The sequence below is a fragment of the Onychomys torridus genome, chromosome 10 (genome assembly GCF_903995425.1).
Source record: "Onychomys torridus chromosome 10, mOncTor1.1, whole genome shotgun sequence".
In the NCBI taxonomy this organism is placed as follows: Eukaryota; Metazoa; Chordata; class Mammalia; order Rodentia; family Cricetidae; genus Onychomys; species Onychomys torridus.
Window position 1 is genome coordinate 14,160,940 of NC_050452.1, and position 288,358 is coordinate 14,449,297.

Consider the following 288,358-nt stretch of genomic DNA (forward strand, 5'->3'; position numbering starts at 1 on the left):
GGTAAGCACACTCCAAAATACTTGGAACAAAAAAATAAATAAAAAGCAAAAAACAAACTGTGTCTATAAAGCCCAGTTGAGGTGTGGTAGCTCAGTGGTAGAACACTTACCAGTATGTAAAAATGCTCTGGATTCCATCCCTAGCATAGAAAGAAGGAAAGAAAGAAGGAAGGAAGAGGAGGAGAAAATTATTCCTCAACATCAGCTCTTTTTAAAATGATAAAGTTCCTGTCTATAGTCTCGTTGCATATTTTCAGGTAAATTTAGAAACAACCAAGTGTCTGGCATTTAGTTCATAGAGCCTTGTAAAATTCATTCCAGTGCTTCATTGGAAACTCTTGTGGTTAATAATAGCTACTTTAGATTCAACTCAGGCCTGAATTATTTTATATAGAGAATCCAAAATGTAAGCAAAATGACTCTTTCCCACCCTCTATGTGCCTTTCATCCTAGAACTGTAGCACGTAAGTCAACTACTCTCTTCAGTTTCCTTTCTTCCCAATGATGCTTATTTTCGTTTTTGTTTTACTTTGCTTTCCCCCCACCCCCCGAGACAGGGTTCCTCTGTAGCTTTGGAGGCTGTCCTGGAACTCGCCTTGTAGACCAGGCTGGCCTCCAACTCACAGAGATCCACATGCCTCTGCCTCCCGAGTGCTGGGATTACAGGCATGAGCCACCACCACCCAGCTTTTACTTTGCTTTTTTAAAGTTTTGAGATGGCAGAGATTGATCCTAGGGTCTCACACTCTAAGCAAACACTCCAGCACTTAGCTTTCACAATCTTTAGTCCTTTTTTTACTTAACAATTCTTTTGAGACAGGGTCTAAGTTGCCCCAGACAGCCTTGTGTTCACTCTGTTGCCAAAATAAGCCTTGAACTTGTGATCCATTGCCTTGGGCTTGTGAGTAGCTGGGGTCATCTTCTTATGCCACTAGGCATACCACATCATTTTCAGTGGGGATAATGGGAGAGTGCTGGCTTTCTGGGAAGTGCAGGCTTGAGAATTTTGGACTTGGACAAGTCTCTCCTCACCATGAACAGCAGTACAGCTGAAATAGATCTATTCTGTGACAACCATGGCAAGTTTGATTGCTCTGTTTGCCACCACACAAAATCATCCGCTATTCATGGATTCAGCAGGATGCCCTTTGAGCAAGATGTCAGTTCAGATCCCAGAACTAAGAAAAAACTGGCTAATTTTTTTAATCAGTAAAGTGATTCCTAATAATATACCCTGCCATACTCATAGATTAATGGCTTATGAGCTTATGGCAGCAGGTGGGAACAGATGCAGCGACCCACAACCAGACATTGTAGAGAGAGGCTAAAGGGAGGTCTCCACCAAGTCCCTCCCCTCAGAGCTTCAGGAAACTTCTCAAAAGGAGGTGAGAAGATTACAAGGAACAGATGGGGGCATCAGGAAAACAAGGGCCTCTGAATCAAATAAGCAAGGTGCATATGAACTCACAGAGACCATAGCAATCACAGGACCTACATGGTTCTGTACCAGTTTGTCTGCATGTATATTTTAGCTATTATCTGAATAATTTTAACGAACTCCTGACTGTGAGACTGAATGAGTCTCTGACTCTTGTGCCTGTTCTTGCTACTCTTTTCCTCCTGTTGGGTAGCCATGTCCAACTTAGATGTAATAGTTTTGCTTCATTTTACTACATTTTGTTTTGTCACATTTGGTTGTTATCTCTCGGCAGCCTATTTTGTTTTCTAATGATAGACAGAAAATGGGTGGATCCAGAGTGGAGGGTAGGTAGGGAGCATCAGTACTGCTCCTTCAGTCCTTTCCTTAGTGTGAGGAGAATCTGTGTAATAATTTTTTAAAAAGATTTATTTATTACATATACAATATTCTGTCTGCATGTATCCCTGGAGGCCAGAAGACGGCACCAGATCTCATTATAGATGGTTGTGAGCCACCATGTGAACTCAGGTTCTCTGGAAGAGCTGCAAGTGCTCTTAACATCTGATCTATTTCTCCAGCTCCTCATGTAAAACTTTAAACTTAGAAAAATATATGACAGTTTAAATAAAATATTGAACCATCCATCAGGAACCCACATTCTTTCTGCATCAGAACACACAGCCAGCACACAGCATCAGAAACAGCTGTAATATGTTCTAGGAAAGAGCCAAGTCTGAAAGGAGGTATATTTCCTGCTAGTAGGAACACATGTCAGAGCTTGTCTTCTATCACTCTGGGTCACTTCCCAAAGTTCTGGGGAAATTGAAGGACAGGGCCACCTGAGGCTTCCATCTACCTTAGGCTTCCTGAAGTACTTTTCTTAAAAAAAAATTTAAGTTCAAGAATTATAGGACACCCCCCCCCCATGTAAATGTGTGTGTGTGTGTGTGTGTGTGTGTGCATGTGTGTGTGTGAGAGAGAGAGAGAAAGAGAGAGAGAGACAGAGAGAAGAGAGAGAGAGACTTCAAAGAGAAGCCTCTGCTTGCAGTTTATTACAGCAATGTTGTGGGAGGGTGAAGTTACTGTCTTCAAGATTTGATAAGAAACCCAAATGAGATCACCTGGTGCTTCTTAGTGCTACCTGGCATGACTCTATTGAGAAGTCTAGCTCACAGGGGTACAGGAAGGTATACTACTGTAAAGAATTGAGATTCTCAGAAAATGTCTGGGAAAAAGAAGTGTGCCTACCCAAGGTCATATACATTCAGACCTCAAGTGCATTGTGAGTTTAAGATAAAAATATGCATACACAAAAGGGTTAAAGTCTGAGGTCTCTTGCCAGCCTTCATAGCAAATGCTGTGTTGAATTCCTGCTGCCCTGCTGGTGAGAGCCTTCAGTGGACCCTGGGGTGAGGGGCCCTCTCCCTTCTCATGTCCCCCAGATTTCCTTGTCTGTCTGTGCTTGCTCACTTCCAACTCTTTCTATGGAGCCATGAAAAGAAGGAAATGAGCATCAGGGAAGGGGACAGGGGAAGAGACTGAGAAGGAAAAGGACGAAAAGAAGGAACTTGGGGAAGAAAGGAAGGAATGTAAGTTTAAGGCAAACCTACTTTGAGGCAGGTACACTAGTAGATAATTTTTAATATCTCATCTGTCACCAGAAAAATGCTGGTTTGGAGAACCAGGAAATCTGCTCTAAGACAGTGTCTCCTGGAAATGACAGAGACACTTCCACATAACACCTCAGCAATAAGACTAGCTAAGTGGGACCCAAAGATAACACCAATAGAAAGCTAACATGAGCGAGACTGCAACTGTCCCTGAGACAGAGCCTGCCAGCACCCACCTGGACTAAGGGGTGAGTCTTTATCCTCATACCTGGACACCCCAGCCCCTAGGCTTTGGGCCCAGGGGCACAACCCTGCACCCCTACACCACCACCTGATGCAGTTTCAGTTTCAGGCCAGTTGGCAGGCAGACCTCCTGCACACAGGTCAGACTACCCCCATTCCCCATCAGACCCTGTAACCTAAGCCCCACCTCCCCCAAATCCCACCCACCCTCAGAGACTGCAACTGTTCCCTGAGACAGAGCCTGCCGGCACCCAACTGGACTAAGAGGCCAGGTGGCAGGCAGACCTCCTGCAGATAGGTCAGACTACCACCATCTACCACATGTTAAGAATGCAGCTACTCCCTGAGACAGAGCCCACTGGTGCCAGTTGGACTAAGAGCTGCTCCCTGAGACAAAGACTCCATCAGCATCAACTAGACCAAGAGCTCCCACTGGATCGAGAGTATCAAACAGACCAAGAGAGGCTCCCTCAGACACAGACACCACTTGCACCAAGTGGAGAAAGAGATGGGTAGACGCCAGTGCAAAAATACAGTCAACAACATAAAAACCAATATGGTTCCATCAGAACCTACATCAGCAAGACCTGAATATCCAAATACAGAGGAAACAGAAGCTATCTACCATAAAAATGACTTTAAGAAGATACTAGAGATCTTAAAAGAGAAAATGAAAAATTCACTTAAAAGAATTGAGGAAAAGATAAACAACAAATGGGAAGAAATCAGTAATTCCCTTGAAAGCCAAGAGAAAGCAAGTAAACAAATGAGGGAAACAGTTCAAGATTTCAAAACTGAAATGGAGACAATAAAGAGGACACATACTGAGGTAATGCTGGAAGTGAAAAATCTGAGTAAACAAACAGGAACTACAGATGCAAGTATAGCCAACAGAATGCAAGAGATGGAAGAGCATATCTCTAGCGTTGAAGGTACGGTAGAGGAAATAGACTCATCAGTCAAAGAAAACACTAAAGCCAACAAAGTCATGACCCAAAGTATCCAGGAAATTTGGGACACCATGAAAAGACCAAAACTAAGTATAATAGGGATAGAAGAAGGAGAAGAATACCAACTCAAAGGCACAGAAAATATATTCAACAATATCATAAGAGAAAACCTTCCCAACCTAAAGAAGGAAATGCCTATAAAAATACAAGAAGGTTTGAGAACACCAAATAGACTGGATAAAAAAAAAATTCCCCTTGCCACATAATAATCAAAGCACTAAACATACAGAATAAAGAAAAAATATTAAGAGCTGCAAAGGAAAAAGGCCAAATAACATATAAAGGCAGACCCATAAGAATAACACCTGACTTCTCAATGGAGACTAAAAAGCCAGAAGGTTCTGGACAGACATTATGAAGATACTACAAGACCATGGATGCCAACCCAGACTTTTAAACCCAGCAAAACTCTCAATCAACATAGACGGAGTAAACAAAATATTCCATGATAAAACCAGATTTCAACATCTCTCTACAAATCCAGCCCTACAGAAAGCACTTGAAGGAAAAAATCCAACTTAAGGAAGTTAGATACACCCATGAAAACACAGGAAATAGATAGTCTCATACCAACCAATCCCAAAGAAGGGAAACATATAACACTACCACAAAAATAACAGGAATTAACAATAACTGGTCATTAATATGCATCAATATCAATGGTATCAATTCACCTATAAAAAGACACAGGCTAACACAATGGATACCAAAACAAGATCCATCCATTTGCTGCATACAAGAAACACACCTCAATTTCAAAGACAGACACTACCTCAGAATAAAAGGCTGGGAAAAGACTTTCTAATCAAATGGATTTAAGAAGCAAGCTGGTGTAGCTATTCTAATACCTAATGAAACAGACTTCAAACTAAAATCAATTGAAAGAGATCAGGAAGGACAGTACATATTTATCACAGGGAAAATCTGACAAGATGAAGTCTCAATTCTGAATATTTATTCCCCAAATACAAGGTTACCTACATTCATAAAAGAAACATTACTAAAGCTTAAATCACACATCAAACCCCATGTACTAGTAGTGGCAGACTTCAATAGCCCACTCTCCCCAATGGACAGGTCTGACAGACAGAAACTGAACAAAGAATTAAGGGAACTAACAGAAATTACGACTCAAATAGACTTAATAGATATCTACAGAATATTCCACCCCAACCCAAAAGAATACACCTTCTTCTCAGCACCCCATGGAACCTTCTCCAAAATCGACCACATGCTTTGTCACAAAGCAAATCTCAACAAATACAAAAAATTGGAATAACCTCCTGTATTCTATCAGACCACCATAGCTTCAAGTTAGATTTTAACAACACCAAAAATTACAGAAAGTCTACAATCTCATGGAAACTGAGTAATGCCCAATTGAATCACCAACGGGTCAAGGATGAAATAAAGAAATCAAAGATTTCCTAGAATTTAATGAAAGTGAATGTACAACATACCTAAACTTATGGGACACAATGACAGCAGTGCTGAGAGGAAAATTCACAGCTCTAAATGCCCACATAAAGAAGTTGGAGAAATCTCACAGTAGTGACAGAGCAGCATAACTAAAAGATCTAGAAGAAGCAAACTCACCCTGGAGAAACAGATGCCAGGAAATAATCAAATTGAGGGCTGAAATCAATAAAATAGAAACAAAGAGAACAATACAAAGAATCAATGGAACAAAGAGTTGGTTCTTTGAAAAAATCAATAAGATAGATAAGCCCTTATCCAAATTAACCAAAAAGCAGAGAGAGAGAGAGAGCATCCAAATTAGCAAAATCAGAAATGAAAAGGGCAACATAACAACTGACAATGAGGAAATACAGAGAATCATCAGGTCATACTTCAAAAACCTCTACTCCACAAAATTGGAAAATCTGAAAGAAATGGACGATTTTCTGGATAGGTACCCCATTCCAAATAAATCAAGGCCAGATAAACTATTTAAATAGACCAATAATGCCTAAGGAAATAGAAATGGTCATTAAGTCCCCCAACCAAAAAAAAAAAAAAAAAAAAAAAAGCTCAGGACCAGATGGTTTTAGCACAGAATTCTACCAGATTTTCAAAGAGCTAATACCAATTCTCTTCAAAATTTTCCACACCATAGAAACAGAAGGATCATTACCAAATTCTTTTTATGAGGCTACAGTTACCCTGATACCCAACTCACACAATGATGCAACAAAAAAAGAGAATTACAGAACAATCTCCCTTATGAACAGTGATGCAAAAATACTCAATAAAATACTGGCTAACCGACTCCAGCAACACATCAAAAAAAAAAAAATTAGCCACCATGACCAAGTAGGCTTCATCCTAGGGATGCAAGAATGGTTTAACACGTGAAAATCTGTCAATGTAATACACTATATAAGCAAACTGAAAGAAAAGTCACATGATCATCTCATTGAATGCTGAAAAAGCCTTTGACAAAATCCAACATCCCTTCATGATAAAGGTTCTAGACAGATCAGAAATACAGAACATACCTAAACATAATAAAGGCAATTTACAGCAAGCCAACAGCCAACATCAAATTCAATGGAGAGAAACTCAAAGTGATTCCACTAAAATAAGGAACAAAACAAGGCTGTCCACTCTCCTCATACTTATGCAACATAGTACTTAAAGTTCTAGCTAGAGCAATAAGACAACAAAAGGAGATCAAGGGATACAAATTGGAAAGGAAGAACTCAAACTTTCATTATTTGCAGATGATATGATAGTATACATATGTGACCCCAAAAGTTCTACCAGGGAACTCCTACAGCTGATAAACACCTTCAGCAATGTAGCAGGATACAAGATTAACTCAAAAAAAATCAGTAGCCTTCCTATATACAAATGACAACTGGGCTGAGAAAGAAATCAGAGAAACATCATCCTTTACAATGGCCACAAATAATTATAAAATACGTTGTGGTAACACTAACTAAGCAAGTGAAAGACCTGTATGATAAGAACATTAAGTCTCTGAAGAAAGAAATTGAAGAAGATATCAGAAAAATGGAAAGATCTCCCATGCTCATGGATAGGTGGAATCAATATAAATATAACACCTAAATATTACACCAATAGCACAGACACTGAGAGCAATAATTAATAAATGGGACTACCTGAAACTGATAAGCTTTTGTAGAGCAAAGGACATAGTCAATAAGACAAAATGACAGCCTACACAATGGGAAAAGATCTTCACCAACCCCTGACAAAGGGCTGATCTACAAAATATATAAAGAACTCAAAAATCTGGACTTCAAAATACTGAACATTCCAGTTAAAAAATGGGCTACAGAGCTTAACAGAGAATTCTCAACAGAAGAATCTCAAATGGCTGAAAGGCATTTAAGGAACTGCACAACATCCTTATTCATCAGGGAAATGCAAATCAAAACAACCCTGAGATACCATCTTATACCTCTCAGAATGGCTAAGATCAAAAACACTGAAGACAGCTTATATTGGAGAGGATGTGGTGCAAGGGGAACACTCATCCACTGTTGGTGGGAATGTAAGCTTGTACAGCCACTCTGCAAATCAGTATGATGGTTTCTCAGAAAATTGAGAATAAGTCTTCCTCAAGACCCAGTTATATTATTCTTGGGCATATACCCAAGGAATGCTCAATCTTACCACAAGGACACATGCTCAACTATGTTCATAGCAGCATTATTCATAATACCCAGAACCTGGAAACAACCTAGATGCCCCTCAAGTGAAGAATGGATAAAGAAAATGTGGCACATATACACAATGGAGTACTACTCAGTAAAAAACAATTGTAGTGGGTAGCCATTCCAGCCTTGGCCTGGAAGTGCCAACCCCCATTGAGGTTTTGGTAATGGTCACTCCTACAATGTGGGGCTGAGAGAGATTGCTGAAGACCCAGAATCCAAATGATAGGTTTCTCTTCATGCCCTGATCCTTGATGCTGGAAGTAGACCAACCTGAGTTCTCCAGAGAACACCGCCAGACTGCACCATACCTTTGCCAGACCCTAAAGCCTACCTATCCCTTCTTTTGTAAGTTACCCCACAAAATAAACCTCCCTTTTAACTATGTAGAGTGGCCTTAATTATTACACCAATAAACAATGATATCATGAAATTTGCAGGCAAATGGATGGAACTAGAAAATATCTTCTTGAGTGAGGTATCCCAGACTCAGAAGGACAAACATAGTGTGTACTCACTCATAAGTGGATACTGGATGTGAGAGAAAGGATGGGCAGACTGCAACCTACAACTCCGGAGAGGCTAGCTAACAGGAAAAGCCTCTCTGAGGGACACATAGATGACCCTGCGAAGGAGAAGTGGATGAGATCTACATGAGTGGACTGGTTGTGGAGGTTGGCAGAGGATGAAGAGTGGGGGATGAGAACATAGGGAAAGGGAGGGTCAAGCTGGAACAGGGACAGAGTGGGAGGGCCGGGTGGAAGATAACATGATAGATGAGGACATCATGGAAATAGTAAGAGGCAGGGTGCTGGGGAGGCTCTCAGGAATCGACAAGGTTGACTCCACCTTGGTCTGGTCCAGAGGGTGCCTGGACTGGTCTACTCTAGTGACTGGCCTAGCAAATAACCTAGCTGTCAACATAGAGCCTTTGTCCAGTGACTGATGGAGGCAGATGCAGAGATCCACAGCCAGTCACCAGGCTGAGCTCTGGGAATCCAATTGATGAGAGAGAGGAGAGATTCTGTAGGCGAGGGGCATTGAGATCATGATGGGAGGACGTGAAGAGATGACCAGCCACACTAGTGGAAGCCCATGAACTGTTGAGTGGTGGCTGTGGAGCCCCTATAGGACTGGAGCTGTGCTGATCTGATCTGAGCTGAGCCTCCTTCTCCAGGAAATGACAATAGCATCATTGATACTTGCCCTTGGAATGCTGTTTAAAAGGTATAATTCTTGAGTCACACACATTTTTTATTAGCTTTTAAAAATGCTTTTAAATGCAAAGTGATGGATTCATTTACATGCACATGTGCCATCATCACACTTTGTTTTCATTCATACCCCCTCTCCTCTATCCTATTGATGAATATTCTTGACACAGACTCAGATGTTTTCTATACATTTAAATTGTTTTTAATAGGCAATTTCATTCCTTTCTCTTATAGACAAATATCTGTCTTGGCAATCAGATCCTTCAGATCCTTGTTGGAGCCCACCAAGATTCCAATTTGGGGTTTGACTCAAGGTCTGAGAGTCAGAGTTTATGTTGCTCTCCAAGGCTGCATAATAGGGTGCAAAGGCACAGTCTCCAGGTGTCTTATACTTCAAGGCCTATTCACAAGATGCTTTGCCATGGGGCATGGGTACCAGGTGTTTTGAAGGGTCTACACTTGGTTGTACATTGTGCTTTGGTCTTGAAAGGGGGAAGTCTTTTGCCTCTCCTCTTACTAGTGTATAAAATGCCCATTAGAAATAAACTTGAGGCTGCTGGGTATTGACCTAGGGCCCTCCCAAAGCTATCATGTTTCTCTATCTTTTCTCTTCACCTACTTCTATATTTCCTATTTAGCATTTCTAAATTACTCACTCCCACTGTCAAGGGACCCTTTGATAGGTCAGGGATGAATCCCAACACTGAACCCCGACAGATCCTTTAGAAGTAGGTGGTCTCCAGGGGCTTCTGATCCAACCCTCCCCTCATTGTATAGGAGGAATGTGAAATATGTCAAGTTCCTACCCAGAGTATTTCCCTGGATGAAGAAGAGAAAGTATGTTTTTTTATCTACTGACAAGTTGAAATGGTAATTATTGAATATCTACAGATTATTTTTTCTGCACATTGTCTTAGTATTCTTCCTGTTGCTGAGATAAAACATTCTAACAAAAGCAATTAAGGGGATAAAGGGATTATTTTATTTCAGAATTCCAGATTATAGTTCATCATTGAGGAGAAGTCAAGGCACTAGGAACTTGAAGCAGCTAGTCACATCTACACTCAAGAACTGAGAGAATTAATGCGTGTTTTTTTCAATTAACATAATTGAGATAATGCCGCCCCTCTCCCCATACATTCTTGCAGGTCATATTCTCATTGAGACTCTTTTCCCAAGTGATTTTAGATTGTATAGACTTGATAGCTAAAACTAACTATAGCACACATAGAGGGGTGGGCACAAGCAATGATTTTATTTTGTGGAAAAAGAAAAACTGAAACTCCCACCACTTATTATTTTTTTTTCTAACCTAAAAGATGCTAGAATGATGGACCTGGAAAAGACTTTCATGTGGACTACTAGATCCTGTCTCATTTTATGTATGATAAACTAAGTAAGGGAAAATTTCTCTTAAAGACACGTATAAGTGGTTCACAGATCTGGGACCTGACCTGCAGCTCCTACTTGAAAAAATGATCTGTGCTCAAAGTGCTTTCTTACTGAATTTTGTTTATTGAGAACAGATGGTGAGTAATTTGAGGATGAAGTTATGTGTATTCAAGAACAAGGGAGATGCATTTGATTCCAAGATCTGTGTTGTGGTCACTGGAAAATCATGGAATTGCCCTCTCTCAGTAGTATAGTCTACGATATCATCTTAGAGCTAAACTAAATGCATCTGTGAGAAATAACATGGCCCATTTCTGTTTTCTGCAGAGTTCTTCTGGGTTGAGGAGAAAGGTAGTCTTAGGACCTATTAAAGTTATGTCTTCTCATACCTTAACCCTCCCACATACAGTAGCCCTTACTTTGCAGGTCAAGGAAATGCCATGACCTTGAGGGGAGTTTTTTTTCTGCTGAGGTTTTGGGGCTGTGCATGGAAGAGATGATCCATTGCAAAATTCACCATGGTGGACTGACTGTCTTTCAGGCAAAAAAACAAAAACAAAAACAAAAACAAAAAACCAAAAAAAAAAAAAACCCCTCAAAAAAACAAAACCCTTAATTCCTATAATCTTTTATCCGATTGTAGAAGAAACTTTTGCATTCAAAAGCAATTCATTATAGCCCTATATTGTTATGTTGGCAACATAACAATAAAGTGGAGAAAGCAAGCTCACAGAGCAGCTACTGACAAACTAAACTTCATTTTTAGACTAATAAAATCAAATAAAGTAAATTGGTATGCTATCTATAAATGGATTAATTTTGATAAAACTACATTTACAAAGAGGCTAACTGCACACATTTAGTGGTTATATCTGAGAGGAATGGAAGTATTTTTAGATAGGGGAGGTGCAAGAAATTGGTGATGTTCTTATTTGTAAACCGGGCAAGGGCTTAGAAAAGTGAGGAGGAGTAAGATATCATCAAATCAGCTCCTAGGTAAGTTTTCTAATTTTTAATAGTCTTAACAACTTTATTAGGAAAATTACATTAACTTAAGATACTTTACAAGTAATGAAATATTTTTAGTTTTATATTGAAAAGGTAAGAAAATCCCAAAATTAATGAGGCTACACATTGTAGTGTCTATTTTTCCTTGTTGTGCAATAATTATCACTATCCACCATTATATTCTATTAGATAGAGTAAGTTGGGAAACTGAGTAGGGAGCAGAAATTCAGCTTCAGCATGTAATAAATTGAAACATGTAAAAGCCAGTCTTGAAAATAACAAAATAAACATATTAAGGAGCTTGATAGTCCTCCTGATATAAAGATGGCTTCTGCACCTCCAGGAAAATAGAATTCTAAGAGAGAAGAAGAGGGTACTAAATAGTATAACTACTTATACTGCAGTGGCTATGTGGGACCTTCTCTACAAACATATGGGATTTAGATGTCTTTCGTAGAGGGGCCCCAAAACAGCTTGACCACATAGCTGCCATGACAGGCCCAGACACAGCTTCTGTTACAGGCTTACTGGGAGGCAACACCCAGATCCAGGAAAAGCCATAAGCTGACCCCACCCAGGGAGGACCTACACCTAAAGGGAAGTACCTGACATCCCAAACATTCCAATCATTAGATAAGGTGGCCAGATGTTCCTGAGTCTAGTACATATCTATTTTTGTTTTATAGATACCCCTAGACAAATGTCAGCCAATCAGGTTTCTGAACCCTGGAAATCCCCCTCACTCCAATCACTGCTTTGACTAAAACTCTACCCTGCTTGATCTCAGGGCTCTCTGATTTCACTGCTGCCCCAGACAGTCAGAGGAAACAAGCTCCAGAGCTTAAACATAAAGGCTCTTTGCTTTTACATATGGGATTTGGTCTCTGTGGTGGTCTTTTGGGGGTCCCTGTGATCTGGGCATAACACTTTCATTTGTAGATGTTAGCTTTGAATCTTCAAATATGTGTGTTTCATCTTGAGTACCCAAAGAGGTCAGGAAATAAGTAGAAGGGAATGGGGACGGGTTTCAGAGGTGGGAAGATAGAATGCAGAGATATAGAGGGCTAAAGAGGAATAGTAGAACAGGAAACATCAATGTGAATTTGGTTTTGGGGGTGAGTGGGGCAGATTAGAGGAGGGAGGGATGAATAACACTAAATTCCTTTAAAAAAGTCATAACTAGCTGGGTGGTGGTGGCACACGCCTTTAATCCCAGCACTCGAGAGGCAGAGCCAGGCAGATCTCTGCGAGTTCGAGGCCAGCCTGGGCTACAAAGTGAGTTCCAGGAGAGGCGCAAAGCTACAGAGAAACCCTGTCTTGAAAAACCAAAAAAAAAAAAAAAAGTCATAACTATTATTGTAGAAACTTTCATATATATGCATACAGAGTTAAAATAGAGTTTCCTTATATTGGCACAATAATGCCCCTGTTAGACAATATAGACTAGCAAATAAAAAGTGCAATGCCAGTAGTTGGGTTACTTTTCTTAGAGTCTTTAGTCAGTGAGATCACATAGACACCTCTCCCCCAAATTACAGGCTATCGAGGTCTATTGGGCTCCAGCCCCTTGATAGCCCTCTCCCAGGGTCCATGGAAGAAATCTACAACCAGCTGATATACTAATCTTTGATGATATTAAATGAATCTATGTACATGAAGCTCTTTAGTTCATCCACTTTATTTTTCTGAGTCAGTTCTCTCTCTACACTGCTTCTATTCTGCTCTCTTACTTAGCTCCTTTCCCTCTATGTGCTATCTTAATTCTTTCATCTTAATTCTGCATCATCTTGGTCTTTCTCATCTTGTTCTCACTTGCCTAGTTCTTCCACATCTGGCTCTTCCTCATCTACTATCTTATCCTTCTAGTTCTCATCCTCCAATCTAGTTTTCCCAAGTCTCTGAGGTTTACAGTTATACATCCATACAATAGCAATGCTCTGGCTAAGGCAAGGTCACCAGGCTTGAATTTTTACAGGATCATCAAGGCAGGTAAGAGTTTACCTCAGGCAGTGACTATTAGGCTTTCTTTTACAACCCAAAATGGGTGTGGTTAAAGGAGGAGGTCAACTAAGAGCTAAAATCAGTTAGTATATCAGAAAAAGGGAATTTATATGCTCAAATATATAAATTCCTACATTCTTAGAACTGGTTAGGTAAAATGTTAGGAGTCTATAATGTTAGTATATATCATGAGTAAAATAAAACTGCTTATATTTCTAACTATCTCAGTAACTCAGCTGTGTAGCATTTACTGGCAGGGTGGGGATCTCTAGGCAGCTGTGTCTCAGCTTGGTGTATCTGGTATGCAAAACACCATTTTCTTCTAAGTTAAACATCAAAAGGGAAGTTCTAGACTGAGCTTAATTTGTGCAAGAAGCAAAGCTATGTACCTAATTTCTGCCTGAACTAGGCAGTGTCTCTGTATGGATATTTACCTTAATTCAGGAGATCAGCAGTTGGTCTGAAATGCTTATTCTGTCTGCCATTTTGGTCATGGATGATTGAGAGTTATTTTAGATAAAATACACTGTTAGAAGTTCTAGGGGAAGTTATGAGAGCACACATGAAATTCATAGCAGGAAACAGCTGATATAGTAAAAGCTGAATAACACCAAATACTCCCTGAGATTTGGCTTTTCCTCTAGAAGAATTCCTTGATTCTTCCAGGTATAGCTTTACCATGAAGTCTCACCCCTAACTGAGGAGCTGTTGACAGTTAATAGCTGCCTGGAGAGGGAGAATAAGTTTTGCTTAAGCATGTAGCTCCCTGGGTCCTGACCATACTTCATTTGAAGGCCACATACCTGGGAATATATAGGCAGCACAAATTGAACTTGATAGGCTAAAAAAGAGTTATTTTTTGAGATACAAAGTTGTATGAGTAGGGAAGGGAGAGTGGAGGGGGAGAAGCTGGGGGAGGGTCATGAATATTGTACACATTGTACAAAATTTTCAGACAATTAATAAAATTGAGAAAAAAACCCTCACCAGAATCCAAGTAATGGGAAGGAGGCTGTAGCAAGAAGAGAGATGAGGCTTGTTCTGTGTCTTCTCTTAGGGGTTACCCTGTGTAGATAAAGTGCCTGGAGCAGAGGTGTGCCAGGAGCCTGGCTCTCTGCTTGGTACAGAACAGGCTGATGGTTAGGGAGAGGATGAGGAGTGCGTGCAGTTAGCTGGAGGGGAGTAGGAGGGTTGGAAGGAGCATGTACACTTAGCTGGAGGGGAGGAGGAGGGTTGGAAGGAGTGTGTGTGCTCAGCTTCCTCAGGTCTTTGTCTCCATCCATTGTTGCTGTCATGTCATTTACTTCAACAGGAGCCTGGTGGCTTCTAGGAAGGCCAGTATGACAGACTTTGAGGAGCCCCAGCCTATAAGTCCTTAGAACTCCTGGGGCAATGTGGGTCTGCCACGTGTCTACAAAATCAGCTTCCTTCTTCCTGCTTCTACCTAGGTTACCTAGTGACCTATGCTGGGGTTTCCCTGTTACTTTGTAGTTTCTCACCAAATATCCTTTCTAGAACTTTGCGTTAGTAAATCAGTTGAATGCTGTGAGCACAGCTGACTGGCCACTCTAGTAGGAGCCTGGAAAACGATTGTGCTGAAAGTAATGGCACTGATGGAAAGCCAGCTCAAGAGGTTTCAGAGGGGAACAGTATCAGCAACTGGACTAGAGTGATAATTTGGAAGAAAATCTGGTTGTCTTCTACCAGTATTCTAAGAACTTGACTGAGACTAAATTGAAAATTAATGGACTAGTTTCCTTGGCTACTTGGGCTGTCTTCAGGACAAGACTCTCCATCCACACTACCCTTCTTACTGTGTTGGTTTCCAGCATCATACATCTTCCTTCGAAAAAAACCAACCTCATCAGATTCGTCACAGCAAGACCCTACTCTCTGGTTCCTACTTTTGTATTAGTTACTTTTCTGTTGCTATGCTAAAATGACATGTCTAAGGTGGCTTATAGATGAAAAAGTTTACTTTAGCCCCCTTCCAGAGGGATAAGAGTGTATCATGGTGTGGGGGGGAAGCATGACAGCAGGCAGCTGGAGCAGGAAACTATGTAATCACATCTTTAGTGATAAGTAGGAGCAGAAGACAAAAACCAGAAGTAGCATGAGTCTATGACCTCTCAAAGCCCATGCCTAAGGATGGGCTTCCTTAGCCAGGCTATACCATCATCCCAGACAGTGCCAATAAACTGGGAACCACACGTTCAGATGCCCTACACTCTAACCTCCACAATGGAGGCTGTGTAAAGAATATCCAGAAATACTTCCCTTCTCTTGAAACAAACAAACCAAAAATGCAGTCATATAAATCTGTCCCAACTCTGAAGAAGTAGAGGCATTCCCAGGGCATTGTGGGAACCCTTTCTGGGCCACAAGTGACAAGGGATGATGCCTATGTGAGTGCATTCTTTCCATTTTGGCAGCTAATGGGGTTGTGAGAACTCCTCTTTACAAGATCTTCCAAACTAAGAGAGCTGCCAAGATTTTTCAGCTCCTCTCACACCACCCACAGCTAACTCCTGCCAGGAAAGAGCAGAGAAACCTGTAAAGGCTATCCAGGGATCACATGGACTTCCTACCAGATCAGCCACAAGCCTGGTCCTCAGGTTTCAGCCTCTGTGGGTGGTGGCAGGGGTGGCTTTTTTGTTTTGTTTTATTTTCTGCAGGATCCCTGAAGTCAGCTCTGGAAAACTGAAGACATTGGTGCACTCAGAATGCTTCGTTGGATTTTTTTTTTCTCACAGACAACTGGAACCTTGGGAGCCAAAGGAGATTGTGGAACGGATGTGAGCAGATGGCCACTGAGGATAGCTGACCGGGTGGGCTGGAACACAAGCCAGGAACTGCCACCTGAGGATTGTGCTTGGGATGTCCAGATGATGCGTGAGCAGCCACATAGGGAGGCTTGTTCTGTTGAAAACCATAAAGTTGAAAATGAAAAGAGATAAAGACATAAACAGAAGAATATTTGTGTTTTGTGAAAAGGGTGACTTTTAAAGATTTCTTTTCTTTTCTTTCTTATTATGGGTATGTGTGTGGGTATGTATGTATAAGTTCAACTGTCCAGAGGTCAGAGCCAACAGATCTCTTGGAGTTGGGAGCTGGGAGCTGCCCAACAAGGACTCTAACTAATGTCTTCTGTAAGGGCAGAGTGTACTCTGGAGTGCACAACCATATCTCCAGCTCAAGTAAGACTTTTAAAAAAATGATGTGATATTTTAAAAGTTAATTCTTCATTATAGACACTAGAAGTAACATTTATGTAATGCATGTGTGTATAAAATTAGATGTGACAATATTAAGTTTGTAATGAACTTTTATAAGTCAGATAAAAGGTGTGGGCACCCCAGTAGGGAAAAAGGCCATTAAAATAACTAAGATGGGGGTGGGTGGAAGAAAGTATGCATTTTATTTTTACAATTGTTATGTTGTATATAAAGTAACTGAAGTTTTATATAGAAAAGGAAAGATGTTTATTCTCACTCAGAAAATGTACAAACCAAGACAAAGCAAAGAAGCTCCACTGAACCAGCACTATTTTAAAATTCTGTTGACAACAATTGGCAAGGAGGTGAAGAAGTGATACCCCTATATTCTTCTGGCAATCTGACAGAAGCTTCTTAAGTTATAACACTCCCACACCATTTTCCAAAGCCAACCCTCATCATAGAACCCCCAAGGCAGAAGATAGTAATTGTAATATTGTTCATAGTATTGCAAGTCTGGGAACAAACCGTCAACAGGGAGACAATTGCTTTAGAGTACCCTATAATCACACTATGGAATATTTGGAAAGAATTACCTAGTATTTTGTGCTTCGTTGTTGTGGTCTTTTGAGACAGGGTCTCTGTGTAGCCCTGGCTGTCCTGGAATTTGCTCTGTAGCCCAGGCTGGCCTCAAGCTCACAGAGATCCACCTGCCTCTGCCTCCTGAGTGTGTGGCACATGTCTGATGGGCTTTGTGTTTTAATAGAGTTCTCCAAAATGTTTTGCTGAGGGAGAAGAATTATAAACAGAGTAACTATCTTTGTTATTGAATATGATCTAAGACCTTCTGTAGCTGAGGTTATCCTGTTCCTGCCCGGCTCCTGCAGCCCTGTGGCCACTTAGACCCAAGTAAACACACAGAGGCTTATATTAATTAAAATTGTTTGGCCATTAGCTCAGGATAACTATTGACTAGCTCTTATACTTAAATTAACCCATAATTCTTATTTATGTTTAGTCACGTGGTTTGGTACCTTTTCCAAGTTCTGCCTTCACATCTTGCTTCTCATGGTCATGGCTGGCAGTGTCTCCTGACTCAGCCTTCCTGTTCCCAGATTCACCTCTCTGCTTATCCCACCTATACTATCCTTGCTGCCTGGCTACTGGCCAATCAGAATTTTACTTATCAACCAAATCAGAGCAACACACATTTACAGTATACAGAAAGACATCCCCAGCAACCTTCTGTAATGTTTTACTTAAAAAATACAAAGATGCATTAATGTATAACTATATTGCATGAATATAGATATTAAAGAATTTATATAAATATTGTAACACTTATAAAAAAAACTGTAAGTGGGGAGAAAGAAGAGCCACTGCAGTGTGGAGGGGATGGCATGCACATGAGTGGGTGGGGCACTCCTGACACAGGCTACTCCCCTGAGACACACTGAAGAACCTCTTTTGGAAAGAGTTCCCAGTGGGCTGTTGTTGGTCCTTTAAATCTGCAGAGACACCTCTCTTTGGTTACTGACAAATTAATTTCATAATTGAAGAGAAAGTCACTATGGGTGCTATCTCATCCTGGATCTCAATGGAAGGACTGGCTGCTAATGAAACAGGAAGGGACCATCGGGATACACTGGAGTTCCTGTGTCCTCAGCCCTTCCCCTTAGTCTTTATTGGGCACTCACTATGTGCCGATGACTGTTCTGGGCACCAGAAACAGTGACTAATGTGCTACAATCCTTGATTCTAAGGTGACTTTCATTACAGGGGGAAATGTACATAATAAAAATTTTCAATATTTGTGTACATATACGGGATAGAGGTACAGTTATGAAAGGTTTGTAAAGGACCACTATTCATTACACCCAATCACACTGAGGGTGTCTCCAAAGAAAAGAGGACGGCAGGACACTGCTAGCTTTGTTCCAGTGGAGTCTAACACAATTCTGACCATCGCAGATACTCAGTAGTATTCCTGCAGAGAAATAATAATGGGCTGACTGGATAAAAGCCTCCAGAAACATGATATGAACACGTAGTTTTAACCTGGCTGACATTCCAAGGGACTATTTGAGAAAATGAAACAAAACAAAATAAAACAAAATGGACATTTGAAAACTATGTTTGAGAAACAAGGAATTGCCACTTGTGGATGGACACAAAAACATAAACACGTACCCTCTGAACAACCTCTCCACAGTTCTGTACTGAAGATAAAGGTTATGCGGTAGTAACATGGTCTGGGGCAAGCAGAGTGAAAGTGCTGTATGCACTTCTGCTATGGGTCCCCAAGGAGTGCAACCTGTGCAGTACTTTAGGCCACACCTCTGGGTCAGGATAGAGACGGGAAGCCATTTCTACACAGGCTTCATCTTACCCCATGGGTGGATAGAATTCTGTCTTGAAAAAGAATGCTTAATGTGGGATATTTTACATGTCATTTTTTAAAATCTATCAGACCAAATTACATGGACCTGCTCAGAGAAGTAAAATACTCTTATATGACAAGAAGGGCAAGGAGAAAACTGGGTAAGGTGTTGTTCTAGAAGTATCTACTGGCAGTATAATTTTTTATTTAAAATATATTGTTTTCTTTTAAGGATATTAAAAAGCACCTTTGTCAGAGTCCCAGGAAAATGGAAAGGAAAGCACAGAGATGCCCCAGGTACCCCCTGTCCCTACTCACGCACAGACTTCTTGACTAATGACATTCCCATCAGAGACATATATCTGCCACAAGTGCCTGAGCAGCATTGACACATAATCATCACCCAGAGCCTCCAGCTGATATCAGGGTTCATCCCTCAGACTGTACATTCTCTGTGTTTGGACAACTGCGTAATGATGGACATTCACTATTGCACTGCATGCAGCATAGCTGCCCTGCACTCAAAATAATTTGTGTTCCATCTACACATCCCTTCCTCCCACTGACATGATAATAGGTTGAGAATGGCTTCAGAACATGCTGTTTGTAATGAATATATTTAAGGAAATGTCTTCAAAATTATTTTGTTCAAATTCACTTTTGAAATCAAATCTCAGGGGCTAGGGAGAGGCACCAATAGTTAAAAGCACTGCTGTTCTTGCAGAAGACCCAGGTTTCCAGCACCTGCCTTTTAGCTCACAATCATCTATAACTCCAGTTCTAGGTGATCAGATACCCTCTGGATGGGCACCAGTCACCCACACAGTACACATACATAGACATTAGGCAAAACACTCATCTATAGAAAAAATAAATTAAAAATTCCAAGTCTCAATAATGATGGTATTCTGTAGCAATTACACTTAAACTTTATTTCCTGACTTCTAAAATGTGACACACTGAAACTTTGAGCCCCAATAGCTAAGACTGACATTAGTACTTTATTCAAAGAAAGGTGATCCAAACAGAAATTCTATGCTATATCTGGATGTCATTTAAATGATGAAGTACACACACTCTTTTAAAACATACTTTATTTCCCCCTAATTTCTTGCATGTTAGGTTAAAAAAAAAAGCCCATCTACACAGACTGAATATTTGTGTTTTTCAAAATACGTTTGTTGAACTTCTAATATCCCAAACAGTGATAAGTGAGAATGAAACTTCTGTGAAGTAAATGAGGTCATGATGGTGGAGCCCTCAGGATGAGATTAATGTCTTTATAACAGGGGACAACAGAGAGCTTCTGTTCTCTCTTTTTCTAAGTCTGCACACACACACAAAAGCTCTTGCAAACCCAGGAAGGGAATGTTCACCACTCAGTGATTTAGACACCTGGATTTTGGATGTTCATCCCTAGCACTGAGAAAAATAGCTGCCGTGAGAACTACCTGGTTGGTAAGGCAGTCCAAGCTGACTAGGGCATTCTCACTTTCAAGGGTCTTCATCATCCTATGTTTACCTGTTCTATTTTTACCCATCTCAAGAACTTGGGCCTTGTGCTCTCTACCCTCCTGATCACTTTAGATGGATTCTTTTACAGTGGTGGCTTAGTGTTAGAGACACTGCCCTCAGGACCTCACTCTGAGGAGAGAGACCAGAAGAGAAAATTAAACTAGAAATCTCTGGACATATAGTTGTGATGAATGAAGGGGAAAGGATATTCAAGTAACATACATTGAACATTGTCCCATCTCCATCACAAAAAATAGTACATGTTACAAAAATTCAACCAGCTAAAAATATATAAAGTAAGGGGTAAAGCCTCCGCTTTGCTATGACATTATAGCATATGTAACTCTTCTTATTAGAGTTCTTACCTATTAATTTTTGACATTAATAGTTTCAGATAGTCTCCAGATTGTGTGTGCATGCATGCATGTTGGTAAGTATACATACTGGTAGGTATAGGCTTTTAACATGATTAAAAAATTGAAGATAAGACACAGTAAGCTCTTATTTTTCAAAGTATAAGGTCTGTAGATGAACTTATCAAACCAGGGGAGATCTCTGATGGGAAGTAGGGAAGAGAGTTGAGATTCTGAGTCCAGCTGGAAGCCTTCTCCACTGTAGCCTGCCCACCTGCCAAATAGAACTGCCTAGGAGAGCTTAGGAGAAACATCCAGGGAAGTCCTGGTCTCAGTCGCCAGACCTGCAGGATCAGAAGGAGCTATGATAGAGTGTAAGCATCCAGGAGCCACCAGAGAAGGACTCATGTGTCAGAACAGCTCTCCTTTGCCCCTCCTGCACACAGAACCACCTGGAACTGGTTAGAGTCAGAGGGATCTAAGGACTTCATCTTTCAACTACACAACAACCACACCCAAGTCCTACATCAACACTGCAAATATGTCAACTGAAAGCATACAGTCAATAACAATGTAAATCAAGCAAAGATATAACAGTAGCTGTACAAATCCCAAAGGAGTAACAGAAGAAACACATAAAAAACAAGGTAACCACTCCTCCAAAAATTGTGACTCCTGTAGTAACGACATCTAGTGAGAATGAATTAGATGCAATCCCAGAGAAATCAAAAGAATGGTCAAAGAAATCAAAGAAGTGTGTTGAACGAAAGCAAAGTACATCCAAGTTTGTGAAAGAAATCCAAACAGAAAGAAGTTGTTGGTCAAGAACACAAACGATGGAATGAAATAAGGAAGCGGTGCGAGATATGAAAGAGGAATTCAGCAGAGAGACAGAAATGCTCAAGGCAAACCAATCTAAAGTCCAAAAAGCGAAAACATGAGTCAAGTTCATACGCTCCGTGGGAAGTCTCACCAGTAGAAGAACTCAAGGAGAGGACAGACTATGTGAGCTTGAAGAGAAGGTGGAGGAAATGGAACAATTACATATGCACAAAGATAAAATAATAAGAAGGTGCCAGTGGGGAGTACAGGAAATAAGTGCCACACTGAGAAATGAAATCTATGGATAACAAGCACAGAAGAAGGAGAAGAATTTAATTCTAGAGGCCCAGAAAACATTCCTCCCCCAAAACAACTGAAGGGGAAAAATTACTGGAGGATGAAAAGAAATGACACTTAGATACATGAGGCGTTCAGAGCACCAAAAAAAAAAAAACAAGACCAGATAATCAAGACCCTGCATTGTATTATATTTAAGGCAGTGAATATTCAGGGCATACAAAGTAAACTAAAAGCAGAAAGAAAGAAATATTAAGCCACATATAAAGGCAGGCCCAGCAAAATAATAGCAGATTATTCAGCTGAAGCTTTAAGAGCCAGGAGGCAAGATAGACATGCTTCGGGTTCAGAAAGGCAACAGCCGCCATCTCAGACTACTATACCCAGCAATACTGTCTGTTATAGTTGAAGGGAAAATAAAAATTTTCCATGATAAGAACAAGCTAAAGGACTTTATGATTCCTTTAGCCAAACCAGCTCTAAATCAGCTAAACCATCTCTGTAGATAAGAAATCAAAGAAGTATGTTGAATCTTTCAGGATGAAGAGAAAAACAAACCCATTCATGAAGCCACATGAAACCATAAAGCATGCCAGGGTCATAAGTTAAAAAAAAAAAAAAAAGGAAGAGGGAAAAAACAAATACTACAAAATCAGCAACATTGGTAGGACTCAAAATACACCTTTCAATAATAGCTCTGAATATTAAGAATCTCAATTCCCCAGGGAAAAGGCACAGGCTAGCATACTGGATAAAAGAACAGCAACTGTCTATTTGTTGCCTCCAAGAAATGTGCCTCACCGCAAATGAGAGATACTACTTAAGGTGAAATGATGGAAAATATACCTTTTTTTTTTTTTTTTTTGGTTTTTTGAGACAAGACAAGGTTTCTTTGTCGCTTTGGAGCCTGTCCTGGACTAGCTCTGTAGAACAGGCAGGCATTGAACTCACAGAGATCCACCTGCCTCTGCCTCCCTCCCGAGTGCTGGGAGTACAGAGGGAGTGTGTGCCACCACTGCCTGGTTGGAAAATGTACTTTTAAAAATGAGTGTAGGAAGCAAGCCGGGGTCACTGTCCTAACATCTGACAAAACAGACTGAAACCAAAGCTAGAGAGAGAGTGAAAAGACCAGTTTAGACTGACTAAGGGAACAATGCATGAAAAGTACATCACCATTCTAAACGTATATGCTCCTAACACAGGTGCACTGAATTTCATTCTCTTAAATACTATTCAGTGTAAAGCCATGAATTAACCCCAGCATAATGGCAGTAAGACATTTCAAAATCCCACTCTCATGAATTGACACATCTTCTTCCCAACAAAACTAAATAAAAAGAGAAATATGTGAATTAAATGATGTCACAGATCAAACGGATTTTACAGAAATCTACAGGGCATAATCCATCCAAATACACATTTTTCTCAGCAACTTTTGGAATTTTCTTAAAAATGTGTGGCAAAAAGTCCTCATCATTTTGTTTTGGGTGGCATTTTGATTTCTAGTAAGGTTGAACATATATCATAAGCAAATTTTCCATTAATTATCCCTTAATAAACTGAAACTTTTAGTTGGGAGTGTTTGAACTTTTATTGTGGGTTCCCTGGAATTCTTCACATTTTAGGATGCTAGTTGTTCACATATCTCAAAGTTTTTCTTCTCAGATACATCTTAACCTTTCTATTGTGTTTAGCTATTTTTTGTTATTTAGAAATTAAGAAAATTAGAAGGCCAAGGTGGTATTCTTTTTATTTTTATGACTTTGGAGTTTATTGTTAGCCATTTAGGGCAAGCTTCTATCCTAAGATTAAAAGCAAGACCATGAGTGTTCTACCCAATACTTCTTTTTGCTTTTGTTTGGTTTTTAGTCTCTCTGGAATTTGTTTTTGAGTAACCTATGAAATGGGCTTCTAAATTTTTAATGTGTAGAAAATTTATCCAAACCCATTTTTAGACAATCTCTTATTCCTCTGGAATATCTGGAAATATTGGTTTTTATTATATGCTACATTTCCATGTATATGTGTTAGTTCCATAATTTGTATTTTTCTATTCATTATTTTTCTGACTACATTTGCATTACATAACTTTAATTATTAGTTGTATGGTGTATTTTTTATAGCATTTCTATTTCTACTCAATTGTTTTCCAAATATTGTTGGCTGTTATGGCAAATTTTCTGTTTTTGATTCCAAGTTCTAAAACTCGTGTTTCCCAAAATAGCCATTGAAAATTCCCGTTGAATAGCATTAACTTTGTGTAATATTTAGGGATAATTATCATCTTTATAATACTCTTTCACTTATGAATGCAATATATCTTTTAAAGTTTCTTTTATGCCTGATCAAAGTTTTATAGCTTTTATATTTCATTCTTGAAATTGATGTGTGTATTTTAAAAATTTTTATCTTATTTTATTTTATGTATCAGAATTCTTTTGCCTTCATGTATGTCTGCAGCATGTATGGTATACACAGAAGCCAGAAGAGGGCTTTGCATATCCTGAATCTGGGGCTATAGGTGAGTATGGTTGCCTTGTGTGTGCTGGGAATCAAACCTGTGTCCTCTGGAGGAGCAACAAGTGCTCTTCACCACTGAGCCATCTCTCCAGCCTCTGCACAGTTATGTTTATCCTATCAACCTGGTCATTGAATTGTTACTTCATTTTTAAAAGTATTTATTTTACCTGTGGGTATAAGGATAACTATTTAGAAGTTATGTTTGTTTAGGAAAATGTCAATAGTGAGTTCTCCCTAAGGTCCATGACCTTTCTAGCATGGGTAGTTGGCTGGGTTTACTGTACCAGGCATGAATTACCTTCTATTGAGTGGGACTTAAAACCAATTACATAGCTGTTGGTTACCCTAAAAATGAAAATGCCACTATTGTACTACTGTGGGTAGTTTAGCATGTTGGTCATTATTGTGGTTTGGAGGTGTGACAACAAGGTAGGACTAACGATTGCTATTCTCCTTTCACAGCTCACATAGCACCTACAGATACTATGAAGCTAGTCCTCAGGGAGAAGCCTTCTAGGTCACTTCTAGCTCAATTCTTCCAAGTCTGGTGTCTGAATTATGTGGCATCTTCAGTAATACGGTCTTACTGTCAAGTTCTGGGAGGCAACCAAGGCTCACCCCTCATCAAAGAAATTCCTTTTTGTAGCACATGGAGACTGTTATAGGACATGATTGGTCAAAATGTAAAGAGCAACTAATCATGGCATGCCCAACTCCAATTGATTCATCTACAACAAGTTCTTACACTTAAGGCTCGAGGGAAAATTGCAAAAGCAGGGGTGGAAAGACTGCGAACCAGAGGACCAGCACACTTGCTGTGAGACAGTGCAGGAGTCACAGGGAAGCTGCCGCCGTGAAATCTCAACCATATGGTTACTTATAGACCTGCATAAATGACATCCCCTGCTGGCAGGCCATGGGGAAGGAATAAGTTTCTCAGGTCCCCACTCCTAGATGAAGCCATCAATGGTTGCTGAGAGAGAGAGAACCTGTTTCTTCAGGGCAGGCTCCCTGACATGTTATCCAATGCTAACTGGTCATCCATTAACACTTGCTTATGTACATATGTAACAATAATAATTCAAGAAGAAGAGGTCGTGAATTTGAGAGGGAGTGAGAGAAGCCATGGGAGGAGTTGAAGAAGGAAGGGGAAAGGGTGTAAATGATGTAAATACAATAATCATATATTAAATTCTCAAAATAATAAAAAATTAAATGAATAAGAAAAATATTTACTTTTATGTCTTTAATTGTGTGTGTGTGTGTGTGTGTGTGTGTGTGTGTGTGTGTGTGTGTGGTTATGTGCACACAAGTGCAAGTACACACGGAGGCTAGAGGTCTCAGGTCCCCCTGGATCTCGAGTCATAGGTGGTGAGGAAAAGCCCTGTGTCAGTGTTGGGAACAAAACTTAGGTCCTCTGCAACACTCTTATGTGCTCTTAACTGCCAAGTCATCTCTTTAGTTTCTAGTTACTATCTGCAACGGAATTCTTTCCCACTATATTGTTTAGATTTACCATTATCTAAACAATATAGGGAAAGCTGTTGATTATGTTTGCATGTGCTGGCCCTACACATTTTTCTCCTTCTCCTTCTTCTTCCTCCTCTTCCTCTTCTCCTCCTCCTCTTCCTTCTCCTGCTTGTTCTCTTCTTCCTCCTCCTCCTTCTCCTTTTTCTTCTTCTAAGCAAGTTCTTTTGGGGTGAGCAATCTTTTCCTGTGAAGGGCCAGATAGAAAATAGTTTGGGCTTTGCAGTTCGTAGGATCTCTTTTTCAGTTACTGAATTCTGTTGTTGTAGTTAAAAAGCAGGATAGTCATTACAACTATTTATCCAACCAGGCTGCTGTCTGGATTTTGTCACAGACATGTCTTCTGCTCGCTATATTCTAAAGATGCAAATACATTATGTTTTCATAATTCGTAATGTGTTTTCCTTGTTGCCAAAGTTTCACTCATCTATCATATGGTGTGAAGTATGTGTTAAAGACTTGTGTCTAGGGTGGTGTGATTGGGAGGGAGGGCCCAGTGGGGTGGGGTGCATCCTTCTAGGGGGATTATGCTCCATGTCTTTCTCCCTCTTACCCCTTTTTCTCACCCCACTTTCATTCCATCCTCTTTCTTTTATTCTCCTTCCTCCCCTCTCCCTTTCCTTTATCCTTCTCCACCTTCTGTCTCCCTCCAGAGGCTGGGAATGGAACTGAGCACTTCCGCTCTGCCATGATGTTCTACCTCATCAGGCACACAGCCAACAGACCACCTTATCACCATCCAAAATGCCTCAAACCACAAGCCAAGACAGTACTGTTCTTTCAGCAGGTAATTATCTCTGGCGTGTTTTGTTTTTTTTAAGTGGTGACAGAAAGCTAAGCTGCTTGAACACTGAATGTCTGAACAGTTTCACGTAGTAGAAATGGTAATGATGAATCCTGTCTGGTTCCTATACAAGGTGTCAGGTTTTTTGGCAGGCATATTTATCTACTAAAAGATGCTGTCATCCATTCCTAAGTTATCACGTCATTAAGTATGATTGTGTTTTATGGAATGGTATGTGAATATCTGCCAGTACCTTCTTTATCAACTGCCTTTTGTAAATAAGCAGAATGCCTGTTTTGAGCTACCCTAAAGTTTCTGTAATAAATGATTCAACTTCCTGTATCTCATTTAGAAGACTACAACTATATCCCCAAATGACACTTTTTGTCATATTTCTCCCTCCCTCCCTCCCTTCTTTCCTCCCTCCTTTACCCTCTCACTTCTTTCTTTCTTTCTTTCTTTCTTTCTTTCTTTCTTTCTTTCTTTCTTTCTTTCTCTCTCTCTCTCTCTCTCTCTCTTTCTCTCTCTCTTTCTCTCTCTCTTTCTCTCTTTCTTTCTTTCTTTCTTTCTTTCTTTCTTTCTTTCTTTCTTTCTTTCTTTCTTTCTTTCTTCTATTCTCCTTGTGGACTGAATTGGGAAAAACCTCATCTTTTTCTATATTCTAAAACACTTCAATAATACTATTTGAAACTTTACCAGGTCACATTTGGAGGGCTTAGTAGGCAAGCATACTTTCTGGGTGAATATAAGGACCCAAGTTCAAATCCTTAGCACCCATGTAAAAAGCCAGGTGTGGAGTAACACCTGCTTGTTACTCCAGTGCTATGGAATGATGGGGACAAAAGGATTGCTGTGTCTCATGGATTCATCTTCCCAAATATATATCTTTCTCAAAAGAGTCTTGGGTGAAGATCTTCACTCGCCAGTGCAGAATAGACGTCCTGCTGAGATGTCCCTTAAGGGACTGAGCAGGAAAACCTTGCAGAGATGTTCCCTTAGAGGGGCTAAGCAAAGCAGAGCAGAAAAAAGTACCAACTCTTCCCAGGAGCCAGAGGAGACTGCTACATTTCTGTATGGGTTTCCCCTTTAGCAGAAGAATCACAGCCATGTTTTTGGTTCCTTTAGGACCTAGCATCAAAGGTACCTAGCTGGTGATGGGATCTGGAGTTGGGAACACAAGGCAGAAGCTGTGTCAGGACCTTAAGGCTTGGCCCAGCTATCCACACAGAGATTGTGTCTCCAGGAACTTTCAGTGTCGTAGGTGAGCAACAGAAGGATCGAGGGTCCCTAGGGTCACACAATAACAATTAACACATGGATGTCCACAGGGTCCTATTGTATTGTATTCACTGTGAGACTGAAGGAAAGAGCTTATGTATTACCACTGCTTCTTCCTCCAAGTTCTTCAGGGTTCTTATTTGCAAGGGAGAGAAAGGTTTTGGTGGCTGGAGGGGCTGAGGACATCGTGAAGCCCTGATCGTGGGGAGCATAGGGACAAAGCATGTAAGGCAAGCTGTTCCTCTCTCCTATACTTTCATAATTGAGAATCTTTTCTTGTAAAGAGAATTAAAGGTAAGGGATTATTGCCCTAGAAGCCAACTCTCTTTAGACTGAAGCCCTGCCTACACTTCGGCTGCAGGAGATTGTGGTACCAGAGATTTAACTGTAGGTTAAGGTTGTGCACCTAGAATTGTAGCCACAACTTTCACTTAAGGGGCAGAGAGAAGTCTAGGGCCCTAGAACATTGCTGTCTTTACATTGTTTGCTGTAGGTTATCCTTCTTTGTAGAGGCACTAATCTCTTTGATTCTAACACACTCAAGTGTGCTTTCTTTCACAGGGGCTCATATACAGAGGATGGGGATACAGCCAATCTGTTGGTGTAAGGTCAGGAAGTAGGGAGAGTGGGAAAGCCCTACATTGGATTCTAGGCCCAGAGCCAAGGCTGGGGAGCTCCTTATTTTCTTATTGTACATGGACTTAACTGTCTTGGAGACCTCCTTCTCCATGGACTAACCCCACATTTGTAAAAGACTGGTAGTGTCTAGAATGAAAAACCCAGAGATAAATCAGTGGCTTTCCTGGAAATGATTCAGAGCCAGGCCTGATGGAGGGCTGTTGGAGCCCCAGAGCCTGGCTTCCTGCGCTCAGTCTTCCTGTGTAAAAGAAACAAGGTAGAGCATTGTGTGGGAACAGCTGCTGGAGGGAAAGTGGTAGAAGAAGTGCTTGGCTTATTCTCTGGAGTCAACCTACTGGAGAGTTAAGAACTTAAAGCCCCAGAAACCACTCAGTGAGCCGGGGTCACTGACTTTGCAGCCCTGCCCAGCCAGCTGATGAGTGAGCCTCCCCTTCATGCCCTGTGCTTGCCAACCTAGGTCCTCAGTGCTGCTCAGTCCTTGGGTCTGGGTTTCTGGAAGTGGTTCTCTTCCATGGCACAATTCGTTTCATAGGTAGGATGCCTTTCCTTTGTTTTTGTGGTATGTCTACCTGTCGGTCAGGGATATGAAAGTCTAGAAAGGACCACATTGTATCTGAAGAGCTGCAGCAGAATCTAGGAAACAAGTCCAGTTGTGCAAGGGATGTCTCTGAAGTGGCTTGTAGGTTTTTTTCCTACAGTTATTTGGCTACTTCAGTAAGGGTGGGTATAATGGAGAAGGCGTATGTGTGGGGACAGGAGGGACATGGGAGTTTCCTGCACTTTCTTTTCTACTTTGGTATGATAAATCTTCTCTTAAAATAAGGTTTATTATTTTTTTTTAAGAAAAGTTTTCAGTTGGGGTGGGGATACAGCTTATTTCAGGTCCACACAGCACCACAAAATCCACAAGTTATAAAGTTAAAATAAGTTTGAAAATAGGAAAAAGTCAGGAATGAATGTCTATAGTCAGATACAAATAATAATGGAAATAAACCCGACAGTGTTAAGGGAGAACACAAAGTTATTAAGTTTTGAGGAGCAGCAAACAATAAAGAAGACACACCTGAATTTTTAATGCTTAGTGTACAATCAACGCGTTCTAATCGGCAGCGTATCAGAGACCCTGCTTTGCATTTGTACAGATACTGCTTTCATCCTTGCAGAACTTTACAAAGTTAAAATGTACCATAGAAGAAGTTGTAGAGTGAGGGCGTGAATGAAACGGACTTGAAGTTATTGCTGTCTGGTGTTAATCAGCCCTGTCATCACTTGTAGACACCGTCATCGTATCCTGGGATGTCTTACTTCTACACCATTGTAGTCTTTAGCAACCATACTTTGTACCCGCAATCGAAAGAGTGGAGAATTACATTTTCAAAATAAAAAGTGCACCTAAGACATACAAACCTAAATTCTTTCTTACTTTTCTCTGATGTTGGTGGGGGTCATGACTCTTAGCAATTTTGTTGGTAATTCAGGCAAGACAGGCTTAGACCTCAGAGGGTCACTGTGCATCTGCAGAGTCACCTGCAAGTCTAGGGCTAATCCCTGAGCTTGTAATTTTTAGCCTTGTCTATACGTTAGAAGGGACTTAGGACTTTTGTAAAAAGTAAAAATTCCTAGGTTTTACCCCATGGAAATTCACATTTGATTACTCTTGGATATGGCTGGGTTTCAACAGTTTTCAAACCAACCTAGGCAATTTTATGCTGCATGCCTGACAAAGTCTTCTCTAGAGTGACCACTTGATAGATTTCAAGAATATATTGAGTAACCCAAACAGCATACATATTATTATGGCTTTCCAGACATGTCTAGTACATAATAGTAAGTGAATGATATTTGTAAATATAAAAACAAAATAATTGACGTTAATGTCGTATCAGTATATGTAAACCAACAAAGTGTTGTGTTATCAAATCTCTTGCATTTACAAGGTCATGTTAGCAGATGATCCTAGAATGACACACATTTAAATTCTTCTAGTAGTGATGAGCAGGCAGTAATTCCTGTGTGAACATTGGCGCAGAATCCACAGCTCCTGCTCAGACCAGCACAGCACTAAGTTTGTGTGTCTGGAAGGTTTTAGAAAGGACCCTCCTCCCATTCACTGTGGCAATGACCCGCCTAGCTTAGCTCAACAAAGAGGATACACACTCACCTAAGAGAAAAGAGACTTCTCCCCTCACCTCTGCTGAACCATTTGTAAGCAAAGATTTCAATTTCAAATTTTGATTCTATTGCAGTTTTTCTAAAGCATACAGTTTTTTTTTTTAGTTAAAAAATGAGTTCCTAAAAAAATATACTTTACAAAGTTCAGTGCTACATACAAAAGAGAAAATACTGAAAAAAAGTTACAAAAATACATTTAGATTTACAAATTCTGTCTAAATGTGGCTTTAACAGTACAAAGTTGTTTGTCTCTGGAATGGCAGGTGAGGCTGGGAAAAGGAGGCAGGGTTTCTGCCCAGTTAAGGTTTTACAGCCCCCAAGCAAGGAAATGTAAACAGATCATTATGTGATAATACAAATGCATGCTTATCAAAAGAAAGTAGAGATTAAGCAAAATTTTAACATCTGCTTCTTGAGTGGGAGCAGCTCATTCAACGTGGGGGGTGGGAGGAGGTTGGTTTTTATGGCTTGCTTCTTAGATAACACAAAATGTCCCAGGATGTTAGCAAGATGTCCCGGCACTTTAGCAAAGCTCAGATTTAGATGTTTGCCATTTTCAGGATAAAGGTTGTACTGAAAAAATAAAAGATAGGAGGGGAGAGCTGGATTTGGGAAAGGCCACATTTGTGGCCAAGTCACCGGCATAGTGGTGACTGCAACTTTCCATTCCATGTGTCAGGGAGTCTCTCCCCGACCCAGGCCTTCATTCAACTCGGACTTTGGGCGGGGTAGAGACAGTGGCAGACCTGTTCAAATGATGAAGATGGTGCAGATGAAGACTTCACCGCAGGCTCCATTATAATCAACGGTGGTGTGCATCTCTGTGAGTCTGACTGGATAAAACTGTAAGGTCTGGGGAAATCTTTCTAAGCTCTTCAGGGAACTCTCATTGGTAGTGATGGTAGAAGTAGGTACATGAGCATCATGTACCAGCTTTATCTTATACAAATGCAACCAGAGGACCGAAATGAATGACTGCAGATGGGCAGCCACTAGTGAGTGCTGAGGGTCCCTTTCTCAAGTTTTCGTTTTTTTTTCCCTCCAACAGTGGTTTTTGAAACTTTGGTATTTATTGGACATCCTGGCGGTACTCTGAAAAGTCCATGGACTTAAGAATCAAGCTGCAACTCTACTGGTTGGAAATGTCTCATGGTATCCCAGCTCAAGACACAGCCCTTTAGCGCTTATACAGTCCAAGGCTCTTTTATGTAAACAGTTTGGGGGTGGGATGGGATTCTAAGGCACAAAACAGTGTTCAACAAATGCCTAAACTGTGTTATCACTAGCTAGAATGCAGTTTGGTTCTCCCCCACAACAGGTCTTCCATCTATAATGTTCATGGCAGCAGGACTCACAGAAAACCCAGGATTTAAGAGATTATCATTTCCCATCATGAGATAAAAAGTAATTTCCATAGGGAATTATGATAGGGGCTCCTTGTAGATCATATGTATAATGTTTGTGTCCATTTTAAGTGTTAGTTCCATATATTTATCTTTCCCTGAACTGCCCAAGAGCCAGGATTGGGCCAGGATATAGAAAACGTTCATCTGAGATTGGATGGAGAGCCAATTAGTAGGAAGATGTCCTGGGAGGTTTATGGGTCTGGTTATGTAACGGAAGAGGAAAGCTGAGATAAGGCTGCCAGGAATGTAACAGAATGATGGTCCCAGCATGGTGCCTCCCTCTCTGTACTTTATTTTACATCAATGGCTGTTAAAGTCCCTTTACAGCAGTGGTTCTCAACCTTCCTAATGCCCTTTAATACAATTCTTCATGTTGTGGTGACCCCCAACCATAAAATTATATTCAGTGCTACTTATAATTGTAGTTTTGCTACTGTTATGAATTGTAATATGAATATCTGAGTTTTCCAACATTCTTAGGTGACCCCTGTGCAAAGGTCGTTTGACCCCCCCTCCCAGAGGGGTCATGACCCACAGGTTGAGAACCACTGTTTTAAAGGGTCTACCTTGCTGCTCTCACAGCCCCATGTCTGTCTGCACGGATACAGTGCGGACACGTTGGCAAACAAAACCTCAACCCTCACAGCAACTAAACTTTAGGCAGAATATTTAAATAAGAAGAAAAGCAAGTCTGAATAGTTTTTGCTGCTTTATTTTGTTATAAGAAAAGTGTTTCAAAGTACAAAAATACTAAGATTTCATTGCTACAGTTTGACTGGCTTTCTACAGCTTTCCCTCACCAATCACCTGCCCCGACCAGTGACAGGGTCATTTTGAATTCCAATTTAGAACCAACACTTGCCTCAATGTTTCCTCTGCATTCTTGGTGGATAAACAATCACTGTGGCGTTTCCTAGCAATGACTTGGAATTTCAATCTCCAGAAATGTTTCTTAATTTTCTAACTACTTATTTTCATAGATGACAACAGCCTGACATCGCCAGGAGTGGACAACAGTTAGGAAACTCAGAGGATGCTGCAAGCCGCAGTACCAGGCTTTAGAGAGCAGCAGGATGACTGATTTGGCCTTGCATCTGACTTACTAGTGGAGCTATTGCTCTCTTGGGTGAATTCTCTAAGGAAACATACTTTCCATTCCCTGGTGTTTAAGACCTTTTTAATCTCAGAGGATAACAGGAAATGTTATTTCCTTTGTGAACTTTCTAGATTATCCCTGCTCTGTGCTCTTGGTGCCTGGCTGATATAATGTACTTGGCATTCACTGTTTTGCCTTATGATTAGTGTTTATAAGTCCATTTATACACACCCCTTGATAAATGGGGATGGATACCAGGAGCATTAAAATATTGTTTTACCAAAGACAGTTCTTAACTCATTGGGCTGCAAGGATGAGCAAAATAAGAACAAGCATTGAGACCTTGAGTAGCTGGATGCACCAATGACAGTGGAGTTACTTGGGGATGAGTTTCTTCCAAAAAGCATCCATGGAAGGAAGCATTGTCATTACTTTCAAACTCATGTTGCATGCTTGTCACTTGAGTTCCACTCGATTCTCAACATTTTTTTTTTCTTGGAACATGCATATGGTGTTTACCACAGGCTGTCGCTTATTACATAGTAGCCTAGATCTTTTTTTTTCTCAAAGGGAAAGAAAATTTTGGTGGCAGATTACCAGGGAGGAAAATATTATCTCCAGGAAACGCTTATAAAAATGAACAAAAGATTATTCTCCACGTGTGGTTTATATTAATTTTGGGGTGTAGAGGGGTGAAGGCAAAGTGGATTTGAAGAGCAGCATCACCTTTGTAGTCTCCTGATACATGCCTCAACAGACATGATGCTGAGAGTAAAATTTTGGGTTATATTCCTCTGAACTTTTGCATTGTCACCCCATCTTGATTAAAGGCTTTTGGGTAGAACACTCATGGTTCAAATGTGGCATCATGGTTGTTCTTTGATAATACTGTTTTTTTGCTGACTTTCTAACATCAAGACGGGAAACCATATTACAACTCAAAACAATGAAACGGAAAATACGTACAAGGAAATCTAATAGTCAGAAAACACTGGTAAGTAAACTAGTGTGGCTTGAGTACCAGGGACATATTTATACAAAAGTCAGTCTGAGAGAAAATTCTACCCCTTCATCCTTCTTCTCCCAGCCCCGCCTGGTGAGTAACAGAGTGGCTTATCCTATTGTACCTGCCATGATTTCATGCTGCACATGTGTGGCCTGCTCATGGCATGCAGGGCTTTTAGTGTATTTAGTTGTCTTGCCACAGAAGTGTCTTGAAGCAGAGCTGGTGGAATCAATTTCTGGTCACAGTTGGCCCCAGGCAACTCTGTGTAATACATACCGCAAACAAGCTTCTTCCTTCTTGGAAGAGCCCACGGTAAAGAAAATAAAAATCCAATGCAGGTCCCTATGCAGCAAATCTCCTTATATGTGTTTTTTTTCCCCATGCACCTCACCATGAGGTAAACTGCTGTTCCAATGGACAACATTCTTGATGGATGCTTTTTTTTTTTTAGTAGAATCTTCCCAGTTTAAAGATCAAAAAATGTACCTTTAACTTCGCAAAGTGTGTCAGGGGAGGGGCTCACTTCTTGGGTCAAAGACAAAGCCCATCAAAGTTACAGTTTTAAACCAGTCTGAGGGCCTGACGTTTGGCACAAGGTGGGCATGGCTGTCAGGAGTGGAGGTGCTGCCATGGCTTGGTCCTGGGCTTCTGCAAAGTCTGGAAATTTTATAGCTGGTGTGACATCCCTCTGTGTCAGGCTCCAATAAACTCACTACTTGGTGGTGCTGCCCGTAGGTATTCTGCATTTTCAGCTGTGGGACCCTTAAAGATGCCATTTGGCTTGGCTTCCTGGGGAAAGAAGTCCTGTTGGTAATCGGGGTTGTCCAGGCTCATTTGGTGGCTGCCTTTTGGAGCCCAGAGGGCAGTGCTGACACAGGGAGGCTGGACAGTGTTGAGATACTCAGGGTTGCCCACTGCGTTGCTATGGGGATTTTGATAATGCAGGTCTCTGCCAGTGGCTGGATGCAGGGGCTGATTGTGATAGACAGGGTTCTGCACAGAGCCTGCTGGCCTTTTGGGGACAGATTGGTTTATGTATTCTGAAAAGAAGAAGAAAGCACATATGAATTAGTAAAGCTTCATCTCAAGATTCCCAAAGCAGAACTTCATGACTCTGAAATTTCTGGGAATCCTGAAAACCTCTTCAGTGGGACACCTGACGTCAGAGGGCAAGGGAGTTCTGAGAGTACTAGGGAGACTATCAATAAACTGTGATATTTTCTGTTCTTCTCAGAAGATGGGCATATGTGGTTTTTGCAAATTTAATGGATGATGGGTAGGATGTGTGTGTGAAAGAGAGAGAGAAAAGGCACATATATCCATCTTTTGTATGTAGATAAATACATACATGGACACTTTTGCTACTTGCTTCCCACCCAACAAATCTGCAGAAAACCCAGCTGTAACTTGCATTTGACACAGGCCTCATGCATGCTCACTTTCCCCTGTTTCTTCTTACTCCCTTCACCGTATCTACAGATTTGCCAGTCTCCACCTCTGGATGACTTGGAAAGAAACAACCGACTCATGCCAGAGGAAATGAGAGCAGACAGCAAGGCCAATGGTTGTTTCCTGAGCAAGCTACTCACCAGGCACGGGGAGGAATGTGTCGTCTATGCTGTCCTCAGTTAAGGCACCAGTGGGGTCGGAGCTATACCGCTGCAAGAAGCTGTCTTCCTTGAGACGACAGCTCTGCTGGAGAGAGAATTCAGCAAGGTCAGTCCAGTGAGGATCACTACTAGACTTGGTTATAGATTAACTTCACCTGTGGTTTCGTTAAAATGCACATTCAAGCTGGGGTATGGTGGCATGTGCTTCTGATTTCAGAGCTCTACAGGCTGAGACACGAGGATCATGAGTTCAAGGCCAGCTGGGCTACATAGACTCTGTCATAAAAACAGACATAGTAGACTTGATGGAGTCTGAGTCTGGGAAAGCAGATTTCTGACAATCTCCAAAGTGACACCGGTTCCATTGGGTTAGAGACAGACAGTGTCTTGATCAGTACATTGAACAGAACCTCCTGAAGGGATGGAGATGCCTTGTAATCTGTGTTGCATAATAATGCTGTCACATGCCACATGTGGCTGCTGAACACTCGGGATGTGTGACGAGTTGACTTTTATAATTTATTTTATGCTATTTAAAATTGAATTAGTGGTGTGGTGGTTTGTGCATTGCACTTCGTCATGTCCCATGTGACTTGGAAGGCTCGTGCCAGCACTAGTGGCACCCCCACAGATCCTGCTGGTAGATCTGCTGGAGACCTGAAGTCTTAATTTCTAACAGCTTCCAGGTGATGCCGATGCAGTCTACCTGTGAACTACACTTCCCGTGGTATTGTGACAAGTAATCACTTTGACTGGCCTTAGGATTCCAGTCAAAGAAGCCATGGTGTGGAAAAGAATGTGCAGCAAGCCATGTCAGCCGATGTGGGCAGAGATGGGCACTTCTCCTGTGTAACAGGGTTTGAAAACCAGCTTATTTGATTCTGGTTTGTAACATGTTCATACATACCCCATTTCTGTTAATGCAAGCCACATTGGAGCTGTTGCTGTTTGCACTCTGGAAAAAAAAAGAAAGAAAGCAATGTTGCTCATGGTACACTGGTACATTCTCACCCCTTTCCAGTGGATGCAGGAGGTAGGTCTCACAGAGTAGAAATATTTCAAGGTATTTAATGTTTTGGATGGAAGCAAATTTTTTTTTTTGAGAGCAGATTTTTGTCTTGAATTACAGCTTTAGGAAAACTAGGCAACAAAATAAATAACCGTTGATCTGTTGATTATGATGCTAGGTTCTGTTTTGTTAGAATTTACTTCTTTTTCTCCCAGTATAATCTAGAAAATGGCAATTAATCAATACAAACCAGGGAGAGAGAGAGAGAGAAAGAGAGAGAGAGAGAGAGAGAGAGAGAGAGAGAGAGAGAGAGAGAGAGGTGAGCACATACCAGAGAACTCAAGAGGGGAGTCCGAGATGTGGACGGGCTGCTGAAGAAGCCTTGCTGTGGGATAAGGTACTCGTCAGCATCAACCACGTCCTCCATGTCCTCTTCATCCATCAAGGCTCGGTAAAAATTGGAGTCTGTAGGGCTCGGCAAATGCATTCTTTCATCCCCCTGGGGCAGAGATTTTGAGATCTTTAGAAAGGGCAATGGAGCTACTCTTCTGCTTCCTGGCCACAGAGTGAGAATCTCTATCAACAGTTGTCTGCAGGCTTGTCGGTTTAATTATCATGCGAGCTCTGTGGCTCTCAGATACGCGGCCCTTGACATACTAACACGTGGATGCTTTGCAAGGTAATAAAAGATACAAATCTGGTTTTGACAAGCTGCATATGAAAAACTGCTTAAGAGAAAGAAGAAGAAGCAATGGGCACATTTACTGTCCCTACACAATGTTATACAAGGTGTTTTGCATATATTATTTTACTGAAGCTTAAAATCCACAAAGTCAAATGACCTTGATTTTGTTATTTCGGAAATAGATGAGGAAACGGGCTGATTGGTTGTACCAGGTGGCACAGGCATGAATACAGAGTCAAGGATGGAAGCCATGTAGGTTGCCAGGGAAGTCTCGCTTCTCTGTTTAGCAAAGCCAGGGCTCTAATGAGCCAAAATGTAAGATGACTGACATGTGAACCTGAGGAACAGGTTCGGTCCAGGTAGGACTGCTGAAATGACATGGTGACTTGGAGTTGGGTGGAACTCACTGCTTATCCCCATGTAATTCAGAATTATTGTGTTGTAACTGAGGCAGCTCCAATACACAAAAGGATTTATTAACAAGAAAACGTCCCACAGGTTGTGTTGACCCAGCACAGTGTTATCAGGAGCTATTGGAAGGATTTTGACAATGGAAGTATAAACTGTAACCTGGTACCTGGATAACAAGGTAGCGCTGGGGGTCCCGGGCCATTTTGGAGAATTCAACAATCAACTCCCTGAACTTTGGGCGGCTATCGGCATCTATCATCCAGCCTGAGAAAAGAATGAAGAAAAGTAGAGCAATTAGAGCCCTGCAAGAAATGGTAACGAGGGCATCACTTAAAGCACTTACACTGTGAACTTTCTAGGCAAATGAGTGATGAAAACGTAATCTTTGGGGCCGACTTTGCAACCTTGGCACAAAAGCTGACACTGGTTGGTTCTCAGAGTCCACGAGAAGTTATTGTTGCCATTAGGGGACTGAACCCAGGGACTTGTGCATTCATCCCCAGCATTTCGCAATATCTTTAAGTCAGAGCAGCAATAAGATACTCATATTCTTACACCTGTTCTTCCTTAGTCATCATTGTTGTCCTGTGGTCTTCAGTGACCACAGAGTAATGCTGTGTAGCAGTCACTACAGGACTGTTCTGACTTCGGTGTGCCTCCACGCTGTCATTGGCCCCACTCCATAGCCTTCCAGACTGGAAACCAGATTAAATTCAGAGAAATATCATGGCCTTCTACAATCAGTTACCATCCATACACATGACAAGGCTGTATCCATGTCTGGTTATGTATTTGTTTTGCTGTGCTGGGGACTGACCCTAGAGCCTCATAAAGCTATTACCTTCTGTGTGAAGATATATTTAACAGCCACGTTGGTGCACTCTAAATATAGAGTCAGTGATGGGGAGGATAAACTGTGGACTTGAAATCATTGTGCCTCTTGGGGATTCACTTTTTTTTTTTTTTTCAACTGGATGTCAAACTATTTTAGGCCAAACTGCTATGTGACCTTAGACATATCATGTAACCTTTCTGGGCCTCAGCTTCCTCAGCCCAAACCAAAGCAGTGAGAAAAGATCAACTCTCTGGTCTAAAGTTCAGAGATACATTGTTATTTATACTAACCCGGCTGTGCTCTGGTTAGTTTTTGTCAACTTGAAATAAACTAGAGTCATCTAGGAAGAGGAAACTTCAATTGAGGAAATGTCTCCATTAGATTGCCCTGTCAGCAAGTCCACGGGCCTTTTCTTTATGAGTCACGTTGGAGGGTCCAGCCCACGGTAGGTGGTGCCACCCCTAGGCTGGTGGTTTTCAGGTGTGGAAGAAAGCAGGCTGAGGGAACCAGGGAGAGCAAGTCAGTAAGTAGTATTCTTCCATGGTCTCTGGTTTAGAATCTACCTCCGGGTTCCTGAGTTGAGCTCTTGCCCTAGCTTTCCTTGATGATAGACAGTAGGCTGTTAAGCCTAATAAACACAGTCCTCTCCAAGCTGCTTTTGGTTAGTGTTTTATCATCACAACAGAAAGCAAACTGAGGGAGCCAGTGGCTCTGCCATACTCCTGTGCTATGCTTCGATGCCAAGGCTATCACATGTGTAATGTTATTTTCAGAGCTGAGCACACTTGTGAATTGTGTGGAATAAGAGCACTGATCCAAATGCACACTCCTGTTGGGATTAAAATGATTAACTGCTATACTACAGGAGACCTCACGTAAACCCACTGTTTGAAAGGTTTAAGCCGGAGCAAATGTTGATTCCATCAAATTCCCATGGTTACTCATTGTTAGGCATTTTGAAAACATTAAGTCTCTCTGGCAACAGGTCTCAAAATGTAAGGCAACTTTGTAAGGTCATTGGACAACTCTGAGAATAGAATACTTTGGAATAATGGATTATGAAAGACTTTAGTTTATTTGCTTGCAAATACGGGAAAATATGAGGTCAGGATGAGTCAAGCAAGTGATTCCTAAAGAATGTTTGCAGGAGGTGTTTATGACGTTTCTGGAATTGTGTGCCTGCCTTAAAGACTGGTGATGTTTCTTCAGGGAAATGAAGGCCTTCAACATTTGGCTAAGAGTAGTTAAGTCCTTCCAGACCCATCTCCATGAGTATGGATGATCACCCCAGTCACTCACACTTGACCATGATCATGTAGACATCGATGGTGCAGATAGGTGGCTGTGGAAGACGTTCTCCTTTCTCTAGGATGGACGAGATCTCACTTGCAGGAATTCCATCATAAGGCTTGGACCCAAAGGTCATCAGTTCCCACACAGTAACTCCTGAGCAGACAAAGGAGGCAAAGAAAGTTATTGCTTCATGAGTTAATGGGCAACACACCACCTAATCTTTAGTCATTGTTGTTGCTAAGTATTTATATTCCTATAGCCTTGAGCCATTGGTCTCACTACTGATACCTTTGGTTTGCCTATCAGGTAGGATAATAACATCTGTTCTGTAGCACGGCTTCAAGGATCTAGTAAAGTCTTATACATAAAATGTTTAGCTTAATGTGAGGCATATAGCTGCTGACTGATAAGTGGAATAGTTCAGTAATAGCCTTAAGATAAGGACAACTGTGGAGTAAGAGTTTACCACAGAACAAGGTCTTTCCACTTACTCAGCTGCCCTGAGTGCCTTATACTCACAGTAGTGGACGTAAGGACTGCATGAATATAGTTGTAAACTGCAAAGCATTTGAAATATAATGTTCTTTGTCCTAGAGTTAGTATAATCTGATATATCTGCTTCCATGGGAAATGTTCAGGGTAGCCTGAATTTGTGTTTCTTGGTGATGACCACCCATGTCTGGGTCAGAGTAAACGACCCCTGATTCCCTTTGAGGTGAGAGTTGGGTTTCATCACGGCAGTGTTTTCCAACCTTTCCATGAACTGCTGGGAGAAATTCAAGGACCAAGTACCAGACACAGCAACCCACTGGTGAGGCCACAATAGGCTCAAGATAAGGGAAGAGAATGCAAGGCTTAGTCCTGTGCACAGCTATGCTGTATTGAGAAGAACTGGGTCCCGGAGAGGTGGTTCTTTTTTGAGCAACAAGCAGCAACTGTTTTCCTGATCTTATTTACTTCCTACAGTTATCCTCATGGTTCACCCTTGTCAAGCTACTCTCTTTGACACAGAGATATTAAATCAAGTACCAGATGAAACAACCACCTTGGCTGTTTCATGAGAAAACATTGTTTTTCTATCATAAATGCTTCCCCCATGAGACCTCATTTGTTGTCTTTCTTTGGTTCCCTTCAAGTTCAAAGTAAGAGCTTACGTCTGTTTGACTTCTGTAGGCAGAGGCTTAGCCCATGTCCTAGCCCTCTTCCCCCTATGACCTCCCCGGCAGCCTGAGTTCATGGCTGTCTCTAATGATTCTTGGTATTGTAGTTAGGCTTCATTTCCTTTGTCAGATTCTCCTAGTGCAGTAGACAGACACAGCAACTCCGTTATTAATGCTCACTGTCTTGAAAGGTAACACTGGCATGTCAGAGCACATAATGTCAATTAACAAATAATAAGAACCAGCTTAGCCCTAGTACAATTTCATTAGCGTCAGAGTTTTGACTCACCATAGCTCCAGACATCACTTTGGTGTGTATAAATTCGGTGTAAAATTGATTCCAAAGCCATCCATTTGATAGGTACCTTGGGACGACGGGAAATAAAGCAGCAAGAAGACTATTAGCTTACAGCTGAAAAATCTAGTCACTCTAGGTGTAATTACAAATGACTAATGTGGAAAGCGAGTTGACCTCCCTGCCAGGCTTTGGGTCTCTGCTCCCTCTCAGTAGGTTTTTTATTTATTTTTTTATTTTTTTATTTTTATTTTCAAATATACCAGAGAACAGATGGGTCCCAGAGCCACTCCATGAAAGTTGTAGCTGAGAGCATTTTGGGCGATGGACTATTTTGATGAACTAAGGCTGTGGTATTTCCCTGCAGCCCTAGCTCCCAGACTTTGGGTTATGTTTTCAATAACCAAGTTCACGGGGTTGACAGTGCTATTTAGGGCCATGCTGTCAGCACGATAAGGGGGCTGTAGCTGGGGATGGCTGGGGGTCATCTGGGGGGTCTAGCAGGGCTGTGCACCCCTCGCTGCTGTGACAAGGCCTTGAAGGAACTAAAAACAATACAGAGGGAAGATAGCCAGCCCTCTCACTGCCAGTCCCCAGCGTGAGTCACACGGACTCACCGGAACTCCCAGAACAACATAGCTTATTCAATATGAGTCTCGAGAGAGGGTATTACTAAATTAGCTATGATATTTCCCAGCTGGTCTTTTGAAGGGTGTTTTCCTCCTGGAGGAGGGAGTTGAAATCAACAGTTGCTAATGTTACCTGGAGCTGAGAGCTTGCTCTCTTTAGCCTTGGGGGTCGGGGGTGGGGGGCAGTCTCTCTCTTCACTACCTCTCCCACCAAACTCCATTCACAAAGTAGGAGATGACCCTGACTGGACCCCAAGTCATGGTGGTAGCTCCTGTGACCTCACTCAGAATGTCTGGCAAATGCTGCCCACAGCTGACAGGTAAGGGGTGGTCTGGTTGCTAGGGAGATGCTTCCTGATCTACTATTAGGTCCTTACTTTGCCGCCCTCTGCATGGTATTCTTTCTCCTCGGCACCAAGCAGTTTGGCCAGCCCAAAATCTGTGATCTTGACATGCTGTGGTGTCTTCACCAGCACATTCCTGGCTGCCAAGTCACGGTGCACCAAGCGACGATCTTCCAGGTAGTTCATGCCCTGAAACACAGAGGGCCCTGCAGTGAGGGAGTGGACCATCCAGAGGCTCCCCAGTGTCATTGGAAGGTGGTGCTCATGCACCTGAACTCAAGGTTCAGTCCAAAAGAATCCCTGGGCTGCTCCACACCAGGGGAATATAGTGTTAGCTTTCATACTCTGTAACTCGAAGTTGGTAAACATTAGTAATCATCTGAATAAATGGGGGTGGGAGGGGGTAGGTGGGGGAAGTGGGAGAAGAGGAGAGAGAGGGAACAAGGGTTGGTATGCAAAAGGAAAGAAATTTTTTTTTAAATAATAAAAATTACACACATACACACACACACACACACACACACACACACACACACACACACACACACGAGGAAGAGGCCAGTGGTAGAGTAAGACTCAATGGTTGGGTGCAGACCTAAGGTGGCTGCTTCCCCTACAACTTGCTACCTGGAGCCTCTATGAGGCCTCAGGCATCAGCTCTCTCCTTATCTTAAGGGGGCTAGTGCAAATCTCACTAGACTATGGTAAAGCAGGGTTCCTTGGTGGAGTTCAGGCATCCTTTTGTCATTTTCCTTGGGCTGTCTTCTGTGAATCACTGCCAACCAAGAAGACTTTGCCCAGCATTGAGTATGTTTTACAAGACACCATTCTTTACCACCTCCATGGCTGCTCCATAATTCTGCTGCAATTGGAGTCACTGATACAATAGCAATAAAGAGATAATGCTTGAAACGTGGCTGGCACACTGAAGCACAGTGAATTCCCAGAAACACTCCCTTTGAATTGCTGTCTTTGCCTAAACCTTCTGGCGCCCCTGCCATAGGCAGTTTTTCTCCTGCTGGCTGATGGGCATCACTTTTGGCTTCTACTCCTTCTCTGGTGTGAGATCAGCTGAGCTGGGCTCCCCTGGAGTTTACCTTAATTTGGTCTGCGGATACTAGCTTACCAGCAACTCCGTCTCTATGCAGGGCCAGGCTCATCTGTAGGGATGGGTGAGAAGGAGTCAAGTGTGCTGAAGTCTTGTGTGTTTTATTCCACACTCTCTCCTCTATTTGCAAACACACCTCTCCTCTCTGGCCAGGAGGGTGGGCCCCATCTCCCACTTCCCATCAGACCAGCTGACCTGGAGCAGGGCCTGCTGAGGACACCCCGGAAATGGGAGACTTGAACCAACTCTTATCAATGTGTTTTCATGATGGTGGATGCAACTCCACTTTAGTGCATTGTCAGAGTAGATCTATAGACAAGGATCATCCCCTAAACTTCTTGGCAAACTGCTTGTTTGTGCACAGATTCTCACATAAAAGATTATTGTTGACTTAGCCTGTGAGAATGAAATAATGTTCTTTTTGAGTGCAGAACCAGACATCTCAAGAGAGATTTCCAGGAGGCTGCTATCGAAAATGCAGCTTTGAGTTTTATTTTGGAAACCCTTGATGTCTTTCTTTCCTCAGAAAATAAATCACTGTCCACATCTTCTGAACAAGAACTATTCCCCTCTCTACCATGTTATTTAGGAAGTGCCTATGTATTTTAGATGCTGTTCAGGTTATGTGTTTCTTTTGCATGCACAAGGAAATAAAAGTGAAGAGGAAACCAGCAGTGTCTTTTCTGGACTAGCACTTCCAAGTTAGAAATTACTTATGGGGAGCGAAAGGACAGGAAGGAGCAGAAGCCAGAGAAACAGTTGCAAACATGAGACTCCCTCTCTCTGCCCCTTTCTCTTGTTTGATTGCGCTTCAGAGGCTGCTCCTTCCTCAGCTCCAGCCACCTCTCTGATTGATGGAACTGTAATGGTTCTGGTCTTTGGCGCCCTTGTGTCTTCTAAGAGTAAGGACAGTACATACCACATATGATGAACTTTTCCTCACTAGAAAAGGGGGTGATAACACTTGGCCTTCTGCCTGGGTAGAATGTCCTCACTGGTTCTCCCCCTTTCCTTTCTCTTCCCTGCCCCTCCCCCACTCTTCCCTTGCCTCTCTCTTCCTCTCTGCCCCCTTTTTCTCCTCTCCTCTCATCTTTACCCTCCCTCACCATTGCTGTCTTCTATTACTGCCCAACATGTCTTTCTTTCATTCATTCTTCACACTGGGAACTACTGTGGGGATGTTACACAGGCTTAAAGAGACAAGTCTCTGTGCAGAGGACCAGTCACCCTCTCTCTCCCTCTGCCTTTATCTAAAGCTTCTTGTCTTTTGCCCATTTACTAAGCTCACAAGGAGATCTTGAGAGGGCATTTCAAACTCCACACAACTGCTTGTACTGACTTTTATTTCACCGCTTTAAATGTTTAACAGAGACCCAGGTGTGGTGGTATACTCCTGCAGTCAGAACTTCAGTGGTAGCGCCAGGAGGATCAGGGGTTCAAGGATACCCTTGAATCCAGTCTGGGCTATATGAGACACTGTCTGAAACAACAAATAAAATGCTCAACACGAATTTGGTTCATGGGGCACATTTTGAGCATCTGTTAAACATTTAATGAATGATAGTGACAGTGCTAAGTACTGAGGACGCACCAGCTACCACCAGAGTGCAGCAGCCTCTCTGGTCAGGTACCTACAGGGCCAACTTGTTGGAGACCTAGAGCAGCCAGCTTCTCAGACAAGTTCTCAGTCTCCAGACACCATGCGGGTTAATCCTAATTTCCCCTGATGTGGCCTGTGAATGAAACTTGCTGGCTGGGCTAAAACTGCTTGTGCTATCAAAATCAAACCAACAAAAATCTAGTACTCCGTGTGGTGTGTCAAGAACTCCCCTGTCATTGTGTGAGCCTGATAAACCCATGGAGCCCTGCTGGCTCATCACACCCACAGGCTCAGGGCTTTCAAGGAGCATCATGGCTTTACTATAAACACAGGTTTCCTCAGAAAAGGCTTGGAAAAGCCAGAGGGAAGTGCCCACATGCTCTGAGGTACACAGCTCAGCAAGGGTCTTAAGTCAAGTAAACTGGGGACAGAGAGATTAGATCTATTGTAGACACATGTCCATCCACTTCGCTCTGCCACACACTTTCAAGGCAGTTTGAGAGGCCATCTCAGAACCCAACAGGGTTATATTTTAACAGGTCACTAAAGATAAGAGCTGTGATATTGCTTATGAACTCTCAGAATCTAAACAGTAATATCAGCACTGGTTCCTGTAAGGCCCTGGGAGGCTCATTTCCTGATTCTTCTTACTTTAATTGAGTTTAGCATATTTATTTTTGTTTAATTGCTACAGGACAGTGAGAATGGGTTTTGAAAAGCTGAAGTTAAGAAGCGAACTTAAAGAGCCACACTGGAAGTGCTGTTGAAAAGGGTGGCCTAGTTGTGTGTCTCACAGGAATATCAAAGCTCTTTCTGGCACGTTACCCTGCTGCGGAACAAGAAAGGGCTGAGAGTAGAGAGTGACATTTAAAGGCCAGTTTCCCAAGGGTTGTATATCCCACATGTCTTGGGCAAAGTTCAGAGAGGCTAGAGCAGGATCCATTTCTGTTCTGCCCTAGAAATCACGATAAGGATAATCCCAGACTTAGTGACCCCCACACTTTCCTGGGCAAGAAGAGAGAAGACAGGGAGACAGCTGGGGAGTGTTTCTGTGCTCCAGCATCAAGTGCAGGAAAAGAATGTCAGCATATGAGCAAGTGTACATGCTGCTAAATGCTCACTCTGATACCTGCTGGATTTTGGTGAACATGCTTTTTATGTTTATATTTTCCCGGGGTCAGCTTATGTTGACTGCTTACATTTAACTATAATTTTTTTTTTATGATGAAGGATGAAAGAAAAAAATTAAAATAATTAAAATAAAGCAAATACTTGGTCCTTTTAGCACGGGCACTTTTGTATTGTGCAGTTATTTATGAGGTGTGGGTGTGTGTATGTGTGTGTGGTTTGAAGGCAAACAAATCTTAAAGCCCTTCCTTCTGTGGACAGGAGCAGTGGGTGCACTGAATCATACTCCACTTTGGTGTTCTCTGTCACTGAGGTCCACCCAAATGGGAATGTGCAATCCTGCTCTGAAGCCCGCAGAAGCCATGGTTGAGGGAGCAGACGTGAGTGGTAAAGACCAGCATCCAGCTCACACTGGAGTGGGAAGTTGCATATTTGATGGTATATGGAGCAAATCAGAGCCTCTCTTCTCCCACATGCATCTGCGCAGACATTAGCTCCTGTTTCAGCTCTTATCCACTCTCCTTCCCATCCTCTCCAGTCCCCACTCCTCTGCTATAACAGAGCTGCATTGTTGTAGCTTCCCTTACAGGACTTCCAGCTTCCTAGGCTTCCATTACTTACCCTGATAAACCACACTCCAAAAATAGTAATTCATAGCTCCAAAAATAAACCATTCTTAATTTTTATTGTGGGAACCTAAAACTAAGACTGACTTAAATGTAGTTCAGTGCTCATAGAGTTGCGGTCTCCCATAAACGCCCATAAAACAGTCTTTCTGAGATTCCCTGCCTCAGATAGCAGTCTTGAATATTCCACAAAATCCTGGTCCTAGAACCGTGCACAGGTGTCGGAGTCAGTGAAATGTTTGTCTGAAAGTGCAAATCTGCGAGATCTTAATCCCAGTGACAAGCTCTGGTGTCCAGAGTCTGGGGAAAGGACTAGCTCATGCAACTTTATTTATTGTAGGGCTCTGTGATAATGTGTGCTCATATGAGTTAAAGACAGTAGTGGTGTTTGCCAAGCTGAATGGATATTTCATAACCTTAATTTTGAAGTGATACAGTTTACCAGTTGTTTTATATTCCAAGAGGAATTTAAGCAACTCATTCCACTAAGTGGAAGCTTGTGGTAAATTTTTCAGTGAGGAGCTTGGGAGACTCCCTAACCCTTCCTAACTTAGGTCTCCTGAGACTCCTCAGGTTATATGTACAGAAGAGAATCCATTTTTGCCATAATGGTAGGGAGAGCATAAATCTCTCAATTCTCTACTGGTTTTTTCCTTAAACTGCCTCCCATCTTTCTCCATCTTTCTTTCCCACCTTCCCCTCCTTCATTTTCAAGCTTCTTAGCAGGTTAGCTCAGACAATGGACTTGTATAACCACCAATGTCTAGAAAACTTTTGAAGCTGGTCAATGCTTTTTTGGGTCAAGGAAGGTATTTGTGAGTCAGTAGATCCTACTTTGAAATGCTAGGACTTGAGTTTGTGCTCAGCCACTAAATGTCTGGGAAGTTTTCCTTTGCTCTTGGAAAAGGAAAACTGTGTAATACTGAGATAAGTTGTCACTAATGAAGGAGCGAAGTTTTCTCCTGAGTACCCGGGAAAACATTATGCTCCTCCCCTTCAGGGGTGTACAGTCTACCACTTGGCTGGTTGGTTCAATACAGCACAGTAAGGTTTCCTTGTGAATTCCCAAGCAGGTGTACCACAGGCAAAGAGTGAACTGCCCCAAACATGGAAAGATTTCCTATCAAAATAATATACACAAGGTACAACAGCGCAACAGTAGCCCCAAATAACAGGCAGAAATTATGATTAATATTACCTAGAAAACTATCTTAAGAGACAGTCAAACTCAGACACATCGGCAGCTCATGCTTGAACGGCACCCACACTATGCAGAAGCAGTCTGAGGTGGGCACTATCATGCTTTCAGCGAGGTGGTTTAGAATTCACTCAAACTTTTGATGTAAATGTTAAGATAAAGGGGAGAGGGAGAAAAAAGACTCAAAATCATACACACGAAAACATGGGCTAGAAGATGCTACTTTCAAATAAAGTCAAAGTGATAGACATCTAGATTCAAGCAACACTTCAAGCTACAGCTAGACTGACTTTGGCCACTGCTGACCTTGTTTAGCCAGAGAGAAAAGAGAAGCAAGAAGGCAGCAGTCAGCAGCAGATGTACTCCGGAACCCGAGGCAGGTGACGGGCTGGTTGTTCTCTGCCTTACCATGCAAAAAGACAGGTGGCAGAACACAAGAGAGCTCAGCAGCTGAAGAAGACTGAGCAGCTTGCCCAGCTCGCCCAACCCATGAACACCAGAATCAAGATCTGAATTTATGGTTCACTAAAATGGTGAGCCTATTTTGGTTTGGGTGAAACTCATAGAGATTGTCTGTTTGTCAAGGCAAAAGGATGATATTATTATTACAGTCTGATTGGTCCATCTGCCAACCTGGAGGGAGGGAGGGAAGGAGGGAGGGAGGGAGGGAGGGAGGGAGGGAGGGAGGGAGGGAGGGAGGGAGAGAGAGAGATGGAATCCAGGGTCTTGCATATGTTAGATAGGCATTCCACGCTGAGCTGTGCCCCATTCCCTAGAAGATTCACTTTCATGGAACCTGAGATGCTATGTCTCCAGGAACCTTTGGTGAACTGGGCATCAATAGTCATGCAAGAGAAGCTTGCCCTAGGGAATGTAGGGTTCTGGTAACCCTTCCCCATTCTGGGGATAAAGTTTGGGAAAGTGGTCACAAACTCACAAGTAAAGCATGTCTTCTGAGTGATCGGCATGTAAGAATAAAGGAAGCAGAGTAAACTGAGAGGCCGCTTGAGAAAGGAGAGCAGCATGCCCTGCCTGAGGGAATCTTGGAGGAAAATGCAAAAGAGAATTAATTCCAGGGTTCAGGAGTGAGGACTTGGGTAGGTCTCCAGAAACCATTCTATATCTAGTGAAAGTTGTTCTGGATTAGCCAGGGTTCAGCTACAAAGTAGATGGAATAGAACCCCCCACATTTCACATCTTTCTAGAACTACAGAATGGAACTTTATTTGGAAGTAGGATTATGAAAATCTAATTACTTAGATCTTGAGGTGCACTAACCTGAATTTAGGTTGAGCCCTAAGTCTAATGGTTGGCACCTCTTTTCTGTGTATATTTATGGGTTGCAACTTGATGTGTCTGTGAGCATTCCTGCTATGGAGAAAATGAGACAAGGGTAACAGCAGAGCCATAACCTCATCTCTTCGTAGTGAAGATACTGAAAATCTGCTCTCAGTGTTTTCAAGTCCAGTGACAGCATCTGCATGTGAAAATAAAGGGCACGTGGACAAAGAGACAGGGGGAAAGCCAGACGAAGACACTACAGAGAGTGCCTTAAGGCCGTTACAGGCTAAGGAGTGCTGAGGACCCCAGAGGCTCAGAGAAGCAAGCAAGGAGCCTCCCAAGAACCTTTAAAGCCAGCGTCTCTGGAACATCCTGAGGTCGGACTGTTGGCCTCCAGAAATACGAAGGGATAAGCTTTGACTGTGATAAGACACCAAATCTGTAGGGCTTTATCATGGTAATACTAAGAAACAATTATACACGAGCAATAAGCATTTATCAGCAACAGGAATCCACAGCAACTCAGGCATATGCAGCCCAGTTTGAGGACTACTCTCTAATAGTCATTGCTTAACTCCTACATTCTGTGCAGAACATCAAGACTGGGCAATGGCAGCAGCTGGAACCCAAGGTTATACTAGCTGGGGAGGAGTGAGTGATCCCGATTTTCCAGGTTGCAGCTGGGACATCTTCTCAGATGCCACAGCACATAAAGGACATGTCGTAGTCTGAATCACTGGGGAGGGGGCTGATGTTTTTTCAGCATGGTCCAGAGTTTCATACTAAGAAGCAGGCCTCATCCTATGCCGCAGCTCTTAGAAAGAGGTGGTTTGGTCATGTCACATGTGCGTGCACCTATGTGTCTGTAGAGATGGGTGAGGCAAGTTCAGCACACACCTTCCTGCATACCAGGAGCAACTGCCACCACGAGCAGAGCCTGTCAACAGTAAGAACTGGCCCAGATCTGGGAGCTCATTTGCTTCTGCTCCTGTGGTCCCTCGCACCTCCTTCAACAACTTACTCAGCTGTCTGAAGAGGATGGAAGCGATGACATGTACTTAGAGACCAGGCTTTGCCACAGATTCCTTTAATTTAACCATGTAAAAATGTGCCATTAAAGTGAGAAAATAAATCAAACTTTCCAAGTTTGGTGCCAAAATATGATGCAGAGCTGAGGTTGAGATGGGAGGAATTTGAGATGAAAGTTTGAGTCCTTCAGAGACCTATGGGCAGTTAAATGTTTGGTCTGTTTCTCTGTGCTCATCCTCAGCCCATGGGGGTGGAGGGGATGTGTGCTCCCTCAGCCACTCTCTGGCTTTGGAACATTTCTGTGATGGGAGACACTGAAGTAGCCGTTCTATGCTAGTCTAGCTCTGCCAACATGGCCAAACCATCTTCATCTTTTTTTTTTTTTTTTTTTTTTTGGTTTGGTGAGACAGGGCTTCTCTGTGAAACAGTCCTGGAACTCACTCTGTAGACAAGGCTGGGGCTCAAAGACACAGAGATTCCCTTCCCTCTGCCTCCCGATTGCTGGGAATAAAGGAGTGTGCCACCGCTGCCCAGCCATCTCCATCTCCTTAATCTTCCTTCTGATCTCACCCTGTTTTGCTGACCTTACTATGAAGCCCTAACTGAATTAAACCACCATACTGTGCCACAAATCACAACAGTGTTCCCCAAGAAGAACTCCAGAGAAAAAAGGACAACATCCAACAGTGTTGTACCAATACCAAGGTATGCGGGCATTGGTTCTGTGCCCAAGCCAAGCAGCTGAACTTAATCTAAAATAAAGATGCAAACACACATACATTTTCTCAGTGAGCCCAGTGCCCAGACTGCCTTTCTATGTGCTCTTACAAATGATTGCATCTTACAAATGGTCTCCTGGAAGACAAAGGCAGAGTACAGCAAGTCAAGGTGCTTTGTACTGCGTGGAAACATTGCTCCTGCCTCCCAAAGCCAGCCACTGGCTCCTTGTGTACCCCAGTGGGCAGAGCTCCTCTTGTGCTCACCTTTGCGATCTGCACACACCAGTTGAGTAGGTACTGAGAGCCGATGTTGTCCTTGTGTTCTCGGACATAGTCCAGGAGGCAGCCATAGGGCATCAGCTGTGTGATGAGCTGGACAGTGGAGGTCAGGCAGATGCCCAGGAGGCGGCAGACATGGGGGTTCTCCACACTGGCCATCACATAGGCTTCCTACAAGGTAAGGGCAACAGATGTATTACAATTGCTCCCTGGCAGTGGCCAATGGGAGAGTCTCATGGATCCCTTTCCAGGTAAAAACTTTGTTTTGAGTTTCAAAGTGCGTAATCTGTACACAGTGTCAGGGGCATTTATGTGAGGCTATGAAATAGCAATATACTGTGGGATGTAGCCTCTCTTTAGGTGTTGTTGGAGGTCTGCTTGACAGGAAAAGACTCAAATAGAATTTGCCATTAGCAAAAGCTTTGATGTAAAGGGTCCTAAGTCACCCTGCTCGCTCAAAGTTTAGGAAATGCTAGTATCTTCCTTGAGATGACCCTTCGCCCTCCACTCAAGGCTAAGGATGATGCTGTTAGGCCTTTGTAGGGTCTGAGTCTGGATATCAGTATGTCCTGGATAACGACTTGCTCACTTCATGAGAAGCCTTGTCACAGGTACTGTAGACACCCTATTTGAAAGAGACATCTCTGGGCCACCAGGTAGTCTAGAGGAAGGTCTCCCTTCTCAACACAGCAGGCTTGATTCAGATTGAATGATGGGAAGGCATTTGGGCCAGGAAGCCTCCCACAACACCCCTGCAAAGACCAACTGAAGAAGTGCTCTCAGCATACTAGTTCCGGCCTCTGAAATGGATATTCATGCATCTGAGACACTCATATACACCTTCACACATACTCACATAAGTACACTCACATACATACTCACACTGAAATATCCACATACATATGCTGCAGTATATAACTCTGTTTTACATTCTCTTTCCATTGCCTAGCCTAAATTTAAACTGGAGAGTATATGGAAAAATTATTAGGCCGTGGGATTGCCAGTAAAGCACAAATCACGTCTCTCCTCAGGGTCTGGGAAGCTGTACAATCATAACAGCAAAGAAATCCTCTGGCTGGGCCTATTTTCTCAAGATGTGTTTGAGATTTGGGCACATATTGTATTCATTTTAGAGGGGGAGAAAAACCATCTGCAAATTGAAGCAGTTTGAGATGCTTAACTGCCATAGGCTGATGATGACTGGGACAGGAACAGAGCAGGGGGTGTGGGTGTCAGGCCACACAGAGCCTGGAACCTTGCCAGTTGGTCCTGCTAAACTATGATAGACAAACAGAACTGGGCTGCCACTTCCTGCCCACACCCGGCACAATGGGAGTGTTGTATAGTTGTGTGTGGACGTTAAAGTGAGCTTTGTTCTTCCCTGTTTATGTTGGAAGTGGGGAAGGTGCTTTGTGACCTCCAGCAAATATGCCTGGTATCCCACAACAATCTCTGAACCAGCTGCAAGCAGGCAGCATTCATTCACTGGGGAGACCCTGATGGCTTCTGTCCCAGTCTCACTGCAGGGCGGTCTGTCCCTGGGGCTTTGGTGACCCTGAAAAGCCATTATTTGTTACTATTGCTGATATGAGTTTTGGATCCTTGCTTGCTGTTTCACCCAACTCTGAATTATTTGTGTTATGAATGAGGGCAAAGGGTTCCAGCAGATGCTAAATTCCTTGAGAGGCATAAGTCTGGACTTAAAAATGAATGGTAGTGGATCAGTGAGATGGTTCAGTGTGTGATGGTGCTTGCTATGAAAGCCTGAAGGCCCAAGTGTGATCCCTGGAGTCCTCAGCCTGTGTAGGGAGGTAAGGAGAGAATCAAGTCCACAAATCATCTTCTGACCTTTGCACATGTGTCGTGGAACATACATCTCAGGGCATTCCCTTATCATGTGAACATGTATATGAGCTTATGAGTGTGCATATGTGCCTCATGCACACATACATGCACACATGCACACAAACACAACTATTTTTAAGACAAGTGAAAGGGTAGGGATTCCTGACTTTTAAAAATGTTTACCAGTTAATTAAATCACTAAAAAATCATATGACACGGAGCTAGACCACAGGGTTACTGGAACCATTTACAAGTGCATGCCAGTATTTAAAAAGCACGTTCACTGTGGGTTGTTCTTGTGGCAATGCTCATTGATGTTCTACTAAGCCCTTGTTGAAACTGGCCTCAGAACCACAGGCCTTGCTTCCTTCAGCAGAAACCAGTTCCTCAGTGCTCTCGCCCCCACTGAGCCTGCCAGCAACAGCACATGGCCCTGCACAGAAGACGTTCTGAGTGCCTGGCAAATCCAACCTTGGGACAAGCAACCCAGAAGTCCTCAAGGTCATCTCCACTAGCCACCATAGCCATGACGGTCGACACATGAGGAGAAAACCAAAGGCAATGAGAATGAAGGCAGAGGGTAAGGGCAGAGGGAGCATGAGCGACGGAGAGAGGAAGGGGTCAAGGAGCAAGAGTCGGGAGGGTCCTTCAGATGAGGACAATTGACTTTGATGCATTTACTGTAGTCAACTCCAAGCCCCCCCAAAGCAGATCTCCTGCCTCCTTTCTGGGACATAACTATCATTCAGAATATTTCCAAACTGCAAACTGTGCTTACATTGTTACCTTATAAACACTGCTCAAGTCCCTATTATTGGGTGTAATTTATTAGGGCATCCATAATGAATTAAAACGCTAACTAAGGCTAAATGATTTTCCTTTTAACAATTATAAGCGACAGACTGTAAGTAAAAAGTCTTCTCAAGCCCCTGTCTGCTTTTCCTTCCGGGTATATGAATAAGACTTGACATTGATTCATAAGCTTTAAAATGAAAGATGATTTTGCTTGACAAGTGTATTGCCAGCGTGCATGATTTTCCATGACACTGCACTCATGTGTCATCTTTCACAGGAATGGGCAGTGTGGGTTTCCCCTAGCTTCCCTCTCTTCTCTTCAACCTTTGGTCTCAGGATAAGAGTCGTTTTCAACATCTTATTGGAAGCCCTGACAGATACTGAAGTGGGCTCCATCCAATTCCAAGATGGTCTCTTTGTCTTAGCCTCTTCATAGTTGAGTCCAGCCCCCTCATGAGCTAAGAGGGTTAGGAGAAGAGGGAGAAAATTCAGGAGAATTCAAAGCAAGACGATGCTCTCATAGAACATCCTAAAGGCTCCAGAAAGTAACATAGGAGATGATGTGTCAGTTAACTGGGAGGTCTTCAGAAGGTGGGGCAACAGTAGCCTTCATGCTGTTGATCTCTGGCACCTTTTTAAAAAATCCATTGCAAAGACAAGCTAATTCAGCAAAGGAAAATGAATGCTCATTTCAGAAATTGTAATGTCCTTCAGACCTCAGTTTTAGAAATCTGAGCAGTTTGGGCCTCCATCCCCCCATCTGTAAAACCTGTGCTGGGGTGCATCCTGCAGTCACTGTGGTAACACATACTAAGAAACTAGCATCAAGACTGGCCCCAGGACATGTATGGCAATTCTGAGCTTTCATTCTTTGGGGTGGAGGGGTAGGGTGAGTCTTGGAGAGAACTGTACTTTCCCTATCAGGAAGGATGAGAAGAGATGAAAACTGAGAGTTTATGATATGGTGATGAAAATGATTTAAAATCAAGAATTGTGATAGCAGGAAGCAGAACAGGTGCTTTTTGAGATCCAGAAACTGTGGGCAGCTCAACATGAAAAGAAACTCACATCAAGGATTTCCTTGTTGGCTTTTGGAGATGTGGCTTCTCTTAACTCCTTGATGGCCACAGGAATTTTGACTTTCTCACCTTCTGGAATCCAGAGACCCTGGGAAGAAGAAGAAAGCTGATATTAATCCGAAATCATCATGCTAGGCATCATGTTACCTTGTGAGCTGGATGAGTTTTTTATTAATGACTCTAGTCCTCAAGGCTCTGCATTGCTGGGACTCATTATATCTTAGAGGCTCTTTGCTACCAGGCTCTAAGAATTTGAATACTTTTTTTGGATTAAAACAAACAAATACCACTCTATATCAGAGAAGCTTCTCTTAATGGAAAATGGAGGCCATCACAGGAAACCACAACTGGACACAAATGCAGAGATCAACTGGGAATATTTCAGAGGAGGAGCCCGAAATAGTATTAAAAGCCAGAATACCAGAGAGTCTGATGTGAAACAGTTTTTCCTAGAAATGGTTGCATAAACAAGATAAGAACATTGCAATATCAGTGGACATGCTAAGGTGGAAGGGTGAAAATCTCATGGGATTCCAGCCCTAGTCAAAGACCTATAGGTAACTAATGCTTTCTGGGAGAAGGAGAATTAGTTTTCTCCCAGAGATGAGCTTCCTTATTGGTTGTCCAATGCAGACAGGTCATCCCTGAAACCATATCACACAAACAACAAAAATGGACTTAGCCAGTTGTATTTATATATTTGTGCATATATATGCATATGTATGTATATGTAACAATGAAAAAGGAGCCATCAGCTTGAGAGTAGGAGTCATGTGAGAGTGTGAAGGAAGGGTACCTGGGAGTGGCAGAGGAAGAAATAGGAGGGGAAAGAGTGATGCAATTATATTCCAGTTAATTATTTAAAACAAGCATTCATATAAAATTTCCAAGGGATTTAATGGCCCACATCTGTAACCCCAGTACTTGACACCATTGCAAGATGATTAAATTTAAGATCTGTTTGGGATACATAGAAAGAGCCTGCCTCAAAAAAATCAGGACAAGGCAAAATAAAAATCTACGCTTGAGCTAGTTTGAATGAGGAATGTTCTCCGTGGTCAGGGATTTTTGAATCCTTGGTTCCCAGCTGCTGCCACTGTTTGGAGGATTGTATGTAGGGCACCCTTTCTGGAGCAAGCACATCACTGTGGGTGTGACAGGAGATTAAAACTCGCACACCATTTCCAGTCTGTTCTCACAGCTTTGTGCTTGCATTTGAAGATGAGTGCTCATCTCCCTGCTCCTGCCACCAGACCTGTAGCCCACTGCCACGCTTCCCTGCCATTATGGACTCTAACCCTCTGGAACTGTAAGCTAAAATAAAGTCTGTCTTAAGTCACCTTGGTCATGGTGTTTTATCACAGTGATAGAGAAGCAACTAATACAGCTAGTTATAAAGACAGTGTGGATCATTCTAACTGGAATCAGACATGAAAACATAGACCTAGAAGAAGCAGATTGAGATGTCCATTGTAATATTTATTCTGACAGTTCAAAAAAAGCAGCCCCTATGTCTCTACTTGCTCCACTCCCAATGAGTGCCTCTACTGAGGGCAACGCCATCTATGAAAATGCTTTGGATCTCACAGTGCTAACAACAAAAAAAATTCCTTTCAATAACCTGGGGTAACATTGCAATTCCTACATCTTCAGCAAAACAGACAGATGTTGATAAAATCACCCAAAATACTGAGGAGTCTGATTTGCCCACACAGACCTGAAGAACATGGTAAACACTGGTTCCCAGGGCCGGCCTAGTGTAGAACTGTCTCCAGGGATGTTACCTTATACACTGTGCCAAATGCTCCAGAACCCAGAACTTTGATCTTTTTGAATTCTGTTTCCTTCAATATCCTCAGGAGGGCTTGGTTGGGAGCTTCTCCACTGGGTGTGAGAGGTTCCACAAGCTGTGAAGGAGAAGAAGGCAGACCTGAGATGCTCGCTCTGCATTCCACAATATATGACATGTGATGCACTCAGAGCAAGAGCTCCAGCAGCTAACAGGATGAGGCCATCCCTTAGTACAAAGCACTCAACACACATGTTCAAAAGGAGAAATGCACACCTTTTCTTCAGGACTTAATAACACACAAGAGAAACACAGATTCTCTGTTACAGGCATTTAATGAAACAGCTGCATTTGAGGGCTGTACTTTCCATTTCTGTTTCTGTGTCAATCAGTTTTAGTTGAAATATAATAGCAAGAAAAATGTTATACCATAACTGTTTGGGTCATTTTTTCTGGTTTTCAAGGTCAGTGGCTTCTAATGCAGTGCCAGACACAGGGCTAAAGTCTAATGGCTTAATACCCATTCTATGGAAAAGTCACAAAGGAACAGCCACTTGTGTGGATGGTGGCATTTCCCCCCAAAATAACATCTCAACCATGCGGTCATCATAAGATTTTAGTGTTTCTCTTCTTGATTACTTTCCTATATACACATACAGGAGGTACCCTTTAGGCAGGCATCAACTCAGCTTTGAATTTTGAAAGACAATGCCTAAAACATGAATGTTTTGTTGAATGGAGATACCAAAATTTAATGAATTGTGTATAATTGGACTTTTTTTCCTGGTTCATCCATCATAGCAAGTAATTCATAGTGGCAATTATGTATATGCTATGGTTTGGGCAAATGTCTCCCAAAAACTCATGTGTTAAAAATGGACCATGATGCACTCCTGCTCCAGGCCCAAAACAGTGTTGCTAACCCTGAACTTCTTAAAACTGTGAGCCAAATTAAAATCTCCTTTTTATACATGGATCATCCTGAGTGTTTATTACAGGGAGAGCAAACTAAAACAGTGTCTACTCTATAAAACTCCGTGTTGTAAGGGAGGCCTTTTCTGCTCTGCAGCAGCTGAAGGGCATGAGGACGGAACTGATCCAATGGCAGCAGCCTCTACTCACCTCTCTTTCCTGAAGTAGGCGGCGTAGTGTACGTTTTCGGACAATGTGGCGCCTTCGCATGAACAGGCCAATCCCAAGGGCCACCACAACTATGAAGAGGAGGCCACCCACAATCCCAGTGGCAATGGATGGGATCCTGGGCCTGGGATGAGGTTGAGAGACAAGAGAAGGTAACACTGGCATTTCACACATGTCCTGCACCCTTTGATACATAGATAACATCTAAAATGATCTCGGAACCTGGGATACTGTGTGGCTTCTAGAGGGCAAAGGAGTGGGGGCTGAGTTCCAAGACAAAGTTTCCAACATTCTTAGCTTCTTTGCCCCAAGTCGGCTCCCTTTTCAGCATGTAAAAATATGAGGTCTCCATAGGGCCTGGCGTTTGTGGCACATGCCTTTAAAACCAGCACTTGAGGCAGAGGCAGGCAGATTTCTGTGAGTTCAAGGCCAGCCTGGTCTTCATAGTGAGTTCCAGGACATGCAGGGCTACCTACATAATGAGACCCTTTCTCAAAAAATAAAAATAAAAAAGATTGAGGTCTCTTTGAACTTCTTTCATAATGATAATTTTTATAATCTATTGATGAAGAAAATATATAATATAGAATCCAACAATCCAGACATCAGTAAATTTTTAAATTTTTTTATTTTTTGAGAATTTCATACATGAGTACTGTATTTATATGATCACTAATTCTCCCATTTTCCCTCCATCTCCCCCCATGTCCCTCCATTACCTCTCAAATTCATTATTTCTTCTTTAATTGTTGATACACACACACACACACACACACACACACACACACACACACACACAATACAACCAACTGAGTCCAGTTAGTGTTGCTCATATTCTCATATGTTTATGCGTTTAAGGATGACCACAGAAACTGGATAACCTATCAGGGGGCTTGTCTCTGGAGAGAATTGATTCTTCCTCTCTTAGCAGCCACTAATTGCCTTTAGCTTTTGATCTGGGGTGGGGCTTTGTGAGATTCCACATCCACGTTGGCTTGTCAGAGGCACTGTAATTGTGCAGGTTCTGTTTAGACAACTATATTTTTGAGAATTCATGAGTGCAGCTTTCTTTCCTATATAGAAGACTCACGGCAGATATCCTGGTGCTCTGGTTCTTACAATATTTCTGCTTGCTCTTCCATGATATCCCCTGGACCTGAAGTGTAGGGTTGTGTTGTATAAGCAAGCACTGCTTTTTATATGAATTTGCATCTTTTCCTTTCTAAGAGAACATATACACAATTGAAAAAATACTGGGTATTTTCCTGTGGCCATGTTGGAGACCTCCGGACACATTGAGATCTCTCATGGGGTCCTCTACTTTCACTGTTATGCACATGTGCATAAATTCAATGGAAGTAAAAACTGATATGATTTATACATAAAAATTATCATTGTTGATGTAAGTATTGCCCTGGTGAATCCTCAAACCCCAGAATGCATACACTGCTCTGTCTCACCAAGACCAAATCTAATTTCAGAAAGATGAAAAATCAGAAGTTATATCTTTAACCTCACTAAGGATTATCTGAATTAATATTACTAACTCTGAAGTTGGAATTTATTTTAAGGTTTATTTTTCATTTCTTTTATGATGGTGCTAGGTTGAAAGTTTATTATCCTTAAGAATCTGCTTCTATTTGAGTTCCTGATAAGTATATTCTTATTTTCAGGGAGACATGTTAATGAATAGCAAAGATTTGCTATCAGTGTTATTTACATATAGATAAGGTACCAAAGTCCTCATAGACCTGTCTTAATTGAACCAACTGTACATCATGAGATGTACATTTCCTTCTCAGGGAGTACAAGTCATCTCTGGAGCTATAGACTAAACCCCCCAATTAATAAAAATTAATGAGTTTTCACCAATAAAAATGAACATTGGGATATACCAGGGATAATTTGTTTCAGAGCATGTTTTAAATGAGAAGCCACCGTCGCAAAGGCAGATAACTGGTTTAGAAGATAAACCAGTTAATAAAAAAATGATTATAGGGGGCTGAAGAGATGGCTCAGAGGTTAAGAGCACTGACTGCTCTTCTAGAGGTCCTGAGTTCAATTCCCAGCAACCACATGGTGGCTCACAACCATCTGTGATATCTGTAATGAGATCTGGCGCCCTCTTCTGTATGCATAATAAATAAATAGATCTTTAAAAAATGATTATAAAGAATGATCATTGTTTTCAAGGAGGGGATTGTGTGGAAAAACATATAAGACTGTCTGTCATGGAGGCTGCCTGGGAAGACAGGGGAGCTCTGTTGGAGCAGGAACCTTGGAAGCTCAGAAAGGAGATGGGATTCAGAAGGTTCTCATGACTGAGACAAGGCTTTATTTCATTTTACTGTTTCAGCTGATGGTAGAAGGGACCAACTACCATAGAAAGAAGTTAAGGAAAAGACGGTAAGGGAGGGATATTTGTAGACATGTCCACAACTGAGAGATAAGCTTGAACACCAAGCAGGTATTTTTGTAGACAGTCTCAATTCTTCATTAGATGCTGTTGGCTGATGATATCACTTTCACATGATGGCTCTGAATAGAAATTCGTAATTTTACTTTTCTCAGGGTAACATTTCAGTTAACAGTGGAAACTGATCAGAAACAAAATGTTGAAAGAAGTTCATTGCCTTGGCTGGACAATATGATTCAAGAAGGAAGAAAAGGGAAAATGTCCCCAAGATGGACCTTTGCCATTTGACAGAACAGTTATTCACACCGTGTTTGTGATACGACCACCTGAGCTACTTAGAAGAAAGAGGAGACCTTTAGGAAAGACAATACCTAAGTGAAGCTGCTGTGTCCTCAAAGCGAGAAACAGATACATAGAATGGGTCGGTCCATAGTGTCAACTTCTTAGATAGTTGGCACTAGCGTTTTCTATCATATATGCCTTCCACTGACCAACAAAATGGACATGGGGCAAGAAGGGGGAACTGGGGACTTGTGGCTGGCCCAGAGGAAACTGAAACTGATAGGTTGGGGGGAAGTCAGAAACAATTTCTGGTCATAGATCCAAAAATCCAGCTTCAAAGTCATGGTACATACCTTGATGAACATCCTTGAAGACCTGGCCCAGCACATCTGCAGGAAAAAAAACCCAGTCATCTTTTCATTCTACTTCATTGGCATTTGTTTGATAATTTTCCATATTAAGTCAAAAAACAATTGTGTTAAATTACTCTTTTATAGAAATAATCACAGTGATCTCAAAATTGGGTAGTTACTAACATATTTTATACATTAATTCAATTATATATAATAATTAATACATGTGTTTAATTAGGCAGAAAATATTTTTGAGTGGCATGATTGTTATAACCTTCATTAAAGCAGCCAGATCATTAATGAAATATACCACAGGGTATAGTTGCCACACAGCTGGCACCAGATGTTTGGATGGACAGGGGAGCAGCATGACAAAGACCATATTTGGTGACTCCACCCTAAACACTGTCTCTGTTACTCAGGACAAGAATTGGTTCTAATCTCTACCTTCTGCTTTTCTTGGATTTTGAGAGTTTGACTCTCTGAGTTCTTGTTGTCAGATAAAGCTATGGCAATGCCTTTGGCCCTTCATTCATAAACCAAACTTTGCTGGCATTGCATCTATAAGCAGCGGGATACACCAGGAGGCCTGGTTGTTTCCTTCTAGATACACAAAAGATAGTCAAAGAAAGACAGGAAGCGTTCTCTAGTGTCAGTGAGACTCCCCTTCAAATATGGTGTCTGGTGGTCTGTTTACTGTTGAACGTTAAACACTGGGAGTCCATGCCTGCTGAGGGGATTGACAGTTTGGACAAGCTGCTTGGTTTCATACAGCCCTTGAAAGCTACCCTGGACAATTGCCATTGATTGTCAACAAGAAGCTGTGATCAGTGAGCTCAGAGGGAAAGAAAAACCAGTTCACATGTAACAGGATGACCTATGGGGACAGAGACAGCGCAGATGCTGCCAAAGGGAAGGACTGGGCACTACAAGACTAAGGAATCAGTGCGAAATCAAACAGTGTGTTCTCTTGTCCTCTGACTCTTGGAGGGAAGTGCAAGAGGTCATATCATCTACTTCTTCTGTCATATTCTCTCTCTCTCTCTCTCTCTCTCTCTCTCTGATTTTTCAAGACAGGGTTTCTCTGTGCAGTTCTGTGCCTTTCCTGGAACTCACTCTGTAGACCAGGCTGGCCTCAAACTCACAGAGATCTGCCTGGCTCTGCCTCCCGAGTGCTGGGATTAAAGGCGTGTGCCACCACTGCCCAGCTCAGTTTCCCTCTTCCATTACAAGAAATTTATTATTACAGTTGTAACAAATACATTGGTACATACAACTAAAATGAGCAAATACTTGTGTAATTTTGTTTATCAGGGTAAAAATGTCAAGAAAATACCTCTTTTTTGTTTAATATAAAAATAAGGTTCAATTTAAAGATGCATGTGCCTCAGGTGTTCCTACAAATGCTGAGGTGGCCACAGCCATGGCACTGGGAGTCACACAGTTTCCTTATGAGTAATCTAGCTTCAAACATGACTGGTTCATATATTGTGAGGATTGCTGAATGTATTATATATATTTATTTATTTATGAAAACTCTGATTCTGATCTTGTTATGGGGTGTAATCTGATTCAATTGTTAATTTATAGTATTCCAGTTAATCAAATGTATAGAATCAGAGCACTTCTGCTAGTTCTAGTCAAATCAACTTGAATTCATATTGTAACAGCTAAACAATCAAGCAGATTTTACAAAGGTGCTTTGGAGCAACATTTCAGAAAGAAATTGTGTGTGTGTGTGTGTGTGTGTGTGTGTGTGTGTGTGTGTGTTGTGTATTGATTGTGTGAAGTCTAGAAGTCAACATCAGATGTCATTCCTCAAACACAACTGCTCCTTTTTTTTTCCCCCTGAGTCAGAGTCTCTCACTGAACTGAAGTTCACCAATAGTTTGCTTAGAATTGATTTCGAGAAAGCCCTGCGGATCTTCCTGCCTCTGTCTTTCCAGTACTGGGGTTACAGATGTGTATTGTCATTACTAATGGCTTTTTATACATGGGTGCTGGGGATCAAACTAAGGTCCTCACACTTGAATGAAAGGATGTTACTGATTGAGCTAACTCCCCAGGCCCTTCCCCATCCCCAGCCCACCCCATCCCCATCCCAACTCTGTTTATACAGAGGGGGAAGAGGTGACAGCTTGGCAGTCATTCCTATCACTCTTTACTATTGGCACACGCAGTGCCAAGGAACCAAGACCAACCTGAGACAGACATCCTGCAAGGCAGAGTGATATTCTTACTGGTCTGAGATCTGCCCACTGGCACATGACTGCTGCCACCACAACCACAGAGTTGAAACATATTAGGGCACTGGCTAAAATACAAGACTATATTACCTACTGCCTAAAATTTTGTAGACATTTCCAGTGTACAAATTTTCATATGCTGCTGTAGGTGACTGTGCTACACTTACCCATAGGTACAGTTTGGATGGCAAAGGTGGCAGATGTTACTGGCATCTGCATACTTCCAGACCAGCGTGTTGTTCTCTCCCAGGATCCCAGCTGGGCAGGTCTTGACACAGTGTGGGCCATCAATGTAGTGGGCACACTTGATGCAGTTGTCTGGCCCCTGAACCAAGGTACAGAAAAGGTTATGGATTCTTCATTTCTCTTTTAAAAGTGGAAATAACTTTCTACTTTCAATATATACCATGGGAAGACAAAAGCCAATAATATAGACATTGTTATTATTATTACTATTATTATTATTATTGAATATGCGCATGCCCATCTGTGCACCACTGGTTTGCCTGGTGCTTGTAGAAGCCAAAAGAGGGCACCACATCCCCTGAAACTGTAGTTACAGGAGGCTGTGAGCTGCCACATTGGTGTTGAGAATCAAACGTGGGTCCTCTCCAAGAGCAGTCAGTGCTCTTAATCACTGAGGCATCTCTCCAGCCCCAGTGAAGAAATTCTTAAAATAAATGACAAGTTCATGATTACTTTTGCCCGCTATGCCAACAATAACTAATACATTTTCCTGACTGTTCCTGAAACATATTTACTTTCCTTTAGTGTGTTTTAAATTAATTAATAATTATGTGATTGCATGTATGTGTGGATGAAACTGTGGAGATGAGTAGACAGCTTGTGAGCATTAGTGCTCTCCTACCAACATGGGAGTTTCAGGGATGGAACTAAAGGCATCAGGCCTGGCAGCAAGGTCCTCTACCTTCTCTCTAGCGCTCCGATACGCTGTTAACTCTGATTAGCTGTGCAAAAACCATTTTATTTGTATGCTATAATCTGTTAAGAAAGGATAGTTGTTGTTTCCCATTCTCAGCCATTCTAGTACAGCAAAGTTGTATCAAGTACATAAAGTTGTATAAAGTACATAAAGATATTCATAGAAAGAGCAAATGCATTATTATATCAAAACATAAGCCACATGCTTCACTGTATTTTAGTAGTATTTTAAGATATTGTGGGCATAGAACTTGTCAAAATCATCTTGATTGGTCTACATGTATTTTATGTCCTTGTCTTTCTTGCCTATCACATGGGAAGTTAAAATGAAGTGCTGAAGGAGGCCAGACTTGGACTCGCTGAGGCACATGGAAGAAAATCCCCCTTTGGACCTCTCCAGGGTCAGGGAGGTGGCACATGGCAGTGCTGGACTGTGAATGGGTGGCGCTAGAGTCTGTCCATAGAACGTGGAATGTCCTTGTAAAATCCTCAGAAACGAAGGCAGAGGGCCTGCCTAGGTTGTGCGCTTCACACTTCCCCAGAGGACTGAAATAAAGCTGTTAGGCAAGCCTGTTTTCCCTTGGCTCCGCTCACAGTTCAGCTTTGTCTGCTCAGAGGCTGAACCCACTCAAAGCCAGAGCAGCTGGAACACTGGAGCAAAGCAACAATTATTTCACTGTAGCAATGAAAATTCAGTCCAATGCCGTGTAAGCCTGCAGACCAAGGGCTCACTTTGTAACCAGTCGTGCTGACAGTCTAGCTTTCCTAACTCAGTTCTGTTACACTCTGCTTGATTGATGGACAACTTCTGACACACATTTCAATGAGGAGATTTAGATCCTGCTGTTGGAACTCACACTGAAGCAAAGCCCCAGCTACGCCGAGTATCAGTATTCACAGCTTATTCATGTCACAGCAACCTGAATTCCCACTTACATCCCCTAGGAGTTTGCTACTGTGTATGTAGAAAAGCAACTGATTTAAGAAAAATTGCTGGTATACCTTTAAAAAATAGTGTCACTTGAATTTGTTAATACTTTGGTTGTGTTCAATTAAAATGAGGGGATGATGGCAGATGGTAGAAGCTGTGAAAGCTGCCTAGAGGTGTCCAAGGCCAGTACAGGGTGTCCTGGGGGTACAGTGGGGGATGGCCATGGTGAAGTGAGTGGGGTACTGGAAAGGCAGGTGTGAGGCACCTTTACTTGACATAGCCACTTTAAGAGCAGATCCTGAGCATCTCTTCCCTGGAAAGGGCTTGCACGGACAGCTTTCTTTCTTCCTTCCTTCCTTCCTTTCTTCCTTCCTTCTTTCCTTCCTTCTTTCCTTCCATTTATCTTTCTTTCTTTTTCTTTTTTTTTTTTTTTTTTTTTTCGAGACAGGGTTTCTCTGTGTAGCTTTGCGCCTTTCCTGGATCTTGCTCTGTAGCTCAGGCTGGCCTCGAACTCACAAAGATCCGCCTGGCTCCCCCTCCCGAGTGCTGGGGTTAAAGGCATGTGCCACCACTGCCCGGCTATGGACCGCTTTCTTGCCAGGAGTGGCTTGGATCATTGATGTTCCCACTGCTGCTGCTGTGAAGGCTTTCCCACAAAGCAGGATAGACAACTAAGTAGAGCTCCTTACCCGGCCTGTACAGGTGATGTTCATGTCCTGGGGCAGACATTCTGGATGGCACTGGATGCACTCGGATTTCTCCACAAACTCCCTTGGCTCCCTGGGAGAAGAACACAGTGAACTTCGAGTGCCGTATCACAAGTGGCTGAGATTATTTCAAGTAACACAAATGACCTGTCCCAGAAATTCAAAAGCATCTTAAGGGCAAAAGGCCAGAATGCTGGCGCTGACCTGAAATATAATCTGCTGAGGTCACTAACAGAACCTTAGGCCACCTCACAGACAGCTTTATTTCTAATCAGTGTGCTTTCCTGACATTTTCCTATAGTCATAGTTTTTGAATGTCAAGTAAGAAAGCCAAATATGAAAAATATCTTTATGAGCCATCACTTCCCTCAAATACCAAATTCGTGGATATTTAAGGTGGAAAAAATGGTTACTAAGACTAAGGGATAGGAAAGGAACGTTCCTGCTCGTTCATGTCTGGAGCCCTCCTGTGTCCTGCCCCTCCGGGTATTGCAACACGAGATACATTAATCCAATAACAGACTCTGCTCAGGTGGCCTTTCCTTTGCCTACTTTTAGTAATTCAAACTGAACTGGCAGCATCTAAAAGAAGCAGTAGAGACAGAGTGATGGAAGAGGTCGTTGAACAGCAGCAAGAGAGAGCCGTCACCAGGCTGAGCTGCAGAAGTAGCACCTGGCCAGCTGCTTGCTGGGTGAAGAAGAGGCGGCTGAACTGGGGGAGGCAGAAGAAGAGAGGGTGGACAGCTGAGGCTGAGGGATGGATGACTGCACAGAGCAGGAGAAAAGAAATTGCAGGTCCTGGTTACGGAAAGCGGTCCAGAGTACTGCCAAGATTTTAGAGCCAAGGGTCTCCAACATCCTGGGCCCAAGAATTGTAACAGTAATCACCGACAAGGATTGAGGAACCCATTACTCCGGCCCTTCTTGAAGCTGAACTAACTACTATGGGAAACCCAGTGTTTTAGGCCTACACACATGCTATAACTCCTAAGAATCCCACATAAGAACTCTAAGACTTGCAGAGCTGAGGGTCCCAATAATCAAGTAATAAACAAGGGCTGGAACAGCAGAGGGTGCCATGTGCACCTGTGCCCACCCGCCTGTCGCCACTGCTCACTGCTGTCAGACTGTGAAGTGTACAGAAGAAGCCAATGACCAGCACTGGACTCTTTCTCCTTATTGCTCCACTGTTCCTGTGTTGGCTGAACAAAGGGACCACCCAAAGGGACCACAGCCAACTGACCAGCAGGGAAAAAGACCCACAGTGGCAATTTTCTGAGCTCTGTGTCACTTTGTCCCTGTACAAAGGTCCCGACTTGAACAGTGGTGAGGTGCTCCAGGGTGTCAGGCATCTCATACTAAGAGCCCTGGGCCTATGGGTATGGTGAAGAGATTTGGAAGTGGAAAATCCAAATATCTGTTTATAACAGGAAGGACTATGTTGGAGCTTCATATGCGACATTCAAACAGCAGCTGTAACAGTTGTCCTAAGCCCATTAAGAAATTCTTACACAATCAAAATTGTCTTTCCATCTAGTTCTGGAATATTTCTGGATATAAACTGTGGTCCACACCCTGTTAGCGAAACAGGATGGAAGATTTCCCAGCACTGCCTGTAACTCGTATGTCTCGTCTCCACCATAGCTTTTCCTAGTGCCTTAAATAAAAAAAAATGCCCCTTTCTATCCTCCAATTCAATTTTTCAAGTAATTTATTTTAATCATTACCAGTATTCACCTAAAACTTGACACCAATATTGAAATTCTCATTGCATACATACATTGTACTATTAATTGATTATATTATTAAATTAAGCAAATATATGAATTACTTCTTTGTCCCTGGTTGTATTAAATTGCACCACTCAATGATTAGTGTGTGTGAGGGGCACATAAAACTAAAATTAATTAGGAAATATTCTGTGTTGATACATTTTAATACAATGGGAATAGTGGACTAGAAAGGCTATACACCCACACTTTCTTTAATAAATTAACCATTGTGTCTGTTCTACCTTGAGAAATTCCTGCAAAATAAAAATTTAAAGTATTTTCAGGAAAAGAGACATGATGTGCATTGAGGAATAATGAAAAACTTACTTTCTAATGTGATGAACACTTTGCCAAAAAAAAAGCACATAAAATAAACAAAGATACAATCAAGAACAAGAGAGAAAGAAAAATAATAATTGGATAATTACAAAGCTGTAAGAATGGCATAGCAGCTTATTTCTTAGCTAGACAAAGGCTGAAAGGACAGTGTCTCACCCCTCCAGGATGTTGCACTTCTCCACACACTCTCTGCCCCTGCTGACGTTCTGGCAGGAGACACAGTCCCTGGGCGAAGGGCCCCAGCAGCCTTCCGAGGAGCATAAAGGATTACAGACGTGGCCTGTGTCCTCTGAGAAGACAGAGAATCATAGGGTCAGTTATAGAATAGTAACAGGAGGGATCAAAAGAGGTGACACCTTGCTGAGGGGCTGTGTGCTCTTCACAGACACATTGGGGTTCTGAAAAAGTAGGGTACCACGGCCTCTGTTCTCTGTGGTGCACAGGGAAGCTTAGACCTGACTCTGGGGAGGCTTTGATGATGGATGTCACAGCTGACAGAAATGGCAGGGAAGGTTACAGCTGCTTGCTGTGTGCTGGGTACCATGCCAAGAGCTTCACATACAGGATGCCATGTCACCGAGGAGCACCGCGGTACTGGAATCATCACTATGTGTGAATGTGGAAGCCAAAGCCAAATGGGATTAAAATCAACAGGGCAAGTTCTCAAAGCCCAACTGGGCCAGAGGACATTTGGTACTTAGCGTCACCTCTGCTGGTGTTTAGAGTCCTGCCACAAATCCAGGGGCATTGGGCAGTTTCAAAAGCTAATTCAAGTTAATATTTTATAACCAGAGTTGGGAATGTCACTGTGAAATGTCATGTCATACATCCTTTAATGCATGTGTATGGGTACACGTGTGCATGTGTACTTGGCTATAGTGACCAAAGGCTGAAGTGAGCACAGAGCTACCTTTAGTTAAAATGTAATACGATAAAGACAACCAACTTTGTTCTTTAAATTATAGATATCTGATAGCCAAGCCTCAGTGCATATATTACGGGGCTCATTGATGGGACCACACATCCAACAAGAAGCAGCCGAGGGAGGAAGGTCTTATTTTATCCATCACTGTGGCAGAAGCATGAGGCCAAGTGTTCAAACACACGAGCCTTCTGGGAACACACTCAAGCCAGTTCAGCCCCCTTACCTCCCACCCTGCTCCCAGACCCCATAGGATTACAAACATCTTATAATGCAAAATGTGTTCATTCCATCATCTTAAGTCGTTCTAAGAAAACTACATTATCTTTGGTTGCCAGGCAATGCTCTTTTGCCCTTGCTAAGTCTTTAATAGTATCAGTATTGCTCAAAAGTCTCAAGTCTATTTTTTTCTTGAGACTCAAGGCAATCTCTTCACTGTTGGCCTCTGTGCAATCAGATAGTAAATTACAAGCTTCCCACCCACAATGACACATAGGAAACATTCCCATTTCAAAGAGGTGGAATGGGGGCACAGCAAAGAAAGAGTGAACCAGAGCAAGACTGAAACCCAGGGGAATCACCCAAGTTCTTGAGAGTCTGAGTAATTTCATCAGGTTTTCCAGATTCTGGAAATAAGGGGCTCTCAAGAACTTGTGTAGCTCTGTCCTTCCTGGTCTGTCCCCTGCAGTGTATAAAAGTTCCCCATTTGGCCCACTCTATTCCAAGTCTGCAGCTTTTTTTTTTTTTTTCTTGATAGCAGACATCCCATCATACTGATATCTCTAAAGTCTTGGAATGTCTTTATGGGTTTTCACAGTGGCCTCTCCAGACCTCCTTTTAGGGCCTGTTTGACTGGCTTTCTGTCACTTTGGCACCGGCTTCCATGCCCCCTGCAATCTTGTATCTTTCATGTATACAAAACCAGTAGCATGTGGATGATGCTGCCCATTTCAGTGGCCAGCTGAAGATGGATGTAGCCTGGCCTCCAGAAGCAGGCAATCTCTTCAGCAGAATTCTCAGTTTTGGCTCTCTTCTTTCAAATGAATGTACATCTCCAAGACGAACCCTTTGGTGGGTGGGGCCTGCCCTCAGGGACCCTTTCCTAGTGTCCCAGGGTAGAGGACAACAGTTCCCTTTAAGGGCGCTAATCTCTTTGCAGTTATGATTGCATTCTCAGCACCTGACTTACTTGCAACTTTAAATTCTCTCCTTTCCCCACAGGCCTGCACATTTTTCATATATCTGTGCCCACTATTATTTGCTCCAGCACACTGTGGTCCTGGATAAGAGCGGTGAGCAGGAGCCACAGACCTCTTCAGCATTCCCCCCGGAACTGTCTGCGCAGGTGGGTCGGGAGCAGCTACTTACTGCAGTCGTACTCGGCTCTGTTGTTCATGATTTTGGTTTTCTGGTTGGAAGTCCCAAAGAGTTTTTTCCAGTTTATCGAATTTGCATAGCACAAATTTCGGTTTCCAGAAATAATCACATCCCCATCACTTATTTCCTTGAGGGAGCGCAATCCCAATGATGTTATGTTTAGGCCAACAACCGCAAGAGAAAATTGACCACTAAATGGGAGAGAAGAAAAATTGCATTGTACATGATAGTGGAAACAACATGCTACCCTCAAATGTTGTTTTCCTGGTCCACTTAGGTTTCCTGAAAAGTGTGTTCCAATTATTGCTAATCATTCTGTGAAAAATATGAATCACAACTTTTGAAAAATGCAAGTGGCTTTTTTGAGTTTCTTCAAGGAAACGATGGTTTCCTCATCCATTTATTTTCTTTAACCTTGGATATGCTGGAGGCCTGAGTCAGCGGCCTCATGTCATTTCATTTACTGTATTTGTAGTTTTCTAGAAACCAAGAACACCAAAATGCACTTTAAGCAAATTTGTCTGTCTGTCCATCTACCCATCTAGGCATCCTTCCAGTGTCATCTGGTCATGTTTATTGAGTGAACATCTGTGGTACCACTTGACAAATACTGTATAGGTTAAATATGTGTCTCTTTTACTTGGGGAACCTGTCTGCAGGTGATATAATCATACAGGCAGATTTTTGCTTGTTTGTTTGTTTTTGCATTCCTACTGCTTCCTCCTCCTCCCAGCACTGCCCCCATCCACTCCTCCTCTCTTTCTCTTCAGAAAAGTGCAGGCATCTCATGGATATCAGCCAGCCATGGTCTATCACGCTGCAGTGAGACTAAGCACCTCCCCTCATATTAAGGCAGGATGAGGCAATCCAGTAGGAGGAAAGGGTCCCCAAAGCAGGCAACAGAGTCAGAGACAGCTCCTGTTCCAAATGTTAGAAGTCCCACAAGAAGATCAGGTTACACAACTGTAACATATATGCAGAGTGCCTAGGTCAGCCCCATGCAGGATCCCTGGTTGTCAGTTTGGTCTCTGTGAGTCTCTATGCGACCAAGTTAGTTGATTCAGGCAGAGTTTTTTGAGTCCAGAGAAATGAATGCAGCTTTAGGGAACACTGTTGGTCAAGAATGGGAACTCAAGTAGCTGTATAGAGGAATGGTATAGAAAGATGAGGTTCTCCAAGCCATGATGTCTCATATCTGAGACCTGGAGAGCAGAGCCAAATAAGGTATGTTGCCAGTGGATGACTGGATTAAAGTTAGCCAGACGAAAGGAAATGGAATCCCAAATCCCACTTGGAGGAACAGGATTATGCAGATGTCTGCAAGTGTCGAGAGCTGGAAGACGTGCCTGAGGATGGTGGGGGAGTCAGAACACAGGTTTAGGCCCCTGCTTGGGGAGTTTGGGTTGTCACAAGCAACAGATGGAAAAGCACATAGAAGCAGAGTGTATTTGTAGGAAGCTGCTTTGACACCAGCGTCAGGAATGGGTTGACTGAGACAGGACAAAAGGAAGAAAATGAAATTTATGAGGTTACATGCCAAAGGTTTAAAGCATTACTTGGCACCCCCCTCTTCCTGTTTACACTTATCCCTGTTTCCCCAGTTCATCGCCCCCCTCACAGCCTGTTTCCAGAGAAGTGAGCGGTCATGGGTAGGAGACCCACAACCACCATTTACTGGGAATTCTCCCCCAGCATAAGCCCAGAGAAGCAGAGGAGTCAGGGTCTGGCTGGGGTCTTTCCTGCAGGTCTAGCTTTTTGTGAGTCACACCAGGAACTAACGGTCATTCCATAGCTTAAACCCTTAAAACTAAGCAGAAGGCTATAAGGCCGCCACTCAAAACACCCATGCTAAAGCTCATCCCTGTGCTGGTCCCAGCCAAAGAACATTCCTGAGAGTTCCAGAGCAAAAGCAAGAGGCAAAAGTAGCTGTGTGCTTAGCATCAAAAGTGTCTAACTAACAAAGATTATGGAAAGTGTTGTTTAATCTGTGTATATGGTGCTTTGGTTAAATAATCTGTCATGCTTTGTGAGGTTAGTGGTCATAAATTTCAGAAAAAGTTGTCATAATCAGAAAGTTTCCAAGGCATTTTGAGCTACAGATTTCCAAATTTCTCATCACCACAGATTTTAGGATTTCTCTTATTCTGTTAATGACCTCCTTTCTCCCTCTCTCCTTCCCTCCCTTTCTTTCTGTCTCCGTCTCTGTCTGTCTGTATCTCTCTCCGTGTGTATCATTTTTTCTCGCTCTGTGCACACATTTCCTTATTGTAGCTGCAAGAGTGGTCCTTATATGTCTCCAAACATTTAACATTAAAACATTACTTAGGTCCTCTTGTGTGATATTGTTATATCATTCATTATCAACTACATCATTATCAAATATCAGCCAAAACCAAATAAGGAGACATTCTATAAAACACCTGGTCATATTTTCCCAGAGTGTCAAGACAATGAAACTGGGCAAAGACACAGGAGATAGGGAAGGTTGAAAGTCACCAAGAAGGCATTAGAAGTCCCTGCAATGTGGGATTCTGGAGAGGACAGAGAAAGAACAAATGCATTCATGGAAAATCTGGTGAACTCAGAATAAAGCACGTGGTCGATTGAACAGCGCTGTACAGTGTCAACATCTTTATCTCAATCCTCATATTGACTCATGTAAGTCATTTACGCTCGGGGAAGCTGAGTGAATGATCATCTTTGTACTGTTTCTACACCCTTCCTTTAAGACTCGTTTCAAAATAAAAAGCAAAAATAATCTACCAGGCTTTGGTTATGGCTGACTTACTGTTGCTTTGTTCTGCCACGTATTATTTCTAGGTTCTCAAAAGCATGGAGGTCCGTCCAGTTTTCAGGCCAAGCCTGAATCAGCAAAAACCCTAGAGGGAGGAAGGAAGACTTAGACACAGGGTGCTAGATATTCTTTGCTTTGTAGGAAGCATGTTCTAGGATTCACGGTATATGGAGGACAGTGCCAGTAGATTCTCCTATCCTCTCCAGTAAGGATGACAGTGTACATACAGACACAAGTCCAGATGATATTTTTAAAAAGGATTTAAATCCCACCCCTTCTATGAAACTTTGAATCCTGTCTGCACCTCTCTCAACCCCCAGGCCAGTGCCCACCCAGAAGGCTGACCCTTGAAGGATATCAGCTCATACACTTGATTCCTTCTCAGGCTGTTTTCAAGTTGCTGCTTACTTAGGTCTCATTTTAAATACTTTCTTCATTTAACCCTGATCTCCATATCAGTCTTGTTTTTCAGATCAAATTGTCCCTTTTCAAAGATGAAGACACTGGAGCACAGGCGGCAGTTGTGGATCCCAGACTCCCCAGTGGGCAATTGTTTGGAATCTAGTTTAGGAAGCCGAGACTCTGCACTGGTCCTCTTTCTTCTCTCTGGGTTTGGGGTTTGGGAGGATGATGGCCTGTCTGAGCTGGGAAGCACTATTACATGTGTTCACATGAAGTCTAGCATGACTGCAGCTTGGGCTTAAAGTGCTTTCAATTTGCACAAAGGGAAACTGGAATTTTACAAAGTCTCAAAGAATTAATCATCATGGTAGAACTTCAGACACCACATTCTTTTGCCAGTGAAGAAGTGGGGGATGTCTGACAGTTTCTGTAAAATTTAATATGCTCCCAGATACATCAGCACGAACCTGTTATTTCCTTTACTGTTCTTAGAATATCTAGTTCTCGTGGGTCTAGAGGAGGAGTACGTGTGTAGGAATCCCTGAAACAAACAGCAACATGATTATTGATCATTCTCCATGCTTTAAAAAAAAGTAGATTTTGCTGCTCTCTGTCCAGGTCCCTCAGCTGTTACTTACCCCTTAAAGGCCACTGGCAGGATGTGAAGGTCCCCACTGATGGAAGTGCAGTATTTGAAGTGTTTGATGTTTGTGGCATTTATGGAGAGCGTGTCTTTAAATTCACCTATGCCTATGCCGTTACAAACTGTTGAGAGAGATAGTTGTTCCATTAACCTTTGATGAATTAAGAAGTCTGTACCTACACAGGCAGAAGTGTGAACCCCTGAGTCACACATTGTTAACTCATTCCACTCTGAGGGGGCCCTCTAGGTGCCTGGACCCCTGGCAGGCTTTGGTGTTCTGGTCACTGAAGTGGAGTTTGGGACTGTCTTTGTCACAGACCTCTGTTGGCTTTGAATTCTCTCTGTTGTTTTCTACCTGGACAGAATTGAGCTACTCATGAAGTCATTGGCTCCTCCCCTTTCTGTCCAAGACAGTTCACCTACCTGGGCTGCAGGTGGCGCCTCTGTACCTGGTTCACGAGAACATCTCCCACCCCCTCCACCTTTGTAACTTGGCTTTGGAAGAATATCTTCTCCTTTGCAAACAAAATGCACATTTTCTTTTTCTTTTTCTTTTTTTAAATTAAAAAAGTAAGGTGTGTTTGTTTGGAGGTGGACATAAGAGGCCAGCACAAGGGTCAATAAAAAGGCTTGTCTACATGGGTGGGCTCCTTACTTTTGCGACAGGGCCCGTCACACTTTTTACACTTGCGGGCACCATCTTCTTCCACTTCATAGTAGTCAGGACCACAGGCCCGGACACACGAGCCATGATCTGTCACCACATAGTTTCCTGAGGAAGAGGCAATGAAAAGAAGGTGTTGAAGGGCATGGCAGGTGCTCCGAACCTTCCGCAAACATCCTCATGTCCTGCTCTACATGGGCCATGGAGAAAGGTCCCTAGTAGTTTGGTTGACTTTATTTTGAGGGGGAGAGACTGACAGGTTTCAACTAGAAAAGGAATCAAGCCTGAGTTTAATGATTTTCCTGACGGTAATGTGGAGGAACAGCAATATTTGATCACAGGCATGGAACAGCAGTCGGGGGAACACCACCATGCGTGCTCAATGGCTGAAAGCCCCTTTTTAAACATCAGTTTCCTTGGTCAGATCTGTGTTTAGAACTTAGAGGTAAACTTGAGTACACAGGAGACACCCATTAATGCTCATCAGACAGACCGTGTCCCATTGAGGTGGTGACAGTTTACTCTTTCCCACCTGGTGTGTGCTCCTTTGGTGGAACAGTGAGGGATTAGTTTGTTCTGCTCCCCAGACAGTTACCCCAGTCCATCTCTCCACCTCCCCTCATCTCTATGTAGTCTACCTCATTTAATACTTAAGATTATAGTACGTATTAGAAACCCCATGCTCCTGATTTGAGTTTCCCCAATAGACCCTCAAAGATTTGGGCACTGGTAGTATATCTGCGAGTCATGTGCTCTTCCTATCTTAGGTTTTGAGTGTTTCCTGTGGATTTAAAGCTCTGTTTGTGAAATCTTCACACAAAGAGTATCTATGGCATGGCTGTGCTGAGTTTTCCTTCATCTTAGCTTTCATTTACTTTGCAGTGGCTTAGTATTCTATTTGTCTTCTGCTTCCTCTTCCTCTGCTCCTCCTCCTTCTTCCTCTTCCTCCTCCTCTTCCTCTTCTCGTCTTCCTCCCCTCCTGCTCCTTCTCTTTCCTCTTTTTTTCTTAAATAGACTTTCATCACCTAAATCTAGGTAGGCAAAAATCTCACCCTCATAATTCCTCTTTTACATTTTTTTTGTCTCAGTTTTCTTTCTAGCAGTCATGATCAGTTCTTACAGCTCTTTATCCATTGCTTTGCCTCCTCTGTCTGGGACTGATCCGTGTTGCCATTTCCCTACAGGCCCCAGTAGGAAACAATCATATACAAACAAAGCCTGAACCCAAATGAGTAAATCAAAACAAAACTAAAATTGCATCACTCCAAGATTCTGACCTTAACCAGAGATTTTTCTACTCAAGAAGGTGGATCTGCTGCTCTTTCTAACTTAGGTCTGCTAAATACCAGAATAGTACAGAATCAAACAATGATTGGCCCAGAGTGTCATGATTTTGTGTTAGTCAGTTCCAGGACACCTCAAATTACTAGAACTGGCCCTCAGACTTGGGACGAACCAATACGTGCCTTTTGTTATGAAGTCTGGCCACCAACAACACTAGGATCAGCACCGGTGAAGCCACTCTTGGAGAAGGGCAGCCCCACCTGCCGCAGGCTGCCTCTGCCTCTGTCCCTCAGCACTGAGCTGACTCCTCACGTTTGTATCTACCTGGGCATGCACTAACCTACCCAGCAACAAGGCAAGCCCCCAAACTACTCAAGACTCCAGCATAAGACCAAAGAGGACACGGACAGTGGGTGAGTCAAAGGTGAGCAACTCACGGGGGCATTTCTTCACACAGGTGGCACCAAAGCTGTACTTTCCCTCAGGGTTGACATCCATCTGATATGTGGTGGGGTTGTAGAGCATCAGTGGTGGGCAGGTGTCTTTGCATGTGGCTTCATCTCGGAACCTGTGGCAGACCTGTCAGAGGAGGGGCAACATGTCTGGTCAAGGACGTGGCGTCCAAACGAAAGAAGCACAGGGCAGACAGCCTGCAAGTCAGGCAGGCCAGTGGTGTTCTCGGGGCTCATGTGTTCAATTAGAGAGGAAAAAAATTCCAGTAAGCCTTTCCAGGGCAGGCAGAAACACCTTCCTCTTGCAAGTAATAAGCGCTATTCGTAAGTATATATTCCAACTGTCCCAGTTGCTATAACTTAGGGTTGGTGGTTAGGAAAAAATATATCTCTATTGATTACAGGCAATGAAGAAATCCAAACATGGCATGGTAAGAATGGTGGAGCACTATTTTTAAACCCAGGCTACACTGGGTTTCTCTTATAAAGAGCACTTTAGAAAACATTTTAGAATTTATTGTTGAAGTGCAGGAATCTTAGCAGGAACGTTCCATGCAGAAAGTGCCAGACCAAAGATGCTGGCTCTTACTAAGAACTCATTAGATCCAGTCCAGACTGCCTAAGCAAAAAAAAAAAAAAAAAAAAAAAAAAAAAAAAAAAAAAAAAAAAAAAAAAAAAAAAAAAAAATCCCTGTGGTCTGCTCTGGTTTCTGGGATTTAAGAATCTTCTGTTTCCAGAAACCACAGAATATTCTAGACTCTAGCTTAGGATGGACTTCCTCTTCTGGGTCCTGACAGGGCCTTGCTTGGCGGTGTTAACCCCAGGAATCACATTCCCCAGCCCTGTTACCTGCCAAACTTCACATTAGAGCTTTGACCAGGGCTTTGGTAGTGACGGAGGTGGGTTGGGATGGGGTGTGGGGTGGGGCGGGGGTGGTAGATGCCAAGGGATGGCCTGGGATAGAAGGGCAGCCTGAGAGTCATCGAAATGTGGTGGGCAAAGCAGAATGGCGAGGCTAAGATGATTCCAATGCCCTACTTCCCAAAGGTCTGTGTAACTGGCCACATCCCAGGGGGTCTTACAGAAGCAGCTCTCTGCATCTGTTACAACGCTGCTGCTGTTGGCCAGGACAGCGCTTATTTACAGCGTGCCCCCCAGGAAGGCTCCTGTCAAGGTACGTGGGGAACAAAGCTCTGCAGCATACCTCCCCAATGCCTAGAGTCTTACCAGACAGTCGCTCTCTCGGGGCCCTGTACAACCAGCTGCACACTGGTTGTGGCAGCAGTCACTGGGGGACCTGCCACGGCAACGCCGGGAACATTGCTGGGCACAGATGATTTTGGTCACTGAAAAAGAAAGATCACCAGTGAGCTGTATCTAGGTGGCAGCTCATGCTCTTGGGGCATCGAGGAATACTTGCATGCAGTAGAAAGAAACAAATGGGGAGTCGGGTGGATTTCCTGACTGTGGAACAGGTTTCTAGGCATTCCCATTCAGCCAAACAGAGTATGATCCCAGCCTTCCTCCCAGTGTATTTTTCTTATCATTTATTTCAAATCACTTAAGAGAACTGATTAAAGCTAGTCTGATTAGGTCTTTTGAAAAAGTAGATATTAGCTGGGAATTCTTGACAATACAGGAAGCACACAAATGAGTTCAATTAGAGAGGAAAAGAATTCCAGTAAGCCTTTCCAGGGGAGGCAGAAACACCTTTCTCTTGCAGGTAATAAGCGCTATTTGTAAGTATATATACCAACTGTCCCAGTTGCTATAACTTAGGGTTGGTGGTTAGGAAAAAATACATCTCTATTGATTACTGGCCGGAAGTAGTGTTTAAAGGAACGTGGTAGTTGTGTCACAAAGACAATGAACTATGGTCAGTTTTGAAGCTGGCACACTCCTGGGTTCTTTGTGTGAACCAGCAACCACACTGGAGTCAAACTTTTTTTAAAAAGTAAGATTCACACACATGCTCCCCAGAGAAACACTGTCAATCTTTTATATTGGTTGGTACTAGGAAATGGGGGTGTGGAGCCAGGAGCAGGGCATCCTGTGTGACTTAGGCACTTGGGTAGCTGGCTTTTAGGCATTTGATGACAGGCTGAAGTATCCCGAATAGTTAGCCTTAGATAGCTGTGTGCAGTGAGGTTGGCAAGACCGACGTTCATGGAAGAGTTAACACTGGGTCCTTTGCCAAGCTCCTGTACTTGTCCAGTTACCAAAGGGCGGAGAGGAGGGCCACACACTGTGTGGACTCTGCTTATAGGGGCGTGTTTCTCAGGCCCCAACGCTGTGTCCACTTACATTTCTGGCAGTTCTCTTCTCCTATTCCCCAGCAACTTCCGTTCGGACAGCTCGGATCACACTTTTGGCCTGAAATAAAAATCTAGTAGTTAAATGTGTGTTTCAATAAAAATGAACAAATGACAAGGAGGAACCAATGACTCCTCTGCCGAGGTCCTAGAGAATGTTCTAGAAACAAGGAACAGTTTGGAAACTTTGTGTTCGTAGTTGGCTCGGATGCTTTGTAGGATAAACTAAAAGACTCGTGGAAGACAGGAAAACTTTGACCCATGGACAGCGTTTGTTTGCACTCTAGCTGTGGAAACTGAGAGAGAGTACTTAGGTGACTTGTCACAGCCACACAAATGATAAATCTAGCTGAATTCAGGGTCCTAGAGGTTTCAGACGCCTCCGCTTCTCCAACTGCATTGGCTCTGTGTATACTCACTTGCCTTGCTATATCCAATCCCAACTGACTGGTGTGCAATCATCAGTGGGTTTAGGGGTGTTAAACCATGGCTGGTAAATAAGCACCCTTTTCCTCCAAGCCATGGAGTAGTGTGGATCATGCCACAGGAAGTGAACATTCTTACTCTGTGAGTCACTTGGCCACTTACCTGAAATTTTAGTTCATGGTTGGCATGCTACTGTCTAGAAATCTTTGTAATTCATGAATTTTTGTATTTTTATACTTGGTTAATATCAAATTGCAGTTACAAAGGTTTTCAATCTCTTTCATTCTATTAATTGCAAATTCTGCAATTAATCATACTGAGAAATATGAGGATCAAAGTGTTAGCCAACAAGTTTGTTGAAAAGTTCTACAGAGCAGATTTATTTTTCCTGCCTTTGATTTTTGTGGTTCTGGGTAGTTAACATTTCCCCTAGGCTTTTAAAGACCACTCTACTTACTTCTAAAGCCCTCTTTGGGACAATCAGATATCATATAATATGACTTTATTTCACACGGAAGCTTATTTGATGGTGTCTGAATTTGGCTTTTCAACTTGCTATTATAAATATTCATCTTCATGTTCCCTTCTAGGGCTTAAATATACATTAATATTTTGTTACATATACTTAGTACATATTTGGAATTCACATTGAGGTACGGAGTACCTGATGCATTTATTTATTTTCTTTCATGCAAATCCACTCTCATAACCTTAAATTCTAAACTTTATCAACAATAATATATGCTGGTCACAGTGGGCAGCCCTTTTGAATCTCAGTTGCCTCACTTACATAACAGTTAAAGGTCATCTCAGAATACTGTTTTTGTTTTTAAGAGGAAACACAAACTTCTCCAAAGGATTGTGTGTCTGCGAAGCACTGGTTAGTGGAGGAGAGTGGAAGGTAGGAGACACAGGAGATAGATTTCTGATCTTCTATTATGTATAACTCTCATATCCTTACTTGGTTTTTAACAACTCTGCTATGGCTCTGATTCTTTAGCCATTGTCCTTCAATCATTATCATTACACAACAATTTACTGAATGACTTCTTACTTGAAATGTCACTCATTTATGAAATTTTGATTCAGTTAAGCTTACTCTCATGACTTGTGCTACAGTATGGATATATAGTGAGCCTAGAGGCTCATATGTTAAAGGCTTTGTGTCACAGAGAGATGATGGAAACTTTAAGAGATGGAACTAATGACCACCTTGGCAAGATGTATCCATGGGTGCAGTAAAGGCATGAGCCTAATAAGGGAAGCCAACCATCCTCCAGTTGGACTTAAGATCCACCCCACAGGAGGAAACACGTGCCTGATACTGTAAATCTGGCCAAGAAATCATGGCCAGGGAGCCCCTAAGCCATTATTTTGCTAAATGGATATAGCATCAAACTGCCTTCAAAATACTTCTCTTTATACCATAGATTAGCGCTCAGTTCTCATCAGAGAGACTTTTTCTTTGTGTAGTAAATGATGACTACTACAAAGACTCATCACTGGTCAAAGTGCAGAGACTAAGTGTCTGTGGAGTGCTCAACCATAAATCAGACATCTGGGTCACACCTAAGGCTCTAGGAACATCACAGAAAAGAGGGTAGGAAGATTATATGAGGCAGAGTTCAAGGAAGACTGCTGTGACACAGCATTTTCTGGACAAAACAGGGCTGCTGTACTCTCAACCTCACAGAAGCTGCGGCTGCCTGCCCAAGAGCTGCAGAAGACCAAGCCAATCAACATTCTAGCATGGGTGGGGGACCAGACCATGAGAACCTATCCCTGGCTGCTGGGGGAGGCAGAGCCATTTTTTCAGGGGTGTGGCCCCTGGTTGGTTAGGCATGCTCCAGAGGCTATCCTACCTCTGCTCGTGTGTGCAGCACTAATTGTCCTCAGTGGGTTATTAAAACGGTATGAAGGTGGGAGGAAGTCTTGGGAGCAGAGGAGGTGGAAGAATGGTAAAGGGGTCAAATATGATCACAATGCACCGTGTCCATGTATGCAACTGTCAAATAATAAATTCAGAAGGCTACATTAACAAAAGAGGTGGGAGCAGTGGGAGCACAGTCCCGAAGGCACAAGAGGATCCTGACCCCCCTTTCTCCTTCTCCTTTCTTTTACACTGATGGTGCCACAAGGTGAGCATGGACGGGGTTGGGGCTTCACAACAACATGGACACACAATGACAAAGATGACAATTTTCCTGAGTCTTTCACTCCAACTATTTTAATCAAGGCACCAATAAAAATAAAGAAACTAAGCAAAAAAAAAAAAAAAGAGTTTTAGTTGATTTTTTTTGAAGGATCCATGCAGGCTCCACTGGACATCCAAACCCAACCCATGTGTAGTGCAGTTGTAGGAAAAGGAGAGTGGGAAACAGGGCCATGTCTTGTCTTACACTGTGGAAAGATTAGCACTATTAAGAAGAACTGGCTTGGCTGAGTTTGGTAAGTGAAAACACGCCATTTCAGAGTTTTCTACACAGTGTTAGTGGAAGTCATGGGTTTAGCCCCTCAAGCTTAGTTCTGTTCCTCTGCAAGGCCCTCAGTTGTAGGGGGCTGCCAGAGGAGTGGGTCATGGATGAGTTGAGAGCATTCAGGAAAACATGGACAAATCTCCTTTCTGTGGTTCTGTGTTTACACTGATGAGCAAAGCCCACAGGATCAGGATGACATGAGTGCCAGTGTGAGAATCAGGAACATGGCAGCCCATGACTGCCCCTGTAACCTGTATCCTGGAGAACTGGTCTCTCTGCTCAGTGACCTTACAAAAGCTCTGCCTGGAACCCTGAGAGTGATGGGTGTTGCCTTGTACAATGAAAATTTTCTTATCTTATTGTCTTGAATGAAACTCCTCTAATGGTAAGACCAATCGTTTACTTCTTATTTTTGTTGTACGCTGATTAATCTGATCTAAAGTTAACATTCTCTCTCCCACCTCAGCAGTGTCCACTTCAACCCTTCAGAGGATCCGAAGCTAATGGAAGGTGAATGACACACTTACAGCTTCTTGGATGGTTCTGTAAGTCCATTGACATGTTGCTCAGAAAGTCATTGTGGACGATGTCCTTCCACTGGATAGTCTCCATGTAGCAGAGGATGGGGTTGTTGCTGAATCGCACAGCACCAGTCAGGATTTCTGCATGGATAGAACCACAGTAACCAAACTCTTTGACTTCTATTAACTCAAAAAGTGCATGCATTCATTTCTTTATATTGCTAATGTTCTACTCAATGTTTCCAGTATGAAAATCTGAAGTCCCCAAGGTTGACCCTAATGAGAATCGTCTAGGGATATGTGAAGATATACTTCATGATAATGATAGGAAGGACGTAGAAGTTTTCAAGGATTGGGTTGTTGATTTTAGACATGTAGTAGGGAGGAAGAGAAAGCCTATTCAGTATGTATGGTAGGAAGGACAGATGTACAGTGACTTGTAGGTCTAGGGCCGTATCACTCAGACTGGAGTGACTGGATGGTATAGAGGGGCAGTCAGTGCAGAAGGACAAGGTGGAAGTCATAAGCATTTGGACTCTGAAGACTAGGACTGTCACCAGGTGATTGTCACCAGGTATACTCTAAGGTACCACTAGCGGATTTCCACTGAAGAAGGAAAGTGTGTGCGTGTGATATCAACTAAGAATTTTATGTGTAAAGAAAAAGCAAATAAGCACTAGTGATGCAATGAGAGGACTTTACAAAGTCAGGGTTGAGAAAAAGTCAAACTTGTACAAAGGGAGGGGGATACATTAGTAACATTAGACATAAACATAGATGGAATAAATATGTATATAAAATTTATGTATACAAAAAAAAGTCTGTAAAGATGAATTTGACTTGTGGGCTTCTTCCAGAGAACTGAAATGCACAGAAAGACAGATATGTCTAAAGGTCTAAAGGAGACAAGACTGAGAATTGAGCCAGTTGATGTATAGGTATTACCTCCAATGATCCTCAGCAAGATCTAAAGACTACCATTTAAACACGGGAAAAAGTCCGGAGAGATGGCACACACTGCCCTTCTAGGGAACCTGAGTTTGGTTCCTAGCACCCATAGTGGGTGGTTCACAATTGCCTGTAACCCCAGTGCATCCAATGTTTCTGGCCTCCACGGGCACCTATACTCATGTGCACACCCACTACCACACATGCATATAATTAAAAGTGAAAATTTAAAAAAATGTGTAAATGTGGAGAGACCAAACTATAGACACAAAAGTTGCCTCAGCGCTGCGCAGGCGGGGAATGGGAGCACCTGTCAGAGCGGAGTGCCGACGTGGAAAAAGAGGGGTCCCCTGGGAAAGCTTGCAGGGGCTGCTGGGTGACAAGGAGAGGAGATCTGCATGTGTGCAGGAGCACAGTTAGAGGAAAGGGAAGTTGGAAGTGCTGAAGGCTTCCAGCAGACAAAGACGCAAAGCAGAACTGCAGATCTGGGGCTGGTGACAGTTTTCTCAACAATGACAGGGGATAAAAGAACTTGGGAAGGCAGGCAGGCAGTCCAGAAAGGGCTGAGACGTGGAGTGCTGCCTGGAAACTAGAGGTGACAGCAGTGTGATAGAAAGAGACAAGAGGAGCTAGGCACGTGAGGTCAAATCTAGCGACATAAGACAGGCACATTAAGGTCGCAATGGCGGCCATGTGAAGAGACAGGGAGGCACAGAGCGGGGAGAGCCAACAACAGGTAACTACAACAATCACTTGGGGGGTGGGGCTGGATTCAATAGCCTCCCCCTTCTAACTGAACAGAGCAAGGCAATGAGTAGAATGTCAAATCTGTTGTTTTCATTTCAAAATTCAGGAAATTCTCAGTTGTCGCAGTAATCCTATATTAAATAACCGGGACCTGTACAACTATAAACTTGCATTAATTACAAAAATAGGGGTAGTCTGGGGTAGAGCATGCACACATGGGCACATACACACAACAACAACAACAACAACAAACTAGGAACTCAAGAAACTGACACATGCTCTGCAGTAATAGGGCTGACTCTATCAGCACAGAGGGAGTGCATTAGCAAGTGTGGGTACTGCATTTTTGATGTGAGGGCACTGAGATACAGAGAAAGACAAGGGGGAAGGAATATCTGCAGTGTCGTTTAGCTGATGAGTGGTGGAGCTGGGGCTGGAACACAGACAGCCTGGCTCCAGGAGCTAGACTCACACCCACTGGCTTCCTCACATGTATGAGGCAAGATAGGCAGAACAAGGCCTGCCGCAAGTGCCGAACAGGCCATTTCATGCAATGTGTGTACGGGAGAGATGAATGCTACCACAAATTCAGAAGCATGCGTGGGCGCTCAGAGCAGTGAAAGTGGTGGGTGGGAATTCTGAAGGCAGTGTATAGGATGGTGAACCAGGGAGCTGGGAAGGGAAGTGTCTGGCTGGCTGCGTGGCCACATCCTAGCTCCACACACGGAGAGGTAGGAACTCTCTGGACTCTTTCTTTTCACCCTGTTCCCTTCCTACTTTACATTGCTTCCCCATCAGAACTGCAGGGCATGCAGAGATGACAGATCCAGGCAGGGGGTACAGGGCTTTGGGAGAGTTGTCTTAGTGCCGTGCCTTTATCTGTAAAATGACAGTGGACGGCACCTGCTCTTCAGGAAGGCTGTGGCATTAAGTGAAGTTACTGACTTGAGAAACAAGTCCGTTGAACTGGAGGAAGAATTGCTTCTCATCCTTTCAACCATCTTTTCCAGTTTCCTCAACCTCAAAACCTTCCCTTCTCTTCCCAACTTACACCCGAGTTTCCACATAACAATATTAACCTTGAAACCTGCTTCTCAAACGTGACATTATATTGAGTACATTAGACCACTCTCCCATGAGTGGTTTTGTTATCTCCGGGTTCAACCGCTTTTGGCCCACTTTGGGAGATATATCAAGTGACCAAATTCACAAGCTTCTTTTGCAGCACACTGACTGTTCTGTTATTTTTCATTGTTGTTGTTAATGTTTTGCTGTACCGAATCAATGAACTGAATGATGAGAGGTGTATAGATAGAGGAGAAAACAGGGCATGATTGCCTTGGGGTACTTGATGTTTCAGACATTCAGTTTTGCCTTGGAATGTGTCCCCACAAGATGAGGGAGTGACTGCATGTCCGTTCTTCCTCTGGTCCATGTTTACTTTTTACTAACACAAACTCTTGCTCACCAAGGCTGACTTCCCAGAGAACTTGGTCATTTAGTACTCTCTCTGGATATTACTCCTCATCTGTGGAAGAACAGATTCTACCTGGCTGAAATCTCTTTCCATCTCATTACTTATTATCCACATAACCACTACCCACTGCATCCTGCAAACAGCACTCAGTACATGTGTTTGATAATCATGTCTTCTCTGAGTTAGGATTAACAGAAGTGACAGATTTGCCACATGCCTTCAGAATCCCTCACTGCCTGGGTGTCCCACCTCTTACCCTGTAAGTTCCTCATGGGCAGTTCTCTAAGGCCAGTTTTGTTTGTCCCATAGTTGGACAGGACAGATAAGGCATAGGTGTTTTCATAGAGAGTGTTTCCCCTGATGATCTGTAGGTTCTCCAGAGGGATCTTCTCCACAGTGTTGAGGGCAATGAGCACATAGCCAGCCACCTCCTGGATGGTCTGAGAGGAAAAACAAAGCCTATTAAAGTGGGTTCAGGAGCAACATTTAACTTCACAATGATACATTCATGTGGCAGATAAATCTAAGACACATAGACAATTGCAATGGGGTAAAAGATGTGGCAGGGTTTGCAGTGATTCTTTCACATTTGCATTTGAAGTTTGCATTAAAGTACAGCTCACCATTTGACATGTTGCAATTCCCACTTTAACTAACTGAAAATGGAAGTGAACATAATTATCTGGGATGCATCTCTCATGATTTCTTGTGGAAGGAAGAAGTGAGGGAGTAGGGGAGAAAAAAAAAAACAAAAAAGAAGTAAAGGCAAAGTAAACTCAACCGAAGTCCAAGTATCAGCAAAGCAGATTTTGAAGCCCTCAGAGTTGGCTCCTAATGGCTCACTAGGAATATTTAGCAATTTTGTGAACCAGTTATAAATTCCTGGTAGCTTGAAATCAGTTATGGTGTCAGTGTTTATGTCAAGTATATAGGTACACACCACTAGACAGTGCTCTTTAAAGTTATTGTTAGTACTATTTGAAAAGCCGCTATGTCAACACTATCTGGCTGAGGCAATGGCCAGCCATCAATGTTAGTGCCTATGAGGACTTGAGCATCAGAAGGGTTAATGTCTCGTTTCCTTTTCCACAAATAACTTGACCTTAGCTGCAAGAGTGGACTTCTCATAACATTCACCCATAGTCCCTTGGACTTGTGGCTTCCATAAGATGAATCCATGCCTCAAGTCAAATCCGGCTGAGGCTTCTCTTTGTTTGTGTTTCATTCTATAGTGTTTGAGTAGGACAACCAAATTCAATGAACTAACCTTTAAGAAGGAAACATCATAATTCCTTTGCACGTAGGTAATTTCCAAGTTCCCAAGGACCACTTCACAGTTGTTGAACATCCTCTGCAGGCTCAGAAAATGGTCATTGAAAGTGCCCAGTTGGGTGAGCCTGTTACTTGTGCCTTGGCAAACTAGAATAAAAAGGAAAGAGGTTTCTCAGAAGGTGCTGAGTAAGGTAGCAAACCACAACAAAACAATATTCCTCAGCTTTCTGAGCCATAGTGACTAACAATCATCTTTGATCAAAGCCACCACAACGCTGATGTGGTAAGAGATGTTTAAGTTTACACAGCTGTAATCCATAGTAAGACAGAACTCATCTCTGTGATGCATGTAATCATGTGATATTAAGCATACAGAGAAAGCAAAGCATTAAAAGTTCAAGGCGGGGGAGGTGGAAATTTTATAGAGGTTTTGTATTAGTTACTTATCTTGTTTCTGGGGCAAATACCAGTCAAAAGCCCCTTAAGGAGGGAAGGGTTTATTTCAGCTTACAGTTCTAGGGAAGACAGTCAACTATGGAGGAAAACGAACGGCAAGTGTGAAAGAGCTGACCGCATTGCATCCACAGTCAGGAGGCTGGGAGAGGTGAATACCACTCAGCTCCCTTTCTCCTTTTTATTGAGTATGAGGACCCCCATCCATGGAGTGGTGCAGCACACCTTTAGGGTAAAACTTCCCACATCAATGAACCTAATCTAGACAATTGTTCACAGGTATGTCCAGATGTCTGTTTCTATGGTGATTCTAAATCTTGTTGACAATCAAGATTAACCACAGTGGTCTCTAAAACAGGATAGACTTAAGAATGCTGTAGACAAAGCTATCCATCAAATCTATGTGGAAGATACAATTGCAAGGTGACTTAATAACAATGCAATGAACATTTTACTTCTCAAAAAATAAGTGTGCTACATAGTTGTATATACAAAGAGTCTTCAAAAACATAACACACAATAGGTAATGTTTTCTAGCTACACAATTTTGTAAACCTAAAGTCAATGAAAACAATGGATTTTTAAAAGTCAACCATTAGAAACTGAAAATATTCCTCAGAATCATCAAAGGAAAAAAAATCAAAGTTCTGATTATAGAATACCCAGAGTTGTTTTTTTTTTTTTTTTTTTTTCCGAGACAGGGTTTCTCTGTGTAGCTTTGCGCCTTTCCTGGAACTCACTTGGTAGCCCAGGCTGACCTCGAACTTACAGAGATCTGCCTGGTTCTGCCTCCCGAGTGCTGGGATTAAAGGCGTGCACCACCACTGCCCGGCCAGAGTTATTTTTTAGTGAAAAGACAACACTTTAAAGCAGTAGGTTAGTAAGAAACAACATGTCCTTTTGTCTTTTTCACATTGTGTTAATCCAATCAACACGTGTGTCCATATGTTTGCCCTGCATCTGCTGCCAATATACAGCGTGTCAAGACACACACTTAAACCAAGAAAACATGCGAAACTTAGGGGCCAAAGTTAGACCACAGAAATGCACTCAGTAGTCTACATTTAGAAGCAAAGGAGAGGGTAGTAATAAAATGATATTTACAACCTGGCTTTGGGGGAGACATGTTTAGGCAAGCATAACAAAACAAAGAGGCTTGGAGCTTTTGAAGCAGGGAGCTTGTTAAAGGATAGACTTTGAACCAAAATTATCCTAAGAGTGAAGAAATATAGCCTGTGGGTTTAGACATTACATTTGGAACTGGCCAGGTCCTTCTGTGTTGGCAAAGTTGCCAATAACCAGGGGACAGAGCACAAAATAAGGCCAATGTCAACAAGTGGAACTTTCTTCAGGTACTTTTATACTATGCATTACTGTTTTATAGGCTTCTTTGTTCCCTCCCCTTAGGTTGTTCTAAGAGCATCATCTGTCTGGCCTTGCATGATGGAGCCACAGTAAGCAACCTGCACATGTTCAGACACACATAATCAACCCAAGGCATTTACAGACACTGTGAAGCAATCTTCTTATCCCCTCTAACTATATGGGAAATTTCTCTAGCCTTCTTTTTTCTCCAGCTAATTCAGCAGAAGTAAGTAAGGGCTGTCACATTGGAACTGTGCAGGTGACAGGTTCGGGTCCCAATATCCTACCTGTGGGGACAGGGTAACTCCAAAATTCTTCCAAATATGACTTTGACTTGACCCAATATGTCTGGTCTACTTTTAGCTAAGAGTGTGAGCTGCTCTGGTGTTTGCCTCCACTAGGAACAACTGTTCATGCTTCTGTGCATACAGATCCTTACAATGCCATCACAAATGTATGTGTAGGGGATTGGCAATAATATGGCATCTTCCCATGGTCACATTGTTGAGTGGCAGTCACCTTTCCAATTGACAGACAGCACCCTTTGCTTTTAGTTGATCCTGCTGATCAACCATGGCCCCAGTCACCATATGCATTCCCCGTGTTCTCCACATCAGTGTGGTCTGCTGGAGGCATTCTTCAGCACGCAGAAATATATTTAATTATATTTAAATGATCAATACTTCAGCTTGCCAGTTTCTTTCAGTTGACATTAAGATTTTTCTTTGTTAATAAGCTGATTAGTAAGTTTTGTTAAACAAAAGTCAAAATATTCATTTGAGATGAATGTATTACAGAAAAAATATATTTTTGTGTTTCATTCATCTATTCAAAATGCTAAACAAGCAATTGAAGTATTTATTTATGAATACTTATCCGGGCCTTTATTATCTTCAGTTAGGATAGATTACTTTCATATTCAGACAAAAATGATGTTATGTTTGGAAGATAATAGTATTATTCATTATTTGTATGAATATTAATTTACAAAACAATTTGGGACATAACTGAACAACTTGTGTAAACAAATAAGTTAAAATAGACACCATAATTCCACTTTGGAAAACTTATTCTGAGGAAAAAGTCTAAAATTTTGCAACATCTATGCACAAAGTTTATTACCTTTTAAATATGATACACAGAATTGCAAAGAAACCTAAACCTTCCTTGTTCCACCCAATACTGTGCTTCAGAATAAAAGAGAAATTGATATTCTATGTGATTCAATACAGTCAAGTCTCTGTTGATATATACAGGGTTAATTGCTCATTTTGAAATAAATCATTAATGATTTTGTTTATTTTGAGGCCTTCTCTCTCTTCATGTACATAAGAAATGACAATATAAATGAAATTTAGGCTGAAGGTAAGAATAAATTGATATAGGGGCAGGAAGTATATCTTAGTAGAAAGACACTTGGAAAAGTCTCTGGGTTCAATCCCAAGCACGTGCACAGCGCACACACACACACACACACACACACACACACACACACACACACACATGGAGAGAGAGAGAGAGAGAGAGAGAGAGAGAGAGAGAGAGAGAGAGAGAGAACAATAGAAGTATTTGGTCTAGGTTTCCTAATAGAAAATGTAATTTTGGCTCCATCTAAAGACCAAATAGTTCACCTTAAAATAATTACTTTTTGAGAAATGGTCTCACCATATAGCACTGGTTAACCATAAACTCACTATGTAAACTAGACTGGCCTCAAATTCAAAGAAATCCATCTACCTCTGCCTGATTAGAGCATCTTAAATTTTAAACCCATGATGAAAAGTAAATGGAATGTCAATGACAAATAAAATTCTTGAAATCAACAACTACAGTCTTAGTAATATTTTGGGTTTTGAGAACTGAACTCCAGTATTCCAAGCGCTCTACCACTGAGCCTCTCCAACCTCTAGCAAGGATTTCTGTGTTTATTTTATTAAACCAGATGGACATTCTTGTGCCATCTCTTCCTCACTGTTTGTCCTTGAACTGGTTCCTTGAATCTGCTCTGCCTCAGAGATGAAAGATAGAGTGGTAAAAACAAAATCATCCTCCCAGAATTGCTGTGAAGATGGAGAAGTAAGTAAGACTCTTCAGTTCTATTTTATTGGAAGGATTACATTCCTTCACTACTGATAATGTGAGTGAAGTGTGATACCAAACGCATCTAGGCAGACGTTAAGGCCTTGGCCACTGCACACCACCCTGCTCTGTACAGTCACAGCTCTGCTGTCAGATACTGAACACAGCTGCTTTGTAGAATTTATCACATCAGAGTATCAAAAGGAAAGCAAATGGAATACCTTGTGTTTTAAGAATTCTATGAAGCATAGTTTGGGACTGAATATTTAAGCTATCTATTCAAAGCAGACTCTCATATTATGCTAGGACTGTCTATGTAAAAACCAGACAATCAGAAGAGCTTCAAGCTCCATACAGAACCTAGGAATTTGGCTTCCATCTAGCACACCCAGGGCAAGGACTAGCAATCAAGAACAAAGGTTGTGCGCCCCAGGTCTTCAAGGCACTTAGCTTCTGGCCCTCAGACTATATCAAGAGCACTTACAAACATACGTAAAAACGGAGGAATTACAATATTAGCATCCTCATGTCAGCTCTTTACCGTATCATATTCTGTTTTCATCCATCTGGTTCCTGGATATATTTTTAAATAAGGCAGAAACATCAGTGAACTCCATGTTGACTCACAGCTGTATACTGGGCACTTTACTGTGTTTACAGCTGTTTTTGAGGAACCCTACATTAACTAGGAAATGAGTATAGCGAGGGCACACACTGAGACAATCTAAACTCCGGCCATGATAGAAAATGTCACTTCCTGAACCTTCCTTCCCAGGCAGGCTCGGCTCACATCAGACACAAACAGACATCTAGGATTTTCACGGCATTGTGGTCATGCCTCCATTGGAGTGTCACAGGAATGGGACCCATGAAATGCTCCCCTTTAAGCTGGGTTCATTCCACAGCCCAGCGTTTGGGGGATTAATCTTTGCTTTTGTAACAGATTCCAGGCAAGCACATTAAGAGAAGATATCTGTGCATTTTCTTAAGACACGGAGGATTGATTTGATGCCTGGTTATTCTTTCTCTTAAGGAAACTTTCACTTAACTGAAACGAGAAATCTGCCCCCTTTGTGCAGTGGTCCTGGGATTACAGGTAGACTCTGGCACTTTTATGCTAATATTGCTTATACACTTCTTGCCCATGGTACTAATTAACATAGAGCATAAGACAAGCTTCTCCAGAGTCTTCTAAGTTCAACTGCATATTTTTAGAAGTGCCTAAATGAATTCATACTTTTTTTAACTTACTGTGATTCTCAGCTACCCATAATGACTGCCAAAGTTACGGGGTTCTTGGAAATGTCTCCCCATCACCTTTGAAATTGTCTCTGCTTCTGTCCTTGCCCTGTTTTCTATAGTGCAGTCTGCTTTAAAGCAGAGATCACATCACACAAAGCCCGGGTCCAAGCCATTGGAATGTTTTCTGGTGTAATTAAGATGAGCACAAGCTCCTCTCTGGGCCCATAAGCCTTGTAGTACTGCCCTGTTAGCCACATTTCTACTGGCTCTTTGGTCCACGTACTCACCTTTAAACCCTCTCAAACCCACATAGCTCTTACTGATTGGGCCACCCCGAGCCCAGCACTGGACATCTTGGTCTCCATTTTAACATTAATGTGGTGATTCAACAAACATCCTTCAGAAGGGCCAGTCCTAACTCATGGCTACTTCCTGTCACATCATGCAAGCTTCTTTTCTTCCTTTATTTATCATCCTTTAAATGATTGCTTATGCATTTATTATCTACTTCTCCCCATATGTATATATAAACTACATATTCAAAGCTTAAAAAAATAAAAATGCAATTGTATGGAGCATGCACATTTTCTCATAATTTTTTTTTTTAAATAAGATAACTATTGCTTTCTCCAGCATTTACACTGCAGTAGGTATTATGTGAACTAGATAATGTTGGGATGACAACCTATAGATGGGCAGATGTTTAAAGGTTATGTATACATAATTACCACTTTTAGTAAAGTAACTGCATCCAGGGAGTTCCTGGAACTCATCATCCAAGGATACTGAGGGATGAAAAATATACATGGATACTCTTTGAACTGGCAGGAATGAGGTACACACCACGCAGGGTGGCATTCTATTTCTATTTTTGTTGTCAAAACAATGAGTGACTGAATGACCAAAGTCTCAGATGACACACATGGGTTTTTATATTTCCCATTTCCTTACATCTGATGAGGGAGGAGCTGAGGATGAAGGATTCATTTATAAAATGATAATCTTCAGACAATGCCAGTTGATCATTGTAGGATCTTTCTAACCCAGACAATGCATTTCAGGAACCTACAAGCTAGGGAACCATTTCCACAGTGTCAGGATGAGAAGTTTAAGGAAATTGCAGATGGAATGGTATTTAAATAAGTAATGGTTTTAGGAAAAGAGTCTTGGAGGCTTGCTAGAGATGTCTTCCCACTGGGATGGGACTACTGTACTCTGCTTGGAGATGACGGCTCTTCACATGGAGACAGTCAAAGAGGACCCGAACTGCAGGTTTTCTTATGTGTAAGGAAAATTTTTAATTTTGGTTTTAGAGAAGACAGTTAAAGTTTTCTCCATAAAGACAATGTTATCAGGCTAATTTATGAAAGTTGAAATGATAGGAAAATTAAAAAAAATCTTTGATTTGAGCCATAATGAAATAATAAGAAAAAAGAACCATTGGCATTTACTATGGGCCAAATCAAAGGTTTTAAGCAATGGGAAAAGTCTTACGATTATAATAAAGTGATCATACTCGGAGGCTGTCTTAGCTATTTTCTCTTCTATTATAACTGGGAACTTGTTTCTAGTTTGTAGGCATGTGAATATATGTGTTATGCTGCATCTGTATTGCAGCTTAGAAATAAAGGCAATGTAATCCTGAGGAAGAAGAGTCCTCTTATGCTTTTGATAATCTACTGTGTATGTTATAATAAGTGTGTGGAGCTAACTATGGCAAGTTGTAGCATGATTATACAGTTTCAAACCCAAACAACACAAGTACATTAACAAGCAAAGCACATTAGAAGAACATTTCTTATATTTTGAGATGGGAAAGCCAACATCAAAGCTAGTTGACTTCTATCCCCTGATTCCCCTCTGTAGACTCTAAATAATTCTAAAACAAATTTAGGACTTCATAAAACCACACTAATTAGAGTTAGAATTCCTTTGTACATTTTGTCCCACTTCCTTGGGAGGTAGATGAAATTTCTAAGTTACAGGAAGGACAGTTTTATGAGAGATAGAAGAATATGTTTCCAATGACATCATCAAATACCTTTCTATTAGTAAGACTGCCACAGTATCATCATATGTCATTCCCAGCCAGTTAACTTCTCTTAATATGCTAGCCAGGTAAAATGAGACCAGCTTTACCTATTTAATGGGTCAACTGTGAGTGTAATAAGAATGTGAACAGGGGGCTAGAGAGGTGGCTTAGTGTTTAAGAACAATTGCTGCTCTTCTAGAGGACTCCAGTTTGGGTCCCAGAAGTAGCATGGGAAGGCTTACAACTGCCTGTAATTTCAGCTCCAGGGAACTCACTCTCCTCTGCCATTCTTCAAGATACACATGTATGCATATTTTAATTTAGAAAAATAATAAAAAAGACTGTGAATGAAAAAGTGCTTTACAAGTCATATTCCTCTCTAAATGTAAACTATGTGCCTCGCTGAGGCTTCACCATAACTACAACAGTTGTAATCATTTCCGCTTACGTGTCTTCAATGATGCCAGCAAACTACTTCATCCTACTGTATCTTTAATGGACAATCTTAAGTCATAGGATAATCTATTCCACTATTCACAAGAAGTTGAATGGTAAACCAGCCATAAGTTTATCTTGTGATTGAACTATTAATTAACTCTATAAGAACCTACTGGGGACCTGGCAACACACTGTCCTCTCAAGGAGTTTCCCCAGTTACCCACACTGATGGACAACAAATACTCTCAGCACAAACTCATAGAGTAAGGAACGTAGAGTCACAGCAAACTAGAACCAAACATGATTGGAGTACTCCTGCTGAATATTGAGAGCACTGAGAAAGTGGCCCTGGTTTAAAGTCCATCTGCGTGGAAGTGTAAACAGTCGTTGATGTTGTGCTGCTGTGCTCAGCTTCTTGGCGCCTGCATGAGTGAGTACTCCTCTCTGACCTGACCTGAGTGAGTACTCCGCTCACTCACTCAGTCTTAGGGCTGTTTCTTCAGATAGAGGTATACTTCTGTGGTGAATACTGCTTTCCTTCCTGAAGTCTGCCTCTCAGCCTTCTACTTCCACCCTTTGCCTCCATAATATTTTCAATGAATGTGACCTATTTATTCAGAGCTTGCTGTACTTGGAGTATGTCTACCCACCAAGACTAGCAGCCTGGAGTCACAAACAACAGTAGTGTCTCTACTGTCACCACGCCTCACAGTATTCAAAGTCCTTCCTCTGAGTTCAGGCAAGACCTCAAGGAAGCAACTAACACTGCCAATCCCTTCCTATGACTGAAATCTGAGGGACCCTTGAATACAAGACCTCAGGGAAAATCTGGAAACAGTATGGGATAGCACCCTACATTGGTTTCTTGCCACTATGGGAAGCTAGGACACTTGAAGGAATGGAGAGTTTGGATTTGTAAGTGCTAAGGGACACAAATGATTATCACAGAGCATAAGCTATGATAAGAACCAGTGTGAGAAAGGTGGGAAATATGGAATCTCCATAGACTGGGGCTAAAAATTATTGCATGAAAATTGACTTTAAAACACAACCGGTTTGCCTTCAAGGGAAATAGCTATTTGCTGAACCTTGAGATGTCATTTGTTACTAACTACCAGTCAGTCATCTATGACCTCTCTTCACTCTGTGCAGTAGAGGACTGGCCATCAGGAAGCACTTGGGAAGCAGGAAAGGCTAGTGGTAGGCTGGAATTTAGCCTTGCTATCCAATGTTGCCATGGTCCTGGTGCACTAGTCTGTACAACTCTTTCATTAAGCTGTCTGTCAGGAGAGTTGACAGTTCCCAGCAGGGTGTGGTGTCTCTTGCTTGACATGCTTCTGCCATCCATGTTATTCCCAGCAAGGCAATGGGAAAGAAAAGTGAGACAGGTCTTCAAGATCTCCTTACTCTAAGCACAGTCCCCACCCAACTCACATAAATTCTCTTTCATATCTTGCTCAGGTCTGATGACTCACTCCTTGATGATGAAGGCTGAGTAATGTTTCCCACATTGGGCTGTTCACTTGCAGGTTGAACTATTCCTCTAGAATTCATGTGGATGCCATATATGGCCAGCAATCATTATGACATGTGGGGCCAGCAGCCCGGAACAACACTGGAGCCAATTAGCAAAGTTTACCTTGCTCCGTTGTCTTTTCTGCAGGCTTCAGAGGTGGTTCTTTCTTCTGTTCCTTCCTTCCTTCATTCATTGAGTTACAGTAAGGACAGTTTTATGAGAGACAGAAGAATATGTTTCCAATGACATCACTAAATACCTTTCTATTAGCAAGACTGCCACAGTATCATCACATGTCATCTTCAGCCAGTTAATGCCACTCAGTATCCTAACTGGGTGACAGGAGACCAGTTTTACCTACTTCACAGGGTAATTGTGAGCAGTAATAAGATTGTGAATAGGAAGCACAGTGGTTAAGAGCACTTGTTGCTCTTCCAGAGGACTCCGTTCCCTGTGCTCACCTGGGGAGGCTTACAAATGCCTGTAACTATGACTCCAGGTTGTCCATTCTGTTTATTCTTTACTTCATCCACTGCTCTACAACATGATTAATGGGGTAGTACGAAGACAGTTGCCAAGGATGAATCAGAAATACTGACTCAAAGAATCCAATAATCCTTTTAGGAAACAACATGAAATGTGCAGTAGTTGGGAGACACCCCATAATGCGAAGCCATGCTAAATGGATAGAGGGAGGCAGAAAGAGGAGAAACAAGCAAGCTCCAGTGACAAGAAAAGAACATCCCAACATCCCTTGGGAAGTAAATGAAAATGCAATGCTTCACATCAGATTAAAGGAATAAATGGTGAAGTGTTAGTGCTGAATCCAATGACATTACCATCCCCAGTACCACAGTGTGCCACCCCAAAAGGGGGCGGGGCTTCCATTTGTAGGCCTTTTCTCTGCATTTCTCTTCTCTGGATCATTGCCCACATTTTAACTTGGGGATACAGCTGACCTTTTCTGGATTACAATCATCTATATGAATCATAAAGTCTTATGAAAAATCTTGGACAAGGTGTTCAATTTGTAAGGAAATAAAATAATTGTGATCCAGAAAATGGGATTGGAAGTCAGTTTGGGGCAGATATTTATCTGCAAAGAGATTCTGGACTCTGTGAGCTGTCATGTCCAGTTCTCACCACAAGATAGTTTCTATGTTTTTTTCTATTTTTCAAAAACCATAGTATTTTTCAAAAAATCAGATTTTTCAAAAATCAGGTTTTAATTAATGTACTCTTGTATATAAGGCCATTTCTATAAATACACACACTCACACTTATGCTAGTCTACGATGAGCACCGAGAAAACAATCTAAGAAACAAGTACATAATTCCACTCACCACATAAAATAAATAGAAAACCAAATGACAACCAAAATCCTAAAAAGAATAGTTATCATTAAGACGTCAGCAGAAGGCTGGGGTGTGGTGTGGCTAAGACACCAGCAGAAAGCTGGTGTGTGGGTGTGGCTAAGACATCACCAGAAGGCTAGTGTGTGGGTGTGCTTTTTTTTTTTTTTTTAAATCTGAAAACAAGCAGTCTCCCTGCAGCTGTTCCCTTTTAACCTTGGCAGCTCTTGGCTATTCCACGATAGTTACTCTCCAGTCAAGTTTAGTGCGGGAATCTTCCAGAATGCTGCTCTTGCAGAACCTAAGGGAAAGAGTTGGTAGGGGAGGCCTCAGAGGATTTGAACCTACCGAAGGGAGGTTTCTTCTCCTGAGGACTAGATGCTGGGTCATTGGGACCTAAGGAGTGGTTAAAGGCAATAACGCTGAGGTGTAGAAGGAAACCAACTACTTTAGGAGTGGCTGGGAGAAGAAATAGGCTGAGGATGAAAGTATGTACACAGACAGAGCTGTGGCAGAGATCCAAGTCTGGCTTCTCACTGTCCTTTTCAGGCTGGGACTGTCCATTGTACCATAGATGCTTTAAAAAGGAAGAAAACTATCTTTTAACAAGCTGCTGGTCTGATTTCGCCAGTGAGCAGAGGGGACAGCTTGCTGTTACTCAAGTTACAGAAACAGGACAGGTCTCAGAGCTACTTAAAACAGATAGGATGGTGTGTTTAAACATTTACAAAAATGTTTAAAGCAAAATGAGAGAGAAGAGGGTGAGGGATCTAAGCCCTGAGGGGTTTGACTACAGAACCATTTTAACCAGATTTTTACTGACACTCATCAATGGTCACTAGACCTGGGGTGACATATCAGGACTAAAAGCCTGGTTCCACCTTTTTTTCAGACAACTTCCTAACCCCTCTCAGCCTCTCCTTTCATCTATTAAACAGGAACAAAAATTCCTATGGCTCTGGAAGGATTTGGTGAGATGGGAGAGTCCCTGGCAAAGCACACGTGACACATGGAAAACCCTTACTTTTAATCCTACTGTGACTTGAATCTGAATTAAATCTGGATCGGAGCCCACGAGCATGAATTGCTTCCTTCCGTTCAAGCACTCTCAGAGGAGGCTGACCTTTCTACCCTACTGCTCACACTGCTGGTGTGCGGGCTGCCCAAGAACTAGGAGGTCGTGCCACTGAGGGAGGGGGAGGGGTAGCTAATGCTGACCATAGCCAACTGCCCACCCGAATCACAGGGATGTGACCATGGCTCAGTAGGAAGGTAACCAGGCCCAAATCTGGCCAGGAGGACTGTGCCGGGTCATTTGTCAGTAAGGAAGTCAAACCTACTATGAGCCTTGCAAAATTCTTTCACAAGGAGTCCCCTCTTGCCTCTTGGAATGTTTTGTCCTGTTGCTATTTCTCATTCAGTAAAGGGCCTTTCCTGACCCTGTGCGGTGGTTTTATAAGTTGTTTATATAATGGCTAGGCTCACAACCAAAAATATGTTGATTTGGATTTGTGTGCTGTGTTTGCATGTTTTTATTCAATTCTTCTCTGGAAATGAGCAACCTTTTCTTCACTCACTCCAGGTTCAGCTAAATGTCCCTTTGTTTCATTCTTAAATGAGCAAGAGGCTATTGTAGGGAAAGCTCTGAGGAGGGCTCTCCTGGTGAGGAGGCCTGAGCTCTTTCCTCTTAGAGATCTGAAATCCAAAGCCCATTTTCAGGTTTCATGCAAAAGAAAAAAAATAAAACTGACTCAAAGATCAATAAAAATGACCAGATTCTCTCATGAGCAGCCAAAGTCAAGCTTTGTCACAGAACAATCTGAACTTAGGCTCAGGAAGTTACTGCAGTGGGCTGGCTGTTCTGTGGCTTCTAGGCTGTGGTCATGTTTTCATGGGGAATGCTATCAATTAAAAGTGTTCTTAGGCATCACCATTTGTTATTAAATGGCCAAGTTGTCTGGACACTTGAGGGTTTTGCCGATCAAATCTGGCTTTCTCTGGTGCTCATCAAGGTCTGCTGGAGGGAGTCTGTAGCATTATGCACGTAGTTCTAGAACAGGACCCAGCAAACTTTCTCTGAAAAGGCCACACAAAGTGCAGCTTTGCAGATTAGGTGGTCTCTACCCATGCCTCAGTTCTGCTGGAATGACATTACAATACTCGTAAGCAATGAGCTTTTCTTATTTCATCACAATCTAAACAGAGTAACCACCACAAGATACAGGGTACTGAAAACTGGTACCCAGGTAGGAAAAAGCTGTGTGTTGGTATGCATGAGGTCTGTAGTGGGCATCACTGCAGACTTAGATTTCACCCTACCCCAAGCACATCTAGTAATCCTGTATTCTAATAATGGAATGGATGAGTCTCTCTTGTATTGCCTTCTCTATGATATAGGTATTCCTGACATTGATCTACACATGCTCTATTTTAACCTCCCTTGGCCCAGCAAAAGTACAACACATGCCTCCTCTGCCCACTTTCTAGCCCTTCGGGTATTTTCAGAGAATGCTTCTCACCCCAGTGCCTTCCTGTAGAGTCCCCTCCTTGTCAGGTGACCTGGAACCCCACATGTGTGGCTTCCCTGCCCACAACCTTTGCAAGGCCTGTGTCTAGCCTCTGGCTTCTGTGTAGTTGTAGCTCCTCTGAGTGAGGAGTTGCTTGTAATCAGTGAGAAACTGCTATTTCACTGGTAGATCCTGTTTCTTTAAGGAGATAGTGTGTCAGAGTGACTGGTGACATGGGCCTGTAAGCCCAGCTGCTCAGATGGCCGAGGCAGGACCATCATAAGCTCAAGGCTAGTTTAGATAAATCAGTGAGACACTGGATCTATAGCTCAGTGGCAAAGACTTGCTTAGCATGCAAGTTCCTAACTTTCATCCTCCACATGGATGAGAAAGAGAGTAGGGTTGGTCATCGGCTCCAACCTTAGACGGAGAAGCATTTTTCCTTACTGTGTCTTCCTTGGGTTTTAGTTCCTATCACATCTTAAAAGCCTGTAAAAAATCATCAGACAAAAAAATGCTTCATTTTCAATAATCATTGCTTCATTAACTTTGGAATACACTATCACTTCCTTATTAACTATGCTGTACATGAGTACTTAGAGACTTGCCCCATTGAATCGCAAAGTACATTTAGTTTCTTCTTTCCAAAAAAAGAAAAAAAAAAATCCTGCTGTCAACTTTTATGCTTTTGTTTTACTTACAAATAAATAGGTTTTGCAAATTTCACATGTTCTTAAATGTCCTTCACATGCCGTTGAACTAGGCTGGCATTATCTATTGGTAAGAAACTTTGAATTTCCTTTTCCTCTAGGACAGTTATAGGCCAGTTGCAAGGAGACACCTCAGGTGTGCTTGAACACAGGAAGTATCAGGGAGGATACTATAAAGGGGAGTTACAAGGCAGTCTCCAGGAAGTTTCATAATCAAAGTAGCTTCACCCAGGGACTGTGACAATTCTAGAGACTCTGGTGAGTAAGTCGGGGGGTGGTGGTGGTGGTGGTGGTGGTGGTGGTGGTGGTGGTGGTGGTGGTGGAATAAGGAATGAGGTGGCCAAACCCTAGTTCTTGGAGTAAAACCACTACAAATGAAAGCAAATTACCCCATGGTATGTCCGAATACCAAACTGAGGCTCAGTGATTCACTCCAGGAGAGAGGAAATCACTTCATTTGTTCTTATGCCAACTTTTGCCTCCCTAGCTATGTTATTAAACCTGACAGCACATGTTGATGGAGGTAAAGGTAAGGCTGGAATCAGGGACTCTGGCATGCGCCTGCAAGGCCATTGCAGGATGGTGGTTTCCAGTGGCTGTTCAGTGGCAGGCAGGCAGAGGGCTTGTGGGATGGACATATTTCAATAAGCCCTAAAGCAAGGCTTGTTTTTCTTTTTAAGCTAACTGCCTGGAGACTGAAGCCAGAAACTGGAGAAGTGAACGACTCTAAGTGTGTACTTTATGTCTTAACTCAATTCGTCCTGAAGTTGTTTATTCTGGCCCACTCTCAAGCCTTTGTAGCGGGGGCGAGCAAGTGGAGGAAGGGGTCACTCCCAAGGGTGCCATGAGTCCCTTCCAATGAACTACTTCTATGCGGCTGAATAACCACTCAAAGATGATTTTCCCGATTGAAGCCAAGAAAGGTTTCTAAACAAGCATGTCTTTGTAATCTCAGTTAACTTTTACAATAATTTGTGCTGCTAGTTTAAAAACTACAGATGTTGTGTGGGAAGAGGCAAGGATGAGGGTGGGAATGAGAGGATAGAGCAATGAGGATCTAGGTGCCCCCACATGGAAAACGTGGTAATGCTTTCTTCCATGGAAAAAACACATCGAATTAATAAGGAATGCAGACAGTTTGTGGCCATTTGGTTTGGGGAGGTTAGGCGAGATGCTTTCTCCTGCTCCTCCCCTCCCAAGGAGATCTAACCTTGGTGAGGAGATTATCTAGAATTGCAACTTTATGTGTGGGAACAGCACAAAAGTTAGGTAGCTGAACTCATCATACACCAACCACCTTGCTTTGTAAAAGAGACAGAAACCCAAAGTACCATAGAAACATTAAGATACACATGTCTCCTTAGTAGGTAAGTGATTTTCTCCAGGGAATGCCGTTAACCAGTGGGAACACACTTGTACATTGTCTGTAAGTCATTTGTTATTTAGCTTTGATTTGAGGCCATTTGCCTGTGTATAGGTTTTACTGAATGTCTATTTTACAACTCCTTAATAAAATTTATTATATACCACAATGCTTTTCATAGAGTGGATATCTGAATCATCTCCTCACAAAATAAATAATATTTACAAAATGTTTTATTGTCTAAGTTGCAAATAATCTTGACTTTAAGGTGTCCACCTGGGAGTTAAGCTATTGAGAAAAGTCGACCCAATAAGCAAACTGCTAGCATGGTGAGTGTGGCTGACCACAACCAGCTCAGGAAACATTGTACAGTAACTCATCAAGCATTCTCTGGGCACCTTATCAGTATATAAGCACAGAGACTGGCCATGCAGTAGGGTGAGGTGTGTTAAAATGCACGATTCCAGCTTCACACCACACCGTGTTATATGCAAAATGTGCCAGGTATGGTTGTGTGTGTCTACAATATTAGCACTCATGAGGTAGTCAGGAGGATAATGGGATGATCAAGGACTTCAAGGTCAGGTTAAGGTGAGGAGAAATTTACTGAACACCAAGACAAGTGGTAGGCTCAAGCAAGATACCATTATTGTCAATGTGATTTTAGTATCAGTGTATGCAAAGCAACATACTAGGACTGAGGATACGGTGGTAGATGGGCCTGCTGCTGCTTCTGCACTTGTGAAGCTTCCTGTCCTGTGGAGAAGATACAAACAGCCACTGAGTCTTTGTTGATCTGATCCTGAAAGGCAGCTAGGGTCATGTTGGAATTCTCTGAGAAAAGGACCGCCTTCGACCTCCTCTGGGAGTTCTGGAAGGATTCACTGAGGGAATGGTCATTCTGCTGAGACGGCCACATGCGGGAAGGGACAGGGATAGGAAGCTTTCCTGGCAGGAGCAGGGCAAGAGTAAAGAAGGCCATAGGTGTGAGCAGCCATATGGCAAGACGCTGTGATGGAGGTTAAGCCGGGGAACAAGGGGAAGTGCCAGGCAGTTTCTAGCTAGAGGGTTTGTGAGAAAGCTGCTGGCAGGTTTCAAATAAGGAATAATGTTCTCAGATTTGTGTTTTAAAAACATCTGCTGCTTACATCAGAAAAATACTTACATATTCATTTTTATGGAAACACTATTTACAATAGCCAAGACACAGAACCAGCCTATAGGTCTACCAAAGCATGAATGGATAAGGAAAATTCAGTGCAGCGTATTTAGTAGCCGGGCATGGTGAATACCTTTAATCTCATCACTGAGAGACAGAGGCAGGTGAATCTCTATGAGTTCAAGGCCAATCTGGTCTACAGAGTGAATTCTTGGACAGCCAGGATTATGAAGATAGAATCTGTCTCAAAAAAAAAAAAAAAAAGACCAAGAAAGAAAGAACAGTGTATATATGCATAATGAAGTTTGAAACAGCTATAAAGAAGAATGAAATTCTATTATTTACAGCAGTTTGGGTGAAACTGGATATCATTACAATAAGTTACCCTCAGAAAAAAGAATTTTATTTTTTTTTATGAACAGAATATAGAGTTTATATGTACACATATATTCTATATTATATATATGTATACATATATACAAGCATAATAGTAGACTAAGAGCTGCTATGTACAGGGAAGAAGAGAAGCAATGGGCAAAAAAAGGGAAAACATAGTGAATTTGCAAATTAAAATTATACATGTTTGAAAACATCACAATGACGCCCATTATTCTTCATGAAAATGAATGGGTTAATTAAAAACACATGCTAGTTGGAGGCATCCTAGATAGCATTGGAAGTGGGCATTTCTGTCAAAGATTAGAGATGTTCTGAACTCTACTGCAGTTGAGTTGCAATCAGAAGGATATGATGAACAGCACCACTTGGTTAAAGCTAAAGTTTGCAATGATTGGGCTGGCGAGATGGCTCAGAAGCTAAGAATGCTGGTGGTGTGTGCACTCCTGACACCCGAGTAATCAGAGAACCGTTCAAGGTGGAAGGAGAGAAGAGACTGCATGAAGTTGACCTATGACCTCCACATGCAGACATAGAACACAGCCTCCTCCCAGTAATAATAATTATATAAAAATTTTGATTCTAAAAATCTGAAAACTTTAGAAATGAGGTAGACAAGTTTCCAGTCTTGGCCAATGCTTCATGTAGTATCCAGGTTTGTGTTGAAATAATTCACTCAGTTACTTAGAGTAATTCAATTTAATGGTAAACTTTGGTAGAGATTTTAAAAATACTAATACTGATAAGATACATAGAAATAAAGCCTTTAAATTTGAAGTAGCATGAAATAACGTGACATTTATGTCAGGACTATGGGAGAAACATCACCAGGTCTGAACATTTAAAGACCATCTCTGATCTAGAATTAAGCTTTTCCTTATCATTTAAAATATATCTTTGCTGTCTATAGATAGCTCTCTTCCTTTTTATTTCTATTTTTAGACACTCATACTATACTACTTAGCCACACCCCTAGCCAGTGGTCTTTATGTACTTTCCCTAACTAGACTCTAAATACACACACACACACACACACACACACACACACACACACACACACACAGTCAAATGTATGGACACACACATGCATAGACATACATGGATGTAACCACATGCACAAATATGTACACACAACATTCATTCTAAAAGTTGCCTCTGCACTGGAGCTGAGCAGATAAGCATGTCAGTGGTATAGTAAAGCTCTAGACCTCCTTTTATGACATTTCATGGGAGAGAAATGATGAAGATTCCAAGCTATTGTCCACAACCACATATGTCCATGAGTACACTGGAAGACATCCTGCCAGGAGAGTCACTTCAAATGTGAAAAGACACTTTCCCACAGATGCTTTCCCAAACAGGTAGTAGATCAAGAACGTTATGAAAAGAAGACATCTTTTCTAGGGTAAACAGTTTCGAGTGGAGTTCTGAAGTATTTCTAGTTAAGTTTCTTTATTTTTCTTTATAAACAAAATGATTACATCAATTCTTGTAAGTAAACACTGAAAAGGCATTTTGACTTGATTGAACAAATTCCTGTGCCTTATAGAACAACTTTTTGACTCCTTGGCTTTGACCATAATGCCAGTACAAGTCCAGAAATTATTCTGAAACTTCCTATGTCACATCAGCGTATTTTCTCCAATAGGTTGTAGCTACACATGCCATTTTCCCCAATCATGAAACTTGACATATCATGACAAAGTAGAGAAAATGTAGTGGATCATTTCAATATCTTCCATGTCAGTACTTCTCAACCTTCCTAATACTGCAACCCTTTAATACAGTTCCTCATGTTACGGTGACCTCAAACATAAAATCATATTCATTGCTACTTCATAACTGTAATTTTGCTACTGTCATGAATAGTTATGTAAATATCTTATATGCAGGATACCTGATATACGACCCCTGTGAAAGGGTAGGTCAACCCCCAAAGAGGTCATGACCCATACTTTGAGAACCACTGTTCTGTAGCAATTCTATATCCAAAGGTGGAAGGAGATTGTTACCTAGTCTTATCAGGCTTTGCAAATCATGGATTAGCCTTGCCATCATTTGAAAATAGTCTACTACGTGGATTGCTTTAATGAGATTTTGCATCAACAGCTATACTGTTGACTGCTTCATCAGTGCATATATTGGGAGCCATTTAATGAATGTAATCCCCAGACACATTCCCAGCACTGAGTGAATTCAGGTAAATGCAGCGACAATGAAACAAACCAGCAACTCTTCTACAGTGTGACAGATGCCATGATTGTGCACGCCTGAGATGTAGACTTGAAGGTACAGTGACCGTTGAAACCACAACTTTTTACAAGACGATGACAGAGCTCTTACTTAGGCTAGGAGCTGAGAGAAGCTTTCCAAAGGATTTTGAGGCGGTACTGTGAAGAATGATGTGGTGCCGGGTAGAGGATCAGAGCCAGGGGATGGGAAAAAGAGGAAACAGAAAGAAAACTTAGAAATGAGAGGCATGAGGGAGACCCAAATGCAGCTGCTAGGTGAGGGAAACTCCTAGTTCAATTACAACAGCATTTGTCAGAAATGAGACAGCCCGGAAGGAAGCACTGCAGGAAGATATTGGGTCTATGTCAGAGCCTCTGCTGCAGGGGAGGGGATTTTGCATTTGTCTGACAGCAGAGTGATTGTGTGTGTGTGTGTGTGTGTGTGTGTGTGTGTGTGTGTGTGTGTGTTTCTCAACTGCCTTCAGCAACCCAGCGTGGACCCTTCCCATTCTAGGTGTGGGCTGAGTGTGGCTGCTTTTATTACAGGAAGCCAGGAGACACAGATGACCTGAAACTTCCTCAGGTTGTAAAGAGGAGGTGAGGTGCCAGAGATGGAAGATGATAGCTCACATTATCCACAGGGTGGCTGCTGAGGACAAAGAAGCCATGAGAAAGGCCGGATAGCTGGGAAGAAGGGAGTGCTAAGGAGATGTGGTACAGTATAGCCAGGCTTCTGGATGCAGTCAGAGCTCAGAAGGCTCTATGAGAAGGATGCTGAGAGTTCTCCAAGTTCTCTCTCATCCCAGAGGCTCCAGAAGTCACTTGCTATTTCCTTCAGACCAGGCAGTCACCACACAGATGCTAAATACATTTGTGCTGCTGAATTAAGGGCTGGTGAAAGCTGAAGCTTCATGCTTTTCTGCTCTGGGAAGAAGTTCTAATATTAACTTCAGCTTGGCTGAAATTGCCCGGGAAAGTTCTGTAATCCAAAACAGACCAATTCTGCCATGGCATGCCGCGTTTCTAGATGATATTTAACAGTCATCTTCCAAACAAGAATCAGTGGAGAGGAAAGAAGTACCAATGGCTTGCCCTGGTTGGGAGAAGGATGGAGAGGAAGGCAGGCAGGCAGAAGATACCAGACCAAGGAGTCTGACAGAACACAGCCCCTCAGTCCCTCCCACCAATGTAAGGTGAAGATGTCTGAGACAATTCTCATGATCAAACAGGCATCTAGGAGGGGACCCACATGATGTCATGGAAACGTGTCATCTCTCTGAGGAGCAGGGATGTCCTCTCTGCTTCTCCTCCATGGCCTCTGGAAGCACAGAAGCAATGGAAGGGGGGAGCTCCCAGGAGTCTAAAGAATGGTTTACTTTCTTTTTGCTTTCAGAATTTTAGCTCCAATTTTATTCTTGGCTGTAAACATCGAAGCTTTCAGAGGCTTGCATGATGCAGAATTTTCAATGAGGACAACATGAAGAACTTTTGTTTTTATGTTAGAGATTTCATTACCCTGAACCATCTGAGACACTTCCCTGTGTTGTAACACTTGGATTTAGTTCATGGAATATTCCAGGCTCTCACAAGAAGATTCACTTATCTCTCTCTTTCTGGCCTGTAAACCAGGACAGGAGAGTTCCAGCTCTCAACAAACAGGCAATTCACTCGACCAGAAATCATGTTATCTAATCTCCTAAGCGCGGCACCTGGTGAGTTTCTATCCTAAAGCCTTCTGGCTCATTCTCACCATCTGTTTTTTCTTTTCTTCTTTTTAAAAATAGTTTATTTATTTTCAAATATTTAATTCACATATCTTTTGATCATATCCACCCCTCACTTCCCTGACCCAAACTTCTCCTGGAACACCGGTCAACGTATATTCCCTCCCAATCCCGGGTTTCATGTCCTCCCACCCCTCTCCCAATGCACTGAGTCCAGTTAGTGCTGCCCGGATGTGCATGAGTGTGGGGTCACTCACTGGCAAATGTGCAACTTGTCAGAAGCCTCATTCCCAAAGAAAAATGAGTCTCCCTCCCCACAAAGCCCTCAACTGCCAATTGATCCTCAGCTGGGCGTGGGACTCCACGGATTCTAAAATTCTGACAGGCTTGTTCTTATGCCCGTCTTGTGTCGGTAAGCACTGCTGCTGTGAGCTTGTGAATGCCACACAGTCATGTCGTGTGCAGAAGACACACTTGCCAACTCTCCTCCGTATCCTCTGGCTCTTACACTCTCTCTTCCCTCTCTGCTACGATGTTTCTTGAGCCTTGGAGTGGGACACAGGTCGATGATGTAGATGTCCCATTTAGTGCCTGGCATTCGCTGTCACTCACTCTCAGTACATTAACCACCTATGACCAAAAAGCTTCTCAGACCAAGGCTCAGAGTAGCACAGGTCTTGGGTCGGGTCTGGCCTCCTCTCTCTGACATTTCTGTTCACAAGTGATATTAGCAATGCTTTTAGGTCTGTAGTGACTGAACCTTGGTGGGACATACACAAGAGGTGTAAAAGCAGGTCTGCCTGAGATGATGGATTCTTGTTCCCAAAGGATAGCGTAAGTGGAAACAGTGAGAAGGCAGGTGATGGTAGTGTATCTAAACAGAACCAAGAGAATGGTAGGCCCTGGGTCTCTATAAAATACCCATGCCAATGTCCCTGTAGAGACTTCCAGCCATAGGCTCTTCCATTCTGAAGACATAAAGCTCTTACTCTCCCTTTTTCTGGGCTTGGTCTTCCGTCTGACATTCAATTCTCTGTCTGTATTAGAGAATGAACTTGGGAGTCCCCTAGACAGCCTAGACCTCCATTACATGTAGGTACCACGGCCAGTGGAAAATAAATATAACAACAGTAATAATCATAGCAGCAGTAATAAGAGGCTATTTGGTGAGCACTCTTTACTGTGTTTTAAGATTTATCATTCACATTGCACATTTAATGAGTTCATCATTGCTAGCATGTTAACAAGCCCTGCATACATGCCAGGCTCTATACTTATTGCTGGTGGTATGAAAAGTCTTTGCCTTCAAGGAGCTGGTTGGCCAGAAATGAAGTCAGGCCTGAAATACTGCCCCCTAACTCTTCTCACAAGACTGCTCAGCTCATTAACCGTTGAAGGGAGAACACATGGATGCCTTTGCAAATGGGTCATCCACCACCACATTAAACATCCTCATTGTAATATGTTTTTCATCTCTACAGAAGCACACAACCTTTGAATGAGACAATGAAAGTAATTATTTGTCAACTCAAGAGCAAGATAGTTACTCCATTGTCATTGCTAAAACTGCTCAATATCCATGTAGTAAGTTGAGCTAGTCATATGGAACATCAGGAAGTAAAGACTGATCACAAGCTGTTGGAGTCATCTAATGCATAAACCGACAAGCTTGCGCGCATGCATGCGTGTGTCTGGCAGTGTCCTCTGTGGCTGGGAGAACGTGCTGCTGTAGGAGCTGTCAGGGATTGCAGGAAGTCATCTTGTCAGCAGTCAGGGAGGACAAAAAAAACCACAGCAATGTGACAGAAAAACTGAGGCCTACCTAGGTATGTGGCCTTCTGTTACAAGCATAAGGATTGTCAAGCTCTGATAGGCACATAAGTTACTGAGGATTTTGTTAAAATGTAGATTCTGAGGGACTCTTAGTTTCTGTAGTTTTCTGAATAATTTTAAGTGATTTTTATATAAGAGGGGTTGGAAGAAGTGGGACAGCATGCCTTTGGCAACTCAGTCACATCCTCATACAGGAGAAGGCCTTTCAGAGACACTGACAAAGACAGATCAAGGAGATAGGAGAGCTGGGACAGGTCGAGACCCACGGACAAAGTAGATACAGACGGACAGTCATCTCTGAGGCTAACCAAGGTCAAGGTAAGATTACAAGATAAGGGTGTAGCTCCAGAGAGTCAAGGTGATTAAATTTCCGGGACACTTTCTCAATACCTCAGTGGTTTGGGTGGAACAAGAATTCTGAACAAATTCAGACACTAAATAGGGCAAGATTCCAGAAATCTCTGCATTCAACTCATATTATAGTTTCCTGGCAGGGAGCAGTTGTTGGGGACCTTCATCTTCAGGGCCAACAGTTTCTCCAAAAGTAGAATTGGAATCAGATACTTATGTCATATTCCATTGTCTCAAACAAGAGATGCTAGAAAATTCTGAGTCCACAATCTCACTTTGTCAAGTCTCATAGAAAAGAGATTTTGGTTTTTTACCATCATACAAATTGTTTGTGGAGCAGAGTACTCAATATGTTATTAGAAAACTGTTCAATGGGACACTAATTTCAGGGTTGTAGTGTAACTATGCTACAGTGAGTGCCTAGCATATGTGAGACCCTGGATTCCAACTTTAGTATCAGAAACAGAACACAAAAAACAAAGAAATGCAAAAAAAGAGCACAATTTGGTATTGTTATCAGATTAGTTGTAAAATTCAGATCTTATTGATACCATTCCCTCAAAGATGAGCAAGGAGGGGCAGGGGTCTCAGGCTTATTGGAACCCCACATTGACACCAATTCTTTTCTTCTTAAACTTTGAAGGTGAATGAAAGGGATTGTTAGAAATAAAAGAAAATTTAAAATGTATTCTTTTCAGTTAATCTCTCCCTTTCTAACTTGACTCTTTTAAGTAAGGTAAACACATTTCTCTCTGGTTTGATGCTGCGAAAACATTTCCTGGAAGATTTGGGGTAACCTTTCGAGCAGCTGGTCATGTTTTTATCTGCCACTGGTCCCAATGCCTGCAAATCATTTGTCTTCCCCTGGCCTGGGGGTTCTCCTGAGGACAGCCGATTTAGGCCTATTTCAACTGGGCAGCTCTATCCTGAGGCTTTGGGGATTGACTGAGTTGTCCTGGGATTGTGCATGGCCATTTCTGGAGGGCAGAGTAGAGTCCCCTCAGCTAGCACCTGGCAGCACCTCCTCAAATGCCTGAGGCAGGGTATATGTTGAGGCACGCTCACTTAATGACCAAATAGAGCTCATGCATGGCCAGGAGGGCACACAGTCACAGATGGGCTCCCTGCTTTTCCTATTGGCTTTTACAGTGGTATCTCCAGTCATTTACTTAGCCTGTTCTGTTCTGGTTTTGTAGCTTCAAGCCTGAAAAAATAATTGCTTGTAAGAATTTGATGGAGAGAAAGAAAGGACACATTCCAACATTAACTTGGGCTAGAAACTTTAAAGCCAACCATTCTGAGATGAGAGTATAATAATAAAGCCACTACAAGAGGCTCTGACTATGTGGGATTTACAGGCAGTCAGCCAAATGCTAGAAGCCAATCTTGTGCAATCTCTTCATTCTCTATGTTCAAGGCCCACTTCTACACACATCATCTTTCAAAGTAACTCCAGTCTTCCTGGCATCAGAATCAAGGTTCTCATTATTCTAAGTTTAAAAATTCTCTGTCTAGAAAATCTAGCCTGGAAAATTTGGAACCCTCGAATGCTCACTTAATAAGGCTTCCTGAAGGCCGGTCTATGTCATCTAGAGTCACCACCCACAAACACAAACATGTAAACCTTGCACAGCACTCTTGATGCTCTGGTAAGTGCTTCTTACAAAGTGCCCACAGTGAACATGCAGATACTATGCACAGCATGCTTCCAGAAATAAGCCTCTTGTGGCTGCCTTGGCCTCGCTTTACAGAGGTGAGTGGGATAGGTCAGGACCACACTCCCTTGGGAGTTTGCCTGTCATCCAAATCAGTTTCCTCTGGGTGCCTGTTGCCTCTCTAGTGACAAATGTTCCCTTAGTGCTAGCAGCCAAAGTCAGAAGTCACTCATTTTGACAAGTTCCCTTGTTTGTTTTGTTTTTGTTGACCAGCTAAACTACAAGGTGCCTACTGAATGTGGCTATCACATAATAGGAGTTTACCATAGAAAATGGGCCTACTTCCTTCCTGATGGTGTTGCATCTTTCACTGGGCACTTCAGATGTTATTCTTCCACACAATAGTTCAGCAAACATTCATTATCTCAAAAGGCAGCAAGGAACTTTCACACACATGCCCATTTCAGTTGACAAACCATTTGAATAAAAGAATACCCAAATCCCCCTTCAAGGATGAGAAACAGTTAAGTTATTTATTTATCTGTTTTCTTTCTTTTTTTTTGTTTTTTTTTTTTTTTGTTTTTGAGACAGGGTTTCTTTGTGTAGCCTCGGCTGTCCTAGAACTCACTTTGTTGACCAGGCTGGCCTTGAACTCACAAAGATGAGTTCACCTATCTCTGCCTCCCAAGTGCTGGGATTAAAAGCAAGCACCACCGCCACCCAGCTTATCTGGAATATTTTGGACTTTATATATATCATGTGAGTAACTTGAAAATTCTCATCCCTTTACAGTAACTGCAGTAGGTCAGAAATTATTATTTTTGTTATTGCTTACAAGTAGATTGATGCTTATTTATTAAAAGCAAGAAATACTGTGCAAAGATTGCTAGAATTAGACAGAGGGCTCTGAGTTCTAGTTACTCCTAAACCGGCTACCTCTGGGATTCTCTGAAGAACCAGCTGCTAGTAAAGAGAGCATTTAATCTTTACTCCGTCCTGTGATTTATAAAAGGAGAAAGTGAGGGTCTAGATATAGTAAATACTTAAGTGGGCAAGGACAGAGGTGCTATTAAAAGCCTTCCGTGTCTGATTCTAGGGCTGGTGCATGGTTTAGGGCTCCACCTTGATGCTCTGACATCACAAGGAGTTGTGCAAAGGTGGAAAACTTTGGTTGTTAGAATTCGAAGGAGCACACTCATCAGAACAGGCAAAGGAGTCAGCCATCAGTGGGTATTGAGGAAGCTTTAGTGCAACAGAAACTGCCAGATATCTCTCGTGGAATATAACTTGTCACGACAGCTTTAGAAAAGTTTTTGGTGGCATCTACCCACACTTGTAAAGTTGTCCTGTGACCCATCAATCCATTCCTGAGAAGCTGGCAGAAGCAACACAAAAGTGAACCGAGAGAACACATAGATGTGTAGCCGCCAGAAACTAAACAAAACAACAAAAACAGAAAACAAACAAAAAACAGGAAACAACAGCCAAAGCTACTGGTGGATAAACATAGATTTTCCTACACATGATCCTACACACTTACACTGGAGCTGTCCATCATGAGAACGAAAGCAACACAACCACATGGAACCATAGGAAAGTATTTCCATAGTCTGAGGGAAAGAAACCAGAAGCAAAGGAGAACGCACTGTATAGTTCTTTTCATTTATATAAAATTCCAAAGCAGGAGAACAGACTTCTGTGAACATCAGGCGAGGGGTTATCTTACACCTAAGAAAGTGTAAAGCGTGTTGGGGCTCTAATGGTGGCCTTGTCTCCCTGTCTGAGCACTGTCTCCAAAGAGCTGACTGCGTTATAATGGTCATCAAACTGCCTAGCTTGCAGCTCACTGGTTTTCCGATTGGGGCCCAGCAGTGTATGTGTATGGGAAGGTACTAAGAGACCAACATTAGCCTCAGAACACTTTCCAGCACCCCACAAATGATCTGCAGAAGGTGAGTGGTTTTTGTTTGTTCGTTATTTATGTATGTATGTATGTATATATGTATGTATGTATGTATGTATGTATTTGCTCCCAGAGAGCTGACAGGAGTGGGTTGAGGACAGCCAGGATCTCACTGGGCTGCAACAGAGCAGACATAAACCAGGCAGGGAAGCCTGGGTTCTTCCAGAGCTCAGAGGTAGAGAACTCAGAAAATGCATGCCTTTCTGCAATGGATGCTGCTTATCTTCCTTTCCCCAGGAGAATTCTGCTTCCTTTAATCTAATTGAATTCTGTTTCCAGGTCACAGGCAGATCAGGCTATAACAATAAGCAGGAACCACCACTGCAAACTGAATACACCAGTAACTAATGCTTAGGAATATTTTTGTTTCCAACTGCAGACAGTTATGCAGTGTGGCTGTCGGTACGCCTCTTCCTACACGCGATCTGATGCCACTTACAATGTAAAGCTTGAAGAATCTGATTCCTGGAGGATTATAAAGCTTACAGATCCAAGTCTCCATCCCAGTTATGAAATCCAAGGGCAAATCAGCCTACCTGCTCAGCAGAAAGTCCTGGAAGGTTGATATATGAATGGAATCAGACAGGAGATGAAAGGGGCTGTGGGAAGTGGGATGTTATGGGAAAATTCTATGTAGGTAAGGACTGGATCCTCAGAGCAGCAACCTGAGTGTGTACAGTGGACCAGGGAATAGAAATGTTGGCCTGATGCCCCAATAGCCCCAGAATCTCAAGAAGGCTTCTGACAAAACCCTGTGTTTTAGACTATGAGTCACTTTTCTATCCTGTGAATTGATCGCCAACCCTATATTTATAGATAAAATAGCGTAAATACTACTTGTTGATAAATACAAATTCTTAAATGCAGTAAGGGGACAAAAGATATTTGTTAAACAGAAATCATAAAAATGTTGATCACTGACTGAATATTTACTTTGGGTAGGCAATGTGTGTGGAGTATTTGCAATAATACTGACAGATCCATATTTAAAAAAAAACTAACAGGAGACAGAAACAGATTGAGCCCATTAAGTATCTGGGATACTTTTATTATAACCTCACTCAAGTTAAGATTTGGTGATGTTTTAACTTAGGATATTATGTTAAATTAAATAAAATTTTCACACAAACTTAACCATAATGCAAATAAATTGCTGTAGTGGTTCAATTACACTTCTTTCTCTCAAATTCTTGTACAGGCTACAATATATTTATAATTGTAATGATGAGAAATAATAAAGCACAAACACAAGGATTAACACTTTGTCCATTGAATGTGTTACTGAAGTAGATAAGAATGTATCTCCAATCAAAGTTAATGGCTCCTTGTTACAAAAACATAGATTTCTAAGTTTTAAAGAAAATTACTAATGACACAATATAAAGTGCTAATAAAGCTATATAAAATAAGATGGTTATCCATCAAGTTATATCAAGTTAATAAATTAATAAAGTTAAGTGTAAGCATAAAATGCAAAGCTCTTAACACTGGCATAAAATTAATTAAATATCTTTTAAAATATGAAGTGGGTGGGAATCAGGCTTTTCTACATCTTTCTGCTAATGCAGAATGATAACACCCTTCTTTGTAAGTCAGAAGGCTGTGTTAATGAGGACCGGAGAAGAAGGAACCACTGTGAGTATCTGTTTGGAAAGCATCTCTTTGCCTGATTTCACACTAGAGTCACCTTGCGGAGTTTTCACAGCGGAATGTTGAGCAGAGACACTGTCAGTGTGTGCTCCACACTCCCAGGGGATCCCAGGGCTACTGCTATAGGGTGTGTAGCCTGCTCCCTAGAGGTCTGTGGCATCTGGGAGGGATCTGAAGCCTCAGCCGAGATAAATACTTTCTTTTTTTAAATCCCAAAGGAGCCCACACACTGCCTGCCTTGCTGCTTATTAAATTATGTTGGAGACATTGTCAGAGCTAAATATCCATGAATGTCTTTAATTGAACTGAAGTTCACTAACAGGCCCAGTTATCGATTGGATTGCTAAATGATGTCACTGGATCAAACAATGCACCCACCTAAAACTTCTAATGGTCTTTTCCTTGTTGTGGCCTGTCAACGAGGCACACCGAAAAGACACTGAGAATGGAAAGAGAAGACCATCACTCTACTGGTCTATAAGGCAAACACATACAGTTAGTTCATCTGCAGCAAAGAATGCACTTTTACAGGGAAAACAAGACTAAGATGACTCCACCGTCGATGCCAGGGCCTGTGGGAGGGGGTCTCGATGCTTCCCATCGCAGACTCCCTTTGCTGTGAGATGACTCAGCTTGGAGGTGGTTCCTGGGATTATTAAGGCCACGATGCATGTTCGGGTTGTGCTGCGTCCTGGTCACTTTGCCTTGTCTCATTTGGTCACCACAACAGTGTCATGAGCATGGCGGCACCACTAGCATCGTATCACTGTTAGTTAAGATGTGTAGGGAGAGGATCCTTATAACTCACTGTGCTTTCTGTTTAACTGAGGGCTGAACCACAAAGTCTCTTTCTAACTTGGCTTTCAAAAATCTTTCCCTGCCGCGTGGGAGTCACTGCTCTGCTGCCACCATAGTCCTCTCATTGACAACTGTGTCAGGGTCTACATGCTACCTTCACCTACTCTTCACTCTCCAGAGAATAGTACAGGTCGCTCTAAGTTTATGAAGCTTAATTTTATCTTCTTTGACAACTATCTGGACCATTACAACAAAACTGACTCCTGTTTATTATTTTTATTATTTTGGACCTCACGATGTAGATCAGGCTAGCCTTGAACTCCCAGAGATCCTCCCGCCTCTGCCTCCCAAGTGCTGACATTAAAGGCATGTGTCACCATTGCCTGTCTTGATTCCTGTTTAGAAGGCATTTGAGGCTGTGGTTAGTCCAACTACAAGGATACATGCTGTCCTAGAATAAACACAGCAGATAGGGATCCCGGCATCAACTCTTCCATGAATGACTTGGGTCCCTTAACAAATGACACAGGGTTTTACAGTGTACATAAGGACTGGGAAGTTACCACATCTTAGCTGGTATACATCCCCATTGCTTCATATTTTGGGAGCTGGTAGGAAAAGTCATTTTCATGTGAGGGAGACAAGATAAATCCCTCACTCTCGGGTTCCCAGTTTGGACCATCTACAGTTCCTTTTTGAGGCTTCCCTGGCCATCACAAATGTATGCCAGGGCTCCATGGGTCTGACTCTGAGGCTATGTCTAGACAATGACAGGACACCTGGTTGAAAATGTCAACTCCCAACTCATCTGTGTCTGCCTCTAAGTTCCAGGTTAGAACCATAGGCCGAGCCGCACCCAGTCTCCCCCCACCCCACCCCACCTGACTCAGTCACCTGGTTGTTCTGCGCTCGCCATGACCAAGACGTCTGTGACCTTCCTGCTGCCTGTCTTGGATGACTCATGCAGGCCATCAGGGACAACTGAACTTGGAAAGATCTCCATAAGGAAGAAACACCTGGCTGCAGCTGTCACAATGCTATGACTAAACCATCCGAAGAGCAGTGCTGACATCCAGGTGAACCACTGGGAATCCTAGAAGGTTTCAGAGAATAACTGTGAAGCATTTTGCTGGTTTCACCTAGAAAATGCTTTGTAAGGGAAGCTTCCAGCCTCCAGCAGGAGAGCTGCTGTTCTCCTGCTGCCGAAAGACCCTGAGCTCATCAGCCAGGACATCTCAGATGAACCTGCAGAGCCCAGGTGTCTGCATCCATTACATCCCGAGATCCAGTTCTGGCTTTATTTGGTGTAAGCCTGAGATCTCAAATCCATCACTCAGCCTCTTTCAGATCTGTGTCCCTACCCCAATTCCTGCCCTCAGGTGACTCTCAACTGAATGGGGTAATGTGAGAAATGGTTGGCACCGAAGAACATGCCATAAGCGTATTTATCTCACCTCCTTCCTGTTTCCAAATGTCTCCTCTTCTTGGCATTACCCAAGTCCTCCTCAATATGCTATTTGCCTGTCCTTTATCTGGTGGGCTGCCAACATAAAAGGACAGGTCTTTTCTAAAAAAGCTCCCCAACAAAGCATGTAAGGTACTTCTCAAGTTAATACTTGCCTGTGTTTGATCTTATCTTCTTTTAGGCCACTTAACTAAACTCACCCCTCCTGAGATAAAAGCGACTCACATTTCCCATCAAGAATTCATTTCTATAGGATTATATCCAGTCTAGACAGTCACAATATTTTTAAGTCATATTTTGAGTTATTTTAAAAAAAAACTACTAACAATTTCATTATTGCAAGTAGGCAGGGGGCATAATAGGTCCTGCTCAGGAAACTGGACTCCACGGCTAATAAGTAAAAGGTGTGAAGTTACAAAAAAAAAAAAAATAGGACTAGTAAGCCAGATGAAACCTGCCTGCTTGGGCAGCTGCTCAAAACTGATTACTGTGGATTGCAAATCATATCCTGGTTGATTGAGCCCCAAACCACAAAATGTCTAAAGAATGAAGCAAAACACTTTAGTTCTAGTGCTGTGAGATGTGACTGGATTGGAGTTAAAGGACTCAGCCCCACCAGCCAAGAGAGAGCAGGCACACTGGGTACCCCCACCCAGCTGGCAAGATTTCTTGGGAAGAGTGCAGTCAGCTGTCTGCTAAGCATTCAGCGACTCCAAATCCAATTTCTATGGTTTCTGAATCAGTTCCTGGGATATAAATGGAAGAGGGAAAAAGCAACAATGATGCTTCCAAGAATAAAAGCAGTTGCAGGTCTGGAAACCCCCCAAAACTCCACTCACTGGAGGAAGCTTTTCAGAAGGCACTTGAATCCCCTTCATCTCTGCATAGCGTCAATGGAAAATGAAATCACTCCCATCCTGGCTTCATAATGCTTCTCCAGCTACTTCACACCTGGGCCCAAGATCTGCCAAGGGCCAGCTGGTCATGTGCAGTCTAGTGTATGACCGCCAGTGACAGGCAGAAGAAAGGGGAGCAGGCAGAAACCAGTCTGAAATAAAGTGCACAAAACAGTATTTGAAATTCTACTTCCGGATAGGAGCAGGAAAGGGCAGGAAAACTCGGGAATTTTACTGTTCTGGGTGACTGCTTCATCTCTGATTTCTACTCTCAGGGATGGTCTTGAGTAGTCCTGGTTTGGGATACATGATAAGACAGTGATAAATAATTTAATAATAGTGAGACATGAGTTTCTAAAATGACTGAGGTTGGTGCAAATCAAAGTATTGGGTTGCTCCCAACCTCCACTCTCCTTCTGTGGCAGGACTACCCCACACTGAAGGACATGGTCTTGGAAGATAGAGCAGCCTTGGGTACAACAGTTCAAAAGAACACTTCCGTTCTGTTGTTCACTCAGATTCATAGAAATAACTATGTCCACAGGAACCCCCCCCTTTGGGTCCATTCCTATTTATACAAACGTACAGGCAAGAAGAGATCGTGGATGTTATATCTAGACATTTATACCACAAAGTATATTCTGTGCAGTTTTAAAATAATGAGTTTTGCACCAAAAAAAAAGAGAAAGAAAGAAAAACTTAAAAGTGGGTTTTTTTTTTTTTTTGGAAATTCTCATAAGAATTTTAAGATTTTTTTTCTCTCCTGCCCACAACAGTATCTTATATTATTTTTACTTCTACAATAAATGCTCATATGTTCTGGTAGTTTTTACCCCAAGCCCCAAAGCACTTTCAGATTTGGTTATCTGAGTAATCACGCTCAATGGAAAAGGGCTTTGGCCCAGGCACTGCATAGCTGATGTGCCCCACCCATCAGGACTGAGCTAGCTTCCCTCTTCCTTGCAAAGAAGTTCAGCTGAGAACTCTGTTGGTGCTCTTTGAAATGGAGGATGGTTTTTATATGTGTTTTTGTTTGCTGAAATACCCCACAGAGCAGACTTCCATTGTCCGAAAAGAAACACAATCCAAGACCCTCAAATGGTCAAAATTTGTCCTAGGAAACAAGAGTTCACACCTAAGCGCTGAGGGAGTATCACTTTAAGGGCTGACATGAAATCAAGTCTTCCTGCAAAGGTAACATTCTGACTAACACTGACTCACATGGGAAAGACAGGAGGCCATTGAATCACGACGCCCCAACCTGCCCTGTCTTGCCTTCAACGAGCAGGAGTTGCTTCCGGCCGGCAGCTAGTATTGCTTCTTCGTAGAAGGCCCTTGATTTTTCATGTATTCATTTTAAGGATCATGAAGCTGTATCTAATATATGTATATATATATATTTTTTTCTAACAGGAAAGTGTACACATCAGTTTAACTACAGAGAGACTAGACACTTAGAAAACTATGAGCACATGCAGGTACGCTTTGTTTGGATGACATCAGTATGTTTTGGGTGGAAAGATACTTAAACGACTTTGCAGATCTCATAATTTAAATCTTCTATTCACATTAATATGTCCCCTTTCTAAGTTCCAAGGCACTGGATTTTATGCTCAAATAAGACAGCCTATTCACCCATGTGGACCTTTGCTCTCTAGCCTACTAAATGTTATTTCTATTTCCTTCTTTCCAGCTAGTGTTTATAATGTTATTCTGTTTTATTATTATTTATATCCTACCATCTGCATTTCTGCCTTCAATATTAAAATGCAAGCTTCAAGATCTTGCCACCTTTTGTCTCTATTGCCAAGGGCAAGTCTTATACATTTGAGATGCTTGCTACACATTGTAGAGGTCAAAGGCATTGCACTTAAAGTCAGATGTTTTACCAAGTGCTTCCACTCACTCACCATCTCTTATGCCAGCACTGGATAAAACTGGACCCCAGAATGGAATGATAGCTCCCCCAAAGTGTGAAGATGCATTTTCTCTGCAGCTTCCTCCTTACCTCTCTAGCCATAGCTCACAATCCACTGTTATTTCCGCTGTTATTCATAAATCCCAAGCATGCCATCCTCTTCAACTTAACTACACATTATCAGCTTCTCAAAATGTAACTCTTAGAGTTTTCACTTCCAAAAGTTATCCACAGAACCTGGCCTAATTATATAAACATGCATAATCGGGAATGCTCATTCCAGCCTTTCATAGGAATACATCAAGTATCTAACAATAGACACATAGTAAGTATTACAGGCATAGTAGGAGCCATCCACACACCAAAACACAGGATAGCTATTGGAAGGGTTAGCTAGTCTCTATGTTTCAATAAGAAAATGGCCCAAATTATGATAAGAGATTAAAGAGAAAGATGAGGAAACTCCCATAATTTAATTCTGGACATCAGTTATCAGCTCTAAATTATGTAATTTTTGTTGACATTTTCATTAGACAAATATTCTTCTGCTATTTAATGGGAAAAAATTTGGAGGTCCTATGCCTATTTTGAATTGTAGGATGTTAGGTTATATAGATTTTCACACTGTGTCATATTCTCCCAAGTTTTTAAGCTTCTAAGAATAAGCATGTACTTTGAATGTGAAAAAGTAAGCAAAACAGAAGTGGTCTCACTTGTGAGAAGCAGATGAGGACAGCTTCCTGTTTTGGCCCTAGCCATCCTTCTATGAAACACTAGAGGAGTGTTCGGAAGTGCGGTATGGGTTTGCATTAGTTTGTGGGTTGGGAGGGAGTAGCTAAGTATGGCCTTCCGTGAAGCTACCATCCACCCCTCTCCAGGTCTCTCAAGCTTGCACATAACAGAATGTCTAGATGGCATTTTTTCCTCTAACATGAATGGCTTTACAGGTGTCTTGGGTAGAACTAAGACAGGAGCAGGACTGGAGATTTTTGCCTTTAGAATGCGTCACAGTATAACGAAGACTCACATTTAGTTACAATTTCATTGTTTAATTCCAACAATTTTAAAAGAATAGAACTTTTTGCATTTCATCTTTTGTGGATGAACACTCAAGAAGACATACAGATTGTTCTAAGAAATGTAATGGGAAATGGGTAAAAAGATGATTTTCTGCACCATGGCGTATTCATTAGCAGGTCTTTGTTTATTGACACTTTTGTATGCAGTACAGCATCAGCTACATAGGATTCTATCATTTTTTCTTAGTTTTCAAGCCATTTATTTTACAGGTAGGTCCATCTTTACTAGTTTGTACCAGGTAACAGGGGAAAAGAAGCAGACAATGCAGGGTGAATGGACAATGTCTGTGTAAAAAGACATTCTGCTAAAAGCTGTCTTCCAATTGCAACCACAAATACTGTTCAGGCAGCAAATCTGTGACCTCATGAATTTGGAAGTCAAATGTTCTCTGAAGCAGAGGGAATCACTCCAGGACTCCATATGGCACAGTCTGGTGCTCTGTGCTTGAGACATCACAAACTGCTGGAAGATCTAAGTTCTACTGGTTCCTCAAACCCTGGTACCTTCTCGTCATATTCTAATGTTGTTTTACTGCCAATGGTTCACACAAAATTCATTAAATCACCGAACTGACCTAATAAGCTGTTCATTGGCTTTGCTGCACAGGTACTGTAGAAAACAAAACATGAAAAAGATCAGTTTGCTTATCATGTAGCTTGCACTGGACATAGGTAAAATGTATATTACTAGTGTCGGAAAAGAAAAGTGGGGAGGAGGAAGGAGCAAAGGGCAGGGAAGAAGAGCATTAATAGTCACACTGTGGACTGTTTGTGTTAATCACGATGCTTGAGTTTCAGTAACCACATGCTACTGACTGGGGTTTTTATGAGCTCATATTTCTACATATATTCACATATTAAACATTGTTATGAAAACAAATTTAGGAACATTTGAGTCAAGAGTTGAAAATAATTCCATGATAAAAAAGGGTAATGTCTTGTTTGAAATTTCTAATATGCTCAGTAAATATCATTTTTTAAAACAATCTGGTTTTAGAGGCATCTTTCTTTAAAAAGTAAAATGCATTTTTCCCAACATTTAAGTAGTCTATGATAAGCTAGCACACCATGATAGGCTATAACAGCATTCCAGATTTTGGGTAAAATGGCTTAGAATCAAAGAGGAATGTTTCAGTTTAGTTCATTCATCAGATCCAGCCTCTTGAAAGAAATTATTTTGGTGCCAGGGAGATGGCTCATTGGGTATAAGCATTTGTCACACAGCCCCAAAAGACTTGAATTTCATCACGGAACATCCTGGGAACCCATATAAAAATCCAGATGTGATGCCACACATCTGTAATCACAGCCCTCTCGTGGAGAGATGGAAGTAAAACTTGAGAATTGGGAGGAAGCCCACAGGCCAGCTAGATGGGAGTGTGCATGCAAAGGAAATGAGAAAGATTCTGTTTCAACAAGGTGGGAAACTAGAAACCAACTCCTGAAAGTTATTCTCTGACTTGTACACATATACCATGGCAAGAGCATGTGTATACACATGGGCACACACACACACACACACACACACAACACACACACACACACACACACACAAACACACACACACACACACACACACACACACACACACACACACACACACACATGTAAAAGCACATGCATACACACAAACCAAATACATAAAGAAAGAACAGAAATGCTTGTTTTCAATAGTTTCAGTTATTTACAGAAATGACAGAATCTAGATGAACAATTAGTTAGACACATTGATGTCCGAGGAAAGTGGTGGATTTCACTCTGAGGAGCAAAGCTCTTTATGAAGTGAGACAAAGAAATGACAGTGTAGGTCACTGGGGGCACAACCTGAACCTCCCAGAAAACAGAGCAGCATGATGGTCTTGGTGAATCCTGATCTAAATGACTCTGTGACTTTAGCTAGGGGTGACACTGGGGTACATGTTGTCCCAAATATTAGCAGGGGATTCTCGAGCATTTGTTTCTATGTTGTATTCTGTTAAATACAGCCATGTAGCAAACAACATTTCTGTCAATGCTGGGACATTTATATGACAGAAACTGCATAAGATTATGTGGCCTGGTGATATGGTAGCTATTGTCATACACTTTGTGATGTTCACATAATGAGATATCTTGTGCCCTGGCTTTAAGTCATGTAAGACTGTGTTAGGTTTGTAAATATCTTAGTATTACATGAGCACCAAGTGCTCAATTACTCATGCCTTTTGAACAGCCATGGATGTGAATTTCCAGTGGCATGTTTCCCATGCAGTCTTACTGTTCTTCAGCTTCCAGACCCACAAATCCCTCTTCTGGGAACTTAACACACTACCTCAAATAGCACCTTTACAAAATTCTTGAATTTTGTTTTATCCCTGGAAGAATCCAGAAATACGAAGTGGTCAGCTCTTCTCATTTTATGCCCAGAATGTTGATCCTTTTTTTTTTTTGTTTTGTTTTTGTTTTGATATCCCATTTCCTCGTCTTCAATTATGGCTTGTCTATGCAATAGATTTATAGATTTTTTTTTTTGTACCCAAATAGTCAAACGTAGCTATGGCTAAATCTTAGCAGGTGTGAGGCTTGGGAGTTCGATCTCAGCACTGACAAACAGCAATGAAAAGAAAGTATATATTGAGAGCAATATTTTAATATTTTATGTAAGTAATCGTCAGACAGCTTGGGTCCATTAAAACCCGGAGGCTTTGCTGCTTTTTCTGCACAACCATTAATTATAATGGTATTATATAATCCACCCTGGATGCCATCAAATCTAGACAGGCATATTTAATCTGTGGTCCTCAGACCATGTACAGTCACATGTGGCCAAAGTTAGTAATGAATGCAGCTTAATACAAACTCCCTGAAAGCATTATGGGATTTGAGATTTTTTTTTTCTTCTGTAACTCAACTGAGAAGTTCTTAAGCAGGCACTTTGTGGATGATGACATCCTTTTGACGTGTTAAAAAGTTTGGCTATTCCTGCTAAGGTAATATTAAGATGACCAAAATTCACCAATGTTCCCTGAGTTTCTCAGCTGTGCCCCTGATTTGCTCACAAAACCTGCAGGAGGTTTTGCATGGAGGGGGTCAGGGAATAGTAGAGTCCATTGTGAGGTCACACAAACTTCTAGAGCCTGGTTCTCTTTGATCATAAGTGACTATTTAATCAGAAAGTAGCAGAGGGGATCCTCTGTTAGAAGCAAAAAGCCACTGAAAAAATGTATTCTGGTTGACAAACCCCTTGAACAAATGAGACAAAAAGCAGCTGCAGATGAGCTATTCAGTTTCATCACCAATGCTTGAGACAATCAAGCCACAGCCTGTGTGTGTGTGCTTTCCCCACTGTTTTTTAGTCACGAGCCACACCAATTTGGAGCATTTTTATGAGGGAGCCACATTATAATTGACCATTTGATCCAGAGACATGTGTCCTCAGAAAGGAAATCATCACTTAAAATAATAATGATAATTTAACATAATACTTTAAGACAAATCATACTCAAGTCAAATTACACTAAAAATTCTAAAATCAGAATCAAACTTTCACTGTGTGTTTTATCTTGAATGAGATGTCACTGTAGTGTAAATTGCTCATATTTGCAAAAAAGGGCGGGAAGGGTAACTATTTAGCTATTAATATTACTGATACATTCTTTGCTGATGCAAAAGGCCAGATTAGGCCTGATTAAAAACAGATAAATTCAGGTTTATTGGGTGTGGCTCCTGGGCCAGAGAAGCTGCACATCCATCCTAAGGCAGGGAGATTTTATAGACCCTAGGTAAGGGGTGATGACGTGCTAGCCAGGAGGTGGGGCTGTGCCCAAGTATGGTAAAAAGCTAGGTCTGTGGGATGGCATTTGGGTGCCTTTCTTTGTTCATAGTTTTCTCAGTGGGGACCCAGTTGTAGGAAATAGGGCAGACAGGGTTTCCCACCTTGTGCAAGAGGGAGCAGGGGTTCCAACCAATTTCCATCACTGAAAAGTTTACTAGTTCACTTTTTCATTTGATTTAAACAATTTTCTCAGCGCAGCTGATCTGTCTTGTATCGCATGAAGCCAAGGTACAAACAATGACTGACCATAGATCACTTTTCCTGACTGGTGGCTCACACTCATTAATGTGGCTTTTTTTTTTTTTTTTCTGAGACAAGGTCTCCCTCTGTAGCCCAGACTGTCCTAGAACTCACTATGCTCACTGTGTAGCTCAGGCTAGCCTCATGCTGGCAATAATGTTCTTGTCTCAGCCTCCCCAGTGCTGGAATTGCAGAGGTGGGTCACCACATCTAGCTTAATGTGCACTTTTAGATGAAGAACGGCATTGCTCCCTCAGAGTTGCTGCTGCCATCTTTGCTTAAACTTAGTAGGAGAGGGTAAGTGATCCTGCCGGGAGGTGAGGCAAAGGAGATGTGTGGCATTGGCATTTCTTCACTAAGAAAAATCATCACCGCTGACAAATTGTGGGATAGTTACTAACAGTAACTATGTAGTAAGAGTCGTATACATCATTGGGATGGTTACAGTAACCCAAAAGACAGGCCCTAATTTTCTCAGTTTATAGATGAAAAAAGTGAGGTTCAAGATAGTTCATTTACTATGGAACTATCACCACCATGTGATGAGAATGGGATCAATTCAGCCTGTTTTAGAGTCCAATATAGATCCTGATATCCATGTGTCTAGGCAGTGGTAAATAGGTCGGAGCTCTGTGAACTAGAGTCTCTATTCAGGCAACTTATTTACTATGTGGCCTTGGGATATTTAAGTGACTTATTCTATGCCCCGGTTACATTGTGGTAAACTAACTACATGCCTTTCTGTAAACCGGGTTCTTAATGAAAATTCGAAGTCCATAGAAAAATGTATACTTGCAACATGGTAAACATTTAACAACTGCTTCCTATTGTTGCTAGTCACAAGTGGCCTGCTCTACTCAACCTTACACAAGTGTTTTTCTGAATAAGGACACACCCTGCTAGTGTGTGTTCTGTAAACTGGAGTTTTAGTAAGGTCAAGGGTTTTTTTTTTTATTCTTTCTCTTTTTTAACATGAGCATAGATACTCTACCCTTTGTGTATGAAAAAATAAAAACTAAACAGTGAATTTTTGGTACAGAAAAAATTCTACAGCCAGATAGTGCTTTGACTGGCTGAGCTCCCAGGAAAAGCAGAAATAGCTCCAGTCGAATTTTGGTGTCCAGTTAAGCTTGCTGAGTGAATGCTGTAAAGACCAAAGGGGACCTGAGGGGAGACAATCAGATGTACAGAGCCTGGGTGTAAGCTGGTTCAGGATTCCCGGTGGGTAGCAAATCCACCTTGCCAAGGATGGGGAAAGGCTCATCGTTCCAGGTCCATTTTGGGGAGACAAGGGATAGTCCCAAGTGGAGTGGGGAATGAGGCGAAAGAAAGCGACATTCGGAATCCTGCAGAAGGGCCAGAGGAGTAGCATCCTTGCAAAATTGACCTAGATAGGAAGGACAGTGAAAAGAGGCTTTTCAGGGTCGTAGAGTGAGGCTATACTGTCAGTCAGGTGGGGCTTAATTATCAGATTAACATCTGTGCCAGGCTTTAAGAAAACATTCACCTGTGTAGCACAGCTCTCTCCCTCCCCTGGGTCTTCCCCAAGCTTTTAGCTGCATGGAAAGGGAACAAGATGAATCAGAATTGCTGAACATTGTTCAACTTCAGGGAAGCCTACAATATGCAGAATGTTGTAGAATTGCTGACAAGCAAACTTGCTCCATCATCAAACAGGGTAAGCTTATGCAGATAAATATCTACCTGATGGAAAAAAGAAAAAAAAATATAAGCAGCCATTACAATTTGATGCTTATGCATTTGAAGACATGTTGATTACTAGTATATCAAAGAAGTCCAGTGAATGCAAATTATTTTACTTAATTGGTTCATTTTGAGATGCCAATACAAAGATGGCAGGTCAATGTACTAGCTAAAGCCACCAGTATACATGGATGCACATCTTCTAATTCAACTGCACTTTAAAAGGAAAACTGGAGGTTGAGGGTATGGGCGAGTTCTAGCATGTCTGAGTTCCCGAGTTCTACCCCTAGGACCTGGGGGTGCAGATAAAGAAGGAAAAATGGAGGTGCCTGAATGGATTTCACGGATTGACCACAGGTTAAAGCAAGAATCGTAGTAAGAGGTCTCACTTGCACACAGATGGAAAGTATTACGTGGTGTCACAGAAGTCTGCTTTGTTCCCTGTTTTCAAAACGGTTCAGTAAGTAAAATGATAGAAACAATGTCAAGAAGAAGTGTGTGGAGGCTGGATGACAAATGGAATCTCTGATGACCTCAGAAGTTAGAATGAAGAAGTGTTGATAAAATGGTGTTGATTTTTAAAGGGGGTAGATGACAGTTGCTTACTTAGTCCTCAATTCCACTAATACAGGTGTGGGGTGTGGTGGATGGCTGTGGGGTTATACGTATCCAGTAACCCTGCTCTGAAGTTCAGGCATGTTTCCTAGCAGCCCTGGGACAACTTTTTGGAAAGGAGAGTATTGACCTGTGCATGCAGGGAGAATAAGGTTCAGGCTTGGGGAGAGAAAACTAGTTGTCTTCAAACTCTGCAAACAGCCAAACGTGAGGAAGTGGTGGTGGTGAACCTATGTGCTACAAAAGTGCCAAAATAAAGGAGACAGAAAGACACAGATACCTTTAGCAAACAATGATCTTGGAAAAATGTCAGCTAGCATCATATCTGGCCATGGCAAGGTACCTGCCATTTAGAAGTATTCAAATAGACTTCAGGGCTTCCTGCCTCTTGGTCTCCCCACCCCTACACTCTGAGAACAATAATGATATGTATGAATTAAAACTTAGCTGTTACTGATGCTCAACTAGAGATGATTGGTGCAGTGTTAAGTACACTCTGGTTGGTGGCTGGCTTCCCGAGCGGGATGGCAGTGTTGCTGAGTCTCCAAGGCATGGAGGGTATAGATGACAGTGCAGTCTTGGAAGAAGTCAGTCCTCACACATGGTGCTCTAGAGAGAGCGGAAGTGGAGGTCCCCTTTCATGGCAGTGCATAACCGCAGCTATGAACACAATTACTCTGCAGTAAACAGCTGTGGTGACTCTAAAACAATTTAGACAACAGAAGGAAAGGCCGGAGAGAATTTCCTGCCAGTCTCCCTCTTTTGAGGGCTCTGACGCCCACCTCTAAGACTGCACCCAATCCCAGAGGACCTGGCCCCAACGATGTTTCCAAGATGTAACCCATGTAACTGTTTACATAGAACAGCTGTCAGGGAGAGGTTGCCGTTGTGTGGATAACACAACTGTGACTGGAACAACCTTATGACCATGAGCTCACGCTGTCCTCCAGGAAGCTACTGCCTATGTGAAATACTTGACATAATGAAAATTGGAAAACTAGGTCAGCCAGCCCCCGGGGGCAGTTGAAGTGAGAGAGTTTGTGAGGGCTAGCACTGTCCTCTTTCTGAGCACGATCTTGAGAAGGGACGCACTGAGACCTGAGGGCATCAGTAACTTCTCCTGAGGAGATTGCTTGAGAGATTCTTAAGAAGCTTTGGATGCTAGTCTCCATTTGGATTGGTTACCAAGCGTAAAATGAAAATAGTGCCATGAAAATGGTGCTTGTAAGCCCAGAGCCCCAGAACAAGTAGAAAATAAATGTAGATTGTAAGCTGGGCGCTTTGCACATGCATGTAGTCCCAGCTCCTCCAGAGGCTGAGGCAGGAGGGTCGTTTGATTCCAGGAGCTCAAGACCCTTGAGAACAATATAACAATATCGTGTCTTGGGGCGGACAAGATGGCTGAGGATAAATGTGATTTCTGTCAGGAGTGAGGTCTTCGCCCCGTGGTGGTGGTGCAAGCTTTTAAACCAAGCACTCAGGAGGCAGAAGTAGGCAGATCTTTGCGAGTTTGAGGCCAGCCTAATCTACAGAGAGAGTACCAGGACAGCTAGGATAGTTACACAGAGAAATCCCAGAAAAGGAAAAAAAAATCCAAAAAACCAAAAATCAAAAAACAAACAACAACAAAAACAGAGTAAGAACTTGAGTTTGATCCCTAAGATTCACATGGTAGAAAAAGAAAATCAGTTCTTGAAAGTACTCAGACCACCTTACAGACACTGTGACATGCTGCACACACAAACACACACAAACGCACATACTATAGAATGTAATAGATAGGTAAAACAAAAATAGATAGAATGTAATTGTTAAACATTTACAGGATTTTATCCCAAGAAAAGGAAGGAGAGACTTCAACAGCAGGAAAAACAGGTGATGTAAGATGACAGACACCCTGTCATGCTTACAAGCATCCATGCGTGGAATGCATCCATTCTATTTCTGAGATTTGAAATTGAATTCATTGGCTTGTTTGAGGTTTCATTGGTAACATTAATGGGAGTGGAGTTTTTCTTATTTATTTCTGAACTTCACATCTGGTCAGAGCAGGTTTCAGGAGGCACAAATAAAGACTGTGAGTTGTACACCCTGCTTTGGTGGGGATGGTACCCTGAGAGAGGGCACACAGAGCTGTCACCAGGAGGACACTGTCTATCCACCTTGCGAGGACTTGTCAGTGAAGCTTGCAGCCTGGTGAGAAGAGGCTTCCCTTAGAGGAAAGGCACAACTGTTCATACCCAGTACTTTGACAGGGGTTAAGTTGGCAACTGTTGAATCGTGCTGTCCTGAGTGTTGATCTAAAACCAACTGAGTGCCCAGGGCTCCTTCCAAGGACTCTGTGAATTCCTGCATGCATGTGGGACAGAACATGCTGCTCAGCTCTGTCAAGAGATTATTTTATCTCTCGCAGAGCACAGCCCTCACTATCATGGCTCACTACCACACCGACTTTCAACTCTCAGCCCCAGTGGTCACATTCAGTTCTTCAAAGAATGTACCACGAACAACATTGCCCATGCTGGGGCCAGACACAAAACAAGTCAGATGCGACTGCTTGCCTCAATACCAGCACCTGTTGCGTAATCAGAAATCTCCGTGTAATCTAGTGAGGCAAGGGGAACATTAAGCTCAGTAGCGCTGTGGGAATGGGGTCATGATCCACCGAATGCCAGAGAGCGAACTGGCAAAGCTTTGCCGAGAACACCGGAGCCATGGCGATAAGAGCAAGCAGGAGAAAGGACACACAAGTATGGCAGAAGTAGATTTCCCTTTTTCTTTTCGAGCCATGCAAACGGAGGTCATTAAGAGCCACCAGAGCAGGCTCTGCCCTCTCTGCCATCCCCTGGGTGCTCCTCTGGCCACAGTGAGGCTGCCTGGGACTTTTGTTTTATCGGTCACAGAGGAAATCTGAAGATTGGTGATAGTGAACATTCAAACTGTTCAGTAAATGGGCTCACAGATAACACTCACATGCCTTCATAATGCATCTCCTGTCTCCACTACTTTCTGACTCTTTCTAATAAGTAAAAACTCTGAGGCCTTGAATCCTGAAGGCTGCCGCATGAAGGATGGGTTTGCCTGTGCTTGCTTGCTTTTAGTGATTAGTGATAATTTAATTTTTATTGTTACATTGTTGGATGAACATGTTCTTTGCAATAAAATTAGGATGGTAGATAAGTGAGTAGAAACGAAAACACATAAGATAAATAATAATATCCAAATAGCATTTATAAATTCAGAATTCTTTCTATGCATACATGATAGATAGGCAGACTTATTCCCAAAAACTGGATTCCAGTAAACATCACTTCTGATGCTTGACTTTACCAGTTGATCAGTATGTCTTAATGTTTTATTTTCTCTTTATTTTTTTGTGGTTTTGAGGATTGAACACAGAGACTTGCACACAGTAGGCAAGCATCCTACTCCTGACTTACATCCCCAATCTACATTTTATTTTAGTAAATGTTTGCCTATGAAATAACCTTTCCTAGGTAATAGAGATATTTTGTTTTATGGTCTTATCATCATATATTGGTATGATCATATATTGATATGCTAAAACAGTTACTCGTTGCAAGGTTATTATGCCAGAAATACTAAGTCAGCTCTTTTCCCAATACTGCCTGCTGAAGGCTACAGATGAACTAATAGTGAATTAGTAATACTTAATAACTAATAATTCACTATAGTCAAGGAAACATGAGCAATGTACGTATTCAGGGGAAAATCAGAGTGCTCATTTTTGTTTCTGTTAAGGCTATGAACATCCTCATTTTCTTTTCATTAAGCTATGCAACCAAGTGGATCCCTAGGGAAAAAGATTCTTTATGCTATCAGCAACTGCACCACCACACAAAAGTGATTGTGAGGTCTGTAGTAAAAGAAACACACATAGCTGGGTGGTGGTGGTGCACGCCTTTAATCCAGCACTCAGGAGGCAGAGCCAGGTGGATCTCTATGAGTTTCAGGCCAGCCTGGTCCACAGAGTGAGATCCAAGACAGGCACCAAAACTACACAGAGAAACCCTGTCTTGAAAAACCAAAAGAAAAAAAGAAACACACAGACACAGACACAGACACATACACACACACACACACACACACTTACGCATGTGTGAACAACAGTTATTTATTGTTGGAAGGCATGGTTAATTTGCTTAGTATATTTAAAATAGTGTTTCCAACTTTCTTCTGGGATAAGCACTCATTTTATAAGTATGAATAAAATCGCAGAATGAATGCCAAGTTTGTAAAGTGTGCAGAAGGATCAAGAATTCCAAAGAGCAGGAGGCAAAAAAAAAAAAAAAAAAAACCAACAAAACAAAACAAAACAAAAAACCAAAAAAACAAAACAAAACAAAACAAAACAGTTTATATACTTAGGTGAACATGAACAACCACTTCTATTGCCACCAATCAGATCACTCTGCAAAAACTCACTGCTAGGCCAATCACAAAACCCATCCCAGCCACCAGGTACTGGGCATGTCAACTGGATTAAAGTCTGATTGATGTCTACTATTCTCCATGTGCGATCCCCATGTATATGGAGGCAGATGTAGGGTTTATGGGTCCTGTGTTTAGCCTACAAAATCCCATGCAAATTACATGTGGATATTTATAACAGGAAACAACAGCTTCAAAAGCCCTGCCAGGACACTGTGAGCCCCTCTGAAGAGGGCTTTCATTTCACCAGGCTGACAGTAAATGGCTTGTCCATGTAGCATGGTTTGTTTACCTGCTTTCCCTTTGATATGTAGTTGAGTGTGTTGCCAATTTACTTTGTTTTATTATTTCCTATTAAAACAATGCTGGGAAAGACAAGTTCTGGCGGTGGGAGGGAGGGGCTGCCACTCGATGTTATTCCTGCAGCAAGTACACAGCTGGCCTCTCCTCTTCTCTCTGAGAAAGACTGGCCTGGGGTCAGCTAGTATGGGCACTGGAACTTCTCCTTCCAGACATCATGCCTCAGGGAGGTGATTGTCCACGAGTGGTTCTTAGATTGGACGTGGCGTAGAAATATTCCCTTTTTTGAACAACAGTTTACAGCTTTCATGTTCAAATTCTAGAACCAGGGAGTTAGGCTTACGCATTGCAGTAGCCCAGAACGTAATCCACACAAGGGTTCACCAACAGATACATGGCCGAAGGAAAGGGGCGCATACAGAAGATGACCTGCGTTTCAGCCACAAGAGCAAGTGAGACCTGTCGTAATGAGGATGAACCTAGGGACACCACTGCAGTGCTCTAGGACACAGAAAAACACATACCTTACAATCTCACTGACGTGTGAAACCTAAACCACAGTGATCTCACGGATAATGGATGGCTAGGGAGTAGAGTTAGGGAGGGAAATGGGGGAAGAAAGACTGGGTGGTGATTGGTTACAGTTGCAAGCCTGCACCAGCACTGGTGTTTACTAATAACACAGTGTTCATTATAAAACAGCTGCAAGAGAAGACCCAGCATGTTCCACCAGAAAGAAGTGGCATATGTGTGTGGCGCTGGATGTGATAATCACCCTGGTTTGATCATTACACAATGTACACATACATTGCACTCTATAAATTTGTACAGTTGTTGTGTCAACTTAAAAAAAGAGAGGGGAGGGGGAGGGAGGCAAACGGAAAGGGGATGGAAAGAAAGAAAGAAGGAAGTGAGAACAGAGCCCAGTTATGTGGTCTGCAGTAAGGCACAATTCCCCTAGCTTAATCGTCCTTGTAAGAGACATGAAGCCAGTATACACGCATATGAAAGCTTTGAAGGCTTTCTGAGGAGTGGAGAAAAATGTTTATATCACATTCATTCCATTCCATAGGCTGAATTATACTAGCTTGAGACAGGGAAGTGTTGGTCAACATCCAATGTAGGCAGAACCCCCAGAACATCAGGAAGAAGTTGTGAAGAAAAACCACCACCTTAGAGCTTTGCTCTGCCTCAGGCGGCTAGGGTCCTCATAAGCAACCTCGAGACCAGAGGCCACAGGGGACAGACACATTGTTACTAGAGAAAGCTGGGGAGAGGTTTCTGTTCCTGGGAACCAATACATTTCCACTTCACAAGGGTGGAAATGGAAGGTTAATGAAGAGTGGCCTGGGAACACCTCATCACTCATTAGCACACTGGAAAACGTTTTGATTTTCCTAATTTAGCTTTCCTGGACAAAGCGTCACATCTTCTTGGAAATAGCCCAGAATAAAAGATGTAAGTTTTAAATAACAGCCGGCCTGAGGCCTATTGTTTGCTGTTACTTTCATGAGGAAGCAGAAAAAGTAAACAGAGGTCCCACAGACGGACCATGTGATACTGTCACTGTACGTGTTAAGTTCCAGTCCACTGCTACTGTGGTTTCAAGCATGAACACGCTGATACACCCAGGCCTGTCCCACAGGACTCTAGATTATTACCAAGTGCCCAAGGTAGAAACTGGACAATTAAAACTTTGAGGTATGCCAGTGAGAGTGAGAAAATTCCACATATGTACAGGCTCAGATGAGCAGGAGAGTGAGGGTGAGAGGGACTTGGGGACCCTGGGTGTTTAGTAGGTCTCAAACTGAGCTTGCTTTGTTTCCACTGTTGAAGAAGAAGAAGAAATGAGGATTCGCTTTCTCCTATTTAACTAGTGAACACTATTTTACCTTAGTGTATGCTGAGCACTCCGGTGTAGATGTGTATCTGTGTGTCTCTCTCTGTGTGTATATTATCCTTTCAGTCAGGTGCTAATTCGTTCATTGCACAAATTAAGAAATGGGGGCTCTAGCACCCACTTCCACGACTGCCCTGTGCCAGGAGATACACGTGTTGCATAGCTCGTCTTCTTAGACGATGGGGCACAGCTCAGCATGTGCTAAGCCACTTCAGTGAATGAGTTCTCTCTAGTGTGCCCATGTGAAAGACAGAATACCCAGGGCTGGTAGCATCATTGGGCATGTGCTATGTAGCCATGTCCCTTCAGTCTTCAGAACAGTCCTAGAGTTTGTTCTGCTTATAGCAAAGGAGGTTGCAGTTGAGTAGGGTCAAGGGACTTGAACTTGTAGCTAAATAGCTATGTGGGAGGAAAGGTGACCTAACACAGTAGGGCAAAATGTCTGCCACATTTTGTGGAGCCTGAAGCTTTCCCAGTGGGAGGTAAACATAGAGGGAGGTGATAGTAGGTTATTGGATCAAAATGCACTCTATAACTGTATGAAATTTTCAATGAATTAATAAAAAAATTAAAAAAAGTCTGAATTCTGAGTTCATGGTCAGGAACCTAGCCTCAGGCACAGAAATGAAACTCAAAGGCCCAAGTCTCCTTAGCTGCTCAGTGTCCATGCCTGCCTTCGAAGACAACCTCCCCACCTCTCTCTGTGTCTCATCCTCCTTTGGTCCCTCCATTCTTCCCTCACCTTCTCTCATTAGGAAAAACAAAACAAAAACAAACAAAAACAACAAAACCCAGAGCTACAGAACACAGAGATAAGCCTGCCATTCTATACTACATATGTAGTCATAACTATAACCAAGCACATATTTCAGTGTTCTGCTTTCTGCTTTCTTTGAGGAATCTAGTAAACTAAATCCTCTGGAACGTATTTCTTCATTCACTGCTAAGCATGGTAGAAGCCAAACTGAGCCAAATGCTTTCAAGGAGAGAAGAGGTACCGTGGACAGGGTCACACCATCTTTCCTTCAGGAAGGGGATCATTCTAAGTCACCAAGAGCATAAGACATTGCCAGCATGCCTACACACCCAAAGGCCCACAGACATCTAGGGAGATCATGCTGTCCATTCTGGTGACTCAAGCCATGCGTCACAGACTGTCTTGCACCTAGGAGAAAGTTGCTGAAGAACAAGAACAACAAGCCAGTGCCTTCCAGACCACCACAAGCTCATGGAAGGTAAGGTAGAGCTCAAGGGCTCCCCCTGGAAATTCTCGGAGTTACTTTGGGCAGTTCACTCCAGTCTTCCAAGGCTGATGAATTCCCATTGATGTGAATCACGGTTTTACGTGGCTGAAAAATGCTGCTGCTAGATTCCTTTGGGCTTTTCTCATTTTCCAAAAATAATTGCTTTGCTTGCCAAGGAGTAGGATCTGCCCAGATCCTGTGAAATAAACCTCAGTTAAAAAAATGTAATCCCACAGCAATTAAGATGGACAGAAACACACCTAAAGCACCATGTATTTCTTTTCACCTTCTTTTTCTCCAGACATATCCAAGATGACCATAAGAATGCAAAGCCTGAAAGTCTGGAAGTGGCTATTATATAAGAATGATAAAAGAAAAGTGTTGGGGTACTTCGGCACAAATTGTTGTCCCTGTTTGAAGCACACACTCAGTAGAAATCTAACCCTTATGTATTCTTACTCCTTCCCACTCTGTAACTTATGGTCTCCAGGGTAAGGGTTCTCCCCAATGTAGTGAACTCACTGTCCAAGTGAGTGGCTCACGGAAGCTTCCTGATGACTGTGCATCCTCCTGGGATGTGCTATTCTCTCAAATGACTCCTCCACATCTGCGGATGCACCTACATAGATAGTTGCCTGCAACCCACTGCTCAGGAAGAGCTGACAAAGCAAACCGCATGAGCTTGGCATCTGCACAAGGCAGCTGTCTCTTATGACTGGCTGAGCTCTCTCCTGAGGATAAGGAGCTGGATGCTGGGGTAAGCCAATTCATTTTTCTCCTCATCAGTCAGTGGAAACTTGTTTCCACAGATTCATTTCCAAATGGAGGGATGTTATCACCAGATGTCACCCCTTCAGGATAAACATATTCTTCATAATAGGATAACTGGACTTCATGGAGCCAATACTCCACTCTGTAGAATAGGCTTTGCTTTTTATATGTCTGACATGAGTTGTATTGCAGGTTTTGGTGGATATACTTCCTGTATCACACATGGTTTTGCTATCATCTGCAATAGAACTGATATTTTTACAAAGCCAGATGCTTCGGGCCCATTGGCATTCCCGCACCTCCATGGCCTGGACAACTCCCAGAGCTACCACAGCCTTCAAGACCAGATGGGGGAAATATAGCACCCCTCTTCATCCCCATCCCCACTCCCACCCCCAGGATGGCTAAGCACAGTAACACCTGGGAAAGATATGCAGATAACCACACTCATTTCTTCTACCCACTAAACTAAGAAAAAGAGACACCAGTCTCCAACTAAAAGTTTCTATCAAAATTAGAACTAGGGAAAAACACAGCATTTAAAAAATTACTTTGGTTTGTTATTATTATTATTAATAGGTCACAGATATGAATAGAGAGGATTGTTTCCAAATAATAAATTTTATATCATGAAAGTCAAGGAGAAGTAGAGCAGATGTACAACACAGGAAGGTGAAAAATGTCCCCTTTGGGTCCCATGAACTAGGACTCAAAGTTTCAGAAGAGCAGCTGGATGAAGATATGAACTTGCTAGCATGTTCTTCTATGTGAATAATGGCATCTTGCCATTGAGGCAAGAAATTGGTCAGGCTAGTGATTCTGAATGCAAGTGGTGTTAGGAAGATACAACTCCAATAGAAACCAATCTCATTTTGAAAAACTTATACATACACACAATACTTTATAATTTCAAACATAGAAAAAGGAATCAAACAAAGAACAATGCAAAAATCTGAGAATAACCATACTGGGAACACTATGTTAACATGCCTGACGCCAGGGCATGTGAGTTTACTCACAGTCATCACTGGAGCATTTAGCTCATCTCCTCTGTTTTAGATAGTGGTTGAAGAAACTGAGAGATGGGCTGACTGACTAAAAGGGTGTCAAGATCTCCCTTTTAGTTTAGACTCCTTTTTGTTTTTACGGTCTGGAGCTCAAACCCAAGACCTCAAGTATGCTGCTGCCGACCCACACCTCAGTTCTAAGACTGGTCTCTTCTGACTGAAATAGGAAAGTCCAAGTGAGAACACTGAGTGGATTAGGATGGGACACATAAAGTTAACCAATCAAGTGAACACTATACAGATGAATTATCAGATTTCAGACCTTAATACAGCCTGCTGGTTATTCTTCTTAAAATGCAGACACCAGAAGTCCTCCACATCTCTAATCTTAAACCCAATCTCCTAACAGACTAGTTTTCGGCAACATCATCAAAGCCACACTTATCATCTGCAAATTGCTGGAGATATTTTGCTGGTGTCTCCTTTCGGCGTGGCTGACGCCACAACACAGCTATAATTACTCCAGCACAGGAATGACGTCTGTTGCCACTGTGCTCGGTGACATTTGATATTACAAGCTTGTTTTGACCTGTTAAAAAAGGCATATAAACTCTTCGATTCCTTCCACACTGGAGCTGTGTGTGATGATAAACACACCTCCCTCCCAAACTGTATCATAATCGGAGGAAGGTGGTGGGAAATGCAAAGCAGAGATATCACTGGTGAGGGTTGGTCCAATTTACAAGCATGGGGCTCTCAGCTTAGATTTAATTTGCACTTGAAGTAACAAGACATTGGCGTCTGAGTGAGGCATCATAGATCAACTGCGGGGCTCTGCATGTCACAGGGGCCACAGTGGCACAAATCCCAAGGACATAATCGAGCTTCACAGGGAGCCTCCTAATCTCACCTTCTAGTGCTTTCCCTAGTACTGGCAGAACTCAACATTCATTGAATTGTTAGTCCAAGTGAAAAAGAAAGATTTGGTGAATGATGTTTCATCCCTCAATGTTGTGCTATATCGGACACATCTTCCTCTGCATTCTGGTTTTAGCACTGGGGGAAAGAGGGGCAGCACAGGGTAACAGGAGGCATAGTGTATGCTCTCACCAGAATTTTCTGAAGGAAAAGGATTGGAGTAGGGAATGGTAGAGTGGGCTATTCATGATGCTTGAGGATTTGAAGGAAGGAAGGACCTTCTAAAGTGACTGATCCAAACTCTAATTTTACATACACTCAGGACACCACACATACAGAGAGAGAGAGAGAGAGAGAGAGAGAGAGAGAGAGAGAGAGACAGAGAGAGACAGAGAGACAGAGAGAGACAGAGAGAGACAGAGAGAGAGACAGAGAGACAGAGACAGAGAGAGACAGAGAGAGACAGAGAGAGAGAGACAGAGAGAGAGAGAGAGAGATTGTGGGCATCTCTCAGAGGCTGAGGCTCCAGCCTACAACATGAGCCCTCTGCAGGGCAGACACCTCCACAGCTCTTGCTTGCCACCACTCAGGGACAGATTTAAGAACATAGTTGGGCATTTTGTTACCCAGATAATGGAGTTTTGGATCAACTCTCCTTGGCTCTATTCTGTAGCAGGCAATGAGAAAGAGTGTGTATGCTAAAGGAGGCTGGGGTGGGGTCGGGCACAGATAACCATCTGCCTCCTCTAGCTCTTCCTTTATCTCACCTGTAGCTGCTACCAGTTCCTCAGCCCACACACCTTTTTCTGCATCAGGAACTACTATCACAAGGCCTTTCAAGATAGCCATTGTTATTTTTCCCATTCCTTAGTTCATAATAGACTGTTATGGGTGAAGTATTTATTTTCATGGCTCTTCTTCTTGATTCTGCTGATGCTCTTAAAGCAGAAGGTTCACCTTGAGGGTTGAAGGCATCTTCAACTCCAATGTGCTGTTGTAGAAAGAGTAATGGTGTTTAAATTAGAGATAGGGTCTAAAGCATAGCCCTTATCATTTACTAATTTGGGATCTTGGGCCACATATCATCTTAGGGACAGAATGTAGTTGCTGCTGAAGTCAGATGAAATCATATTAAAATGATAAATAGTGTCTCCTACTGGGGAAAAATCATATATGTTTAAAAAAACACACATTTAAAAAAAATCTTATAGACCCAACTATGTTCTGTGTTTTACAAAATTCCCAACTACAGTCTTTTGAGTTTTTCAAAGTTGAAAGAACTTCTCCTGCATGTGTGAGTATTTTACCATTCACTGACCTTATGAACTACTCTGGCAGAGGGCCCAAGTTCTAATCCCATAGCTATGTGCAGTGGCTCACAACCACGTGTAATCCAGCTCCAGGGGATCCAATGGCTTCTATGAGACATCTGCACTCACATATAGATAGAGACCCATTCACAGACAGACACACACAGAGAATTAAAAATAAATTAAGTCTTTTAAAAAGGTATATTTACCAACTTCTAGTGGTCGCAAAAGACTCTCTCAACATGGAAGGCTCACCATAGCTTGCATCCTGGGTTCCTGGGTGAAACTCTGGCCTTCAGCTAGGGTTTATCATGAGGGTTTTAAGAAACTAAACAGTCTTTTAAGTTTCAGGAGTGGTAGTTTTTGTAAACTATGTGCTTTTTATTATCTTAAGTGCTTTTGTGTTATTTCACCTCTTATTTAGCTTCTATACCTGAATGTTAAGTACAGTTGAAATGTCAAGAAAAGCCATATATTGGACACGAAAGAAAGGCTGGCTATGTGAGCCCAAAGAAAGGGGCTTTGGAAGGGCTTCTTGGTTGTATAACCTGAGTTGGTCAGCACCTCCCTAGGCAGACAATTTTGTGTCTTAGAAGTGGCTAAAATTTCTTTTAAAGACATGACTACCAGAGCAGGAAATTTCTGTAGAGTCCCAGAAGCACTGTAAAGTGGTGAGTGTCACCAGAGGCAACCAGGCTCACAAAGAACATCTAATAGGAGCAATGCTCTGAGCAGCTGTCGGGGATAGGAAATACATAAGCCTGGAAGCCTGGAGACCTCAGGAAGCAGAGGCAAGCTATCTTTCTGCTAAGAAACGCAGGGTCCAGTACACTGGAGAAAGGTGAGATGTGTGCGTAACTTTTAGATCACGGTTCAAATAAAATATAAAAAGATGTTTGTGAGTCAGCTGTGTCTATGTGAACTGGACTAGATGAGGAGGACACAGGAAAAGGATGGTAATTTTTAAAGCATGATAATGGTATTGTGATTACATAAGGAAAAATCAGTGTTGAGAGATGCATGATAAGAAATATGTAGGATAAAATGGTACAATTTCTTCCATCTGATTAGCTTTCTAGTAGTTCAGAAATGCAAAGACAGATGTGCAGAAAGAAAAAAATATGGTGATTTTGAGTCTAGATGCATATGACAGCATCTGTGAATAATTGAAAATTATAGCAAAATTTATTTAAAATTGTTTAATTAGCTCCTCCCCTTCTGGGTGTGCCTGGCATGTTCTACTTAAGTGTGCACAAGACGTTTGTACAAACAGGGCCACTTAAAGTGTTCAGTGCACCAGCTAAAAATTCCAGAACAATCTAAGTCCCTGTTAGTGACAGCTGTGTGGAAGATAAGGCAGCCATTATATATAAAAGAAGCTGATTTATATATACTGCAATTGGGAAAGTCTCAACTAAAGGAAATTGTTTGAAAAATAAAAGTGTCTAACAATGTGTATCATATGAACTCAAACTTGAATGAAATATATTTAAAGCCAAATCTATTTTTAATTTATATATATATATATATATATATATATATATATATATATATATACATGTTTTTTTCAAGACAGGGTTTCTCTGTGTAGCTTTGGATCCTGTCCTGGATCTCACTCTGTAGACCAGGCTGGCCTCGAACTCACACAGATCCTCCTGCCTCTGCCTCCAGAGTGCTTAGATTAAAGGTAGATGCCACTGCCGCCTGGCAAAATATATTTTTATGTAAAGTCGACAGAACAAAATTTTGGGAGGGTGTCTCCGAGACCCTGACAGTTGTGAACAGCAAACAAAGGGTCTGGGAGAGAGTTCCTTGGTTTGTTTTTTGTTGGAGGGGGAGGTGTCAAGACAGGATTTCTCTATGCACAGTCCTGGCTGTCCTGGAACTCACTTTGTAGACCAGGCTGGCCTTGAACTCCCAGAAATCTGCCTGCCTCTTGCCTCCTGAGTGCTGAGATTAAAGGGGTGTACCACCTCTACCTGGCAAATTCCTTGCCTCTCACCCCCCACTTTGCAATTGCTGAAGTTTTAACAAAAAGAGGAATTTTTTTTTATATCTTCGAATTAAAATATAGTCAAATAAATAAATAGAGACAGAAAATGCTAGCAGAGTAGGAGAACAAAAACAGAGGAACCAGGAAGGTAAGCTGGCCAATTTCCAGAGCAGGATGAATTTGTAACCAAAGTGATCAGAGAGGGAGAGAGATGGATAGCATTTTAGTTTCATCACAAAGGCGTTTCATTAGAAAAAAAGAAAAAAAAAAAAGAAACAATTGTCAGCAATGGGGTTGATCACGTGACTAAATTCCATTAGCAGGAAGGAGGAGGCTCCCCCTGGTAATCACAGGCAAAGTCAAGATGACTGCAAAGGTCGCATGGCCACTGGAACACCCCTGTAATTTGTATTGTAATGAACTATTACCTCAGCACAATCATGTGCCAGGCATTTAATTTACAAGTGCAGATGCCTGGCGGTTGACTTTAAAATTGCTCTGAAATTACCCTCATGTAATCTGAACAACTACAAGTGTGGCCAGGGCTTCATTAGAAGGGAGCTGCGCATGCAGGCCTGGGGACAGCAGACTGTGGTATATTTCAACTGGCTGCGCTGAGTGCACCTGTGTTCTGAAACTTCAGTGGTAGCCTCTGAATACGCCCATCCAGCTTTCCCTGGCTGGAATGCAGACTCTTCCTGGGGTCTTCTGGACAAAGGGGCCCTCCCCAAATCTACCTTACCTTTAGTTAGCCTCAAGTTGCAGTGGAACGCGGACTGGAAAATAAAAAGATTTACCCCCTCCCCCTTCCATTTCCTTGGGAGCTCTATCGTCTGTTTCCTCTAAGGAAAGGGGCAGAGAAAGAAGGGAGGACACTGCTTTCAGGGCTGAGGATGCTTCCCTGAGCAGTGATTCAGGTCTGCCCTGGGAGAGAATGTGCCAGGGAGGCTGGCCTTAACTGGGTGCGTGCCTGTTCATCCGGATAAACCAAATTGGGAGGTTTCCAACCTGTCACACAACCACAAATGGCATGTTAGAAAGTACAGGCTCTCATTTTTCCATCAAAGTTGGAGCTTAGTTTTGTTTCTAGGAATCACACATCCTTGGTGCCAATAAAACATTTTATACACGTTTTAAATGCTTGGCATGCTGGGCCAGTCTTTGGCCAGAGAAGGCTCCTGCTTTTTGCTGGAGGATCATTTTTGCACAGTATCATAAGTTGAGAACGCACATCTCTCCCTCCAGCACTGTGACCATGGTAGGTACCAGCACCATCAGGGATGTGCAGGTGCTCAGCACCTTTGCTGATGCCAGCCAGTTCTCCGAGAAATCCTGAGTTCAGTAAAGAGGCTGAAAGCACGTGCTCAGGCGGCAAGATTGAAAACGAGAATTGAAAACCTTTTAAGCCTTGCTCATAATGTGGTTCGGGGCCCATGACAACCGCTCGGGCGTTTGTAGGGGGGGGGGCGGGGATAGTTTCCATCTGCGCACGCGCTGTGCTGACGGGTTGGGGGTGTGGTGGGGATAGGTGGTGTCCCAGGTCTCAATTGCGCAGTGAAATAGTTAAAAAAAAAAAAAAAAAAAGCCTAAGTAAACTCTGGCCATCAGATAATGGGCCATTATAACTCTAGATGACTTCCTGAATGGTCTAAAACATGGCTTTCTCATTTCCTGCCTGCAGGACAGAGAACTGTTCTGACCGCACTGTGTGCGAGCCGACAGGGAGAGGCGGGAACCCGCAGAGCACCAGGGCCTGGAAGCCCAGACATGGGAAAGCCAGCCGCCGGCGGCCAGCCCCGCGCTTGCGCAGGCAGCGGTCCTACCTGCCGCGCAGCACCCTAGGGACAGCAGGACAAAGAAAACCAGGCACCGGTGCAAGCTAGTAGAGGGAAGGGCGAGCCACCGCTCCCTCTAAAACAGACAGCTCTGCTATGCTTGGTGCTAGTCCAAGACCCTGCCAGGAAGGAGTTGGCTCACAGAGAAGCCAGGGCTTCATTTTTTCCCATACTCAAGTGGTATGTCTTTCAAGGGCGCTTTTCCTCTAAGGCAGCAAAATCATCTCTCCCTCCTCCATCCTGCCTCTCCCCCTCTTCCTGTCCCTCTCCTTCCCTTTATGTCCCCCAACTCCTCTTTTGGGTTACCACAGACCTAGAGTAACCACAACCTTGTTAAATCTCCTCGGAGCCTCTGGCTGTGAGAATGCTCCGCTTTGGAGGTCCCAGCCCACTAGGTCTGTGACTTGGAGTTTAACTTTTCCTCACCAATAAACTGAAGGTCAGCGTGGGAACCAGGAAGCAACGAAAAAGATTAGATAATTCGTTTGAAAAAGTCTGTATTTCTGGACCTGGTACACCTGATGCACCTGACGCGTAGCTACTGCGATGCTAGCAATAGCCTTTTAGATTATTTCTGAGACATCAGGGAGAAAATGATTATCTGCTCAGGGAGGGGATGCTTCCATCTTCGGACTGAGGCAGAGACAAAACGCATGGCTACTTGCTTAGTGGCCAGATGTGGGGCAGGCTGCACATGACCTCAGTTTCTGCTTCTCCTGCTGTCTCACTTGGGGTCATTAGGTCCTACTGCCTGATTTTTAAAAACAATGTGAGGATTGGCTTATATAATTAATAGAAGTATTAATTAAATTAATCAATTAAAGTACTAGGTCAGTAGACAGTAGATAGCCCCAGGAGACCATCTCTCCTCTGCAAACTGTTTCTCAGAATTTCACCACAAACTTTTGATTTTGTCAGAGGGCTAAGACCACTTTCATGGTAGATATATTCAGATTCTTGTCTGTTTACTTCAGCAAAATTTTTCAGAAAGAAAGAAACACGACTTATGAGGTACCCTTTGTGCCCTTTACTGTTCTTCCTATAATCATAGTTTTTCATGATAAACTTTTAGAGATGTGACCCATCTTCATTTAATGGACAAGGAAACAACTAATCTGGTAGAGTGCAATGGATGTACGAGGTCAGGGAAGCAAGCCTTAGAAGGCCTTGCATTCGAGGTGGGCCAGGTACAGCTCCAAAGCCCACAGGCCTTTCCTTCATTCGTACTGAACCCCTGGGAAGACAGATGTGTGAAGGGACCATACCAAAGACAAGAACAGCATTGAGTTTTTGGGAAACTGAAGGAACGTACATGAAGGCAGTGTGTTTGGCCATCTAGAAAAGGGAACCCCTGAGACGTCGAGCCCCGTACTACTGATGATTCAGCCATTAACTATCATCTGATGTGCAGCGTTCACTTTTTTAAACATGGAATGTCATGAAGCTGTTTACACTCTAGGCAGGAGGATGGCTGCCATCGGTACCCTCCATTTCTGAAGGTTCTGATTCCCTTTCAACTGCTCAGTGACTCCAAGAGGCACCGAGGACAAGGAGAAGTGGAAGCAAAACTCTTCCTGGATATCAGTGGATCTCCTTTGTTAATTCTTGGTTTTTTTGAGTCTTCATTTGGTACCTGCTTAATACAGTGTGGCTACTCTCCTGTGGCCTTGAGAGAAACGGCTCATCTGGAGAACCTGAATGGAAGGCAGCTGGTGGACACCAGAAGCCAGGATTTGCACCCAAAGCTAGCACACAATTGCCTTCCTTTGGGAGGCCAAATTTCAATGCATCAAATTCCCACCCCAGAGCAGCCTTTCGGATATCTGAGGACAGCTTTACAGCATCCTCAGTGGTTTGCAGCCTAAATGTCTGTCAAGGCTCTTGTGCTAAAGGCTTTCCACTCTATTCTGTTGTGCTCCTGGGGCCTTATGGAAGGATGTTAGCTCATTAGTGGTGTTTTCCCACTTTTTTTCCTGTTCTGTGGTTTTGCTTTATGGGCACCATGTACATGGTTTCCACCATTTGTACTTTCTCACCACAGGCCCAAAAGCAACAGAGCCAACTGAGCTGGGACAGAAATCTGTGAAACTGAGAACCATTCATTAACTTCCAGATGTCGATTTCCATAGGTACAGTTCCTCAGTGACAGAAGCTGACACATGAGATTCCTTAATTTTCTCCCAGGTAAGCACCCCAGTCCTTCTTCATCTGTCCCTGTGACTTCTTCCTAGTGATTTTGCCGTCCTCTGACCATACACCACTAAATCACAGAATCTGGACCAGTTTCTCATCTCTGTATTATTTCAATACATTTTGATGCAAATTCCTAAGATAATGCTCCCATGATTAGGTAACACAAAGAAGTCAAAGTTTTGAAAAACGTAACTAAGGTCCCACATGAGTTAGTTTTGATTTAATGATGTTTATCCTGGTTATGGTTAACTTGATCAGGTGGGAAGTCATGATTGATCAAGGCCTCCTAGAAGGAGATACTTCCCATCAGAGAGAAACCTCTAAAAGACAGATCTCATCCCTACAATCTCAAGAAACTAGACTCTTCTAACTGCCAGAATGAGCATAGCTCCAGATGAGAGCACACTTTGACCACAGCCTTGTGAGACCCCCAAAGACACTGAGAGCTGAGGCTCCTCTTCCGCTGTACTTCAGACAAATTTTGTTGCCTTTATAACAATGGTCCTTTGTGTGATTTTCTCACTACACATTTACACAATACACAGTTTCTCAAATGGATCCAGATTGCTGACATGGGGTATCTGATCTGCAGCAGTCCCTCTGGACTGTGGGAGGCCATGGTGGAGTGAGTCAGAATATCCAGAGAAAACCTTTTCCCGGAGTTCAAGGCTGGCTTGTTAAGGAAGATAGCCCAGCATTTTTAATGCCTTTTAGAAATCAGCTCAGGCTGTCTTAAAGACATCGGTGAAATCACCAGGGCTGATACCATCAAAATCAGTCTCCAGAGGCATACATAAACTTTTATGTGTTGTGAAGTGAAATATTTTAGTACTCTGTGCACAAGTCTTTGACGCTGGTACATGTTATTTGGAAAGAGGGTCTTTGAAGATATAGTCAAGTTACAATGGGGTCACATTGGATAAGGGTAGGCCCAGTGACTGGTGCTCTTACATGAAGAGAGGAGTGTGGACACAGATGCTCAGAGGGGAGACACTGTGTGAGGACACAGAAACAGATGAGTCAGAGAATACCCTGTGAGACAGAGGCAGACAGAAGTATGTTGTTCCCTCAGGGCAAGGAAAGCAAGCGCTCCTGACAGCAGAAAACCATGGAAAAGCATGACCTTCCCTTTTAGGTTTCAGAGAAAACATGGCCCCCGATGACACATGGACTTTAGATTTCTGGATCTGAAACCTGGAGAGACTACGTTTCTGTAGTTTGAGACCAGCAAAGTCTGTGGCACATGGCTGCGGCAGCTGTAGAGAATGGTATACTATAATTGCCCAGAATCCTGCATGCATGCAAGGCATTTAAACAGGGTCTTGCACAGGAGCTGATGTGACATCCAGAGCACAGGGCGGGGTGGTCTGTTGCCTATGCAGAGCAAGAGGCTGGCAGCCTGGACGATGGTCCTTCAAAGAAGCAGGGGAAAGCAGATCTTCGTCTGAGTTCTTAGGTAACACACTAGGACACTGCACTGTTTTGCTTTGTGGGTGGCTTCACAGCTAAGGCAGTTCTTAGATGCCACCAGCTGAGTTTAGGTTGGAAATAAACTGTTCCTGGCCAACAGTAGATGGGAGACAAAGACAGAAAGAAAACAAAGAGGCTTATGAAGGATTGTGAGGTAGTGTAGAGTGTAAACAGAAACAAGGAAATGAGAGTATTAAGAGTGTTCTCTACAGATGTTTTATGTTCACCACCTACCTTTCTGCTCCTTGAGACACCAAGAAAGATCGAAGTTCCTTCAGACATCTCATATTGTAAAATTTCTACTACTGGTTTTTCCTTTTTGTAACTTTACAAAGTTTGGGGGTTAATCTTGAATCCACTCATAGCCTCAGTTTCATACTCTGGATGAACGAAAGGACCACACTAAATTGGTATTTCACACTGTGAGTCTCAACCCAGCATTGTGTTATGAAATCTATACCATGAGTTGAGACGAGCAGAGCATAATGTAAAGAAAGAAAAATAAGCAGAATAGAATATAATAACAGACAATAGAAAATATCAGAGCAATGCTGTTAGTGTAATATCATGTGCTGAAACTATGTAGAGCCATGTGTGTATGTGAAAGTACTAAAAATCATTTGTCAGAAAGTACTATGCAAGGTGTTAAAGGAGAAAAGTTATCAATAGTCCTATCAGCTGTAAAGCTTGAGAACCACAACAATGACTGGACTGGTGAAATATCCCCAATAGTGCAATAATAGCACTGTTTCTTAGGAGTAACCAGCAGTTGTACAGTAGGTCATAAAGGGCACTCAATTTGAGCGAATTCATGTCTAGTATGTCAATCTAAACAAGAACCTGTAGCTAGAGAGATAGCAGGCCCTAGAGGAGAACCTACTACCATCATGTGACTAAAGTGATATAGTCTCCAACTGCCTTTCACATACTATCCTTGTGTCCATAGGTAAGTGCAGTTTTTACCCGTCATCACAGAAGCTTCTTTTTGAAGTAGACAGAAGCTATCAAAATGACCTACAACCTGTCAAAATGCAGAATAAAGGACAGTGGGAGAATCTGGCCCCAAATGGGACATCTATAACACAGTAAGGCTCGGGGAACTTCCTGGAGGTGGAGGCAGAAAGATTTTGAGAGCCTGAGTTCCAGTTTTTCTTGGGTAGTATAGGAATGCTATACCCATGAACTCTAAACAATATCTTGCCTTCATAATACTAAGAAGACCACAGCAGTCACATACTAACATGGGAGGGCTCCACCCTTACATGAAGACATAAAGGCTTTCAAGGGTGGGAGAATCAGTTGTTTGCTCTTTTAGGGACCAGATCAGTCCTAAGTGGTCAGCCTTATACACATGCAAAGGAGGGCAACACTGATTGAATGCAGTAGATTATGTGTGCCTGTGTGTGTGTGTGTGTGTGTACATATCTACTTAATTATAGAAGAGGTAATGAATTTGAAAGAGGACAGTGGGGGAACATGGGAAGAGTTAGGGGAGGAGGGAGAGTGGGGATGATGCAAATGCAGTGAACTCATGTAGGAAATTCTCAAATGATTTTTTTTTTTATAAACTTGCTCAGGTTGAAAATTTTTGAAAGTCACTAAACTAGTGTTATCATAGGACCTTTTCCATCTCAGCTATTTTTGAACTGATGACTGGCTCCAGAATACTTTACAGAATGAACTAGAATACACCAAGCATACTTTAAAGTGTAGAAGGCTTATAAATTAGAAAAAAATAACCCAAAAACCAAAAACCAAAAAACACTGCTTCAAAATGGCCTCATAACCCACCCTCTTTCCATCAGATGTTAGGAACTATATGGATGGAGCCATTTCTAGGCCAAGGTAAGGGGGTGTATTCGAGATTAACTTTGCCAGGGGAATATTGATGGGAGTCTTGCTTTACCAGCGGGAATATCACACTTCAGAAGACACGCCCACTTCTATATAATTAAAGGTAGTTGGGGATAGGCCACCTCCCAGGTCCTGAGCTATTTCAACATTGCACTTTGGACCTGGCCTTTACCAGAAGTGGCCAAGTACCCTGAGGAGGGGAAAGCTGGATCTAGTCTAGACAAGATTCCGTCATGCCAAAGACATGCATGAACAGGTCTGCCAAAGATGCTCATCGCCCTGCTCAGCAGACCATTCTCTTCCTGGCTCTGGGGTGGATGAAGAAGTAAACAGCACAGACTCCATCTTCAAAGGGGTGGGTCTTGTGTGCAGATGACATCAATAGATAACTTCCTTTGCAGCAATAGTCCACAATCAATAATCACTCTGTTAATCATTTCTACTCCCTGTACACAGAGTTCTGCCAAGAACACATTTCAAATATTTTCTGTTCAAAGTTAATTTGTTGTTTTGTATGAAGAAACATTTTTCTTGGGGAAATGTGGCAATCAGGCACACTTCTTAAACATCCAGGATCTGCAAATGTGTTTGCCTTTACATCTTGCTGAATGCACCTGAGTGTGCAGTGCTTATAGAAAGCTCCTTGTTTATGAGGGCAGGACATTCAACCTCCTGACCAATGATTGATGTCACTCCTGGGTCCTGGCTCAACAGAGAAGAATGGTCTGTAGTTCTTATCATATCCACGTCATGGTGAATGATACTTAATTTATCTGAGTTTATTTTATTTTTAATTGACAAATAAAATTATTATATTTATGCTGTATAACTTGATATTTTGATATTTGCATACACTGTTGAATGGCTGGCTTGAGATAATTGACATATTCATTGCTTCACATATTTTCTTCTTGGAGTAATAAAAAATGTCTATTAACTCCATTAGTAATTCTGAAGTCTGCAGTACTCTGTAATTAACCATAGTCACTATGATTTACCATTAGATCTCTTGAGAGCACTTCCTCCATCAAACATCAATCTAGTTGCCTTTTCATGGCATCTCCTCAGCCCCTGGGGACCACTCTGCTATTGTCTGTCTCTATGAGTTCTGCTATTTTAGATTCTACACATAAGTGAGGTCAAACAGCATGACTTTTCTGTATCCAGTGTACTGCAGGTGACATAATGTCCTCCAGCTCCACTTGTGATGGGATTTGACAGGATTTCCTTTTTTTGTGGCTGACTAGCATTCCCTCTTGTATATACTCTCACCACAAGCAGAGTCCTGCGCTTACTACAAACAAAGCTAAGAGGAGCCAAGCTCCCACTCAGTATAGCCATTCAGTGTCTTACATTAAAACACAGACCTTTTCAGCAGAAGGTATGGGAGCAACTGCACATCATAGGCAAAAACCATGCCCTGTGATGTAACCTACTCAAAAATTAAAAAGGAAAGAACTTCAGACTTAAATCTAGAACACAAAACAAAAAGACTTCCAGAAGATACTACGAGAAAATCTTTGGGATCTGTTCTCATGGAGAATTCTCAAACATGACAGCAAAAAAGCATAATCCGTGAAATAGAAACACATTTGTGATGAATCCTTTTGTCTGTCAAACAACTTTGTCAAAGAGGTTGAAAGTGAGTTATAGACTATTTGTAAAGAACAAGTCCAATAAAGGATTCACACACAGTGTATAGAAAGAACCCTGACACACGTGTGCTCTGGCAGCATGCCTACATTCATCTTTGCTGGAGGTCTTAGAGGTACACAGCATTTCTTTCTCACAAGCTGCTGGGTTGACTTCCTGTGTCTACTCAGGTTTTTGAGGTCCTATGAAAATAATAACCAGTAAAAAGCAAGCAAGCAAGGCATACTTCTTACACACAAACTTAGGAGGCTGCCAGAATTTTTCCACAATCAGCAAATGACAGTGCATACCGTGGTGTGAAAGTCTCCGTCAAAATTTAATCCTCATGTTGAGGAAATAAAAGGTAATACCGGGCAGAACATTTAAGAGGTGACTGAGTCACAAGGATCTGATTTCAGGAGTGAGCTAATCTGTCTGGCTTCCTTAAGAGTGGTTCTAGTACAGGATCCCGCTTGCCTATCCCTTGGCTATGCCTCTTTCCATGTGAACCTCTGCACTGCCTTGGGGCTCTGCAGCATCATGACCAACATGACGGCCCTCTCCAGATGTAGCTTCCTGACTTTCAACCTCCCAAGTCTCTCTAACCTGGAGCCGAACAACCTGGAGCTATTATTTATAAATCATCCAGACTGTGGTATTCAGTTATAGCTACCAAGATAGACTGTGACAATATGGTATTTTAAATGGAAACTAATGTGAGAAAATCAGCAGTAAATAAAATATTAGAATTTAAATGGTAAGAAGATTTAATGATTGTCTCAATCTTCCCCAGAACCCAGACTCTGGAAAAAGAAATCTTACAAAGAGCACAGATCTGCGAAGAATGAAATAATGAGCAACTCCAACCTCTTCAGTTTCTTTTCCTCCTGATTCAGAACACCCAGTTCACCCCAAATTCTGACCATTTGTCATTTCTGCAGAGTCCACTCTGCAGGGCACATCTGTACAGAAGGTACATCTGCTCACCTGTCTCTAATGCAGGCTGAGACACAAGCACCAACCCTATGGCCTCTCACACTGCTGACCTGCTCCCTCCCAGACTCTGCCTCCTCCTTCTCTCTCTGGATCCAAACTGTGCATTTCTCTTTTTCACCCAGCCCTTACTTAACCCAGGACTCCCTGGACAGCTTTCTAGAAAGCTGAGTTTTGATTCTCTTTATCCTTCTGAAACCTCCTAAATAAGTACTCTCTGCCATCCAGAAGAATGGAAAGAGCCTGTGAAGGGTTCAGAGTCCAGGGCTCTGTTCTAATATGCTCTACACCAGAAATGACGCCCGAGCGACATGAACGTGCTGATAAAGCAATGCAGCTTAGGACTTTCTTTGTTCATGCTGCTGTTCCGGTGCTCTAGAGCAGGGGCAGTGGTGGCACAGAGACCCACAGCACGTGGGTCATCCATTTCCACCTCAGCGACACTCCCTCATCCATTCAATCACAGCCCCAATCTGGGACTCTGCTGCAATACCCAGGCTCTTTCCAAGACTGACCCATCTGCTCATGCTGGGCTGGAGAGGACATTACTTAATCCTTTCATTCATTAGCTTTAGGGTATATGTGGTCCCCAAACTAATTGAAAATTTTTATAGATGAGTTTTTAAAACCCATGTCCCCCAGGCTGTTCAGAGCTGGAGGAGGAAGAGAGAAGTGTATAAACTTTCAGGTGCTTAGCTATTTTAGCTGACTTGGCATAACTGACATATATTCCTTATCAAGTAATTAATAAACTAGAAAAGTTCTTCCCACCTCTGGAGACAATGTCAGGCCTAAAAACACACTGTACAAGGAACTTTCTGTTGTTGGTACATGCTTTGGTGATGGATGGTATCTTGGACAAATGTTATTAGAAGACTGGTGGACAGAACTTTGTCACCTAACACTGGAGGAACACTCATCCTCACTACTACCACTTAGTATTTCCTTCTGTCCCCATATGCCAGTATGCAAATGTCAATGTATAAGATCCTATAAAAAAATGGGAACAAGTTAAGTGTTCCTTGGTTTCCAGAGAGACAAGAGTACAGCCTCCCTATGACTCACACACACACTATTCTCAACTCTTCTTGACTGCCATGTACTTTACCCCAAGAGCCTTGGGCATCTCCTCCCCCTTCTACACCCACAGTGTCACTGGGTCACTTCAGATAGTGCTTAACTGGAGAAACATTACAACTGTGCCAAGCTTTACTAACTAAACAAAAGCAAGCCTGGTGGCGTCGTCAGAGCCTGCTCTCCAATCCCAGCTCAGGACACAGCCTCCTGCTCTTTGCAGCTGCTTTAGGGTGGAAGACATAACCCTGCCTCCTACCAGCCACCTTGCCAGAGCATCTCTTCTAGTTAGCTTTCCACTAATTCCAGAAGAAGATGTCTTACAGCCTGGCACAGCTCCCACACTTCCTGAGAATGCTACTTCCCTGATTTTCTAGCAGACCCAGATCTGTTAGCGTAAACATCTGCCCTGCTCCAAGGTGTCCTGAGCTGTTCCACTTGAAAGTAAACATTTGTGCTATTTAATCACATCATAATTGTGGAGGAAGAACTAGATGAGAAAGTGTGAAACACGGTGTGCAGAACAGGCACATGCACATCCTGTGGTAACACAACACAGGCAACAGTGAATACATGCATGCTTCCCACACAAGTTTCCTGTGGTAACACAACACAGGCAACAGTGAATATATGCATGCTTCCCCCTGGGAAACCAAGGGAAAGGCAGATATTTTACTTCCCATGTAAATGGCATGACCAAGATAAGGTTAGTTGTAGAGGTTAGATGCTTTGCCCATTTACATCTGCATTTGAGTAGCCTACACTGGACAACATTAGTCACTCAAGCTGTCATTTTTACCAAGACTTACCAAAGGTGAAGAGTTGACCCAAACATGCACTATAGAATCTTAATGATCTCACCTAAGCATCAAATGATTTTTCCAAGTCACTCATTACTTATGCATGCAGCACACACATGTTGGCATTATTGTGGTGTTTATCCAACTTTGATTCAGCTGTTATAGTTTTTTATCTCAGCAGTGACCTCAGTTTTCTAATTTCAGACAGAGGGTGGTTCACACCCCCAGCTCTTTGCAGTCTTCTTCATTTTATCATTGTCTATTCTTCATATGTTTACTGACCACCTACAATACAATGGGCAGTGACAGGGAACAGGCACACATATGAAGGTAAAAAGCTCATATAAAGTTTCTCAGAGCTCTGACATATGGCATATTAAAATGTGACCAGATAATATGTGTATAAATAATTCTTCACGAACAAAGAGCCCTATGAGCGCAAATAGCATTCAACTGGGAACAACCATTTTGCTGGAGGCTTCTGTGAGAAGCAAGGAACTTTTTCTTTTCTTTTTCTTTTTTTGCAAAGAGCATTGAAAGATTCATACAGATCTCTAATATCAACGAATTAAGTCATACTTATACCATAGAGCATACATACCTGCATTCTTCCTGAATCTTGGGAGTACATCTTTTTTAACTTGATTATACCCAGTACTTGAAGCCTAAGTTCCTGTCATGAATATTCTTAGGAGGCCAAGTACATTGCAGTGGTGAGAGTTGAGTGCAGGCCAGTTCAGTCATTTCTAAACAGGTGAAGGGTGTGTGTGTGTGTGTGTGTGTGTGTGTGTGTGTGTGTGTGTGTGTGTGTGTGTGTGTGTGTGTGTCAGGGTGTTTATATGTGTCCATGTATCTCTGTGTGTATGTCTGTGTGTCTATTTGTGTGTGTTTGCATGTGAAAATAGGCATACCCAATGACAAAACTCAGAAAGGAGAATCTCTTTCAACATTAGTTGTTCCTAAAATCTGGGCCACATATTGTTCTAAAAATTTAAATCAAGGTTTGTAACGTAGTGCTTATTAAGATTTTTGTCTGCTAAGGAAGTCACCTTGTGCTGCTTTTACCCAGCCATCACACTAACATCTTTATGTGTTGTGACTTGTTAAAGGAACCTACAAGACTTTCTGAGGTTTTAAGTATATTTGCTTGACATTTGTTATCATTTCTATTGATTTGTTCAGTTATGGTGAAAATTTTATTTCAACCCAAAATTTTAGCAAGGTTAGTTGTGTGGAAAGTTCCTAACACTCTTGGATAGGATGGATCGTAATAAAAACTTTTGGGTAGGATGGATCCTAATATTTTTAAGCTGATAAAATAATGCTAAATGCTAACAGAATGTTCAAAATGAACCACAGTGGCACCTCAAATGAGATGTTTCCATACCAATCATGCCATTCATAACTAATTGCTAATGGACAATAGCTAGGCTGGAAAAAAAAAAGGACAAGGACAATTAATTGAGTTAAATAAGCTTGGATATTTCCAGTTGAATGGAAATGCCCACTGAGTATGCTTGCTTATTTTGTAAAGAACTGCTATGTAGTTATAGATTGCATTCCCACCAACTGACAGCCAGCCCATCTAATTTAACACTCTTTTTAGCTCAGCAAATTCTGATTTGGAGCCTTGATGTGCATGGGTTTTTGTAGAATTGTATTTGCAAACCAACTGAAAAAAAAAATAAAGAGTTCCGATCCCAGAGAACATGGTGTAGCTCAGAGCTTGCCAGAGACAGCAGCTGTGATTGCCTGAGAGTCTTGCCTGGGCTCTTTTCTCACCAGTGTGGTGGAGTCTGCCTTTTGAGCAAACTTGTGACAGGAACTCAGGCTTCAGGTAGCCCAACATCATCAAATCCAAAAGGATGCATTCTTAAGATTTAGGAAGAACACACCTATGACATAAGTATGGTTTAATTAGGTGGAAAATCAGATTAGCAAATTCATCCAGAATGAATTGCTTTACTGTTGTTTCTAAGTATATTCCACAGTAAATTTATTCTGAAATTAAATCTAAACTGTTTATAGTATAGAAGCCCTAATCTAAGAACTTGAGTCTCAGTGGTGATGTTTATAAGACAGTTGATAAAATGTCCTCACAAAGGGAAGGGTCAGAGCAAAAGGTCATGCTTTCAGGTGCTAAGAAGTGGGGTCCTTTGCCTCCGTTAGGAAGAGGGCAGGAAGTGCACCCACTACTCTCTGGTTAGCAGACATGTCTCCTGATCTGTGGTGATACCAACTTTTGAACATTTGCTTATTTATTGTTTGTTTGTACTTGTGTGTTGGGGGAGGTGCATGTTGAGATCAGGACAGCTTGTGGGAGGCCACTCTTTCTACCATGTGCATTGTGAGGTTTGAACCTTTCTCTTCTGAGTCATCTCTCCAGGGAGCTGTGGAGTTTGCAAAGAGTGTGTTCTTTCTTTACATAGTTTTAAAGAGTTCTTCTAGCTCTTGCTTCTTCATGGTCAGTCTTTGGGGAAAGATGCAGAGTGGATCCTGTGACCTCTTCCCCGAGGGCTGCTTTTAGGTGCTCCCACACACCTCTGCCTTCTGTCAGCTACTGCTACCTGCTCTTTAAAACCTTGAAGCATTTGAAGAAGAGCATTTAGTGGCACTGGTAGTTTTATTTCATGAAATTTCCTTACTGATTTCCCAGTAATCTCATGGTTATAGCCAAAGGTTTCCAGAACAGAACTCTAAAATAACATGACTTTAATTCTGGGTAAAATTTCTGGATGAAAACACATTTTTTAAAATGACCTTCCCAGAAGAACTTTTTAGTTATTTGAATGTTAGATTTAGGCATTATTCCTTAACTAAACAAAATAATCTTGACATTGCAAGGTAATCTAGTTGATTAGAAATTTCCTTTGATGTTCAAATATGTATTACAAACATTACATATTACACACAAAAGCAGAAGGTATGTGGAGAGAAGGGAAAAAGATGTTTAAAATAATGAGGTGATTTTTAAAAATTCATATTACTCACAGAACTATTTCTAGAAAGACGTCCCTGGCCTTTCATCAGGAGTGAAAGTGCAGAGCCATGACTTACACATTTTGTTTCTATTTCATGACATGAGCTAACACTGTGAACTAGTGTTTGTTTTACACTTCATCACAGCTTTCGGTTTTGATTCAAAATGGCCAGAATTTAAAAGGAGCAGGGGTATTACTGCCCCAGGGTAAATGACCAGCCAGGAAGGGAATTGAAATGAAGTTGCAAAGCGAAACTGGTCCTCCAGAATTTCTTAGTGGATCCAGAATGGAACTCCCTGTCAAAACAGATGATTTGAAACATGACTCAGAGTCTGAGAAGGAGCGTGGGGTTGTGGGGCGGTCCCTTTCTATAGCGAAAATAGAAGGAGCCCATGTGATACAAGGAATGACAGAAAGCAGGCTCACACTCTTCAGGAAGGATTAGAAACCATAAATAAGCCAGCACCTAAGAGCCTGCGCCCATGCCTGAGGGCTCAGAGCAGCCCTGAAGCATGCAGACTATGTGCAGTGTCCACAAGGGAAGGGTCCACTTGAAGCATGCAGACTGTGCATAGTAACCCGTGAGAGAAGGGCAAGCTTCGCTAAGCAGAGTTGCTTAAGTTCTCCAGGCATAGGTATAAGCCATATTTCCTTACAAATTTGTTCATTTTAGGGGAATGCAATTCACTATACAAAGTCTGAAGAGAACAACTGTATGCTATATTGTTTGATAAACAATAAATAGCATGCTTACTTAGAAAGCAAAAACAAATAAACAAAGTGCTGACAACATCCTAAGAAGTGTGAGTGTTTCCATGCAGTTAATAAGATCATGAAAGAACAGGAATGGATTCAGATGGCTCAGTAAAGTACCTCGATTTTGTCTCTTGGATTCATCACAGAAAACAGAGGAAGATGTAGCTACAAATGCCCACAATGGCTAAGCTGGGCAATGTTATACAAATCCAAAGTTATGTTGCTGGCCTCTGGGCTTTGTAAAACAACACCCCCTACTTTGACCCCTTAAGTGACAGCATACCAAACAAAAGCTGCATTCAAAAAGTCATGTCCACAGATTTTGGAATTTGTACAAACCAGGGACACCTTTGACACACTAATTGCAGAACCATTACACACACACACACACACACACACACACACACACACATGCCAGCACCCCATGCTGAGGAATATTTGATTTGATTTTCACAAAAATACCTCCTAATCCAGCATGTTGTGTCACCTTCCTTATCAAATCTCCCCCTTCCTGATCCTGGATGTGTCTGCCCTGAAGAGATAGATCCCTTCAACATTCCGAAAGCTCCTGGGTAGCTAATTGATGAAACAGTGGGACAAGGCCGGTGACAGCCGATAGTTGTCCTTCTTCAGTAGGAGAAGTAACGATGACTGGTCAGGCAGCCAGAGGGTTGGTTGCCAGGAGCGATGGGGTCCTGATGTGAGGGTCGTGATACATCTGGTGTGATTATCAGAAAATCTTCCAGACCACGAGCTGTACTTAAAACTGAAAAAGGAACTTAAAAAGAAATCGTAAAAGCCCTTTTTGCATGGTATTTTGGATACTGGAAAATGTACAAGAAAAAGCAGGTTCACTTGGTGATGTCCTATGTTCCAGCCTTGTGTGAGCCCCACTGTCATTTATTAGATGTCACTTTGAGGTCTTGAAAAGAGACAAGAGAGCAAACTATGCAAAGCATTTGTTGATACTTATCTAAATATGGTTTAGTAACTGACTAATTAATACAAGTGACTGGTTAAGCCATTCTTGCTTCTCCCAGTACAAACAGCCATCACATGAGGTGAGAGACAGCATCAGGCTTTTGCAGGGAACAGAGAAGCTAAAGAAGAGAAAGCCATCCTCATCATCATTCAAGAGAGTGCCCAGACTTCAGAGTCACTGATGAACCTCACAGAGTCAAATATCCCCTAAAGTAAGAAGTATCATTGGATCTGCGGTGCCAACCAGAAGGCAAAGGTGCAGGTGGTTCAAGGCACTTACTGTCCAATCCCTCAGCTACTAGCTGGGCAAGTTGGGATGTTTTGTGCCTCAGTTTTGTAACTACAGCTCATGTTCTTTTTTCTGTTTCACCTTGAATGGGTCAGGTAAGGACAAAGCCCGTACAAATTTCTTTGAACAAAAAGATTCAAATTACCCTGCTAAGAGCTTCTGACCATAGACAGATGTAATATAAACTGAAAAGGAAGTTTGCATTTAAACTTTCTATAACACACACACATGTCATTTGCTTCCTTGTGGGTCAGGGACCTAGACATGGGGCTGGGGTGTAACTCAGTGCTAACCAGTGTGTGAAACCTAGTGCATCATCCCCAGCACCAAGGGAAGACCAAGATTCTGGCTGGGAATTCGGGGTGATGGGCATCTGTCACGGCAGTGTGTGCACAGGACACAACCCTGGCCCCAGTGACTTCAGCAGGAGCTGGTTAGAGCTGACTGCTGTTTTCTTGCCAGCACTTTCTGACCCAGCCCGAGAGAAAAATCTGCAGCAACGCTGGCTCTTTTCTGTTTATGTTGCTAAGTTACTGAATATTTTGTCTTGCCTCGTCCAGAAAACTGGTAATTGTCTTCAAACAGATAAGCTGCATTCTGGAACATAGTTAATGTGCCCTAAATATGCTGAGATTACTTTTGCATGTTTTTTTTTCTCTCTATAGAATACAGTTTGCAGAGAATGGTGATTCTCTACCAATTTGAAATGGATTTCAAACACGTTTGTGTTTAAGCAGAAAGATGTCTATCTAGAGTGTCTGTGAACTACAGGTGTTCATACACATACCCACGTGTTGCTCTTAGGATTGTTGAGAAAGGAAGAGTATTTGGAGTCTGAAAAGGGAGAGGAAAGTGAGTAGAGAAGGGAAGGCAGGTTGGCCATGCTATCAGTACAGGAGGGGCTTCAAGGCAGATATTAAACATTTCTGTACTGCAGTAGGGCCAGGCTCTCTCCCCAACTCCTCTTCTTAAGCAAAATATGGGCAATCCCTAGGTCAGGGTATCCTATTACTAGGACCAGTAATGCTCAAGGGCAGGAGTTGGGGAGGGGAACAGAGGCCACTCAGCATAGTTGTGGTAGCACAGGCTATAGCCAGCCCTTTGGATACTATGGAAATTAAGAAGTGGGTGGTTAAAATACAGTTTAGGTAACACAGAGTTTAACATACATTCAAAATGATTGCTTTTCTCTTAGGCAAAAAGGCTTAACAAAAAAAACTATAGAGTTTAGGAAATAAGTGTATCCAGTCGTGCCTTTTGAGTTTTCACTCCACCACAGTCTAGTGGAACGGGAACAATGGGTTCCTGCCACCCTCAGTCTCCTGCTTCCAAACAGTGATGTCAATGCCCTGAATTCCTTTCTATGACTTCCTAAGAAGTCGAGACCTGCCTACACTTATTTTCTCAGTGTCAGTTGAGGGCAAAAAGGAGATTGCAAGACACCCAAGGTCCAAGGAAAGGGCCAGTGTGCCGATGGAGGCATCTCCCCCTGCCAACAGCTTTGGCACAGACCTCACCTGCTCTCGGCCACTCAACCCTCCTCTGTGATGTGTATGCTCATGTTGCCATGGAATAAATCAAAACCTTATAAAATGGGGATTAAATGAGATCTTTCTCAGACCTCTCACCTGGGTTCACTGCTTACTTTCTCTTGTCCTCTCCAGAGGACTGATTTGAGAGAGGAGATAATGCAAGAGCACCTCCACAGGGAGAGGTGTAGCAGAACAGTGGGGAATCCAAGCCCTCCTGTGTGTGATTTCTTCTTTCATGTGTTAGTAGATCAGCTTCTGAAATCAGCATGGGCTGTGAACTAGGCTACTAAGAACAGTACTAGAAGAAATTTGCAAAATCCCCTGAGCATGCCTGTGCGTTCTCCTCTGCCAAAGGGAACCAGAGAACTGGAGTGTACATCTCCTTCGATTCCAGCATCCCATGATCTTTTATAACCCTCTCTGTATTCTTTCTGTCTGTCCTTATATTCCCAACCTGGGAGGGAAATTAGATCAGCACTCTAACACTTTGGTCCCCTTTCTACTCCAATCAAATCACCTTTAAAAATGAGTAACTTTGTTTTACTCTAAGCATTGGGGGTCTTATGAGGCAGGAGAAGAGCTCTGAACAGCCAAAAAGCAAGTTAATATCAGGGGGACTCAAAATAGTGTGGCTCTATTTATCAAAACCGAAGTCTGTCTAAGCAGAAATAAAGGAAAGTATTGTTCACGGAGAAGATAGGGGAAACTGGAGCTTTCAGTACTCCAGAGGGCAAGCACAGAGAAACGTCACAATGTTCAGAGAAAGGTGGAACAAGGCATGTGGCAGTGTTCTTCTTTTAAAACAAAAGAAACCTGTTTTTCTAGATGTGTTAGTGTTCATGAGCTTCTCCAGTGTGATGCTTGAAAGCGGAGCAAACCACACTGCTCTCTGCCACAGCTAAAGACACAAACCACACTGCTCTCTGCCACAGCTAAAGACACAAACCACATTATGCTCTCTGCCACAGTTAAGGAAACTCTAGGAGAGTTCTTGGTTTTTGGAGTGTTTATGAAAACTTCCCTGGAAGTGGGCCTCCTGAAAACTAAGCGATATGACTGGAGGAGGGGAAAGCATGAGCAATGTCTTTCAAACTTTCTTGACTTCAGAGGCCACAGACAGAAAACTGCTGGTGTGTCCCCAAAAGGACTCTACTTCTGAAACTTCAAAAGCCTACTCAGGTAACCTCCTGGGTTAGCACAGCTTCCCCCTCTGTGTAAAACAGCCCATTTAAATTCCTGAAGACAATGACGGTGAAGGGGAGATAATAAGAGTGTGCCTTTCACACACAGAAAGAAATTTAGAAAGAAATTAGCTGCTGTACCCTCACTAGATTTATTTGCATTTCCTGAAATAAGCATTTCATTAAAAAATACATAATATAAATAAAATTTACCACCCATCTCCACGACAAATCTGGGAATGGAAGTCTCAAACTGTGTCTTAAGACTTGAGTCTCTTGATATTGCTGAAGAAATGGTAGCAAAAAGAAGAATTCACTATCTAAAACAAATTCAGTAAAGGGACTTTATTAAAGAGAGCAATTTAAGGCATGATCTCTTCACACCAGACAAAATGTCTTCCACTCCTGGTCTCCCCTCTTGACACTGCTGTAGGCAGCTGATGTTGGCGTGGATAAAGTCTTCTCATGTGGACTGTGTCTCTGCGGAGCTTTATGCGAGCCTGTTCTTTGAGGATAAAGGAACATGAAGTCTGCAGCTGGCTGACTAGCTCTGTGCCTTAGATACAGGCAGTCTCTGCTTAGACCTTGTTCTGCGTCTCACTGTGTTGCACCTGCAGGACACCATTGCTAATCTGGAGCTGCTTCGACCACACTAACCAGCCAAGGAGAATGCCATGCTCAAGCAAGCCTAAGGCAGCAGGAAATACGGCTTGAACAAACGTCAACAGGGCTTCTGTAGACATTTTTGTACCTTATTTTGAAACTTAGGCTTAGTTTTCAGGAAAAAGTTAATCTGAAGAATAAAGGAGATGAAAAATGAATTTTAGAGTGTCGTTTATTGGTATTTTTTAATATGGTAGAGATTATGGGTGTTTGAAACAGAAAGGCAAACACCATAATGACCATTGCCTTTTTCACTGAGGGGGGCAATAAGAGAGTGTATTAGTACTAGCCTCACAGCTCCCACAACGTTAACCATGGGGGATGATGGCTTTGTGGATTTAAGTGTCATAACTGGTACACCCTGTATATATGAAGGCATTGCCTTGAATGTATACATTCTTATTTATCATTGAAATATTTTTAGATAGTAATTTCCCTTAGAAAAAACAAAGCTTTCCCCCCCTCATAACTGAATATAGTATCAATGTCCTATGCGCTTAAACCGGTTGTGACAAACATTTTGTTGATGTTTTGAGGCAGTCTCATGGCAGAGTATAGACTGGCTGGCTCAGAACTACATAGCATATCCACAAATGCAGGACCCTCCTGTCTCAGCCTCTCCAGGGTTAGGATTCTAAACACGTGCCACCATAATGGGCTGAAGACAGTACACATTTTGTTATGTACATGTGACCACAATTCAGAATTTCAAATGCTTTTAAAGCTTTAAAAAAGAGAAAAACAGGATGAGGGGCTCTCACCTCAGGTTTTCATTCATCAACCATGAGCTTCTCAGAAACTTGAGGTGGTCATTTTCCTCACCTATTAATGAATCTACTTTTTTCAGTTTTTTAAAAAAAAATTTTATTATTTATTTATTTATTTATTTATTTATTTGGAGCTCAGGATCAAACCCATAGCCTTGCGCTTGCTAGGCAAACACTCTACCACTGAGCTAAATCCCCAACCCCAGTTTTTTTTTTTTTTTTTTTTTTTAAAGATACAGATGTGTTAGTATCCACTCAGATATGGAGTGAGGGAGTATTTCTACTGGATGAAATGCTACACTGAGTAAACTTGGAAATAATGTCTCCATGGGTTCTATCCCCACACAATCAGCCTTAAAAGGATCTCAGGAAACAATAGCCTCATCCTGTATTGATAACCCCCTTGTAGATCTTTCTCCAATTTTCATCATTTAATTTTAAGACCTCCAATTACCTTTGTGTTGAGAAGAAACATGTATGTGTCTCACTGCAACCCAGGGTGGAAAGAAGTTAGTGTTGTCCTAATGGCAATAGAAGACCACAGCTTTTCAGCTGTCCCCTTTTAACCCAGAAAACCAAACTGATAGTAAAATGAAATGCTTTTATGACATTGGACAAGTAAAATGAAATACCTTTATGACACTGGACACACGGGAGGTAATCTATTGCTGTGAGCTATAAACTAGTTAGTTCGTGGCAGTCCTGGTTTTACATCTCATTGACTTGGAAAGTAGACTTGTGAAGTGCAGGCGGATGGCCTTCCTTATCTGGGAAGCATTCAATATCTCAAGTGCACTTGTCTTCTCCTTTGCCTATAACAACTGGCCAAAGAACATCTCAAAAAATACATTTATTTTTATTTAGTAAGTCTGAAAATAATAGAAGACACAGTGAGGGACCAATGTGATATCTAATGCCACAACATTGGGGACACAGTAGTAATTCCTCAGTGTCAGGTCTATGGTCACTTTAAACACAGAATTTACAAGTGTTACCTGATAGGGACAATCCTACTGGCTGAAGAGTAGAGTCCTGAGCAAAAGAAAGAGGGCAAGAAAGATGTACTTGATATGGCAGCTCCAACTATGTCATGGATGTGGAGATACTTCCACCCACTTACCTAGATCCTTCAGCAGAGGACTTTTGTCATGAGTCACTGCTAGGGGGAACATTTTACGCCCAAATAATCTACAGCCTTTTGGAGTTTGTCTTTTTCGTAAGACATTGAGCCAGGTGTTACAATGTCCTGCCCCCTGCCTTGCCCCCTAGAAGCTGTAAAGAGGAGCAGGAGCAAAGGCATGTGTCACAGAAAATAGTTCTGTCATGATGAAGGCTGCTTGACTCAGCTTCCGTTGGTTAGAGGCTGTGACTTACTGTGTGTCCCAGTGTTTTCTGCCTGGCCATGCATGTTAGAAGGGAAGGCAAACACCCAATCTTCCCTAAGGAAGGCTAATCCATCTCCCTCATCCTCTCAACACACTCAGGAATGCTTCCTGTGGTGTGTTCTCCACCAGAGATGTTCTGTTCACCATGCCATTTACTCTGCCAAACTCAAGTGACTGTTTCATTCTGTTGGAAGCATGACTCTTTAATCAATGCTTCCAAAACAGGGAATAGTTAGATTTTTAATGACTTTTGAACTCATATTTTGTGAGTAAAGTCTTTATATTAAGAGTTTAATATAAAATATAACCAGTTTTTTGTTTGTTTTTAGATACAGATGTGTTAGTATCCACTCAGATACAGAGTGAGTGAGTAGTTCATCTGGACTTAAAAATTAGAGGCTTTGGAAGCCATTAACTCTTTAGTATTACCTAGTGCAACTCACTGATCCAGGGAATTTCCACATGACTCATGAGTCTCTAGCAAACTTACTTGTAGGCTACTTCTTTCTCCCTTGACAGCAATTTACTTTCTAAGTATTTATACATTAAAACCCAGAATGCCACAAGATCCTCCAGGAAGACTAAGAAATGCTAGTTACACTCTCCAGAAAGGACTCCGCAATCCCTTATCAGACCCTTCCACTTATCAGGGACTCGAAATCAGCAAAAAAAAATTGTTATTTTCCCACTGACTGAGGTGGACACCTGGAAGCCTGGGGGAATGTTTATTGAGATGAATACTTTCACTCCATGCCGTAAGCTTCATTAGATATGGCTTCTGTATGGCTCACAAGGTGAACCTTTCCCCATGAGGCTGCAGGAGGTTATCTTGCTGAGCAATGGTGGAACATGCTATCTCCTGGGCTATGGTTTGTGAATCACTTGTTGTTACATGAATGACAAGAATTATTCAGTTTTCATCTACTTTCTGCTTCCTTTATCCCCTGATGTTTTTCTTTTGTACTCTGATGTTGGCATTTCTGTAAGTCTGAAGTATGGGATCACTGGGAGAAAAAAAAATTGGAGCTGTTAAGTAGCTTTTGTCTTGTTCTGTAATCACCTCACCGTCTTCTCATGAAACTCCCAGGTATTTTTCAATTACCGTGGAAAGTAAGTGTGCAGGTCACTCATTATTTACACAAAAGGTGAGCACTGATTACGAGTTTACAGGGCACACAGTAAGGAAACAAGTGCATTCATGCTGCAGAGCCCCGCTTAGACTCAAGTTTACCTATGTCTATGTGTGTTTCTTCATGTACTTCATGAATGGGGAAAATGGATTCTGAAAAGACACGAGGCTTTCTTTGGCTGTGTGTCCACCATAACAAAGCGAAACAGGATGCCCTGTGAAAATCATCATATCTAGATCAGTGAAATTGAAACGGATGCCCTGTTAAATTATTTTCCATGGATACATAAGACAGCAAAGCATACATAACTGGTGCCCTGGTGGGAAGGGACATGGCACAAATATTATGAATTAAAATTCTGTCTCTTTGACTAACACGACCCAAGAATCACATTGAGCATTCATCCATGGGAGACACATTATTCTTTCTGGATAGGATAAAAAGGCATCTGTTTGGCTAGTAAATGACAAGATTTGATACAAATTTTCCTATTAGAACTTGACTACCCAAGAACTGCCTGCAGAGGTGAAAGGCCCAAACAAACTTGTACTATCAAGAGTTGCTGGGCTGTTAGGTTTATTTTCAGCTCACGGGAAAAACATGTGGAATTTAGAATCCAGGGTGTTCCTCCCATCTGGAGGTGCAGGGTCTGCCACCTCCTTTTGTCTCCATGAGTAAACTCTTCTTGGTAAATTACTCCCTCCCTCACTCAACAGGTCCAATACTGAGATAAGCATTTTTCTCTCGGGCTGATTTCATGGTGGCTGTATCTCAGCAGGCTGTGACTTTTGTGTATGTTTATGGTAAAAACACTTCAGGGAGATCTCATGGGAACAAGGCTGTTTTCTTAAGTGCAGATTTGGTATTGACTTTAAAATCTCATTTTGGCTCATTAAATTTCTTCCCCCACACCTGGCTTTTTCATCTCATTCCCCCACAATTTTACCACTGTCCAGAAAATTCTCTATCATGTCAATCACATCAGCACATGTGGCTCCATCTAAACGACGGAGCAGAATGAAATAAAAGCCTAGGACCAAATGACTTTCCCAGGGAAGAGGATTCAAACAGGAAACTCGGGGGAGAGAAAATGGACCAAAAGGCAGAAAAATATGGAAATTACAAGGGGTAAGTGGAGCCACAGTAATGAGGGTCAGCCGTTCTTGCTTCCGGGCATAGATTTCTTCATTTCTCTTATTTTTTGTAACCTGACCACCCCATCTGTTACTTTGATTTTATCTAAATGGAGAGACTGGAAATGCTGCGTGATGTGGTGGAGCAAACAGCCGACGGAAACTTACTACCCTGGGCTTCAACTGGCAGCTTTTGAGTTGGTTCAGATACTACTTCATATTTCTAGTCCTCCAAGGCTTTCTATCTGTTTAAAGGGGCCATTTTGCCTCTCTCAAAGCTAACTTCAAGCAATAAAACGGGAGAAACAGGGCCAGCAGCAGGATGCCTGGCATGAGACAAACATTCAGAGTGGGCTGAGTTGATCATCTAGTCTGGGTAGCAAGGGCACCAGGAACACTACTGAAAGCACAATTCTGAGTTGAAAGCACAGCTTCCCATTTGAAGTTAGCCTTTCAGAAATTCCACCAGTCAGTTTCTGATATTTCAAAGAGTTGGGACAAGAAAGGAGGCACCTGGGAATCCAGATCAAGCCCCTTCCATGTAGAACAGTAATGGGAAAGTACAGTAACATATGGGTCTCTGCCTGCTTATCAAATATGACACCAGCATCATGAGTACAATGGAAGTGAACACTCAAAATTGCGTTTGAAAAGGCAGGGCACACTTTTCCATGCAAACGATAGACGATGAAAGAGAAAAAAACTATTATGCAAGTGAATGAGAAGCAGTTAATTATTCTTCAAAGTATTTCAAAGGCTCTGATCTTAATTAAAGGGTTAAAAGATGACAGTATGGACGTGGGGCCTCTTGATTCTCTACTGTTCAGCCCTTTCATGCCCGAGTATTAGTCTAATTTTAGTTTATACAAATACAAACATGATGATTCCCAAAGCCCTGGTGTGTCTTGAGGACTTTGTAGGCTTCAAAATCTTACTCTAAACTCTTCTTTTCCTCTTGTCTTTTCTGGATCAAGCTCTTCCAGGTTCTGGAGAGCTTTTTAGCTCCTCCTCCAGGGTCATAATCACTGGAGGGCTAACACAAGCCTTTGAAGGCCTGGGGCAAGCAGAAGTTTCTCTTCGGCTGCAGTTTAGTAGGCTACACACTGAGCACTTAGAACTTTAATCCTCACCTAGAGTTCTACCCACGCACTTAGGTTTCTTCAGCAGGTTCATTCTGGGTGCTGCATAATGATGTTAAATGAATTATATTCTGTCTGGCAGATGAAGGACATTAGGTGATAGCTAACTTGACTTCTTCCATATTTTGGCCAAATTTCATTTGTCTCAGTTGCAATGATCCATATATAGACAATGAAATTCCAAAGACATGTTAATCTTTATATTGTTTTTACATTTGTACTTTTTTGTTAAACTTTATTGGGAGGAGCACATGTGCCACATCACGCATGCAGAGGTCAGAGGACAACTTGTGGAAGTCAATTGTCTCTTTCCACCATGGATGAGTTCCCAGGATCTACTCGGGTTGTTAGCCTTGGTGATAACTGCTTTTGCCTACTGAGCCATCTTGCTGGTAGTCATTTAGACATAAAATATCCTCTGAGACCCTCATCTTGAGGAGGGAAAGCTTCCTTCATACACAGCATATCCTGTGAAATAACGTTCAGGTAATCAATGTAAAAAGATACAGGCTATGCATGAAGGGACTGAAGGAGAGGGCTAGATTAAACTGGTATTGACTTTCTGTAGTTCAAATTTCACAACGATCGAAGAAAATTGTACTGATAAAGACACAACTCAGCTATGTACATTAAAACTAATAGGAAGCAGCTGAAAACAGTAAGAAGGAAAATTATCTACTTGGACAATTTCCTTTATCTTGGGTGGGCTAGTTGGTCAAGTCCCTGCAACTACCCCAGAACTGGGTCCCAAAGGCTGAACTGCAACACATACCTTATGTAAAAAGCAGAAGTCACATCTCCAAAAGACACGTAAGCTTCCACAACTTAGGGAAACTCACATAACTTAGGGAAGAATAAAAGGAATAAAATCCATATAGTTGTCCCTAAGTAATTCACTTAATGGCTATCATGCTTTCTAATACAAATATTTCTGGTGGAAATGGGGTTGTCAAGAGCCCAGTGGGTTTAGCTACTTAGGATCACTAAAACTGATTTGTAACAAATTAAAGTACAGTAAATGAGTCATGTGTGAGTAATGAAGCAATAGCTTCAAGGGCCCCAACTCTGTATTATCAAATCACACTCAAGATCCGACCCCTGGTCTCTCTGAGACATGCAACTTCCAGTGTGCTAAATGTCTAGTCCTTCGCTTTCACAAGGAACAGACGTCATGAGTTGGTGACAAGCTCATATGGTCATCTGAGTTCTACTGTCTGACAGAGACCCATCCTGCTCATCACCATCTATTGCTCCCAAAACACAAGGTGAGAGGTTATTAAAACAATTTCCTGAAACCAAGACGAAATAATCAGAAACCAATTGTGGCCCAACTTATGGACAGATATTTACTAGACAGTGAGTTTTTTTAACTAGTTGGAATTCACAAAAATGGAAGAAGATATGCTAAGAAATGGTTAATTCCATCGTTTCTTGCCTTATTCCAATTCCAGAAAAAAAAATGGGCCCTTGAAAATACCATCATTAAGCCAGGCATGGTGGAGCACACTTCTAATCACACCACTTGGGAGACAGCAGCAGGCAAATTTTTGAGATCTAAATCTATCCTGGTCTACAGAAAGAGTTCCAGCATCTCCAGAGCTTCATAGAAAAACCGTGACTCTAAAAACCAAATAAATAAAGCAGATAAAAGAAAGAAAATACTATTATTCTGTGAAACTAAAAAATTTACCAGTAATTTCACTTATTGAATTAGGCCCAAGGGATACAATCCAAAAGAGAAGTACAAGTTTGTGCAAAACTTTTAAGTACCACTGAAAGTAGGAATACCAGGAAACCATATAATCCAGTCCAAGAATGGTTGAACAAACTAGAATACGTTAATGAAACAATCACATGGCTTTCCTGGGCAAGTCAGTGGCTAAAAGCATATAAACAGTACACTTAATGAAAAATGGAATAGAGTGACTGACCTTAATAAGGATTACATTGTTTTCTTGGTGGCAGAGGGTGACTTTGCAGCTCTTTCTTAGAATTACCTGCAGCCTTTCCTCAAGTAGCATGGCATGGTTTAGCACCCAACAAGTGCTCAGCACCCACAGGGAAGACCACTGGGCCATTTGTTTCACCACACAGGGAGGGAGCCTTGGGTTTCTGTTTGTTTCTAGCCTGACCTCCACGAAGATCTCACCTGGCTTGGAAAAATCCAATATTCATTTGGCTCATCTCTGGGGGAATGAAGGTAAGCCATGTGATGAGATCTCTGAATTCTCTTTACTCACTGTCTGGTGTTTCCCTCCCAGAAGGTTTCTCTCAGCCCCTGGAGGCAGGAGTCTGCCTCTTCCTTGACAGCATAGTGCTGTTTAACAGGCCACAGGGGACTGAGGAGGGGCATGGTGACATGTCTTACTCCATCCTGTTTTATATCAGAAAATCAAGTGTCTGGAGTGTTAAATAAAATAACTTGACCAACTTTAAGGAAATGGTGTTTGAGGAGATAGGCGTGTGTGCCTTGATTTGAATATTACACGTAGTCTAGATGTTTTTTAAAACATCTCCTGATACTCCATAAGTGTGTATAATTTTTATGTACCATTAAAAGTGTAAATAAATGACTCAATCAAAACATGGAACGTGGCTGGCGAAACTGTATATTTTTGAAGTGTCAGTTGATGGTGAAGTCAAACATAGCATTATTAGGAACCTGACAAGCTCATTCCAGTCCTATTCTAACCAAAACTCTTAGCATTTATGTGTTCCCATAGAATGGTGGGTGGAGTTTTATTTAACAGGATTGCCAAGGAAGCCAAGCTATAGACAAGAAGATGTTAGAAAAGTGGCTGCTTCAAACCCTGAACCTTGCCTTGCTGCAGTCCAGGTACCAGCATTAAGCTCGAATTCCTGAGAATGCATTCTCCTTCATGGAAAGGGGTTACTAAGGCCCCATCTCAACTTTGCTTAAACACTTCCAGCATTACGCAGTCGCTGCTCTGAACAGTGCATTCCATGTTCAGACTGTTCAGCTGTTTATAACATTCTTTCTTAAGTTGATCCAAAATTTGCCTCCCTCTGAACTTCAGGCCATTCATCTTAGCTCTTTACTCTGGAGCCAGAGAGCAAATCCACTTCCTTCTCTATCTCACAGAATCTGCAATATTGGAGGGCAGCTGTTATACCACTACACATCTGTCCTTTGTGCCTTTTTCTCTTCTTCTCTTGAGCTACGTTCCACTTCACAAACTTCAGCTCACCATGGTCCCTTTAAAAATGGGCCCCAAGTTACACTGTGCTCCACACACACTCTGAGCAGCACAGGGCTTGGTCGTATAATTAATTTCTGAATTTAAGACACTACGCTTTTATTAATAGACTCCAACATCCGCACTCCTCTGTTGTTGGCTCATATTGAAACTGCATCCAACCTAAACACCTGGATCTTTTTCTCACTTATGTAATCGGTGTTTTTCATTCCACCAGTCACTCAACAAATATTGCCTCCAAGAAAATTATTTCCACACTAAAATCTGACAAGTTTCCACAGATGATTGAGAGACAAATAGACCAAGTAAACACAAAGAATTCTGACCTACAGTTGAACCGAAATTTTGTTTCTCCATGAATTTTAAGCTATGTAATTTATTAGTGAGTTGTTTTTAGCGCAACTAGATCCAATAGTAAGTGAACTGGGAGCACAAAAGAGAAATGAGATGAAACTGTATCACATTTCCATTGTGTGTGCAATTAGTTTGTTCAGAGGAGCACATGGAGAGTTCATTAATACTTGATCCTGACCATCAACAGCTTGCTAATCAGTGGAAACAAAATCTTGAGGTTAGCCTGTGAGTCTGAAGATGCCATATTTAGAAATTATGTAAATAGTGTTTACAGTTGCTTCCCGACTAAGCCAAAAGTGCCTGTTGGCTTTAAAACAACTTTGATACGACTTAGAATGAGCAGAGAGTCTCACTGGGGATTGTCAGTATTAGGCTGGCCTATGGGCATGTCTGTGAGAGATTGTCCTAATTAATTGACGTGGGAGAACCCAGCACACTATGGACAGCACCACCCTAGGTAAGAGGTCCTGAGCTGTGGAGAACTGGAGCTGAACACAGGCAAGCAAGCAGCATGCATGCCTTCTTTTCTTCTGGTACGTTCTATGAATGTGATAGGACCAGCTGCTACAAGTCCCTGTTGCCTTGACTTCCCCAAACAGTGAACTGTAAGCTGGAATTATGAGCCAAATAAACCCTTTTTCTCCAAAGCTGCTTTTTTGCTACATTATTATTATTATTATTATTATTACATCAACAGAAATTAAACTAAAACACAAAAGTAGAAGGTCCTCAGTTTTCTCGGTACCACATATATGTAAACATAGAAATACTCCATTGAATATAAATACCCCCCCACACTCATGTGTTTTCCAGAAAGTTCCTAAGCTACCAAAATTGCCATATGTAGCCTTTACAAGGTAAACATCTGTAGGTTTCAACAAGGTGATATTGTTTTATTCTTTATTAATTAGATATTTTTCTTTCACAGTTTCATGAACATACACAACATATTCTTTCATTCCCACCCATATTCTTGTCGACTGTCCTGGTTCTTTCTACATATACCTTTCCCACACTAATGTCTTTGCTTTGTGACCCACTGAGTTTACAGGATCATCTATGCTCACCACAGGGGCTTGGTGACAGCTGAAAACAATGACTTTCCCCCTTCAAGACTCTATCAGAAGCCCATAGCTCAGCAGGGAGGGGGAGGGCCCAGTGAACCCCTCCCCCTTTTATGACTGATTGTTGATAGGGCCACTGCATATAGCCACAAGCCAAGTAACGTAAGTTTACCATTGCAGTGACTGTGTTCTGTCCACATGTCTGTTTGCAGCCCTTCTGTCTATCTTCTAAAGATGCTTTTGTTCCTTTGGGGAATTATTTGTTAAGAATCAAAGCTTTAACTCATCTTTTGTTTGAATTGTTACTGAATCAGTTAATTATAGAACCAATGCAAGTTCTCAGCTAGACAGAATCAGGGAATCTGCCAAGCCAAGTCTTTTTCACACAGTGAGAAGAGAGGCCTGGAGGATCATGCTTCTCAAGCTGGGCAGGCACCCTGGTGAGCATGGAAAGCGGATAAAACACCAGACACTGGCCTGGAACAGGGGAGAACAGACTGAGGAGAGAAAGCACAGGTGAGTAAAAAAATAACTGACTCCAAATGAAGAGCTCCAAAATGAAGTTCCACATAGATGACACTGGTCCTGTTGTCCAAGGCAGGGGATTGGGTGGGAAAAAAGAGGGAAAGGTGAGAAAGGAAGTTAGGAAGCAGATGTCAGTTCAAGGAAGGGCTCATACGTCATGTGTTTATAACAAGGTTCAAAGACACCATTGTACATATTATGTGTTTCATACAACCATATAAAGCAGTTCACACTGAGTTATCATTGCAGTTACAGATATGTATACTGATTGCAGGCATGTTTAGTTCTTAACTCCATAAAAGCAGTAACCTAAACAATTTAACTCGCTAATAACATGCTAGGAATAGAATTTAATTGACATTTTACAACATGAAGAGCTTTGTGAAGGTATCTATAAGGTCTCATACCAAAGTACTTCTCACAGAATCATAGCTTTGGGGGTTATCTTGAGACTATTTTAAGGATCAGGGTACAATTCCAAAGTATAGCCAGGGTGGAGAAGAACTGCTCTGGGGACTTTTCTGTCTGTCCTGGTGAAAAGCCCTAGGTAGCAGCAAGGGAGGCAGAGGACAGTCACACCCCTTTTCCTGGAGCTGAGGGAGGGGCCTGAGACAGCTGGAAACCCAGGCACTTGGAAGGAGGCCCTGGAGGGTGTGGCCGGGTGTACTCTGACAAGAGGACCTGTCTCCAGAACACTGCCTGAGTGTTGCATGTGCACAGCTTGAAAATGTACAAACAAGTTTAGCAGGCTCTCCAAACAGCAGAGAAGAGGCCTGAGCAAGTGCCCTGCCTCCTTAGGTCCCAGGTAGCCTTTGAATGTGAATGTGGAGCTCTCTGCCTGGAGTGCAGGGTCCTCCCTTTCCTGAGCAAGCCTCTCACAGTCCCACTTGCTGCAGAGCTGAGGGTCAGAAGGACTGTCTCACTGAACCAGGTACAGGATTGCAATGTACCTGCTTGGAGCCTCTCCAAAGAGAACCTGAGAGGCCCTGGTTAGACAATCTGCACAATGAGACCTCAGTGTATGTGTAATGGGGAATCTTTAGTCAATTCCACTTTCCAGAAATGAGGTGGGGACAGGGCTTAACAAACAAAACCAGGCAGCTGGGAAGGTAGACATGGCTGGCATCTCCCATGCTCCACAACCATTGATGTGCATGGGGAAGAGGAAGAGAAGGAAGCTGTCCTTTTCTGCAAGTTAGAGAAAATCAGAACTCTGTCTTAGGTATTGAGGGAATAGATTTTCACTACCCCCTGCCTGCCAAGAATCCGATGAGACTGCTTCAGTCAAAATCAGTTCGTGTGGTCAGGCTTACATCTTTAATCCAAGTTGGGAAGCAGAAACAGTTGGGTCTCTAAGTTTCAGGCTAGCCAGGGGTACATGGTGAGATCTTGTCTCAAAAACAAAAGCAAAACCTCAAAATACAACCCCCCCACAAACCCCAATAACAACAAAAACCCAAAACAATATCCACCCCTGCAAACAAACAAACAACTCCACTTCACTGTAAAGCAGACCCCAGGAGGGTAAAGAGGGGAAGGGGAGAAGGGGAGGAGGGGAGGAGGGGAGGAGGGGAGGAGGGGAGAAGGGGAGGAGGGGTTAGGAAAGTTGTATAGGAAAGAAAATGTTTTAGTTCATCAAAACTAGTTCAGTCCCTCAAAAGAAAGGCTGAGACTCAGATTTCCTCCCAGGGAAGCCTCACCCCAAAGAGGTGCAACTGGCCTAGCTTACCAAGAGTGCTTAGAATTCTCAGTTTTCCAACCTTCACATTTTAATTGCAACCTTTTTTTTTTTTTTTTTTGGCCCTGGCCAGGGCTCTGAGGCAATACACAATGCTCATATCTCCCAGGTCTACAAGAGAGGGCTAGTTCTGGGTGGGTCCTTGGAGCCCCCACCATGCAGGGCCGTCATTGTACTGGGTGGGTCCTGTGCTCTGCTTTTTTTTACCTTACCCAAGACAACTGTTTTGTTTTTGAGGGGAAATCAGCGTCCATTTAGAGGGCCTACGAAGGGGGTGCTATTCTGTAGTCCATTTGTAAAAATCAGAGAACAGAAGTAGAGACAGTGAAAACCGGAAAATACGGAAGCCAAAAGACACTGTGTTACAGAAAGATAGTCACGTGTCCCAGGCAACTCTGGAGCATAATATGCCCATAGGCCGGTCACTATCCTTTGGATTGTGCTCACAAACTCATTTGGCAAACAGCTACTCCGGCTATGTTCTTTGTCTTTTTCCCCTCAAGATAGATCATTCCTTTCCAGTTTTTAAGGATGTCTCCTAGCCCCTGGCTCAGAAATCATACTGTGAGGTCTTATTTATTCAAACATGGAGTAGTAACACTGAAGCATATCAAGGAGCCACAGGGATTTTCCTTAAATAAGCAGAACACACATGAAACTGGTCATAATTAAAATAGTCTGCCCTGAAGAATGTGCAGTGGGTTGCATTTTCTCCCCCAACCGAGGAAAGCAAATATTCCTCCAAGAATCAGCAAGCTACAATAACAATTTTTTCTCCAAAATCACAACTGTAATGTGTTTGGAGGCTGCTATTTCCCGATGCGTAGGCAGGGAGGGGAGCTCTAGTGCTGAGAATCAAGTCCTTTTCTGGTGTCTTCTGGCCGTCACAACTCTGAGATAATGGAGAAGAGCACTGCTCAGAGAAGCAGGAGTATCAGCAGGAGCAGTCAAGACCTGTGTGAGCTCTAGCCTTTTTCTGTGCAGATCCTCCACCCTCTCGGCCTCATGGTAGTGGCTCAGAGCTCCTGGGCCACCCCACCAGGAATGGGAAGGCTCTTCCTTCCCCATTTTCCTCCACCGGGCCCCAACCTACTTCTCCTGGCCCAGGCTCCTCCTGCACGGGGTCATGGATCCTTCTCCTTTGCCACATTCCAGCGGAAGCATGCCGAGACACTACCTAAGCCCGAAGGAGGGTTCTGCCTGCTAACAACTACAATGAGAACAGGATCTTCAATTCTGACTCTGTTCTTTGTTGGTGGGTTTTTGGAAAAAGAAATTTCATTTGTGAATGAGGAAAAACAAACAGATTTTTTTTTGTGTGTTTCCCTACATAGGGAGACTGGATCCTCATGCTGATAGGGGCAGCTAAGAATCCATCTGGGAGAAACACAAGGCCTGGCTGTGAGCAAGAAGACCGTCATCGGCCCGAGGGGCGGGTTCGAGGCCTGGCAGGAGAGAAGAGAGCAGGGACAGGCTTCTAATGCACAAGTCTGGAAGCTGTTCACGTTCACCGGAGAAGCTAAGGAGGGATTGCCTAGGATTGCCATGTGCTGTGGCAATATGGCAGCAATAAAAACAAACTTGAGGAAGGAGAGGTCAAAGAACAAACAAATGGAGGAAAAACCTGAAATTTTACTCTGTCTTACGAAGGAAGGACGGCTACAACCTGGATAAAACCTGAGAATGCTACGTGAATCACAAAAAAGAAAAAAATACTGAATAGTACTGTGTGTATGAGGAGGGTTCTAGAAGTCAATGGTGGTGATGGCCACACAGCAATGTGGATAGACTTCATGCCACTGCATTTCATGTTACATGGATTTCACTTAGCTAAAAATAATTTTAAAAGTAGAGAACAGCTGAGGAGAGGGGTTTGCCAGTGAGACCCCAATCTAAGGGCGGAATGAGGGGCAGATTCTTTTTTTTTCCCCCAGTGACAGGGTTTCTCTGTGGAGCCTTAGCTGTCCTGGAACTCACTATGTAGACCAGGCTGGCCTCGAACTCAGAGATCTACCTGCCTCTGCCTCTCCTCCCAGCTGAGGGGCAGAGGGGCATATCTTGAAACAGTTTGAAAGTCAATGTACAGGCAGATGTGTAGTCTCAGTAATGACTACCAGATTCTATATCTGAAGCTGTTCTTACAAAATGTATTCTCTGCGCAACCTGTAAGCAAAGGATAGCTGTCCCTCTGATCATGCCGAGATACAGTACAGATTTTTCTTGAATTTATCACTTAATAAATAATATAGCACAACCAGTCCTCTATGGCCCTGTGGCTGAGCAGGGCTGGGCCAGAAGTCCCCACAGTATTACACTGCTCACAGGCCTCCCTCATAGCCCCTGGAAGGACCACAGGGAACAAGCTTGAGTGAAAAGAGCAAGAAGCAGGAGGATCCCGGCTGGGAGCTAAGGTGGAGAAGGAGAAAGTGAAGGCCCCTGAATAGGGAACACCTAATTGCCAAGTGTCAAATATGAATTACTGAAGCATCACCTTTCACTCTCTATGGATGCATACTGGCTGATATAAGCAAGTGTTCTGCATGAAAGAGCCACCTAGCCCAAGGCACAGTAGAAAGGCAAGGGCCACTACGTCTCTGAGACTCATACCTATGCTGAAATAATGAAGAATGAGTTGGTTTGCAAAGAAAGTATGCTAGCACAAGGGAATGGCATCTTTTCAGTTACTCTCAGATTCTATTTTTGTACTTCCTACTGGAGGTTTTCTAGAGTAAGCTCACCACAGAGAAAACCATGAGCACTGTTCCTTCATCTAGTCCACAAACAGGATATAATCACTGACACTGTTGATGTAATTCATCTTTACACTAATGTGTGTAAGTCTTGTAACTTCGCAGTGCTTCCTGTTGAGGATGCATACTGAAGGGGTATAGAACTTCTTTTTATTTTCAAGGAGTGGAAATATTGTTTAAGAATAGTCTTAGGGAGTTCAAAGCGTTTGCGTTTCCATTTACTAAAGTGCACCTTCTCCATGAGGCTATTCTTAGTGAGAATTCAGCTAGATGGGTCTGTCATCCTTTCACGATCCTAGGAGTTCTAAGCTGTTTAAATTCTTAGTCATTCAAAGGAAGAAAGTGTCTTCTGGGTTGTTTCATTGCTTTTAATCCTTGTTTAAAGTTTGACTCCATTATCCACTCATGCCACGGACCATGGCACGTAATAGTAATAGTGTCTATACTGAGATGCTTGCCTAACCCGTCCCATGATCCCAACAGCCAAATAGTACTGAACCAAGGCCACACAGCAAGTGAGACACAGCCTCAGCGGGAGCCTAGGACAACACAGAGCTGCCTCTGAATACTCCACCCACTGGCTCACATGAGCATGTTAATTAAAAAACAAATAGACAAACCCCACCTAAAAGTATCATGGAATTCCTGCCATGCTAAACTAGGAGCACACTTGTATCCCCTAGGTGAAGCATGGTGATATATAGACAAGGTCACCCAAAGGCCACAGGACAGTCCCAGCTGTGTTTATCTAATCTTCACAAACATCTCCACTGCTTGTAACTCTGTAAGGCCCACATCCCACACAAGCCCATGGTTTTGGCCATGGCCTTTCCACAGAATGCAATATACACCTGCCACTTACTAGTACACCTTGTCCCAGAACAAGGCATGAGGCAAAACAAACAAAAAACAACTTAATTAAACCCATTATTATTGATTGAAAAGCCAGGGGCTGGACTGGAGCATGGAGTATGTTTTTTTGGTAATCATTTCTGTTACCAAAAGACCAAAACAAAATACCCAAAGACAATATCCTCTTAAGGTAGTTATTTGATGTCAATAAACACGGTAAACATACACTAGTGCACTAATATACAGTGAACTTATAAAATATCCACAAGAGAAGGTGAAAATGATGAGGTTAAAAACTCAAGTAGAAATTAGTATGTTGTGCTCTTCAAGGAAATATTTCCTTAGCTTATTATGCATATGTTGGGATTTTTACTTGATTATTTTCTAACCATGACTGAAATGATAGAGCACATAGATTCATTTGGTCTTAATTTTAACATTTTAAAAGGAAAAGTGTGAACCATGTACACACAATGTATTTTCCACTTAAAAGTATTTTAATTTTTTCATTTTATCTATTCATTCATTCATTTAATTAATTAATTAATGTATTTAGTGTGAGTGTGTGCGTGTGTGTGTGTGTGTGTGTGTGTGTGTGTGTGTGACACATGTGCTTGGTGCATGCCCACGCAGGTACAGCTGTGCCCCAGTATGCAGGTACATGTAGAAACCACAGTTTGGGGTGTTTTTCTTTCTTACTCTCTTCAGTTTCACCGTGACCCAGGGGCTCACATTAAACTGGAAACTCTCCAGTTTGGTTATATTGGTGGGCCTGGGAACTCTCTGCATGTCTGTTGTCCTCCCCACCCCCAAGATGGGATCACAGGCATGTGCAGCCTTGATTGAATAGTTTATGTGGATACTGGGGATTTGGACTCAGATCCCCACACTTGCACAGTAAGTGCTCCTACCCACTGAGCCATCTCCCAGCCTCTTCTTACTGTCTGTGTTCTTATTACCTCAGGACTTGGTTAAAATGAACTTATCATTTGCAACTTTACTAAGTTGTCTTAATTGTTTGCATGAAGACTAGTTACAAATAAATACAAAGTCAGCTCTTCTACAATTTATGTTAGATATCTAAATGAGGCATTTAATTGTTCTAATATGACTGAATACACTAAGAATAAGTGTAGTTTTATTAAAAACATAGCAAGTATTGTGGTGGGTATTGTGTTCCCCAAAATATTGTGTGTTCCCCAAAGTAAACGTATCTGGGGTCAGAGAACAGACAGCCACTAGAACAAAGCCAAAAATGGTGGCTAGAAAATGGGTCAGAGCAAGCCATAGCAAAAGTTGGGCGGTGGTGGTGCACGCCTTTAATCCCAGCACTTGGGAGGCAGAGCTAGCCGGATCTCTGAGTTCAAGGCCACTTTAGAAACAGCTAAACATGGTGACCCATGCCCTTAATCCCAGAAACCCAACCTTTAATCCCAGGGAGAGGGGGCAGAAAGAGAAAGGTATATAAAGCGTGAGGACCAGGAACTAAAGGAGTAAAGCATGTAGTTAGTTAAGCATTTGGTTGGTTAAGCATTCAGGCTTTGGAGCAACACAGTTCAGCTGAGAATCATGTGGAGGTGGACTCAAAAGCTTCCAGCCTGAGGAAACAAGATCACCTGAGTAACTAGCAAGGTGAGATAGCTATGGCTTGTTCTGTGTCTCTGACCTTCCAGCAATCACCCCAATAACTGGCCTCGGATTTGTTTTTATTAATAAGAACCTTTAAGATTCCTGCTACAGAGTACATTTTTTTTCTCCCTTATGTATTTTATGTTTGTCTATGCTGTGCAAAGGATCAAATCCAGGATGCAATGAATGCTAGGAAAATTCTCTAATGCTAAGCTATGCCCTTAGCTTTTGATATTAAAAAGATTTCATTTTTTAGAGATGTATATTATAATGTAATTACATCATTTTCCCCCTCCAAGTCCTCCAATATATCTCCCCTTGCTCTCTTTCAAATCCATGTTATCTTTTAAAATATTAATATATATTCCTAAGTACATAAACACTACCTTCTCAGTCTGTATGATACTTGAATAAATAAGCAGGGACAATCATTTGGTATTGGATAATCATGTGGTGTGTTCTTCCCTGATGAAGACCATTTCTCCTGCACTCAGCATTCCTTAGTTACCTGTGGTTCTTCGTCTAAGTTTGAACAAGGACATGCTTAGGGAATCCTGGTTATCTGAGGCCCCCTGGTTATCTGAGCTTGGCTTCACACTCACAACCATCCTCTGCCCTTGGAAACCATGCCAGCTTTTTAAAGAAGTATATTTATCAACAGTCTCTTCCAGCGATGGCAACTGGCAAAGTTATCATACAAGGATTTCAGAAGGAATGTTTTAACTACCTTGCCCCTAAAAGACAGGTGGTAGATGAACCCATGTTTGAGAGTTTCTGAAGTGATGTTCTACAGGTTGGAGTATTTTGAAAAAGCTTTCAGTATAACTGTGGGTATGAAGAACATTAGTTGGGCTGCACTGTTGTAGTATTTGGAATCTTTTTATCTCCTGATGCTGAGAATGGTACACAGGGCCTGGTTCATAGTAGGTGAGTGCCTTTTCCTTGAGCCCTTTTCAGAATCTGTAATAAGAAATAAGCAATGTGCTAATCACCAATGGTTTGCTTTCCAAGTGTTAGGCCATTGGCTTCTTCCTTTTCAAGAACATCTGTCTACACCATCATGTGCCTAAGAAGCTGAGCTGGGAATCATTGATCTAAGATGCATCAAGCCAAACACTGTCCCGTAGAATAAATCCCAATGTCAAAAAGCATAGCCCATGGACACATTCATTGGTCCCCTCTGTGGGTCTTCAGAAGGATAGGTCATTAGATCTCATTTCAATTTGGGAAATTAATAATGATTAAGTATTACATCCCTTGGCTAAGAACAGAGAGTCAGAAAGCAAAAGGAAATTGTATTAACCTAGACATTTACTCTTTTCTCTCTGTTAATGCCAATCCATTATAGAAATAAAACCTAACATGTAAAAGATTCAGGCCCAGAGGCCAACAGCTGGAAGCAGAGGAGACAGGAGATGTGTGACATCTAAAAACAGCATATTTCTAGGACCCTCGTGATAAATATTCCAATAGCGTAGTTGGCATTTTGCTCCCCAGTAGAAATGTAAGGTGAACCATACATACAGCTTGAGATTTTCTAGTAGCCACAATAGTAAACACACAAAAAGTAGCAGATGGCGCTAGTTTTTATTCTATGTTATTAGCTCAATTACTCCTCATAATTTCCATTTAAACTATGTAAGGAATTTAAACATTGTTCTTGCCAGGCACAGGAGCACACACCTTCAATCTTAGCAGCATCCAGGAAGCAGACAGGAAGGCCACCCTGATCTGTATAGTGAGTTGTAGGCCAGCCAAGCTACATATTGAGTCCCTGTTTTAAAAAAAGTTCCCCACCCCCGATTTCTTATATCAGTGGTGGGAGAACTCAGCAGTGCTTCACAAATACTAGCCAAGAGTTCTACTACTGAGTCGCACACAGTCCCTAGACTTACAGCACAAATTAATTTGAACTAACCACATTTCAGTGCCCCAAAGCCAGCACATGTAGCTCCTGGCCCCTGCCATCTTAAGCTTCAGTGACCCAGAAACCACACAGCAGCAACAATAAACAGTCATTGTTTATGAGCACTTCTTGTATGCCTGGCCTTCTCTGTACAACCTCCATGAATCCTCCAGGCCTGGATTGCAGTTGTACTGGCATTTGACAGGTTAAATTACCGCACAAGAATGTTTATGTGTCCCTACCAGAAGACACAGCCATTAAGTTGTGCTGCGGACACTGGGGTTCCAGGAACCTGCTGTCAACAAAGTCTAGCATCCTCCTTTCAGCCCACCTTCAACAGAGGTAGAAGACACACAGCTATCACAGACAGACATGATTCTTTTTACAGGTAACGAAGCTGAGGTCTTCTATTGGGAAAACATACAGGCTCAAGAGAAGTCCAGTCAGATATTTAGTGAGAGAGAGTCACATTAAATTTGGTTGGGATTTATCTAATTAATTAATTATTCTTAGTGTGGTGGCTAAAACTTATTAATAATAAACATAGCAACAGTTACATTAAATTTATATTGTTAGAGCAATAACTGATAATATATGACAAGCAAATATGGCGAGTCTTTGTGATGTCAAACATTCTAAGATATTTACTTTGCTGTATGTATGTGGTGTGCTCATATGTAAGCATATATGTGCTAGTGTGCATACACATGTGTGCATGTATGTGTCAGAAGTTAGCTTGGGAGGTTATTCTTCGAGAATAGGCCAGCTTGTTTCTCTGAGACAGAATCTCGCTCTCTGTGGATCTTAGAAACCACCAAGTAGGCAAGGCTAGCTGGCCAGTGAGCCACAGGGATCTGCTGGTCTCTGCATCCACAGCACTGGGATAACGGTGATAAATGAGCAAGCTACCACTTTGGGCTTTCTATGTGAGTGCTAGGAATTGAACTCAGGTCGTCCTTCTTATGCGGCAAGCACTTTACTGACTGAGCTATCACTTAAGTCCCTCATTTTCAAACTAGCATTTATGTTGGGAAATCTAATCCCATAACTTATTGATGGTTTTCATTTTCCAAACTGGGGATGATGTAGATGCTGTGGTACTTCAAACTTAAGCAATGCTGGAGGAGCTCTAGGAAAACTGGTCACAGCTGATTGTAGTAATATTCGCTGCTAAGAAAGGCTGAAGAGACAGAAGCACAAGGACTGTGAATTTGAGAGCAGCTGAGGCTACACATTTTGGGGGCAAGAAGGCAGATAAAAAGCAAATCTCTGGAGCTCACTGTCAATCATTGAGTTCTGAGTTCGGTGAGACCCTGATCTTTTGGGAACACTTATGTGTGGACTCATCAACACACATGTGCATGTTTGTGAGTATACACACACACACACACACACACACACACACACACACACACACACACGGAGAAGCAAGCACATACACAGACATGCAATACACACATTTTTTAAAGGTGGCCACGGAACTACACAGAATGCCACACCAGCTGCACAGCTCATTTGCATGTCTGAAGGAGGTACACAGCTTATGATGTCAAGTGGATCATGGGGACCAATCTTTCCCCTTCTGCAGTTACAGACCCTCCATGGACATCCATTAAACAAGAAAGCTGGATAAGAACCCCATCTCACTCATTCACTCCACAAATTTTCCTGTGAACCCATTGCACACCAGCTACTGTTATCAGCACACACGCCACTGAAGTTGAGAAACTAGTGCTTCATGTTACGTGTGAGCTGTGGGGTGGAGGAGCAAGTGACACTGAAGTCATGCTCAGAGGCAGATTTGCTTTTCAAGGTGGCCTCTAATTCCACCAGGACCTCCGGTCATCTGTTCTGCTCAAACACTAAGAGAACACCCAACAGGTGTGCAGCTATGTTCCGGGACTCTGTCAACCCCTCCACGCATGACCAAAGGCAGGGTGACTGTCCAGAAAGCTGCTGGAGTTGGGTTAGCCTGCCCCCACCCGTGTCTGGAGTGACCTTTGCCTGGCAGAGAACTTGGCTTTCTTTTTGTACGCCATGCGCATAAACAACATTGTTTTAAAGTGCTACGAAGCAGAGACGGAGCGAAGTGCTGTTCACTTGTGTTAACACCAAATCTACTTTCACCCTTGGGCAGGCTGCTACCGATTTCAGAGTGGAGCAGCTGCCCTCTCTGTGAAAAAGCTGGCCTCAAACCAGCTGGGTTTTTTTTTTTTTCTGGCTCAGAGACTGGTACTCTGGAATATTTCGTTACTCAGTAGTGCCCTTGAATTGCCAGGAAGGGGGGACAAATAGAAGGAAGAAGAGAAGCACATGTTTTAGGCTTCATTTGTATTATTGTTATTATTTTTACAGCAGTGCAGGAGATAATCTCCAACTTTGGGGCCCAACTAACTCCTCTGTAAGCAAGTTTCTGGGTGGGTATAATTACGGTATCCTCACATGGCCCTTGCTTTCACTTGGTAAGCTTTCAGGTGGAACAAGCTGGTGCAGGTGGAGGTGGAATGTTGGCCAGAGTGCAGTGGAGCAGGAATGCCAAGCTATGCACTGGCTGTGGGACTTCTGGGCACATGCAGAGCCCAGCAAGGGAATGATTAACTGCAAAGCAGCAGGGATGAAGCCCAGAGCCCTACTCAATCATTATGTTAGAGAAAATGGGGAAACATGTGCTGAGGATGGCAGGCTTAGCAACAGGGAAGCTAAACATCCACAAGACTGACTTTCGAGCTAGGACCATTCCTGGTGGGGGTGTGTGTCCTACTCATTGAAGAATATTCCCCAGCATCCTTAGCTTCTACCTTCTAAATGCTAGTACTATGGCTCAGTATGACTTCAAAAGCTTTCTTAAGGTGTTACTAAATATCTTCTGGGGTGGGGATGGGCAAAAGGACTATCTAGTTGACAACTATTGAACCAGGCCTCCATATTCCTAAAGTGTATTATCCTGAGTCCTACCTCAAATCCTACATTACATTTTCAGTTCTAACTTGGATAATTCCTTGGAAGTAGATAGCCAGTAAGTGTGAAAGATAGGGGCCATTTCAGTTGGAGGAGGTGTTAGCAATGAAGAGGAAGTAACATCTGCTATTATCAGTGTTGAGTGACCACATTGGTGACTTTTACAACTCATGGCTAGAGGAGTATGTTCTTCATGGTCCATCTTGAGATAGCCATTTATGCTTAGTTTCAAGGGAAATCAAAGTCAAAGCTATTCTTTAATGGAATATTTGAAGTTTTTTCTTGGTTATAATCTTTTTCATGTACTTATAGTCATGTTATCATATTTCATCCAAAAAATGATTTTCTTTCTACTACTAAGGAGACGGCCTTGAAGTTCATATATTCCTCTACCCTCCTACCAGTTAATGCAATTAAAATCTATAAAACAAGATTATTTCTATAAATGATGGTGATTACTCCTGAAAGTGCTCAGGCTTTTCTAACTGAAGAGGTTTACCCTGACTGTCTGAAGTTATAATATGCATTTCCTGGATAGTAATTCAATTGCAATTCAACTATTACTTCCTTAAAATTATCTTTAAACTCATAGACTTCAAAAATGGTTTCTCTGAAAAGTATGCTTATGTAGACACTTGCCATGCTCCCGTGTGTTCAGAAATGGCCTTGCATGGGCTTATTTTCTAGGTAGGACCAAATGAGTGTACTGAAGGTCAATGAGAAAATTTATGAAATGCTGTTATTGCACTCTAGATGTGTGCTGGTCTACATTACATCATTGCTTATCAGTAAACAAAGGTGAGTTAGGATTTCAGAAGTTTATTTGAGACGAATATTTGAATGTGTTAAATATATACAATAAGTATATTCATCCATTGCCCACTCTATGCAATGCAGATACAATGATGGGAGTTTTGAGATGACCATCATGAGTCTCAGACTCACCCCAGAATTTATACATTACTTTTGCAGGTGGGACTTCTGGGCTTACATGCTGTTGTGGCTTACATGCACCACTGTTAACCTTAATCAATAATGAGGATACAGACTCATTTGTCTGAGTCCTCTACTGAAGTGAGTGGTCCAGTTTGATCTTTTTAACCTGGAGAAAAACCACCAAGTTGTCAACTTCCTTTTATTGTCACATAGACACTTCCAAATATTACTTCTGATGCAACTGGCTTTATTCCTAGATGTATCACAGATGTTTTCTACATGGACATAAGAAACACCACCTGGTAAATTTGTGAAGTTTAGAGTAGAATTCTAAATGTTCCAATGGCCTCTCATTTATTTAACAGTGTAAAATATATACAAAGGTTAAAATTCCCTCAAGCCCCCATAAACAAGACCATAGAAACATCTACTCCTATTTAATGATAATCTGAGGTTTTCTGGGGACATACATGCTGCCCCCAAAACACAGAAGTTCCAAAAAATTAAGTTGCCACTGAAAAACAAATACAGAGAGAATCTTGCTGCTGTTATTTAGTAAGCCACTGATTTAGAGTAAGAAATGAGGCTAGGAGTGCACATTGTAATATTTGAGACCAGATCTAAGATGGTAGTAATGAAAGAAACAGCATGCAAAGACCTAATTCACCTGTTTCATATTTACCAAAATTTATGTTTCACGGGGGAGGAAAAAGCTTCAGAAGAATTACACAATCACACATGTCTCCCAACTCCACCTTTTTCTTATTAACTATCTCTGAACTATAGATGTGGGTGTAACGATTAGTACTGCTTTGAAGAAATGCAGCACATGTGTAGCCTCAGTATTTGAAAATTTGTGAGCAGTTTAGTTTAGCAAACAGAGGCATAACCCACTTTTTACATTTCCTGGAAGCAGGAGGAAGAGATTTCCTGACCTCCACATGGCCAGGCTCCCTGCAGTAAACCCAGATAGCCCTGCAACAAAGCATGTCAATGAACAATGTTCCTTGCTTGAAGAGGGTATAATGTACACAGCATTGAGCATTCACGGAAGTCTAAATTTATAATGCACTGTCATAGAGGAGTGAAGAGAATAGTGTGTGTGTGTGTGTGTGTGTGTGTGTGTGTGTGTGTGTGTGTGTTTGTGTGTTGTGGGGGAGAACTTAATCAGTTGTTACAACAAAGAAAAGTTGGGGAAGAGAATATTACAAGAGGACTCCCTGGTTCTCTTTCTTTTCCAACAGTTTAGACACAATTTCATATTTGTTTGTCTGTTCAGCATCATAGTTCATGGATGTGTTTATCAGTTTTTATTACTATAACAAATAGCAAATACATTCATCTTACTAAAAGATAAGGCTTAGTCTCACTGGACTCAAGTGTCACTTTTAGAAATGGAATGTAATGAATGAATTCTGGATTTTAACATCTTTAGGGACAGAGGTTATACTTCCTATGAAACCCATAGTTAAAAGTGCAACAGTGTGCAGGAAGAATTTAATGTATGGTGATTGAGTAAACCATCCTGAAAAATGAAATATATGTATGTACTTTAGTGGGTAGCCATTCCAGCCTTGGCCTGGAAGTTCCAACCCCCTTTGAGGCTTCTGTAATGGTCACGCCTACAAGGCGGGGCTGTGAGAGGACACTGAAGACACAGGATCGAGATGGGAGGGATCTCTTGGTCCCAGGACCCTGGATGCTGGAGGTAAACCAAGCAGAGTTCTCCAGAGAACACGGCCGGACTGCGCCGTATCTTTCCCAGACCCTGCAACCTATCTCTTCATTTGTAAGTTACCCGACAAAATAAACCTCCCTTTTAACTACATGGAGTGGCCTTAATAATTTCACCAATATCATACTAGGCGCTTCCAAATTTATTAAAGTAAACTATCCCTGCTCCTTTTCTAAGAGAAAACTGGCTCATAGTTTTACACATCCTAGTCCATGAACTTGTAGGGATGATGGGCAATGACAGTGGGGAGTATGTCTTACAGGAAAGCCTCTCACTTTATGTCTGAGGGTACAAATAAAATAACAAACTACCAAGGAGGGTGCAGAGGGTCATCTTTCCTCCCTAGTTTGCCAATGACTTAGAGGCTTACCATGGGGATACACCTGATCATGGGCTTCCTTCCAGATTGCCCTTCCCATCATTCCTCCCACAGTCTCCTGCTTTCAAAAATCAAGGAATTCTCACCATACTCCCAAATCCTTCCCCAGACCTCTGGAAGAGTTACACAGAGAATAAGCTGGAAATGCTGAGCCATGAACTGTATTTGGGAAGTCCTAAGGGTGCAGAGACTTGGAGAAATGGAAGGTATTATACTTCCTCCAAGTTGCCTCCATGTCTCATCTGCCACTCACTGTGTGCAAATATTTTCCTAACAGTCAGCATTCACATTGGACATGCCCTCCCAGGAAAGAACACACAGGTTTTCTTCTTTTCTCTCTTTCTCTTTTTCCCCAAGTGTGAATTAAATCTGCTCCACCAATAAAGACAAGCTTTGCTGTAAATGTAAATTGCAGCAACAATACAATGGCTGAACATTTATGCCAACTTGAAAAGATCCAAAAAGCTTTGAGTTCCAACATGATGCCCCAAAAGTTTTAGATTTCAAAGCATTTTAGATGAGATTTTTTTGGGGATTCAAATTGCTCAGTTGGTGATACCTAAGCAAATATCTCACCTCTCAAAAAACTCCAAAATCCAAAACTGCTCTGGTTCTGAGCAGTTCAGATAAGGGACACTCAACTGTAATTGAAATCAAACACCCTGAAGCTATTAAGCTTACAGTAAACAATATTGATGTCAACAGAAAACTGTCAAGAGCACACCGATTTTCAGCACTGATTTGGTTCTATCTGAATGTAGAAACTGGAAGCTTGTCTACTTGTGTTGCCTTTATCAAGCAATCAAAAGGGGAAAGGAGGCTGTGCTGTCATGATTATTCAAATAAGACAAAGTGTGTCACAGGCCGCGTGGGAACTGCGAGGTGCTCTGCAGAGCAAAGGTATGGGTAACATCTCTATACACACTTAGCAAATCCACGCAGGCCTCCCACAGCTACCCTTGTCCTGAGTGATGAGGCATTCACAAACCGCACTGGACTCAAGTCTCACTTTCAGAAATGGAATGTAATGAATGAAGTCTTGATTTTAACATCTTTAGGGACAGAGATTATACTTCCCATGTAACCCATAGTTAAAAGTGTAACACTACGCAGGAAGACTTTAATATATGCTCATCAAGCAAGCCATGCCAAAAAACGAAATATATGTATAAGGTTCTTCCAAAATTTATTAAAATAAGCTCTTCCTGCTAGTAGAGCAACAGAATGAATGGTTTCAGGGTATTATAGGTGTAAGAATTAGGGCTCCAAAGGCTGGGCAGACCCAGAATCTCAGGAAGCTGTCTGAGGATTGACAGTATGCAATGGCTTTACTCTGTGAATTGTGAGGTTTCTTGCCCCCAACAAAACTGATGTTCTCACTCACTTTCATGTGTCTATCTGAATGTGGTTCCCCTGAATATGGAAGCTGAAGCTGGAAGGGAACAGGCAAGGAGGAGAGCTGTGGGTCCCTGTAAGAGGACAGTTTCTCTGCAGTTTCTGTAGTTGCCAAGTGTCTGAGAGAATATGAGGCTTCCTCTGGTGTAATTTAAACATAGGATGTTATTCTGTTGCTAGCTAGTTTCAAACTCTATCTGTATATAATTGGAAATGAGCTGGTATAAATTGCAGTGGCGATAAGAGGAGTATCATTTTGAATTCAAGAGATCTTGGAACTCTTTATCTCATAAGAAAGAGCAGGTTCATGGCTTTGACTCTGATGCCCAATGCTTTATATGAGTTTATGAACTTTCAGACAACACTATGGCGTGTCCAATAGCTTTTTTTCTTTTTTTAAATGAATTTGGGAGGGCACTTGCCATGACATGTGTGTGGGGTGTCTAAGGACACCTCTGAATAGCTGGCTCTCTTCTTCTGCCTTTACATGGCTTCAGAGGCTGAACTCGGGCTCCAGGCTCACAAGCTGAGGTGTACACGATGAATCATTCTCCTGCCACCCTCTACCTGTCTTGTCCACCAGGTGATTGTGCACATGGGGGCACCAGACAGAGTCTTGAAATAACATTTTTTTTTTTTTACAGTGTAATATCCATGGTGAAAAGAACACAGAGAAAAATGTGTGGCTTTGAAAATGTTTCAGCAAATTCATATATCTGTGTACACAGCTCCTAAATCAGGACACATGACATCACCAGCTTTCCAAAGACCCTCACCTAGCACACCTTGAAGTAAGGACACAAACCAATCAAGCAGTGCAGGTAGAGTAGGCTGGCATATGGTCCAATTGTGATGTGAGGAGAACATCAACTTAGCACATGTAATGGCAGCACAAGGAATACAAGGTTTCCTCAGTTTACCAGTTCTCCTCCCTGTCTCCCTGTCTGCATGCCCCATGTCCTCTTCACTCCTCTCCTCATGCCCCCGTGGCCTCGAGTATTGCAGACCATAAACTTTTCCTTAAAAAAACTTCTACATAGTATTGTGAAAGACATGGTTCCCGTGCTATCACGTTTCTAGCCATGAAAACAGCAAGCTTCTGGCCTGGGTTAACAATAGGCAAAGATATCAACATAAAGGCACAAAACTTTTCTACCAAGATGGTTCCATCGGGAGAAGACAGAAGATGATGCAGAATCTCATGAAAAGTTTTCGCAAGCTCCTGAAAATCTGCCATTCTTTAACTGTCTAGAATTCCAACACTGAGGAAGCTGAGGAGGATCACAAGTTCAAGGCCAGTTGGGCTATATAATAGTACCCTGTCTCAAACAAGACAACAGAGCAACCAGAGGCATTATTATCCCTCAAAACTATGATTCATAGTCAAATAAATTCATCTTTATTGTTTTCAGAATGATTTCCTAAAACCTACAAAAGCAATCTTAAGTTCTCCATTAAAAAAAGAAAATCGAGGGCCTTATAGAGAAGTCTCCAAGCTGAAGAGTAAGAGCAGCTCTTCCAGAGGACACAGCTTCGATTCTCAGAACCCACATGGAGGATTATAGTCATCTATAACTCCAGTCCTGTAGGATCTAACACCCTCTTCTGGCCTCTCCTGACACAGCACACATGTGGTGCACAAATGTACATTTGGGCAAAACACCATATACATAAAATAAAAACAAACATCAAGGCAAGTAAAAAATAATAATCTGAAAAATAAGATTTAAGTTCAAAATACTAAGTTCGAACACAAAGTGGCTGGAGAGTGAACAACTGAGAGCACATCTAGAGTCCACAGAAGCAGCGACCACCACAGCCCTCATTCCTAATCATACCTTTTAGTTCCTTTCCAAAATGTCAAAGGTAATATGTTTAGTACAAATTTAACACTGGAAAAAGAAGTGTTGCCACCCCAAACCAACGTGTTAAACTTAATTGCACTTCCTTTTGTGCCATAGACATTTCCAAATAGAACAAAGACTTCCAAGTATTTGACCCCCCCACCCACCCACCTGCCCAGCTGGCTGTTACAAGTTTAAAAATATCACAGACAGTGGGGACTAACCAGTACAAAGGACAGACTACCCACAGCTAATAATTCTTCACACAGCTCAAAGCACTTAAGCTGCTGGCAGTGTCCATGGGGCGTTAGTGTCAGCTTTGAGCTGTTCACTTTGCCATTTTGGGTGTTTCTTGCAGTCAAACAATTTATTTTTACTCACAGATTTAAGACACCACTAAAAGTAACATTCTATGGTGCTGGTAGCAAAGAAGTCTCCATCATACCTTAATCTATCACTGGTCTGTACAATCCCTTCCTTTTCTTCTGTTGCCCACTGGGGCCAGAAGAGGGAATCAGATTCCCTGGTTCTGGAGTTACAGAGGTTTGGGGTTCACAATGTGGGTGCTGAGAATTGAATACTGGTCCTGTGCAAAAGCAAGCAGTGCTCTTAACTGCTGAGTTATCGCTACAGACCCAAATCTGTAATTTTTGTGGTTCTATGTAGCATCTGCAATCCTTTTCATTATGAACGAGGTAAAGAGACAGGCAATCTGGGTGAGTTTGAGAATAGACCCAGATGAAAGTAACTCTCCTGGGGGATAAGTAGGAAGTCACTCAAAACTTCCTACACAGGAAATGTTAAGTGGCCTCAAAGGTCTGTGTATTTATGTGTTGCAGTCTTCAGAGTGGTGCTGTTGGGAGATCATGGATCATTAATGAGGTGGAGTCCAGTGGAAGCGTTTTTAGGAAAGTGGGGATGCAACTTCAAAGGAGACCGTCTTAGGGTTTCTATTGCTATGAAAAGACAAGGTGACCATGGCAACTCTTATAAAGAAAACATTAATTGGGGTGACTTGCTTACAGTTTCAGAGATTCAGTCCATTATCATCATGATGGAGAGCATGGCAGAATGCAGGCAGACGTGGTACTTAAGTAGTAGCTGAGAGTCCTATATCTTGTAGGAAACAGGAAGTTGACTGACTGTCACACTGAGTGAAGCTTGAGAAAAAGACTTCAAAGCCCGCCCCCACAGTGACAGACACACTTTCTCCAACAAGACCACACCTATTCCAACATGGCCATACCTCCTAATAGTGCCACTGCCTTTGGGGACCATTTTCTTTTAAGACACCACAGAGACTGTGAGGCCCTGGTTTCTTCCTTTTTTTTTCCCACTTTTTTTTTTTTTGCCATGTGATGAGCAGCTTTGCTCTGCCATGTGCTTCCCACCATGATGTGCTGCCTCACTACAAGTTCAACAAAACAGGGGTAACTGATTATAAGCTGGAACCTCCAAGCCTCATGTCCAAACAAATCTTTTATCATTCTCAGCTATTGGTTATGCTGATAAAAAAAAATGATATGGACAAAGGTGGTTGTAAATACACATACACAGCCTGAGCTACTAGTGAAGTCCAGATCAAATAGTGCTGGGAAGAGGAATAGAAATCTTGTCTCTCTTGAGGAAGCGGGAGCACTGCTGTATATGCTAGGCATGAAGGTAGCACATGTTTGCCCCCCTCTGTGTGAGATGAAGATGATTCAGGGGACTGGGAAGAGCCAAAGGCTATACACCTGGACAATGATATGGCTATCATAGCCACATCTGCATTGATGACAGTGGGAGAGAAGGGATGAGCAGTAGAAGGGAAGTGGTGTTTCCTGTCACTCGTGGGGAAGTCTCACCTGGAGAACTGCACAGGACAGGTCATCTGGGATATATAGGGAAGGAAATGAGGGTGTTTAAAAAGCTAGCCCAGTGCTATATAAGAAATTAGTGGGAGGACAGGGGAACCTATGGCTGATATGCAAAATTAAAACACAAATATAATTTAAAAAAAAAAGAAAATATGGAACCTACAAAAAAAAAAAAAGAAATTAGCAAGCAAAACATTGTCAGGAAGACCAAGACCCACCACAGAAGGGAAGACAGGATGTGGTGGATGTGGGTCCAAGGGTCAGTCACCAAAGTGCTGAGCACAGAATGGAGTTGAACCCGTCTCCTGTCCCAGTCTCAGTAAGTCTCTGAGGATGCAACCACAGGGCAGTCATCTGGGTCAGATGTATGGAGCTGCTGAGCTCTCTATGGCTACCTTTTGCAGTCAGGTGGCTTTGAGCCAGGGAGGTGACACTGTGTAACCCCAGATACCTTCTCTATAACAGGGATCACAAAACAGCCACAATGAGGGTCCCAGAGTGAGTCAAGCACTCCCCAGAGTAACAGTAATGAACATATGGAAAGCACTTTGTCCATGAACAAACCATCTATCTATTTCCCTGTGGTTCCTGCATTCTACAAGGTGAATAAATGGAGACCCACACAGGTTGACCACCCAGGCCAACATCACCCTGCACATGTAGTCCTGGTAGTGTGGCACCAGAGTCACCCCCATCTGTTACTATGGCACTTCCCTGTACATCTGGAAAGTGAAGGTCCATAAAATTCTAATTAAGAGGCCTCCACCCAAACAAAGCCATATCATAGACAGCATATTTTGACATAGGCATTGTTTGGGGTGTTCATAGTTTAGTTCCATGTGTACATTCGCTATTTGTACTTACAAAAAGAACTAACATTCAATAGATGCTTGACATAGTAAGCTGTCATTGCTTTTTCTAGAATAAAAATAGATATTCATCAATGCTAGTGAGGATCACTCTTAGCATGGCTTGTCGAATGCATTTGCTAGGCTATTGCAATGGTTTTTATGTGGGGAATAATTTATAGACAGGGTCATTTTACAACAAATTTAGAGCCAAGGTAAGTTTTCAGACACCTGTCTCAGAACTCTGAACTCCACACAAGTGGTTTCTTTTGACTGCCCTTTATCCCACAAATGTACCACATTCTGGATGTGTAAATGTCCCTAGTCTGCTTCCCTCTGCAGAGTCAGGAAACTCCTGGCTGTTTTTGCTTTTATCAGTAAGTGATAAAACCATTCCGTTTCACAACTAGAACATACAGAAGCAGACACAGTTTCTGTAAGAGAAGCAGTTCTGGGCAAGCCAGCAGGCATCTGGGATCAACAGATGACCAGATATGCCTTTGCTGTAGAACAATAATAGTGATTATAATGATAGAGCATTCGATAGCAAGAGTCAAGACAGAGGTGCAAAGCTACCTTTATCAGTCATGAGCACAAATGGCCACTTACCCCAGATTGGAGTGTGTGTTGTATATTTGTGTCATGGTTGCTATTTGCCCCACAAGTTAGAAGCAATCCAGAGTATGTCAAGACTCTGCTTATTATATAAGGCAGCCCAGAAATCTGTGCAGGTGACACTCAGAGAGCAGAGAAAACATTCTCATGTGCGGACACACTTGTCTCCTTGGAGACCCATTGCACCTGAACCCAGCTATGAAGCTGCTTCCTAAGGCAGACACTGACTTAATGACTTAATTGTTCTATCTGTTAAGGATGACGCCACTAAGTTGGCATGTTTGTTTGACGTCGTTTTCCCAAATGTCTGGGTATTAATTAACTACTATCTGCTCTGTTTAAGGGTACTCTTAACTGATCTGGGGGCCTTCCCTGCCTTAGCAGAACTTCCTGTGAGTGTGATGTGTTGAGTGTCTCGAGGTCAGCCCTCCTGCCAATGCGTTACACGCGCTCAGAAGTTCCCTTTTAATAAAACTCCCACTTAAATTCCGTTCAGAAGTCACTGCCCACGAAAGGGCTGCTAGGCTGCAAAGTGCATCCTGCATGGCTGAGCTCCCCACCATCACAGCTCACCCGTGGCTACTGCTGCATCCTACCTCCTGGCTCATCATCAGATGAGAGAGCGTAAGCCACAGAAAAAAACAAATGTCTAATCTCCTCTCAAAATCAGGTTTGAGGAATTCTAAACTTTTTCTGCTCTAAAGAGGAGTTTTAAAAACATACAAGAAACTCAAAAAAAAAAAAAAATTCCAAGAGAAAGACTCCACAATTACCAGCTCACCTTTCCTCGCGTCCTGACTTTCACTGGCTGCTTTAGCATGCACCAAATCTTGGGTGTATGACTTTAAATAATGACTACCCTCCTTAGACTGTATATATGTCTTATATTTTTGCACCTGAGCAACAATATGAATGTTTAGTGGCTATTGCCACACCTATCGCCCAACAAAACTAAAATTCTCCTCTCTAAAGCCAGGAGTTTAAGAACAGTCGTGTGCCATGGGAAAGAGTGGACTCAGATCGTCACCCATCTGGGACCTTTCTCACTCACCTGCCTCTCCCCTGAGTCACACATATAATTAGGTTTATGTTCTAAAAGGTGAAATTGAGGTGAAAATCCGAGGGACTCAAACTGACCACTGATGGATGGCATTCCTCTTCGCCAAATTGCTCAGCTTTCTGCTCTGCCTTGGCTGGGCAAACTTTTGTTGACCAAATTGAAACTGGCATACGTTTTGGCAGGTAACTTCTGCATCACTTTCAAAGCCCAATTATTAAAGCTGCCTTGCAATGCACATGCCTGCTCATTGAAAACATTTGTATATTCAAGATGTTCATTATCTCTGGGTTGAAAAATCAACCTATCTTCCCGGTGACATTGTTTCAACCGAGCATGTAGGATAATAACCAAAGATCCATTGCTCAACTGACATCAGGGACTTTCCCCTGTTTCATGTGACAGTCGTGAAACATGAACGTGCTCTGCAGGAATTTCTACTGGAGCCCTAAAAAGTTTCCACTGTGAGGAATAAGCTGTGACAAAATGTTCCTTCCTTCTCGGTGAAGGAAAATAACACTGTGCTTAGAAATGTCTTTGGGGAAAGGTACCTCCCAATCTGAGAGTGATCCACTCACGTCACAGTCAACATTCCATTCATTCAACCAACACAGTTCCTCTGGGTGAATAATGTGTTGTGTATAACAATTTCTCCTTCAAAGTTGATGCTCACAAGTCTTGCCCCAGACAGAATAGTTTTGATAAAAAGAATTATGTAGAGAATAAACCATCCTTGGTGTGTGTGTGTGTGTGTGTGTGTGTGTGTGTGTGTGTGCAATTTGTTATCTTGTTTCAGAATAGCTGTTTCAAAATCTACTGAATTTAAGTGTGTGTTTTTCTTTAAATTATAGAAATGACCCAATGACCCCATAGACCCAGCAGCTGAATGACCACATGTTGCCACAGGCCTTGCTGACCGTCCCAACAGCTGAATCAGCTGCTTTGATCCTCATTTTTTCTTGCAAGTATTTTTAAGCGTGTCAAACTGACAGCAGCTATGATCCAACAGGGCAAGAAAAACCGTATTTCTAAAGTAAATCTTGGGCCAGCAGGATGGCTTAGATGGTTGCTACTAAGCCTGAAAACCTGGATTTGATCCCTAGGATCCACGTCGTGGAAGAAGACAGCTGATTCCCACTACACCACACACACACACACACACACACACACACACACACACACACACACACACACACACACACACACACGCACACGATAAATAGTGTAACTTAAATAAAAAAGAAATTAAATATTTTCAAAGCTCACAAATAAAATGCCCTATATATTATGAAATGAGCAATTAGAACACATTATGTAGAACAATGAAGTATAAGAAAATGCTTCAAAACAAATGGAGAGCACAAACAAGCATAGAACTGTGTGGAAATTGCAAGCGGGCTTGGAGTGTAAGTAGAAATGGGGCACAGTTTTGAAGAATATCTTGTGTCGATTTCTTGACTCGAATACGGAATGAAACGTGATAGGATATACCAACAGCTTAAAACAGTGATGACGCAAAGGCAGAGGAAGAAGAAGTCTTAGGAGGCAGCACAACTGAGTGTGAAAAGCACCCAGCACCAAGACACTGACCCAAGTCTCAGCCTTAGTTGTGAGTTCTTCAGTTTCCAATGAGCACAGTGTCCTATTTTACGGGATTGTCAGGGGTCGGAAAGAGACAAGTGCTCAGTCAAAACTGTAAGGTGCTATAGAAATGCAAGGTGTTCTTCGCATGACATCAATATTCAGCACCTAAATTACAGGGCGGCACACTTACTATTGACATATTTAAGTATGTATCTTTCCTCCACGTGGATTGGCTTTTAATTTCACGGAGGTCATCAGTGGCAGGGAGTTCCAGGAACTCCTAGTTTTGTTCGGTTGTGGAAATTCAAACTGAGAGAAGTTCTAGGTAGTGTTCTCTTTCCCGTACAGAGGCATTACTTTCCAAAGAATGAAATATAAGTATAATGCATACTTGTATAAGAAATAGTTTTGAACACTGAATTTGACTATGACTTTCAAAATTTTGCTACTTAGTTTTTCAGTCATTGGTCATAATTTTTCAGCAGCAGTCATCTGTTAAAAAATTCCTTTGCAGTTGCTAATTCATAACAGATTTCCAAACAGAGAGAGGGAGAGAGACTGAGAAGGGAAAAGGAAGGGAAGGAGGAGGAGAGGGGAAAGAGGGATGTAAAAAATGTAAGAAAGTGTGAATACAGTTTTCTAGTCTCATAAATACGTTCCATACATACAGTTAATTAAAAATCAGAAAAATTGTCAGAAAATCTCAGAGCTTAATAAAGTAATAACTATATTGAAGGATTTCTGATTCTCTATTAACAATGATATTACAAATCAAAGCCAATAGAAAGATGTGGAATGCATCCTATTTTAGAGTTTTAACGTTAGTAAATCACCTTTAAAACAAAAAGAGAATTATTCTCCAACGGCTACAATTTTCTTTCCTATAAGTCACCTGAACTACCTGAACTTAATCCAAAAGTTGATGAGATTGGGCTCCCTGTGGACTTATTTTCTATGTGAAAAAGATAGGGACTGAGGACTATGGTTCAACGGGTAAGAGTGTCCTGAGCAAGCAAGAGGATCTGAGTTGGAGTTCCCATCATCCACAAAATAGCCAAGCATGGTGGCACATAATTGTAACCCCAGCACTGTAGGGTAGAGGCAGGTCTATCCCAGGAGCCTTCTCATCAGCCAGCCTCACCAAAATGACAGCTTCTGGTGAGAAACCTCGTATCAAGGAAAGTTCCCCTCTGGCCTCTGCATACACATGGGCATGAATACCTACCTGCATAGTTAAGTGCATGCAACACACACATATAAAGCATATACCACACATGGCACTTACCACACATGTGCGCGTGCACGCGTGCACACACACACATACACACACACACACACACACACACACACACACACACGGGAAGAAGAGAGAGAATGGATGATAGGGAAATGGTTATACAAGCGTAAGGCCCTGGGGATCTTAGGGTCCCCAGAACCTACAGAAAAATGCATGGTTGTAGTGGGTTGTGCTTGTAACCCCAGCACTAGAGAGGTGGAGACAAAGGGATCATTGCAGCTTGCTGGCCAGCCAGCCTAACCTAATTTGCTACCCCCAGACCAAGGGTGGATGTTGGATGGCTCCTGAGGGGTAACAGAAAGGATGTCTCCTACTTCCCTGTGCATGCACACACAAATGAACTCACATACAAATGAATACACATACATTTGTATACACATACACACACACACTACACACATACCAAAGGAAACTATTTAAAACATTATTGCTTGGGTTGGGGATTTAGCTCAGTGGTAGAGTGCTTGCCTAACAAGTGCAAGGCCCTGGGTTCCATCCTCAGCTCAAAAACAAAAACAAAAACAAAAGAGAAAATATTATTGCTTATCTTTCTAATGCTATACTAAAATATAATTTACATAAGAAAATCTAGGCATTCGAGTTAGTACTAGACACATTAAAAGGGCTCTTCTAAATAACTGTGCTCAGCACTATTTTAAGCACATACTGTGGCTGATAAGGGTATGAGAATAAACCAGGCAATGAGTGTATATGTTGAGAAAGTTAAATGTGATTAAATTAAATCTCCCCACAGCTTGTAAGTACTCAGTATTTTCCTTTAAACAAAAACCCAAACAAGTTTTGACATCTAAAACATTATTTTTAAAAAACTTTTGAACTCCTTCAATGTGATGTGAAATGCTCAGGGACACTTGTCCTTAAGGACTTACACAAATTTCTTACATAAATCCAGTAAATGGTTCTTTTAGTTTTTAATTTTTGAGATTATAATATAATTACAATCTTTCTCCCTTCCCTCTCCCCTTCACACCCTCCCATTTCCCCTCTCTCTTTTTCAAAATCAAAACCTCTATTTTTATTCATTGTTATTGCATGCATATATGTATACACACATATTTCTAATATTCATGACATTAAAATATTGAAACATTTATGACTATAGGCAAAGAAACCACACCATTCAGTGTGCCACACACAAGTCACATTTTGTCATTCATTGAGATCATACACAATGCATCAATGTTATCCCAATGTGGAATACAGGAGGGGAACATTTGAAACAGTCTTAGCAATAGTATGTTAGGCAATGCAGCTGCTAAAGCAGTTATGACATCACCCAGCCAATGAACACACACTCATTTTAACAGTAAAATGGTCTGGTATCATATTTCTACCTTCAAAATAAAATCCTTCACAAATTCTCTTGAAACACCTGCGAAGTAGACAGACATCCTTGGTTACATTCCCTCTTACACACAGGCAAAGTGCCCAAGCAAATAAGGCCAGCAGCCATATGTTCCTTATTTGTTATGAATCTACCTCTTTGTTCTAAATGATCTGTACAAATAAACAGGTGAGTGTGTACAACAAGTGCATCTTCCAATTCACAAGGAGAAATAGCTAAATTTGAGAGACTTTTTGGGGACTCATTGTGATTCAATATGGATTTATTGTGCCTACAATTAAGGATACTGACTCTGATTTCTGTAACAAGAGTTTCATAAAACATGTAAAGTCATTATTTTGTTTATTTTGCCCAGGCTGGCCTTGAACTCACAGAGATCCACCTGGCTCTGCCTCCCGAGTGCTGGGATTAAAGGAATGCGCCACCACCGCCCAGCTTCTTATTCCTTTTTTTTTTTTTAAATAGCATTTATTGTAAAATGTAAATTGTGTCACTTTTCACAAAATAATGTTCTTTAAAGTGCTTTAGGAAAGTATAAATCTTTAGCACTCACCATATTGGACTTCAGAGTTACAGAAGGCTAGGAAAAGTGGGCTGCTGGGAGGTCTGGGGCTACAAAAGTTTCTACACTCTCCCTCTTTTGTTTGAGATAATCAGAAATCCTGTGGAGACTCAGTCAAACTATGTCTTTTTTGAGAAACAGTTCCTATCTATCATGTGGGCAGAATTGGGCCATCTCCTTTGTGTGCTCTAATGGAAATCGCAAACCACATCTGTTGTTAAACACTGCCCTGCAGGGCACTGTGCACACATACCTCCCCCAGTTCAACCAAGGTGTATGTCCTCTGTAAGGGAGCCCCATTCCCCACTTCCTCAGGTGTATCCCAAATAGCATGAGATGTGCTTGTGAAAATGACTGTGCTCACACCCTACCATGCTTGAGAATCTCTTAGAAGGCTTTTTGTTTGTTTGTTTGTTTTTGAGACAGGGTTTCTCTATATAACAGCTCTGGCTGTCCTGGAACTCACTTTATAGACCAGGGTGGCCTCAAACTCACAGGGATCCACCTGCCTCTGCTTCCTAAGATTAAAGGTATGTGTGCCACCACCGTCCAGCATTAGAAGGCTTTTTGATTTGATTATTATTGTATAAAACAGTGATTTGATGATAACTTAAGATGTGGGTATCTGCATTGGAGGATGTGCAACCATTTATAAACATTATGACAATAACAGAAACCACTAAGATAACCTTTAAACTCATAATGTCTGGTGCATCTAAGGCAAGCAATAAACATTCACTGAATCTAGAAAGGAGATCCCTGAAGCCTGGAGTTTCAATGGGACTTTCCACCTAACCCAGACCTCGAATGAAAACATTGGCTTCCTAGCTATCAATACAGGCCTGGGCTTCCCAAGACCCAGTTCTCTGAGAGAGAGAAAGAAGGCCTTCACTTGAGAAACCAATTGAATGCCACTTTTTTTCTCTTTAATATTACTCAGCCTTCTGAATGCCGGTGTCTTCACAGATAACACCAGGGCAGGCTGATGTGTACAAGGCTCTCTGGTTGATCATCCCTGCTCTCCTTACTGCTGTGCACACAGGATCTCTTCCAGAGGGGTGCCTTCCCCTGCCATGGTACAGGAGAAGCTTGCTCAGAAAGACCAAACCAAACCCTGGCCCAGATTTTTATTTAGTGACTGCATTGCCCTCATTAAAGGTAATCCAGGAGACCACAGCACCCCTGAACAGGAGAGAAGGCCACTGAACAATCGTCAGGCAAGAACTCATCCTTATCAGCCTATTTCCTGCTCCCTCTTCTTCTAGCCTCAAACCTGAGTCATTTACACAACTAACCTAGCCTGGCCCTCCTACAATGAGGCAGTGGACTTTGGAGGTGAAAAGAACTTGGATCTTGGCATCATTTCTTGCTAGCTGTGGGGGAAAATCACCACACTTGTCTGCATGGTGCATAGGTTCTCCCATACAGATGATGAGAGTTGCCACTCATCACATGTGATGTAAGGATAGACAGCACACTGGATGCAGTGTCCAAAAGTCTTCTGCTCTGAGCACAAGCACAGATGATACTATAGATTGGAGGGAAGGGTAAGCCCCAACCTCACTTAAGGGAGCCAATGTGGAACAAAACCAACAATTTAGCCAACAAATCCTTTATCAGCATGTTGCAGAGTGTCTCAGGTTTTCAATAATCTGCCCTTTAGAACTTAATCCTTTTTATGTTACTTTAACAGATGAACTGTTACTTTTACTACTGTACCCAGAAGCATTTGGTTTCAAAAATACCACCCAAACAGGTGAATAAAGTGGCATTTCTGTTTTACCCAGAAACAAATCTGCAACCACTAATAGTGTTCAAAACAGTAACACTGAAGAGCTGGGCACAGTGCTGAAGTGAGGAAGTGATGTTCTAGCTCTAAGAGGGCCACTGAAAATTAGGAGACTGGAGTCCCTCCTGTGGGCAGGGACAGATGCCACCCAACTCAGAGTACTCCAGCATCTGCTGTGCACAGCTACTGGCTGTCACAGGCAGGGGAAGGGGAGCCCTTCTGCTAAGGAAGGTAGGAGAAAAGCTTCGCACTGATCCATCAGTGAAAAAAGCTAAGCCTGATTACTGACATCACCCCTCTTTTTTCCCCCGAACCCCAAGATTGCCCAGACTCCCGAGAGCCCAAAGCAGCTCTGAGGATTGACATGTAGGCTTCCTAGAGATGTTACCAATCTTTCCTCCATGGCAGCGAGTCTCAAACCAAACACTCCAAAAGTTTTTAAAACTAATTCTCACGACAGACCAATGCAATCTGAGTGTATGGAGTGGGAGCTGAACACTGGAGGAAGGGGGAGTAGTTTGTTTTGCTTGTTTGATTTTTAATCCCAAATGATTTCATTGTGTAGTTAAGTTTGGGAAACTGAGTCTTACACCCCCTCCAACAGAGGCGCCCACAGCACCAACCCCCAACTCCAACTCGGATGCCGATGACATCAGCAGCAAGCGCAGACCTGACTCTTGGAACCCGAGCGGCTGGATTTTGAAATTGTGCAATTAAGCCTTCTGAGGCATGTTTCTCGTGTCAAGTGGGTTTATGGTCGGGTAGTCATGAAGCCAGACTTGTCATATTCCGTCTGGACAGTTGGCGCATGTGATCCAAGGACATCAATCCGTTTCTTTTTAATTAGGGGTTATATTTTGGTTGGCCCGATATCAATCATTTCATAAGGGCAAAAAGAAAAAAAAAAAATTAAAAGAAAAGTCCCAAGAGGCAAAGTCTCAGATAGCAAGGAGAAAGTTTGCTGTGGGCCTCATTTTGAAACACCAAGGGTGAAGCACTCACAAGTCCCAGCTGTCACAGGGCCCTCAGCCATAACATGGCAAAGCCAAGAGATGCTGCTACCCATGCCGCAGACCCCCACGGCTGGGAAAGGGCAAACTTCGGGGATCCCAGGGAAGCAGCCACCCAGTGAGACTTGCTCCAGTCTGGCAGGGAGCACTGGTCCCCAACCAGTGCACCTAGCCTGGCAGGTCCCTGGCGTACGGTACTGTGTGACCAAGAGGCGGGACCGACTTACCCTACCCCACCCCCTACCTTCCGGCGCGCGCCCTCTTTTTTGCTAGCGAAGAATCGAATCACCACCAACACCATTCTCTCCTAGGGGTCCCAGGTGGCTAGTCACAGAGACATAACCCACACTTCCATATCATTGCTGCAGCTCCACACCCTCGAAAGGTCACGCAAGAATCTTTGGTACTCGGGCTGCTAGGCTCTAAGAGAACCCGGGCGGAGTAGAGAGGTGCGGGAGGGCGCGCTCAGGAAACCGCCTGTCTCAGAGATCCCAACCTTGACCGAGCGCCCTGGTTCTTCCTCCAGTCCCTAAACTCTGGGACTGTGCTCATGGGACTTGCTGCCCAACGAACGGACCTGGGGGTCTCTCTAGCTCGCTTTGACAGTACTGGGTGCACGTGCGCCGCTGCCAGGCGCTGCCCCGCACCACGTTTCCGCTCCCGGACGCCTACTGAGCGCAGAAAAGTGAGGCAACTAAGTTGGGAGCGGTCGAGAGCCCCGGAGCGCGCACAGCGGCTGTTCCCACGCTATGCTGGCAGCCCCTCTGTCCCCAGCCCGGTCTCCCTGCCTTCGGCCGCCCCAGTTTCGCCCATTCCGGACACGAAAAGTCCAGTTCCTCCCACGGTCCCAGCCGATCCTCTGGGAGACACAGAGGACGGGCGGACGGCTGGATCGCGGAGTCCCGCACCGACGGCCAGGGCTAGGCGAGCGCTCTCCGCAGGGGGCGCGGGCCAGCGGGACACGCCCTTACCTTTCTTTTCCTCCAGGGCCCCACCTGCGGCGCAGAGCGAGGCCAGTAGCAATAGCAGCGCGGTCCCCGTGGTCCCCGAGGGTCGCATCTCTGCCCAGGAGAGGCTGGTTTCGACTCTCCGGGATTAATCCGAGACAGACGGAGTTCCACAGCCTGCGCGGTGCCTGCGTACGCAACGACGCGACCGGACTCAGGCGCGCGTCCAGGTGACCCGGCTTCGGCGGTCTGGGAGGCCGTGTCCTCAGGGACACGTTCCAGACGCCCTGGTCCGGGGAGAGCGCACTGTGCAGGAAGCAAAGGAAGGCTGCTGCGGGCTGCGCTGGGGCTGCTCAGACGTCTAGCTCGCGCGGGTCGGGACGTGGGGAGGCCGGGCGGGAGGAGGAGCGACTAGAGAGAGAAGGAGGGATCGGGAGGAGCAAGGAGGAGGAGAATGGCAGGAGAGAGGAGGAAATCGCCGTGAGGATCGAAAGCAGTCAGTGACCGGAAGGTGGTGGTGGATGGCCTTGGCCGCCACCCGACCAGGCTCCGGGGCGAGTCCCTGCAGCGTGCAGCAGGGCGGCTGGTGGCCTTTGGGGTTAATTTCTGAGTGGGGACTCCTTTCCGCTGCGTTTCAGGATCTAGGCAGTCCAGCCAAATCTGTGTCAGGGTTCCCTCCCTCCCTCCCTCCACCTTCTTCCTTCCTTTCTTTCTTCCTTCCCTTCTTTCTTCCAATTTACTGAGCAACTCCGAACCACCTCGGGTACGAACGAACTAGCTGAACCCTAGAGCACAGGTTGGAAAAATGACACATATTCTCCATAATTCTTCCTGGACCGCGGGATCTTAGCAGGGTAACGCTGGCTTGGCAGTCGAGTTCCCAAATGCGCAGGCAGAGAGGGGGGTGCCAGATGTCTGAAGTGGCACTCAGAAGTCCGAGAGTCCTTCAGATCCCATCAAGAACCCTCCACATCTTCTTCTGAAAGGAGGGCAGCCAACTCCCAGGGCCTCAGCAAATGTTTGGGAATGCGTGAGTGTTGAGGAGCGAAAACATGGCGTTTTCTACACCAGGAACCAGTCAGGAGTGCTTGGAAAGCAAAGCAGTGTGTGTATGTATGTATGTATGTATGTATGTATGTATGTATGTATGTATGTATGTATGTATGTACGCATGAGGCAAATTCCTTCGCAAAAGCAAGGACTTAACACAAACAACAGTTGATGTATTGTTAGAGCAGTTAGCAATGACTCGAGCTAGCCATGCCACATACTAGCAGGCAAATTGCCAGGTATAGGTTTTCCTAGAATTTGGCCAGTAGAAATGATGCTTCCCTGAACTGCAGGAATGTCAACTAAATTGCTTCAGCAAAAACCAACTAGTATCACTGCTTCTTAACTATCGAGGAAAAGTCCTCTACTCCCATTCAACAGCCAGAATCCCTCCGTTCTTCGCGAAATCCCTTGGTCCCCTAATTCAGACCCTTTTAGGTCGCCTGATTATCAGCAGTCACTGCTAACCATTAGAGGAGTTCAGGCCAGCCTTTTTCATGTAGCTAAAAGGGAGGTGCTCCCAACTTTCTTTCCCACCCAGCAAAGAAAGGGCTGCGGCCCAAGTTTTGCAGCTGGCATCCTGAATGGGGGCATTTCACCCAGCCTGTGCAGAGCCCCTCTTTATACCCTGAAACCTTCATTGTGAAGTGGAGCAGGGTTCCTTAAACTTTCTCCACCTGCAACCGTTTTTCACAGTTTTTATGTAACCATGGGTAGGGATTTAGATAAAAGTAGGGGTGCAAACCAAACATCTACTAATGATAGATCATAGTGTAATGGTAAGATAATTCTTTGCATACATGTAACTTTACCATTTATTAAAGATTAAATCAAATTTGCATGCTAATGCAATGGATTTGTTTATTGTTACACAAAAACTAGACCTTGACTGAATAATTGAAGCTGCAGGACATAGAGCATCTGCAACACTGTTCAGAGTTAATTTAATATTTTGGTTACAGTCCTCATTGTATAAAATGGAAAAAGCATATTTAGGGCCATCTTGGAAATTCCAAATCCCAAGCTAAAATTCAGTTACCATTCTTAAATGAAACTCAAGACACTGATTTTAAAAATCAAACATTCAAACGTGGCACAATCCAAACATATCCATTGAAGCTCATATGCTAAGGAATGATGGTGGGAGAATATTAAAAGTTTTTGTTTTCTGTATTATAACATTATTCTTCTGCAAAAGCCTACAACTGTATGTCAGGTAAAAACTTCTATGATCCATGCTATATGATAGCTTTGCATCTGCACTGAGATTTTGAGCAGCATTTCTTGGTACCCCATGCTGTAACAGCATGCACAGAGCAAGGTGTGCATGATGTGCAAGACTGTGGTGAAGTGTCATGGTGCACCACTGAGGAGCACTGCTAGAAACCCCACTGGGGTCATCGTGTGTTTTAAATTTTTGAATTAAATTTTTGTCGTAGCAAAATTCAAAAACCCTCTACTGTTGCCAAACATTTTACACTTTCCTCCCAGAGACACACATTGCAGGGTGGTACTCATGGGTTTGTTTTCAGCTACATGTTCCAATGATTTGGGTCAGTTTTAAAAATAGCACAATTATAAGGGGGAAATGATAGAAAAGCAAACAAGAAACTGCAGAGCACAGGATGAAGACAGAAATGAGTTTGAAAAAAATCTGCAGACAATGAAGTCTTGCATGCTCACTTCAAGAGGGCCACAAATCTGGCTTGAAATCTTATTTCCTATCAAGGAGTCTCATAAGTGAGACAAGTCATAATGGGTAGATAATGAAACAGAAACAATAGCTGCAATAGATTCTTCCATGCACCCCTGAAGGAGGATTGTCTCCCAAGTCTTCAGGATTCTCTTTATGTCGGCTCTATGATGCAACAACCTTCATAAAGCTGTTGGTTAGAATGTCCCTTGGTGTGACTTAATTGCCATCCAGCCCCTAGAAACAAAGCTCCTTCGAGGACATCAGGAAGGGGGCAGTGGCACTTGGAAGTTACAGAGCACAAAACTAGGACGCCTTCTGTGGAATGAGCTTCCCTTTAGGACAACTAAACGCAGTATGGAATCTTCCAGAACTTCCCCTTAGAACACATACATGTACCATGGAATCATCTGAGCCTTACTTATGAAGAGTAACATTATGATGAATTTTTACTGGTTGACAAGTCCTGGAATTATTGATGCTTATGTTAAGTAAAGGTGGTCTGGGCAGGCTGGCAGAAATGACTTCTAGAAAGAACAGAAGAGCCTTGCACAGCCAGAGCTTTGCACATGGGCGCTGTGAGAGTAACCCAGGCCATTACCCAGGTGAAGTACTCTCTGTTGCCACATCATCCAGGAATGGCAACAGCAGTCTAGAATGCTGAGCTCCAGTGAGCTGTCAGTATATCTGCTGACCCTTAAGCTAACTTATATTTTTGTTTTCCTTTTTTAATGTAGGGATGACATGTGGTTCCGAAAGGATAAAGGATTCTCTGAGTCCCAAGATCTGCTTGCTGATGTGTGATGCAAGCTGGGATTAAACATATTCTGTATTGCCTCTTCTAAACCTGAGCTAAATATCGGCTTCAGGACTCCAGATTCTATTTCATTGTATCTCCAAATATTTTAGATCAAGTGCAACCAAAATTTTTGCTTTGCCAAGGAAAAAATTCTGAATAAAGTCCAGACATGACATACTAGCAAGCACATGCTAGGATCACTTTCCACAACAAATCTCTCCAGTGTGCCCATCTTTACATCACAAGCTGTTCATTCTCTGCCAGATACACTAGGCAAGCAATTTTTTTGATGAGAGGATAAATTAGAATAGGAGTTTAATCTTCCCTAAGAGTAACATGGAATTGAATTTCTCAATTCATACATTCCATGGGAGGAAAGGGAGGTTGGGTAAAGACAGGCAATGAGATGAAGGTATGAGAGTTTGCAGTATTTCTGTTCTCCTTCTTGTTTTGGGAATTAATTTTTTTCATTTTTATTAGTTGAGAATTTTGTACTGCATATTTAATTCATGCCCACCTTCTGCCTCCGCTAGTTGCCGATCCCATCCTCATTTCCCAACCCACCCAACTTTTTGTCCTTTTTAAATTTGTTTCAAGTCCAGTTTGTGCCATCCATATACTCTTGGATGCATGGACTTCACTGGAGGGTGGTCAACCCACCAGGATTTCACCCCCTAAAGAAAACTTATTTTCCCTGCCCCAGAAGCTATCAGTTTCTCTCCAGGGGTGAGAATATGAGACTACCTCCCTGATCCATGTTAGAACTTTGGCTGCCTTGAGTCTGTGCTGGCCTTGTACATCCTGTCTCAAGTGATCAGACTTCATATGTGCACCTGCTCTGTTGTGTCCAGATGATAATGTTTCCTTTTATCCATCCAAGGTCTCTGGCTCTTCAAATCTTTCTGCCTCTTCCTCAATGATCCATGAGCCTTGGGCTTCTACTATTTTAAGTTACATCTTAGATGGTTCCTGTTTTCTTTTTCTTTCCTTTTTTTCTAGCCTTAGGAGGAAAAGTGAGGGGTTCACAAAATGCTGGCAACTCGTCAAAATCTCTTTGTGTACCCATACATGATTGGACTCTTCAAATTTCCAGAGGGGAACTTGTTATTATCAAATCATTTGTATTGATTTAAATTTACTGTGTATTAATTACTCTTACTTATGAACACAAATTTTTTCAAAAATTTTTCTTTTGCTGCTGTTTTATGATGATTTTGATAAAAATAAAATTTAAATTTAAAAAAAGAAGGAAAAGCAGGGGAGGAAAACAAAAGAGAGGAGCAGATGTCAACGTTTACAAACATCTTAGAACTCATATTCTGACTTATGTCAGAGTAGAATGAACTGAACCCAGAGTATGATGTGTTTCTCGAGAGTATTTTCACACAGGAACAGTAAGTGCTAAGGGAGATTGTGATTCAAATTCTAAAAATTATGAAAAAATGTGCTCTTCTAAAATGCGTTTCCATTTAAAGGTGTATGCACATAATAGCTCTTACAGATGTGTCAAAGGAGACCCAAGAATCTGATAACAGTTTTGCATCAAGAGAGCTGTTGGCTATTAAGGGTTGGAAGGGGAATTACTTTTTCATCGTTTGTCCCTTTCCACACTTAGAATTTTGTCCTATGAATACTTAGGCCTACTCCTGTATGACATCACTACCCTCAGCTGGTTCCTGCTGATATTTACTGGCTCTAGGATAGCAGGCTGCCCTGCTGTTCTGGGCCATGTGTCCATTTTTGGGGTATCATTTGATTCTGAGTGGCCACCCCATGGGAGAAAATGCTGACAGAAACTTCCAACATGTCACTAAGGTCCAGGAGTGGAGAGTTTCATGAGGCTTCAAAAGACAGAGTTGTCCCTCTGTCCTCACAACAAAAGTTGGCCTCTCTTAGAACCATCCCTCAGAGAAGTGGGGTTGAGAAGCAACCCCCTGCCCTCAGATCTGGCAGAGAGTAAGACATAGGAAAGTGCAGCTCACAAAGGAAACAGTACGAGGAACTCCTAAATGGAATCAACACACGCTAGAGTCTTAGTGTGGAGATGCCTATGAGGTACAAACTTCATTGGGGACCCACTTTGGGGAAGGTGCTAGGGATGACATATTGAGGTGAATTGTACATTTAGGAGATCTACCAGATCCTCCCAGAGAAAGCCTAGAGGCAATCCTATTGTCCTTCTGCTTGGAGAAAGTTATCAGAGGCACAGCCTATATGAGCTTTTAACAGAGCTTAACATAGATGAAGGAAAGGAATAGATAACTCTATCTTCCTTCAGGTGTCTTGGGTGAGGGTGAGGACCTAAGAATCATGTTGGAAGTTTACAGTCCAGAGACACCAGCTCACTAAAAGAACTGAGACCTATGCTATAGGATCCTTATCTCCCCACACTGCACTGTTACCTATTAAAAGCCTTGTTTCTATGGTTCCTTTTATCCATGCCCATCATTTCTACCCTTCAACAAAAACTTACAATATATCTATCTCAGCCAGGGTTCTGTTGCTGTGAAGAAAAGAAAGCATTTAATTGGGGACTTGCTTACCGTTTCAGAGGTTTAGTCCATTGTCATCATGGCAAGAGCATGGTGGCAGGCAGGTATGGTGGTAGCACAGCAGCCAAGAACTACATCCTGATCCACAGACAAAGAGACAATCTCTGGGCTTGCCATGGGCTTTGAAATCTCACCACCAGTAAAATTTCACCACTGGTGAAATACTTCCTCCAACAAGGCCACACCTCCTAGTCCTTTCAAATACTGCCATGCCTGGGGACCAGGCATCCAAATTTATGAACCTATGGAGACCATTCTCATTCAAACCGCCACAGTATCCTAAAAGGCAAAAGATATAATTTGAAGAGAATTGACAAATACCAAAGCCGGAGTTGGGACTAGCATGAAAAAGCCAGGTGGATTGCTGCCCCTGGTAGTCTCAGTGACCTGGGAGGATGAGAAAGAAGGAGAGCTTGAGCACAGAGCTTCAGTGTTAGCCTGGGTAACAAAGGGCCTAAGGGTCTTTTGAAAGAACATGGTAAGAATGCTGGAGTGATTAGATCAGAATTGTACAAATAAACAAGCAAAAACTACCACCATGATAAATGCACTACAGCTTTACTTTTCATGGAAAGATGTAGACAGGTACACAAGAGTAAAAGGGTAATATAAACTGAGATATGCAAAAACAATGAATAGTTTTAAAAAAAGCGGCCAGGCGGTGGTGGCACACGCCTGTAATCCCAACACTCGGGAGGCAGAGGCAGGCAGGTCTCTGTGAGTTCGAGGCCAGCCTGGTCTACAGAGTTAGTCCAGGACAGGCTCCAAAGCTACAGAGAGACCCTGTCTCGAAACCGCACCCCCCTCAAAAAAAAAGCTAGAGATTAGAGAAAAAATAAACCTGTAGATGAAATGAAACAACAACAATGTCATCAGTGGTCTTAGCCAACTGGTATGTCTGAAGAAGAAATCTCTAAACTTGAGGACAAGTCAATAGACACTATCTAAATGGGAAAAAAAAAGTAAAAAGATGGAGGAGTTGGGGAAAAAAAAAAAACAAAGAATCATATTGAAGAACTACGGAACATCTACAAAAGATGTAACATGAGATGTAGATATTAGAAAGGAAACAGAAACAGAACCAGTACTTAAAGTAATAATGGCTGAGATTTGTTCCAAATTAATGTCTGACACCAAACCACAAATTTGAGCAAGATTAGAAAACACTCAGTAGGATAAATGCTCAAGCCATACTAACAGATCTCACAGAGGCACACTATATAGACTCTTCATAAGTCTAGGGCAATACAAGGCTGTGAAGCCATTCTGGAGAGTTAACCTTATCTATGAAAGAGTTATGAAGACATCATTTCTATAAAAGATAAGAATCACATCTCCAACAAAGTTGGTGAAAGATCTTTACAAGAAAAATTTAAGACACTGAAAAAAGAAATTGAAGGACACTAGATAATGGAAAGACCATCCATGCTCCTGTACTGGCAGAATTAATATTATGAAGATGAGTATTCTATCAAAAGCCATTTCTAGGTTCAATGCAGTTCCCATTAAAATTCCAATGATATTATCCACAGAACTATGTGGGGAGGCAGGATTCCTTAAAGGCCTGTGGAAACACAGGCAGTGGTATCACATTACCTGACTTCAAACTATACTACACTACTTTGTCTACATTGGCAAAGACAGATTGATCCTGGCACAAAAAAGACACACAGACCAACATAACATACTAGAGGAGCAAGAGATAAACCATACAGCTATGGACACATAATCTTTAACAAAAGCATCAAAAACATGCACTTGAAAACAAAACAAAACAAAACAACAACAACAACAAAGCCTTTTCAGCAAATGGTTCTGGTAAATGTTGCTAGCCATCTGCAGAAGAATGAAATCAGATCCACATGTCTCACTATGGACAAAAGTAAGTTCAAAATGGCTCAAGGACTTAATTAAAAACCTGAGACTGATATGGGAGCACACTCAGGGTAAGGGTGTCTGCAAATGTGTCTGAATAGAACCCCCATAACAAAAGAAGATGCTCCAGGAGTTGACGAATGGGATTGCAGGAGTTAAAAATCATTGAACAGTGAAAGAAAATATTAGCGGGGCAAACAGACAGCTTACAGAATGGGAGAAAATGGTTGGCGGCTATTCTTCAAATAAGGGGTTAACATGGAGACTACATAAAGAACTATAGCAATTAAAAGCAAAAACTGCCGATAAATAAGTAGGCCAATGAATTGAACAGAGGATTCTCAAATACAAAATCAAATGACCAGCAGATATCTTTTATTAAAGTATTCAACCTCCTAAGCCATTGAGGAAATGAAAACTGCTTTGAGATTCCATCTCATTCTATTACCAAGAAACAAATGACAGTAAGGATTTGGAAGAAGAGGGACCCTTATTCATGGTTGGTGGCAGTGTGAACTGGTGCAGAAACTATAGAAATCAGTGGGGAAGGTTCTCAAAAAAACTAAAATTAGAATCACCATGTGACTCAGGTGTACAACTGGTCGGCATAAACCCTAAGAGTCTACAGTCTACCACAGAGAGTCTAGCACAGCCATGCCTGATGCTGTTCTCTCACAATAGCAAGACAATGGAATCATCTTAGGTCTCTATAAACTAACACACAGACACTGGAAACATGGTACTTATGCCCAGGGGAACTGTATTGTTGTAAAGAAAAAGGAAACTATGAATTTACAAGAAAATGGATCGAGCTGGAAGATGGAGTAAGTGAGCTAATGCAGGTTTAAGAAGACAAACACCATGAGCTCTTCCCTATGTGTAGATGCTGACTGTGATGGTTGCTGTTGGCAACCTAAGAGAATCTAGAATCCCCTTGGAGACTAACCTCTGAGCACACAGGTGTGGGATTATCTAGGTCTCATTAGCCTCTAGGCATGACTGTTGAAACTTATCTTGACCATTTAAGAATGCAGAGTGGGAAGATCTGTTCATTGAGGGCAGACCCATTCCCTGGGTCAGTCCCGAGGGCGTAAAAAGGAGAAAGTGGGCTGAATTCATAACATTTTTCACTACTTCCTGACTATGGCTGCCTTGAGATCTTGTCTTCTTCACTTCCCTGTCTTGATGGAAAGTACCTTGAGCTGTGGCTCAAAATAAATCTTTTCCATCTTACTTACTTTTGTCGGAGTATTTTATAAAGCAACAGAAAAGTAACTGCGGCGCTGGAGTCTAATTGATACTAAGTATGTTTAAGAGAGAGTGTGAGTAGAGAGCAGAAAACTTGAAAGGGATCCATGAAAAGTGGAAAAAAGCAGTTTGATGACAATAGAAAACGTGACAGGAAGGTGATAAGAGGATACTGGAGGCTAGCAAAGAAGAGCAGCAGTAGAGAGATGACGGCGGTGTGTGTGTGTGTGTGTGTGCATGTGTGTGTGTGTGTGTGTGTGTGTGTGTGTGTGTGTGTGTGTGTACTAAAACAGAAAACAACATGGCCCTATCAACAGATGTAGACAAAGCACTGGCAAAATCCTACATCCATTTATGATGAAAATTCTCAGCAACCGAAGAACAAAAGGGGATCCCCTCAACTTGATAGGGTCTAGGTACAAAAATACCCGTGATTACCATCAAACCTCAGTATATGCCCACTAGACGCAGACAGAAGGCAAGGTTTTATTTCATCATGGGTTCCAACGTTTTATTCTAAGTCTTAATTTATTCAATGGCTCAATGATAAAAAAAAAAAAAAAGTAGATGATGTGAAGGAAGATAGAAAATTGACCTTGTTCTGAGGTAATATGAACATCTATGTAGAAAACCTGTCTGTTTTGCCTCCCCTTAAAAACCTGACAACCAAACAAAGGAGCAAATCTCCTGTAACTAACAGGCAGTTACTGCAAGGCTGTAAGAGGGCAGAAGGTTAATGGAGAGATGTCAATTTGTTTCCTATAAACCAGCAAGGAACAAGAGGAACGTAAAGTGAAAAGTCATTGCTATGTATATCATCATTCCCTCAAAAATGAAACGTAGTTAGAATTTTCCTGCCTGGCGCAGTCAGGACAAATCTCTCTTACCTGCCAGTCCCACAGTTGCTCAGACCCAACCAAATAAATACACAGAAACTTATATTGCTTACAAACTGTATGGCCATGGCAGGCTTCTTGTTATCTACTTCTTCTATCTTAAATTAACCCATTTCTGTTAGTCTATACTTTGCCACATGGCTTGTGGCTTACCAGTGTCTTTACATGTTGCTTCTTATGGCGGCGGCTGGCAGTGTCTGTCCTCCCCAGCCTTCTACCTCCCACAATTCTCTTCTCTGCTTGTCCCGCCTATATTTTCTGCCTGGCCACTGGCCAATCAGAATTTTATTTACACAGAGCAATATCCACAGCAATGAAATGCTTGGTATGGGTCTGATAAGATGTGTGCAAACTCTATTCATAAGAAAAACTATAAATTTTGATGAGCAATATCAAAGAAGAGATAAATAAATGGAGAAAAAGCCCGGCTTTTCTTGGAAGACCATTGTTGTTAAGATGCTAACCCTACCTAACTGCATCTCAGGATCAAAGGGACATCACCACAACCCCACTAAATTATTGCATAGATAATAATAATATCATCAACAAATTTGTAGGAGGAGGCTGAAGACCCTAAATAGTCACCACTGAGCACTGCATTGGAGAAAAAAACAAGCTAAAACAGGGAAACTGCCTGACTTCAAAAGTATAATATCAAACTATAACAATCAAAAGCCAGGACAATAGGACGCTGGAAAATTATAGGTAAATATACAAATAAAGCAGTATAACCAAATAGGAAGTCCCAGACAGAGATGAGTAAGTACAAACAACATTTTGACCAAGGAACGAAAGTTATTCCCTGGGGCAATACATCAGTCTTTTCCACAGATGTTGGAAAAATGAGATGTTTACAAGTAAAAAATGTGAATAAAAAGAATGCAGATATTAATGGCTCTAAAAAAATGATTCAGTATGAACCATACATCTGAATGTAAAACCACAAGTCTTCTGAAAAATAATATAGAAGAAATTTAGTAGCTTTAAGCATGGGATGATATTTCAGATATAAGACTACAACTGCCTATGAAATAATTAACTGGTAAGTTGGGGTTGACTGAAATTACAAACTTTTGCTACAAGAAAGATACTGTTGAGAGAAAGTGAAGAAAGCCATAAACTAGGAGAAAGTATTTGCCAAAGATACCCTTGATGAAGAACTGTGATTTAAATTCTCTGAAGACAACAGTAACAGGGCCGCCGAGAAAGCCCAGACGGTAAGGGAACTTGAGTCATGATGACCTAAGAAGATCCTCAGAAAAGCCACAGATATGAAAGGTGAGAACTGCAAGATTTTGTCCTCTAATCTATACAAGCACAATATGACATACATGTGCCCCCTTCGGTCATACACATGCCAACACATACATGATAGCAATAATAATAAAGTAAAAAGTTGAGAACTAACAATAACTAAATAATGTGACTGAAAAATGAGCAGAAGTCCTCAACAGATACCCCCACAAAGGAAAATATATGCATACAGATATTACAAATGACCACATCAATCAGATGTCATTAGGAAATTATAAACCAATACAATGAGATCCACTACACACCTGCGGAAGTGGTCAAAGTCTAAAGCACTAACATGGTGAAAATGTGGGGGAAAAAAATCTCATTCAATGATTGAGGGAATGCAAAGTGGAACAGCCTCCGCAGGAGTTTATTAAATGTTTACAAAACTAGACACACTCTACCCATAAAAGCTAACAATTACTATCCTTGATATTTACCCAAATGAGCCAAAAACTTACACCCACATGCAAATGGATGCTCATGACAGATTCATTTATAATAGACCATTAAAAAAGAATGAGATGAACTGGGCGGTGGTGGCGCAGGACTTTAATCCTAGCACTCGGGAGGCAGAGCCAGGAGGATCTCTGTGAGTTCGAGGCCAGCCTGGTCTACAAAGCGAGTTCCAGGAAAGGTGCAAAGCTACACAGATAAATCCAGTCTCAAAAAACCAAAAAAAAAAAAGAAAAAAAAAAAGAATGAAATGGTAAACCATGGAAACACACAGTGGAAACTTAAGTGCATATTCCTATGCAAAATCAGGCATTTTGCAAAACTTATATATTTTATGACTGCAGTTCTATATTATTCATGAAAGAGCAAAAGCACCAGGACAGTCAAAACCTCCCTGGTTAGCAGTGAAAAGGAAAAGGAAATAATTAATAGGTGAAGGACAATGTTCTTTTAGGTCAGCAGGATGATCCTGTGAGGTACCCCAATGATGAATATATTCGTAAGTATCTGCAGAGTCTACAAGACAAGAGTAAAGGAAAAGAAGATATGGACATTGGAAGAGAGCAATATGTCAGTGCAGATTGATTGTTTGTAAGGGACACTCTACTCTGGGCAAAGTTCAACACCGGCACAGGCTGTGCAATGTAATAGGAACTCACTCTACTCTTTGCACAGTTTTCTATGAATCTAAAACTGCTCTAAAGGTTATTAATCCATGTACAGTGGGGCCTGCTTATAATTTCAGATTGCAAGATGAGTGTTATGTTTGAAACAAGCCTGGTCTGCATAGTAAGTTCTGGATAGCTTGGCCTACATAGAAGATCTCTTCTGAAAAGAAACTATTAGGAGCAAAAGTGATTGATTACATTTCTGCATGCCAGTATTTAGCATTGCTGATGTGTTAATTTCTTTGTTAAAGGTGTAGGAATTTTCTGAGTCCTGCACAATGCTTTCCCCTTAGTAAAGATTTTAGAGACTGTGGGATATGTTCACTCTTATTTCAGGGGTAGTGTTGCTTACAGACACTAGCCTAGAGGCCCAAATGAGTGGCCTATCATTTGAGTTCTGGATACATATGTGGTTTTGGGCTCCTCATTCAAGTTTTATCAGTTGAATTAAAAAGCTTTTTAAATATGGATTTTTTATTTCTCCTGAAAACTGAAGTTGTTTGCTGCTTTCACTCATGATGGTTGTCAGCTGGACACCAACAAGTCTTGCCCATGGATTCTGCATGTCTAATGACAGATGTACCACCCAGTTAAGTAGTACAACTGCAACTGGACAGGTGTGTATCCATCTCTGTTTCTCCTCCTTGGGTTTTCTTTTTCTGTATTTGCATGTATGTGCACATGTATGCTTCTTGATAAAACTTGGCTCAGGGCTCTCAGCATGCTGCACACTGCATTGTATCTCATGCTGGATGTCTCATCATAGTGGCTAATTTCCAATACGGAATAAAATAAAAGCACACGGGTTTATTTCAGCTTATAATGTTGCCTAATCTTACTATGACTAAAAGTCTCACAGCCACAAGCTTTTCAAAAACGTATTGAGTTCACTGGGAAGGTGAATAAAGGGCTGCCTATGAGTTCATAAGACTATAGCTTGATCTTGAGCTGGCTTTGGAGGAAACAGAAGTAGGAAATAGTAGGAGAAGACTGGGTGACATAGACTTGCTTATCCTACAAATCAACAACTTTTGTCTGGTTCCACTGTCTATGAACTGTTATAAATGGTAGAATGAGTATATGTGTTTGTTTGTTTGTGACAGTGTCTCTTGAACATGCTATGTAGTTGAGGATGACCTTGAATCCATGATCACCTTGCCTTTACCTCCCACATATTGAGGTTATCATCATGAGTTACCACTCCCAACTTGAATGGGTGTGTTAATCAGGCTTTGTTACCATGATAAAATGCCTAACATCATCAACTTAGCAAGGAAAAAAAACGCTTATTTTGGCTCATAGTTTAGAAAGTTTCACTCCATGGCCACTTGCCCCTGTTGCTTTGGGCCTGTGGTGTTACAGAATATTGTAGCTGAAGTTTTCTCCAGTTCTGCCCAGCCCACAGTCAGGACAAATCTCTTTCACCCACCAGTCCCACAGCTACTCAGACCCAACCAAGTAAACACACAGAGACTTATATTACTTACAAACTGTATGGCCACGGCAGACTTCTTGTTCTCTAGATCTTCTATCTTAAATTAACCCATTTCTATTAATCTATACTTTGCCAAGTGGTTCATGCCCTACCAGTACTTTATATCCTGCTCCTCATTGTGGCAGCTGGCTGCAACTCCTCCACTTCCCCTTCCTGTTACCTCAGTTCTCCTCTCTCCTTGTCCCGCCTATACTTCCTGCCTGGCTACTGGCCAATCAGTGTTTTATTTATCAATCAATCATATCAATACATTCACAGCATAGAATATATATCAGTGGAAGGTGTGGAGAGAGGCTTTTTAACCTCATAGCATCTGGAAAGCAAAGAGAGAGAAGAAAGGATATTAAGACCTAGCATCTCCTACAGGGAATAACCCCAACGACTTGGCTTTCTCTCGCTGAACTCATCTTCTTCCTAATGATCTTACCACCTCCCAGTAGGCTTGGGGACCAAATTTTGTATACATGAGTCTTTGGGGGACATTTCTCTAAACCACAGTGGAGGGCTTATTATAATACAGCTAAGGGGCTGCTTCAAGTTTTTAGTATGGATGATTTAATTATTTTATTCATTGAAATTCTGTCTTACCTCATGTGATGAAGGTCACATGGCAAAGCACTCCTTTATACTCATTTTTCTAGGCAGGGATCCAGTGTATGTCATAAACTGAGGGTGTTGTGGGTTTGGGGTTGTTCTGTTGTTTCACACAAGCAATATAGACATTTTCATCTATATAAAATAATCACTTTGAGAGGTGATTTCTGCAAGTTAGACTCTAAATGGCATTTTAGATGGTGAAAGATCTGCAAAGGTAAGAGTCCTATAGAATAAAGTAAATAAGTTTGGAGAAATCCAAATAACAAATCAAATAAACTATTATTTCTGCAATTGATTGGAATTTTTTTTTTAACCAAAGCTAAAATGAAAGATCTGCAGAAATTCTTACAGTTGTTCCTCTATTGCTTGTAGAAAACAACAAGAAAACCAAACAAATCCACAACACCCTCAGCCTGTGAAATGCCCTGAGTTTCTGTCTAGAAGAAGGAGGATGGGGAGGTTTTTGCTCTTTTGTTACATGAGGTAAGATAGAACTGCAATGCTTAAAATAATTAAATCATACATCAGAAACAACTCAAAGGCATCCTTTAGCTGTATCATAATAGGCACTCTACTACGGCTTGCACCTAAGCCTCGAGGCTTAAGTAAAGTGGGCATTGGGTCAAAAGCAGCCTTCCAGAAGGACATTTCACCAAGGGCAAGGTAAGCAGCAGCAGATGAAGGCCCCAGGAAGAGAGGAAGGGAATATCACTGCTGTTTAATTAATAAAAGTAAATGTGGGAACATTCGGGGATGCTGGGTATTTTAGTAAAGTTGAAAGTTATAACATTGTGTTTGAGACTCAACTGTGTTTGAAGTGGGTGGTGGTGGACACATTCCAAACTCTGCCCTTACAGAACTCATGCTCTCATTTTATTTTACTTTGTTACATTCTTCCACTCCCCCTCCCTACTCTTGTCATGTGTATGATGTATATACAGGCATGTATATATCTCTGTGTACATGGGTGTCAGAGGACAACTTGTGGAACTTGGTTCTCTTCTTCCCCATGTGGGTCTTGAGGGTTGAACTCAGACATTAGGTTTGACACTAAGCATCTCTAAACAATTTTGCATACGCTGCTAGAATAAGGAAATCTTGCTGTGGAGTCTAGCTCATTAGGTCTCTCCTTCTGTTAGTCTTTGTGGTCTCCCATGAGCAATGGAAACAAAATTAATAACCATGTTTCTTAAAAGAAGAACTTTTGGCCTCCCAATGGCACAATTTAGTGGAAAGGATTCCTCTCTGAGATTTCTAATTATGGACTTTGAAGACCACACTGTTCCTTCAGAGGACCTACTCTGCCAGGAGATGCTCTGCTCACTGATTAAAATTCTTGCTGTGCGATCATGAGAACTGGAATTTAGATCTCCAGCACCCACAGAAAGGTACTGATTACAGAGGAATGTGTTTCACCCCAAAGCAGATGGGGTGGGCATAGAGTGGATGTAAGATTGGTGGATCCCCAGGACTTGCTGACAAGCCAGCTTAGCCCAAATAAGCAGCCTCAGGTACAGGGACCAAGGCCAACAGCTCTAAAAATAAAATTGAGATCGATAGAGGAGGTGCTCAAAGTTGACCTTTGGCCTACACACACACACACACACACACACACACACACACACACACACACACACACACACCTGTACACCTATGTAACCCTCCCACTATCCACCCTCTCCATGGAACTGCTATTTGTTGCAGCTGTAAGGAGAAAACAAGGTCAACAACAGTCCAAATGTGGGCTGCCATCCATGGTCCACATTTATGCCTTCTGCAGATGGACATGCTAATAGGGATCTTGCTGTGTGCACTAGAAACTTGCACATTTGGTGCTGGCTAGAGAGCCTTGCACAGCCAGTGCCTTGGCACAATAGTTCCTCAGTTGCTTTTCTTTTCTTTAAGGATGGCTTTGAATTCTATTTCCCTTCCAGTGGAGTGGCTACAGGAGCCACCTCTGATTCTGCTTTTGGAATCCCACAGACCCTGGAGCTTCACAGTGGGTGTGGAGGTGAGTCTTCCCTTGTGAGCCTTAGGTATAGTTGAGAACGGGAAGATTGCTTACTGAAATGAAAATTATGCTAAGACCAGAGGCAGATATCCAGGAAACCCCTAAGGAGCTCCTACCCTCTAGCATTTGGCCCAGACAAATGTGAGTTTTCATTTGAGAGGGCTTTACCTGAGACTCTTGGCAAGAAAGCCGGTCTAGTTTTTTAGGCCTCTGTGCCTTGGGATGTAGGGCTTAATGAACCAGCTAGTTCTGATTTGGCCTGGCTGATTGTGTGACCCATTGTGATTTTCCTAGTGAGATTTGATTTGTATGTATTGTTTTAATGGCTTTCCCATCCAACCTCTTTCTTAAGAAACATTTGGTTTCTTTTACATCTACTTTTGAATGGAAGATGCAAATCAGAGCTAGTGAGAGAGGGTTGTGTTTTCTCCCATGTTAGTGGGATGGCAGAAGTAATACTGGAGGTTTCCCTTTTCATTTTCTGGGAGTTGGGGATGTTTGTGAAAATTACTTTTCAAAACAGTCCTTGGATTTCTTACTGTCTATTGCCCAGCACATGCCACACAGGAAAGGTCAGGGAGGTTTCCAAGGAGGTCAGCTGAATGTCCCCTCAGCTGACCCCTCTTCACAAAGAGTGTTTTGGCTCTTGTTTGCAGGTAAACAAAATGCATGTGGCCAGCTCTCAGCACAGCCTTCTATCCAGGAGGGAGCCTGGGGTATTGATAGAGATTACATGTCACACGGTTGGGCTTGCCCGGCGGACTGCCTAACTATTTCCAGTTCAGAATCAGAATAGCCGTCTCCGGGTCAGACATCTCGCGGGACAGGACTCTGTGGCCTTACGTGGTTGCGTAAAGCACGCGCAGCCATGTAATCTACGCGCATGTGTGGAGTACCCACAGGAGTCCCTGTACACATGTGCGGCCCAACCTTTAAAAAGCCGGTGCCATCTTGCATGAGTCTCTCTGTCTCTCCCTCCCCTTATCTCCTCACCCACGTGTGTTTCACACAGGCCTGTCACCTCTATCCTCTTTAATAAAACTCTTCTGTGGTCTTGTTGTGTTCGGGACGTGTTCCTAGCGCTGCTTAAATACTAACAGGTATTGACTAGGTCTCATCTCGTCCTGGGTCATTGTCCCTTGACTGATACTGGGGTTGTCACTTTGGCTCCTGGTGTTCGTGAAGACGTGGCTTTTATATGAGAGGGACTACACACCAGTGTCTAGCCACTAAATAGAAGTCATTCTAGGAGAGTGTGAAGGGGACAGCCTGGGCTTTTTGATATGGTCTCAAGAAGCCTCCCTGGAAGTGCCACATGGTGACCTGGATGCTCCAGCTCCACAATCTGTTGGAACAGATGGTTCTTTGGCCAGTTTGAATTATACTGGAGAGTACCCACATCTTCCAGAAGAGGTGAACATCCTACAGATACCACTGAGGAGAAGGAAAGCCTACCCTGGTCCTGGTGGTTCTCATATGGCAAGCTCTAAGATGGGGAAGCAGTGGTATTTTCATGTGAGACCTAGCCTTGGAGACCTAGTGACCATGTCTATAGTCTGTGAAATGCTACAGTGCCAACACCAAAGGCCAGAGTCTGTCAGTATTGGGTCTTCCACAGCACTACAGGCACCTTGGGTAGAGGACAGAAAGCCAGCAGCAAGCTGCCAGAGTGACAGAGGATTAGGTTTCCTGGGGAACTCCAGCAGCTGCCTGCTTTGAGAACTTTTGTTCTCCTGGCCTCTAGGATTCTTAGGCAGAGATGTTGCCTGACCCCATGGCAAGCCGGGGTTGGGGGGGGAGGGGATGACTAGGCTTTATGATTAGTTCCACCATCTTGATAGCAGGTCTTATTGTTGTTATTTTGGGATATCGGTTTTTAAGACAAGGTCACACTCTAAATCCAGGCTGGGATTACAGGAGTGAGCAACACATCTGGCTCCTACAGCAACTAACACATAGAAGCTATTAACCTGGCATTTCCAGTTGGTACTTCTATGCTTCCCTGGTCACCTTTCGAGCCAACTGTGAATGCCCACAACTTGCGCCTGCCACGGCCCATGAAACTCTGAATAAGAGGCATTTGCTTGTTTCATACCTGGCTTAGGGTTAGAGAGGAAAGAGCAGAGGTGATCTTTTCCTAGTTCTAACTTACATGGAGTGGACTTCCAGGCTCTGTCTTTCTACCATCTGTGTCTCTGGGGTCAAAATCAGGTTCTCAGGCACAGCAGTGGATGCCATTATTTGCTGAGCCATCTTTCTGGACCCCAAGGTTATTTTGATCAGCAGCTAGATATTAAATGATACTCTTCACTGAGATGAAAAAAATAGGAACAGTAGAGGATTGGAAGAAGTAAGCCAGTTGTCTCAATTTGGGCCTGCAGTGCTTGAGACAGCTTGAGACTTCCACATGGAGTTACAGAGTAATTAGGTAGATATGTGATCTTGGGCCTCAGGGAAGAAATGTGGATGGACAGATAAAAATTGGGCTCATAGATATCTAACTATAATTTAAACTCTGGAGGTTGAGTAAGATCTGAAATGAACTGGAAGAGTGTATAAAGGGCCCAAAGGATTGACTAGCCTTGGGCCCTATGGCCCTATGAGGTGAAACATTGGGAACTGAAGAGGAAGAAGCAAGCCTCAACCTCAGCTGTCAGGAGCCTCTGCCCTAAAGGCAAGTGGGAGAACTGGTTTGCTCTGAAAGCAAGGCTCACCGCCTTAAAAGCTGCAGATAGATAAGTGGACTCCTGGCAATGGAATGCTACTGTCTTCTTATCAGATGCCTCACTGGAGTAGGGAGGTAAAAGGCTGAAATGGGGACTGTGTGCGAATTTTGCTATATTTGTAGAAACATTGATAAAACATTGATGGCTTCAGAATATTCTCTCTGTACACATCATTTATTATACTGTAGAGACTGTAGTGTATTGATTGTACCATATTATATCTTGACAATCAGAAAACTCTCCTTGCATGTTGACTTCCTTTTACTATACACTTCATAGGTTACACTCATTTGGTCCAGAAAAAAATGGAATTTAAAATGTATGTGGTGGAAAAGTCCCACCCACCAAGGCTGATTGCTTTTCTAGCCATTTCCAAATGACTCATCACCTTTGTGGGGTTCTTCCAAGCCAGTCTCCACAGCTACAGGATTTCCTCTACATGACCACACACACACACACACACACACACACACACACACACACACACACACATCATGCACCCAGGGGCTCAGTTCCCAGCAGGGCTTCAGGATGTCTCATTTTATTTTCTCACCTGAAATAGTTTATTTATATAATATATATTATATAGATATTATATATAAATATAATATACAAATATATAAATAAATTATATATATATATGATTATTTTCCTAGTTACCTAGTTAAGAATGCAAAGAATATTTCCAAAAAAATCAAATGAATAAGATTTAGTATCATTTCTTCTTCTTCTTCTTCTTCTTCTTCTTCTTCTTCTTCTTCTCCTCCTCCTCCTCCTCCTCCTCCTCCTCCTTCTTCTTCTTCTTTTTTTTTTTTTAGCTGAGGATCGAACCCAGGGCCTTGTGCTTGCTAGGCAAGCGCTCTACCACTGAGCTAAATCCCCAACCCCTAGTATCACTTCTATGCACTTGCAAACACCACCTGAGTGTTTTGTTTCTGATTTTAAAATAATTTTATTTCTATTCTCTTTATGATCTGGACTTTTAAACTGAGGTTGGGATGTGTTGTATGAGAGAGGAATAAAAAAAAGGTCTGAACTTTTAAAAATTTAAAATTTAGACAGAGAGTCTGCAGTGTAGAATTTATGGTTAGCCTGAGAGGCCCTGGTTTGTTCCCAGCATCAGAAAAACAGAAAAAAAAAAATCAAAACGTGCTCTAATAAAATTCAGGTATTAAATGATTTTTTTGTGTGTGTTTCATTTACATTTCTCTATAGTTTACTGTTATGTTACTCTTTGTTCATGTATTTACTACCAATAACTTAAGGTATTGTTTATTCCTTTTATTTATTTAGTGGGATGGGGACCACTATCTCTTCTAAAATTTATTTTTATTTTTGAGACAGGGTTTCTCTGAGATAAAGCTCTGGCTGTCCTGGAACTCACTATGTAGACCAGGCTGGCCTTGAATTCACAGAGATCTGCCTGTCTCTTCTTCCCGAGTGCTGAAATTAAAGGTGTATACCACCATGGCCTGTTGGGGATCAGTATTTTACACACACTAGGAAAACAGTGTTCTATCGAGCTAGAGCCCAGCCCTGAGGTATCATACACACATAGCCACCTCTGTTCAGTGTGAATAATTCTATACAGCTGACATTCTGAATGCCTGCAAAATAAACACGACAATCAAGGTTCATGTGAAGTATTGTCATCACCCACAATAGTTTTTTCCACGATCTAAGAGTTCTCAGCCCTCAGCTCTTGACCCCACACAACTACTGATTTACTTTCTGTCATGAATTAGTATTTTCTAGAGTTATAAAGAAGTATGTTTTCCAAAAAGTACCATACACCATGTGATATTTTGTGTATGAATTGAGATTCATTTACGTTGTTGCCTTTACTAGTAGTTTATTGTTTTTATTGCCATATAGTATGGCTAAACCACCCTTTGTTTACCCACTTACCAGTGGTAGACATTGGATAGTTTCCAGTTTAGGGTTATGCTAATTATCAACAAAGTTGCCACGAACATGCACATACAAGCTTTTGTGTGGAGACATGTTGTTATTTCTCTTGGATAAATACTCAGGAGTCAACTTAATGAGTCATAGAATAAACACAAGCTCAACTGCTTCCTGCTCTGCTCCTGCCCTCACATTGCAGCATCTAGGGAGGAGGACCAACTACCAATGAGTAGGTCATGAGTTCAGGGTGAGGCAGGCTTTACTTAGGCAACTGATTAGAGAGCTAACAGGTCTCAAAGCATGCAAACTTTGCTGCTACACCTACCTGTCTTGTCTACAACATAGTATGCCAAGCCCGGGATAGGAATGAGATTATGATGGACACATACTTATCCAAACGATGTTTAATCTTACCAAACTCTAAAAACAGCATATCAGTAATTTTTATTAGCATTTCAGGCTTTGAATAATCTCCTTGGGTTAGATCTTAAAGCAGTTGACATCAGAGGCAGACAATTTAGAGATGGGAATGCCCACTGTTTCTCTGCACGGCTGTACTTTGTTAGCAAGGAAATGGGGATGCTACTGAGCAGAAGTCACCTCAATTGACTGGAAGAGTGACTCTTTCACCTACATTCTATTCAACATTAAAAATGCAATGCTAACCAGTAAACTAAAATTGGGATGCTGGATAGATACACTTTCTCAGACTTTTCCAAAATCATAGCTAGGCTAAATATGAGTTGAATTGCACAGCTTTTTTCTTGGAAACATTCTAACTAACTCACCACTTTTATTTTTTAGTGCTACTATAAGTTAAAATCAGAGATAGCAGAACTAAAATGTAATTAAGCACAAAGGCACACAAATATACTAATTACTAACTTAATAGCACCTCTAATATTTACAGTTAACTAGACCTACAAATGAATTTTTGCACTCCAAGTAAATGTTAACACATACACACACACACACACACACACACACACACACACACACACACACACTCAAAATGCACAAAATCACCAGGCCTTAACATCTGTCATTGTAGTCTCCTGGGAAGACACATCATCCCTGTCCTGATGAGAAGCTGGCCTGTATGCTGAGTGGTGATCTCACTTCCAGTCCCACAAGATGGTCAGGGATGCTTCAGCAACAGACAAGACCAGAATGTAAACAAAACTTGGCAGGCTCAGGAAGCTACTAAGAGTTAAAAGACTACCCTGTCCCTTCCCCACTTATATAAACAGTAACAGTTGCGGAGGAGAAGGGATTTTCCAACCAGTTGAGCTACCTGAAAGTTGTGATGCAATGATGCAATTCGACTCAAGTCTAGCTTAGTGGACAAATGTGTTTATTCAGCTTACTTACAATGAGGGGAGGTGAAGGTTTACTTACAGAAGCTGCGTTGACTCAAAGAAATCTGCACCATTAAAAAAAAAAAACAAAAAAAAACCCAAAAAACAAACAAACAAAAAACAAAAAACAAGAAAACAAAAAACAGTTCCGTGATGACTCGGAGAGCTGCAACCTTGCTGAGGTCCCTGTGAGCGTCAGGGACTGGAAGACAGTAGAGGAAGCACAGACATTATAAAGAAAACGGAGCATGAAGATGGTAATGGTTGATTCCCTCCCACTGGGGCCAATAGCCTGAGTTTACAGGGAAGTTTTTTTTTTTTTTTTTCCTTGTTTTTGAGAGAAATAACAAGAGGTTAAATAGAATGTTTCACGGCATCTTTCCAAGTTGCTAACACAGTTTATAGAGCAAGAACACTGTTTCAGTGCAAATGGGCTTTGGCAAGATCCTGGTACCTCACGGTAGTGGTGCTGTAGGAGCATTGGCTGAGCAGGGCCGCGGCGGTGTAGCGGCGACGGCTGTGAAAACCACCCCTGCGTATTCATGCAACAGGGAAATGCCCAGGGCCTTCCAGTAGGATTTGGCATCCAGTTCTACTCTAAGAACTTCTCATCTGTGGTGACCCATGCGGTTCTCCAGATTCAGCAGTCTTTTAAAGGGGTTGACTCAGCAGGGGCCTCAGGACTAGTGTGGGGCTTTAGTGACTCTGATGCACACTATAGTGGGCTGTTATCTGTATGATGTAGGTAAAGCACCAGCAGTTCTGAATGGTTTACACCAATGTGTAAATTAGTTTTAGGATTCTTTAGAAACCAAGAAAGGATGAGGGGAAGGTAAAAGAGGCAGGCAGATCTGTCTAGGTCGTTGGAAGAAGACACATGGCAGGTGGAATTCCTTGGGAAAAACTAACAGAAAGCTGAATGCTGCAGGAGTGAGCTTCTGGAGGGCTAGAAAGTCCGAGAAATGTTTGCCAGGAGACATAAGTTCGTGGAGGCAAACCCACACCCTGTAGGCCTCGCAGAGTCTAGGACAACTATGAACACAGCCCAGCAGAAAAGTGTAAACTCACTTAGAGCAAGATTTACCTTTATGATTTTTAAAATGTCTTCACTGTGTGGCTCTCCAGCCTAACTGTTTAGGTGACCATGTTGTGTCGCCATGTCATGCCAAATAAAAGTCTGTATGTTCTTGCTATGTGTATCATGTGTGGAGTATTTGTGTCACTATGTGGCGGGGCTTCCACTGCAACATCTGCCAAGTGCCACCATCAGACACGTGCTCTGGGTGACGTGGCAAGTCAAACAGAGATTAGTAATCGGCAAAATGACCATCATAAACAATAGCCTTCCGTGTTATCTCCCCTTAATACAAGGCTGGTCAAGGCGACCCAGTACGAGGAGTAGGGTCCCAAAAGCCAGTAACAGAGTCAGAGACAGCCCCTGTTCCCACTGTTAGGAGTCCCACGCTACACAACTGTAACACATATGCAGAATGCCTAGGTCAGTCCTAGTATTCACACCTGTTCCTAGTGCCTTGCTATGCACTGTAAAGGGAGATGAAATGTGAAAGGGGCCAAACCTTGCTATTTCCCCTCAGTTCATTCTCACAGTAAAGGTATAGGCCTTTTCTTCTTCTATTATTATCATTAATTACTATTTTTGTTCACACATGGTTTCTACAACAGAAGCCCTAAAAATGCTGTAGGAAGAAGATTGTTCAGTGTAAAATAACAGACATCTACATTTTTGTCAAAGCCAGTGGGCACTCGGCTTAACCTACAGGAAATGTGTGAAGATTTTCAAAGATTATGATCTGAAAAGGCACTATTTGAAAACCAAATTTAGTGACCATCAAAGACAAACAAAGCAGAGAAAATGGAAACATGTCTACCTTCTCAACAATAATTTATTTTTTAAAAGTTATGGACGTATTTATTTATAAAAGCTAATCATGCGGGAGCATAATTAGTGATAACAAAGTCAGAATCATTTCCTGTCAGTTTTCAAAGGCAAATTTGATCTTGTCTTTTTATTAGACGTGTGTATGTCTTATCTTCTCAGAGATTAATGTACCTCACTTCAAGGTCACCTTACTTATGTCCTCGGTTTTTTAAAAACAAATGTATTTATTTTACATCCTTGCCACAGTTTGCCTTTCCAACCACCAGCTCCTCCCAGGTTCTGTTCAGGAACAGGGCATATTAAGTTGCAGTAAGACTAAGCATCTCCCCTTAATACAAGGCTGGTCAAGGCGACCCAGTACGAGGAGTAGGGTCCCAAAAGCCAGTAACAGAGTCAGAGACAGCCCCTGTTCCCACTGTTAGGAGTCCCACGCTACACAACTGTAACACATATGCAGAATGCCTAGGTCAGTCCTAGGCATGCTCCCTAGTTGTCGGCTAAGACTTTGTGAGTCCCTATGAGCTCAGGTTACTTGATTCTGTGAGTTTTCTTATGGTGTCCTTACCTCTCCGGCTTCTACAATCCTCTCTCCTCCTCTTCTGCAGGATTCCCCGAACTCCACCTAATGTTTGGCTGTGGGTCTCTGCGTCTGTTTCCATCAGTTGTTGGGTGAAGCTTCTCTTATGACAATTGGGTAAGGCACCAAGAGAAGTTTCAGGCCACTTACCTGCTATTGCTAGGCATCTAAGCTGGGGTCCCTTTTGTAGATTCCTGGAAGATTACCTTGCACCAGGTTTTCATCTTCTGATATCTTCTTTGATTTCTTTCTTCAAAGATTTGAAGTTCTTATCATACAGGTCTTTCACTTGATTGGTTAGAGTTACACTAAAACATTTAATATGATTTGAGGCTATATTGTAAAGGTTGTTGATTTTCTGATTTCTTTCTCAGCCAATTTACCATTTGTATATAGGAGGGCCACAGATTTTTTTGAATTAATCTTGTATCCTGCCACTTGACTAAAGGTGTTTATCAGCTTTAGGAGTACCCTGGTAGAGATTTTTGGGGTCATTTATGTATAGTATCATATTATCTGCAAATAATGATGCTAGAACTTCAAGTACTATATTGAGTAGGTATGGAGAGAGTGGACAACCTTGTTTTGTTCCTGATTTTAGTGGGATTGCTTTAATTTCCTCTCCATTTAACTTGATGTTGATTATCAATTTGATATATATTGCTTTTTTCATGTTTAGGTACATTCCTTGTACCCCTGATCTCTCCAAGACTTTTATTATGAAAGGATGTTGGATTTTGTCAAAGGCTTTTTCAGCATCCAACAAGACGATTATTTTTTTTTCTGTTCAGTGTATTTATATGGTGAAATACATTGACAGATTTTCATATGTTGAACCATCCCTGCATCTCTGTGACAAAGCCTTTTGATCTTGGTAGATGATCTTTTTTATGTGTTCTTGGATTTGGTTTGCCAGTATTTTATTGAGTATTTTTGCATCAATGTTCATGAGTGAAATTGTTCTATAATTCTCTTTCTTTGTTGAGTATCAGGGTGACTGTGACCTCATAGGAAGTATTTGGCCATGTTCCTTCTGTTTCTATTTTGTGGAATAATTTGAACCATATTGGTATTAGCTGTTCCTTGAAAATCTGGTAGAATTCTTCTTTAAAACTGCTTGGCTCTGGGTGTTTTTGTTGTGAATCTTTTAATAACTGCTTTTATTTCCTTGGGGTTATTGGTCTATTTAAACTGTTTATCTGATCTTGATTTAACTTTGATAAGTGGTATCTATGAAGAAATTTGTCCGTTTCTTTTAGATTTTTCAATTTTGTGGAGTAGAGAATTTTGAAGTATGACCTAAATCTCTGTATTTCCTCAGAGCCTGTTGTTATGTTCCTCTTTCATTTATGATTTTGTTGATTTAGATATTCTCTCTCTGCCTTTTAATTAGTTTGGATAAGGGTTTATCCATTTTGTTGATTTTCTTGAAGAACTAACTCTTTGTTTCACTGATTCTTCATATTGTTCTCTTTGTTTCTATTTCATTGATTTCAGCCCTCAGTTTATTTCCTGCCTTCTCCTCCTCTTAGGCGTGTCTGTTTCTTTTTGTTCTAGGCCGTTTAGGTATGCTGTTAGTTGGCAGTATGAGTTTTTTTTTTTTTTTCAAATTCTTCATGAAAGCACGTAGTGCTATGAACTTTGTTCTTAGCACCACTTTCTTTGTGTTCCAAAAGTTTGGGCATGTTGTGCATTCATTTTCATTGAATTCTAGACAGTCTTTAATTTCTTTATTTAGTTCTTCTTTGACCCATTGGTAACTGTAGAGTGTTGTTCACTTTCCGTGCTTTCTGCTGTTGTTGAAATCCAACCTCAATCCATGGTGCTCTGATAAGATGCAGGGGGTTATTTCAATTTTTTTGTATCTGTTCAGACTTTGTGGCTGAGTATATTTTGGAGAAGATTCTATGCAATGATGAGAAGAAGGTACATTCCTTTGTGTTTGGTTGAAATGTTCTGTAGATATCTGTTAGGTCCATTTGAATCATAACATCTGTTAGTTCTATTATTTCTCTGTTCAGTTTTGCCTGGATGACCTATCCATTGGTGAGAATGGGGTGTTAAACTTCTCCACTATTATTGTGTGGGAATCTATGTGTGATTTAAACTTAATTAATGTTTCTTTTACAGAGGTGGGTGTCCTTACATTTGGGGCATAGATATTTAGAATTGAGACATCATCTTGGTTGATTGATTTTTTTCTTTTGGTGAATATGAAATGAGCATCATCGTCTCTTTTGATTCATTTTTGTTAGAAACCTATTTTGGTAGATATTAGGATAGCTACACCAGCTTACTTCTTCAGTGTATTTTATTGGAAAATCCTTTTACAAACCTTTACTCTGAGGTAATGTCTATCTTTGATGTTGAGGTGTGTTTCTTATAGGCAGCAGAAGGATGGATATAGTTTTCTTATATAATCCATTAGCCTGTCTTTTTTTATTGGTGAATTGAGGCCATTGATACTGAGGGATATTAATGACCAATGATTGTTAATTCCTGACATTTTGTTGTTGTTGGTATTGTGTGTGTGTGTGTGTGTGTGTGTGTGTGTGTGTGTGTGTGTGTATGTTTTCCTTAATTGGGTTTTGCTTGTGTGAGATTATCCATTGCCTGTGTTTTTGTGGGTACAGTTAAATTCGGTTATAGTTTTCTTTCTAGCACCTTCTTTAGGGCTAGGTTTGTGGGTAGATATTGTATAATTTTGACAAAATATCTTGTTTTCTCCATCTATGATGATTGACAGTTTTGCTGGGTATAGTAGTCTGGGTTGGCATCTGTGATCTCTCAGAATCTGGAAGATATCAGTCTAGGCCCTTCTGAGTTTTGTGTTCTCTACTGAGAAGTCAGATGTGATTCTAATAGGTCTGCCTTTATATGTTACTTTGCCTTTTCCCTTTGTCATTTTTAATATTCTTTCTTTGTTCCATATGTTTAGTGTTTTGATTATTATGTGGAGAAGGGATTTTTTTTTTTCTGATTCAATCTATTTGGTGTTCTGTAAGCTTCTTGTACCTTTATAGGCATGTCCTTATTTAGGTTGGGAAAATTTTCTTCTATGGATTTATAAAATATATTTTCTAGATTTTTGAGTTGGGTTTCTTCTCCTCCTTCTATTCCTATTATTCTTATGTTTGGTCTTTTCATAGTGTCCCTGATTTCCTGGATGTTTTGTGTTAAGAATCTTTTAGATTTAACATTTTATTTGGCTGATGAATTTATTTCCTTTCTCATGTCTTCAATCTTTGCTATTCTATCTCTTACATTTTGTTAGTTATGATTGCATCTGTAGTTCCTGTTCACTTACCCACTTTCCTTTTCCAGGATTCCCTTCATTTGTGTTTTCTTTTTTACTTCTATTTCCATTTTCAGGTCTTGAGCTATTGCTATTTTTTTTTCTCTTTATTCTTTTGGGGCCTTCCACCCAACTCCCAAATAATCACACAGATTCTTATTATTACTTATAAACACCCAACATTACCTTGACTTATTTCTAGCCAGCTCTTCTTACCTTAAATTATCTTTTGCCTTGGGCTTTTACCTTTCTATATACCTTTCTTTACTCTTACTCCATGACTTGCTATGTAGCTGGGTGGCTGGCCCCTGGAGTCTTCCTCTCCCTTCCTCTTTTTCTCCAAGATCTCTCTTCCCAGATTTATCTTCCTATTTATCCTCTCTGTCTGCCAACTCCTTCTATCCTTTTTCCTGTGTAGCTATTGGTTGTTCAGCTCTTTATTAGACCAATCAGGTGTCTCAGACAAGCAAAGTAACACAGCTTCACAGAGTTAAACAAATGCAATATAAAATAATACAACACATCTTTGCATCATTAAACAAATGTTCCACATAATAAATGAATGTAACACATCTTAAATTATATTCCACAACATTGAACAGTTTCCTTTATCTGTTTATTTGTTGTTTTTTTTTTCTTGGCTTTCTTTTAGGGATTTATTGATTTCTTCCAATTTCTTTTTTTGCTTTTTCCCCTCAGTTTCTTTTTTATAAATTGTATTTTTTAAAATTTTATAATTTAATTTAATTTTACATATCAGCCACAAATTCCCCTGTCCTCCCTCCTCCCGCCCTCCCCTCTCCCCAGTCCCATCCCCCATTCCCATCTCCTCCAGGACAAGGACTCCCTTGGGGATTCAGCTCAACCTGGTAGACTCAGTCCAGGCAGGTCCAGTCCCCTCCTTCCAGGCTGAACAAAGTGTCCCTGCATAGGTCTCAGGTTCCAAACAGCAAGCTCATGTACTAAGGACAGGTCCTGGTCCCACTGGCTGGGTGTCTCCCAAACAGTTCAAGCTAATCAACTGTCTCACTTATCCAGAGGGCCTGATCCAGTTGGGGGCTCCTCAGCTATTGGTTCATAGTTCATGTGTTTCCACTGTGCTTTTTCCAATCATGGTCTCAACAATTCTCAATCATACAATCCCTCTTCTTTCTCTCCAATTGGACTCCTGGAGCTCCACCTGGGGCCTGGCTGTGGATCTCTGCATCTGCTTCCATCAGTCATTGGAAGGGAGTTCTAGCATGACAGTTAGGGTGTTTGGCCATCTGGATCACCAGAGTAGGTCAGTTTGGGCTTTCTCTCGACCATTGCCAGTAGTCTATTGTGGAGGTATCTGTGGATTTCTGGGGACCTCTCTAGCACTTTGCTTCTTCCTATTTCCGTGGGGTCTTCATTTATCATGGTCTCTTTTTCCTTGTTCTCCCTTTCTGTTCTTGATGGAGCTGGTTTCTCCCACTCCCCTAAGCTCTCTTTCCCTCAATCCTTACCCTTCATTACCTCCCCTCCATGTCCAGTTTTCTCATGTAGATCTCATCCATTTCTCTGTCATTGGAGGATCCCTGTGTATTTCTTAGGGTCTTGTTTTCTACCACCTTACACCCATCAGAATGGCTAAGATCAAAAACACTGAAGACAGCTTATGCTGGAGAGGATGTGGAGCAAGGAGAACACTCCTCCACTGTTGGTGGGAATGCAAGCTTGTACAGTCACTTTGAAAATCAATATGGCACTTCCTTAGAAAATTGGCAATCAATCTCCCCCAAGACCCAGCTATACCACTCTTGGGCATATACCCAAGGAATGCTCAATCATACCACAAGGTCATTTGCTCAGCTATGATCATATCAGCATTGTTTGTAATAGCCAGAACCTGGAAATGACCTAGATGCCCTTCAACTGAAGAATGGATAAAGAAAATGTGGTGCATATACACAATGGAGCACTACTCAGCAGAGAAAAAACAATGACATCATGAGGTTTGCAGGCAAATGGATGGATCTAGAAAAAATAATCCTGAGTGAGGTAACCCAGATTCAGAAAGACAAACATGGTCTGTACTCACTCACAGGAGGATACTAGATATAAAACAAAGAATGACTAGACTGCTACTCCCTCAGTTTCTTTAAGGGATTTGTTTATATACTTTCTAAGGACCTCTATAATCTGCATTAAGTAATTTTAAGGTCATTTTATTGTGCTTTAGCATTTGGATTGTTCAGGTCTTGCTGTTATAGGATAGCTGGGCTCTGGTGATGCCATATCGCCTGCCCTTCTTGTTATTGATTGTGTTCTTACACTGGCATTTAGGCAACCAGATTTGAGAAGATTATAGGTCTAGGTGTTGATTCCTGCCTTTGTCTTTGTTATGTGGGTATTTGTTTGTTGGTTTCTCTTTCCTCTATGGTCTTATGGCCTAAATGGCCAAGGGTTCTTGTGACTAGCATGTCTTCAGGTCTTCTAGGGTGTTTGGAGCTAAAGGTCCCTAGATCCTGCCTCACATCTGGTAAAGTCAAAGTCTTCTTCTGAACTTGTAGCAGTATATGGAGCCCAGGGGAGGGAGTGCAGACTGGGCTTCTTAGATCTGGTCTGGGATCTCTAGAACCAGCCTGGCCTCCAGTACACCTGTCTGCATGAGGGTCCCTAGATCTGACCTGTGGTTCAGTAAAGCTGAAGTGTTCTTCTGAAAGTATAGACTTGGGGTCCCTAGATTTGGCCTGGCCTCTGGTAAAGCAGAAGTCTGGGATTCCTAGATCTTGCCTAGTCTGTGGTAAAGCTGAAGAAAATTTCCAAAGTAGTAGGTTGAGATATGGAGCCGAGGGATGGAGGTGCTGTCTGGGGTTGTTACATAGGCTTAAAGGGGCTTAGCATGTATTGGACAGTGTCTTCACTGGGGTCTCTAGGACCATTTTGGCCTCCAATACAGCTGTAGGGGCTATGGGCCCAGTGTGGAGCCCAGGGTATGGCATTCAGTCTGGGGTGGCTGGGCAGTCTTTACAGAGTTATGTCCTGGATTTTTAACAGTACCTGTGTTTGTAAGTAACTCTCACAAAAGAGGAAAAATGAGAAATTTGTAGCCAAATTGTCTGGTGAGTACCTTGAGAACTCACGGAGAATTTCAACTATTTACGTTGAACAGGATGCTGATGCATTAGTTTCTCAACTACATCCCACTAGTTTAAAAATTATTTATCTATTTAAATATGTATTTACATGTGCCTGAATGAGTTTATGTACATCACATGCCTGCAGGTACCCTTGGAGGTGAGAGGGCATCTGATCCTCTAGAACTAGAGTTATAGGCTGGAGTTATGTGAACCATTTGATGTGGGTTCAGGAGTAAACCTGGATCCTCCATGAGAACAGTAGGTATGCTTAAGCACTGGGCCATCTCTCCAGGCCATATCCCACTAGTTTTATGTCCACAGCTCCCTTTTTTATACTTATAACATAAATATTCTTAAAACCAACAAATTTTTATGACTTAGATAAGCTTTCTTTATGGTGATCACAGGAAGGAATTCATGCGTGGCAGTATAAACCTGATCAAAAGCCCATGGCTGGTGAAGTCATAAGTTTTAGGTGGAACCAACTACTGTTGTTTTCTAAATGATTATGTTGTTAAACTGCCTTCTGAATATTTATGTTTATATCCATAGACTAGTTATCAGCTTTTGTCAAAGAAGTGTGAATAACTATCTGAAGTGCTAAGAAAGAGTGGCTCTTCAGTGCTCAGCCTAACAGGACAGGTAAGTCCCCTCCTCCAAGTGTCAGGAAAGAGGGAGCAGAAAGAAGGCAAAAGGCGGAGGAAGGGAGGGGTGCTGTGGAACACCACATTCTGGGCATGGCATGACTATCGCACTCATGAACTCCCAGCAACTGTGTTTACTGGCACTGCACTTGCTCAAGTCTGAGCTGGTCAAGAGGTCAACACTCCATCATGGATGGAGGAGGAGATCATGAGGCCTCCACCCCTAGGTGAGGAACTATGGTGCTTATGGAAGGGAAAGTCATTTATCTTTGGTGGTGTTGCCATTGACAAGTTGCCCAAGCTACAGTAAGTAACTCCTAACCCATGCTCATGCAAGAACACTTGAACTCAGTGGAGGAGGAAACAAGAGTAGAAAACAAACATAAAATTAGGGTAGAAGTTGTGGAGAAGAAGGGGTTAAGCAGGTGATGGTGTGGGAGACAGTAATGAGAGAGAGTATGTGTTTGTGGCTGTGTGTGTGTGACTTCATGCATAAATTAACAAAACTTATTATCTACATGTATAAAACTGTTAAGGAATACAATAAATAAATGAATAAGCCATGAAGTAGGAAGAAAGCTTGTTGGAAATGAAAAGGGGCTCAGAGGAATAGAAATGAGGGTGAAGGCAGTGGAGGTAAATATGATCAAAAAGCATTACATACATGTGAAGCTGTCAAAGAATTAAGTATGTGAAACAACAACAGCAAGGAACTGTGGAGGCAGAGGAAAGTCAGTAGGAAAATCACCCAGAACTTGAATTTTAAGTGGATGAATGAAAGCATTATTTAAAAAAATTCAACAGTATACTTTTCCTTGATAATAAAGCCATGGGGATGACAAGAAAGGTATTAGTAAAACAATATATTTCTTTCTTTCCAGTGTGTGTGTGTGTGTGTGTGTGTGTGTGTGTGTGTGTGTCCGCGCGCATGGGCATACGCATGAACAGGTGCTCTTGTACACAGAGGGTACATGTGGATGTCAGAAGTTGACTCTCATATGTCTTCCTCAATCCTCCATCTCATTTCTGAGACAAGTCTCTTACTCAATCATGATCTTACAAGTCTCCACCATCTACATTTCTCAGCTGCCCCTCACCCATAGCACGAGGATTATAGCATTGATTTTTATTGTCTCAAGTAATAAGTCCTAAGCATGTAGGATGTGGTTGCAACTCTTTCATTTGAAATAAAACAAATCCCAGAACTCCAATTGGCTTGAGCCAAATAAGGAGAATTCACAGAGTGAAGAATTGAAAAGTTGGGAGTGAATGAAGGCAGAAAAGCCCACACACGGGGGACTTGAGAAATAGTTAATATTCCTCAGGAGATATAAAAATATTTTTTTAAAATTTCAAATGGTTATAAAAATCAAAAAGAGAATATTGATAAAGGTATATGAAAATTATTAGTATTTCTATATTTTATTGTTCCCAAATTAAGTTTGCTTGAATGTAGCCATGTTCACCAATTAACACATTATTGTGACTACTTTTGAACTTGTGATAACAAAGTTGAGAAGTCATAGCAGAGTCAGAATGACCCACAAAATCTGAAATTTTTACTGAGTGGTCCTTTATAGAAAAGATTTCAGTCCGCATCCTAAGTGTGCAGTAATGCCACACCCATTGTGTTTACTGGTATCATCTCATTTCCACACTATAGCTTCTCTGTGTGTTGTTTCCATGTTCATCTTTTGGAGGCAGCAAGCCATCACACATGTATTTCATGTCTGCTAAGCTGAGAACAGAAGAAGGAGGCCTTCTATTTCCCACTTAGTGGGAAGTGTTAGTACTAAGTCCTATTGACCTACTTGGTAACCATGAGTGTGTAGATGAATTTCTAAACGGTCTTATTTATTTAAAAAAAAAAAAAAAACCACGGAGCCAGATATAGGGGTGAAATCCTGAGAGACAAGGGAAGTAGGGAAAGCCACAGCTAATCTTACCTCACCAACTCTGCAGTTTCCAGAAGCAAAATACTTCCTGTCTTCCCAAGCCTATATGCCTTGCTGTTCTGCCATCTAATTTGCTCTCTCACTCCAGCTACATCACTTCCTCTTCCTGCCCAGCTTTGTCACTTCCTGTCCATCTGTACAGACCTCCATGGTTAGCTAGTATTGGAATTTAAGGTGTGTGTCACCACACCTGACTCTGTTTCCAGTGTGGTCTTGAACTCACAGAAATCCAGATAGATCCCTGCCTGCCAAGTGATAGGATTAAAGGCATGTGCTACCATTGCCTGACATCTTTGTTTACTTATAATGGCTGACTTTTTCCTTTGATCTCCAGGCAAGCTTTATTTATTAAAGCACAAATAAAATACCACCACATTAGTGCCTACAGTCATCACTCTGATTGATCATAGCTCCCCAGAGAAATAGAATCAGCATATATGTAGTAATAGATGGGTATGTAGGTATGTATGTATGTAGGTAGGTAGACAGTAAGTAGGTAGATGGATGATAAATCAATCAATAGTTAGCTAGCTAGCAAGATGGATAGAGGGGAGGCGATTTATTCTGGGACTTGCCCTACATGATTCGAAGGCTGAGGAATCCCATGGCAGGTTGTAACATCAGTGACATTTCTCATTGCTGTTATCAAAGTGCTGACAAGTACATCTTAAGGAAAGGAAGCTTTATTTTGGCTCATAGTTTGAAGGGATATATTCCATTATGGTGGGAGAACATGCCAGTGGGAGTATGAGGTGGCTGGTTATATTGCATCCACAGGAAGGAAACAGAAAGGGATGAGTGCTGGTGTTTACATTTGTGTTTGTCCACTTTTCTTTTTAACCAATCTGGCACATTTTATCCAGCCCATGACATAATGCCATCCACTTTCAAGTTGTGTCTACCTTCCTCAGCTACCCTTCCCTAGAAAACCCACACAGACATGTTTAGAGGTGTGTCTCCTGAGTGATTACTCCAAATCCAGGCAAGTTGAGAGTGATTAACCATTATGGGCTATCAACAACCAAGAGCCTCTGGGATGTAAGATGGTCTACTCCAGGGCCACCAGGACCAGAAAGCTAATGGTATATCTCTCAGCCCAAGGCTAAATAGCCCGAGAAACTGGAGCTCACTGTAAAGCTGCAGAATCCAGAGGAAGAGAATGTCCCCGCTCAGAACATAGACATATTCAGTTTTTTTTCCCTCTATAGGGCCCCAGCTGATTGGATAGTCGCTACTCATATTAAATCCATCAAATTCATTGCTTCATATAAATCTGTATCAGAAGCACCCTTGTAGTTAGAGTTTTCCTGCCTGGCCCAGTCAGGACAAATCTCTCTTACCCGCCAGTCCCACAGTCGCTCAGACCCAACCAAGAAAGTACACTGAAACTTACATTGTTTAGAAACTGTATGGCCGTGGCAGGCTTCATGTTATCTGCTGCTTCTATCTTAAATTAACCCATTTCTGTTAGTCTATACTTTGCCACATGGCTTGTGGCTTACCAGTGTCTTTACATGTCGCTTTTCATGGCTGCGGCTGGCGGTGTCTCTCCCCAATCTTCTGCTTCCCAGAATTCTCTTCTCTCTTGTCCCGCCTATATTTCCTGCCTGGCCACTGGCCAATCAGAACTTTATTTACACAGAGCGATATCCACAGCACTTCCCCTTTTCCTTTTTTTTTTTTTAAGGACGGTTTTAACTTTTACATAGTACAGTTACATATAACAAAACAATTATCAAGTAAAAATTACAGTTATAATATTAAAGAAATATCCTATCTATCATATTTGTGAGTCTAAGGTTTTATATCTAACTTATCTTTTATCATAATTGAGGAAATTATAACTATCTAGCCTTCAACCACATTAAAGACCTCAGAAGGATATAATATTACCTGAGAACCGGGAGAAGGATGCGAGCATTTTTCGGGAGTCTTACAGGGTAGACAGAGACAGCTGGCAGCCTGGACAGTCACCTAATGTTCCTTTGTAAAGTTGGGGCATCTGTCTTCAGCCCACAGGACTAGAGTCTCTCGGTCATTTCTCTCAGAGTCCTGTAGAATGTCTGGCAGTTTCCTCTGCAAAGCAGGAACCTGAAGGACCATTTTGTCAAGCAAAGTTTAGTGGTCACCTTCCTATGGGTCCTGCATGTCCAGTCGATCAAGCAGTCCAGGCAAGAACAGTTTCTTGCCCAAATGGCTATTTTTGCCAAGGTGAAGATAAGATATGAAGTGTCTTCAATGCCCATCCTCCTCTCTGAAGTAAATCGGTGCTGCCAGGAGCAGACATGTCTCACTGTCCAGAAAGTCTAAATTTTAAAAATATTCTAAATGCCATATTCTGTAGGTCTTTGAAGTATTTGAAGATTACCTATCTATCTGAAATATCTCTATGTATACCTAGAAGACTTAACTAACATGGCTATGAGTATGATTATCATAGATGACTAATTATTAATCTATTTTTAATTATCTATTACAATTTAAAATGAGCTATACAAACATAATATCTTAAACATGAGGAGAAAAATATGCACACAGTATAACAAAATTAAGTTTGTTTGTATCAATAGACTAAAATCTATAGCAATGTAAAACATTTTAAATGAGTTGTTGCTCTTTAGAAGTAAGTTTATTAATCTACCCTTTCATCCTATCATATCTATATCATATCCCCTTTTTATCTTTAGAAAGAGATTGTATTTATAATCAACCTGTTTTAAATAAAATAGTGGTTTTTCTCTGTCCCACACCAGAGGGCTCATATTAACCCCATCAAATTCATTGCTTCATATAAATCTGTATCAGAAGCAACCTCAAGAGCATAACCCCCAAATAATTCTTTGTCCAGTTTCTAAGTATTTCCTAGTTCAGTCAACTTGATATTTAGAAGTAACCTTCACATGAGTTTGTAGTAGGAGTTTTTTGGACCACCAGCCCTAAAATCAAGACATGTAGACTTGTAATAAAATTTCTCAGCCTTAGCTTAGGCTTTTTTCTAGCTAGCTTAAAAAAAAAACCACAAACTTAAACTAACCCATTTCTATTAATCTACATGCTGCCCTGAGACTCCTTTACCTCATATATGATCTGACGCCCAGCTGGCTAGCCTCAGGCTGGCTGGCTAGCTCCCATTTTCTCTCTGCCCATCAGCCTTGCCTATCCCTCCTCTGCCTAGCTATTGACTGTTCAGCTTTTTATTAGATCAGTCCGGTGCCTTAGGAAGGTAAGGTGAAATAGCAACACATCTTTACATAGTTAAACAAATGCAGCATAAACCAATGCAACACATCTTTACATAGTTAAACAAATATTCTATTCCACAACATAAGGTGATACTGTGCTCTGACTATACAGGTCCTAGCACTTGAGGAGGGTCAATCTCACCCCAATGTCACAAGTGAATGAACAAGTTTGATGAGTTAGTACTTGAATACTGTTATCAATAGAAGGATTTTTGGATATAAATCAGTTCACAAAATCTCATTCCATTAGAAATGGGATTTAGGCCTTACTGACATCTCATCAGAGAAAGAGAAGCTAGGGGCAGGAGTTGATCAAATTCTGTCAAATCTATGGAAGGTTGTTTTTATACAGACTTGTCATTTCAGCTGAATTAAACAACTGTTTTTCCCAGTTTAAAAGCATTACAAATTTATATCATGGAAATAAATCTTAAGTTCTGAGTTAGCAGGCCTTTACAAAATAATATGATTTGCCCCAAACAGCAAATACCACAACACAAATTTGTTGTCAGTAACTCAGCTTCATGAAACCAAAGAAATGAAAGAATGCAATAATTCATTGACACATAAATGATACACACTGTCCATAAATAGCACTCATATCACCTTAAACCTAGACACCATCTACTTCTGCCTGACTCATCAGTTATGTATAATCCCAAGCTCCCCATTTCCATCCTTCATTCCTTCTTTTGACAAGTGGTCATGAATTGGCCATGTGCAAAACACTCTACTTGCTGATGAGATTAAATGATGAATAATTTCCAAAGCCCTTGCCTTCTTACAGCTTATAGGTCATTGAAAAAGCAAAACATTAATCAAACTCTAAAAGCATATCAGCATCTATGACTAATGGGTTCATGACTAATGGACTAATGACTTATGGGGATCAGACTATCTGTATGTATTTCAGGGGGGACAGAAATCCATTGAATAGAATCCACCTTGAGTTGAAATAAAGTGTCAACAAAGTTCAGAATGGTAGTAGAGACCATGAAGAACAGTGTAGAACACATTAAAGCACTGAAGATGGAGGGACCCCAAGTTAAGGTTAGTGATTGAACCTAGACATGCAGAATTGGTATAGATTGAAATGGATCTATAAATCAAAGGTTAAGTCAGGTTTTGCAGGAAAATGTAGATGATGTTACAAACTTGGAGCTTTAGAGGCTAATTGGTAGGATAATATAGTCAGAGTGGAATTTTAAAGAGATCTTTAGTGACAACATGGGGAATGTATTTGGGACTGTAACAGAGGCCCCAGGGGTGGAAGTAGAGAGAACAATAAGGAGTGGTCCTAAAAAAAATATTTAAAAAATAGTTTCTCCAAATAAGATGGTATCTAGAGAGAGGTAGACATGGACAGAGCCTAGTCTCCTCAGACATTAAAAATGATAGGTTTACAGATAAAGTTTGAGGGAGACAGTGATAAGGATGCATGCCATTCTTGACTTTACTCAAGTGAGTGGACATACTCATCTTTTAATATTGAGACAACCAGAAAAAAATTCAGGGCTTAAAATATGGCTCCATGCTTTCAATACTTGAGGCTTTAGGTTTCATCCCTTAGCACCATAGTCAAACAAAAGCATGATTGCCATGGTGATTTCATTTTATGTAGTTTGAAGTTTGGTATATTTAATTAGCAATGCCAAATAGACAGTTGGAAAATCAAGTTTTATGTCCAGGAATGCAATGGGGGATAGGGCATTGTAATTGGAAGTTTCCTGTCCTGACTTTCTGTTCCCAAATACCTGGTAGCTGCTTCCCAAATTGCCAAACAAAGGCTTATATCAATAATAAATGCTCAGTCAATAGCTCAGGCTTATTACTAGCTAGCTGTTACATTTAAATTAACCCATAATTCTTATCTGTGTTTAGCCACATGACTTGGTACCTTTTTTCAGTATGACATTCTCATCTTGCTTCTCTGTTATTGCTGGTGACTCTCTGACTCCACCTTTCTTCTTACCAGCATTCTCCTAGTCTGGCTCTTTTTCTGCCAGTCTCTTCAATCTCTTCTTGCCCACCAATCAGCCAATCACCTTTTTATTAACAAATGAGAGTAGTAGATATTCATGGTATAGAAAAGAATTGTTCCATGGCAGGACATAATATCTTAAAGTCTTCCAACTGTCAACAGTATTTAAAGACGGAAATTAGTGAGTTTATCGAGAGAGAGTGAGAGATAGATGAGAGGACAACAGGAGACAAGGGAGGCAAGAAAAGACTGGGAGCACCAGACAAGGGAGTCTTACCTTAATATTGAAAAAAACCCCACATTTACTACTGAGGTGGAGGATGATGAGGTGGCAAAGAGATGGAGATGGAGCAACAGATAGGGAAGAGGAAGACTTGCAGAAAGTGTGGCCAGGGAGGCCAAGGATAAACAATGATTCATAAAGGAGGAAATGGTCAGACAGCCAAATGCTACTGGGATGTGAGGCAAGATAATGACCAAATGCCACTCATGGGATTTGGAGATGCCAAAGTCATTGATGACCCTAGTGAGAACTGTTTTGGAAAGTTTGGAGGTGGCAGCTAGATTTCAGTGGGCTGAAGCGTGACTCAGATCCTGTTTGCAGGGACTCTTGCCTTTTGATTCTGCCTTTTTATGATTTCTGTCTGCCTTTTGAACCTGGTCTATTTGTCTTGAGTCTCAGACACTTGACTCAGCCCCAGTCAAGAAGGCCTTCCTCCTATCTTAATTAGACCCTTTAGACTTCAAGTCTTATTTCTGGACAATGTAGTATTCTAGATAATGCATGAGTTATTCCTCAAATGAAGATAATTGAAGCTTTATTCATCAAAGCAATGCAATATAAACCTCAGGCTTGCAGCAGGTTTTACCACTAATTGCATCAAATGGAAAGTTGCTTAACTTCAGCATCGTCATCCATTTGGGGAGGACTGATCATACCTTCTTTGCCATGTTATTGTGAGGATTTCTTCTCCTTTTACATGATAACCTCCAATAAGTGGTTAGCTTCTCCCACCTGTGCAGTTCTTTCAGGAACCAAACATCCTTTTGCCGTCTGTCTTTGGATCATCCCTAAATTTAAAGAAATGTTTCCGAAGTGGTATGTGATAATAAATGCTTCTCTGATTATATTTCCTCATTTGCCCAACATTTCTGTCTCAAACCTCTTTTATGTGGTGATCACAGAATTAGGATTAGACAGTCAATAGTGAGACAGGGCTCCCTGCTAAATGGAGCTCATATCTAGTGTAAGAGACAGACATAAAAAAATGAAAGACACCCATAATATGATTACAAAATAGCAGGAAGTATTTGGGTGGAACTGAAAAGCTGCTGAGAAACAGAGGATGTTCAAATGAACCCATATTAAATTATATTTGCACTGTAAGTTGCCATGGGGCGTGCAGGAAGAAAACAAAGACATTCACCCTTTTTCCTGACATTTGCTGACAGTGTAGGGAATAAAGAGGGGTTCCCTTAATAAGCTATGGAGTGTGCTGATACATCATTCTTTGAGGAAATCCACATCTAGGTAGCTATGGGATAATGACCCTCAGAATTTTTCTTTCTTTCACTATCAAGTGACTGAGTCAACCATCTATCTTTTAAACATGATTTCTAATCTATTTGTGTACTGGCAAATCTTATAGTCATGCTGTATAGAATTACATAAAGATGAAAATGAATTGCTTTGGATGAGGCCTCTCCCAAGAACCACACACATAGAGTCCAAGTCTGAACTTTGTACCAGCTCGTTTCATTTCTTTGGGATAAGTATGGCTCATGGGTTCTTGACCAAGCTCTGGATAAGTGAGGTTCTAATTGAAAAGACCTTAGGGCAGATGGGGTTTTGCTATGCAAACCTCAGCTATCACAGAACACATTTGCTTTGTTAAATTAGGTTGCCAGTTGAGTCCAGGAAGAACTGTCGTGTGCACAGGATTGACTGCAAACTTGGGAGAGCACTGGACAAACATGGACTAGTCTCTATCTGATTTTGTGGCTTTCTATCTCTCCACTGATGGCTGCCACCTCTTCCAGGTCATGAGGTGTCCTCCCCTCATTAGGAGCCCTATCTTTCCATTCTTCTGTACAGAGAGCCTGGCTTAGGAGGAATGTTTGTAGTAAAAGGAGTGTAGTGTTACCTACTGGGGCAAGAACATGGCTACTGAGTAAGAGTTGTTTAAGCAACCCAAAGGTGTTCCATTTATTAGGCCTAGAACTGACTAAGCACACAGGAGTGGGAGTAGGAGACAGTTTTATGGCAACTTATATCCCACGGTCTATACATTTTCAACAGAATCTTCTTATGCCAGGAGAATGTGATGAGGGAGAATTGGGTGAAAAAAAAAAAAGGATATCCTTTAAATTATCTTCTGTCCTCCATAACAATTGAGTATTATTGTTTCTTTGACTTATCCTTATGATAGCTTCCTATGCAGCAGAATTCTTTCTTGTCTTTAGGGATTGTGTTCTCTGCTTTGAAAACATGTCTTTTACTTCAGATTGTTTGGAGGTAGGGATTACTGAAATGACAGGGGACCAAAGGCTTGATCAGGTTTAGGAATGACCTTTATTATTGCTATCAAAAGCCTTTCTTTGCCATATAGTAGACTCAAAGACTGTGTCTGTCCTCAGAAAGCAAAGAGCTCATCCTCAAAGAAGGCTCAAGAGAGCTACAGGACATGTTTGTATTGGTCTGTCAGAGACTGTGCATGGATCCAAGACAGACTAGGATAGAATATTCACATGGGGAATGCTTCATTTCTCTTTACAGCGTTCAAAAGCTAGCTACCTTAAGAACTAAGGCAGTGTGTGAGGGGCTGGGAAAGCTCCAGAATGCCTCCTGCACCAGCTACTAAATTTAGTCACAAATGATGGACAGAGAGTGTGTGTTGTGGAAAGCCCTACAGATCAATCAGCAAGCCCATTTAACTACGTGACTATGACAACATAAGCCAAGAGTGCCTCGATAAAACAGTGAGTTTGCATTCTAACAACCCCATTACAGAGTCTTTCAATTTGAAAATTCTACTTTCGTGGACAAATGTGGTATTTGAAGGCCTGTCTGCTGTGAACCTAGGGAAGTCCTAAAATACATTTGATTGATTCATATAAGGCTGCTGAAGTCAGTACCTTGAGAAAGAGTTTCACTTCCCACTGTCAGTGAGCTTTGTTAGAGGTAAGGTACCAAATGGCCTCATGGAAATGTCCCATGGCTGACTTTGTTACTGCTGTGACATCTACCAGTGAGAGAGTGGGGCTTCATACATTATAATAACATAAATGACATCAAAAGCTGAAAACATCCTTGCACTCAGGGAAGAAATGTACTCTGAAAATCTCAGCTGTATTTCAATGGTAGAACTAATAGGGTATTTTTTTTTTTCTATTTTGTACTTTCATGCTTTTTTCAATGATTACTTACTATTTTATGTTCAGTAGAGTAAGCATATTCATTGCAAATGCTTTATACTTCAGCACCAAGTAAATTTCTCTTAGGTATCAATAATCATAGCAGCAAAACTATTATACCATACTAGCCATTATATTTACTATTAAGAAAAACAACCTTTATCACTAAATTTTTGCATTAGATATTTAAATTTCATGCCCAAGTTTATTTTTAACAGAAAAATCTGAGGGAAAAGCAGAATTCAATTTTGCAATCTTTTTTTGGGGGGGGAATGGGTGGGTCCTTTTTTTTAAAGATTTGTCCATTTTATGTGTTTGTGTACATATGTGTGCATGAGTGTATGTATGTGCACTACATGTGTACAGGTGGTCAGAAGAGGATGTTGGATCCCCTGAGGATGAACTACAGGTGGTTGTAAACCGCCTGATGTGGGTGCTCAGAACTTGCCTGGGTCCTCAGCAGAAACAGCACATATTCTTTATTGCTGAGCCTTCTCTCCAGCCACAGTCTTTCAGTCTTCTAAGAAATATTTTGATTTGGGTAGTGGCTTTCAAATTCTAGACCATAGTGTTAATAGAGGGAGAAAATTGGAAAATTTTATTTAACAGTATTTAAGAAATCCTGGCATTTTGAAAGAGAAATACTTCGTATTGGGAAGCTTCAGCAGTTAAAATGGTTTGGTGGAATTCAGATATTGAACATTCCATGTTTTAGTATCTTCATTTATTTGGAGAAGAAATTGGAAAACAACAACAATAATAACAACAAGACCCCAAAGGCTCAGTTCTTTCTAGCAATGAAGGTATTGCTGAATCCTCAGTTTGGTTTGAAGTTCCTCAGCAGTTTGCGTTTACATTGGTTCCTGTTCAACACTTGTCTCATTGGAAATTTCAAACACTATTCCAGTTATTCTATTCTTAGCTCTTACCCTTTTTCCTGTCCCTACCCTCTACTAAAAGTTGAAGATTGGTATTCATCTCACATTTTCCATTGCACGAGGATGCCCCCAGAGACCTTCTTGCTTCTGGCTTTTCCGCAGGGAATGATTTTTCACCTTTCGAGGAGGAATATATTGAAACAATCTCTTCCTTCAGTTGAGTGACAGAAACAATAAGCAATGCCTTTCTAGAAAGACAGGGACTATTTTTTTAAACCAGCAGTACTGGTGGTCCAGTTGGAGTCTGTTTGATGCCTCCTGGTGGAAGCTCCCTTGATGTGAGCTGTTAGCAAAATGGTCCATCACCCTTTCACAGTGTTCCTCACACCCTCTTGACAGTTGCAGCTGGTCACAAAACAGTGACATTTATCCTGCCTTTTGGTGGTCCCCATTGCTCCCAGCAGCGGGGATCTCCAAAAGTATCTCTTTTATCAAATGTTCTAATGAGAAAGCCAAGCTGCTTCTGTTATTTGGAATGTGATAGTGTGTGCTTTTCCAGGCACTCTGACTAACCTCTTATGTTACCTATTGTGTAGTCTTGATGCTTAGAGTCCTTATGCCACCTCAAATGGCAGCCCTTAGCCCACTTTCGCAAACCTCCATGAGAAGAACCTTCATACTAATGTCTTTCAAAGAACACAATTTGTTTATTCATTTTCCATTCAGTTAATAATTTTTCAACAAACGTTAGCCTCTGTTAGAGGTTAGGTGTTTCCAAAGGAATTTAAACTATTGGTATTACATATTGTTCTCTGTGGATTTTTTGTTCCCATATGTACATTTCTTCCTGCACATTTTCTAGGTTACCATAGCCTTATGGGTATTACTAAAAAATCAAGAACGCTTTCAGCTAGTTCTCTTAATACTTATTATTATTGTTGTTGTTGTTGGCAGAATCTCACTCTGTACCTCAGGTTAGCCTGGACCTTATCATGTAGCCCAGGCTACCCTTGAAATCAAGGCAGTTCTCCTGCTTAGGCTTCCCACGTGCTGGTGTTACAGGCATAGATAACTGTCTTAGTTAGGGATTCTATTGTTGCAATAAAACAACATGACCAGAAGCAAGTTGAAGTGGAAAGGATTTATTCATCATTAAAGAAAGTCAGGACAGGAAACTGAGCAGGGCAGGAACCTGGAGGCAGGAGCTGATGCAGAGGCCATGGAGGGGTGCTGCTTACTGGCTTGCTTCTCATGGCTTGCTCAGCCTGCCTTTTTATAGAACCCAGGACCACCAGCCCAGGGATGGCCCCACCCACAAGGGGCCTGGCCCTTCCTCATCGAACACTAACTAAGGAAATGCCTTATGGGCCTCTCTATGACCCATTTGTATGGAGGCATTTTCTTAATTAAGAAAGAGGAGGTTCCTCCTCTAAGATGACTTTAGCTTGTGTCAAGTTGACATGAAACTAGTCAGCACAACCAACTTGTTCTCATTCTTTTTTAACAATAGTTTTTCTATTTTAGGCCTTTTGTATTTCCATATTAGAATTCATAAACAATTTAGAATCTATTTCTAATACATACAAAAAGGTCTGGTAGTTACTATATTGGATTTAAATGTGAATATTTAAATCATGAGAAGTAAAAATTGGTGGCATCTTTGTACTATGGATGATTTAAATTAAAAGCAGAGTAAAACAAAAGAGGAAGATTGGTAGGGAATAGCAGAAATGTGTTCAGATAAGATGTGAAGTGCAGAGGAGGCAGAGACTAGTTCTCTTTCTGACATCCTCTCTATCTGGCAGGAGAAAACTATGGTCAGCCCTTCTTTTGGAATGAAGTGGAGGGAGAAGATGGCAACTATGTGTACAGGATGAAGTGTGGGTAGCCAGAAGTACTGCTGGTACTGGGAGAATATAAGTTTCCAAGGGTAGAGTATTTGCAGGGCCTAAAACTAGAGAAGAGTCAGGGCTTTTGCTGTCTTAGGCATTTTAGATACTTTTTTAAAAGATATATTTATGCCTATATGTGCATCATGTGTGTGCCTGGTGCTTGTGGAGGCCAGTAGAGGGCATTGGTTCACTTGGAGTTAGAATTATGGATGGTTGTGATCTCAGCATATGGGTGCTGAGAACTGAACCCTGGCCTTTCGCAAGAGCAGTACAGACTCTTAACCACCAAGCCATCTCTCCACTTCCCAGCACTCCTTGATAAAGAATTGGTATGTGTTCTATGGGACCATGGCATATTCGCTCTTAAAGCAAGTCTAGAACAATGAATTCCCTGTTAGTGTGGAGCATGAATAGACAAGAAGAGCTACCCGAAGTGAGTGTATATTGTTGGTATTGAAGCACTCTCACAGCCTTGGACAATCTAGGGATGACACCCCAGGTAGCACCACATGCTCATAGGGGAGCAGATCTAAGTTCTGTGACTTCAGAGCAAGAGTGGCAAGTACAGTCCCAGGAAGCAGCAATGGAGGTCACTGGGGACATCTGAAGATTGCATTCGGGTAATACAGGTTTGTTTCTGAGCCTATCTAAGATGCCCCCACTGCAATCTCTGTGATTAATCAGATACGAATGAATGAGCATTGATATATAAGTACCTGATATGACACCTGAAATAATGATCGGTCTCAATTGCATTTCATGATTATTGTCAGACACTTGGGAGAAATGTTGTGTTTTGTTCTGAGACTTGGACATATGTAAATGAAGTGTCTCTTGAAAGAGGGTTCATTTCCTCCTGAAAAAGAAAGTGAAATCCAAAGGGACAAAAACATCTTCCCATCACCAAGGAGCAGCATGTGTTGCTCTCCTGAGCTGACAATCTCTGCATCAAAATGTCCAGTTCTCCACTACTAGCTGACAAGTTGCTATTGATTTTTGTTGGGTACTCACAAAATTAAAATCTTGTTTTCATAGTGAACAAAGATAGTAAATTCCTCTACTAGTATTTGAATAAAAACATGGCTTCCAATAACTGGTTTCTATAATGTGAGATGGGTTCCTGATTCTTCCCCACCTCAGTTTTTAAAAAAACGATAAAATAAAAATAAAAATAAAAACAAATCAAATGGGAGCATGTGAGTTCTACAAACCAGATAAAGACTTTCCATCCACACACATGAGGAATCACATGAGAGTCTCATAAACACCACTCACCAATGTGACACCTATTCTGAGTTAAAGTACTCAACAGACATTATCACATCTGGTTTTCAAAAAAGACATTTCCTTTATGTGGTATGTGGTACAGCTTTTCAACGCTTGTCGACAATTGACTTGTAAAGTGGTTCAGCTTCATTGTTATGAAAATTAGCATTAAGTTGTCACATGTGCTGTTCCAGATGCTTGAGAAACTAGAAACAAATTCAGGCCCCACCAGTAGGCAGCTTATGACCAGAGGCTGCGTCTAGCTTGTATGTCATAGTAATCTGTTGAGCAAAGAAACATCAGTGAAATTAGAAAGCTAGTAGAAATGTATTGGTATTCTTTAAAAACCTTTTCGTCAGTTTTATATATGCATACAGTGTATTCTGTCCATATGCAGCCTAATTACCTCTTACCCCTTCCGACTTCTGGCAGCTTCCTTCGTCTTTTCAGTAGTCTCTCTCTGTCTCTCTGTCTCTGTCTGTCTCTCTGTCTCCATCTCTCTCTCTCTTGTGTGTGTGTGTGTGTGTGTGTGTGTGTGTGTGTGTGTGTGTGTGTGTGCATATATTGTGTATATATTTGTGCAGGTTGCTAGAGCTACAATGTGTTTATGATTATAAGGCTGGGAGACAGCATTTCATAGCATTCTTCTCTATCCTTTGGCTCTTCTAATCTTTCGGTCCCCATTTTTGTCATGTTCCCTAACTTTGGGAGGGGTGATAAAGATGCCCCATTGGAGCTATGGACTCAGCAATCACTTATTCTCAGCAGGTTGACCAGTTAGTTATGAGTCTCTGCGTTCACTGTCACCCTGATTAAACTGAGAGTGCCACAAGTTTGTGACTATGAACATACACAGGAGGCAGTTTGACTACAGTTGGCTATTTAGTGCAATATTATAGTCAGTTCTACCCTCCAGCCGTGATCTCCCCAGTCGTAGATTTTTTTTTTTTTACCAGATTTATAGTAGCAGGCATAAAGCAAGTGGAGTAAAGCAATTCAGAAAGCTGGTGGTTACTTCACAAATACTCATGTCAGTATTGCATCAGCAGACACATCTTTTCAGACAGGTTGGTATTGTGTCATGTGGTATCCAAAGCTGGGGAAAACCTTGATAAATTCCTCCTGCTCAACAGCCTGCATGGTTCCTTCTGGAACTATGAACCTGGAACAGTAAGGAGGAAGCTTCTACTTTGGTTCAGCTTGGGTTTGTGGGTTGTACCCACAGTGCGTAGTATCTTCAGCAATTGGGTCTTACCATTTACTTCTACCAGACAATCAAGAATAATAGTGTAATAGTTCGTTTTCTGTGGTTGTGATAAAACACCATGACCCAATAACTTATAGTTCCTTAGGGATAAGAGTCCTCCAGAGGGGAGGCATGGCAGCTGGAAGGCATGGTGGCCAGAGCAGGAAGCTGAGAGCTCACATCTTCAAACACAACAATGAAACAGAAAGCAGACTGGAAGCACTGAGAGGCTCTAAGTTCTCCAGCCTGCCTCCAGGTGACATACAATATTTAAAAGGCCATGCCTTTTAAACTTCCCCAAACAGTGAAACCAACTGGGAACTAAGTATTCTAATACTGGAGTCTAGAGAGGACATTTCTCATTTAAACCACAACAAATAGCAATAGCTTCTATTGTTTTGGGGAGTCTCTGGAGTCTCCATGGCCAACTCATAGGGAAATATCCCACATCTGGCACTGAAATTGATATTAAAAACAAAACATAACAAAATAAACAATCAAAACAAAACAACTATAGCTCTTGGGAACAGCAATGTCCATCCATGCAAGATGCCTCTATTATAATTAAATTCTTTTATTGTTATTGTTTTTGTTGTTATATGTTTTTGGATAGCTTATAAAGTAGCAGACTCTTGTTTTGATTTTTCCATATATTCTAACTTTTGGTAGATCCTTTCACCAAACCTTGCCTTCCTCCATCCCCCACACTTATCTCTGTTTAAACAATTTCACAGCTATCACTTCCCTTTCTACATTTGTTTTTTTGTTTTTGTTTTGTTTTGTTTTGTTTTTTTGAGGCAGGGGTTCTCTGTGTAGCTTTGCGCCTTTCCTAGGACTCTCTTGGTAGCCCAGGCTGGCCTCGAACTCACAGAGATCCACCTGCCTCTGCCTCCCGAGTGTTGGGCTTAAAGGCGTGCACCACAACCGCCCGGCCTGCCCCTTTCTACATTTGTAGACTTTTTTTTGAGCTGAGGATCGAACCCAGGGCCTTGTGCTTGCTAGGCATTTGTATTGCATATATTTTACTATCACCCCCCTCCTAAACTTTCCCCCACTACATGGATCCCATGGATATTCTTGATTCTTGGTCTCTATAGACACTGTAATTTAAACATAGAAATGTAGCATGAATCTTAAAAGGTCTTATTAATGAAATCAAACCTGAGGCTAGTTATTGGGGTGAATGCTGGAAGATCAGAGAAGCAGAACAAACCACAGCTATCTCACCTTGCCAGTTCCTCAGCTGATCCTGTTTCCTCAGACTGCAAGCTTCTGTGTCCTCATCTCAGTGGCTCTCAGCTGAACTGTGCTGCTCCAAAGCATTTGTGCTGAATGCTAAACCAGCCAAATGCTTAACTAACTAAATGCTTAACTAACTCTGGTGCCTGGTTTTCACGTCTTCTATATCTTTCTACTTTCTGCACCACTCCCTGGGATTAAAGGCGTGTGTCACCATGCCTGGCTGTTTCTAATGTGGCCTTGAACTCAGAGATCCAGAGGTATTTTTGTCTCTGAAATGCTAGGATTAAAGGTGTGTGCTACCACTGCCTATCCTTATGTTTAATCTTGTGGCCGTCCTGCTCTCTGACCCCAGATAAGTTTATTTCAGGGAACACACAATATTTCAGGGAATACAATACCACTACATAGAAACATAGAATTTCAAAGTTAAAATTCATATATGAGCAAGAACATGTGGTATTGCTCTTTCTGCCTTTGGGTTACCCTCACTTAGTTTAGTATTTTCCAGTATCATCCATTTTCTGGCAAAATTCATAGTTTCATTTTTCTTTTCTGTGGAATAGAATCCCAGAGTCATGTACCAACTTTTGTCAATTCATCACTGATAGAAGTCTAGGCTGATTCCATTTCTTAGCCATTGTGTAAAGAGTAGCAATATTCATGGTCAGGTACTTCTGTGGTAGGGAGTTCTTGGAGCATATGCCCAGGAGTGGTATATCTGCGTCATCCTCAGTTCTACCTTTAGCTTTTTGAGGAATGTTCACACTGATTTCTATAATATCTTGGGTGGTCTGGAGAAACAGCAAGTGCTCTTAACCATTGAATAATCTCCAGTATGGGAGGAGAATTTTATTACTGCTTTAATCACATTACGTGTAATAGGCCAATCTAAAATTTTATCTCTTCTTACTTGGGGAGGTCACATGCATCTAGGAACCCACTTATTTCTTATGGATTTTCCAATTTCATGTACTATGTTTTTGAGCCATATTCTTATGGCTTTCTAAGGTTCTCTGGTATCTTTTATGATGTTTTTCACTTTTGTATGTAATTTTAATTTGGGTATTATATCTCTTTCTTTTGGCTAGTTCAACTAAGGGTTTGCCAATTTTATTACCATTTCAAAGAACCAAATTTAGTTTTATTGATTCTTGTTACTTTTTTTTCCCATTTCTATACCATTGATTTCTGCCCCATTCTTCAATATTTTTTACCATCTACTATTTTGGGATTTGGTTTGTTCTTATATTTACCTAAGTCCTTAATGTGCATCAATAAGTTATTTATTTGAGATTGCTCTGATAATTTTAACATAGGCACTTAAAGCTACAAGCCCCACTCTTAGGACTTCTTTCACTGTATCTGACAGCTTTTGGCATATTGTGTTTAGATTTTTCATTCATATTCAATTTTTAAAATTTCTTTTATTATTTCTTCAGTGATATAGTCATCATTATGTAGGTATGTTGTTTACTCTCCATGAGTTCATGTATTGTTTTGTTGCTTTTTCTTGGTGTTAATTTCCAACTTTATTATGTGACACAAAAAGTTATTTAAATTTTCCTGTATTTGTTGAGACTTCTTTTGTATGTTAATATGAGATCTATTTCAGAGTATGTTACATGGGTTGCTGAAAAGAATGTGCTTTCTGTAGTATTAGAACTCAATATCCTGCAACCTGGTGTTAGGAGCATTTGATTTATGATGTCTCTTGACTCCAATGTTTCTCTGTTTATTTTTTGTTTGTATGACTTGCCTGTTATTGTGCTGTGATTGATCTATGACTTTATATCCAGTAGTATTTCTTTTATCAAGTTGGCAGCACTTGTGTCCTGTGTGTATGTTTAGACTTGTCATTTCCTTTTCATGGATTGTTTCTGTAATTAGTATGAAGTGGCCTCCTCCATCTCTTCTGACTAATTCTAGTTTAATCCCATTTTGTTCACTATTAGAAAAGAAATACCTGCTTGCTTCCTGCTTCCATCTTCTTGTAATACCTTTGCTCATTATTTCATCCTAAAGTAGTGTCTGTCTTCGACACTGAGATTTATTTGTGTCTTTTAGTTGGGCAGTTGAGACCAATTTTTATTCTTATTGAAATGTCTGTTCTAATTCCTGCCATTTTCTGGATTTGTCAGTGTTTGTTGTTTTCTTTTACTTAATAAACTGTTGGTTTCCCCACTATACCTGTTGGCGTGTTTGTCTTCTTAATCTACAGTGTTCCCTTCCAATACCTTCTGTAGAGCTGTCTTAATGGCCATGAATTCTTTTTGCCCATTTTTACCACAGAAAGCTTTTATTTTTTTCTTCAATCTTGATAGGTAGTTTTGCTGGGTAGAATTGCTGCTGGTCATGGTCTTTTGAAACTTTTGAAACTTGAAATATATCTTTCCAAGTCCCCTGACTTTTAGAGTTTCTGTTGAAAACTCAAGTGTTATTTTGATGGCCTGCTTTTGCATGTGGTCTTTTGACGCTCTCTTGAAGCTTTTAGTAGCTTTTTTTTTGTTTTGTATATTCATCATTTTGACTCATATGACACAAAGAGTTTTGTATCTGTTCCTGTCTCTTTGATGTTCTGGATGTCTCTTATATGTAGATGGGCATCTCTTTTTCTAGACTTGGAAACAAGTCTTCTGATTTTATTGAAAATAAATTCTATGCTGTTGACATGGAATTCTCCTTCTTCCATGTATATAATTAATAGACTTGGTCTTTTCGTGGTGTTCTTAAGACCTTACAAATTGTTTTCACTCATTTTTTTTTAATTTACTAGTTTGATTGAATGACCAAATTTCTCTCCTTGTCCTCAAGCTATGATGTCTGTCTTCCAACTCACCTCTTTCTACTGAGCTTCTTTATTTGCATAACTGAAATTTCTAATCAAGTTTCATTTCTGTTTGGCTTTTCTTCAACATTCTTACCATTTTGTTGAATTCTAACTTCATTTCCCAAGTTTACTCCTTTCTCTGCTTGAGGTTCTTTTGGAATTCATTGAGGAGGTTATTCCTATGATCCTTAAATTCATTATGGAGTCTATTCATATTCCCTTTGGAATATTTGAACTTATTTATAATTGTCCTTTGAATTCTTTGTCTGATCCACTTGGACTTAAGTTTTGTGCACGGTGACAGATATGGATCTATTTGCAGCCTTCTACACATTGACATCCAGTTATGCCAGCACCATTTTTTGAAGATGCTTTCTTTTTTTCCATTGTACATTTTTGGCTTCTTTGTCAAAAATCATATATTCATAGGTGTGCAGGTTAATGTCAGGGTCTTCAGTTCGATTCCATTGGTCCACATGTCAGTTTTTATGCCAGTACCAAGCTGTTTTTATTACAGTAGCTCTATAGTAGAGCTTGAGGTCGGGGATTGTGATGCCTCCAGAGATTGTTATATTGTACAGGATTCTTTTGGCTATCCTGGGTTTTTTGTTTTTCCATATGAAGCTGAGTATTATTCTTTCCAGATCTGTGAAGAATTGTGTTGGTGATTTGATGGGGATTGTGTTGAATCTGTAGATTGTTTTTGGTAAGATCGCCATTTTTACTATGTTAATCCTGCCTATCCATGAGCATGGGAAGTCTTTCCATTTTCTGACATCTTCTTCAATTTCTTTTTTTCAGGGACTTAAAGTTCTTGTCATATAGGTCCTTCGCATGCTTAGTTAGAGTAACCCCAGTTTCATCTAAGTTGCTTTGATTGGGGACCATTGCTTTGGAGTGGTTGATTTCTCAAAGAGATATATGTCCTAGTTTTTCATATTACTTCTGCTTCACAATGGCCCTTGTATATCAGGAGTTCCTTCATTGGTTTAGACTTTTGTGTTAGTTTCTAGTCAACCCACACTGAAGGTGTATTTGAATCAGACTTACCTGGATTAGAGGGTTCAAGCTCCATTAAGTGAGGCTGGGAGTTCCATATTGGGAATGAGTGCTACTGAATTGTGTGCTGGATGGCAAGGTGATCCTGGCTTGGCTAACTCATTTGTGTGTGAAAGTTCACATCTAGGGATGGTCAGGGTCTGGGGTTACAGGTTTGTGACTTCAGATAGATGCCAAAGGCACTCTGAATTTACTCAGGAGACAGAGGAGAGGTCAAATCACAGGTCTATGATTTCAGTCAGGTGACAGCATGAGTCTGGGTTCTATGAGGAAGCAGGAACCTTGGAATAGGTGAGGAGCCTGTGGTCATAGGCTTGTGACCTTTATCAAGTGCTGGAGTTGGTTGGAGTTTGCACAGCCTGTGGTGGAGCCTATGGATAGGCATATGGATATACAGTTACCACTTCTTTTTTCTTATAACTCACAGGCTTCTTTTAATATTAACTATTTAACCAACAGATATCTAGAGACTGGTGGAGTCTTTTAATATCCCAGACTCATTAGAACTAAACCACAGAAGCAGATGTGGTGTTAGATGTTGGTGATCACGCTGCAGAAAGAAGATCTGAACATTCCTCATACAGACAGGCTCAGAGCAGCAGGTTGGATTCATTGGCAGGGGTTTTTCATGAGTTCCAGCAATTATTCAGCATCTTTTCTCAGATGCCCTCACTTCTTTCTTTTTGCTCTTACTCATGAGTGGTACAAGTGATGGAGACAATTTCCAACCTAAAGAGCTGTTTCTAACACAAACAGTAGATCAGGATAAAACATACAAGGTTTGCTTATAAAGACGAGATCAATGCCATGAACCTATTTCTGTTTAGATTATGAGGCTGGCTTCCTGAAACTGGAAGTGCTTACGCCAGAACTGAGTGACCATATGTCAGGACAGCTAGGGTTATGTATGCCATTGGACTGATGTATGTCCAGTTCCATGATTTTATGACAGCCAATTATGTTATTACATAATTCTGCCTTGTAAATAGATGATGACATGCACACTCAACTGTGCAAATATTAGACATTGATTCAATGGAAGATTGTTCACACAAGAGTTTTTAGTGTGGCACCAAGTTCAGGTTGAAAATATCAATTATATATTCAGAAGTTAAAATAAATGGATAGCTTAATATCTGCTGCTTTCAGGATTGGGGAAATTTACCACTAACTATGAAAAGCAAACAGTTGTAAGTGCTTTCAAATTTTAGGTATCAGTGAAAAGAAGGTATCTTACCAGCCTTATGTAGTGCTTGGTTTTAGCTTCATGTCTTGCACTCAAGTACAAAGAAAATGGATGTTGAAATGATAAATGTGAACCCCTGTAGTAAGGTTCTATTTACTAAAACTCTCTTTTGTAGATATAAATACCTTGGCCTCCACATCAACACTCTCCACTCAGTTTCCCACCTTTCACAAACCCCTGTCAATAAATTATCAAAAGGAACCACAGTGGTTTTTACATTGGAAAGTCTGACCTGCAACAGATTTTACCATCTTAGGCTTTTACCCACCCAGGACTTGTAAAATTACAAGAAATGAGTGTTTTAAAAAACAATCTCATAAATGCCTCATCAGTCCTGGGCAGCCTCTGCTCCATCTAAAGTGAGGCAGTGTTAGCTGCTTCTCTGGCGGTCTGGGGACTTTAACTACCTTTCCAAGCCTCTGTATAGTTGCTTGTCATCTACTGGATGACAAAGTCCTTAAGTCAGACACTGCTCTTTTAATGGAAGCTTGTTTGTTTATTTGTATTTTTTTTTAATCACTGTTTAGGATTTAACTTAGCACGATGAATATTTTAACTGGGTCATGAGGTAGTATGTTTGCATGTGGCTCTGCATACTCTTCTTTGGGCTCCCTGCCTTTCCTTCCACTTCTGCAGCCTCCCAAGCATTTGCTATCCCAGGCCCATTATTCTCCCTCTCTACTTTTTATTATAATCTACTATGTATCATCCCTTAAAATGCTTTCCTCACAAAAAGATGCCTTGCTAGTTGCTGGGCTTCTACTTGTGCTATAAGGTAAACAGAAGACAAAAGATTTGAAGCTAGAATCCACACATGAGAAAGAGCATGCCGTGTTTGCCCTTCTGGGCCTTGGTTACCTCATTACCTCACCAAGTGTAACTTTTTCCAGTTCCACCCATTTACCTGTGTATTTCATGACTTCATTTTTCTTTTTAACTGAGTAAATGCTCCATTACATATACATATCATATTTTTTCTTGCCCAATTAATCTTTTGGGCATCCAGATTGATTCTATTTCTTAATTATTGTGAACTGAGCCACAAGAAACATAGATGTGCTAATATCTCTGTAGTAGGATATAAAGTCCATTTGGAGTGTGATTAGCTGGGGCATGAGAGCAGGGTATGAGAGTTTCCCTTTTGCCATATCTATACCACCATTTGTATTTCAGATGACAGCCATTCTGACTGGGTTGAGATGGAATTATAAAGTAGTTTTAGTCTGCATTTCCCTAATGACTAAGGATTCTAAGCACCTTTTCCAGTACTTACTACTGATCTGTATTTCTTCTTTTGGGAATTTTCCATTCAGTTCTGTAGACTATTTAAGTCTTAAGTAATATTTTTAATTCTTTGTAAGTTCTATACATCCATACAATGTATATTTTGATCATATCTATCAACCATTGCCTCTTTTCAATTCACCCTAGTGCCCCTTGCATGTTGTACTCCATTTTTAAAAATTGAGTTATTGTCTCAATATTTGTTTTTTTAGGTTTATTTTTGTGTATGCATTCTAGACACCAATTCTGTTCCAAATGGACAGCTGTCAAATATTGGTATTCCCACTCTGGCGGCTTCCTAGTCTCCAGCTTCACAGTTTCCTTTGCTGTTCAAAAGCTGCGCCTGTACATGAAAGAATACTCCCTACTTTCTCCTCTAGCAATTTCAGGGTATCAGGTTCTTAAGTTGAGGACCTTGATTTGTCTGGAGTTGAGTTTTGTGCAGTGGAAGAAGTAAGATTCTAGTTTCATTTTTTGAATGCTGAAATGCAGTTTTCTCAGCAAACTGTATTTGTTAGAGGTGCTTTCTTTTCTCCAATGTGTATTTTTGGCATCCTTGTCAAAAATCATGTTATTCTAGTTAAGTGCACATGTATTTAGGTCATCAGTTCTATTCCATTGATTTGAATGTCTGTTTTGGCTCCAGTACCATGTTTTTCTATTACTATGTTTCTGTAGTAAAATTTGAACAGAAGTTTGTTGAGTCTTCCCACAGCTTTTGTTTTGCCCATAATTACTTTGGCCCTTCTTGGTCTTTGATGACTCTATATACATTTGATTAGAATTGCTTCAGATCTTTACATTGCTTTTGGTAGGATCACCATTTTCACAAGTCAGTTCTTCTAATCCGTGAGCATGGGAGGCCTATTGATTCCTAGTGTCTTCTTCAGTTTTTTCCTTCAGTGTCATAATGTTTTACTGTAGCGGTCTAGTTTCACTGGTTAGGCTTATTCCCAGGTTTGTTTGTATGTAACTATTGTGAGTGGAATTGTATCCCTCATTTAGCTTTCACTCTGTCATTGGTATGAAGAAAGAGTACAGACTTTTGTGTAGTTAATTTTCAATTCTTCCACTTTTCTAAATGTGTTTATAAGCTCTAAGAGTTCTTTGGTAAAATCCTTGGGTATCTTCCGTATAGAATCATATAATCTACAAATAAGAATACTTTTATTCATTATTTTCATATTTGTGCACCTTTTATTTTCTTCTCTTACTTTATTGCTTTGGCTAAGACTTGAATCACCGTATTGGATAGAAGTGGAAAGAATGGACATCCTTGTGAGTCTATTGTGACCTAATACAGAAAAATGAGGGAATAAAAGGAAGACTCATTATGAGTAGGTGGTGATAATAGATGAACAAAAATGCAACAATAATAACAGGCAAGCAGATTAAAAAAAGACCACCTAAGGTTTAGACAGGGGTCTTGTCCAATGTCATAGGCAGAAGCTTTCCACTGTACATTGCCATCTCTTTGAAGGTCTAGGTCAGCCAAGCACTTTCCAGGATAGTAAGCTCTGGAAGATCTGACAGCTCTGAGTTTGGTGTCTCCTTTGCATTCTCTTGGAGAGGGATTCTGTATTTCTTAATTATTTATAAAATGTTAGCCTACAGATGACTCTTGGGTATTTTTCTCATTTGGTTTTCCCTCATATTTCTAGAGAGGTTTTTCTCTAATATCTCCTCTAATATGTGAAACTTCATAACTGAGGATCATGAAGAAGGAAGATGTGGGAAGGCATTGAGTATAGTATGAGTCATCTGTGGTATTTTCCAATAAGCAGGTATATAATACTGGGCATGAACTTTCTAGATATATGGGTCTTCTAGTCATTCCTTCTTGGGGAAATGGCCAAAGTGTCTCCAAGAGAGTGGACTGTATGTCCATAACTGCAAATGGAAGATGGAAGTATCTTTATCTAAGAGAAAGCTAGGGCTCCTGAATGTTTCAATAACTTTAATTTATGGATTTTCTTGATTCTTTAAAGTCTTCCCCAAGGACAGAGCAGTTTTTTTTTTCAGTAAAGAGTACCACCTTGCAGAGATTAAAGTAACTACTTCCATAAAGTATATTCTTTAGTCAGTTAATATAAAAGTAAGAATGGATCCAGGTTTGAAGGACAAAATCTAATCATTAGGTAAGCTTTTCAGTAAATAAATATCCCAACCATTACAAAATAAACATTCAATAACTATAGTAAAAAAAAATCTCATAGAGTGTAAAAGCTAAATAAATTCCACATGAAGGTATTACAAGGGCCCCAGAGTCTCAGATCCTTGGACCCTGGCTATACCGATCTTGCTCTTTTTCTAGGATCACTGTTGACAGAGGACATAGACCTGAAAGTGACCTTTTTCACCCCTAAAGTTTACCCACCAGTGCTGATTTAAGGAACTAGCCAAGTTGTTACAACTGCTGTGGAGAGCTTTGAGAATGTCACACTTAATCATAGGGTGTCACCAAATAGGAGTCTTGACAGCCTTAGACTTTACCCACATTCCATTTTTCCTTTTCAAAACAAAAGGCTGTGGAGCCCCCAGCTGGATCAGGCCCTCTGGATAAGTGAGACAATTGAATAGCTTGAACTGTTTGGGAGGCACACAGTCTGTGGGACCAGGATCTGTCCTTAGTGCATGAGCTGGCTGTTTGGAGCCTTGGGCTTACACAGGGACACTTTGCTAAGTCTGGAAGGAGGTGACAGGACCTGCCTGTACTGAATCCACCAGGTTTAAATGAATCCCCAGGGGTGTCTTGATCCTGGAGGACATGGGAATGTAGGGGAGGGGCTGGGAGGAAAGTCGGGGGTGGGGACGGGAGTGGGGAGGACAGGGGAACCCATGGCTGATGTATAAAATTTAAAACACATAATAATAAAGAAAACAAACAAACAAACAAAAAAACCAAGAGGCTACACACCAATGTTTTCTAATAACCTCTTAGAATCCTTCCAGAGACTGATACTCTGAGGAATGAGACCAAACTGAAGCAAAAAAGCATTTGGGGTGATGATCACCATGGTACTTCCTTCAGTTTCTGTCTCATATGGGGTGATGATCACCCAGGTACTTCATTTGGTTTCTCTCTTTAAGAAGTATGCTCCATTGCAAAGCTTCTTAGCATGCTACCCACACTATACTCCTATCATAGGTGGTTGTGGGGGATTCTTTTGTTTTCAGAACATTTCAAATTATGGATCAACTCCAACCAGGCCTTTACCAGTACATGTGTTTGCTCTTTGGTTTTTAAATGGGAGACAAAGTCCAGTAAGTGTAGTATGACTTGAGTATGGGTTCATTTCATATCAGGTGAAGGATTCTATTCTAAAGGAGAGCTACAGTTTTTGAAGGCATATTTTGATTGATAACTTTCAGCTTCAGTTTTATTATCCATCAACAAAGAACATAGCCTGAGTTTTCAGGAGGGGCTTCTAACACACAGAACAAGGCAGAATCATAGCACAGCTCGCTCTCCTGTTAGGAGTAAGGAGTAAAGGGGGGGCATGCTACAGGATGCTGCAGCCAAACGGGATGGAGGGGAGCAGAGGAGGGGCTAATCAGCAAGTTGGTAAGTGTGTGCTCCAGTCAGCAGTCCTTGAAGAACATAAACTCTGGTCCAGGGAAGAGCACTAGTCAGTGGGAATATTAGAAAGTTTTGCAGTGGCAGCTTTTGTCCTAAGACAAAGGCACAATATGCCTTGCCACTGGGTTAGGAGCAACACTGTAGTTAGCATTGGGATTTGCACAGTTTCTACAAAACTGAATTGAAACTCTAAAGCCTTATCAGATCTCTTATGCACAGATGCAGCTTTTTGTAGCTGGGTATGCAGGAACACATTTGTGATCTCAGTTCTCAGGAGGATAGCAAATTTGAGGGCAGCCTGGGCTATACAGTGGAACCCTGTCTCAAGCAATAACCCCCAATGACAAAAATAATGATTGCAAACAGAAAAAGGAGAACTAAGGGTAGATGCCAGGTGAAAAGCTCTACAGAGAATGCCAGCTCAGGCCTGGGCTTTGCCTGAACACTTGCCGGTTCCTGAGGTACTGCCACTGTGGGAGTGCTGGACACTCATTGTCTGTCCTATACAGGAAATCTAGAAAGCTTTTCAACAGTTATTTCGTTAATGAATAACTTTACGCAGCCTGAAGTCTATCAGCAGACAATGATTTTCCCCTCTTCTGATAAGTTATGCCCTAAATAATGAATTGTGTACTTGAAAAATTGTGTATGTGTTAAGCCTTTATGTCTTTTCCTGCTAAAGTTGAGCACAGGTGGATGGAATTCTTTGTTACAGATTTCTTTGGTCCCTGAACAAAAGTGCCAGTCATCTCCAGTTTGTTAGGAGAACTGAAGTCCAAGAGAAATCAAGTCTGGACAAAGTCTTGTCCTTCCTAGGTGAAGAAAAGAAGGTGAGGCATTCTGGGAAAATTCCGAAGAGATCATTTCAGTAAAGCAAATAGCTTTAAGAGGGACAAGTGACAAAATGTAATTTGAGTCACAGATACAGGAAACCAAGGGGCAGCAGTATTTTTTTGCTGGCTGTAAAATCTTGGATGAGGTGATGCAGTATAGTAGCCCATTTATTTTCTTTCTGGGCAGAGCAGGAGCATTGGAAGAATTGATGCAGGCTCTGAGCAGACCTGAGACTGAAGGATTGGTGCCTTCTGTTTGCTTCTCACTGATGGCTTTATACAGCTAGCAGAACTACTGTAGAGTTTGCCTATTGCAGTGGAATTTTTAAACCAGAATATCAGATTCCTTGTTTGGGGAGTGTGTCAAAGAGTTCAAAGAGAACTACATTCAGAACACACATGATCTGGTTACAAATAAAGGACTCTTTTGGGACCTCAAAACAATAGTCCCACTGGAAAACGTTCTGCATTTCCATTTGAAGAGTAACCCCTCCCCACCCTATTTGATTTTCAGTGTTATAACACAGAGGGAAGGAACAGAGGCTCAAAGTTTACTAAGGGCTGAGAGAGGGAATTTATTTGAGAGGCCATCTACCTGTATGTTGATGAAGATATTGGATCAAAGCGGCAGATTTTAACATAGGAAGTGAAGTCCCTATCTGTTAGGGACCTATGAGTGACTGTCCTATGGAGATGGAGAGTTATCACTTCAAGTGATTCTAATGGCATTAACTTGCCTTGATGGTCTAGGGTATGGCTCTCTCATTGGTTAGAATTAAGGGATTTCTCACTGTCTTGTCTCTCTTTTGCAAGGCAGGGCAACCCTTCATTCTGTATTCTTTCTGTTTACAATGTCTACAAGGATCCAAGATAGTTGGAAGGTGAAAGGGTCAACCAGCTGACCTCAGGATCATAAGTTTAATTTGGGTTCTGTTTTTATTCTAAAAACACTTTCAAAATATTCTGTCAAGTTGTTGTAGTTCAATAAAGTCTACTTCTCATTATGATTCCTATTTTTGAAGGAATTATCTCATTTAAGTCTTTATTACATTCACAAAACAAATTGAAAGTTCTAATGTTAAGCCTTTTAAAAACATCCAAATGTCAGAGGAAGGACTTTCCTAATAACCCTGGAATTTTCCTCTGACTTCATCTTGCTTGCCTTGTTTGTTTGTTTGTATAACAGAATTACAGCCCAGTTAATTTTTATTAGAAATGATCCAGATCTGGGTTTTAGGTGATGCTGATTACTTTTATAGTACTCTTTTGATTTTCTTATTGTGGAAAGATGGCTCTTAGGATCTTTTCTGTGTTGGCTTATTTAGTTTCTGGCCTAAATTATTTAGGTTCTGAGCATCTCATGATGTAAAGATATACATACTATATAACTCTGGGTTCTGGGCTCCTAAAAGAATTCTAAATTGGAGTATTAGGAGATAGCTCAATGAATATACATTGACAGCCTGAGTTCATCTAAAAAGCCAGACATGGTAACACACACAATAATAAAAAAAAGCACACAATAATCTCAGTGTGCCCTTACTAAAAGATGGGAGGTAGAGACTGAGAACTGGAGGCTTGCAGACCAGCTAGTCTTGCATATTAAGCAGTGAACAACTGAAACTTCATCTCAAACAAGGTGAAAAGGAAAGATCAACATCCTAGGGCTTATGTCTAGCAGTAACTTTTTTGGTTCTGATAATGATACCAGGAATGGGTTTCATCTTTTGGACAGGGCTTTATATCCTGAAAGTGGTTGGTTACTTCTGTAATATTTGTGCCACTATTGTACTTGTCAGCATGTCTTGTCAGGGTGGTCAATTAGAACTTTAAAAAAAATTGTGAACAGAACCTGGGGAGATACGGGACATCATGAGAAGACAACAATCAACTAATGCCAACAGAAGAAGAAGCATACTATAGTGAAGGCGTAGATAGTATTTTAACAGAACTATATAAGAAAATTTCCTAATCCTAGAGAAAGAGGTTCCCATCCAGGTATGTGTGATTGATTCTTCTACTTTATCTTCCAGTGGCAAATCTCTGTTTCCTACATGATCTATTCTGCTTGTTAGATGGTCCATGGGAGTTTTTACTTGGCTTAATGAGTTTTTCATTTCTTTCATACTTTCATTTTGGCTTTTCTTCAACGATTTCATGTATATTGCATTTTAATATCTTAGGTTGATTTTTATTTCAGTCAGCTTTATTTTTTTTTTTTCTGATTTTTTAGTTCTTTGAGCATAGTTGTAATCATTCTTTTGAATTCTTTGTCTGGCAGATCTTCTAGGTTGTGTTTACTAGGGTTCATTGAGAATAGCCACTTCTGAACTACCTTTCTACCTAGACTCTTAAAAGTGGTTACTGATACTTTCTTGATTTTCCTGCCTGCCTCTTGTGATTTTCTAAAAGAAAGTAATTTGGACAAAAGAAAGTCAGTTTGTTCTTCTTCAATGCTTAATAGCCTTAGCTAAAAGGACAGAGTAACAGTGAAAGACAAGAATCACTTTGGGAAAACAAGTAGAATTGGCTAATAGCCTGAGATCTAGAATCTTCTTTGTAGCTGTCAGCATGAACTTTCAAATTCAATTTAAATTTTTTCAAAAGGTGAGATATACGTAATCTTACAGTTCTAGTAAAGATGCTATTTCTTAATTTTGGTTCTACAAGATGGTCCTATTGCTTGAGGGTATAAATTGTTTTAAAGAATTTATTATGTTTTCTTCAGAAAAAAAATGCAGTTTTTCCTATGGGATAATTACCTTATTCTGGGACAGTAGAATGTTTATTTCAAGCATTAGATGCATACTATACCTCTATACTTCTCAATACATTGTATCATGTAAGTGTATTTGTATATAAACCTAAGCAGTTTACAAGTATTTGCTTTTACTTTCATGCTTTTAAAAACAGCAATAGGTTTTTCATGGTTCATATCTTAGCCAAGCCTATGCAAGATACAAATCTAAACATTTGGGGAACAATGATCATAAAAAATGTTTTTGAGACTTACAAAGAAATCTTAAGGCTTACACATCATCAAGTGTTATATGAAATCACAGTAGTGTCTTTGGGACAATTATTCATCTCTGGTCTTTTAATTTTAAATAAAGATAAAATAGTTTGGTGGGAGTATTTGTTAAATGATTAGTTTCTTTACCATAAGGGTAAACAGGTGGTTCACAAAGATTAAAGTAAAAATGCCAAAACCTTCTTTTTTTTTTTTTGAGACAGGGTTTCTCTGTGTAGTTTTGGTGCCTGTCCTGGATCTCACTCTGTAGAGCAGGCTGGCCTTGAACTCACAGAGATCTGCCTGCCTCTGCCTCCTGAGTGCTGGGAATAAGGGCGTGCACCGCGGCCACCACTGCCACCACCACCACCATGCCAAAACTTTATTCTTAAACCTCATAAACCTAATAAGAAATAAACACTTTAGAAAACCAAACAATTTCAAAGTAGTGACATAACTTTCTCTTTCTCTCTCTCATACTCTTTCTCTTTCTCTCTGTCTTCTGTCTCTGTCTGTCTCTCTCTCTCTTTTCATTTTTTGAGACAGGATTTGTATGTGTTAATAGCCCTAGCTGTCCTGGAACTCATTTTGTAGATCAGGCTGGCTTCAAACACACAGAAATCTACCTACCTCTGCCTTACAATTTCTGGGATCAAAGGTGTGTGTCGCTGTGTGCAACGGGTTTAAATCTTTAAAAAATAATTAACTTAAATTTAAAAATATTTTTTTTAATTTTGAGATTATAATATAATTACATCATTTCCCTCATGCCCCCTTCTTTCTTCCAAACCCTCCCATATAACCCTCCATCTTTTTCAAATTAATGGCCTTTTTTCATTAATTGTTACACATACACACACTAAATGTATATATATAATATACACAGAAATACACACAACACACATAAATACACTCTGTTCAGTATGTAAAATGTTATTTGTATGTATGTTTTCAGGGATGACCATTTGTCATTGGATAACCAATTGGTGTGCTCTTCTTCCCCAGGGAAGACTGATGGGGATATCTTTCTGTGTCCTGTGAATGTGTTGCTCTGATTTATTGATAAATAAAATGCTGATAGGCCAGCAGCCAGGCAGGAATTTTAGCATAGGCAGGATAAACAGAGAGGAGAATTATGGGAAGAAGAAGGCTGAGTCAGGAGACACTGCCAGCCACCGCCATGAGAAGCAAGATGTAAGGATACCGGTAAGTCACAAGCCATATGGCAAGGTATAGATTTATAGACATGGGTTAATTTAAGATATAAGAAGTGGATAGCAAGCAGCCTGAGCCATTAGGCCAAACAGTTTAAATAGTGTAAGTATCTATGTGTTTGTTTGGGTCTGAGTGGCTGTGGGCCCAATGGGGACTGGAGATAACACCAGCTACAGAAGACTATTTCTCCTACTCTCAAAATTCCTTGGTTGCCTACAGGTTTTTATGTAAAATTGAGGTCAGCCACACACTCCAAACTTTATCCATATTAGCATGTCTATTATTATTTTCTTTGTTCAGTCCAAATTATGGCAGTCATACTGGTGAAATTTTATGGGTATGGCTTCTGACCTTACTTAGGAGACACAGTCTCATAGCAAACTCTTGGTTCCCTGTGTTTGTCTGCTTTTACTCTTCTACTCTTTGCTCTTTGGGGACCTGCCCCCTACCCAGCTCCCAAATAAATCACATCACAGCCTTAGATTGGCGTGTTTCTTGCTAGCTTTTCATTGTTATTAAAAATTTTTAAATTCATTTTACAAACCAACCATAGATACCCCTCTAATCCCTCCTTCTGATCCCCCCAGCCTCTCTCCCTTGATCCATCCCCCATTCTTTCCTCCAAGAGGATAAGGCCTACCAGGGGAGGTCAACAAAGCTTGGTACGTTCAGTTGAGGAAGGACCAAGCCCCTTCCCCCGCTGCACCAAGGCTGAGCAAGGTATCCCAGCATAGGGAATGGGCTCCAGAAAGCCATCTCATGCACCAGGGATGGATCCTGATCCCACTGCCAGATGCCTCTCAAACAGATAAAGCTACATATCTGTCTCCCATATGCAGAGAGCCTAGTCCATCCAGTCCCATGCAGGTTCCACAGTTGTCAGTCTAACATTGATGAGTTCCCATGAAAATGGTTCAGTTGTCTCTATAGATCTCCCCGTCCTGATCTTGACCCCCTTCCCTGCCCGCTCTTCCTTCTCTTCAACTGGACTCCTGGAGCTAGGCCTGTTGCTTGGCTGAGGATCTCTTCATCTACTTCCATCAGTTACTGGATGAAGGCTCTATGATGATAGTGAGGGTTTTCATCAATCTGATTACCAGGGTAAGCCTGTTCAGGCACCCTCCCCTCTATTGCTAGTAGTCTAAGCTGGGGTCATCCTTATGGCTTCCTGGGAATTTCCCTAGCACCCCTTACTCCATAATGTCCTCCTCTATCAAGCTATCTTTTTCATTGTTGTCTCATTCCTTCCCACCCCTAGCCCGACTACCCTGTTTCCTCATATTCTCATACCCATCCCCTCCCCTTTATTGCCCCCATCCCCAGTTTGCTCATGGAGATCTCATCTATTTTCCCTTCCCAAGATGATCCATGCATCCCTCTTAGGGTCCTCCTTGTTAGCTAGCTCCTCTGGAACTGTGGGCTGTAGTGTGGTTAGCCTTTGCTTTACATCTAGTATCCACTTATGAGTGAGTACATACCATGTTTGTCTTTCTGAATCTGGGTTACCTTACTCAGGATGATATTTTCTAGTTCCATCAATTTGTCTGCAAATTTCATTATGTTTTCATTGTGAATTGTACCACTTTTTTTTTTTTTTTTATCCATTCTTTGGTTGAGGGGAGTCTAGGTTGCTTCAAGGTTCTTCCAGGTTCTGGCTGTTATGAATAATGCTGCTATGAACATAGTTGAGCAAGTGTCCTTGTGGTATGATTGAGCAGCCCTTGGGTATATGCCCAAGAGTGGTATCATTGGGTCTTGAGGTAGATTGATTACCAGTTTTCTGAGACGTCACCATCCTGATTCCCAAAGTGGCTGTACAAGTTTGTACTCCCACCAACAGTGAAGGAGTGTTCCCCTTGTTCTACATCCTCTTCAACATAAGCTGTCATCAATATTTTTTATCAAAGCCATTCTGACAGGTGTAAGATGGTATCTCAGAGTTGTTTTTGATTTGCATTTCCTTGATGACTAAGGATGTTGAGCAATTTCTTAAATGTCTTTTGGCCATTTCAGATTCTTCTGTTGAGAATTCTCTGTCTAGTTGTGTAGCCCATTATTTATTTGGATTGTTTGATATTTTGTTGTCTAGTTTCTTGAATTCTTTATATATTTTGGAGAGCAGCCCTCTGTCAGATATGGGGTTGGTAAAGATCTTTTTTCATTCTGTAGGCTGTTGTTTTGTCTTAATTATTGTGTCCTTTGCCTTACAGAAGCTTTTTAGTTTCAGAATGTCCCAATTATTAATTGTTTCTCTCAGTGCCTGTGCTACTGGTGTTGTATTTAGGAAGTGGTCTCTTATGCCAATGAAGTCTAGGCTACTTCCTACTTTCTCTTCTGTCAAGTTCAGTGTAGCTGAATTTATGTTGATGTCTTTGATTCACATGGACTTGAGTTTTGTGCTTGGTGATAGATATGGATCTATTTGCAATCTTCTACATGTTGACATCCAGTTATGCCAGCACCATTTGTTGAAGATACTTTCTTTTTTCCATGGTACAGTTTTGGCTTCTTTGTCAAAAATCAGGTGTTCATAGATATGTGGATTAATATCAGTGTCTTGAATTTTGTTGGTCCACATGTTGGTTTTTATGCCAGTACTAAGCTGTTTTTATTATTATAGCTCTATAATAGTGCTTGAGGTCAGGGATCATAATGCCTCCAGAGGTTGCTTTATTATACAAGATTCTTTTAACTATCCTGGGATTTTGTTTTTCCATATGAATTAAGTTTTGTTCTTTCCAAGTCTGTGAAGAATTGTGTTGGGATTTTGATGGGGATTGCATTGAGTCTGTATATTGCTTTTGGTAAGATTGCCATTTTTACTATGTTAATCCTACCTATCCATGATCATGGGAGATCTTTTCATTCTGATATCTTCCTCGATTTCTTTCTTCTAAGACTTAAAGTTCTTGTCATACAATCCTTTCACTTGTTTGGTTAGAGTTAATCTAAAGTATTTTATATTATTTGTGGCTATTGTAAAGGGTGATGTTTCTAAGATTTCTTTCTTGGCCTGTTTATCATTTGTATATAGGAGAGCTACTTTTTTTTAAATTTTTTTTTTTATTTTTTATTTTTTTAGTTAATCTTGTATCCTGCCACATTACTAAAGGTGTTTATCAGTTTAGGAGTTCTCTGATAGAATTTTTGGGGTTACTTATGTATACTATCATATTGTCTGCAAATAGTGAAAGTTTGACTTCTTCCTTTCCAATTTGTATCCCCTTGATCTCCTTTTGTTGTCTTATTGCTCTAGCTAGAACTTTGATTATTATATTGAATACATTTGGAGAGAGTGGACAGCCTAGTTTTATTCCTGATTTTAGTGGCATTGCTTTGAGTTTCTCTCCATTTAATTTGATGTTGGCTATTGGCTTGCTGTAAATTGCCTTTATTATATTTAGGTATATTCTGTGTATTCCTGATCTAAGACCTTTATCATGAAGAGTTGCTGGATTTTGTCAAAGGCTTTTTCAGTATCTAATGAAATGGTCATGTGGTTCTTTTCTTTCAGTTTGTTTATATGATCACTTACATGGACAGATTTTCACATGTTGAACCATCCCTGCATCTCTGGGTGATGTCTACTTGACCATGGTGGATGAGTTTTTTGATGTTTTCTTGGATTTGGTTTGCCAATATTTTATTCAGTATTTTTTCCATCAATGTTCATGAGGAAGATTTGTCTATAATTCTCTTTCTTTGTTGTATCTTTGTGTGCTTTGGGTATCAGGGTAACTGTAGCCTCATAAGAATAGTTTTCCCCAGATTTTCTTAAATTATCCTGACTACATTTTGCCTCTGGGCGGCTTTTACCTTTCTCCATTTGTGTATATCTTTTCTTTCCTTCTGATTCCATGTTTGGCTGTGTGACCAGGTGGCTGGCCCCTGGTGTTCTCCTCTCTTCCTCCTCTGGCTCCTAGATCCTCCTCCCAGATTTCTCCACCTATTTATTCTCTCTGCCTGCCAGCCTTGCTGATCCCTTCTCCTGCATTGCTGTCGGCTGTTCAGCTCTTTATTAGACGAATCAGGTATTTCAGACAGGCAAAGTAACACAGCTTCAGAGAATTAAACAAATGCAGCATAAAAGAATGTAACACATCTTTGCATCATTAAACAAATATTTCACAGCATAAACAAATGTAACACATATTTTTTTTTTTCTGAGACAGGGTTTCTCGGTGTAGTTTTGGTGGCTGTCCTGGATCTCACTCTGTAGTCCAGGTTGGCCTCAAAGTTACAGAGATCCGCCTTCCTCTGTCTTTCAAATGGTATGATGAAAGGTGTGTATCACCACCACCTGGCAGTGTAACACATCTTAAAATAATATTCCACAACAGTTCTTCTGATTCAGGAAATTTCCACCCCTTCTTCTTTAATTGTTGCTGAGCCTTGGAGATGTATCCTTGAAACTTGGCTTTATTCTACTTTTTTTTTTTTCGAGACTTTTTTTCAGTTTTAAGTTTTTTTTTTTCCTTTTTAAAAATTTATTATATTTGTGTTTTAATTTTACAAATCAGCCATGGGTTCCCCTGTCCTCTCCCCTCTCACCCCTGCCCCTGCCTTCCTCCCAGCCCCTCCCCTCCATTCCCATCTCCTCCAGGGCCAAGACTCCCCTGGGGACTCATTTAAACCTGGTGGATTCAGTACAGGCATGTCCAATCCCCTCCTTCCAGGCTAAGCAAAGTGTCCCTGTGTAAGCCCAAGGTTCCAAACAGCCAGCTCATGCACTAAGGACAGGTCTGGGTCCCACTGCCTGGTTGCCTCCCAAACAGTTCAAGCTATTCAATTGTCTCACTTATCCAGAGGGCCTGCTCCAGCTAGGGGCTCCACAGCCTTGGGTTTATAATTCATGTGCTTCCATTTGTTTGGTTATTTGTCCCTGTGCTTTTCCAATCTTGGTCTCAACAATTCACACTCTTACAGTCCCTCCTCTTTCTCGACAATTGGCCACCTGGAGCTCCACTTGGGTCCTGGTCGAGGATCTCTGCATCTACTTCCATCAATTATTGGATGAGAGTTCCAGATCGACTGGTAGGGTGTTTGGCCATCTGATCACTAGACTAGGTCAGATCAGGCTTTCTCTCTACCATTGCCAGCAGTCTACAGAGGATGTATCATTGTGGATTTCTGGGGACCTTTCCAGCACTCTGCCTATTCCTGTTCTCATGTGGTCATCATTTATCATGGTCTGTTATTCCTTTTTCTCCCTTTCTGTTCTTGATCCAGCTGGGATCTCCTCTCCCCTAAGCTTTCTTTCCCTGGAACCTTGCCCTTCATTACTCCCTCTGTCATCCAGGTTGGTCATGTATATCTCATCCATTTCTCTGTCATTGGGTGATCGCTGTGTCTTTCCTAGGGTCCCATTTAAGACTATACTTTCAGGGATAATTTCTATAGTTCGAGACATTTTTATTGGTTGTGGTTTACTGTAATGGTCTATGTCTGTTGCAAAAATATTTCCTCAATGAGGGGTGAGTACTACACTTTTATGTAGATATAAGGATGAATATTTAGAATGTAGTTGGGGATTATGTTGCTTTAGTAAATTGGCAGTTGGAGGGTCTCCTGCAAGAGCCACGATTTTACTAGCCCTAGGTATTTGGCTGGGTTTCCTGTTGCAGACATGATTTTCTTCTTGTTGAGCAGGTCTTGAGTTCAATTACAGAGCTGTTGGTTACTACCAAGGTATTACCATAGTGGTTGCTGTTATGGTTCATAGGTATCATAGCTGGCTATGTCTGTAGACTGTTTCCCTTCTTTGGAAGTTTTTATGACACTTTTTGTTATCAATAAAGGTAGTTCTCAGGGAGGGGACTTTCAGGTCAGTTCCAGCTCATGGGCCTTTGGGCCCTGCATCAGAAGTACATGGTGTCTTCAGCTGTAAGGACTTACCTACCACATGTGGGGAGCAAACCAAGAGTAGTAACAGCAGCCTATAATGTTTTAGGGGTGTCTTGGATGATTCTGAGCAACAACTCAAAAGAGGGATTCTCATGCCTGGTGTTCTGCTTTTTGCTAGATGATCTTTGGCACCTGGAAGGAGCATTGTTTATCCCAGATGAGGAATTTTCGCTTAAAGTATTTAAATATGTTTATACACTGATTTATGTGTACTATAGGTCTTTTAGGTTGATAGTTAATAGAATGATTGTCTATTACTTTTTCAGACATCGTTGTTGTTTTTTTAAACCCTCTTCCCTCATTTTTCTGTACTATCTTCCTCCCTTTTCTTAGAGCCCCCATTTTCCAGTTCTCCCCTTGCATCACTTATACCCTGTTACTACTACCCATGAACCACAAAATTAGTCCCTTTTTAGTTTCCTGGCTTCTGTAGTTAGTCCAGGGTATGTACTCACAGTTAAAGGTTTGGAACTAGGAGTCTTAGATGAGAGAGAACAAGCAATGTTTGCCTTTCTTGGTCTGGGTTACCTCACTCCATATGATCTTTTCTAGTTGCATCTATTTACTTGAAAAGGTCGTGATTCCATTTTTCTTTGTGGCTGAATAGTCTTCTGTAGAGTATATCAAATACTTTTCACTATCCATCTATAAGTTGAAGGAAATTTAGCTCATCTAATTTTTCTAGCTGTTTTGTCTAGAGCAGCAATGAACATGGCTGAGCATCTGTGGAGTAGGATTTTAAGTCCTTTGGGGGATATGCCAACAAGTGGTATAAATGGGTTATATGGTAGACTAGTATTTTAGCTTTTTGAGAATTATCCACATGATTTCCACAGTGGTACAACAATTTTCAATCCCAGAAACAATGAGTGAGTGTTCTCTTTTCCTGACTCTCCACTAGCATTTGCTGTTGGTCATTTTGCTGATTGTTGCCATTCTGACTTAGGTAAGATAAAATTTCAAAGTTATTTTGATTTGCAATTCCCTAATTTCTAAGGATGGTAAATATTTTGTTGAGGCATGTCTTATCTTTTGAGGACTCTCTGTTCATGTCCCAGGCCCAATTTTTTAAGGGTCATTTATTCTTTTGACTATTTTTTTAGTTGATTGTTTCTTTAGCTGTGAGAATCTTTTTAGTTTTATGGAAGTCCCACTTGCCAATTCTTAGTTTTAATTCTAGGGCAAATGGAGTCCTAGTCAGAAAATAATTTCATGTACCCTCATCATATCCCACACTGTCTATTCCATGTTCTCTTCTAGCAGTTTCAGTGTTTCAGATTTCACATTTAGACCTTTGATCCATTCAGAGATAGTTTTTGTGCAAGACAATAGATATGGTTCCACTACCATTCTTCTATATATGGACATCCAGATTCTCAGCATTATTTCTTGAAGATGCTATCTTTTCTCTAGCATATGTTTTTGGCATCTTTGTCAAATACTGTGTCTGAAGTTACATGTACTCAAGTTTGGGTCTTTGATTTGGTTCTACTGGTCTATGTCTTAGTTGGTCTTTTTATTGCTGTGAAGAGACACCTTGACCACAGCAACCCTTATAAAGGAAAAAAAAAACATTTAATTGGGGTGGCTAACATTTACGTTTTCAGAGGTTTAGTTACTGTCATCATGATACAACATGGTGGTGTACAGGCAGACATGGTTCTCAAGAAGAAGCTGAGAGTTCTATACCTTTACCTGCAGGCAACAGGAAGTGGTCTGAGCTAGGTGTAGCTTGAGCATAGGAGTCTTCAAAGCCTGCCCCCACAGAGACACACTTTCTCCAACAAGGCCGTACTTTCTAATAGTACAACCCCCCTATGAACTTATGGGAGCCAATCATATTCAAACTACGATGGTCTACATGTTTGTTTTTGTGCCAGTATCATATTGTTTATATTACTATGGTTTTGTAATATATTGTGAGCTCTGGAATGGTAACAGCTCCCGCATCATTCTTTTTGTGTAGGATTATTTTGGCTATCCAGAGTCTTTTGTGGTTCCATATGCATTTTAGAATTTTTTTCTATTTCTGTGGAGAATGACATGGAGCTTTTGATTGAGATTGCATTGAATCTGTAAACTAGATTTTGGTAAAATTGTCATTTTTACCATATTAATTCTACCAGTCCATGAGCATGAGATGCTGTTCCATTTTCTAGTGTCTTTCTCTTTTTTTCTTCTTCAGTGTTTTCAATGTAAAGGTTTTTAACCTCCTTGGTTAGTTTTATTCCTAGATATTTTGTTTTATTTGAGAGGATATTATAAGAAGGAGTATGTCCATCATCTCTTTGTCTGTACATTTGTTACTAGTTTAAAGAAAAGCTATTGATCAGCAATCATGGAGCCTGCATGCTAGTTTAGTTCAGGGTGTTTGTGAGACTCCTAACAGTGGGAGTTGGGGTGTCTGAGTCTTTTGCCTGCTTTCAGGACCCCTTTACTTCTACTGGACTGCCTGGTGTCCATCCTTGATATGAGGGTTTGTGCCCAGTTTTATTGCATCTTGTTATGTTGTGTTTAGTTGATATCCCTGGGAGACCTGCTCTTTTATGAAAGGAAATGGAGAAGCAGTGGATCTTGGGGAGGGTGAAGAAGGGGGACCAGGAGGAGTGGAGAGAGGGGATCCTGCAGTCAAGATGCATTGTGTGAGAGAAGAATAAATAAAAAGAAAATAAGAAATAGAAAAGCTATTGATTCATGCACATTCATTCTTTATCCTGCCACATTGATGAATTTGTCATTTCTAGAAGTTTACTGGTAGAATTTTTTGGATCTCTGATATAGAATAGCTTGTCATCTATAAATATGGATAGTTTAACTTCTTTTCCTAATTGTATCCATTTGTTTTTTTTCTTGCCTTTTTCTCCAGATACTACTTCAAGCACAATATTTAAAAGGAGTATGGAAAGTAAATAGCCCTGTCTTATTCTTGATTTCAGTCAGATTGTTTCATTTTTCTCCATTTAGGATGACATTGGTTCTGAATTCCTCATATATAACTTTTATTATTTTGAGGTATGCTTACTCTAGTCCTACATTCTCTTTTTATCATAAAGGAGGCATATTGGACTTTATCAAATGCATTTTCTGCATCTTTTTGGATAACCATGAGAATTTTGTCTTTAAGTTTCTTTATATAATTTATTGACTTGCATATGTTTAATCCTCCCTACATTATAGGGATTGAAGCCAACTTGTTCATGGTGTATAATCTCTTTGTTGTATGTCTCCATTCTGTTTGCAAGTATTTTAGGGAACATTTTTGAATCTATGTTCACCAGGGATAGTGGTCTATACTTTTCTTTTTCTCCTTCTTCTCTTTTTCTTTAGGTTGTTGCTGTGTCTTTACCTGGTTTTGATATTAGAGTGATATTGGCTTCATAAAAGTAGTTTGAGAGGGCTCCTTCTCATTCTTTCATTTTTTGAATAATTCAAGAAGGATCGACAATTGATCTTCTATGGATGTCTATAGAAGTCTGATGTGAGCCCACCTGTCATTACTGTTAGTATGTCCCTACTAGAGCTGCACTCTCTATGCCCTCTTGTAGGCTCCAGGGTCTGTCCAAGTCGCCTTGTATCTGAGCCTGTCTACCACAGACTTTTTAAGAACTGCCAAGAGTCCCTTTCTTTATCGTGGATTAAAGGTGAAGTTCACATGGCTCTGAATTTACCCTCTCCTTTCGGTTATATGCCAAAATGGCAAGAAAAAAATATCTGAAGACAGTTATCATAACAGGGGCAACAACATCTTTTAAAATGTAGCCTGTTATACAGTCTTGAATTTCAAACTTCCCCATTCCTCCCTGAACAGCCATCGTTAGAGGCATCATGAGAGGCAAATCTTCCCAGAAGGCAGGAGGTTGTGCCTTAGCAGAGAACTGGTCAGGCTTGTTTCTGTGACCTTCCTTTGCTGTTCTTCTAACACTGGCATGCCATGGCATCTTGCCCAGCACATACCTCTTGGTGTCACTGCATTATCTCCATTCTCCAGTATCTTCCTTCAGAGATTGCTCTTCTCTGGAAGGGGCTGCTTTTGTTAGTGCCTCAATTTTATTTCATTGATATTCCACAAATAACCTGCAATATTATTAATTTATTACTATTTTGTCTTGCCAAATATAGTTTTAGAATTAATTATTAATCCACAAATAAAAAGTGTATTTATCATATACAACATGTAAATTTCATATATATACTTTGTGAAGTAGCCAAATATGTCAATCAGGTTTATGTTACTATAACAAAATATCTGGGATAACCAGCTTGAAAGGAACAAACATTTATTTTGGCTTAGAGTTTTGCAAGTATTTGTTTGTTAATCCTGTTGCTTTTAGACCTTTCCTAAAGCAGAACACCATGATAGGTACACAAGAAAGTTGCTCATTTTGTGGTGGTCAGAAAACAATCATGACTGAGGAAGAATTGGAGGTCCTAGAACCTCTTAAAGTGTGTAAGACCAATGACCAAGGACCTCCTACCAGACCCTTCCTCCTAAAGTTTCCACCTTAGAGATAAACTGATGAACAAAATGGTCCTTTGGGATCACTGACCCATATTGTAGAACTAAATCAAGCTGCTAAGCATAAGGTTTTCTTAAAATGCTTATATTTATGGTAACAATACTTAAAGTTTATGCTGCAGTTTTAAAGACTATAGCACTATAACTAACTGTAGTCACCAGGTGGTATAACAGAGTTCCCGAACTTATTTTTAGTAGCTAAAGCTACATTATCTGACAAACATGCCTCCATTCATTCCACTTCCATTCTCTCAGAGTTCAGCTTTTCAACAGACTATACCTGAGGAAGATTAATTTGCTTCTGTTGTCTATTTAACTATCAGAATATGCATACTTCAGGTTGAGACTTGCAACTGATCCACAGATCATGAAGCTATAGCAAGATTATTAGCCATACAGGAAAAACACTGATCATTAACAAAATGGGTAACTTAAAATGCTATTAGTTTATTTAAGAAATGTATCTGTTACTTAATGAAAATAAAATGAGAGCTTAAAGTTTACACACTGCATAGCTAAAATGCTACTGTTCTTTCTTACTTTGATAGAATTACTATGCTCTGGGAGCCAGAGAGGGCTATAGTGTTACATCTTTTGGATGGATATTGATTTCTGGAAACCACTGAATAGACTCAGCTACTTCTGGGTACACAATCTCAAAAAAAAAATCTACCATTGGCTCTGTGGCTTTTCTTGGGCCACTAATTCATTGACATTTTGGCTTTCAGTCTGAGTAAACATATTTACAGATGTTTACCTTGTGCCCACAGACAGAGGATGAATCTTTTATGCATGATATGCCTCAACATATTTAAGCCTTGAGATCATGGGCCATGGGATAATATTTGCTCAGATACATATGTGAACTATGGACACATAGCTAGAATAGTTGGCATCTGTTTGCACATTCCATGGACATGCTCAGGTGTGTAATGACCTGTTCTGTTACAACAGTTTGAAATAGAATGTTCTACTTAATTTAGAATAATCTCAAACAATAACAAGCACAAGTTTCTAATGAACTTGAAGTTTTCTCTGGATTCTCCAATTAGCTACTTAATGTCAGGCTCCCCTCTTCACAAAAATGAAAAAGATAGAATCAGGGCTATAGAGGAGTGATCATTGAAATACTCTTTCCTGGGGCTATGCTTTAATGTCACTTGGAATTCAGGTGCTTGCCCGAGACTTGGCACTTCTGACTTGGAAGAGAAAGACTGAAAGAAGAATGCTTGATTTACTCCATTCCAAAACCTGACAGGCAACCAGTAAAGAAACAGCTTTGTTAATTTTTAAACAGTATTTTGAGCAATCTTGTTAATATGCAATCCATGAATCCCAAGGACAGCGTGTAAACACTTCAGTTGTTTGTGATTATTATGTTTTACTCACAACTTCAATATCTCATGTAGTAACTGCTTTTTACAGAACTGATGCTGATCTGGGCAATTTATAAGTTTCCTCTCATTGAATCCTTATGGCAGCCTTGAGACACAGTTATTTCCATCTGCATTAGAGGAGCTGATCACCTTGCCTTTGTAAGCAGAAGCCCCAGAAAATCCTGGAACTAGCACATGCTGTGGTTCTAATTTCAAACATCGACCTTAGATCCATAGTCCACCCACAACTTACAGCACACAGTGACAATGATCAAGAGAAAACTTTGAAGTTAAAACAGATGTCCAGGCACATCAGCACTGAAGTTCATACACTTATAAGTCAGATCCTGCTGTCTCTTATTCAGCTCTCTTCATTGATCTGTCTCATGAGATTTTACATGGTAAAAGTATACTAAAGTGTACCTGTTAGTCTTTTGTTGCTATGATAAAGTGCCCAAGAGAGTCAGTTGATGGGAAGGAAGAATTTATCTTAATTTACAGTTTCCGAATCTGGGCTCCATAGTCACTTGGTCCAGTTGCCTCTGGGCCTGTGATGAGACAGAGCATTACTGTGGGCATTGCACAAGAAAGGGGTCTATTTATCTAATGGTGTCTATGGAGCAAATAGAGAGAGATAAAGTGACTGGGAACCCAATGTCCTCTTCATAGATATACTCTCAATGATATAATTAGATTAGATACCACTAGCCTCTACCTCCTAATAGTTTTATTACCTCATAATAGTGGCATAAGGCTTCTGATGGATGCTTGAAATCTAATGGGTATACTATAGTTGCATATCCATGGAATTTGCTCATAAACTAGAACGGTGGTTAATATTCCAGCTCTGGAGGAAAAATCTTAGCTTCAAAGGACAGATGGAGTTAGATCCACAGTAGCTCAGAACACAACACTGACCACTCATAGAATCCATTGTTCATCCTTTCTTTCCCAAAGGAAGAATATTAAATTTAAAGGTAAGATGGGTCTTTACTGGGCTTGGGAGATAGCTCAGTTGAAAAAGCACTTTTGGCACAAGTGTGAGAACTGGAGGTCAGATCTCCAGGTAAATGCTAGGCAGATATGTCAGCTGCCTGTAATTCTAGCAGCAGGGAAACAGATGGGGACTTCCTAGAGCAAGCTGTCTCCCTAGTTTGACTTGTATGCTCTGGGTTCAACTAAAGACCCTGCCTTAATAAACAAAGTGGAGAGTGATTGTGGAAGATCTGTGGGAAGCCAGCTCTCACCTTTTGAAGGATTCTTATGAGAGAGGGATAAGAAAATATTAGATAGAAAGAGAGACCTAGTTGATGAGAAGAAGCACAGAAACACAAGATAGCTTCAGGAGGTCTTGGACCACTACCCAAATACCTTTTCCATTTATTCAAAAGGGATTTTTATAACAATGCCAAGGGGCAGGGCAAAAGACCTCCTCCTTCCAAAGTCAAAGCACATTATACAGACTCTTCCAAATAATTGGTAACCACACCTGTGGTTAAACCATCCCCTTATGCAGCCCTGCTGGGTAAAGCAAGTTCAGATTCTCCAATTGTGAGTATGTACTCACTAGGAAACCTCTGTGGGTCTACACAACCCACCCTTCCTAATATTTTAAATGGCCCCTAAGACCCCTCAGATAAACTGTACTTGTCTTAGGTTGTCTTCTTCTTCTTCTTCTTCTTCTTCTTCTTCTTCTTCTTCTTCTTCTTCTTCACTAATCAGCCTTATCCATCATTGAAATACACTTTCCATCAGGTTTACTCTGCCTTAGATTGACAGCTAGCAAGAAGGACTTACCTATCTTTGACTACCAGCCTCTGGCAGGGAAAGGTACAGAGCTTAACTCTGTGCCGCTCTGAATCAGGTTCCCACTAAGAGCTTGCAAGTAAGTGGAACAACCATAGCAATCCCTATGGCTGCCACATCTCCCAGTAAAGGAGTAGAGGATGACCAAGATGGAATGTCCTTTTTGATTGAGTCTAAAATGTCTATTGCAGCCTCAGCTGCACCAAGCCTTTTTTAAAATCAAACTCTTGATACAACTGCATCAAATAAATCAGTAAACTCCTGATACAATCACCTCAAAAGTAAAGACTCCCTTAGCATCACCAAACTATAGTTCATCAGTATCAACAGGATAACATAATTCTAGCATGAATATTACTATACAAAATTACAATTCTTACAAACTTACATCCAAAAGCAAACTCAATAGGAATTACACTTTAAAAACTTTAGCAAACATCCAAAAGCAATTTCTTGACAGACCTGTACAAACATCGGGTACATTAACACAAGTTAACATTAATCCACTCAAGGGACAAGAAAATATTTTTATAGAAAATTAAATAGGAATATTAATTCCCCCCCTTTATAATATTTTAAGCGGCATCTTGAGCCTGGTTAGAAAAAACTCAAACTTCTCAATTTTTACCCAAAACCAGTTCCATCCATTCCAATATAACAGTTCCATAAACATTTCCATTTTGCACAGTTTGTGAATCACCACAGTTAATAAAACATATATGCATATACAAAACAGGTCATTAGTCATCACAGTTGATAGAGTATATAGGTGAAATCAAAATTATCCTATTTCTGAGGTTTGCAATAGTTCAAAAAGGCAGTCCTAATACAAGTCCCAAAGTTCAACTGACAGCCCAAGATCAGGGCCTGGCTTGTCAGCTGCACTGAAGTCTTCATATAACAGTCCAAATTGTAATAACACTTAGGCAAACAATTCCAAGTATGAGGAATCCCATTACCAAACTTAATGCAGTTCCCCTGAATGCAACAATTCAACTCAATCCAAACAAGAATCTCTGTAGCCTCATTCTCAGCCACAGAGGCAATTTCAGTTAGCTTTTCCCTAGGCAAAAACTGCTCCAAGGTAAAAGTTGCTAGCTGGCTGGGGCAGAGTCCTTTCAAAAGAAACCTTTTTATAGCCACCAAACAGAAACTGTGTGGCTTTTTTTTTTTTTTTTTTTTTTTTTTTTTTTTTTACAGTCCCAGTCTTTCTGTGCCTCCTATAACAGGCACATCTGCCAAAAACCCCTGCATCCTGAGACTAGAGGGCTTTCAATCACCTCATGCCACATAGACTCAGGGTTCCTGGCACTGCTACAAGCCATGGCTTCCAGCAAGCCTGGCTCTGGGAGGAATCCCAGCCACTATAAGCTATGGCTTTCTTGGGCCCCATTACCTGCTCCACCAGGGAATTTTGCACCCCTGTGCACTGCCTCATTTGCAGGGCCAAATCCCTCCTCAGGCTCCTCCACAGCTCTGGCTCACTGGAAGCTCAGGCTACTCCTGGCTTCCAGCGTGTCTCAGTCATTCTGCCTGGAGCTCTACTGCTGAACACTGCTGCTATGGGCTCAGACTCCACCCCAGTCACTGGGGTCTGAGGCCTCTGCTATACTCTGCAAGCTGCTGTCACTATTGGCCATTTGAATCTCCCTTGGCATCGCTACTCCCCTCCTCACCACAGCTTCTACTCAGCAGAAAGCTTGTAGAACCCTGGTGCTTGCACTGCCTTGCTCAGTGCCTATGATGCTAAGATATCCCATGAGTCTCAGTCACTGAGGCCTAGCTGGGGCAGCCCTGGCTCCTGCTGCTGCTTTCTGTATCCCAGGTCCCTTCTGTGCTCAGGAAAAAACTACTCTTACCCTAAGTGACTTTCTTATTAAACCTTCACTGTAACCCTAGACCCAAAGTCCAAATCCCCCAAACTTCACCAAAACTTTTTTACAACTTTAGAGAGAGAAAGAAGCAAAGAAACATAGACAGACAGAGACAGAGAGAGATACTCGCTGCAGCCTAACTTTTACTACTTGCCTACTTGCTTCAGCTTAATTTTAGCTGCTCTGTTTTATAGATTGTTTTACTCCTGAAGAATAGAATACTACCACATAACCAGACAAGTCCCCCTGCTTCCACAGTGCCCCTTCCCTCTCTTATTCTTTGTACCTAAGTCCCACGTTCTGCTGCCATCTATGGGAGGCCAGCTCCCACCATCTGAAGGGTTCTTAGGTGGAGGAGAGTGGAATAAAAAATGATAGATAAATGGAGAGAACTAGCTGACAGGAAGAAGGATAGAAACACAGGATAGCTCTAGGAGGTCCTAGATCACTAGCCAATGGACTTTTCTGTTTATTCAAAGGGCCTTTTTATAATATGCCCAAGGGGTGGGGCAAAAGACTTCCCCCTTGCAAGATCAAAGCACACCACACAGCCAAGTATAGGCCCTTCCAAACACCTGGTAACCACACCTGTGGTCAAATCATTCCCTTATAGAGGCCTGCTGGGTAGAACAAGCTTGGATTTTTGGACCCTGAGTAAGTTCTTACTATGAAACCTCTGTGGGTTTCTACCAAGACCCAATACACTTAATATCAGCTTTTGGCCCACACATGTACCTACACACACATGTATACCCACACATATGAAAACATGCATAGACATGCAAATACACCACATGCAAAATATTAAGAAAAACCCTTGTAAAATATTGCTGAATCTATTTTTTCTTTAATTAGTGATTCAGATAAAGGAGCCTATTGTAGTTTTAAACTACTAATAGATTAATTGGTGCTTCTATGTGGGGAAATGAAAATACTTAGAATAGATAATGCACATGGCTGTTTAATATTATAAATGTGATTAGTGGCATGAACTCCACATTCCAAAATAACTGACCAAGTGAGCTGGTGCAACACCCCAAAACTCAGTATTCATGAGTTTGAGTCATAGTTGTGAATTAAAGAAAGCCTGGTCTACACAGTGAGACCCTGTCTCTAAAATATAACAAGGCAAATAAAAGCCCACCCACCAATTTTGAAATGGTAATTTTACCACAATTATGGATTAATAATAGCAATCTCTTCACAATATCATTCTATTAAAAGCAAAAGAGGATGCTAAGATGTGCTTTGGTGCCACACAGGGGTATCTAAAATAAACTGGAAGGTCATCAGGGAGGAAAATGGGAGATCTGGGTATAAGGAAGCTAACTGAGCAAATGCCCTATATCTCAAAAAAGAGAAGCATACTGCAGTTGAAATCCTTTAAGGTTCACCTGCACTAAACTTTCATAAAGACGGGGAGTATTTTCATCTCATGAGAATGCAGCAAGATCAGGGCTTTGGTGCAGCATAATTGGTCTCCAACTTGTAGACTGGAATGAATGCTGCAGAGCTAAGTAAAGAAGCAAGGGCACAAATAATGAGTGTCCGGGATACAGTTGCAACATCAGCATTTGCCAAGGGAAAGCCAACACTTGCACAGCGTATGTGAGGACAGACAGACTCCTATTGGGGAATGCCAGGACAGCTTCTGTCTGTGAATATGCTCAAGAGTTCCAAATATGCACCTATAGGCCTGTGTTCATGAATGATATCTGGGTGTGACAGTATTCTCCAGACTCAAGGTTGAGCAACTAATCAGCACAGAGGAACCTAGGAACTGAGCTGAGGTCTCAGTTCCAGTGAGTTTGGGATCCTATTGTAGGTACTCGTCTCCTGGAACCAGGGGAAAGATTTACTACCAGGTGACCCTGTGAAGGGAGAGTCATGTTTTAGAGACATTTGGGGGGACAGCAGGCAGTAGCCTTTAGGCACAGTGACTTGTGTAGCATTCTGTCATTTTAAACATGGATTCTAAGGGCCAAACTCAGCTCATTGTGTTTGTCTGGAAAATACTTTACCAAAAGCTATGCCCCAAACCCTAGTGTCTACAGTTTTATAACAGGCCTCAACAGCTGGGATTTGAAGAGGTTGGGCATTGTTTTCATTTGTCATGACTGCTTCTCTCATTTCATCCTTATCCTGTGTGTTTTCAGACAAGTTTTTAGAATCAGCTGGTTAATTTCAACATGCTTCCCTCCCCCAGTCGGCTGGTATACTAAAGGGAATTAAACTAAATCTGGAAAAAAATCAAAATATTTATAATACTGTAGCTTTAAGACAATAAATGTGAAATATTTCCCTGTTTGTATGTTCTTTATTTTATAGCAAGAAGGTTTTATGGTTTTCTCTCTACTGTGCTAGATTTATTCCTAGATTTGGTATTTTTTCAATGCTTTTGCATGTGATTTATTATTGTAATTATCATCTACTGGTTATTGTATAGAAATACAATTCCTTTTCTTCTTCCTGTCCTCCCATAGTTGGCTGAAGCTATAACTGTGGAACCTGTAGAGACAGATTGCCAAATATTTTCTTATTTATTTAGAACTTAAAATATAATGTGAGAAATGCCGTCTCCATTTTATGGAGCTTAAGAGGAAACCAAAAGCAAACCAAGACCCCCAAATGGCTTTAGTGTAAGCTGGATGAGTTCAGTTTGGTAAGAAGCTGACATAGGCCCGCACCTTTCTCTTCAAGGCTTGTTCCATGAGGAAAAATTCATAGAGATTAGACTTCAAAATATTTACTTACTAATCATTTTTAATGTGTGTGTGAGAGTGCACGTATGTCAGAGGCCAGAGGAGAACTTTGTGAGTTCTCTCCTTTCAATCTCATGCACAGGTGGTCAGGCTTACAGCACTGTGAGGCAAGCACCTGCAATTGCTGAGCCCTCTTGGCAGTCCCAAGTTTTTCTTTAACCTAGAATTCTTATCTTCCTGCTACCTTACTCCTTCACCACACAATGACTTTTTAACAGGCAGTATTTGAATTGCTAATCAGAGAACCGGAAACTCACCCAATCCCCTGTGCCTCACATGCTGGGCTACCTGCCAGTGCTACACTGTCTGATACTTCTCGGCAGGGACTTTAGTATTCACTCTCTGGGTCACTGTAGATTACTCTCTTCCATGAAACACCCTCCTTCCTTGAATGCTCTATTTTCAGGTGGCTCATTTCATCTGTGGTCACAGTTGGGGTTATCTAGACTTATTCCCACTCAGGAGTTCCTCATGGAAGAATTAGTATACATTGTTTTCAGTTCTCATTTATACTTAGAAAGGACAACCAAACATGGCTATTTCTGCTTTATTCTTTCTTCAAGGAAACAGAAATGTAGGAAAGCATCAATAATACTGAATGTCACCATCTTTAATAAGATAACCGACCCAGGTACTTAATTAACATCAGTAGCTGTTAATATTAAAAAAAATGGGCCATAAACAGACATGTTGTGCCTAGTGGTAGAAAAACATGTTTGGGTTGTCTATGGACTTTCTTGTTGAAAGAATAAACTTGATGTTGATAAAATATACTGTAGCTGGAGTACTCCTGTGTCCACCCGACTCCTGCAGTCACTCGATACTTTACATCTTCTCATGGCGGTGGCGACTGGCAGTGTCTCCTGACTTAGCCTCCACTTCCCAGAATTCTCTCTCCTTATCCCACCTACACTATACTTCCTGCCTTGCTACTGGCCAATCAGCATTTTATTTATCAATCAATCAGAGCAACACATTCATAGCATACAGAACATCCCACAGCAATATACAGGCATAGTGCTAAGGTCATAGGAACTGCAAAGGGAAGTGCATCACTTGGGCACAGTCAGCAAATGGAAAGTGTGTTAAACTTGGGAAAAACATGAACTTTAAATTGGGGGAGGCAAAAGAAGGAAGGGATAAAAGACAGAAGGAGGAAGAACTGAGGAAATCTATTGATGGATATAGGAAAATATATTTTAAATGAAACATTGGCAGACATCCTGAATGTTTCAATTCTGACTCCATTTAAAAGTCATGCATAGTCAGTGGTGGAAAATTTCACACAACAGTATATTTAGTAATAAATTTTCACCCTGATATTATTATTTATTGATGTGAAAATGACATTGAGACTGCTCTTATAATTTAAAATATTTATTTTTTTATCTTATGTGTATGCGTCTTTTGCCTGCATGTATGTATGTGCACGATATGCATGCTTGGTGCCCATGAAAGCCAGAAGAGGGTATTGGTATGCTGGGACTGGAATTACAAAAAAGTTGTGAGCCACCAAGAGGGTACTGAAATAGAGTACTGGAGTCCTTTGTAACAGCAGTAAGTGCTAACTTCTGATACATCTCTGCAGCCTAGATTTAGGGACACAGGGGGAAACTGATAAGTTGATGATAAAATAATAATTTTAGGGCTCGGTGGTGGTGTCACATGTCTTTAATCCCAGTACTTGGAAGCCACAGACAGGCAGATCTCTGTGAGTTTGAAGCTAGCCTGGTTAACTAAGTGAGTTCCAGGGCAAACTCAGACAGGCAGATCTCTGTGAGTTTGAAGCTAGCCTGGTTAACTAAGTGAGTTCCAGGGCAAACTCCAAAGCTACACAGAGAAACCCTGTATTGATAAACCAAAAAAGAAATGCTTATTGAATTTGTGTGATACATACACACACTTATGGAAATCTATTAGTTATTTTTATCTATGCATGTATTCTTTACATGCTCAAAATTAAATATTTGGTCTCTAGATCCAACCAATCACATGCTAAGGGGACAGGCAGCTATTGCTGGGAACCTTAAACCAGTTTGAAAATGCAGTTTACTCTACTGTCATGCCTGTCTTCTTCTCTTCTGTTAATGAGACCCTCATCTATCAGATTAGCGAAGCCACTCTCCTGTCTTTCTTCTCTTAGGCTTTTCTCCTCTGTCACCAACCAGA

The 288,358-nt window shown here is 41.6% G+C and overlaps 1 protein-coding gene across 3 annotated transcripts; it reads right to left on the minus strand.

Moving 5' to 3' along the window:
- Positions 1-33,185: 33,185 nt before the first annotated feature.
- Positions 33,186-204,053, minus strand: Egfr (epidermal growth factor receptor). 3 transcript variants are annotated; one of them, XM_036200900.1, is made up of 28 exons: positions 203,658-204,050; positions 87,180-87,331; positions 86,169-86,352; positions 82,747-82,881; positions 79,309-79,377; positions 78,232-78,350; positions 76,990-77,131; positions 75,260-75,376; positions 74,600-74,726; positions 74,429-74,502; positions 73,554-73,644; positions 70,757-70,956; positions 68,623-68,755; positions 66,338-66,428; positions 63,943-64,100; positions 61,530-61,565; positions 58,461-58,602; positions 57,334-57,456; positions 55,539-55,637; positions 51,816-52,001; positions 42,896-43,051; positions 41,884-41,959; positions 40,441-40,587; positions 38,473-38,570; positions 37,542-37,709; positions 37,109-37,156; positions 36,181-36,283; positions 33,186-35,631 (listed from the first exon to the last, which is right to left on the minus strand). In XM_036200900.1, exons 1-28 carry the CDS (start codon positions 203,743-203,745, stop codon positions 35,285-35,287), a joined length of 3,609 nt encoding a protein of 1,202 aa, XP_036056793.1. In that variant the 5' UTR covers positions 203,746-204,050; the 3' UTR covers positions 33,186-35,284. The 3 variants fall into 3 exon arrangements, with proteins under 3 accessions (XP_036056793.1, XP_036056792.1, XP_036056794.1); XM_036200899.1 differs by having other exon boundaries at positions 36,181-36,286; positions 203,658-204,049; XM_036200901.1 differs by lacking the exons at positions 33,186-35,631; positions 36,181-36,283; positions 37,109-37,156; ... (7 more) ...; positions 57,334-57,456; positions 58,461-58,602 and adding an exon at positions 60,829-61,016 and having other exon boundaries at positions 203,658-204,053.
- Positions 204,054-288,358: the final 84,305 nt, after the last annotated feature.

Bases quoted from the DNA above. Each gene is read 5' to 3' on its own strand.
- Egfr (XM_036200899.1), bottom strand. From the start codon at position 203,745: ATGCGACCCTCGGGGACCACGGGGACCGCGCTGCTATTGCTACTGGCC. The intron at 58,603-61,529 runs GTATGTACCATG...ACCTCATCCCAG, and splicing joins CTTCAAGGATGTTCATCAAG to GCCCAGGATCCCATCCATTG. The intron at 40,588-41,883 runs GTGAGTCAAAAC...TTGTCTGCTCAG, and splicing joins AAGTGATGTCTGGAGCTATG to GAGTTACTGTGTGGGAACTG.